This window comes from Ranitomeya variabilis, chromosome 7 (assembly GCF_051348905.1).
Source record: "Ranitomeya variabilis isolate aRanVar5 chromosome 7, aRanVar5.hap1, whole genome shotgun sequence".
Classification (NCBI taxonomy): Eukaryota; Metazoa; Chordata; class Amphibia; order Anura; family Dendrobatidae; genus Ranitomeya; species Ranitomeya variabilis.
The window spans coordinates 180530880-180819237 of NC_135238.1; the positions used below are offsets into that span (position 1 = coordinate 180530880).

At 45.8% G+C, this 288358-nt stretch overlaps 4 protein-coding genes and 2 long non-coding RNA genes across 11 annotated transcripts; 3 read left to right on the forward strand and 3 right to left on the reverse strand.

Annotated features, from left to right (window-relative positions):
- Positions 1 to 4606: 4606 nt before the first annotated feature.
- On the reverse strand, positions 4607 to 12506 carry LOC143785811 (uncharacterized). Its single transcript, XR_013218092.1, has 3 exons — positions 12457 to 12506; positions 4926 to 5129; positions 4607 to 4845 (listed from the first exon to the last, which is right to left on the reverse strand). It is a non-coding gene; the product is annotated as an uncharacterized LOC143785811 (long non-coding RNA).
- Positions 12507 to 24972: 12466 nt separating this feature from the next.
- Positions 24973 to 36429, forward strand: FTCD (formimidoyltransferase cyclodeaminase). The gene is given in 10 exon segments (XM_077275543.1): positions 24973 to 25120; positions 27285 to 27373; positions 29114 to 29293; positions 29937 to 30074; positions 30156 to 30287; positions 30758 to 30819; positions 30917 to 31055; positions 33127 to 33222; positions 36141 to 36263; positions 36346 to 36429. Coding segments are annotated over 10 exon segments (1191 nt in total).
- MCM3AP (minichromosome maintenance complex component 3 associated protein) lies at positions 35125 to 181873 on the forward strand. 3 transcript variants are annotated; one of them, XM_077272422.1, is made up of 23 exons: positions 35125 to 35287; positions 90676 to 90863; positions 91004 to 91143; positions 91311 to 91508; positions 98952 to 99220; positions 102372 to 102534; positions 102625 to 102785; positions 102874 to 103091; positions 116022 to 116076; positions 125616 to 125768; positions 125854 to 126048; positions 128775 to 128927; positions 129013 to 129207; positions 129410 to 129478; positions 155756 to 155884; positions 155970 to 156117; positions 158060 to 158297; positions 159237 to 159334; positions 177152 to 177542; positions 177740 to 177991; positions 180598 to 180718; positions 180845 to 181018; positions 181157 to 181873. In XM_077272422.1, the coding sequence occupies exons 2-23, from the start codon at positions 90761 to 90763 to the stop codon at positions 181497 to 181499; spliced, it is 3966 nt and encodes a 1321-aa protein (XP_077128537.1). In that variant the 5' UTR covers positions 35125 to 35287; positions 90676 to 90760; the 3' UTR covers positions 181500 to 181873. The 3 variants fall into 3 exon arrangements, with proteins under 3 accessions (XP_077128537.1, XP_077128535.1, XP_077128536.1); XM_077272420.1 differs by lacking the exon at positions 35125 to 35287 and adding an exon at positions 86910 to 87229; XM_077272421.1 differs by lacking the exon at positions 35125 to 35287 and adding an exon at positions 87136 to 87271.
- Positions 162564 to 164920, forward strand: LOC143784303 (uncharacterized). The gene is made up of 3 exons (XR_013217757.1): positions 162564 to 162728; positions 163464 to 163654; positions 164443 to 164920. It is a non-coding gene; the product is annotated as an uncharacterized LOC143784303 (long non-coding RNA).
- A 31219-nt stretch (positions 181874 to 213092) lies between the features above and the next one.
- On the reverse strand, positions 213093 to 229499 carry LOC143784300 (uncharacterized). Of its 2 annotated transcripts, none has more exons than XM_077272419.1 (4): positions 226912 to 229499; positions 226281 to 226402; positions 225739 to 226133; positions 213093 to 213609 (listed from the first exon to the last, which is right to left on the reverse strand). In XM_077272419.1, exons 1-4 carry the CDS (start codon positions 227121 to 227123, stop codon positions 213598 to 213600), a joined length of 741 nt encoding a protein of 246 aa, XP_077128534.1. In that variant the 5' UTR covers positions 227124 to 229499; the 3' UTR covers positions 213093 to 213597. The 2 variants fall into 2 exon arrangements, with proteins under 2 accessions (XP_077128534.1, XP_077128533.1); XM_077272418.1 differs by having other exon boundaries at positions 225739 to 226402; positions 226912 to 227135; positions 228344 to 228675.
- A 5493-nt stretch (positions 229500 to 234992) lies between these two features.
- On the reverse strand, positions 234993 to 252706 carry LOC143784302 (uncharacterized). 3 transcript variants are annotated; one of them, XM_077272425.1, is made up of 4 exons: positions 252235 to 252706; positions 238158 to 238221; positions 237390 to 237461; positions 234993 to 237184 (listed from the first exon to the last, which is right to left on the reverse strand). In XM_077272425.1, the coding sequence occupies exons 2-4, from the start codon at positions 238218 to 238220 to the stop codon at positions 236969 to 236971; spliced, it is 351 nt and encodes a 116-aa protein (XP_077128540.1). In that variant the 5' UTR covers position 238221; positions 252235 to 252706; the 3' UTR covers positions 234993 to 236968. The 3 variants fall into 2 exon arrangements, with proteins under 3 accessions (XP_077128540.1, XP_077128538.1, XP_077128539.1); XM_077272423.1 differs by lacking the exon at positions 252235 to 252706 and having other exon boundaries at positions 238158 to 239117.
- Positions 252707 to 288358: the final 35652 nt, after the last annotated feature.

Consider the following 288358-nt stretch of genomic DNA (forward strand, 5'->3'; position numbering starts at 1 on the left):
CCCTGATTTGCTACGGCGGGAACGAGGTGAAGGAGGAGCCCGACCTCGGAGAAATGGCGGAGCCAGGTGCATGCGTTGCCGCCGAATGCCAGGCAGCGACGATGAACAGCAAGTGCCCGAGCAACGGCGAGGTGATCCCGGCTTGCCCTCACCCATCGGAGGCGGACTCGCGTCCACCGCCGGTGAAGTACCTGAACTCCTTGGAGCTGCCAGCGGAGGAGCCGAGCCTACCTATCCCAGCCACGGAACCATGGAGGGCGGAGTCACATCGAGAGGTGGCTCCGGAGGAGCCGCGGTCCGGGCTGCAGCCGATTCCAGCGTCCTTGTCAACGGAACAGATCGACATCGGTGGAATCACATCAGGCGCAGGTATGGACGGCACCCCTACTCCCCCGGCCGATTCTGCTCTCCCGACCGATCCGGCTCCCCTGACCGATCCCGCTCCCGTGACCGCTCCTCTCCCCAGTAATAATCGTTCCTTCTTGGTGGAGCGGGTGATCCTCACCTCTAACGCGATGGGGAAGCTAGTGCCTCCGCTACCATCCAAGATGGGAGAACCCATAGATGTGGGCCCAGACAGAGTGATCCTCCGGTGGGACACCCCCTGGACCGGGCCGGATGGAGCCCGGGAGGACGGCCTCACCCTGGCCGTGCTCACTTGGGAGCAATATAAGCAATGTCTAATCCACCACTGGAAGGATCGAGACGAGGCCGAACAGCATGATACGCAACGTAGAAAGTCTGCGCACGGCAGGAAAGACGTGGTAAAGCGGGGAACTGTGTTGGCCTACCACCCAAAGAGGGGATGGGGCTCCATACAGGAACCGGGGCTACCAACTGATGTCTTTGTTACTAGCTACAACGTGAAAACTTCCTGCTGTAGTCGAGATGGTGATCCATTACAAAGAGGGGATCAGGTGACTTACACCCGTCATCGGAATGCACAAGGGTGGTGTGCCCGGAACGTTCGACGGTGTGAACCTGAGAGAGCGCCCCCTGTTGCCCCGATCAAGACTGATCCCGATTTGCCAGATCTTGTTCCTATCACCACCGTACGCCTTGTAGCGGCTACTGAACTCGCCAGCAGGATTAGCCTTCAAATCCAGACACCGGCTGATCTGATGGTGCTGGAGAGACCAACTACCAGCATGGGTGCTGCCCCAGCCAGGGGTGGGGAACCACCCTCGGCATCAAAAGAGTAAGAAACTGCAGTACCTGTAAATAGTTCTTTAACTGTTTGTTCATTTCCTGTTTTGCTGCTAGACCCGTCCAGGGTTAACTCTTAAGGGGATCCCTTTTGTTGACCCAGGATCCCTATTGTTTTGTTTGTTTTTCTAGTTTTGCACAAGTTTTCAGAACTGCCGCAATCATGAACAGTGCATGATACAAACTTTTTGTACATAGTTTGCACCTTATTAAAGGTGCTCCCTACTGGTTTTACTTCAAAAAGGACTCTTTGTGAAGATACCACACTGGAACCTTTGCCGAGTATGGACTGGTAGCTTGAGAAGATATGCTACCTCATAGAGACTTGGTCCCCTCTTAAAGGGGATGTTCATTTGTTGCACTTAAATGATGATATTGCTTTAAAGGCTAAGAGATAGCAATAATGTTTACTGAAAGAAAGTGATGATGATGTTTATATGAGAAAGTTATATGTATCCAACTTGTTAATTGTAAAGAAATGCTGATGATGTTCCTGAAAGAAAGTGAAAGCTAGAAGAAGGATGCAGTGGGCCCGTAGGGGTAGACGTGGTGTCCAGCATGCATGTTAGTGAGAAAGATAATGAGAAGGTTTAATGTTAGGTAAAGAAAACGGTTGATAGTGTTGAAAAACAATGAGGATAGAAGGTAAACCCTGAGTCCTCATAGGGGTCATGTAGAGATGGCTCAGTGCTCTTGAACTGAAAGTAATGTTATGCTCTATACTGTGTATAGTAGTTGAAAAGGCAGTAGGCCCGGGCTGAACGGGGCGGTCCTGTAATAGAAAGGAGAGGCAGTAGGTCTGGTGCCGTTAGGACAGGCGGTCCTGCAGATTTAAAGAAGGAGAATGAAAAAGTTAAATTGCCTTATAATGTGATTATAAGAAGGTCTTTAGTGGATTCAGAGTGTACGTCCTTAAAGGCAATGTTAAATTATTGTTCAATCATTTTGCACTTAGTAGAATACCCGGTTGGGTAAAAGAAAGTCATTTATAGCATGTTGCTATGATATTTTACCATGTTTGTAACGTTCAAGTGTCCTCACCTCCCATAAAGGGAAGCTCTGTTTACATATACTTATTGTTATTGCACTCAACAAAACTGTATGTCTTTTTGCTAACTTGTATTGTTGTTTTCTTCTCAGTCCCGAAGTACTGTGTTTAACCAGGGGGGAGTGCAGCGCCCCAGAGTCCTGGTCGTTGCAGTACTGTGGCTCCGCCACTATGGGGAGCTATGGTGCATCTGATGGCACTGAAGGAGTTCATCTGATCAGGTATCACAGACACCAATACATTTCACAGCCGGGCCTCCGGGGGGAGCTAAGGGTTCTATTCACTAGGCCACTCTCCACCATAGTGGGTAAACTGGGGGTCAGGCAGGAAGTTAGATGAGAAAGCTGACTGGGTTGGAACCAGGCAACACCTTGTGGCAGAGGGTGTTGTGGGGGAAGATACAGTAGGGTCTCTGTCAGGGGTGGGATCCTGACAGAGGCTTGGCAACTTGAACGAACGTAACGGGACCGTGCCTGCTCAGGATAGCGGCGGTGCCCAAGGAAGGATTAGAAGCGAGATAGATTGTGCTGAGTGAGAAACGAGATCAAGCAAAAGGAGAAATACCAGTAGGAGTCGTGCTGTAAGACCGAAGCAACATCCTACTGAGGCGCAAACAACCGGTGGCCGGAACGCCGAGGGAGTATCATAACATTCAGCTTCAAGCAATACTCCAAACAGCGGCAGGACAGTCAGTTTAAGGCGGGCTGTCTAACTTTAATCACCTATGCAGTCTTGGGGGGCAACCTGTGGAGAGGGGCGACTCTAGGGTCCCGGAAGAGCTCCGAGCCTACCCGTCAAACGGGTGCCGTCCCAACCAGAACACCAGGGAGGGACGGAGGATTAGCAGAACATCATCTAATCGAGTTGTGAGGGAACTTAAGAAACAGACACAACAGTTGTGGGGACTTTCTGTAAGCACAGCAGGGAAGGACCACAACACCTAGCGCTAGCAGGAAGGCACAGATTTCCACCTGCTAAGAGAACTCTGGAGGTGCCATTGGACCGGCCGGACTTGCGTAGCCTGGTTATCCGGATTCCGGACTGAGGACCGAGAAATCTTCAGTAAAAAGGTAAAGAGACTGCAACCTGGTGTCCTCGTTATTTACCGCGACCTGCACCCCACAACTGCACCACCACTACCATCATACATCATATCTATTTCACTGTGCGCCCCTCGGCAGGGTCACGGACCGGGCCTAGCCACCGTGACAACCCCGGAGCAGAGACTCAGAGGCCCGGTACCGGGTACCCCTCGGCCCTGCGGCAGTGGGGGGGCGCTCCACATGCTCTCTTTTTTTTCTTTTTGCACATAGCATGTACTTGTCTCTTTTTTTGGACCAGCACTCCTCCCATTTGGCTCAGGTGATTTTAATTAGCAGGAGACTGCAAAGTAAGGGGTCTAGCCCATTTTGGCTCTCACTGAAGAGCTGGAGGAAGGTGAGTTGAAATGCTCCCTTCATTTTGGTGCTGGTGCTGTGTGGCGGCCATTGTTGCTGTGGCTTTGTGCTGGTGGGGCGGCGCGGTCTGGAGTCTTGGGGACTCAGTCTCGCAGCATGGGTGCTGTGGGGCAACAGGCCGTCCACCCTGCTGGTGCATGGCCGCTGCGGCGGTGGTCGCCGCACGGCTCCGCTCCGTTAGGGCATTAGGACCCACTACGAGGTTTGCCGTGAAGGGGCAGTGGGCTTCATACAGTCTGATCAGAATGTTAAACTGAAAATCTCATGTTCAGTATTTAAATTTTTGCCAAGCGGCTTTAGATCAACGTATGATTTGGGGATGTGCGGTTCATGCTCTCTTTTTTTTCTTTTTGCACATAGCATGTACTTGTCTCTTTTTTTGGACCAGCACTCCTCCCATTTGGCTCAGGTGATTTTAATCAGCAGGAGACTGCAAAGTAAGGGGTCTAGCCCATTTTGGCTCTCACTGAAGAGCTGGAGGAAGGTGAGTTTAAATGCTCCCTTCATTTTGGTGCTGGTGCTGTGTGGCGGCCATTGTTGCTGTGGCTTTGTGCTGGTGGGGCGGCGCGGTCTGGAGTCTTGGGGACTCAGTCTCGCAGCATGGGTGCTGTGGGGCAACAGGCCGTCCGCCCTGCTGGTGCATGGCCGCTGCGGCGGTGGTCGCCGCACGGCTCCGCTCCGTTAGGGCGTTAGGACCCACTACGAGGTTTGCCGTGAAGGGGCAGTGGGCTTCATACAGTCTGATCAGAATGTTAAACTGAAAATCTCATGTTCAGTATTTAAATTTTTGCCAAGCGGCTTTAGATCAACGTATGATTTGGGGATGTGCGGTTCATGCTCTCTTTTTTTTCTTTTTGCACATAGCATGGTTATGTTCATGATTGATGGAGATGACACATGGATGTGTGGAAAGCAGCTTATCCTTAGTCCTGTAATGCAACACAAATGTTAATGAAATCTAATGATAATAGGTTTCGTTTTTCAGGCGAAAACTGATTTTACTTGCCTTTTCATAGCCATATTTCTCACTGTGATTGACAACGTTGCTCCACAATTTGTGTGTTTTTTATGACATTGTTTTGTTGTTGAACTTTGGAATTTTGATTTTGTATTGTTGTGGCAGCGGAATTCCTTCTGTAAAAGACAAATACATTTCCATTATCTCAAGAATTATTAAAAATTATTACATGTTCAGTATAATTAATGAAACAAACCCTAAAAACAACTTTATCTGTGTTTTCTTTGAAAGTCTTTGATACTTGTAGATCACTATGTGATGACTGCTGAAATCTCTGCAGCCATTCTTCAGCTTCTTCTTTGGCAAAAATCTTTGTTCTAACCTTTGCATGGAACCAGCCTTCATTCTCACCTTCCTTGAAGGATTCTACGTGATAATCATAGCCGCTTGGTAGAATATCCTGCAAGGTGGTATCGCAGAAGGGAGAAAAAAGGTTAAGTTCTGCAACGGGTATCACATGACCAAGTGACAGCGGCCTGACAGTTACTTGCTGCGGTGTTCATCTCCCTCCTATGTTGCATACGAGAACTAATCTATACTAACTATATGCAGTATTTCACAAAACTGAGTACACCCCTCACATCTTTATAAATGTTATATCTTTTCCTGGGACAACACAGAAGATAACACACTTTGATATAATGTAAAGTAGTCAGTATTCAGCTTCTATAAGGGGGACTTTTGACATTCAATCATCGCTTTTATGATCGCTGCTCAGAGCGATGACTGAATGTGTAAACGGGCAGACGACTCGGCAGCAGGAGCGATGATCGGCTCCTTGCTGCGAGTCATTTGATTTCAATATGCTGTAAAATTGTCGCTAGTTGCACCGATTTTTAAACATGTAAAGTCCCCGCAGCTACTCGTGAGCAGTGAGTGTGGGGGTAGGTCATCCCCTGGGAGCAGCAGCTGCTGCTGCTCGCATAGGGGAGAAAAAGGCCGCCGCCTGAGTCTTGTACCTGCTCCAAGTCCGCTCTGCCTGCACCTGGAATAGCTCCAGAGCAGAGCCCACGATGCGCCCGGCATCCACCGGTACTGGGAGCTTCACACGGCAGAGAAAGAAGCCTGCGGCTTTGAGGGGGCATGGCCTAGCGGTGTAAAAACGCCTGCTACCCAGCTCCCGCCAATGGGAGAGGGGTGGCCACACCCTCGACACTCCCATAGATTGTGCAGCAGCACGAGCTGCACAGTCTTGAGCTGGCCGCCAAAATGAGATTTTAGCAACAATTTTTTTTTTTTTTTTCCCAAGGCTAACAGCAAAAAGTGCACATCAAACGTTGTTGTCCAATTTCTCCTGAGTACACTGATACCCCATATGTGCGATAAAACTACTGTATGTGTGCAGCGCCCCCACTGCCGCAGGGCCGAGGGGTACCCGGTACCGGGCCTCTGAGTCTCTGCTCTGGGATTGTCACGGTGGCTAGACCCGGTCCGTGACCCTGCTGAGGGGTGCCCAATAATAAGTGTGGATGGTGGTGGTAGTGCGATGCAGTGCTGGTCACAGTAAATAACGAGGACACCAGGTTGCAGTCTCTTTACCTCTTTACTGAAGGCTTCAGGATCCTCAGTCCGGAATACGGTTAACCAGGCTGCGCAAGTCCGGCCGGTCCGATGGCACCTCCAGAGTTCCCTTTGCAGGTGGAAATCTGTGCCTACCTTCTAGCGCTTGTGTGTTGTGGTCCTCCCCTGCTGTGCTTACGGGATAGTCCCCACAACTGTTGTGTCTGTTTCTCGTGTTCCCTCACAACTCGATTCTGATGTTCTTCTTCGTCCCCCAGATGATATGGCTAGGACGCACCCGTATGATGGGTAGGCTCGGAGCTCTTCCTGGACCCTAGTGTCGCCCTTCTCCTGTTGTTGCCCCCTATGTCTTCGTAGGTGATTTGTGTGAGACAGCCCGCCTATAGCTGACTGTCCTGCCGTAGGTTTGAAGTATTGCTTGGAGCCTAGTACTTCCTCGGCGTTCCGGCCACCGGCTACGCGCCTCAGTAGGATGTTGCCTCGTCTTACAGCACGACTCCTACTGGTATTTCTCCTTGTTGCGTTGATCTCGTTTCTCACTCAGCACAATATACCTCGCTTCTTGTCCTTTCTTAGGGCACCGCCGCTATCTAGAGCAGGCGCGGTCCCGTAACGTTCTCTCTGTTCGCTAGGCCTCTGTCAGGATCCCACCCCTGACAGGGACCCCCCCGAGTCTCTCCCCGCAACACCCTCTGCCACAGGATGTTGCCTGTTCGATTCCCAGTCAGCTTCTCTCTAACTTCCTATCCAACCCCCAGTTTTACCAGACTGTGAGGAGTGGCCTAATACATAGCACCCTTAGCTCCCCCTGGAGGCCAGACTGTGAAGTGTATTGGTGTCTGTGATACCTGGTCAGGTGAACTCCTTCAGTGCCATCAGACGTACCATAGCCCCCCTTAGCGGCGGAGCATCAGTACTGCAACGACCAGGACTCTGGGGCGCTGCATGTGCGCATGTCAGAGCACGGAAGGGAAGTAGTTTTGGAATGCAGACTTTGGTGGAATGGTCTGCGGGCGTCATGTCGCGTTTGGAGAGTCCATGATGTGCCTAAACAGTGGAAACCCCCCACAAGTGACCCCATTTTGTAAACTGGACCCCCTAAGGAACTTATCTAGATGTGCCCCCTTTCTTGAACTAATCTACGTGTTCCTGTAAAGTAAATTAGTGCATTGAGATGTGGTACAATTTAAAGCAATCCTTCATACACAGGCCAGGTTTTTCGGGTCAGGTGTCGCATTGATAAATAGTGTCCTTGCGTATTCCCCTTTTGTAACACACTTGGCACCTTTTTGCGACTTACCGTTTTTTTCAAGTTTGTGTGACCTCCTCTGGGAAATGCTGGCCTGGTACGATACGAGGACCTTCAGTTTCGGAAGTGGCCAGCTCCTTCCGGAGCGCCAAAAATCGGGCCTTAACCACTATGTCCTTGAACTGAAGGTACAACGTATCGGTGTGGCATGAACATCATGACAGCAGGAAAGCGTTGAGCATTGCCATTTGTACGATATGCACGGCCAGGTTTTTGTACCACACCTTGGCCCTTCTCAAAGCACTGTACGGTTGGAGGAGTTAATCAGAGAGATCAACACCCCCCCATGTTTTTATGGTACCCCAGTACACAGTCCGGTCTGCAGACCTGTGTAGAGGTACCTGTCAGGACTCTGAACATTTTGATTACTTTTTGTGCATTACTGCCCTTTTCCAAGATGGCGTCTTTGGTCTCATGTGCACTGTGTCTTCCTGCTATATAACTCCACCCCAGCCTTTAGTTTGTGCTAGAGTATTCTGACTTGCATCCACCTCCTGACCCTGGCGACTACCTGGCTATACACCTGCTCCTGTGAACCTGTGTGGTGATCCTGCTACTCAGCTCTGAGTTTCTGCTGCATCCATCGGTTTCCAGTAATCCTCCATCTGGCTGCTTGTGTTTGTTTTCATCTGCATTTGCTGGACATGTAAGCTGTTGCTGCTCTGCTTAAACCTGAGACCTTTACCCAGGCCTCCCTGGTTGTGCTAAGATATTATTTGACCTGCCTTATAAGCATATCTTATCTGTGTTTGGACTACCAAGGACTTATTCGTGTCAAGTATCCTCAAGAGTAATTGTGCTTCATAGACTTTCTGCGTGATTGCATTTTCCTCTGAAGTTTCCTATAGACTGTTAAGCTGCGTTTAATATTTACACCAAGTGTTGTGGACTTGAGTTTCTCTCCACATAGGTTTTAATCACCGAGTGATAATATAGACTTTACCACTTATAAAACTGTATCCTGTAGTTGTCTTGTTCCACGCAAAGAGTATCCTGAGTTATCCCTTATAATCTTTACAGTACCTCGTACAGTGCTGAGGGCGCTGCCATCACTGTGTATGGTGGTCAAGAGAAGGACATCCCTCCTGTCCTTGTACTTGACCACCACAGCAGGCGGTCGCTACATTGGGCTCTGCCATCACCCCTTCTGAGCATCTGCCCAAGTAGCGTTTTCGCGAGGCCTCTCTGATTTTTCCGGAAAGATTTTTGCGTTACCTCGCGCAGAGAGGGATTTGTAAAGTGGGACGCTGGTATAAAAGATAACAGTGTAGAGGTGATAACCTTTATCCAGCAGTGGGTGCACCAAATCACACACAATTTTCACACTCACTCCCAGGACAGGAGGACACTCAGGGGGTTCAATCCTGGTGTCCTTTACTTCATAAACTCTAAAGCTGTGGGTGTACCCTGAGGTACTCTCACACAGTTTGTAGAGTTTGATTCCGTACCTGGCCCTCTTGCTCATCCACGCAGATGTCCCTTTGGGGCACATACACTTCAGCAAACTTTTTGTTGAAGTGTTCGATGACAGGCAGAACTTTGAACAGATAGTCAAAGTTGGGGTCATCTCGTGGGGACACTGTGCATTAGCAGTACAATGCAGGAATTTGTGGATGGCCTCAAAACGCATCCGGGCCATGACCATTCGGAACACTGGAGCGTTATATAAAATATCAACACTCCTATATTGCCGAAATTTCTGCCTTCTTGAGGATCCCCATGTGGAGGACCAGGCCCCAAAACTTTATCATTTTAACTGCGTCTACAGGAGACCAGTTAGAATATGATGAACTGGGGTTTTGGTCCAAAACTTGACGAGCGTGCAAATTAGTTTGCTCCACCATGAGGTTAACAAAATCCTCAGAGAAAAAGACTTTAAAAAAGTCAATTTCTGTGAGGCCGGTGGTGTCAAACTTGATTCCTGATTCTGCCACAAAATCAGGGATCAGTGGATCATGATTTTTTTTTTTTGGGGGGGGCAAGGTCAACACAGGGTCAGCAATGGGGTGCGCTAGTTACTCATCTGGAATGGTGGGCGCTGCCTTATCTTCTGTCCTGGGACGTCTGCGTGGCGGTTCCGCAGGACCCGAGGAGGAAGATGAGGAGGAGGCAGAGGAGGACGAAGAATCGGAAAAGTAAAGAAATGTGGGATCCTCTCCCTCACTATCAGTGTCGGAGGCAAGGAAAGCATATGCCTCCTCTAATGAATAGCGCTGTTGAGGCGAACAGGACATTTTTTTGTGTGAATATGGTGCTTGGGTGTACTTTATTTGTAATGATGTGTATGTGTGGTGGGGATAGTAATGGGTGAAAAATATTATGAAAAGAAAAAAGATAAAAGAAAAAAAAAACACTTCAAAATTTTTCAGCTGATGGATGTGCGCACGGAGGTGGCGCAAGGGGGGGTTGAAAAAGAAAAATGGAAAACAGCTGGCACAAGCTCTAATAAATGAACTGCATCACCTATTAAAGTTTGGCGGCTCCGGGATGTGCGTACGGAGTTGGCGCAAAGGGGGCTGAAAAAAAAAAAGCGAGCACGAGTGTTGATCCGTGAACTGTGCCACCAATCAACGCTCGGAGGCTGCTAAAAGCTTGAACCCTGCCCAACAATTGTAGTTGTAGGGTACTCAATCCTAGACATGTCTTTGTGGTATTTTCCTGATGAAGAGGTCAGCTAGACCTTGAAACGTGTTGAATAAACCACCAGAGTTTTCATTACATTCGATTCTGAATTATTGTGGCAGCACGAACTTAATCCACGAATCATCCTGTACAACGTCTCTGAGAAGGTCGCGTGGGTGGCCCGTGGATCTGCAGTAGCCGATGCGCACATGCTTTTGCTTTACACCATCAGGTGAGCAGCTCCCTGTTAGGGCTGTCCCACACGTCCAGATAATTCCGGTACCGGAATAAATCGGTACCGGAGTTATCCGTGTCCGTGTGCCTGGGAACTCACGGAGGCCATACCTGCGGCACACGTGTGCCGCCCGTATGGCGAGTGGGTACCACACGGAGCGTGTGGTACCCACTCTGCATGGTGCTGAAGCTGCGATTCATATCCTCTCTGCAGTAACGTTTGCTGCAGAGAAAATATGAAGAATAGTGTTAAAAATAAAGATTTAGGTGTCCGCCGCCCCCCCACCCCCTGTGCACCCCCCCGCTGGTCAGAAAATACTTACCCGGGTCCCCCGTCGGCTGTCGCTCCTTCTTGGTCTTGCCGCGGCTTCTCCTGCATGCGGTCACGTGGGCCCGATCATTTACAGTCATGAATATGTGGCTCCACCTCCATAGGGGCGGAGCCGACTATTCATGATTGTAATTGATCGGCCCCACGTGACCGCATACAGTAGGAGGCGCGGCCAGACCAGGAAGGAGCGACAGCCGACGGGGGACCCGGATAAGTATTTTCTGACCAGCGGGGGGGCGCACAGGGGGTGGGGGGGCGGCGGACACCTAAATCTTTATTTTTAACACTATTCTTCATATTTTCTCTATAGCAAACGCTGCTACAGGGAAGATATGAATACCGGCTTCAGCACCATGTGGGGGGGACAGCGCTTACTGTAGCGCTGTCTCCGGCACGCACACGGACCCCAGACGGAGAATGTCCGTGTGAGGTGCGTGTTTTACGCGGACCCATTGACTCTATTGGGTCCGTGTAAAACGTGCGCTCCCACGAACACTGACATGTCTCCGTGTTTGGCACACGGAGACACGGTCCGCACACGGTCCGCAAAAAATCAATGACATCTGAACAGATGCATTGATTTTTATGGGTCTACGTGTGTCAGTGTCTCCGGTACGTGAGGAAACTGTCACCTCACGTACCGGAGCCACTGACGTGTGAAACCGGCCTTAAAAAAACTGCACTTAATCTGAGGATAAGACCCTATATGCGCTTTCTCCCTAATCTACAAATCGTATAAATGTAATTCTACCACCTGAATAAAGTACAATATGTGACAAAAACAATGTCAGAATTACTTGAATGTGCAAATTCTTTACGGAGTTACTGTATGTTTAAAGGGAACCTGTCACCTGAATTTGGCGGGACCAGTTTTGAGTCATATGGGCAGGGTTTTTGCCTTGCGCAGGCGTCTACTCCGGAGGACAGAGAATGAACTTCAATCCAATATTGCGGCCAGCATGCAGCCAGCGGGTAAGGAAAGGGTGAATCAAACACCTCAAAACCCCGCCCATATGACCCAAAACTGGTCCCGCCAAATTCAGGTGACAGGTTCCCTTTCAGCGACACACACCAGATTTCCAAAATTTGCCTTGGTCATTAAAGGATTACTTTGTAAGATAGGGGTTAACTAACAGATTTGTGTGGGTCTGCCCATTCATACCCACAACGATCGTCAGCACGGGGGCATTGGCCCAAGTATTGGCAGCGTGAGCAGCAAGCACTGGCCATGTGCGGCAAGTTCAATCCTATGAAAGCGACAAAAGCAAGATGGCCACGGCTCCCATAGGAATCAATGGTGCACTTGCCGCACAGTGCAATGCCATTCAGGCTGCCAGTACTTGCGCTCGTTCAGAGACCACGTGCTGGTGATAGGCGAGGGTGTGAGCGGCCACACCCGCACAGATCTGCTAGTTAGCCCCTATTTGAAGGATAGGGGCTAACTTCTATTCTCCGGAGTACTCATTTAAAGCCAAAACAGGCCTACTCACTAAGGGGTTAAATGCAAATGGGCTACATGGGACAATAACGATACTCTGAAAGCGCCCTTCATGTGAGGTCTGTACTTCAATATTCTACCCATATAACGATATAACGTACTAATAGACTACATACCGTATATACAGTAATGCTACAGACCTACCAATATACAGGAACTACCTACCTATATATAGTAATACAAGAGCTACCTTACAGTGCTACTATATTAACCTTTAACTGCTGCTGCTGCTGGACGCCATTACTGGCTGCTGGCTCCATCTCTATAATAATAAAAAGAAATAAATCTTTCAGTCACCTGGCTTCTTGTTTTTCTTGTTTGATAAGATTGTGCCAAAACACGGAGCTACAGTCGCTACAATACATACCGCAGGTACAACGCACCCAGTGTATACAGAAGAACCCCAGTATATAGCGCAGGACGGGGATGCTGACATTTCACAGGCGCATGAATCCGTACTGACTGAGCGCACTCCTGAATGCGAGCGTTCCACCATGAAAGGCCGGCGTCACACACAACGTATATATATATATAAAAAAAAAAATCGGTCTGTTTTTTGCGGCCGAAATACGCTGAAAAGTTCCTGAACAGTGATCCGTCTTCAATGTGAGGATGCGATTTTTTCTCCAAAAATTATCCGTGTGTGACCCGTATGGCGTGATTTTCTCGCTGGATTGCAAAATGGACATAGAATGGATCCATGGCCTCAAATATTCTTGAAAAAAAATATATATATATATATATATATATATATATATATATATATATATATCAGTGAGACACACACATACGGATGTTTATATGATCTTTACTGTTTATTAATGTTTTTTTATAATTTATGAGTCTGTAAAGTATCTATGTCTGTCTTTATTATTGTCATGTTCCCCTCCCCCTAGATTACTATAAGGCCGGGGTCACACTAGACCGTAATACGGACGAGTGCTATGCGATAAAAAATCGCATAGCACTCGGCCCAATGTTAATCTATGCTCCAGCTCCCATCATCCGATATTTTCTCCACCGTATTTCGGATCCGAGGGAACTCGCATCAGGCTGCGATTGTCAGCGTATCTCGGTCGAGACTCGCCAATGCAAGTCTATGGGTGCGAGAAAAAATCGGATTACACACGGACCATGCGTGTGCATTGCGAGAAATACGCAGCGGTGTTCTATAGAAAAGCCGGTAATTCAATTGCCGGCTTTTCATTTCTCCTTCACAAACCCGACAGGATATGAGACATGGTTTACATACAGTAAACCATCTCATATCCCCTTTTTTTTTGCATATTCCACACTACTAATGTTAGTAGTGTGTATGTGCAAAATTTGGCCGCTGTAGCTGCTCAAATAAAGGGTTAAATGGCGGAAAAAATTGGCGTGGGCTCCCGCGCAATTTTCTCCGCCAGAATGGTAAAGCCAGTGACTGAGGGCAGATATTAATAGCCAGGAGAGGGTCCATGGTTATTGGCCCCCCCATGGCTAAAAACATCTGCCCCCAGCCACCCCAGAAAAGGCACATCTGGAAGATGCGCCTATTCTGGCACTTGGCCACTCTCTTCCCACTCCCTGTAGCGGTGGGATATGGGGTAATGAAGGGTTAATGCCACCTTGCTATTGTAAGGTGACATTAAGCCAGATTAATAATGGAGAGGCGTCAATTATGACACCTATCCATTATTAATCCAATTGTTTGAAAGGGTTAAAAACACACACACACATGATTTAAAAGTATTTTAATGAAATAAACACAGCAGTTGTTTTAATATTTTATTGCTCTCTCATTCCATTTTCAGACCCTCGCTTGGCAAAACAATAAACACACAACATACATACCCTCTCTGATGAACTGTCACGTCCCACGAAGTAATCCATCTGAAGGGGTTAACTAATATTACAGGCAGAGCTGCGATAATCCACTCGCTCGTGCCTGTAATCCCCGGGTGCTGAAAGGAAAGCAGTGATGTGTACTTACATTCAGTCGCGGTGATGCGTCTCTGCTGGATGTTCTCATGAACTGCAGCCTGGGAACTTTTCCCCAGGCTCCAGGTCATATGAGGACATCCACCAGGGGGCGCATCACCGCGACTGAAGGTAACTATAGGTCATTGACCTATAGTTACCTTCAGTCGCGGTGATGCGCCCCCTGGTGGATGTCCTCATATGACCTGGAGCGTGGGAAAAAGTTCCCAGGCTGCAGTTCATGAGAACATCCAGCAGAGGCGCATCACCGCGACTGAATGTAAGTATAGATCACTGCTTTCCTTTCAGCACCCGGGGATTACAGGCACGAGCGAGTGGATTATCGCAGCTCTGCCTGTAATATTAGTTAACCCCTTCAGATGGATTACTTCGTGGGACGTGACAGTTCATCAGAGAGGGTATGTATGTTGTGTGTTTATTGTTTTGCCAAGCGAGGGTCTGAAAATGGAATGAGAGAGCAATAAAATATTAAAACAACTGCTGTGTTTATTTCATTAAAATACTTTTAAATCATGTGTGTGTTTTTTAACCCTTTCAAACAATTGGATTAATAATGGATAGGTGTCATAATTGACGCCTCTCCATTATTAATCTGGCTTAATGTCACCTTACAATAGCAAGGTGGCATTAACCCTTCATTACCCCATATCCCACCGCTACAGGGAGTGGGAAGAGAGTGGCCAAGTGCCAGAATAGGCGCATCTTCCAGATGTGCCTTTTCTGGGGTGGCTGGGGGCAGATGTTTTTAGCCACGGGGGGGCCAATAACCATGGACCCTCTCCTGGCTATTAATATCTGCCCTCAGTCACTGGCTTTACCATTCTGGCGGAGAAAATTGCGCGGGAGCCCACGCCAATTTTTTCCGCCATTTAACCCTTTATTTGAGCAGCTACAGCGGCCAAATTTTGCACATACACACTACTAACATTAGTAGTGTGGAATATGCAAAAAAAAAGAGGATATGAGATGGTTTACTGTATGAAAACCATGTCTCATATCCTGTCGGGTTTGTGAAGGAGAAATGCAAAGCCGGCAATTGAATTACCGGCTTTTCACAGATATCGCGCTGAATGAAATATAAATACAGAATATATATATATGTGTCTCAATGATATATATGTTTTCCCGAACATTTGAGCACATAAATCCATTAGATGTCGGTTTTGCAAGCTTGCGAGAAAATCTCGGCATACGGATGCCATACGGATGTCACACGGATGTCACACGGATCATTTGATGCGAGGAAAACGCATCCTCGCACGGCACACGGATCACTGTTTTTGAAACATTTGTGCGATTCTCGGCCGTGAAAAACGGACCGTTTTTTTATACGTTAAGTGTGTCCCCGGCCTAACAGTGGGTATTTATCTGGGGGCTTGACATATATGTGGACATGGTAAGGTACCTCTTCACTTTGATGTGGTACTGTCAGCACAGCCTTTTGTTAAGATCACTTGCATCTATGCACTCCCTACCTTGTTAGACATTTATATGGCCAGACCCCCTTTTTTCTTCTAATCAGCGGCTGCATCTTTCTTTCCCATAGGCTCACCCGTGTGGCCGTGCGCATCGCGCTGTGCACGGGCGGCTCGGATCTGTGGGCGGGCGTCTCAGTGCCCGGTGCGCGATCTCCAGGTGTGCTGCCTGGCGCTTGCGCACTGTGTCTGACGCCGTCCTGCATTTCTGACCCGTCCGTCGCAGTGCGCATGCGCCGGTGGCGCCGCTCGGATTGGCCGGGATCACACATGTGACCGGGGTCGGGGGGGTTATAACAAGGTCCTGTACCATCCATACGTTATCCCCTTGAGAAAGCGGCGTGGTTTTTGCCGCGAAACGCGCGTCGGGGCGCTCTTTTGTTCCGGTGGGACTCCCCCTTCTTGCCCCCTCAACTGGTAAGCTCACCTTTGGTATTTACTACATTACCATGCACTATGCACTTTACTGTGGCCCTGTTTTGGCTACTGCATTAGCAGATGACATACCTTGGTGCGTTTATAATTCTATATTCTACTGTGGGGGGTTTGCTGTTTTTTCTTCCAGCTCCCCTCTTATGTTGATTTCAGTATTTACTTATGGGGGCAATATAGGGGTTAGTTTCCCCCTCTTGTGTGTGATTGGGAGACACCATCTATTTGAAACATATTACTGTTTTTACATTTTTGTACTAATAAAGGATATTTGATATGCAATACTACATGCTCCTTATTTCCTCCTGTTTATATATGTATTTGATGGAGCTTTATTAGCCTGGAGGCACTTAATGTGTATGTGCTTGGATCCAGACTATCGTTATGATTCTGGGAACCCTGTTAATATGGAGGGTGAACTAGGTAGAGGGTGTGGGTGGAGAGAGAGAGAGTTAGGCCGGCCTGACACTCAGCGTATGTAAATACGGTCCGTTTTTTACGGCCGTAATACGCAGAAAAGTCCCCAAAATAGAAAATAGTGATCCGTATGTCATCCGTAGGCAGGGTGTCTCAGCGTATTTTGCGCATGGCATCCTCCGTATGTAATCCGTATGGCATCCGTACTGCGATATTTTCTCGCAGGCTTGCAAAACCGACATCTAATGGATTTATGTGCTCAAATGTTCGTTAAAACATATATACAGTATATATATATGTCATTGAGACACATATATTTCTGTATTTATATTTAATTCAGCGCGATACCAAACCCGACATGATATGAGCCATGGTTTACATACAGTAAACCATCTCATATCCCCTTTTTTTTGCATATTCCACACTACTAATGTTAGTAGTGTGTATGTGCAAAATTTGGGCGCTGTAGCTGCTAAAATAAAGGGTTAAATGGCGGAAAAAATTGGCGTGGGCTCCCACGCAATTTTCTCCGCCAGAGTGGTAAAGCCAGTGACTGAGGGCAGATATTAATAGCCTAGAGAGGGTCCATGGTTATTGGCCACCCCTGGCTACAAACATCCGCCCCCAGCCACCCCAGAAAAGGCACATCTGGAAGATGCGCCTATTCTGGCACTTGGCCACTCTCTTCCCACTCCCGTGTAGCGGTGGGATATGGGGTAATGAAGGGTTAATGTCACCTTTCTATTGTAAGGTGACATTAAGCCAGGTTAATAATAGAGAGGGGTCAATTATGACACCTATCCATTATTAATACAATTGTATGAAAGGGTTAAAGAAAACACCCACACATTAATAAAAGGTATTTTAATGAAATAAACACACAGGTTGTTTTAATATTTTATTGCTCTCTCAATCCACCTGAAGACCCTCGCTCTGAAAAATAGTAAACCAACAATATACATACCTTCAGATGATCTGTCACGTCCCACGAAGTAAATCCATCTGAAGGGGTTAAATCATTTTACAGCCAGGAGCTGTGTTAATGCACTCGCTCGTGCCTGTAAACCTCGGGTACTGAAAGGAAAGCAGGATGATCTGTACTTACCTTGAGTAGTGGTGAGGCGCCCTCTGCTGGATGTCCTCATATGAACTTGAGCGTGGGAACTTTTCCAAGGCTCCATGTTATGGTTCTCAATGGCAAGAGAACATAGCCCAGCATACATAGGAACTAGCTCTTGGAAGGATGGAAACTTAAACTGACCATGAACTAAACCTGCCGCACAACTAACAGTAGCCGGGTAGCGTAGCCTGCGTTTTATCCCTAGACGCCCAGCGCCGGCCGGAGGACTAACTAATCCTGGCAGAGGAAAATATAGTCCTGGCTCACCTCTAGAGAAATTTCCCCGAAAGGCAGACAGAGGCCCCCACATATATTGGCGGTGATTTAAGATGAAAATGACAAACGTAGTATGAAAATAGGTTTAGCAAAATCGAGGTCCGCTTACTAGATAGCAGGAAGACAGAAAGGGTACTTTCATGGTCAGCTGAAAACCCTATCAATACACCATCCTGAAATTACTTTAAGACTCTAGTATTAACTCATAACATCAGAGTGGCAATTTCAGATCACAAGAGCTTTCCAGACACAGAAACGAAACTGCAGCTGTGAACTGGAACAAAATGCAAAAAACAAACAAGGACAAAAGTCCGACTTAGCTGGAAGTTGTCTGGTAGCAGGAACATGCACAGAAAGGCTTCTGATTACAATGTTGACCGGCATGGAAGTGACAGAGGAGCAAGGTTAAATAGCGACTCCCACATCCTGATGGGAACAGGTGAACAGAGGGGATGATGCACACAAGTTCAATTCCACCAGTGGCCACCGGGGGAGCCCAAAATCCAATTTCACAACAGTACCCCCCCCTCAAGGAGGGGGCACCGAACCCTCACCAGAACCACCAGGGCGATCAGGATGAGCCCTATGAAAGGCACGGACCAGATCGGAGGCATGAACATCAGAGGCAGTCACCCAAGAATTATCCTCCTGACCGTATCCCTTCCATTTGACCAGATACTGGAGTTTCCGTCTGGAAACACGGGAGTCCAAGATTTTTTCCACAACGTACTCCAACTCGCCCTCAACCAACACCGGAGCAGGAGGCTCAACGGAAGGCACAACCGGTACCTCATACCTGCGCAACAATGACCGATGAAAAACATTATGAATAGAAAAAGATGCAGGGAGGTCCAAACGGAAGGACACAGGGTTAAGAATCTCCAATATCTTGTACGGGCCGATGAACCGAGGCTTAAACTTAGGAGAAGAAACCCTCATAGGGACAAAACGAGAAGACAACCACACCAAGTCCCCGACACAAAGCCGAGGACCAACCCGACGCCGGCGGTTGGCAAAAAGCTGAGTCTTCTCCTGGGACAACTTCAAATTGTCCACCACCTGCCCCCAAATCTGATGCAACCTCTCCACCACAGCATCCACTCCAGGACAATCCGAAGATTCCACCTGACCGGAGGAAAATCGAGGATGAAACCCCGAATTACAGAAAAAAGGAGACACCAAGGTGGCAGAGCTGGCCCGATTATTGAGGGCAAACTCCGCTAAAGGCAAAAAAGCAACCCAATCATCCTGATCTGCAGACACAAAACACCTCAAATATGTCTCCAAAGTCTGATTCGTCCGCTCGGTCTGGCCATTAGTCTGAGGATGGAAAGCAGACGAGAAAGACAAATCTATGCCCATCCTAGCACAGAATGCCCGCCAAAATCTAGACACGAATTGGGTTCCTCTGTCAGAAACGATATTCTCCGGAATACCATGCAAACGAACCACATTTTGAAAAAACAGAGGAACCAACTCGGAAGAAGAAGGCAACTTAGGCAGGGGAACCAAATGGACCATCTTAGAGAAACGGTCACACACCACCCAGATGACAGACATCTTCTGAGAAACAGGAAGATCCGAAATAAAATCCATCGAGATGTGCGTCCAAGGCCTCTTCGGGATAGGCAAGGGCAACAACAATCCACTAGCCCGAGAACAACAAGGCTTGGCCCGAGCACAAACGTCACAAGACTGCACAAAGCCTCGTACATCTCGTGACAGGGAAGGCCACCAGAAGGACCTTGCCACCAAATCCCTGGTACCAAAGATTCCAGGATGACCTGCCAACGCAGAAGAATGAACCTCAGAAATGACTTTACTGGTCCAATCATCAGGAACAAACAGTCTACCAGGTGGGCAACGATCAGGTCTATCCGCCTGAAAATCCTGCAAGGCCCGCCGCAGGTCTGGAGAAACGGCAGACAATATCACTCCATCCTTAAGGATACCTGTAGGTTCAGAATTACCAGGGGAGTCAGGCTCAAAACTCCTAGAAAGGGCATCCGCCTTAACATTCTTAGAACCCGGTAGGTATGACACCACAAAATTAAACCGAGAGAAAAACAACGACCAGCGCGCCTGTCTAGGATTCAGGCGTCTGGCGGACTCAAGATAAATCAAATTCTTGTGGTCGGTCAATACCACCACCTGATGTCTAGCCCCCTCAAGCCAATGACGCCACTCCTCAAAAGCCCACTTCATGGCCAAAAGCTCCCGATTCCCAATATCATAATTCCGCTCGGCGGGCGAAAATTTACGAGAAAAAAAAGCACAAGGTTTCATCACGGAGCAGTCGGAACTTCTTTGCGACAAAACCGCCCCAGCTCCGATTTCAGAAGCGTCGACCTCAACCTGAAAAGGAAGAGCAACATCAGGCTGACGCAACACAGGGGCGGAAGAAAAGCGGCGCTTAAGCTCCCGAAAGGCCTCCACAGCAGCAGGGGACCAATCAGCAACATCAGCACCCTTCTTAGTCAAATCAGTCAATGGTTTAACAACATCAGAAAAACCAGCAATAAATCGACGATAAAAGTTAGCAAAGCCCAAAAATTTCTGAAGACTCTTAAGAGAAGAGGGTTGCGTCCAATCACAAATAGCCCGAACCTTGACAGGATCCATCTCGATGGAAGAGGGGGAAAAAATGTATCCCAAGAAGGAAATCTTTTGAACCCCAAAAACGCACTTAGAACCCTTCACACACAAGGAATTAGACCGCAAAACCTGAAAAACCCTCCTGACCTGCTGGACATGAGAGTCCCAGTCATCCGAAAAAATCAGAATATCATCCAGATACACGATCATAAATTTATCCAAATAATCACGGAAAATGTCATGCATAAAGGACTGAAAGACTGAAGGGGCATTTGAAAGGCCAAAAGGCATCACCAAATACTCAAAGTGGCCCTCGGGCGTATTAAATGCGGTTTTCCACTCATCCCCCTGCTTAATTCGCACCAAATTATACGCCCCACGGAGATCTATCTTAGAGAACCACTTGGCCCCCTTTATGCGAGCAAACAAATCAGTCAGCAGTGGCAACGGATATTGATATTTAACCGTGATTATATTCAAAAGCCGATAATCAATACAAGAGCCATCTTTCTTAGACACAAAGAAAAAACCGGCTCCTAAGGGAGATGACGAAGGACGAATATGTCCCTTTTCCAAGGACTCCTTTATATATTCTCGCATAGCAGCATGTTCAGGCACAGACAGATTAAATAAACGACCCTTAGGGTATTTACTACCCGGAATCAAATCTATGGCACAATCGCACTCCCGCTGCGGAGGTAATGAACCAAGCTTAGGTTCTTCAAAAACGTCACGATAGTCAGACAAGAATTCAGGAATCTCAGAGGGAATAGATGACGAAATGGAAACCAAAGGTACGTCCCCATGCATCCCCTTACATCCCCAGCTTAACACAGACATAGCGTTCCAGTCGAGGACTGGGTTATGAGATTGCAGCCATGGCAATCCAAGCACCAACACATCATGTAGATTATACAGCACAAGAAAGCGAATAATCTCCTGATGATCCGGATTAATTCGCATAGTTACTTGTGTCCAGTATTGTGGTTTATTACTAGCCAATGGGGTGGAGTCAATCCCCTTCAGAGGTATAGGAGTTTCAAGAGGCTCTAAATCATACCCACAGCGTTTGGCAAAGGACCAATCCATAAGACTCAAAGCGGCGCCAGAGTCGACATAGGCATCCGCGGTAATAGATGATAAAGAACAAATCAGGGTGACAGATAGAATAAACTTAGACTGAAAAGTGCCAATTGAAACTGACTTATCAAGCTTCTTAGTACGCTTAGAGCATGCTGATATAACATGAGTAGAATCACCACAATAAAAGCACAACCCATTTTTTCGTCTAAAATTCTGCCGTTCGCTTCTGGACAGAATTCTATCACATTGCATATTCTCTGGCGTCTTCTCAGTAGACACCGCCAAATGGTGCACAGGTTTGCGCTCCCGCAGACGTCTATCGATCTGGATAGCCATTGTCATGGACTCATTCAGACCCGCAGGCACAGGGAACCCCACCATAACATCCTTAACGGCATCAGAGAGACCCTCTCTGAAATTCGCCGCCAGGGCGCACTCATTCCACTGAGTAAGCACAGACCATTTACGGAATTTTTGGCAGTATATTTCAACTTCATCTTGCCCCTGAGATAGGGACATCAAGGCTTTTTCCGCCTGAAGCTCTAAATGAGGTTCCTCATAAAGCAACCCCAAGGCCAGAAAAAACGCATCCACATTGAGCAACGCAGGATCCCCTGGAGCCAATGCAAAAGCCCAATCTTGAGGGTCGCCCCGGAGCAAGGAAATCACAATCCTGACCTGCTGAGCAGGATCTCCAGCAGAGCGAGATTTCAGGGACAAAAACAACTTGCAATTATTTTTGAAATTTTGAAAGCAAGATCTATTCCCCGAGAAAAATTCAGGCAAAGGAATTCTAGGTTCAGATATAGGAACATGAACAACAAAATCTTGTAAATTTTGAACTTTCGTGGTGAGATTATTCAAACCTGCAGCTAAACTCTGAATATCCATTTTAAACAGGTGAACACAGAGCCATTCCAGGATTAGAAGGAGAGAGAGAGAGGAAGGCTGCAATATAGGCAGACTTGCAAGTGATTCAATTGAAAGCACACTCAGAACTGAAGGAAAAAAAAAAAAAAAAAAATTTTTCAGCAGACTTCTTTTTTCTCTCCTTTCTCTGCCAATTAATTTAACCCTTTGCTGGCCGGTCAAACTGTTATGGTTCTCAATGGCAAGAGAACATAGCCCAGCATACATAGGAACTAGCTCTTGGAAGGATGGAAACTTAAACTGACCATGAACTAAACCTGCCGCACAACTAACAGTAGCCAGGTAGCGTAGCCTGCGTTTTATCCCTAGACGCCCAGCGCCGGCCGGAGGACTAACTAATCCTGGCAGAGGAAAATATAGTCCTGGCTCACCTCTAGAGAAATTTCCCCGAAAGGCAGACAGAGGCCCCCACATATATTGGCGGTGATTTAAGATGAAAATGACAAACGTAGTATGAAAATAGGTTTAGCAAAATCGAGGTCCGCTTACTAGATAGCAGGAAGACAGAAAGGGTACTTTCATGGTCAGCTGAAAACCCTATCAATACACCATCCTGAAATTACTTTAAGACTCTAGTATTAACTCATAACATCAGAGTGGCAATTTCAGATCACAAGAGCTTTCCAGACACAGAAACGAAACTGCAGCTGTGAACTGGAACAAAATGCAAAAAACAAACAAGGACAAAAGTCCGACTTAGCTGGAAGTTGTCTGGTAGCAGGAACATGCACAGAAAGGCTTCTGATTACAATGTTGACCGGCATGGAAGTGACAGAGGAGCAAGGTTAAATAGCGACTCCCACATCCTGATGGGAACAGGTGAACAGAGGGGATGATGCACACAAGTTCAATTCCACCAGTGGCCACCGGGGGAGCCCAAAATCCAATTTCACAACAGCTCCAGTTCATGAGGACATCCAGCAGATGGCGCATCACCGCAACTCAAGGTAAGTACAGATCATCCATAAAACTCGCTAGTGTGAGGCCGGCCATAGAAGGTGGAGTGAGTCAGTAAGGAGTGGAGGAGAGCAGACGTGGAGCGATAAGCTCCTGAGAGAAGGAAGGAAAGGGTCCTAGGGGCCAGGGAAGTGAGGAATCCTGCCTGGGTGCCCGAATCCATGCTGACCATAGTCAGGTGGGGGGACCAGCCCCCAGACTAGTGGAGGCACTAAAAGACTCGGCTAGCAAGCCGGAGGCTGTGGTATCTGTATGTGCCAGCCACATCCACACACATTCACTGAAAAGGCAGCCATATAGGATCAAGGGGACCAGGAGGACGTCGCCCGACAGGATCCGAGGCTGCTTGCTTGGAACACTGTATGAGGCGCAGGCCAGGAGGGCGAAGCCAGCTCAAAGAGATGCCAGGGAAGGAGCATAAGAAAGGGAGTCTCGTGGAAAGTGAACCCCAAATTACCTGAGAGCTGGCTGGATAACGGACTCGGAGGACACAGCACCCTGTTTGGGACTGTACCTAAGAACTGTGAAGACTCCACCCTGCTGTGTCCTCAGAATTATTTACTACGTCACCTGGCCTGCACTACAACATTCACCATCATTGACTTTAACTGCCCTGGGGCCTAGCTCTACCCGTGGAGAGCTGTAACATCTCTGCTGCGTCACCAACTGCCCCCAGTGGACCTGAACTGCAGCGTCGGCCATTTCCTTATTGCTGAACACCACGGGTGGCGTCACAAACTAATCCCCTATAAACTTTATTCCCCCCCTTCATTCCCATTTTATTGGACGGCCACGGATCGGGTCACTGCTGCCGTGACAACAACGCCCGAACTGTCCAATCCGGCCCGAGTACCCCATGGCCCTGGTGGGCACTCCAAATGTAGATAGGAAATGGAATAATTACATTTCAGCCAAGAGTGGCAAGCTCAGCAGTTGAGGCGACCATTGGGCCATAGTAGAATCCTGTTGGGAGATGGGAGCTGATGCCTATTAGAGGGGTAAGAATGGCAAATTGTATAATTCAAAAAAGGGGAAACTGGAGACGTTCTGGATAAGAGCATGTGTGGGTTACATGTGACGGCATCTAGAGACTAGTGAAGACCTTTTTAGTAGGAAATGCTTACCATATTTTTCGGACTATAAGATGCACCGGACAATAAGACGCACCCCAAATTTTCAGAAGGAAAATGGTGGTGTGGGGGGGGAAATGTGTCAAATGGGGGTCCGTTTTACAGTCCGAATTCAGCTTACCAGTGAGGGGATGGTCACAGGGGTCGTTCGGTGGTCCAGGCTGGGTGCGGTGGCCTCCGGGAAATGCCATCCCAGGCTGGTTCTGTGGTGAGTCAGGGGTGGTGGCTCTGTGTGCTCAGGGGCTGTGGCTCTCTGTGCTCCGCCGGCATTTTGTCAAAGCCCGGAGGCCCCCGCTCATCCATTAATGTCATGTTGCAGTGGCCTCCGGGAACATGGCCGGCTCAGATTCAGATCACAGGACGAGAGCTCGTTGCCAAAATTTGAATCTGAGCGTGCGCCGGCTCGGCGGTTATCTTCCTGGTGCCCATGTTCCCGGAGGCCACCGCAACATGGCATTATCGGATGAGCGGGGGCCTCCGGGTTTTGACGAAATGCCAGCGGAGCCCCCCCACGGAGCAGAGAGCCACTGCCCTGGAGCACAGCCCACCACACCACAGAGCTCAGCCGCACCGCCATAGCCACACCAGCCTGGGAAGGGAGGCTGCATCGGGACTGCTGCCACAGGATTTGTAAGTATATTACAGTGATGGGCAACCTTTTGAGCTTGGTGTGTCAAAATTCTCCAAAAAACCGAGCATAACTTGGGTGGTGTGTCACCTTGATAAAAAACCATAATTTTGCGACATGTATAGTTTAAATAACAAATATGTATAATTATTTAACTTACCTGCTTAGTGACTTCTTTGTTCATCTGTCAGTTGGTTTCTTTTGTTGGTCTTGCTATTATTTAACTTGTGTGGGGTGCCGTGAACTAAGATAAGTGAGGGGGAGGGGGAATTCTTGCGATGGCGAACCTGTGGCACTCCAGCTGTTGCGGTGGTAACTCAGATATTCTCTTAATAATTGCATCTTTATTCTGCATATCATGAAATAGAACTGGTGCACATCTTAAGAGGGTATCTTTAATAAATTCTCCCTCACTGAGTGCTTTTCCATGCTGAGCTATGGAGTGAGCAATGCTCAGACTTGCAGATGTTACATTTGTAGAGCTTTTTACAAATTTAAGGATGGAATTAGATTGGCTCTTATGAAGGTGTAGCTGCCTGGAAATGTATTCCTTCCTTTCATCCTCACTTTTTTTCAAGAGCTGGGAATGATTAGTTTAAAAATGTCTATTTACATTCCACGTTCTGCTTACTACCGTTTCACTACATAGAACGCAAAATGATCTGCCATTTTTTTCTATAATGCCATACATCTCAGTCCATGTCTCTTGAAAGGGTCGGCTACTGCTACTACTACCACTCCCTTTACTTAACTTTGGTTTTTTATTTTGTGGCTTCTCCATGAGAGAAGATTTATAGTTAGCCCTGCAGGCAATTAGCAGAAATAGGGGTTAATAAGGATGCACCACAAACAGTAATGGTGGTGGTGGTACTATGCTGCAAGATGGCGTTCCTAACGGCGGGAAACGGCACCCATAGCACAGGCCTCTTCCAGCCTCCCCCTCACTTATCTTAGTAATGGCCAATGACACCCCACAGTTCACTGGATGATGGTTGCTGTAGTTGTCACAGGGCCTGCAGACAGCAATCACAGGGCCTGCAGACAGCAATCACAGGGCCTCCAGACAGCGATCTCCTCAGGCCTCAGAAGTGCAGCCTGGGACTTCTGGCCGGCGCAGCAGGGAGCAGCGCAATGCCACCCAACAGAGCTAGGGCGCAGAGCGGACTCTAGGCATGGGACCGGTAGGTCCGATCTTTCCGGCCGGCGAAGCAGGGAGCAGCGCAATGCCGCCCAAACAACACAGCTCCGACGCAGAGGCCTGGGACTTCCGGGAGCTGCGCCTGGCCTACCGGAAGTCCCAGGCCTAGACGCTCTGCACCGGAGCTCTGTTGTTTGGGCCCACAGACCTCCTGCATGGCATCCGACCCGCGCGGAGGCCTGGGACTTCCGGGAGCTGCGCCGGGCCTACCGGAAGTCCCAGGCCTAGACGCTCTGTGCCGGAGCTCTGTTGTTTGGACCCACAGACCTCCTGCATGGCATCCGATCCGATAAAAAATCGGATCGGATGCCATGCAATGTAAAGATGCAATTTCTATGGGGCCGCGGCCGGCGTGTCACTGAAAATGACTACGCGTGTCAGCACTGACACGCGTGTCATAGGTTCGCCATCACTGGTATATTGCGACCATACGACGCACCCCCATTTTCCCCAAAACATTTTTTTTGGGAAAAAAAGTTTCTTATAGTTCAAAAAATACTGTAACTTGCATGAGAATGTTAATGGAATATTTTGGTTTCGGCAATAAGTTCTAATATACTGATCTTAGCTTAGCTTCATTAATTCCATCTCCCTTTACATTTGCAGACATTATCCTTGTCCCCATTGGGGCCCACAATCCCGATCAGTATGTGTTTGTATGTTCTCCCGATTCTTTACAAACTTCTCGCAGATGTTTTTGTATTTCTTCCCCCATGTCTACAGCCTGTTGCTACAGTATATTGAGTAATTTCAGTGCACTTGTCTACTAAACTATCAAACTTTTTTTTTTTTTTTTTTTTTTTTCTCCTTTTATTTTAGTGTATCTTTATGCAGAGGCTGCACGCACTTAGAATCGAAGGACTCTCCCCGCTGTGAGAGCTGGAGAGTATGAAGCTCTTCCCACCAAGGTATATTATATGGCTACAAATCTTTAATTTTCTTTCTCTTTACCATGTAGCATATTTATCATTTGTGTAGGTAGCTGTATATGTACAATAGGAAGTTATTTTAGATATGTTCACTACAATAAGTCATGACCAATGTTTTATCAGTCTTGTTGTATCTTCAATTGCGGGTCAATTTTAATGGGGGCCTTTACGATAATAGGTGATTTGCCATCAGATTTTTGTCACCTCTGATTCCAGTGATGTCACTTACTGGACTGCTTGCTGTAGATTTGATAAAATCACTATTTTATCAGCAGGAGATTATCACAAGAGGACTAGTAAATCTGCTGCCAGGTAGTCCTCCATATTCGTGAGCTCTGTATAACCTCATTTACACCACTGATTGGCAGCTTCCTTTCTGTGTACACTGTGCATAGTGGTGGGGTTATACAGAGCTCATGAACATGGAGGAATACCTGGCAGCAGGTTTACAAGTCCTCTTGTGATAATCTTGTGACGCCCGGGAGACCGAGGTACCCAGCACCAGATCAATGAGGTCCGTCTCTTGAGGGGGATGTCACTAGTGGCTTGACCCGGTGCTGTGGCCTCAGGCGATGCACAATGTAAGGGATACCATGAAGGAACAGACACTTACTTGATCAGCAGCAGGTCCTCTCAGCTGTGATGACCCCGATCCTGGATCGATGGCTATTGTCCAAATGAAAGACTGAGGCGCTGAAACGTTTAACCAGTTTACTTCAACAAAAAGGGATTTGTGACCAACACTGTCACCGGAGTCTGTATAAGAACCCTGAATTACTTTGACCCTGTCAGGATTTCCACCTCTTATTATGCGCAGTTTCTGTATGGCCCTGCTGCTGTTTGTGAACTGGCTGCCGACCCAATCTGTCTCTTCTGTGCTCTGGTTCAACGGACAACCCGAGTCCTTTTTGTCGGCTTACCCCCTCTGGGAGTACCGCTGAACTCTGTGTCTGTTGCTGCGTCTTACCCTGGTGAAGCTGATATCACCTCACGTCCTTCCGGTTGCTGTATTATATATAATGAATATAGCCACGGATCCGGTATCCGTCTCTGCGCCTATTCTGGGTAGAGGTTATTACTACCCGGTTCTCACAATGTCCTTTTTCTCTATTCCTCTTTTCCTACTATCGGTATTACGGGCCTATAATCCGTCATAGGGCTGTTAGGAGTTCAGTTATACGACCTCTCACTTTCAGCTCCTCAACCCAACTGCCAGTCTATTTCTCAGACCAGAATAGATCAAGGGGAGTCTCTGGAGCTCCCCCTTCTGGCCGGAGATGGTAGTGCAGTCTTGCTATTTTAGTATTTGTATTTAGTGTGAATAACTATTTTTGTGGCAAATACCCCTAGGGGCGCCACAATCTCCTGCTGATAAAATAGTGAGGTTTTTTTTTTTTTTCAAAACTACAGCTATCAGCTCAGTAAGTGATATAGCCCTAGAATATGAGTCTCACTGTACATTATGTTGATTTACAGGTTGTGTGAATAACAAAATCTTATCTTTGGCATTTTTAAAAAGCAACAGTGACCAACCTCAATTCAGATGTGCACAGAACGCTCACTAATGGATGTTTCTGTGTGCACAGGCTGCCAATATTTTAGGGAACGCAGGTCCTGTTTACACAGAACGATGTGCTGCCATTGGTGATCTTTTATGTAATTCAGACTGATCTCGAGTTTACTTTACTTTAACTTCTTTCTTTTTTTTTTCTCCTCTAGTTGCAAAATACAGAATGGAAACCAGATTATGGGGAGCCAGTTTTTGTTCCAAGTTGGGGGGCAACTGTGACAGGAGCCCAGAAATTTCTCATAGCATACAATATAAACCTACTAACTACAAAGGAGCTTGCTCATCGTATAGCGCTTAACATCAGAGAAGGTGGTCGCGGGAAAGGTCAGGTGAGCAGAAATGTTCTATACGCGGTAAAGTATGACTAAATCCAATGGGATTGTTTGCATTCTGAATAGAGGGCCCAGCTTTAGAAATGAGATGCAACATGTTAATTATATGACCATTTTGTGATCTCTGATGGTGATATCGGGACCAGCCGTGGATTTCCTGACAACTCGTATATGAGGCTGTTGAGTCTAGCTCAGGAGACCACTCTGCCCATATTCTGACCCCAGATGTTGGTCTTGCACGTACTTCTGCATACTTATTCACATTGACTTCAATTTTGGAGACTCTGTAGTCAGGTTTGCACTACAGGTTAACCTATAGTGCGAGAAACCCTGATGGTCTCTCACCTAGTAGGATGTCTTTGTAGTACTCTTCTTCTGTAGCTGCTGCAGTGTGTTCTTGATTACAGGTGACAGAATGCTAACGTCGGAGTCTCTCAAATCGGGCTGCCTAAATCTAGTGCCAGATTTCCTGAGACCTGCAGCTAAAATGTTCTTCATTGACACTGCCATTTGATTGGTATTACTGGTGGTTACTTGAATACTTGTCATGATCAGAGCACTTTCAAAAAAAGCTCTTCTTCTTGACTTGCTCATTGCAAAGCTTTTCCAATGCCTTTTTTTTTTTTTCCCTTTATTTCAGCCTGGACGTCTTAAAAAAGTGCAGGCGATTGGCTGGTACCTGCAAGAGGAGAATCTGGCTCAAGTGTCTGTAAACATATTAGATTATGAAATGACTTCTCTTCACGAGGTGTATAAAGAAACGCACAAAGATGCCAAGGTGCTTAATTTTTAATTTCTGTGCCTGTTAGCCGTGTAGGTTACTTTTTTGGTTTAGCTAAACTACTTTGTCTTGCTTTAGGAGTTGAGTCTTCCGATTCTCGGCTCGCAGTTGGTGGGTTTAGTGCCACTTCAAGCCTTGATAACTTCTGCAGAATATTATATCAAAGAAGAAAAGTTGTTTATATTGGAAGAAGAACACAAAATTTGACTGGTAATCTTCGCCTTCCTTCAATGTAGGACCAGTTATTCATAAGCTCCTGTTCCGACAGATTACCATTCCCATATTGTGGCTTTTCTAGAGCAGATTATACAATGTGCTACTCACAAATTTTGTTCAACAAAATCTTGATTTATGCATAATTTTAAATCTGTCAGAAGGAAGGGGCTGAGACACTGATTTCAGTGTGTGGGTTACTAAGATGTGTTGTAGTTTCGATATACATACAGTGTACATTGAAAGCTGCTAATCAGTGGAGGTACGTATAAAATTTATATCACAACAGCTGCACTCCGTAAAGTGACCGCTGGAATCAGGGTCTCTTTCCCTACATCATGCTCTCAGATGGGGTAGTGAACACCGGTTGAGATTCCCTGTAAACTATATTGAATATTATTTAGGATGAGAACCCAACAGATTTGTATTATATACTGAACTGTTTTATACTTTTCCTTCTTGTCAAGGTTATTAACAGACTTGGACTTGATTCATTGGCTCCTTTTGAACCTCAGAAAAGAATTATAGAGTAAGTTGAACCTTCCCTCCTACCGACCGGTATTCTGCCGATTCTACCCCAAAGTTCTTAGCTGTAATTGATAATGAATACACATTATGTATCGCAGGTATCTTGTTCAAGACGACGTGTCTGGATCACTTATCACACAGACGTTGAAAGGGTTTGTGCAGAGTGTGGGGGCGCGGACGGCCACCCCCGGAGGTGGCTCTGTGCCTGCTGCCGTGTCGGCTATGGTAAGAGCAGGGGTAGGAAAATTTTAGATGATACAATGTGTTTCTATGCAATTATTGTGTAGGACTAAAGCGACGCACAATCAGGTGACCCAAAAAATTTTTTGCTTCATTTTGTGTATGTTTGGCACTTAACAAACTTTTTTTTCTTTAATTAGATTACATTTTTATTCAATCTTTCAAAATACAACAAACACAAATTCCAATTTTACAAAACTTTTTTTAAAAGGTTACTCCACCACTTTTTATATTGATGACCTATCCTAAGGCCATGTTCAGTATCTGGTCAATTGGTGATAAATACAGAAGAGGTGACTTGTTTATGTTCTACTTTTCTCTGATTGTTCCACTCCTGATTTTGGTTTACAAATCCAGATGTAAAATGGTGAACGTGGCCCTCCTGGATAAGTCATCAATATCAGATCGGTGATGGGCTGGACCCCCACTGTTCAGCTTTTCTAGGTCCCAGTGACAGCCGGATGTTGGCAGTAGTGTGGCTGAATAGCTCGGTTCCATCAATGGTGTAGTGGCCATCTCTGTGCACTGCATGACCCCATTCTTAATCAAGGGGGAGATGTGCAGTAGCCACTATACAGTTGATGGAGCTATGCTGACATGCTCCACTACTGCTAACCAGTGTAGATGGCATGTAAAGCATCAACTGGGAAACCGCCTTCCTAAAAAAATTTTATTTTTTTTTTTAGTGAATCTGTCTAGTATTAATTCTTTACAGAGCCCAAAATACAAAGATGGGTTATCTATCTGGATTCACCATGGTACTTTGTTCCCTGTACCACTCAATGAACCAATATTCCAAGGCAAAATCCATTGATGCGTGTCGCTTCGCAACATTCTGAATTGTAATTAATCTGTTGTGTGTGTTTTTATTTTTTTTATTTCGAACACTGATAATCTACCTCTCCATGATTACTTAACACTTCATTCTGTTTATACCCTTACTTCTAGCATACTATAGACTTGGCACATACATGGACCTATACCACTGTCATCTTTGTGGGTTAGAAATACACCTATATTTTAGCTGTATGTGGTAGTGAAGGTATAAACCAAGTTGGTGTCCATCTAAGAGCAAGTTCACACAAGTGTATTAAATAAATAAATCTACAACATTGGATGAATCTTCGCGTTTCGGTCTTAATTAAGAGCTCACTGGAGTACAATGCGCCAAATTCATTAAGTGGCATACGTCACATAATGAAACTGACACGTCTTCTCAGTGGTTTGCACCTCTGTGGCAATTACTTTTACACAATAGAGGCATTTAACTAGGAGGTAAGTTGCATAATAATTTTGAAAGGAGACCACTTTTTTTATTTTTTTTTATTTTTATTTTTTATTTATTTATTTTGAATGGGGCGAAAGGGGGGTGATTTAAACTTTTATATTTTTTTTTTTTTTCACTTTTTTTTTTTTTTACTTTTGCCATGCTTCTATAGCCTCCATAGGAGGCTAGAAGCAGGCACAACCCGATCGCCTCTGCTACATAGCAGCGATCTCATGTTCGCTGCTATGCAGCAGAATTGCAGTTGTGCTGTGAGCGCCGACCACAGGGTGGCGCTCACAGCTACCGGCGATCAGTAACCATAGAGGTCTCAAGGACCTGTCCTGACACATCGCCGACCCCCTATCATGTGACGGGGGTCGGCGATGACGTCATTTCCGGCTGGATGCGGTAGTTAAATGCCGCTGTCTGCGTTTGACAGCGGCATTTAACTAGTTAATAGCAGCGGGTGAATCGCAATTTCACCCGCCGCTATTGCGGGCACATGTCAGCTGTTCAAAACAGCTGACATGACCCGGCTTTGATGCGGGCTCACCGCGGAGCCCTGCATCAAAGCAGGGGACCTGACCTCGGACGTACTATCCCGTCCGAGGTCAGTAAGGGGTTAAGGTTGAAGGAAGACTTTAAGTCCATCTAGTTCAACCCATAGCCTAACCTCACATGCCCTAACATGATTCCACACATGGAATCTCTTCTTCCTTTATTTTTTTTTTGTACTTTTTATTTTATTGCACTTTCATCTTATTTTGGTAGATGTGACTGGATTTATTCTTTTTTAATTAGGTGGCAGCTAAAGCTTTAGAGACCGGAGTCTTTGGAGCGTATTTCAATGTTCTCATAAACCTCCGTGAAATCAAGGATGATGAATTTAAAAGTCAGGTAATACATTAAAAGGATTATTCACTTTCTTTCACCAAATGTGTTTGGGCATAATTTCGTGGTACTCCTATACATGTATTACTGGATCTCATTATTACTTTTTTTGTGAAGTATTGCCCGTTAGTGTAATATTTAGTTTACAAAATTGAAAGATGCGATAATGTATGGATTCATAGAAAATGGCTTGGTGGAATAGTTCAGATGACTCAAAAGCTAATGAAAAATGCGTGCAGTATACAAGACAACCAAAAGCTACATACAGTATACCAATGTAAGGGGTGTGGACTGGACTGTCGGGTTCATAACCCTGAAGACACCAATCGCGGTGTCTGTATAGTGTATGGCTGTGAGCAGTGCTGCTGTTGGGTGAACTACCAAAAGGAGACTAAGGAACTAGGGAGTAGTGCAGCCTACAGCTGACCGAAGATGAGACCATGGCCTCCCACCTTTAAAAGGTCTCTGGACAGAACGACTTGTCACAAGAAACCCGGAGCTTGCTAAACGCTGAAAGTAACTGACCTATACAGAGCTAAGTTTGTGGGACTAGTGGGTGGTTCCGAGCCATAGATCTTGGGTGCCAGTAGAGGAAGAAATAGGACGTGGGACCTTTTGAGCAGAGAAAGACCTGCTGAATAAGGCCGGGGACACACTTAACGTATAAAAAAAGGTCCGTTTTTCACGGCCGAGAATCGCACAAATGTTTCAAAAACAGTGATCCGTGTGCAGTGCGAGGATGTGATTTCCTCGCATCAAATGATCCGTATGGCATCCGTATGCCGAGTTTTTCTCGCAAGCTTGCAAAACCGACATCTAATGGATTTATGTGCTCAAATGTTCGGGAAAACATATATATCATTGAAACACATATATATATATTCTGCATTTATATTTCATTCAGCGCGATATCTGTGAACAGCCGGTAATTCAATTGCCGGCTTCTCATTTCTCCTTCACAAACCCGACATGATATGAGACATGGTTTACATACAGTAAACCATCTCATATCCCCCTTTTTTTTGCATATTCCACACTACTAATGTTAGTAGTGTGTATGTGCAAAATTTGGCCGCTGTAGCTGCTCAAATAAAGGGTTAAATGGCAGAAAAAAATTGTGTGGGCTCCCGCGCAATTTTTTCCGCCATTTAACCCTTTATTTGAGCAGCTACAGCACCCACATTTTGCACATACACACTACTAACATTAGTAGTGTGGAATATGCAAAAAAAAGGGGGATATGAGATGGTTTACTGTATGTAAACCATGTCTCATATCCTGTCGGGTTTGTGAAGGAGAAATGAGAAGCCGGCAATTGAATTACTGACTTTTCTATAGAACACCGCTGTGTATTTCTCGCAATGCACACGCATGGTCCGTGTGTAATCCGATTTTTTTCTAGCCCCCATAGACTTGCATTGGCGAGTCTCGGCCGAGATACGCTGACAATCGCAGCCTGCTGCGAGTTCCCTCGGATCCGAAATACGGTGGAGAAAATATGGGATGATGGGAGCTGCACCATAGATTAACATTGGGCCGAGTGCTAGGCGATTTTTTTTATCGCATAGCACTCGTCCGTATTACGGTCTAGTGTGACCCCGGCCTAAGGCTGATGGGCCGGTGTGGTTGCATGTTCCTCCATTAATTGCCATTTTCAGAATCGTAGCTTTATGCAGTCTCAATGAAGTGCTGTCTGCTTGTTAATATAGCTTTTCCGTAAGCGAGGAGATCGGAGCCACATAAACTGGACAACAGAGTAACTATGGATACCCGCACTTGTCCAAACTTCAAAGGAACATGTTTAAAAGCTGCAGGAGGCAATAACCACAGTTGGTGGTGTGATTAGTTCCTATAGGGCACAGCTTGATAAATAAGGGATAGTATGGCCCCTCCAGGTCTCCGTACACGAGCAACACCGTGATGTCACACGACGACTGCTCTCACACGCGGCTCTTCACCACATCGGGTGGGTCACTGGCAGGGACTCCTGAATTTAGTTTGCTGCGACTGATTCCTGGACTTTCCGGCCTACCGAGGATATGCAGCACTGACCACTATTTTGCACTTTGAGGTACTAATCGGACCTATATATTGGTTCTAGTTACAATTGGTGGCAACATAAATAAGGACTGGTTACAGCAGGCTTGCTTACATGTTTGGCTCATGAGTGGCAGAAGTCCAAATCTAGTTACTTGGACACCATTTATGCATGATCTATGTTGCCAAACAGGTTATAACATATTTATACACAGAGAATATACCATTGCCTCTTAAGCGCTGCTTATAAATACTTTCAGTTTTATGTAAATCGGAATTACACCCTTTTTGGCTCTATAGACATTGAGTGAATTGTGTTGCACTACTATAGATGGATGGATGTGTGTACATAACCTGGCTGGCTGTAGCTGACTATTATATGTACTGTATGACCCGATGTGGGTCTGTTTTTACCGGTTTGGTTTTGGTATAATACATTTTCAGTTGGTGACAAAACACGCATTACACTAGTACACATCATTTGTGCAGGTTAGTTGCTACTAGTTTCTTTCAGCTTTTTGCTGGCAATTCACACCAGCTGTGACAGTCACTAATGCCTTGGTTTAAGGGCAATCATCACCGGTATATATCTAATTAGAGCAGAGGACTTAGTGTACCAACTTGTGCTCCTATATAGACTGGACAACCCCCTTAATGGTGTAAAATGTTGCAGAGATATCTTACTATGTAATATAATTGGCAGTAAACCTTTGAAATTGATCAGCAAAGAGTTTTGAACCTCAATATGGAATAACAGTAACGTCTCAAGAATGTTCCCTCAGGTGCATACGATGTAGGGAACACATCAAGGTAATTACATTCGTTTCCTGGCATAAACGTTGCAGATAATTGCACAACCCTGAACAATTCCTTATAATTTATTTCAGAAATTGGCAGAAATCTATTTTAGCTTGTGCTTGGTGACAATTTCAGTTTGTGGCGCCCAAAGATGCTCTAAAGTTACTAACACTGGCATACAAAACCGGACTCTTGATGAATTCCCACCTACGGTAAGTGGTATTTTTGTATGCACTTGTCTACAGAAACTGATACCCATATTTTTTTTTTTTTTTTTTTTTTTATTTCCCTAAGACTCAGAAGAAGATTTTCCAGCTGTTGGATGAAGCAAAGAAGTCTACTGAATCTGTGCTGCTGCTTTGTGAGGGGCGAGAGTGAAAATGAACTAAATAAACATTTATTTGCTGTCACTCTTGACTGTTCTGAGTTTTTGTACTTTTTGGTGCAACAGAAATTCAATTCATAGAAATATTCTTGTGTTTTTTTTTTCTTTTCGTTTTTTTTTACGGACTGCATGTGGTGGTTTATACTGGTCTTAATCTTTCGAGAGATTCAGATTTTGAGAAGTTTGGAAATATTACACTGGAATTAAGTAAACATAAGATATTAAATTATAAACATGGGTTGTAATTGGCCTTAAGAATATTATAAAAAATTCATAAGCTTTAAAGTATGTGCACATATTCAGAATTTGCAGCCGGGTAAGGTCAAAGAACCCCCCCCGCGGCATGCGCACTTCAGTACTTTACTCAGCCCTTGTCAGGGCAGAGAAGTACGACTGCACAGGAGCCAGACGAAGACCAGTGACACCGGACTGCCCCGCAGTTGAGCATAATACAGTGTGTCCGTAAAGTCATGGTGCACTTTTAACCAGTGACAGGATCTATCTATAGTTTACATTTTGGTGCCCTTTCTCTGGCCCAATCATATCAGACCTGTTCATGAGGAGAGATAACAAGAACCAATCAAACACAAACTCATTTAAGCGGATGCTGAGCCCCCAGTCAGATTAACCGCCTGATAAACTGAACTCTAATCAATTCACTGCCAGGTCTGTGATATTATGCAACCACAAGCTTATGCCAGCTGTGTGGTTTTCCATGCCAGTCAAGATGTGGATGTACAGAGGACAGTTCAATGTGTTCTGTGGCTCGCTAAATTCGAATCAGTGCCCAATGTGCTACGTGAATATCAGTGCATTTATAACGAAGCGACAAGACATGGGAATAGGGATAAGCAGTTGAAGGAAACCGGCAGTTTGGTGGAGAAACCCCGTTCTGGTAGGCCATCAGTCAGTGATGAGTCTGTAGAGGCTATATAATAGATAAGTAACTTGGCACTCAACTTGGTAAATGGTGATGATTTTTAGGCCGGCCTCACACTCAGCGTATCAAAATACGGTCCGTATTTTACGGCCGTAATACGCAGAAAAGTCCCCAAAATAGTGATCCGTGTATCAGCGTATTTTGCGCATGGCATCCTCCGTATGTAATCCGTATGGCATCCGTACTGCGACATTTTCTCCCAGGCTTGCAAAACCGACATCTAATGGATTTATGTGCTCAAATGTTCGGTAAAACATATATACAGTGTGTGTGTGTGTGTGTGTGTGTGTGTGTGTGTGTGTGTGTGTGTGTGTGTGTGTGTATATATACATATATATATACACATATATATATATATATATATATATATATATATATATATATATATATATATATATATATATATATATATATATATTCTGTATTTATATTTAATTCAGCGCGATGTATGTGAAAAGCCGGTAATTCAATTGCCGGCTCTTCATTTCTCCTTCCCAAACCCGACATGATATGAGACATGGTTTACATACAGTAAACCATCTCATATCCCTTTTTTTTATCCTTTTTTTTTTTTTGCATATTCCACACTACTAATGTTAGTAGTGTCTATGTGCAAAATTTGGCCGCTGTAGCTGCTAAAATAAAGGGTTAAATGGCGGAAAAAATTGGCGTGGGCTCTCGTGCAATTTTCTCCGCCAGAGTGGTAAAGCCAGTGACTGAGGGCAGATATTAATAGCCTAGAGAGGGTCCATGGTTATTGGCCCCCCTGGCTACAAACATCTGCCCCCAGCCACCCCAGAGAAGGCACATCTGGAAGATGCGCCTATTCTGGCACTTGGCCTCTCTCTTCCCATTCCTGTGTAGCAGTGGGATATGGGGTAATGAAGGGTTAATGTCACCTTGCAATTGTAAGGTGACATTAAGCCAGATTAATAATGGAGAGGCGTCAATTATGACACCTATCCATTATTAATACAATAGTATGAAATGGTTAATAAAACACACACACAATTACAAAGTCCTTTAATGAAATAAAGACACAGGTTGTTGTAATATTTTATTATTCTCTTAATCCACCAGACCCTCGTTCTGTAACAAAGTAAACATAAAAAATCAACAATATCTCATACCTTCCGATGAGCAGTCACGTCCCACGAAGTAAATCCATCTGAAGGGGTTAAATCATTTTACAGCCAGGAGCTGTGCTAATGCACTCGCTCCTGCTTGTAAACCCCGGGTACTGAATGGAAAGCAGAGTGATCTATACTTACATAGAGACGCGGTGAGGTGCCCTCTGCTGGATCAACTCATGAACTCGAGCGTGAGAACTTTTCCAAGGCTCCAGTTGATGAGGACATCCAGCAGAGGGCGCCTCACCGCGACTCAATGTAAGTACAGATCACTCTGCTTTCCATTCAGTACCCGGGGTTTACAGGCAGGAGCGAGTGCATTAGCACAGCTCCTGGCTGTAAAATGATTTAACCCCTTCAGATGGATTTACTTCGTGGGACATAACGATGGAAGGTATGGAATATTGTTTGTTTTGTTAACTTTGTTTCAGGACGATGGTCTTCAGGTGGATTAAGAGTCTAATAAAATATTACAACACCCTGTGTCTTTATTTCATTAAAATACTTTGTAATGTGTGTGTGTGTGTGTGTGTGTTTTATTAACCATTCAGTACTATTGGATTAATAATGGAAAGGTGTCATAATTGACGCCTCTCCATTATTAACCTGGCTTAATGTCACCTTACAATAGCAAGGTGACATTAACCCTTCATTACCCCATATCCCACCGCTACAAGGGAGTGGGAAGAGAGTGGCCAAGTGCCAGAATAGGCGCATCTTCCAGATGTGCCTTTTCTGGGGTGGCTGGGGGCAGATGTTTGTAGCCAGGGGGGCAAATAACCATGGACCCTCTCTAGGCTATTAATATGTGCTCTCAGTCACTGGCTTTACCACTGGCGGAGAAAATTGTGCGGGAGCCCACGCCAATTTTTTCCTCGATTTAACCCTTTATTTTACAAGCTACAGCGCCCAAATTTTGCACATACACACTACTAACATTAGTAGTGTGGAATATGCAAAAAAAAAAAAAAAAAGGGATAGGAGATGGTTTACTGTATGTAAACCATGTCTCATATCATGTCGGGTTTGTGAAGGAGAAATGAAAAGCCGGCAATTGAATTACCGGCTTTTCACTAACAGCGCTGCGTATTTCTCGCAAGTCACACTGCTGGTCCGTGTGTAATCCGTATTTTTCTCGCCCCCATAGACTTGCATTGGCTTTTTTTTCTTTTTTTGCGCAATACGGTGACAAACGCAGCATGCTGCGATTTTCTACGGCCGTACAAGACCGTATAACATGGATCGGTAAAATACGGCTGATAGGAGCTGAGACATACGGAATCATTGGGCTGTGTGTTATGCATATTTTACGGGTGTATTTTCTGCGCTCATACATCCGTAAAACTTACTAGTGTGAGGCCGGCCTTATTCAGATGGCAGTCCAAATTAAACGTTTCGGTCAAACATTAGACCTTCTTCAGTAAACTGCATTACAAATGCATAACAGAATACAAACAATTGTAAATATACAAAAAGACAATAAGTCAAAAATAAAACATAAGGATAAACCTCATAATTAATGTGCAATATGTGATGGATAAGAGGGTAGGAGAGGTGAGGAATAGGTAAGTAACATCTTTTTACATACCCGACTGCTTATGTAACAGGGATGGAGGATGTCTCTAATTATGGAGTAGGTCCCAGATTATGGTTTCGAGTGGACCTGTCTGGGTATGGTAATAGCCCTATAATGGTAACAGAGACTGTATAGTACGGTGTACAGTTCAACGAATAAAGGAAAAAGGAGCACAAACCATGGGGTACTGACCGAGTAAGATACCAAAGAAGAGTATCGTATATGGGCCTGGTGTTCCAGGTTTGGAAAAACACTGCAACTGTGATAAAATATAGATATAGCTATTAAGGAATGGCTAAGGGTACCGTCTCACAGTGGCACTTTTGTCGATACGACGGCACGATCCGTGACGTTCCAGCGATATCCATACGATATCGCTGTGTCTGACACGCAGCAGCGATCAGGGACCCTGCTGAGAATCGTACGTCGTAGCAGATCGTTTGGAACTTTCTTTCGTCGCTGGATCTCCCGCTGTCATCGCTGGATCGGTGTGTGTGTGTGAGACACCGATCCAACGATGCGTTCGCTTGTAACCAGGGTAAACATCGGGTTACTAAGCGCAGGGCCGCGCTTAGTAACCCGATGTTTACCCTGGTTACCATCGTAAATGTAAAAAAAACCAAACAGTACATACTCACATTCCAGTGTCCGTCAGGTCCCTTTCCGTCTGCTTCCCGCACTGACTGACTGCCGGCAGTAAAGTGAAAGCAGAGTACAGCGGCCCTGCGCTTAATAACCCGATGTTTACCATGGTTACCCGGGGACCTCGGCACCGCTGGTCGCTGGAGAGCTGTCTGTGTGACAGCTCCCCAGCGACCACACAACGACTTACCAACGATCACGGCCAGGTCGTATCGCTGGTCGTGATCGTTGGTAAATCGTTTTGTGAGACGGTACCCTAAGGAAAGAGGGGATCAGCATGAGATAAATGGGAGTTGTATAGGAAAACATACCTAGTGTAGGTAGCTTGCTGATAACTAGGTATATGGTTTTATGTCCACTGTGGTATCATAGGAAATATTGATAATAACAAACTGAAAGACAAGTATGGCTAATATAAATATGGTACAATGTTGGTGTATGTCCTTAACCCCTTCACCCCCAAGGGTGGTTTGCACGTTATGGACCGGGCCAATTTTTACAATTCTGACCACTGTCCCTTTATGAGGTTATAACTCTGGAACGCTTCAACGGATCTTGGCGATTCTGACACTGTTTTCTCGTGACATATTGTACTTCATGATAGTGGTAAAATTTCTTTGATATTACCTGCGTTTATTTGTGTAAAAAATGGAAATTTGTCGAAAATTTTGAAAATTTCGCAATTTTCCAACTTTGAATTTTTATGCAATTAAATCACAGTGATATGTCACACAAAATACTTAATAAGAACATTTCCCACATGTCTACTTTACATCAGCACAATTTTTGAACCAAAATTTTTTTTTGTTAGGGAGTTATAAGGGTTAAAATTTGACCAGCAATTTCTCATTTTCACAACACCATTTTTTTTTTTTTTTTTTTTTTTTTAGGGACCACATCTCATTTGAAATCAATTTGAGGGGTCTATATGATAGAAAATAGCCAAGTGTGACACCATTCTAAAGACTGCACCCCTCAAGGTGCTCAAAACCACATTCAAGAAGTTTATTAACCCTTCAGGTGTTTCACAGGAATTTTTGGAATGTTTAAATAAAAATGAGCATTTTACTTTTTTTTTTTCACACAAAATTTACTTCAGCTCCAATTTGTTTTATTTTAACAAGGGTAACAGGAGAAAATGGACCCCTAAAGATGTTGTACAATTTGTCCTGAGTACGCCGATACCCCATATGTGGGGGTAAACCACTGTTTGGGCGCATGACAGAGCTCGGAAGGGAAGGAGCGCCGTTTGACTTTTCAATGCAAAATTGACAGGAATTGAGGTGGGACGCCATGTTGCGTTTGGAGAGCCACTGATGCGCCTAAACATTGAAACCCCCCACAAGTGACACCATTTTGGAAAGTAGACCCCCTAAGGAGCTTATCTAGATGTGTTGTGAGAACTTTGAACCCCCAAGTATTTCACTACAGTTTATAACGCAGAGCCATGCAAATAAAAAATATTTTTTTTCCACAAATTATTTTTTAGCCACCAGTTTTGTATTTTCCCAAGGGTAACAGGAGAAATTGGACCCCAAAAGTTGTTCTCCAATGTGTTCCGAGTACGCTGATACCCCATATGTTGGGGTAAACCCCTGTTTGGGCGCACGGGAGAGCTCGGAAGGGAAGGAGCACTGTTTTACTTTTTCAACGCAGAATTGGCTGAAATTGAGATCGGACGCCATGTCGCGTTTGGAGAGCCCCTGATGTGCCTAAACAGTGGAAACCCCCCAATTATAACTGAAACCCTAATCCAAACACACCCCTAACCCTAATCCCAACGGTAACCCTAACCACACCGCTAACCCAGACACACCCCTAACCCTAATCCCAACCCTACTCCCAACCGTAGATGTAATCCAAACCCTAACCCTAACTTTAGGCCCAACCCTAACTGTAGCCCTAACCCTAGCCCTAACCCTAGCCCTAACCCTAGCCCTAGCCCTAGCCCTAGCCCTAACCCTAATGGTAAAATGGAAATAAATACATTTTTAAAAAAAAAAAATTATTTTTCCCTAACTAAGGGGGTGATGAAGGGGGGTTTGATTTACTTTTATAGCGGGTTTTTTAGTGGATTTTTATGATTGGCAGCTGTCACCCACTGAAAGAAGCTTTTTATTGCAAAAAATATTTTTTGCGTTACCACATTTTGAGAGCTATAATTTTTCCATATTTGAGTCCACAGAGTCATGTGAGGTCTTGTTTTTTGCGGAACGAGTTGACATTTTTATTGGTAACATGCTCGGGCACGGGAGATTTTTTGATCGCTATTTATTCCGATTTTTGTGAGGCAGAATGACCAAAAACCAGCTATTCATGAATTTCTTTTGGGGGAGGCGTTTATACCGTTCCGCGTTTGGTAAAATTGATAAAGCAGTTTTATTCTTACGGTCAGTACGATTACAGCGATACCTCATTTCTATATTTTTTTAATGTTTTGGCGCTTTTACACGATAAAAACTATTTTATAGAAAAAATAATTATTTTGGCATCGCTTTATTCTGAGGACTATAACTTTTTAACTTTTTTGCTGATGATGCTATATGGCAGCTCGTTTTTTGCGGGACAAGATGACGTTTGCAGCGGTACCATGGTTATTTATATCCATCTTTTTAATCGCGTGTTATTCCACTTATTGTTTGGCAGTATGAGAATAAAGCGTTGTTTTTTGCCTCATTTTTTTTTTTTTTTTACGGTGTTCACTGAAGGGGTTAACTAGTGATATACAGTGGGGCAAAAAAGTATTTAGTCAGTCAGGAATAGTGCAAGTTCCACCACTTAAAAAGATGAGAGGCGTCTGTAATTTACATCATAGGTAGACCTCAACTATGGGAGACAAACTGAGAAAAAAAAATCCAGAAAATCACATTGTCTGTTTTTTTTTATCATTTAATTTGCATATTATGGTGGAAAATAAGTATTTGGTCAGAAACAAAATTTAATCTCAATACTTTGTAATATATCCTTTGTTGGCAATGACAGAGGTCAAACGTTTTCTGTAAGTCTTCACAAGGTTGCCACACACTGTTGTTGGTATGTTGGCCCATTTCTCCATGCAGATCTCCTCTAGAGCAGTGATGTTTTTGGCTTTTCGCTTGGCAACACGGACTTTCAACTCCCTCCAAAGGTTTTCTATAGGGTTGAGATCTGGAGACTGGCTAGGCCACTCCAGGACCTTGAAATGCTTCTTACGAAGCCACTCCTTCTTTGCCCTGGCGGTGTGCTTTGGATCATTGTCATGTTGAAAGACCCAGCCACGTTTCATCTTCAATGCCCTTGCTGATGGAAGGAGGTTTGCACTCAAAATCTCACGATACATGGCCCCATTCATTCTTTCATGTACCCGGATCAGTCGTCCTGGCCCCTTTGCAGAGAAACAGCCCCAAAGCATGATGTTTCCACCACCATGCTTTACAGTAGGTATGGTGTTTGATGGATGCAACTCAGTATTCTTTTTCCTCCAAACACGACAAGTTGTGTTTCTACCAAACAGTTCCAGTTTGGTTTCATCAGACCATAGGACATTCTCCCAAAACTCCTCTGGATCATCCAAATGCTCTCTAGCAAACTTCAGACGGGCCCGGACATGTACTGGCTTAAGCAGTGGGACACGTCTGGCACTGCAGGATCTGAGTCCATGGTGGCGTAGTGTGTTACTTATGGTAGGCCTTGTTACATTGGTCCCAGCTCTCTGCAGTTCATTCACTAGGTCCCCCTGCGTGGTTCTGGGATTTTTGCTCACCGTTCTTGTGATCATTCTGACCCCACGGGGTGGGATTTTGCGTGGAGCCCCAGATCGAGGGAGATTATCAGTGGTCTTGTATGTCTTCCATTTTCTAATTATTGCTCCCACTGTTGATTTCTTCACTCCAAGCTGGTTGGCTATTGCAGATTCAGTCTTCCCAGCCTGGTGCAGGGCTACAATTTTGTTTCTGGTGTCCTTTGACAGCTCTTTGGTCTTCACCATAGTGGAGTTTGGAGTCAGACTGTTTGAGGGTGTGCACAGGTGTCTTTTTATACTGATAACAAGTTTAAACAGGTGCCATTACTACAGGTAATGAGTGGAGGAAAGAGGAGACTCTTAAAGAAGAAGTTACAGGTCTGTGAGGGCCAGAAATCTTGATTGTTTGTTTCTGACCAAATACTTATTTTCCACCATAATATGCAAATAAAATGATCAAAAAACAGACAATGTGATTTTCTGGATTTTGAGGTCTACCTATGATGTAAATTACAGACGCCGCTCATCTTTTTAAGTGTTGGAACTTGCACTATTGCTGACTGACTAAATACTTTTTTGCCCCACTGTAGTTGTATAGGTGGGGTCGTTACGGACGCGGCGATACTAAATATGTGTACTTTTATTGTTTGATTTTTTTTAATTTAGATATAGAAATGTATTTATGGGCATAATATATATATATATATATATATATATATATATATATATATATATATATATATATATATATATATATATAGGTTTTTTTTTTTTATTTAGGATTTTTTTTTTTTTTACACATGTGGGAATTTTTTTTTTAACTTTTTTACTTTGTCGCAGGGGGGGACATTACAGATCGGTGATCTGACAGTGTGCACAGCACTTTGTCAGATCACCGATCTCACTTACAACCATGCAGGCTTACAAGCACCTGCACGGCACCCGGAAGTAATCCCTGCAGGACCCGGATGCAGCCCCACGGCCATTTTGAATCCGGGGCCTGCAGGGATAGGAGGTAGGAGACCCTCGCAGCAACGCGATCACATGCTCCGGGGGTCTCAGGGAAGCCTGCAGGGAGCCCCCTCTGTTATGATCCTTAGTGGCTGAGGATCACAGAACTGACGAGCTAAGTAACTGAACATAGAACGAGCTCTAGGGAGGTGGTAACTGGACTGACCGCAATCCTGATCCTAACCAAACACACTAAAGGTAGCCGGTGAACGTGCCTGAATTCCTAGACGTCACGACGCAGCCTGAGAAACTAGCTACCCCTAGAGATAGAAAGTAAGACCTCACTTGCCTCAGAGAAATAACTCCAAAGATATAGAAAGCCCCCAACAAATAATAACGGTGAGGTAAGGGGAAAATACAAATGTAGTAATGAAAACAGATTCAGCAAATGAGGCCCGCTAGTACTAGATAGCAGAAGACAGATAGGAAACTGTGTGTCAGTAGAAAACCCTATACAAAATATCCACGCTGAGAATTCAAGAACCCCCACACCAACTAACGGTGTGAGGGGAGAAACTTAGCCCTCTAGAGCTACCAGCAAGCAAGGAAATCACATATTAGCGAGCTGGACAAGGACAGATAATAAACCAAGAAACATATTGAACACTGATGATCAAAAAATGAACAAACAGAAACTTAGCTTCTCTTGGAGAGACTGATAACGAAGGTAGTCAGGAGAGATCAAAATAGCACTGAATACATCGACAGCAGGCAACAACTGAAAGTCCAGGTGAGCTAAATAGGAAACCAACTAGCAGATAACGAGACAGCTGATCCCAGCCACAGACCTGCAGAATGACAAAAAGAGCCACCAGAGGGAGCCCAAAGATAGCACTCACACAGTACCACTTGTGACCACAAGAGGGAGCCCAAAAACAGAGTTCACAACACCCCTCCCTGCGCGATACTTCCCTGTACCGCCGGCACACCGCGATCATGCTTGATCGCGGTGTGCCGGGGGTTAATGTGCCGGGGGCGGTCCGTGACCACTCCTGGCACATAGTGCCGGATGTAAGCTTCGATAGGCAGCTGACACTCGGCCGCGCTCCCCCCCCCCCCCCCCCGTGAGCGCGGCCGATCGTGCTGGACGTACTATTCCGTCCTTGGGAATTACGGCCCACCCCACATGGACGGAATAGTACGTCCAATGGCAGAAAGGGGTTAAATACTGTAAAAAAAGGGGTCTGTCGTGATCTCTGCAGGCAGAGATCATAGCAAGCCTATAGAGGGACAAGCTCTCGGAAGATGGAACTATACTGACCATGAACTAAGCCTGCCGCGCAACTAGAAATAGCCAGGTAGCATTTCCTATTTATTGCTAGATGCCCAGCTCTGGCCTAAGACCTAAATAGCTAGCAGAGGGAAATATAAGACCTGGCTCACCTCTAGAGAAATATTCCAAAGAAGACAGTAGCCCCCCACATATAATGACGGTGAGTTCAGATGAAACAACAAACGCAGCAGGAAAATAGTCTTAGCAAATTTGAGGTCCGCTTACTAGATAGCAGAAGACAGATAGTATACTTTCATGGTCAGCAGAAAAACACTAACAAAACACCATCCAGAGATTACCTTAAACTCTGGCATTAACTCATAACGCCAGAGTAGCAATCCCTGATCAACGAGAGCTTTCCAGACACAGTAACAAAACTTCAGCTGTGAACTGGAACAAATAGGCAAAACGAAACATGGACAAAAGTCCAACTTATCTAGTAGTTGTCAGAAGCAGGAACAAGCACTGAGAGGCATCAGATAACATTGTTGACCGGCAAGAAACCACCAGAGAAATGAGCTTAAATAGCGACACCCACTACTGATGGAACCAGGTGAAACAGGAAAGAGGATGACAAGTCCAATTCCACAAGCGGCCACCGGGGGAGCCCAGAATCCAAATTCACAACAGTACCCCCCCCTCAAGGAGGGGGCACCGAACCCTCACCAGATCCACCAGGGCGACCAGGATGAGCCCTATGGAAGGCACGAACAAGATCAGAAGCATGAACATCAGATGCATTGACCCAAGAATTATCCTCCTGGCCGTAACCCTTCCAGTTGACCAGATACTGGAGTCTCCGTCTGGAAACACGAGAGTCCAAAATTTTCTCCACAACGTACTCCAACTCACCCTCAACCAACACCGGAGCAGGAGGCTCAACTGAAGGTACAACAGGTACCTCATACCTGCGCAACAACGACCGATGAAAAACGTTATGAATGGAAAAGGACGCAGGGAGGTCCAAACGGAAAGAAACAGGATTAAGAATCTCCAATATTCTATAAGGGCCGATGAACCGAGGTTTAAACTTAGGAGAAGAGACCCTCATAGGGACAAAACGAGAAGACAACCACACCAAATCTCCAACACAAAGCCGAGAACCAACACGACGATGACGGTTGGCAAAACGCTGAGTCTTCTCCTGGGACAACTTCAAATTGTCCATAACCTGCCCCCAGATGTAATGCAATCTCTCCACCACCGCATCCACTCCAGGACAATCCGAGGATTCCACCTGACCGGAGGAAAATCGAGGGTGAAACCCCGAATTACAGAAAAACGGGGACACCAAGGTGGAAGAGCTGGCCCGATTATTGAGGGCGAACTCTGCCAATGGCAAAAAAGCAACCCAATCATCCTGGTCAGCAGAGACAAAACACCTCAGATATGTCTCCAGGGTCTGATTAGTCCGCTCGGTCTGGCCATTAGTCTGAGGATGAAAAGCAGATGAAAAAGACAAATCTATGCCCATCCTAGCACAGAATGCCCGCCAAAATCTAGACACAAATTGGGTACCTCTGTCAGAAACAATATTCTCAGGAATACCGTGCAATCGGACAACATTCTGAAAAAACAGAGGAACCAACTCAGAAGAAGAAGGCAACTTGGGCAGAGGAACCAAATGGACCATTTTAGAGAAACGGTCACAGACCACCCAGATGACAGACATCTTCTGGGAAACAGGCAGATCTGAAATAAAATCCATCGAGATGTGTGTCCAAGGCCTCTTAGGAATAGGCAAGGGCAACAGCAGTCCGCTAGCCCGAGAACTACAAGACTTGGCCCGAGCACAAATATCACATGACTGCACAAAGACTCGCACATCTCGTGACAGGGAAGGCCACCAGAAGGATCTTGCCACCAAATCCCTGGTACCAAAAATTCCGGGATGACCTGCCAATGCAGAAGAATGTACCTCAAAGATGACTCTACTGGTCCAATCATCCGGAACAAACAGTCTATCAGGCGGACAACGATCCGGTCTATCCGCCTGAAACTCTTGCAAGGACCGCCGCAGATCAGGAGAAACGGCCGACAAAATTACTCCCTCCCTAAGGATACCTGTGGGTTCAGCATTACCAGGAGAGTCCGGGTCAAAACTCCTAGAAAGGGCATCTGCCTTAACATTCTTAGAACCCGGTAGGTATGACACCACAAAATTAAAGCGAGAAAAAAATAAAGACCAGCGCGCCTGTCTAGGATTCAGGCGCCTGGCAGTCTCAAGATAAATCAAATTTTTGTGGTCAGTCAATACCACCACCTGATGCTTAGCCCCCTCTAGCCAATGGCGCCACTCCTCAAACGCCCACTTCATGGCCAAAAGCTCCCTATTCCCAACATCATAATTCCGCTCTGCGGGCGAAAATTTGCGAGAAAAGAAGGCACAAGGCCTAATGACGGAGCAGTCGGAACCTTTCTGCGACAACACTGCCCCAGCTCCGATCTCCGAAGCGTCAACCTCAACCTGAAAAGGCAGATTCACATCAGGCTGACGTAACACAGGGGCAGAGGCAAAACGGTGCTTAAGCTCCTGAAAGGCCTCTACAGCATGAGGGGACCAATTAGCAACATCAGCGCCATGTCTGGTCAAATCAGTCAGTGGTTTAACGACATCCGAAAAACCAGCAATAAATCGGCGGTAAAAGTTGGCAAAGCCCAAAAATCTCTGAAGACCCTTAAGAGAGGAGGGCTGAGTCCAGTCACAAATAGCTTGCACCTTGACGGGATCCATCTCAATGGAAGAGGGAGAAAAAATATACCCCAAAAAGGAAATTTTCTGGACCCCAAAAACGCACTTAGACCCCTTCACACATAAAGAATTAGACCGCAGAACCTGAAAAACTCTCCTGACCTGCTGGACATGAGAGTCCCAGTCATCAGAAAAAATCAGAATATCATCCAGATATATTATCATAAATTTATCCAGAAAATCGCGGAAAATATCATGCATAAAAGACTGGAAAACTGAAGGGGCATTAGAAAGACCAAAAGGCATGACCAAATACTCAAAGTGGCCCTCGGGCGTATTAAATGCGGTCTTCCACTCATCCCCCTGCCTGATCCGCACCAAATTATACGCCCCACGAAGATCAATTTTAGAGAACCACTTAGCACCCTCTATACGAGCAAACAAATCAGTAAGCAATGGCAATGGGTATTGGTACTTAACAGTGATCTTATTCAGAAGCCGATAATCAATACATGGTCTCAAAGAGCCGTCCTTTTTTGAGACAAAGAAAAACCCAGCTCCCAACGGAGAAGAAGATGGACGAATATGTCCCTTTTCCAAAGACTCCTTTATATATTCCCGCATAGCAGCATGTTCCGGCACAGACAAATTAAACAAACGACCCTTTGGATATTTACAACCCGGTATCAAATCTATGGCACAATCGCACTCACGGTGCGGAGGTAACGACCCAAGCTTGGGTTCGTCAAAGACGTCTTGATAATCAGAGAGGAACTCAGGGACTTCAGAGGGAATGGACGACGAAATAGAAACCAAAGGTAAGTCCCCATGAATACCCTTACATCCCCAGCTCAACACAGACATTGCTCTCCAGTCCAAGACTGGGTTGTGAGACTGCAACCATGGCAATCCCAGTACCAAATCGTCATGTAAATTATACAGCACCAGGAAACGAATAATCTCCTGGTGATCCGGATTGATACGCATGGTTACTTGTGTCCAGTATTGTGGTTTATTATTAGCCAATGGGGTGGAGTCAATCCCCTTCAGAGGAATAAGAGTCTCCAAAGGCTCTAAATCAAAACCACAACGATTGGCAAAGGACCAATCCATAAGACTCAGAGCGGCGCCAGAGTCAACATAGGCGTCCGTGGCAATGGATGACAAAGAGCAAATCAGGGTTACAGACAAAATAAACTTAGACTGAATGGTGCCAATGGAAACAGACTTATCAAGCTTCTTTGTACGCCTAGAGCATGCTGATATAACATGAGTAGAATCCCCACAATAGAAGCACAATCCATTCTTCCGTCTAAAATTCTGTCGCTCGCTCCTGGACAGAATTCTATCACACTGCATACTTTCTGGCGTCTTTTCCATAGACACCGCCAGATGGTGCACCGGTTTGCGCTCCCGCAGACGCCTATCAATCTGAATAGCCATTGTCATGGACTCATTCAGACCTGCAGGCACAGGGAACCCCACCATAACATCCTTAACGGCATCAGAGAGACCTTCTCTGAAAGTTGCCGCCAAGGCGCACTCATTCCACTGAGTAAGCACAGACCATTTACGGAATTTTTGGCAGTAAACCTCAGCTTCGTCTTGCCCCTGAGATAGTGCCATCAAAGTTTTTTCTGCCTGAAGTTCCAAATGAGGTTCCTCATAAAGCAAGCCCAAGGCCAGAAAAAACGCATCCACATCGCGCAACGCAGGATCCCCTGCTGGCAATGAGAAGGCCCAATCTTGAGGGTCACCCCTGAGCAAGGAAATCACAATCCTAACCTGCTGAGCAGGGTCTCCAGCTGAACGAGACTTCAGGGACAAATAAAGCTTACAATTATTTCGGAAATTCTGGAAGCTAGCTCTATTCCCTGTGAAGAACTCCGGCAAAGGAATTCTCGGCTCAGATACTGGAGCATGTACCACAAAATCTTGTAAATTTTGTACTTTCGTGATGAGATTATTCAAACCCGCAGTTACACTCTGAAGATCCATTATTGTCAGGTGCACACAGAGCCATACAGAGATTAGGAGGAGAGAGAGAAAAAAGACTGCAGCAAGGCAAACTGGAGAAAAAAAAAAAAAAAAATTCCAGCAGACTACTTATAACTCTCCTTTCTCAACCTGGGTCTTTAACACTTTACAGGCCGGTCAAACTGTCGTGATCTATGCAGGCAGAGATCATAGCAAGCCTATAGAGGGACAAGCTCTCGGAAGATGGAACTATACTGACCATGAACTAAGCCTGCCGCGCAACTAGAAATAGCCAGGTAGCATTTCCTATTTATTGCTAGATGCCCAGCTCTGGCCTAAGACCTAAATAGCTAGCAGAGGGAAATATAAGACCTGGCTCACCTCTAGAGAAATATTCCAAAGAAGACAGTAGCCCCCCACATATAATGACGGTGAGTTCAGATGAAACAACAAACGCAGCAGGAAAATAGTCTTAGCAAATTTGAGGTCCGCTTACTAGATAGCAGAAGACAGATAGTATACTTTCATGGTCAGCAGAAAAACACTAACAAAACACCATCCAGAGATTACCTTAAACTCTGGCATTAACTCATAACGCCAGAGTAGCAATCCCTGATCAACGAGAGCTTTCCAGACACAGTAACAAAACTTCAGCTGTGAACTGGAACAAATAGGCAAAACGAAACATGGACAAAAGTCCAACTTATCTAGTAGTTGTCAGAAGCAGGAACAAGCACTGAGAGGCATCAGATAACATTGTTGACCGGCAAGAAACCACCAGAGAAATGAGCTTAAATAGCGACACCCACTACTGATGGAACCAGGTGAAACAGGAAAGAGGATGACAAGTCCAATTCCACAAGCGGCCACCGGGGGAGCCCAGAATCCAAATTCACAACAGGGGTCTCACCATAAAGGAGAACTGTGAACCATGTATTATGGCCTCAGGTGCCAGGTAATTAAGTTAAATGGTATTGGTATCTAAAAAAAGCAAAAGACCAGATGGGTATAATAACATAGACAAGGGAGGAGGGGAGGAAAATCCAAAATAGACTTAACATATTGAAAGCAGAAGCTCCCCTACTATTTGAGGTATAAAGTAGTCTGGTGAAATGGGCGCTTGGAATAAACCGCTGCCTGTGATGTGACAATGTAGAAGTCAATAGCATATCGTAAAAGGTATGTATAGGTGATGTACCTAGGTGGAGGAAGGACTTACCCCGTGTGCGGTGTAGCGCTGGTATGCCTCAACGCGGTATCTGCCGCTAGTTGAATGGCATGTGTTGTGAAAGGGGTTTAAATGGCTGTGGGGTGGGACAAAATGTGTGTCCGATACAGGAAGCGCGTCACCAATTGTGGCGCGCACTTCCGGTAATCCCAAGCACTGTAGTCATAGATACAGACAACAAGCACAGTGTTAGCTATGCATACCTAGTCCGGAGCCGGAAGTGCGTCACAGTTTGTGGCGCGGACTTCCGGTAATCCGTGAATGGAATGTTGTCATGGTAACAGACAACAAGCGCGTTATAAGTAGAGCCTTATGCACCTAGTAAAAAGACATATGGAGGGCGTAGCTAGTGTCGCTGTAATAGACTAGGGGAACCTAGCTGAATGTAACGCTAGCTTCCATTATTTTAAGAACAGCATAAGTACGCTAATAATGCCTAACCTCAGTGCATGTGTTGGGCAGCATCACCAGCCATACCTAAGATAAAAGGTGCGGTGCTGGCCATACACCATAAATTAAGCATGAAGGTCTTGGTAACCATTGGGCAATATAATAAAGAAAACTGTGTGATGCTTCTTAAAGGGAAAGATAACATTTTATCAAACCCTAACATGTGAACTGTATACCTCGTGGGGGTATATAAACAGAGAGCAGTCGGGTAGCGGACACAGGATGGGGGAGTCCAAAGGAGGGAAGGGGTCAGGAGGTGACTTGCGTGAAGTGGTCAATAAAGGCGACTGTGTAATGAGAGATAAATAAATTAGCATACATCCTAAAAATAACTGTCATAACTTAGTGAAAGGATGATATTATATATATTTAAATTTATCAAATAACAATGGCATGAGTCACATTGATAAAGGCTAGGGGGTCATATTCCCTATTCAGGCCTTTCGGTGCTAAAGTCTGTAACTCATGGATCCAGTATGCCTCCCTCTTTTTCAGGAGATCTACTGTTTCCTCCCCGCCTGGGGGCCGGGATATGTTCAAGGACCTGGAACTTAAGTTGTGATATGTTATGTCCCTTGGAGATGAAGTGATGTGGGATTGGCAGTAGCATATTTTGACAACGTATAGTCGACTTGTGTTTAGAAATGCGGGATTTGACTGGTTGGGTGGTTTCCCCGATGTATAAAAGACCACAGGGGCATTTTATAGCATAAATCACAAAAGTGGTGTCACAAGTTGAGTTGCATCTAATCTTGTACCTTCTGCCAGAGTGGGGATGATAGAAATGGTCCCCCCTAATAACATTGTTGCACTGGTTGCAGTGCAGGCACGGGAAGGTGCCATGTTTGGGTCTGTGTAGAAAACGTTGTGAGGTGTCCTGTTTGCTACCACCGAAATCTGCTCTGACTAAAGAGTCACGAATATGCAAATTGCCTCTTCTGAGAAAAAGAGGACTTAAACTCTACAGCGCCACCTATTGGAAGTAGCGATCCTACAAGTCACAATCAACCCTTTAACGAGTCGTGCAATATGACTTAGGATAAAAGCCAAATCAGTATCTCAATTCGCAGACACGGTGTTTCGGGCTGTTGGCCCTCGTCAGTGCGAAGCATGAGAACTGATTTCTCCATAAGGAGAAACGATACCCCTTAGACCCTAAGGAGTCACGGATATTAGTGGAGCGTTTGTAGCACGGTAGAAAATGTTCCTGAAATTCAGGGATGCCCGGGTGAGCTGTACGTAATATATTCCAGTGACGTCTAATCGTGTGATGTAGAATATTAACGTACGGGTGATAGACATGGACAAAAGGAACTCTTTTATTGGCCGGTGGACGCACATTAGTGACAGGATTGATAGCCTCAGTCAATAGGGTAGGGGGGTAGCCGCATTCCCTAAATTTAGAATACATCTCATCTGTCCTGACTTTCAGGAGATCGGGTTCAGTAACAATTCTCTGTATTCTCTTGAACTGGGACCGAGGAATGGATTTTTTTGGTAGCAATGGGATGTTGACTTTGAAAATGTAGGAGACTATTTCTATCAGTGGGTTTAGTGTGCAAATCGGTTTGTAGAACTCCCAACTCATCCTTTATGACAAGGTATCTAGAAAATTGACCTGTTGTGTACTACTTGTAATAGTAAAGGTGAGACCTGGCCAAGCCGTGTTGAGGGTATGGAAAAAGAGGTCTAGGGTTTATGGTGTAGCAGTCCATAGACAAAACACGTAATCGATGTAACGTTTCCAGAAAGGGCAAGAGGCCTGTTATTTGATAAATGTAAATATATAATATCATCCTTTCACTAAGTTATGACAGTTATTTTTTAGGATGTATGCTAATTTATTTATCTCTCTTTACAGAGTCGCCTTTATTGACCACTTCACGCAAGTCACCTCCTGACCCCTTCCCTCCTTTGGACTCCCCCATCCTGTGTCCCCTACCCGACTGCTCTCTGTTTATATATCCCCACGAGGTATACAGTTCACATGTTAGGGTTCGATAAAATGTTATCTTTCCCTTTAAGAAGCATCACACAGTTTTCTTTATTACATTGCCCAATGGTTACCAAGACCTTCATGCTTAATTTATGGTGTATGGCCAGCACCGCACCTTTTATCTTGGGCAGCAACACCAGCCATACCTAACACATGCACTGAGGTTAGGCATTATTAGGGTACTTATGCTGTTCTTAAAATAATGGAAGCTAGCGTTACATTCAGCTAGGTTCCCCTAGTCTATTACAGCGACACTAGCTATGCCCTCCATATGCCTTTTTACTAGGTGCATAAGGCTCTACTTATAACACGCTTGTTGTCTGTTACCATGACAACTGTTATGGACCTGGTGGTTAGGAGCACCCGGAATTACCTGATGAGTAAACTAGTAATCGGGACAAGCTCTGGGGAGTGGGAACTCTGCTGACCGCAAACCCTACTCCTATCACACACACTAGAAATAGCCGTGGAGCGTACCTAACTCTCCCTAGACGCCTCTTCACCACCTAAGAGATAACTACCCCTAAAGATAGAAATAGAAGCCTAACCTTGCCTCAGAGAAATTCCCCAAAGGAAAAGGCAGCCCCCCACATATATTGACTGTGAGTGAAGAGGAAAGTTACAAACACAGGAATGAAACAGGTTTTAGCAAAGGAGGCCAGACTTCACTAAATAGTCAGAGGATAGAAAAGGGAACTATGCGGTCAGCACAAAAAACTACAAAAACCACGCAGAGTATGCAAAAAGACCCCCACACTGACTCACGGTGTGGAGGTGCAACTCTGCACCCCCAGAGCTTCCAGCTAGCAAGGTAATATCATGATAGCAAGCTGGACTAGAAATTAGCAGTACTAAGAAATATATTCAGGAAGCAGTAACAACAAATGAACTAGCAAGGACTTAGCTTCTGCTGGAGTAGACAGGTCCTCAGAGAAGTCCAAGAGAGATCTGAACCAATACTGAGACATTGACAGCTGGCATGAAGTAACGATCTGAGTGAAGTTAAATAGGGAAGCCAGCATAGCAATAAACGAGGGCAGCTGAAAAAGCAAACCTCAATGACCAGCAGTTCCGCTCAAAGCCACCAGAGGGAGTCCAAGAGCAGAACTAACCAAAGTACCATTCATGACCACAGGAGGGAGTCCGAGAACGGAATTCACAACAGACAACATTCCATTCATGGATTACCGGAAGTCCGCGTCACAATCTGTGACGCACTTCCGGCTCCGGACTAGGTATGCATAGCTAACACTGTGCTGTGTTGTCTGTATCTATGACTACAGCCAGTGCTTGGGACTACCGGAAGTGCGCGCCACAATTGGTGACGCGCTTCCTGTATCGGACACACATTTTGTCCCGCCCCACAGCCATTTAAACCCCTTTCACAACACATATGCCATTCAACTAGCGGCGGATACCGCGTTGAGGCATACCAGCGCTACACCGCACACGGGGTAAGTCCTTCCTCCACCTAGGTACATCACCTATACATACCTTTTACGATATGCTATTGACTTCTACATTGTCACATCACAGGCAGCAGTTTATTCCAAGCGCCCATTTCACCAGACTACTTTATACCTCAAATAGTAGGGGAGCTTCTGCTTTCAATATGTTAAGTCTATTTTGGATTTTCCTCCCCTCCTCCCTTGTCTATGTTATTATACCCATTCGGTCTTTTGCTTTTTTTTAGATACCAATACCATTTAACTTAATTACCTGGCACCTGAGGCCATAATACATGGTTCACAGTTCTCCTTTATGGTGAGACCCCTTTTTTTACAGTATTTAAGGACATACACCAACATTGTACCATATTTATATTAGCCATACTTGTCTTTCAGTTTGTTATTATCAACATTTCCTATGATACCACAGTGGACATAAAACCATATACCTAGTTATCAGCAAGCTACCTACACTAGGTATGTTTTCCTATACAACTCCCATTTATCTCATGCTGATCCCCTCTTTCCTTAGCCATTCCTTAATAGCTATATCTATATTTTATCACAGTTGCAGTGTTTTTCCAAACCTGGAACACCAGGCCCATATACGATACTCTTCTTTGGTATCTTACTCGGTCAGTACACCATGGTTTGTGCTCCTTCTTTTTCCTTTATTCGTTGAACTGTACACCGTACTATACAGTCTCTGTTACCATTATAGGGCTATTACCATACCCAGACAGGTCCACTCGAAACCATAATCTGGGACCTACTCCATAATTAGAGACATCCTCCATCCCGGTTACATAAGCCGTCGGGTATGTAAAAAGATGTTACTTACCTATTCCTCACACCTCCTACCCTCTTATCCATCACATATTGCACATTAATTATGAGGTTTATCCTTATGTTTTATTTTTGACTTATTGTCTTTTTTGTATATTTACAATTGTTTGTATTCTGTTATGCATTTGCAATGCAGTTTACTGAAGAAGGTCTAATGTTTGACCGAAACGTTTAATTTGGACTGCCATCTGAATAAAAATCATCACCATTTACTAAGTTGAGTGCCAAGTTACTTATCTATTAGGTTTCCCACACCAGTAGAAAAATATCTTGTGCACCAACGCAGCTGTGCCACGATATACTTCACTGTAGAGGCTATATGGTATAGCTACCTAAGGAGCCCTAAAAAAAATCTATGCATGCGTGTGCTCGACAATTACACCTAAGCAAGACTACAGTTCATAAGGTGTTAAACATCTGTTTTACGGGGTACTAATTGCGGCTGTTGCATACTATCAAACCAGCGGATAGACCCAAATGATGCGTGTTTGCTACAGATATGCTTCATGAGATCGACAATGATTTTTGCAGAAGATTGTGTTTAGCGATGAGGCGACCACTCTGTTACACCAGATGTACTTAGCCGTGTGTGGCAAGAACTTCACTATCGTTTGGATGTGTGTAGGGCAACAAATGGAGCCCACATCGAATTGCACTGAATAGGTATGAAACTGGGAGAGTTTCTTTCATTTGGAGCAGATTTCTTTTTTTTGTTTGTTTGTTTGTGTTGCTTTCCAGTGACTGGTCAAAAGTGCACCATGACTTCACGGACACACTGTAGAAGCTCTTCTCTTGCAGGTCGGGTTGGGGGCAGATATAGAGCATTATACAGTGCTGTATATCAGCCCTGAAAAGTGGTGGTCTTATTTCATATTGGCCAAAACTGGTGACAGGTTCCTTTTTTAAGCTAAAATGTATTGTGGCAAAGGGAACCTGTCGGCTCCCTGCGCTGCAATACATGCCGCCGGCCAATCGGAAGGAGACAGTTGATGGCATGACTGGGGGTGCACAGCAGTGACATCATGTGCCACAGAGGGGATGCCGAAGTAAAGCTGCCCACACCGGAAATAGAAGAGGTTCTTGCACGGTGTGGGGGAAGGTGGGTAGTATAGTTTGTTTTGAATGCATTACAAAACAGGGAACATGGGATGGAGTATATTACAGCTGGTTGGGGGACATATACAAAAGGTTGGGGCCCAGGATAAGGGACGTACGAGTATGTACCAGATTGGGGCACATTATACCAGGATGTGGGACACTATACTAAGAAGGACAGGATGGGGGACATTAGCCCAGGAAGGGGCCCAGAATGGGGGACATTATTGCTGCAGGAGTCTCCCTTATTGCGTACCATCCTCTCTAGTTATGTATGGGGCAGTCAATTATTATGTAGTGTCCTCTGTTTTATGTACAGTGCTGTCTCATTATTACATGGCATCATATTGAGAGACACTCTCACTCACACTCTCTTATATGGATACACCTAAATAAAATGGGAATGGTTGGTGATATCAACTTCCTGTTTGTGGCACATTAGTATATGGGAGGGGGGAAGCTTTTCAAGATGGGTGGTGACCATGGCGGCCATTTTGAAGTTGGCCATTTTGGATCCAACTTTATTTTTTCCTATGGGAAGAGGGTCATGTGACATCAAACTTATTGAGAATTCCACAAGAAAAACAATGGTGTGCTTGGTTTTAAAATAACTTTATTCTTTCATGAATTATTTACAAGTTTATGACCACTTATAAAATGTGTTCAAAGTGCTGCCCATTGTGTTATTGTCAATGCAACCCACTTCTCCCACTCTTGACACACTGATAGCAACACCGCAGAAATGCTAGCACAGGCTTCCAGTGTCTATTGTTTCAGATGCTGCACATCTCGTATCTTCACAGCATAGACAATTGCCTTCAGATGAACCCAAAGATAAAAGTGTAAGGGGGTCAGATCGGGAGACCTTGGTGGCCATTCAACTGGCCCACGAAGACCAATCCACTTTCCAGGAAACTGTTCATGTAGGAATGCTTGGACCTGACACCCATAGTGTGTGTGTGTGTATAATATATACACAGCTCTATAAAAAATTAAGAGACCACTGCAAAATTTTCAGTTTCTGATTTTTCTCTTTTATAGCTATATTTTTGAGTAAAATGAAAATTCTATAAACTACTGATAACATATCTCCGAAGTTCCAAGCAATACATTTTTGTATTTATTTTCTGAAAATGAGAAATGGGCGAAATATCAAAAACATGCATTACTTGCAGACCTCAAATAATGCAAAAACAAAAAAGTTCATAATCGTTTAGAAACACTAATGTTTTAACTCAGGAAGAGTTCAGAAATCAATATTTTGTGGAATAACCATGATTTATAATCACAGCTTTCATGCGTTTTGACATGCCTTCCACCAGTCTTTCACACTGCTTTTGGGTGACCTTATGCCACTATTGTTGTTTCTAAATGATTATGAACTTGTCAAAATAAAAAAAATGCATTGCTTGCAGACCTCAAATAATACAAAATAAAAACAAGTTCATAATCATTTAGAAACAACAATAGTGGCATAAGGTCACCCAAAAGCAGCGTGAAAGACTGGTGGAAGGCATGTCAAAACGCATGAAAGCTGTGATTATAAATCATGGTTATTCCACAAAATATTGATTTCTGAACTCTTCCTGAGTTAAAACATTAGTGTTTCTAAATGATTATGAACTTGTTTTTATTTTGTATTATTTGAGGTCTGCAAGCAATGCAATTTTTTTTATTTTGACAATTTCTCATTTTCAGAAAATAAATACAAAATGTATTGCTTGGAACTTCGGAGACATGCTGTCAGTAGTTTATAGGTATATTTTTGAGTAAAATGTAAATTGTTCTTTTATTCTATAAAGAGAAAAATCAGAGAAACTGAACATTTTGCAGTGGCCTCTTAATTTTTGCCAGAGCTGTATATATTACACATAAATGTTTACTATAATAGGGGGGCCCGAACACAATTCTTGACAAGGGGTGTGGGTTGAGACCATACTTCAGGGAATGGAGAGGACCAGTGTGATGAACACACTGTATACCCAGTGACTCGCATATCTAGGACTTGCGGCCTAGCAGGAAATTCCACTGTAATGATCAGAGGTGTTTAAAGAGACTATGACTGGGGCTGGCCTAGTACTGGGAGTGACACCCGTGAAGTTGAGACTTTAACCCCTTCAAGACGTGGCCCTTTTTCGTTTTTGCGTTTTCGTTTTTCGCTCCCCTCCTTCCCAGAGCCATAACTTTTTTATTTTTCCGTCAATATGGCCATGTGAGGGCTTATTTTTTTCTGGGACGAGTTGTACTTTTGAACGTCATCATTGGTTTTACCATGTCTTGTACTAGAAAATGGGAAAAAAATTCCCAAGTGTGGTGAAATTGCAAAAAAAAGTGCAATCCCACACTTGTTTTTTGTTTGGCTTTTTTGCTAGGTTCACTAAATGCTAAAACTGACCTGCCATTATGATTTTCCAGGTCATTACGAGTTCATAGACACCTAACATGTCTAGGTAATTTTTTTTATCTAAGTGGTGAAAAAAAATTCAAAACTTTGCTTTAAAAAAAAAAAAAAAAAAGCACCATTTTCCGATATCCGAAGCGACTCAATTTTTCGTGATCTGGGGTCGGGTGAGGGCTTATTTTTTGCGTGCCGATCTGATGTTTTTAATAATACCACTTTTGTGCAGATACGTTCTTTTGATCGCCCGTTATGGCATTTTAATGCAATGTCGCGGGGACCAAAAAAATGTAATTCTGGCGTTTCGAATTTTTTTCTCGCTACGCTGTTTAGCGATCAGGTTAATGCTTTTTTTTTATTGATAGATCAGGCAATTCTGAACGCAGCAAAACCAAATATGTCTAGGTTTGATTTTTTTTTTAATTTATTTTATTTAGGATGGGGCGAAAGGGGGGTGATTTAAACTTTTACATTTTTATTTTTTTCATATTTTTAAAAACATTTTTTTAACTTGTGCCATGCTTCAATAGCCTCCATGGGAGGCTAGAAGCTGGCACAACTCGATCGGCTCAGCTACAGAGCAGCGATCGTCAGATCGCTATTTAGCTGAAATGCAGGCTTGCTATGAGTGCCGACCACAGGGGGGCGCTCACAGCAGGCCGGCATCAGTAACCATAGAGGTCTCAAGGACCTCTATGGTTATTGTCCTGACACATCGCCGACCCCCGATCATGTGACAGGGGTCGGCGATGCGCTCATTTCCGGCCGCGCGGCCGGAAGCGGTAGTTAAATGCCACTGTGAGCATTTGACAGCGGCATTTAACAGGTTAATAGCGGCGGGTGGATCGCGATTTCACCTGACGCTATTGCGCGCACATGTCAGCTGTAAAAAACAGCTGACATGTCGCGACTTTGATGTGGGCTCACTGCCGGAGTTGAAGTTGGTGTCCATTTTGGTGGAGTCGGTATAAAATGGACCGACTCCAACTCCTAAAATATATAACACATTGGGTTCAGTGCAGGATGTGCTGTAAATGATTTAATAATAATTTGAGAAAGTTATGAAATGTCCTATAAATGTCTGTTCTGGTCCTGATCTAAGGATCTCGGCTTTTAGGTGAGATGAATCTGTGCTGCACTTCATGTACATGCTCAGTAGTGACCAGTGCTGTGGAGTCGTAGTGGAGATGAATCTGTGCTGCACTTCATGTACATGCTCAGTAGTGACCAGGGCTGTGGAGTCGTAGTGGAGATGAATCTGTGCTGCACTTCATGTACATGCTCAGTGGTGACCGGTGCTGTGGAGTCGTAGTGGAGATGAATCTGTGCTGCACTTCATGTACATGCTCAGTGGTGACCGGTGCTGTGGAGTCGTAGTGGAGATGAATCTGTGCTGCACTTCATGTACATGCTCAGTAGTGACCGATGCTGTGGAGTCGTAGTGGAGATGAATCTGTGCTGCACTTCATGTACATGCTCAGTAGTGACCAGTGCTGTGGAGTCGTAGTGGAGATGAATCTGTGCTGCACTTTATGTACATGCTCAGTAGTGACCGATGCTGTGGAGTCGTAGTGGAGATGAATCTGTGCTGCACTTCATGTACATGCTCCGTAGTGACCAGTGCTGTGGAGTCGTAGTGGAGATGAATCTGTGCTGCACTTCATGTACATGCTCAGTAGCGACCAGGGCTGTGGAGTCAATCGGGGAAATTGAGGAGCAGCTGTGTCCTAATATACTGCATCGGCCCAGTTACTGTAGCCCGCCATATAGTCCTTAGATACATATGTGTATTTATAAATAGATCTTCCTTTGTGTTCACTAATACTATTTAACGATCAGTCTCCTCATTGTCTGCGCTGTTGTATCCAAATAACCAGCTTATACCTGCTCCCCCATATGTACCCCTGTTCCCTAATTACGTATCACAAGGGGCTTGTTATCTTCCTTCATGGTGTCGCTGCCCTAGTGAGCTGTTGAATGGACAGGTCACTTCTAATAGCCGTTTTGCAGTTTTCAAATGCTGAAGTGGTTAAAAGATGTGACAAAAGATGGAACATATGCACAGCACAGGGGCGGACATACCGCCGGTTCAACCGGTGCAACCGCACCGGGGCCCAGAGCGGGAGGGGGCCCCCGACGGTGACGGACATACATGGCAGTATGTCCTGACCCCTGTCTATAGATGGATATAAGAGCACAGCGCAGTCTGTGCTGGTGACCCCCTCCCCTACCTCCTGCAGAGAAGCCTAAGGGTACTGTCACACAGTGGCACTTTGGTCGCTACAACGGCACAATCCGTGACGTTCCAGCGATATAGTTACGATATCGCTGTGTCTGACACGCTACTGCGATCAGGGACCCCGCTGAGAATCGTACGTCGTAGCAGATCGTTTGAAACTTTATTTCGTCGTCAAGTGTCCCGCTGTGGCGGCATGATCGCAGCGTGTAACAAAGGTGTGCACGATATTCCCAATGTCCTGTATGACTTCTACATCGCAACTACGTCATGAAATTATCGCTCCAGCGCCGTGCATTGCAAAGTGTGACCGCAGTCTACGACGCTGGAGCGATAATCAAGCGACGCTGCAACGTCACGGATCGTGCCGTCAGAGCGATCAAAGTGCCACTGTGAGACGGTACCCTAAGGCTGCTGAGCCCACTCTGCCCCTCAGGACACAGCAGCGCTCTCTGAAGATTCCCACAGGAGTCTCTCCAAACTGCTCTGAAAAACGTTCAGACTGGAGCTGCTGAGTCCTGTCAGGGGGCAGATGGGACACAGCAGCCTCATCCTTCTCTGCAGGGGGTCAGTAGGACACTGTGCGTCAGGCTTTATAGCTGAAGAATAGGCTCACCTTCCAGAGATATGTCACATCACCACACACTATGTATAGATATCTATCATACGTATCACACGCACTGTATATTGCAGGGGGAATAAAGGCTCTTGGGGTATGTTTCCACGTTCAGGATTAGGGTATGTGCACACGTTGCGGTTTTTGACGCGGATCCGCAGCAGTTTTCCATGCGTTTACAGTACAATGTAAACCTATGGAAAACAAAAACCGCTGTGCACATGCTGCGGAAAAAAACGCGCGGAAACGCTGCGGTTTATTTTCCGCAGCATGTCAATTCTTTGTGCGGAATCCGCAGCGGTTTGGCACCTGCTCCATATTAAAAATCCGCAGGTGTCTAAAACCGCTGTGGAAACCGCACAAAAAAAACGCAATAAATCTGCAGCACTTTTTGCACTGCGGATTTAATCAAATCCGCTGTGGAAAATTCCGCAACGGAATCCACAGCGTGTGCACATGGCCTTAGGCAGCGCTTTGGACGCAGCACATGTCCACGCTGCCGACTTTTGTACACGCGGTGATTCCAGATGTGTTCACTGAACCGTGTGGAATCACTGTACCCTATAAATTAGACTGTGATATTTATCTTGCGGAGACTGATCGTCTCCACAAGATAAATAGACATACTGATGTCTATAAAGGCGCACCGCACGTGCGTATACGCAGGGAACCCGTGGGCATCTGTACACACATAGTGGAGACGGGATTTCTTGAAATCCCCTCCACTATGCTGGACGCTGCAGATTGGACGCTGTGGCTCTACGCAGCATCAAATCCACAGCATTTACCGAGCCTTAGTCGGCGCTCACACTAGCCTAGAATACGGCTGAGTGCTATGTGATGTATATACTATGGACACACTGGGGGCAATGCTGGAGGACACACTGGGGCAGATGATTGCTGGACACACTGGGGCAATGCTGGAGACACTGGGGCAGATTGCTGGACACACTGGGGGCAATGCTGGAGGAGACACTGGGGCAGATTGCTGGACACACTGGGGGCAATGCTGGAGGAGACACTGGGGCAGATTGCTGGACACACTGGGGGCAATGCTGGAGGACACACTGGGGCAGATTGCTGGACACACTGGGGGCAATGCTGGAGGACACACTGGGGCAGATTGCTGGACACACTGGGGGCAATGCTGGAGGACACACTGGGGCAGATGATTGCTGGAGACACTGGGGCAATGCTGGAGACACTGGGGCAGATTGCTGGACACACTGTCGGGGGCAATGCTGGACACACTGGGGCAGATTGCTTGACACACTGGGGGCAATATGCTGGAGTCAGACACTGGGGCAGATTGCTGGACACACTGTCTGGGGGCAATGCTGGACACGGGCAGATTGCTGGACACTGGGGCAATATGGTGGACATACTGGGGCAGATTGCTGGACACACTGGGGACAGGACTGGAGGCATGGGCAGAATGTAGATACGGGGCATAATTGGAGAGACGGGGCAGAATGAAAGACATGGGGCAGGATTGGATCGTGGGGCAGGATGGATACGATGGAGACAGATGGGGCAGGATGGGGAGATCATATGGGGTAGAATGGATACTCATGAGGGCAGGATGGGAGAACATATGGCTGGAGCCAGGAATTAAATAAACGGGGCCAGGATGGGGAATATTATTACCATAGGGGCTAATTAAGGGATATTATTACTGCAGTGATGTATTTATTTTATTTTTTGAGTATACTGTTTTAAATGGGGGGGTGGTCCGTTACTGTGTAGAGTGACACTATGTCGCCTTTTTTTCTTCATGTGGTGTAATGTAGAAGTTGTGAAAAATTAAGTAATGTGTTCTGCAAGCGGAGCTTGAAATAACTGTGTTATTTCCTGCAGAAACGAGTCCTGGCTGGATGAAGTGATGGCGGTCTGTGCTGGATGAAAGATGAAGGACTTCACCTAGAGACATCACTGGTGATTCAGTGTTACCTATACACTGACACTATACACTGTATACTATATACAGAGCTCCTGTGTATAATGTCACCAGTGATCACTGTATTACCTATACATTATATACAGAGCTCCTGTGTATAATACCACCAGTGATCTCTATTACCTCTACACAGACACTGCATACTAAGTACAGATCTCCTGTGAATACTGGCACTTATGGTGATAGTATTGTGGGGTTTTTTTTGTTTTGTTTTTTACTGATCAGTATTGTAGTATTCAGTCACTATGTGGTGGTAATATGTGGTCTGGAAATGGTGTTGTGGTATTTGTCCCTTGTATGTGCTGTTTGGTCACCAAGTGTTGGTAATATGTGTTCTTGACATGGTGCGGTGTTCCTTGTGATATTATTCGATCACTGTGGTTGTAATTTGTGGTCTGGTCATGGTTCGGCGGTATTTGTTCCTTGTTTGTGATATTGGTCAAAATATACCTAAATTGTATTGCATATTTTAACAAATATTTAATGGGTTACAGTAGAGTAGGGCCCGGCCATTTTTCTGGAATAATCTGGTTCAGGTATAACATGACCCCCGTCACATGACCGGGGGGGCCCACAGTGTCTGAACAGCCCGGGGCCCTGGCTACCCTTAATCCACCCCTGAGTGGTACCCAGTGACCGCTGGTGAAGAAGCTGCTGTGCCCGGAGTCTGCGGAGACCATCTGTCCACAGTCCGGGAGAAGGAGCCAGGGACGCCGGGAGCAGGTGAGTATCATATTTACCTGTCCACGATCCACACGCTGGGTGCCGCTCTGTCTTCCGCGTCCTCTGCTGTGACTGTGCAGGTCAGAGGGCGCGATGACGTATAGTGTGCGTGCCGCCCTCTGCCTGAACAGTCAGTGCGGAGAGACGGGACGGTGAGGACCAGCGGGCAGAGACGAGAGTTGAGTATGTCGTCTTTTTTTTTTATTGCAGCAGCATTTATATGTGGCACAGCGTCATATGGAGCATCTATGGGGTAATAATGAATTGTATGGAGCATTATATGTGGCGGCACAGCTTTATATGGAGCATCTATGGGGCAATATTCAATAATGAATTGTACGGAGCATTATATGTGGCGGCACAGCTTTATATGGAGCATCTATGGGGCAATAATGAATTGTATGGAGCATTATATGTGGCACAGCTTAATATGGAGCAACTATGGGGCAATAATGAATTGTATGGAGCATTTTATATGGCACAGCGTTATATGGAGCATTTATGGGGCCATAATGAACAGTATGGAGCATTATATGGGGCTCCTGATTCAATATGGATATTCAAAAACACTTAACCTTCTGATGTCTCAATTAATTTTACTTTTATTGGTATCTATTTTTATTTTTGACATTTACCGGTAGCTGCTGCATTTTCCACCCTAGGCTTATACTCGAGTCAATAAGTTTTCCCAGTTTTTTGTTGCTAAATTAGGGGGGTCGGCTTATACTCGAGTATATACGGTAGTTTAAGAAGGGGTTGTCTAGTAGAGGACAACCCTTTTAAGCACCTACATGCATCTGACATACCTGTTGATATGTTGTGGTGGTGTTTATGCCCCTTTTTATTGTTTATAATGCAATAATATATCTGTTAAATAGTCTGTAATGTTACAACCTATATGTTTACATACCGTATATACTCGAGTATAAGCTGAGATTTTCAGCCCAAATTTTTGGGCTGAAAGTGCCCCTCTCGGCTTATACTCAAGTCACGGTCGGCGGGTGAGGGGGAGAGGGCGCTGATGCATACTTACCTGCTTCCGGGGCTCCTGGCGCTCCCCCTGCCCGTCCCACGGTCTTCGGGTGCCGCAGCTCTTCCCCTGTTCAGCGGTCACGTGGGACCGCTCATTAGAGAAATGAATATGGACTCCACTCCCATAGGGGCGGAGCCGCCTATTCATTTCTCTAATGAGCGGTAACGGTGACCGCTGACAGAGGAAGAGGCTGCGGCACCGAAGACCAGCTGTCCGGGGGAATGTTGTGGATTCTGTTTGTGGGCTCCCTCTGGTGGTTACTGCTGGTACTGGGTGACTTTGGTGGGTTGCGGCCTTTGGTTTCCACCTGTCCATCAGAGGCTGGGTGTTTCCTATTTTACCTGGCCTTTCTGTCATTCCCTTGCCGGCTATCAATGTATTCAGATGTGCTCTGTTTGGTTCCTGCCTACCTGCTCCCAGATCTTTCAGGATAAGCTAAGTGCTGATTTTCAGTTGTTTGTTTTTTTGTCCAGCTTGCTTATTATGTCTCTATGCTAGCTGGTAGCTCTAGTGGACTGAGGTTCTCCCCATGTGCCATGAGTTGGCACATGGGTTCTTGTAATCTCAGGATGGTTTTTTGATTAGGGTTTTTTGCTGACCGCTCAGACCCCTTTTGTATTGTTCTGCTTTCTAGTTTACAGCGGGCCTCAATTTGCTGAACCTATATATATCATCTCTATGTGTGTGCCTTCCTCTCATTTCACCGTCAATACATGTGGGGGGCAACTATACCTTTTGGGGTTCATTCCTCTGGAGGCAAGTGAGGTCTTATTTTCTCTGCAGTACTAGTTAGCTCTTAGGCTGGTGCGTGGCGTCTAGAACCAACGTAGGCACGCTCCCTGGCTATCTCTAGTTGCGTTTGTCAGGCGTAGGGCAGTGGTCAGCCCAGGTTCCATCACCCTAGAGCTCGTCCGATATTTTGTATTACTTTGCTTGTCCCTTGCTATCCCTAGCCATTGGGATTCATGACAGTATAGCCGGCCCACAAAGTGTTAATTGTTTGGGCTGAAGCAGGAGAAAAAGAAGTGTTTAAGGGAATTTTTTTTTTTTTTTTTTTCCCTTCAGAGTTTTGCTGCCTAGCCCTTAATTGCTGTCTAGCTGCTTCTTACCTCCTCTTAACCCTTGAATGGCTCTGATATTAGCTGTTTAACATGGATGTCCAGAGTTTGGCTTCCAGCCTGAGTAATCTCGCGGCAAAAGTTCAAAACATACAGGATTTTGTTGTTCACACTCCCATGTCTGAACCTAGAATTCCTATTCCAGAGTTCTTTTCTGGAGATAGATCTACCTTCCTGAATTTCAGGAACAATTGTAAATTGTTTCTTTCTTTAAAATCTCGCTCCTCTGGAGACCCTGCTCAACAGGTCAAGATTGTAATATCTTTCCTGCGGGGCGACCCTCAGAATTGGGCATTTGCATTGGCACCAGGGGATCCTGCATTGCTCAATGTGGATGCGTTTTTTCTGGCATTGGGATTGCTCTATGAGGAACCCAACCTGGAGATTCAGGCTGAAAAGGCTTTATTAGCCCTCTCTCAGGGGCATGATGAAGCGGAAATATATTGTCAAAAATTTCGGAAATGGTCGGTGCTTACTCAGTGGAATGAGTGCGCCCTGGCTGCTAACTTCAGAAATGGTCTTTCCGAGGCCATTAAGGATATTATGGTGGGGTTCCCTACGCCTACAGGTCTGAATGAGTCGATGGCTATGGCCATTCAGATTGATCGGCGTTTACGGGAGCGCAAACCCGTGCACCAGTTGGCGGTGTCTTCTGAACAGGCACCTGAGACTATGCAATGTGATAGAATTCAGTCCAGAAGTGAACGGCAAAATTATAGGCGGAAAAATGGATTGTGTTTTTATTGTGGTGATTCAGCTCATGTTATATCAGCATGCTCTAAACGCACAAAAAGGGTTGATAAATCTTTTGCCATTGGTACTCTGCAGCCTAAGTTCATTTTGTCTGTGACTCTGATTTTTTCACTGTCTTCCATTTCCGTCGATGCCTATGTGGATTCAGGCGCTGCCCTGAGTCTTATGGATTGGTCATTTGCTAAACGCTGCGGTTTCAGTCTGGAGCCTCTGGAAGTTCCTATTCCTCTGAAGGGAATTGACTCTACACCATTGGCTATGAATAAACCGCAGTATTGGACACAAGTGACCATGCGCATGACTCCCGTTCATCAGGAGGTGATTCGCTTCCTTGTACTGTATAATTTACATGATGTACTAGTGCTTGGTCTGCCATGGTTACAAACTCATAATCCTGTCCTGGACTGGAAAACAATGTCTGTGTTAAGCTGGGGATGTCAGGGGGTTCATGATTATGCACCTCCGATTTCAATCGCTTCATCTACTCCTTCTGAGATCCCTGCGTTTTTGTCTGACTATAGGGATGTTTTTGAGGAGCCTAAGCTCAATTCGCTCCCTCCTCATAGAGATTGTGACTGTGCTATAGAATTGATTCCTGGCAGTAAGTTCCCTAAGGGTCGTTTATTTAATCTGTCACTGCCAGAGCATACTGCTATGCGGAATTATATTAAGGAGTCCTTGGAAAAGGGACATATTCGTCCATCTTCGTCCCCTCTGGGAGCAGGTTTTTTTTTCGTGGCAAAAAAAGATGGTTCCCTGAGGCCTTGTATAGATTATCGCCTTCTGAATAAGATTACAGTCAAATATCAGTATCCACTGCCATTATTGACTGATTTGTTTGCTCGCATTAAGGGGGCTAGGTGGTTCACTAAGATAGATCTTCGCGGTGCGTATAATCTGGTGCGGATAAAACAGGGTGACGAGTGGAAAACCGCATTTAATACGCCTGAGGGCCATTTTGAGTATTTGGTAATGCCTTTTGGACTCTCCAATGCTCCGTCAGTCTTTCAGTCCTTTATGCACAATATTTTCCGTGAAAATCTGGATAAGTTTATGATTGTGTATTTGGATGATATTTTGGTGTTTTCTGATGACTGGGAGTCTCATGTTTTACAGGTCAGGAAGGTGTTTCAGGTTCTGCGGGCCAATTCTCTGTTTGTGAAGGGCTCAAAGTGTCTCTTCGGAGTCCAGAAGATTTCTTTTTTGGGGTACATTTTTTCTCCTTCTACTATTGAGATGGATCCCGTCAAGGTTCAGGCGATTTGTGACTGGACACAACCTTCATCTGTTAAGAGCCTTCAGAAGTTCTTGGGGTTTGCTAATTTTTATCGTCGGTTCATTGCTAATTTTTCCAGTATTGTTAAACCTTTGACTGATTTGACTAAAAAGGGTGCTGATGTTGCTGATTGGTCTCCTGCGGCCGTGGAGGCCTTTCAGGAACTTAAGCGCCGGTTTTCTTCTGCTCCTGTGTTGTGTCAACCAGATGTTTCACTTCCTTTTCAGGTTGAGGTTGATGCTTCCGAGATTGGAGCGGGGGCGGTTTTGTCACAGAGAAGTTCTAATGGCTCGGTGATGAAGCCATGTGCATTCTTCTCTAGAAAATTCTCGCCCGCCGAGCGCAATTATGATGTGGGTAATCGGGAGCTTTTGGCCATGAAATGGGCATTTGAGGAGTGGCGTCATTGGCTTGAGGGTGCTAAACATCGTGTGGTGGTCTTGACTGATCACAAGAATCTCATTTACCTTGAGTCTGCCAGGCGTTTGAATCCTAGACAGGCTCGTTGGTCGTTGTTTTTTTCTCGTTTCAATTTCGTGGTTTCATACCTGCCAGGTTCAAAGAATGTGAAGGCAGATGCTCTTTCCAGGAGTTTTGTGCCTGACTCTCCTGGAGACTCTGGGCCTACTGGTATCCTTAGGGATGGGGTAATATTGTCCGCCGTATCCCCAGACTTGCGACGTGCATTGCAGGAGTTTCAGGTGGATAAACCGGATCGTTGTCCACCAGAAAGACTGTTTGTTCCGGATGATTGGACCAGTAGAGTCATCTCCGAGGTCCATTCTTCTGTGTTGGCTGGTCATCCTGGAATATTTGGTACTAGAGACTTGGTGGCCAGGTCTTTTTGGTGGCCTTCCTTGTCTAGGGATGTGCGTACCTTTGTGCAGTCTTGTGAAGTGTGTGCTCGAGCTAAGCCTTGCTGTTCTCGGGCCAGTGGGTTGTTGTTATCCTTGCCCATCCCGAAGAGGCCTTGGACGCACATTTCCATGGATTTTATTTTTGATCTCCCGGTTTCACAGAAAATGTCCGTTATCTGGGTGGTGTGTGACCGCTTTTCTAAGATGGTTCATTTGGTGCCCTTGCCTAAGTTGCCTTCCTCCTCTGAGTTGGTCCCTTTATTTTTTCAGAACGTGGTTCGTTTGCATGGGATTCCGGAGAATATCATTTCTGACAGGGGATCCCAGTTTGTGTCTAGATTTTGGCGGACGTTTTGTGCCAAGATGGGCATTGATTTGTCTTTCTCGTCTGCATTCCATCCTCAGACGAATGGCCAGACGGAGCGAACTAATCAGACCTTGGAAACTTATTTGAGGTGTTTTGTTTCTGCTGATCAAGATGACTGGGTTGCTTTTTTGCCGCTGGCCGAATTTGCTCTTAATAATCGGGCTAGTTCTGCCACGTTGGTCTCTCCTTTTTTTTGTAATTCGGGGTTTCATCCTCGTTTTTCCTCTGGTCAGGTGGAGTCTTCGGATTGTCCTGGAGTGGACGTGGTGGTGGACAGGCTACATCAGATTTGGAATCAGGTGGTGGACAATTTGAAGTTATCTCAGGAGAAGACTCAGCAGTTTGCTAATCGCCGTCGCCGCGTGGGTCCCCGACTTCTTGTTGGGGATTTGGTGTGGTTGTCTTCTCGTTTTGTCCCTATGAAGGTCTCTTCTCCTAAGTTCAAGCCTCGGTTCATCGGTCCTTATAGGATCTCGGAGATTCTTAACCCTGTATCTTTTCGTTTGGATCTCCCAGCATCGTTTGCTATTCATAATGTGTTCCATCGGTCGTTGTTGCGGAGGTATGAGGTGCCCGTTGTTCCTTCGGTTGAGCCTCCTGCTCCGGTGCTGGTGGAGGGAGAATTGGAGTATGTTGTTGAGAAGATCTTGGATTCTCGTGTTTCCAGACGCAAACTCCAGTATTTGGTTAAGTGGAAGGGTTATGGTCAGGAGGATAATTCCTGGGTGGTCGCCTCCGATGTTCATGCGACTGATTTGGTCCGCGCCTTCCATAGAGCTCACCCTGATCGCCCTGGGGGTTCTCGTGAGGGTTCGGTGACCCCTAATCAAGGGGGGGGTACTGTTGTGGATTCTGTTTGTGGGCTCCCTCTGGTGGTTACTGCTGGTACTGGGTGACTTTGGTGGGTTGCGGCCTTTGGTTTCCACCTGTCCATCAGAGGCTGGGTGTTTCCTATTTTACCTGGCCTTTCTGTCATTCCCTTGCCGGCTATCAATGTATTCAGATGTGCTCTGTTTGGTTCCTGCCTACCTGCTCCCAGATCTTTCAGGATAAGCTAAGTGCTGATTTTCAGTTGTTTGGTTTTTTGTCCAGCTTGCTTATTATGTCTCTATGCTAGCTGGTAGCTCTAGTGGACTGAGGTTCTCCCCATGTGCCATGAGTTGGCACATGGGTTCTTGTAATCTCAGGATGGTTTTTTGATTAGGGTTTTTTGCTGACCGCTCAGACCCCTTTTGTATCGTTCTGCTTTCTAGTTTACAGCGGGCCTCAATTTGCTGAACCTATATATATCATCTCTATGTGTGTGCCTTCCTCTCATTTCACCGTCAATACATGTGGGGGGCAACTATACCTTTTGGGGTTCATTCCTCTGGAGGCAAGTGAGGTCTTATTTTCTCTGCAGTACTAGTTAGCTCTTAGGCTGGTGCGTGGCGTCTAGAACCAACGTAGGCACGCTCCCTGGCTATCTCTAGTTGCGTTTGTCAGGCGTAGGGCAGCGGTCAGCCCAGGTTCCATCACCCTAGAGCTCGTCCGATATTTTGTATTACTTTGCTTGTCCCTTGCTATCCCTAGCCATTGGGATTCATGACAGGGGAAGGAGCGGGACGCCGGGAGCAGGTAAGTATTACATATTCACCTGTCCACATTCCACACGCCGGGCGCCGCTCCATCTTCCCGGCGTCTCTCCGCACTGACTGTGCAGGTCCGAGGGCGCGATGACGTATATAGTGTGCGCGCCGCCCTCTGCCTGATCAGTCAGTGCAGAGAGACGCCGGGACGGGACGCTGAGGAGCTGCAAGCAAGAGAGGTGAGTATGTCTTTTATTATTTTTATTGCAGCAGCACAGCTTTCTATGGCACATATATGGGGCAATAATGAACGGTGCAGAGCACTATATGGCACAGCTATGGGGCAATAATGAACGGTGCAGAGCACTATATGGCACAGCTATGGGGCAATTATGAATGGTGCAGAGCACTATATGGCACAGCTATGGGGCAATAATGAACGGTACAGAGCACTATATGGCACAGCTATGGGGCAATAATGAACGGTGCAGAGCACTATATGGCACAGCTATGGGGCAATTATGAACGATGCAGAGCACTATATGGCACAGCTATGGGGCAATTATGAACGGTGCAGAGCACTATATGGCACAGCTATGGGGCAATAATGAACGGTGCAGAGCACTATATGGCACAGCTATGGGGCAATAATTAATGGTGCAGAGCACTATATGGCACAGCTATGGGGCAATAATGAACGGTGCAGAGCACTATATGGCACAGCTATGGGGCAATAATGAACGGTGCAGAGCACTATATGGCACAGCTATGGGGCAATAATAAATGGTGTAGAGCACTATATGGCACAGCTATGGGGCAATAATGAATGGTGCAGAGCACTATATGGCACAGCTATGGGGCAATAATGAACGGTGCAGAGCACTATATGGCACAGCTATGGGGCAATAATGAACGGTGCAGAGCACTATATGGCACAGCTATGGGGCAATAATGAACGGTGCAGAGCACTATATGGCATAGCTATGGGGCAATAATGAACGGTGTAGAGCACTATATGGCACAGCTATGGGGCAATAATGAACGGTGCAGAGCACTATATGGCACAGCTATGGGGCAATAATGAACGGTGCAGAGCATTATATGGCACAGCTTTCTATGGTACAGCTATGGGGCAATAATGAACGGTGCAGAGCACTATATGGCACAGCTTTCTATGGTACAGCTATGGGGCAATAATGAACGGTGCAGAGCACTATATGGCACAGCTTTCTATGGCACAGCTATGGGGCCATAATGAACGGTATGGAGCATCTATTTTTATTTTTGAAATTCACCGGTAGCTGCTGCATTTTCCACCCTAGGCTTATACTCGAGTCAATAAGTTTTCCCAGTTTTTTGTGGCAAAATTAGGGGGGTCGGCTTATACTCGGGTCGGCTTATACTCGAGTATATACGGTAACTTTGTTGCGGTATGGGGGGGGGGTCCAGGAAGATTTCTTGCACAGGGGCCCTCTGCAGTCTGTGTCCGCCCCTGGCACAGCAAGTACTGTAATTTTGATATTGCTCTGCACATGTTTGTCCTTTTTATTTTCTAGCACTTTTGCCAGTGATTACACCTGGAAATAGGGCTGAAAAACCGTCCTGTGCATATACCTTGATGCTGGTGGTCCCCTACTGCCTCAAAAGATGCTTGTTTGTTCTTCTATAAAACATAAGCTTTCAGATACTGTTTTCTTCTTCTAACCATATCAGACCTATTAACTAGTTTCTGGAGACATGGCTCGTGACAAAAGTCTTTAATGCCATTATCCCTCCTTAATTAACTTTCTTTTGTAGCTCCCAAGAGTGATGTTATGGCGATTTCTTAGAAAATGAGGAATTGGACTGGTAAACAAGTTTTCATGCTCCCCAAAGGCATTTTGAAAATTATTTGGGAATGCGTTATACAGGGCTGGGCTGGGCAAAAAAAAACCTGTCCTGCCACACGCACCCTACCAGCCAACATACTATATGCTTGTACTATAGGGTTGCATGCTTTATGGCCAATGTGAACATGCATTTGTGCTGCATGTATACCAACTTAAACCAAGCTCAATTTTTGTGTTTTTTTTTATTTGTATTTTTGCATTCTATGCAAGTTGGGGTGCGGCCTCCCTCTCCTGAGCTGGAAATTACAATTAAAGGCTTCCCCAGATTGATGTCCACAAGTCGGGACCTGGTCCTTTTGTCTGCCCTTATTGACACAATGAGATCAACTCTGACAAATGGTAAGGTTTTCAATATTGGACAGCGTAGGTGGAGCGCCCACACCAGGGCAGCGGGGTACTCGGTACCGGGCCCAGTCTTAAAGGGGATGTCACGGAGGCTGCGACCCGGTCCGTGGCCCTGGGCACCCCATTAAAGGGAAAGGTCTTTAAGGGGATTTGTAATGTCTATGTTCGTGACGCCACCTGTGGTGTTCGGTCAGTAGGGACTGACGCTACTTAAAGGGGTCCTCTGGGGTGATGTTGTTGCAGCAAGATGGTAACGCTTCCCACAGGTGAAGCGGGGTCCCCAGGGCTCCCAAGGTGTGTGGCAAAGATGGTGTATGCCGACGAAAAAGTGGAGGACACAGAGTTTGCAGTCTTTTACCTGGTTTACTGATGGTAGCAGTAGTAGTCATCAGTCCAGGGTACCAAGTGCAGGGTTGCTGTGGTCTGGCCAGCTTGGGAGGCAATAAGAGATCCCTTTACCAGGTGAGGACTGTAAGCCTTTCCTGCTAGCGCCATTTAGTTAATTAATTAGGTCCCTGCTGCTTGAAGCTCAGTGCAAATCGCCTCTCCTGTCCTAAGACGGATATCTGTACAAATAGGATCTCTTAGATGACCCAGCTCTCACGGTCACTGTTTCACCTCAGACTTGTTACAAACAAATTACATATAGTGCTTTGCCCTCCGGTTCTGTCGTGATTCCTGGAGAACAACACGACCTCGGGCTCCCGGTACTCGGCTTCTGCGCTCTGACTCTGAGGGTGTCCTTCCACTGTTCCCCTCCTGAGCCCTTTTCTCCTCTCTGCTTCTTTCCTCTAAGCTCCTCCACAATTCAACTCTCCTTCTGCTTCTCTTTCCAGGGGTAGCAGCCCCCTCGTGGCTGCTCGGCCCCCATGTCTGCTCCAGACATCCTTCTGCTCTCCTGGAGACCAACTGTCTCCCTCAGACTCCCAGAGACTGACTGGCTCCTCCTCCAGACCAGGATACATAAAGTATAAGGGAGCTCCCCTGAATCCGGGTCCTGAGCTCCCCCTCCTGGCCTAGAGTCAGATTGTGTTGAATGTGAGTGCCTTACCTGATAGACAGGATCTCCCTTGCCTCCAAGCATGATATCACCCTCCCCGAAGGGAAGGCAACATCACTGCAGCAACCGGTTACCTGGGGGTGCTGCATAGGACCATCCCGATCAGGGTCACCTTGTCGACGGTGGGATGGTGTTATGCTATTTTTGATCAAAAACAGTATTACTAAAAACGTGTGTTATTTAAATGCACTTTTGATTTTTACTTATTTAGTTACAGCAGGGTTTTTGTTAATTTTATCTTTTGTAGGTTTTATCTAAGAAAAATAGTAGCACACAACGCAGGGCATTCCAACCCTCATTTGGATGCTCCTGACTGAGGTGCCCTGCTTTAAGGGGTTAATGTATTTCACTCCCATGTTCCCTCCTTAACTGTTCCCTGGCCAATAGCTCCCCATTTCCAGTTTCTCCTCCTTTACTTTTCCCTATTAAACTCCCAACCTGTCATCTTCCGGTTTCTCCTCACAGCGTGGGATCCGGAGACTGGTTGTCTGCTGGTGAGAGACCGGCACACGACTGACAGCCTAGCTGAAGCTGTTCGGGACAGGATTAGACGGGAGGGTAACGCGTGGCTCACCTGCATCCTTGGTGAGCCTGACGCTTTACCTCCCGCCGCAGATCACTTGCTTCGGCTGCTGCAAGTTGTGCCCATAATAAGTCTTGCACAGTCGCCATCTTGCTCCACTATTCCCGCTCCTTACACATCATTAGCCACACCCATCCACCATGGTCATTTTCTGAGGCTGCTGCACGCTGTTAGAGCCTGCATACAGTGCACCATTCCCCTCCATATTTCATCCCCAGCCTATCAATATAGCCATGGGCGGTCAGGCAAGCTGCAGCTCTTCCTCTGCTGAGGAAGCTGCTAATATTACACAAAACCCTGCTGTAGCTTGGGTCTCTCAGCCTCCTGATGGGGCTTCTGTATTGGCACCCCCTGCTTCAGTCTGTGTCCCACAAGTTCTCCAGGCCAGGAAGTGTATAGCTCAGAGGCCATTATGCTACCACCCCTCCCCTCCACAAATTCAAAATCCAGTGCTTTTGTTTTCTGACTCCCCCCTCATTTCATCTGCAGCACCCCCCCGTGTCATTTGCCCTTACCATGGCATCGGTTTCCAAGGTCAGTAACTTTCTGGAAGCAGGATCCCTGGCCCAGATTAGTCCCCACCTTGGGCACGGTAACCACACCGCTGACTCTTCATCTCCATCAACTTTCCGTAGTCACGTTCGTAGACGATTCATTAAGTCCTGTAACAGACACAGCAGACATTCGTCAGGCTGTTCCAGATCCTGACCAAGTAATGTGTATGGGTCACATCATGAGTCTGGAAATTGTGACATTTGGTTTAACAAGGTAGCGGTGAGTACCAATATTTGGGTTCTTGGAGCGGGGGTGCAAGGGTAGTAGCAGTGTCCACTTCTACCAGAAAAAATCTTGGTTACCCCTCTTCTGTTGGGTGAGAACCTCCATATTCAAAGGGTTCCTCTCTGGCCAGTATACACAAGGATGTTCTTTTGCGAGATTACCCCGCTGGGAGCTCATTTAGATGATAAGTTTTGGGCGATTGCTTATATTCACATCTGGTCCTTGGTATTCACTAACAAGCATTCAATGGATAAAGAACGCCAAGTGGCAGACAGACCTTACAATAGAAAACCAAGGGTTGCTAAAACAATGAACAATTGGCTTCAGGCTTTTTCTGTAATGGGCGGTGTTATGGGTCAAAATCATCCTGAGCGATGCTCTGAGTTGTTCATTTAACTCAATACCATTTATAAATTTTATAAATCCCATGGTGGTAGTACCTGATGGCGCTACGATGAGTATTTCAGAGGGGGTTTGGCCACTCAGCCACATCTGGGTTGGGGTGTTAAAGCCACACCCAGAAAGTGTCAAATTCCTTTCACTCAACGGCCATTGGTCCCTCCGCTGGCACTGGGTCAGTGGCTGATTGCAAACCAGGCTCGTGCTGCCTCTTCAACTTGGGTCACTGCCGTTTTTACGGACTTTGTAAGTACAAGCATGAGTGCTCCACTTGTGTAGGCTCCCTTGCAGCTGTTAAATGCCCCAGTCCCTCCACAAAGTTACCAACAAAGTCTACCAGTCAGGGGGAAAGTAAGGACCCAAGTGAGCGTAATCGTGATGGGGCCTTGGCTCGACAAGTACCGCAATAAAGAAGCAGGTACTCAATTACACTTTGGTTTCACTTTCGGTTTCTTTCTTCCTTTTATTTTCCGTAAACTTCCACTCTTTGTTTCAAAACTGAAATCTGCCAAGTAATTCCCCCCATATACTGTCCGAGAAGTTGCAGAAGAAAGGATCCTTGGGCAGAATTGCGGGTGCTTTTTCATCACCACCATTTCCTAATTTAAGGCTATGTGCACACGTTCAGGTTTTATCGTGTTTTTTTTCGTGCTAAAAACACTATAAAAACTCATTAAAAACGCATGCATTATGCATTCTATCACTTAGAATGCATTCTGCATGTTTTGTGCACATGGATGCGTTTTTTTCCTAGAAAAAAACGCATTGCGGTAAAAAAATGAGCATGTTTGTTAATTTTGCGGATTTACTGCGTTTTTCCCGCAGTTCTATGCATCTGGGAAAAAACGCACAAAAAACGCATAAAAAATGCGTCAAAAAACGCATGCGGATTTCTGGCAGAAATTTCCGTTTCTTTGTCAGGAAAATTTCTGCAAGAAATCCTGACGTGTGCACATACCCTTAGGGTTTCCCCATTAGTTATTGTTCCAAAGAAGGAATGTCGAAAGTTCCATTTAATTCACCATCTTTCTCACCCTAAGCGTTATTCAGTGATGTTTCTTTTGATAGAGTGGTTACTCTGATTAAAGAAGCCGGTCTGGGGGGCCCTAATGGCAAAATCTGACATTGACTCAGCTTTTGCCTGTTCAACCGGATTGTCACCACTTATTGGGATGTTTTGTGGATGGTAGATATTACTGATACCTGTCTTAATGGTTAGTAATGGCACATGCCACTTATCTTGACTTATTCAGTTCCGTTCTTGAATGGGTTATTAAGTATGAGATAAGGTCTTTTTTCCATCATTCACTATCTTGGACATTTCCTTTTTGTAGGTCCACAGGGTCCATCGTTTTGTTTTTGTTGGACCCCTTCAGTTCCTTCATGTCACATTTCGGTGTTCCCCTCTCCAGGGATAAAACGGATGGTCCAGTGGCTACTTTATCTTTTTGGGGTATTGAAATTGATCCGTTGCATATGTTTTTTCATCTCCTTGTGGATAAAATTGCGCAATTGTTGTCGCTCATTGAAGTTTTTTCACGGTTCAAAGCATCACGTTTCGGCAGATGCAGTCAGTATTGGGCCTTCTTGTTCTTGCGTGCCAAGTCATGCCCATGGGAAGGATTTAAGCCGGCCAAGAGTTAGTTACCCCACATCCCTCCCAGGTGGCTCCCAGGCAAAAAAGACCACGATGAGAGATGGAATCTAGTTCAGAAGGTACGGATTTATCTAACTACACTGACCCGGAACAGGAGGAAAACGAAGGGTTTGTGACAACTCTCCCAGAGGAAAAGAAGTACCTTTTCTCTTGGGAAGACACGGACGCCCTATTATCAGCTGTTAGAAATACTATGTGGATGGGGGATACTCACCAACCCCCTTCCTCAGTACAGGATGAAATGTTTGGTTGGTTGAGAAGACGTATGAATAAAGTGTTCCCTGTCAATAACCACATTAAAGCCATGATTCTGGAGGAGTGGGAAGATGTGGAGAAAAGACTAACAATCCCAAGAAGTTTTAGATCACGTCTACCCTTTGAAGTTGAGTACATAAAATTATGAGAAGAAATACCGAAGGTGGATATCCCTATAGCAAGGGTAGCAAAGAAAACGGCTATCCCCTTTGAAGATTCATCATGCCTTAAAGATCCTATGGACAGAAAGGCAGATGGCCTTCTCAAAAAGAAATAGGAGACCTCTGCAGCTGTAATATAGCTTCTACCTTAGTGGCTAGGTCCATGAATATATGGATGGAAAAGTTGGAGGCCCATTTAAGAAATAAAACACCTATAGAAGAGATCCTGAAGCCTATACCGTTGCTCAAAATGGCGACAGCTTTTATGGCAGATGCCTCAGCGGAATCCATTAGATTCATCACAAGGAACGAGGCTCTAGCAAATACAGCAAGACGGGCAATACGGTTGAAGACTTGATCAGGGGACTGTAACTCAAAAAATAAATTGCGCTCCATTCCCTTTTCTGGCCTTCGAGTGTTTGGTCCAGTACTGGACGACATGTTGGAGAGGCTGTCAGATCACAAAAAAGGATTCCTGGAAGAAAACCTTAGAAGGTTTTGTCCTTTGGAGACCTTATTCCCATCAGAAACCGGAATACAAAGGAAAGGGAAAGACCGTGTCAGGACTCTGAACATTTTTTACCTTTTGTGCATTACTGCCCTTTTCCAAGATGGCGTCTTTGGTCTCATGTGCACTGTGTCTTCCTGCTATAAAACTCCACCCCAGCCTTCAGTCTCTGCTAGAGTATTCTGCCTTGCATCCAGCTCCTGACCTCTGATTACTCCCTGGCTATATACCTGCTTCTGTGAACCTGTGTGCTGATCCTGCTACTCTGCTCTGAGTTCCTGCTGCATACACCAGTTTCCAGTAATCCTCCTTCATCTGCTGCTTGTGTTTACTTCCATCTGCATTTGCTGGACATGTAAGCGGTTTCTGCTCTGCAAAAACCTGAGTCTATTAACCAGGCCTCCCTGGTTGAGCTAAGATATGATTTGAACTGCCTTATTAGCTCTATCTGTGTTTGGACTAAGACAAGGATTTATTTGTGTCAAGTATCCTCAAGAATAACTGTGCTTCATAGACTTTCTGCTTGATTGCATTTTCCTCTGAAGTTTCCTATAGACTGCTGAGCTGCATTTGTTATTTGCACCAAGTGTTGTGGACTTGAGTTTCTCTCTGCACCTGTTTGAATCACCGTGTGATAATATAGACTTTACCACTTATAAAACTGTGTCCTGTAGTTGTCTTGTTGTTATGATCCGGTGGCTTTGGAGCCGCATGAGACTTTCTCAGGAGAAGTGGAATCTATACTGACCGCAGACCCTGAACTAACACCGCAACTAGAAGTAGCCGTGGGGTGTGCCTAACAAAACCCTAGACACAGCCGGAGGACTAAATACCCCTATAGATAGAAATAGGAACACTATCTTCCCTCAGAGCAGAACCCCAAAGAATAGGCAGCCCCCCACAAATATTGACTGTGAATAGGAGAGGAATGACACACACAGACTGAAAACAAAATTTAGCAAAAGAGGCCACTCTAGCTAAACAGGGAAAGATAGGACAGAAAACTAAGCGGTCAGTAATAAAACTCTAAAAATATCCACAGCAGAAAATACAAAAAGTTCCACAATCTAACTAAAGACATGGAATGTATATCTGCAACTCCTGAGAATCCAGCAAGACTAAGAAAATACTGATAAAATCTAAGCTGGACAAAAAAACACTGAATAGCACTAAATTGTTAAGCACACAGCATGTGTGTCACAAAAACCAGACACTTATCTTTGCAGATTTGGCAGCAAGGCAGGAAGGAACCAGGCAAGGACAAAACCTCCAAAAACAATGGACAACTGGCAAGGGCCAATGAATGCTGCAAGCCTAAATACTCCAGTCAGAACTGCAATTAGCAGAAACACCTGACCAGGACTGCAACTCAGGGACAACTGCATTACCAACATATGGGGCATCAGCGTATTCGGGAGAAATTGGACAGCAACTTTTGGGGTCCAAGTTCCCTTGTTATCCTTGGGAAAATAAAAATTTGGGGGCTAAAAATCATTTTGGTGAAAAAAAAAAAAGTTTTTATTTTCACGGCTCTGCGTTATAAACTGTAGTGAAACACTTTGGGGTTCAAAGTTCTCACAACACATCTAGATAAGTTCCTTGGGAGGTCTAGTTTCCAATATGGGGTCACTTGTGGGGGGTTTGTACTGTTTGGGTGCATCAGGGGCTCTGCAAATGCAATGTGACGCCTGCAGACCAATCAATCCAAGTCTGCATTCCAAATGGCACTCCTTCCCTTCCGAGCTCTGCCATGTGCCCAAACAGTGGTTCCCTCCCACATATGGAGTATCAGCGTACTCAGGACAAATTGGACAACAACTTTCGGGGTCCAATTTATCCTGTTACCCTTGTGAAAATACAAAACTGGGGGCTAAAAAATCATTTTTCGGAAAAAAAAAGGAATTTTTATTTTCACGGCTCTGCGTTATAAACTGTAGTGAAACACTTGGGGGTTCAAAGCTCTCAAAACACATCTAGATAAGTTCCTTAGGGGGTCTACTTTCCAAAATGGTGTCACTTGAGGGGGGTTTTAATGTTTAGGCACATCAGGGGCTCTCCAAACGCGACATGGTGTCCTGTTGTGAATTCTGCTCTTGGGCTCCCTCCGGTGGTTGTTAGTGGTAGTGCAGTTGTCTCTGGATTGTAATCCAGGGCATGTGTTTCTGCTGATTGCGCTCTATTAGGTATTTAGGTGTGTAGGATCCCTTAGTCCCTGCCAGTTGTCCATTGTTCATGGAGGGATTGCATCTCTGTCTGGCTCCTCATGCCCTGCTGTCATTTCAGCTAAGATAAGTGCCTGGTTTTTGGTCTCTGTAGCACGCATGCTGTGTGCTTTTCTGTGCAGTGCAATTTATTGTGTTTTTGTCCAGCTTAGACTTAGTTTGGATTTTTCTGTCATGCTGGATTCTCTGGAGATGCAGATATACATTCTATGTCTTTAGTTAGATGTAGAATATTAGTATATCCTGCTATGGATATTTTTAGGATTTTAATACTGACCGCTTAGATTTCTGTCCTATCCTTTTCTATTTAGCTAGAAGTGCCTCTTTTGCTAAATTCTGTCTTTCTGCCTGCGTATGTATTTCCTCTTAACTCACAGTCAATATTTGTGGGGGGCTGCCTATCCTTTGGGGTTCTGCTCTGAGGCAAGATAGAATTCCCATTTCCAACTTTAGGGGTATTTAGTCCTCCGGCTGTGTCGAGGTGTCTAGGCCGTGTTAGGAACACCCCACGGATACTTCTAGTTGCGGTGTCAGTTTAGGATTGCGGTCAGTACAGGTACCACCTACTGCAGAGAGAGTCTCATGCGGCTCCAGGGTCACCGGATCATAACAGTGTCCCATCTCAATTCCAGTCAATTTTGCATTGAAAAGTCAAATGGCGCTCCTTCCCTTCCGAGCTCTGCTATGCGCCCAAACAGTGGTTTACACCCACATATGGGGTATCGTTGTACTCAGGACAAATTGCACAACAACTTTTGTGGTCTAATTTCTTCTCTTACCCTTGGGAAAATAAACAATTGGGGCGAAAAGATAATTTTTGTGAAAAAATATGATTTTTTATTTTTACGGCTCTGCATTATAAACTTCTGTGAAGCAGTTGGTGGGTCAAAGTGCTCACCACACATCTAGAAAAGTTCCTTAGGGGGTCCACTTTCCAAAATGGTATCACTTGTGGGGGGTTTCATTGTTTAGGCACATCAGGGGCTCTCCAAATGCAACATGGCGTCCCATCTCAATTCCAGTCAATTTTGCATTGAAAAGTCAAATGGCGCTCCTTCCCTTCCGAGCTCTGCCATGCGCCCAAACAATGGTTTACACCCACATATGGGGTATCAGCGTACTCAGGACAAATTGTACAACAACTTTTGGGGTCCATTTTCTCCTGTTACCCTTGGTAAAATAAAACTGGAGCTGAAATAAATTTTGTGTGAAAAAAAGTTAAATGTTCATTTTCTATTTAAACATTCCAAAAATTCCTGTGAAACACCTGAAGGGTTAATAAACTTCTTGAAAGTGGTTTTGAGCACCTTGAGGGGTGCAGTTTTTAGAATGGTGTCACACTTGGGTATTTTCTATCATATAGACCCCTCAAAATGACTTCAAATGAGATGTGGTCCCTAAAAAAAAATATGGTGTTGTAAAAATGAGAAATTTCTGGTCAACTTTTAACCCTTATAACTCCCTAACCAAAAAAAATGTTGGTTCCAAAATTGTGCTGATGTAAAGTAGACATGTGGGAAATGTTATTTATTAAGTATTTGCGTGACATATCTCTGTGATTTAAGGGCATAAAAATTCAAAGTTGGAAAATTGTGAAATTTTCTAAATTTTCGCCAAATTTCCGTTTTTTTCACAAATAAACGCAAGTTATATCGAATAGATTTTACCAATAACATGAAGTAGAATATCTCACGAGAAAACAATGTCAGAATCGCCAAGATCCGTTGAAGCGTTCCAGAGTTATAACCTCATAAAGGGACAGTGGTCAGAATTGTAAAAATTGGCCCGGTCATTAACGTGCAAACCACCCTCGGGGCTTAAGGGGTTAAAGACAACCTGCTCTGCTATTTGGTGTACCTCATGAAATGGAAATGATAACACGTCTGTAGCTTTGTCTTGTCGTCTATAACGTTTGTTCAGTTGTCGGATCTTGGTATCATTTATACATATTACCCCAACATCAAACCTCTTCACACCGAGACAGCTTCTGGTAATTTCTAGATTCTTGCGTAAATGGGCTCTGCGAAGAGGGATCACATGCTGCAGGTTCCGTATAAGAAGAGACATTACCCTGTTGGGACAAATAATACATATAGACTTGGGGTACAGGTGTTGTCTGCTTTGGACGATGTCTGCATGTTAGAAGGGCTCTTGGACAATAAGATGACGACAAAGTTTTCCATCTCCAGGACCGTCCACTGTATTCAGAGGGATAACCAGACAGCAAATGATTTATTTCCCTACAGCTCTACCACAAGCAAAATTACAGGGGTTCTGAGACAAAACAACCGATGACCTGCTGTATCTGTAGGATAAGGCATCATCATGAGATCGGGGGTGGTCCAACACTTGGCACCTGAGACAATCAGCTGAAATCAGCCCCAACGGTTACCAGATACCAGCAATGTGCAAGGTGAAGCACAGCAGCCCCGTACCATGCTAGTGAGTATGACACGCCGCTGGCATTTTCATGAAGGATCTTCAGCTTCATAAAGTATGCGGATATGGTGGCCTTTATAATTTGCTGTGTGCTCACGATAAGTTTTGGGTGACTTTTTTTGATGTTGGATATTGTCCTGTGTCCCAAAATGCAGTATCTTACAGGACCAGTAGTGATGACCAAGCGTGCTTGGATAAGGTGTTATCTGAGCATGCTCGAGTGCTGAGTGTGTTCGGAGTGCTGGAATAATATGTTTGAGTCCCCGCACCTGCATGTCTTACAGCTGTTCAACAACTGCAACACATGCAGTTAGGTAATCCCCACAGGTGTTGCAGCTGTCTAACAGTGAGACATGCAGGAGCTGGGACGTCGCAGGACATGCGGATGTATCGTTTTGACGCACCCGCCATGCGCACAAAATGCAACTTGTTGTGTGTCCGTGCGGTCAGCGGGTGCATCAAAACAATGCATCCGCATACATCCGCATGTCCTGCGTACCCCAATGTTAAAGATAGGTATGCAGGATGCATGCAGAAATATGTGAAAGTAGGCGGAGCTTAATAGAGGAAGTACGCAGCCCTCCGCAAAACCCTCGAACGCTAATGTAAACTTAGCCTAACTCAGCACACTAGCACGGTCCCTCAACACTAGGTACCAGCAAAGTGGATAGGATTTATAGAAATCTCATGCCTACCGGGACACGCACTAAAACGCAGGTAATCTCCACATGACTGTATCAGTAAAGGTTTGTCAAAGCCAAATATCAGGAATTATTAAGAACAAAGCAGCTTTATTTAAAGCATGACACAGTGTATACAGCAAGGAGAAAATAAAACTTAATAATAAATAAAAAGGAACATTCATTAACATGCACCTTCCCACGGAGAACTCCCAGAATCACAAGCTATTCCCTGTCAGATGACCCGCTGATCGGTGGCGGTCTGAGCAGCAGGCCCATAGACCAGGCACAGAGCACAGATTGGCCACATGCACTTCACCACTGAAGACGGCAACATCTTGGGTTACAGAGCCAGGTTCCTGTGATCATTTAGAGCAGGGGTCCCCAAACTACGGCCCGCGGGCCGCATCCGGCCCCCGGAGGCCTGTTACCCGGCCCCCGCCGCAGTTCACATGTTCCTCTCGCTTCTGAGCGCCCGGCGCTATAGAGTTCGGCGTTCATCATCTTCCAGACTGAGACTCCAATGCAGTAGCGTAGCTACTGGGGGGGCAGAGGGGGCCATCGCCCCGGGCCCTGTCACATGAAGGGGCCCACTGGGAGCCAGGGCCACTTCTGTGAGGAGGCAGAACACCGCAGAGGAGCAGAGCAGTATAATGTCTGCTCCCTTCTGATGTCTGCACGCTGCTAGCACCCTAAGCACAGTGGCCGGCTGCAGTCTCCCCCCTGCAGTGAATGGTTTCGCCCCTCTGACCTGATGATGGAGCTTTTCCTGGCTGCAGTTTTCCTCACTCTGTGCACGCTGGGATTGGCTCAGGCACGCTGGGTCCTAGTGCCCATCCTGCATTTCACTCACACTTCCTGGTCCTGCCTGCAGTGCAAACGTTATCAGTAAGTGCTGGGGATGGAACATGTTAGGTTTATTAAATTCAGGTATGTCACTGTGAGACCGTTGGGGTATTGTGGGGGCTGAAAGTGAGGGGGGACAAGGTACTGGGGGGTGAATGTGAGACCATGGGGGTATTGTGGGGAGGGGGGACAGGGCACTGGGGGGTAAATGTGAGACCATTTGGGTGTTGTAAGGGCAGAAGATGGGTGAGGTGGGACAGAGCACTGAGGGGGTGGATGTGAGATGATGGGGGCAATTGGGGCTGAAGTGGGGGAAGGGGGACAGGTCACTGGGGGCTGAATATTATAATGTTTTGTTATGATGTTATATGTACTCCATCATGTAATATTTGCTGTCTGGAGGGGCTGGAGATGGGGGGATGGTAGGGGGCTTTTGATACGTACCACCTGGGTCTTTTATGAGTATTAGTATAAGGAGCCGGCATACAGTAACCAAGAGCTGCATCACATTTACAGCACCACTCCAGCATTATTATTTATTTCACTGCTGGAGCGGTGCTGAAAATCCGCGTCCCCTTCCCTCTGTCTGATACTCACCTTCTGGCGTCTTCATCTGTTTTAGTCTCCGCTCGGCTCCGTCTCCTGCAGTTTGTGACCTGTCCGTTGCTCCAGTGTTTTATGGAGCAGCGCAGAGGTCACTAATCAGTGTGAGTCTGTGGGAGCCTCGTTCTGGCCTCTTTCTCACTCTCAGGCTATGTGCACACGGTGCAGATTGGCCGCTGCGGATTTGCAGCAGTTTTCCGTCTGGTTTACAGTGCCATGTAATCCTATGGAAAACCAAATCCACAGTGCACATGGTGCGGAAAATATCGCGCGGAAACACTGCGTTGTATTTTCCGGGCCCATCATACTGTGTATAAGGGAGCTGTGAGTCCATCATACTGTGTATAAGGGAGCTGCGGGTCCATCATACTCTGTATAAGGGAGCTGTGAGTCCATCATACTGTGTATAAGGGAGCTGCAGCTCATCATACTGTGTATAAGGGAGCTGCGGGCCCATCATACTGTGTATAAGGGAGCTGCGGGCCCATCATACTGTGTATAAGGGAGCTGCGGGCCCATCATACTGTGTATAAGGGAGCTGCGGGCCCATCATACTGTGTATAAGGGAGCTGCGGGCCCATCATACTGTGTATAAGGGAGCTGCGGGCCCATCATACTGTGTATAAGGGAGCTGTGAGTCCATCATACTGTGTATAAAGGAGCTGCGGGTCCATCATACTCTGTATAAGGGAGCTGTGAGTCCATCATACTGTGTATAAAGGAGCTGCGGGTCCATCATACTCTGTATAAGGGAGCTGCGGGTCCATCATACTGTGTATAAGGGAGCTGCAGCTCATCATACTGTGTATAAGGGAGCTGCGGGCCCATCATACTGTGTATAAGGGAGCTGTGAGTCCATCATGCTGTGTATAAGGGAGCTGCGGGCCCATCATACTGTGTATAAGGGAGCTGCGGACCCATCATACTGTGTATAAGGGAGCTGTGAGTCCATCATACTGTGTATAAGGGAGCTGCGGACCCATCATACTGTGTATAAGGGAGCTGTGAGTCCATCATACTGTGTATAAGGAAGCTGTGAGTCCATCATATTGTGTATAAGGGAGCTGTGGGTCCAGTATACTGTGTATACTGGAGCTGCGGGCCCATCATACTGTGTATAAGGGAGCTGCGGGCTCATCATACTGTGTATAAGGGAGCTGTGAGTCCATCATACTGTGTATAAGGGAGCTGCGGACCCATCATACTGTGTATAAGGGAGCTGTGAGTCCATCATACTGTGTATAAGGGAGCTGTGGGCCCATCATACTGTGTATAAGGGAGCTGCGGGTCCATCATACTGTGTATAAGGGAGCTGTGAGTCCATCATACTGTGTATTAGGGAGCTGCGGGCCCATCATACTGTGTATATGGGAGCTGCGGGCCAATCATACTGTGTATACGGGAGCTGCGGGCCCATCATACTGTGTATAAGGGAGCTGCGGGTCCATCATACTGTGTATTAGGGAGCTGCGGGCCCATCATACTGTGTATATTGGTGAGTTTGTTGATTTAAATTTACTAGTTCTTTATTTTGAATATTGTATTTGTTCCCTGTATGTTTTTTTTACTTTAAAATGAGATATGTGTAGTGTACATAGGGATTTTCACAGTTTTTTTTTATAGTCCGGCCCTCCAACGGTCTGAGGGACAGTGAACTGGCCGCCTGTGTAAAAAGTTTGGGGACCCCTGATTTAGGGTCTCAACAGCCGGACCCCAGTGATCAGCAAGTTTTCCCAATTCTTACAGGGAATAGGATAACTTCCAATTCTGGGATCACCCTTCAAAAAAGTCATGTAAAAGTAACTAATATGTGATGTGAGGTCAGACTGGACAGGCTGCACATGGACAACATCTATCCTCCTCAGTATGAGCCACTGCTGCTACATGACACAGCCTCAGCCATACAGGTGGGTTGGGGCGCAGACTCAGACAATACTGGTGGTTTGGGGAGCAGCCTCAGACAATACTGGTGGGTTGTGGTGCAGCCTCAGCTCCATAGTGTGCACTGAGTGGCAGAGCCCAAGTGCTGCCAGCCATTGCCTTTATGTGTTAAAATTAAACTATCACGTGATGAGAGCCGAGCGCATCGCGTCCAATTACCTACCGCATGTACGAGCTTGGGAGCCTGGACTCTGCACGAAAGCGGAACAATCCTTACTGGACAAGGAAGGGGACAATATTTCTGATGAACCGAGAATGCACACACCGGAAGTAAGGCTACGTTCACATTTGCGGTCAGCGCCGCAGCGTCGGGCGCCGCAGCGGCGCCGCATGCGTCATTCGCCCCTATATTTAACATGGGGGCGCATGTACATGCATTGTGCTGCGTTTTGCGCCGCATGGCCGCAAGCGTTGGACGCAAGAAACGCTTCAAGTTGCATTTTTTTTGCGTCCAACTTTCGGCCAAAAACGACGCATGCGGCGCAAAACGCAGCGTTTTAGCGTGCGTTTTGCCGCGTTTTTGTTTGCGTTGTGCGCTGCGGCGCCGACGCTGCGGTGCACAACGCAAATGTGAACGTAGCCTTACACAGTTTACACCGGAAGTTGGCGATTCTTTAGTCTCGTGTATGTTTCTTTCCTAGAAGAGGCGCGTTCGCTCGTCCTGCAGTGAATGTGAGTACCGGTGTGTGTGCTGCCCGGCTCCGCCGCCGCTTTGTAGGTCTCCTGTGTCAGGTTAGCTCGCCTGTGGCTCATGATCACCCATTTGTTGACCGGATTCAAGTTAGTCTGCAGTTAGCTATTAGTTATTATTTAGTTATTCGGTTTTCATGTATGGCAGTTAGCTATTAGGACTAAAGGGGTAATTGTAAAACACTCATGGTAGATTAGAATTATTATTATTATTTTTTTCTAAATGCTAAAATATTTTTTTTTCTCTGTTTTAGATCTTCTCCTAAAAAGACCACATTTCCCAAAAATCTTCAATTTAGTGTTCAAAATATTGACAGCTCATCACCTTCTGACACCTCAATGTCTTTACCTCCTTCACTGTCTCATCTTGTGGGAACAGTAGCTGAGACCTCAGAGGAGAAGTATCGTCTCCTAGACCAGAGGGACAAGCTAATGAGACAAGGTATTCAAAGAATCTGTCAAAGTTTTGCAATTATTTAGGTAGCTAGAAAAGTAAATGTGTCATTTTGGGAAACTAACCAAAAAAGAAATGGTTAAGTCTCCTAATATATTTTCCAATCACTTTCCTCCTTTTTTTTGTAGCTAGAGTTAAACGAACAGGGTTAGATCAAGCCAAAGTTTTTGTTGGAAACTGTCCTGACATGTGCCCTGAAAAGGAGAGATACATGAGAGATACTCGGAATCAACTTAGCCTCTATGAGTTCCTGCCAGGAACAGACAAGGTAATAGAATCCATTACCTTCTTACCTTCAAATGTTTTGAGCATGTCTGGTATATCAAAAAAAATAAAATAAAAATCTGTCATTTGTAGCATTTTTCATGTTCAGTTTACCTTGATTTTTCTACATTTTGGTCTGATTATGACTTGCATAATCCTTTCCTTTCAAAGTTGGACCATGCAGCTGCAATAAAGGAGTACAGTCGCTCTTCAGCAGATCAAGAAGAGCCCCTGGCACACGAATTGCGCCCATTACCAGTGCTGTGTATGACAATGGATTACATGGTGACCAACATCATGGATCAGGGAGAGGAGAATTACAGAGAATGGTATGACTTTGTTTGGAACCGAACACGTGGAATTCGGAAGGTGAGATCTGCCTGAGATGCTCTACTGAAAGACATGTCTATATTGAAATACTGAATAGTTTTTTTTCTACAATTTATAGAATTCAAGAAAGTTTTATGTCTCCAGAAAAAAAACATTATATTAAAATTAGTGATGAGCTAACATGCTCAAATAAGGTGTTATCCGAGCATGCTCATGTGCTAAGTATCTTTGGCGTGTTCAAATAATATGTTTTGAGTTCCCGCAGCTGCATGTCTCTCAGCTGTTTGACAGCTGCAACACATGCAGGCATAGCCTAACAAACAGGCAATCCCTGCATGTGTTGCGACTGTCAAAAAGCCGCGAGACATGCAAGTGTGGGGACTTGAACGTATCTTGCGAGCACGCCGAAGACTCTCTGTTAGCACCCGAGCATGCTCAGATAAGACCTCAACTGAGCACGTTCGCTCCTCACTAATTAAAATGATTGGGCTGAAATGATTTGTGGTTCAAATTACAGGGATTGTAAGAGATTGTTCTAAATGTACTTAATTCCATAAAATACACATTTTTTTTACCTGTTGAAGATTTTGCTGCCTAGCGCCACCTCTCCACTGCTCCCTGCCGCTTATTGTTTGCACAGCTGCAGTGGTGACGTCCTGTCTAAACTACGCGATTGTTACATTACAGGTACTGTTGTTGCCATGTGCCTCACTATTACTGCTGAAGGAGCCAGTGATTGTCTGCAGCGGTTACATTTTGTAAACAATATATTGCCTAGTTGAACTGCACAATATTGCTGAAGACAGTGATTGACTGCAGTGGTCTTGGGTTGTAGACTGGATCCCTATAAACAAATATCAGTAAGGAGTAGTTAAGAGGTGGCGTTGGAAAAGCAGGTGCATGAACAGGTAATAATGCTCTTTTTTTTTTATTATTATTTTTAACCCCCACCCTACATCTGCCATACATATGCTTAACCAGTTGAGCCTCCGGTGTGTTCTATATACCAGTCGCTACTGTCTAGCCTCTTAGATGCTGCTGTCAATCTCTGATGGCTGCATTTAAGTGGCGCAATCTGAAGTGGAGGAGTGCATTAACTCATTTCTTGCCCCCTTTTCCAACGGCTCCTGAAGACCCTGGCACTTCCATGTTTGTATTGTACACTTGAAGTAGATCAGTAATTTGATTGACAGTGTATTGTGTGTAGTGTATTGTAGAAGTGATCAAGCGATTGCCGGTTCTCTTGCATAAAAGAAGAATGAATATAAAGTTTAAATCATTCCCATCCTTCTTACTGCAAAAAAAAAAAAGTCTGATCTTTGGATAAATTATTTTATATTTCTCCCTCGCCTCATTGAGGGACTCAGGACCATGGGTGTTATGCTGCTGTCACTAGGAGGCTGACACTAAGTGATAATAACAAAATAAGCTCCTCTACAGTATACACCTACCACTGGCTCCAGCCCGAACCAGTTCTTCCTTAGTGTCTGTAGGAGGCACATGGGTCTGCTATTCAGACCATTATTTATTGCTTTCAATGTTTTTAATTTTTACTTTTCAATCTTTATTCCTTTTAATGGATTACAGGGCGACCGATCCCTTCAGGGTTCCGATCTCCCCAAACCAACAACAGGCAGGAACGTGGAGTGTCGCCTCCACGTACCCCCTCCTGCACCGTGAAAAGGTATGCCTGAGCTTTTTTAGGGGCGACTGTTCTCTTCAGGGCTCCGATCTCTCCACACATCAACGTACGAAAACATGGTGTTGCCTCCATGTACCCTCTTCTGAGCTAGGCTTAATTCTGCCTGACCAACAGCCCTGCCCCATCCTAAGGAAGTCAACCCATTGGATGTCCTGAGGCACTTATGGCGTCCGTGCGGCCCCCACTGTATCACCACTGACGAACAGCGGCGATGGGAGGAGGTGGACGGTCCCTCTCCACCTCGCGGACAACGGGATGGTGGATGGAGAGTTCCCGGCTCCGTCCACATTGTAACAACGCTGAAGCCCACTCATCAGCGGCGGCGCCATGCCGGGACGCACATCGCTGATAAGAGAATCCAGGTCGGCAGTGAGCCCCTGCAGCAGATTCTCAGTACGAGCTCCTGTCATACGTGGGAGTGAAAAATGGGCCTTGTATGGGTCAGCATCGGTGTCTGGGCAGATTTATGTGCACAAGGTGCCTGGGCCCCACACGTGGTGCACATCCCAAGAGCAGCTTCTAGCGCAAACATGACTTACAAATGCCTGCGGGATACTTTCTCAGAGTTCATCTGATTGTGTCTGACTGCAGCGCACTCCCCTGTGGCGTTCCCCCTCGCTAGGGTAATGCTCCTGCCGGCCGTAGAAATTTAGGCCCCGGCTTGGGCCTATACACGGAGCAATCCGAGGTCCCGCCCACCAGATTACGTTGCGCTCGTAGCACTGCTCCCAAACTGGCGCTTCTCGCTTACGGCGAGATTTCCGAATACCACAACACCCGGGAGCCATCTTTGTCCACCCGGCCAGCTCTACTCAGCTGGCGCGGTGCCAATGAGATCCCAATGGCGGTCTTAAAGGGGCACAGTGGACCAGCAGCACTCTCGGCCAACAGTACCTGGGTAAGAGCCCTGACCCTGCAGCAGACACAGCAGCCCATATTGGCTTTCCCTGCAGTTCTTTTGGGCTCCTCTCAGCTTACTTGCCAGAAGTAGAGTCCCATTTTCACAGGTCGCAGGAGATAGTTCTGCCATCTTTTATCCCTAATCCTTCTAACACTAAAGAAAAAGAGCTCCATACGTTAGATGTTAGAAGATGCCTTCTACAATATATCTCAGTCAACTAATGCTTGGGAAAAGGATAATGCGCTATTCTTATCCTTCCAGGGTCCTAGGAAAGGGTTTAGAGTATCAAAATACACACTAGCCAAATGGATTAGGGAGGCTATCTCTCTGGCATATACAGCAGGTGGGGGTCTGGCTCCACAGAATCTGAACGCGCATTCCACCCGGGCCATGGCATCATCCTGGGCAGAAAGTTCTGGAGTATCAATAGACCAGATATGTAAGGCGGCCACATGGCCATCCCCTTCCACCTTTTTCAATCACTATCGGTTGGACTTGGGATTCTCCTCAGATCTCACCTTCGGGTTAAGGGTGCTGCAGGCTATGGTCCCTCCGTAAGGTGGCTTACATCTCTGTAAATCTCTTGTGGTGCTGTCATGGGAGTCTGAAGAAACCATTATCCTACTTACCGGTAGCGGCATTTTTCGGAGGCCCATGACAGCACCCTTAGTTCCCTCCCTATTCACGTGGGGGTTGCACTTCCTTAAAATATATAAAAAAACAAAAAAATTCACGTATGATATCTGGGTTGCAGTTCTTATTAAGATATTGTATATAATTGTGTATAACGTTTATATATGTATGCTATTAACCACGGTAGTCCTCTCAGGCTCTGTAATACAACTGATACGTGGGAGAAGTGCCGCCCTTTTGTATCTGTAGGTTTCCTGTTCCTAATGGGCGGATCCCCTCTCTCTCGTGGTGCTGTCATGGGCCTCCGAAAAATGCCGCTACTGGTAAGTAGCTTAATGCTTTACGTCCGTGCAACCTCCTTTCCATTGGCCCTGATAAACAGCGGTGGTGGCAGGGAGATGGCGGTCCTTCTTCCCTCTTCTGACTCGGAGTGGGTAGATGGAAGGCTTGGATATAGCTCGCTGGCACGGAGAGCAACCGGACATACGATTCACAAGTTAGAAGCTTATAGAGGCAAGATACTCTTCCCTGATAGCAGAAGGAATGGGATGAATCCCCTCCGGTTGATCCGCCTGTCTCCGCTTGACCTCAAAATCCCTTTGGTCCTTGCCAGATGGTTTCTCAATTAAAGCCCCCACAGACCGGCAGGTAGACAACCTGGTTCGTTCGTTTTTTTCCCCGACTTCAGGTTCTACACTCCCCCCTTTTTGCCACGGTATGGGTATCTAATGCTAAGATCTCTTGGGCCGATACCCTGAGCAGGGCCATGCAGGACACTGATCTTCCTCTGGAAGCAGCAGAACTATCCAATCGGGTCTCCTTGACCAGGGAATATCCCTTGTATGCAACCCTGCCCTCTGCTGTATGCTGTGCTTACAGCCACAACTGCCATCACCTTCTGACGGACACTGATTCAGGTATGGCGAACGGACGCTGCGTCCAAAACAACAAAGTCCCACAAGACTCTGCCCTACCAGATCGGGTGCTTATTCGGCAAGAAGCCGTATTAGCTTATCTAGGATACTACAGGAGAAAACAAAATTCCCTCCGTAGCAAAAGTCTAGGCGTCCTTTTTCATCAACAGGAACGTTTCCGGTCCTTTCGTAGGCGGACGTCTATTTCTGTCTTGTCATATCTGGCTCGCCGTCTTTCATGACGAATGAGTCCGTCTCCTGGTGTCTTTCATTCAAGACCGTGTTTCCTTCAGGTCTACAGTACGGTTTGTCCCTAGAGAAAGAAGGACGGAGCGGTATGGCCCATCCTGGACCTGAAGCTATTCAACGTAGAAGAGGGAGTTTACTAGCATCCATCGACATACGGGATGCTTACATTCATATATTTCCGACTCTCAAAGGTTTCTGCATCTCGCCGTCCGAGAGGATCATTTCCAATTTAAAGCTTTGCCCTTCGGCCTCACTGCCGATCCCAGGGCATTCACAAAGGTCATGACGGTTGTCGCATTCATTCTGCATGCTCGGGGTGGGGTCGTCCTGTCATACCTAGCATCCTCCTGCTTAAGGGGCAGTCTTTCCAAGCCTGCGAGTAGGCGTCCATACCCCTTTGGACACTTTTCCCGCCTGGGCTAGTGGATAGACTTACACAAATCTTTCCCTGTCCTGGCTCAGCAGGTATCCCTTTTAGGTATGACCCTACACACCTCCCGAGGGTTGGTGATTTTTCTGCGAGACAGGGTAATAGCCCTTCAACAGGGGACTCGGGCTCCTTGTCGCCCTTTGCCTCACTATCGGCTGGGGCAGGAATCCATTCTCTTTCCACTGTCTATGCCGCTTGTCTTCGAACTCACGGCCCAGGTGCACTGGTCACATCGAGAGTCACCCCTTTCGATCAACGGCTTGGAGATCCGGGCAACCCGGTTGTCCCTGAGGCGGTTCCATCACCCCGATGGGTCCTCCCATCCGAATATATCATTTATCACGGAATCATCCGCAGCAAGGCGTGAGATGGAACACATTCTCCGCTGGGTCGAGATGTCATACTCGGTCATCTCAGCGGTTCACATCCCTAGAGTGGGAAGCTGGGCACCTGACTTCTTCAGCCGTCAGGGTCTTGTATCGGTAGAGTGCTCACTTCCTCTGGACGTGTTCCATCATATTTATCGCTGGGGGATTCCGGATGGGGACCTGAGTGCATCATGGCTAAATGCCACAGTACCCGTTTTTTTAGCCAGAGGCCATGAGGGCGGATACACCTTCCATTCGTGGCGTCAGATTCATCCTCCGTTACTTCCAATGGTCATCGGGACAATCAAGGCGACAGGGCTTCCGGCTATCCTAGTCTCTCTGGACTGGCCTCGCCGGGCCTGGTAACGCGGATTTGGCTCAGCTCATCGTCAATGCCCCCTGGCGGCCACTGGATTGTCCAGAATTGCTCTTTCGGGGCCCAATCTGCCACCAGGGCCCTGCATCGCTCGGAAACCTGCATTGGGGAACATTTATCAGAGTACATTTTTCATCATCCCAGGAAAGCGTTTTTTCGCAGGGTGCAAGGATTGACGTCGTTCTCCCCCTGCTTTCCCCGTTCTGACCTGATCGGTTTTGCTTCAGCGCCCGATTGTTTCTAAACTACAGGTGTAAACTTTCAGGGGGCCTCATTCATGGTGCCTCCCTACAGAGAGCCGTTGGACGTCGGGGACCTTATCTTGATCCTGGACGTTCCGCAGGATGCTTCGTTTGAGCCGCTGCAGGAAGTCTCTCTGACTCTCCTTTCCCAGAAGGTTGTTGCCCTGGTTGCAACTTCGATCAGGCGGAGATCGTAGCTAGCCGCTCTTCTGGTCGAGTACCTTTTTCTTATTTTTTCATCAGAACAGGGTGGTTCCCTGTGGTTCCCGTCCTTTTTTATCCAAGGTGGTCTCTTTTTCCTTAACGAGGACATTGTTCTGCCCTCTTTTTTGACCGACACCAAAACGCCGTCTTGAGAAGGCTCTCAATTCTCTAAATCTCGTGAGGGCTCTCAGTAGATACATCTCCCGAACGGAATTCTTCCGCAAGACGGACGCCGTATTCATTCTTCCTGAGATTCACAGGAAGAGACTAGCCGTGCCCAAATCCACAATAGCCAGGTGGATATGCTTGACTATTCTGGAGTCTTACTGCGTCAGAGGCAAGCCTATTCCAGTGGGATTAGGGCACACTTCATTCGTTTGGTGGATGTTTCCTGGACCATTCGGCACCAGGCATCGACGATCCAGTCTGCAAACCCTCTCAAAGCACTACAACATTCACACTTAGCCTTCAGCAGATGCGAGTCTGGGAAGACGGATCTTTCAGATGGCGGCAACGCATCTCTATGCTGTTAGTGCGTGAGGTTGTCCGTCCTGTCGGTTCCCACCCAGGGACTGCTTTGGGACGTCCCATGGTCCTGTGTCCCCCAATGAGGCGAAGGAGAAATGGGGATTTTTGTGTACTCCCCTTAAAATCCTTTTCTCCCGAGCCACTCATTAGGGAACACAGCACCCACCCTATTGGCCTGATGGCTGTTTGTTCTTTGGTTTGACATGTTGTATCTGTATTTGATGATTTTTATCTCCTACTGCTTTGTCGCTGAACTGGTTTGAGCAGGAGCCAGTGGTAGGTGTATACTGTAGAGGAGGAGCTAATTTTATTATATTCACTTAGTGTCAGCCTCCTAGCAGCAGCAGCAGCATACACCCATGATGGTCCTGTGTCCCCCAATGAGTGGCTCGGAGAAAAGGATTTTACTGTGATTACATAAAAATCCCTGTCTACCTTTGCTTCAGATTGTTAAAAGGGTTATCCAGGTTTGAGAAGAAAGCCTGCAGTTACCCCAAGTGACTGCAGGCTTCAGAGTTTTTACAGCGAACGCATCACGCTGAGGTTTCTCCGGTGCTATAAGCAAGAGCGGGCGGTCACGTGACTGCAAATTTGCCCATCTAGGTTTCTCCAATGCATGCAGGAAAATCTTCACAGTGCGCAGTGTGTGTGTGATGTGAGGATTCACAAGTCTGCTGTCACATAGCGTGACTGCGGACTTGTAGCCAAAGGCCAGACAACCCCTTTAAGAAAGTAAACACGTGGAAAACTACATAGATTGAGAAATTGTACAAGGAATGACAGATGGAGGGAAACCGTGGAAGATGTTTTTTTTTTTTTTTCCCCTCCAGCCTAAAAGGGGAGGGTTGAGGACGGAAATGCAGGGTAACGAAGGTTACTAATGCCTTATGTTTTATAATAAGTTTATAGGGTTTTTTTCTCTTTTTTTTTCTTAGGATATTACACAGCAGGACTTGTGTGATAAGTTCACTGTGTCTTTGATGGAGAAGTGCGCTCGTTTTCACATTCACTGTGCGTATCAGCTTTGTGAGGAGCCAATGTCCTCATTTGATCCAAAAATAAATAATGAGAATTTGACAAAGTGTTTACAGAGCCTAAAGGAAATGTACCAGGACCTACAAAATTGTGGCGAGACCTGTCCTTGTGAGCCCGAGTTTAGGGGCTACAGTATTCTACTCAGCCTCAACAAGGGAGATATTCTCAGGTACAATCTTATTTCCCTTTTAAAGATAGACCGGAGTCCATTTTGGATTGTTTCTTTACATTACACGTCATCTGGAGGCGGCGCTGTGGTCACTTACTACAGTTACTGTCACCACCGCCTCCTGATGACTGCCTGTTTCTGGGAGGGTGTTAGAGAAGCCACAGCAATTTCAGTCACCGGCTGCATCATCATTGGCTGACACCACAATTCCTTCACAGCCATCTTCGGTCAACGCAGCTTCTGACACTGCCATCTATTTCCCTAAAATGAGACATCATCAAGGAGCGGTGATAGAAGCAGGGTGAGTGACACCAACGCTGCTCCATAATGATGCTGTCACTCGCCCCGCTTCTATCACCGCCCTCAGATGATGTCCCTTTTCGAAGAAAGAGGTGCTGGTGTCAGAACCAGAGATTGTGGCGGCGGAGACTAAAGATTCAGATGGCAGGGACAAAAGTCTGGCAACTACTGAAACTGCAGTCACTTCTCAGTCACATCCCTCCTGAAACAGAACATCATCAAGGAACAGCGGTGACAGAAGCTGTGGTAACTTATAGCAATGCTGCCTCCTGATAATGTCCTACTTCATGTTCCCTAAAATGAAATGTCGCAAGACGTAAAGAAATAAAAAAAAATAGAAGGATTAGCAGGATAGGGAGAACAGTGGGGAATTTTATACTGATGCAAATGACAAAAGTGGTTAGGGCATACACTGTGTTCCAAATTATTATGCAAATAATATTTCCTCATATTTTCTCTAAATTACCTATCTGAATTGCAGTCATTGTTATTTTCCAGTCATCTACTATACTAGTATAATTCCAATGTTTTGGAACAAACTGCCTATGAAACAGTATCTTTTTAAAAAAAATAAACACTCAAAATGCATGTTCCAAATTATTATGCACTGCAGAGTTTTCAACCTTTTTTTTATTTTGAACAAAAAATTGGTCAATTGTGAAGTTATAAGCATTATCAGCTTATTACAAAATGAAATCAAACAGTTTTCAAGTGAAAACTTTATTCTAGGTGATGTTACATTTGCACATAGGACCCCTTGTTTGAAAGAAGCTTCTGAACTCTCTCATCCATTGAATTTGTCAGTTTTTGAATGTTTTCTGCTTCAATTGTTTTGCATGTGGACAGAATACCCTCCCAGAGCTGTTGCTTAGATGTGAACTGCCTCCCGCCATCATAGACACTCCTTTTGATGATGCTCCAGAGGTTCTCAATTGGGTTGAGGTCAGGGGAAGATGGTGGCCACACCATAAGTTCGTCCTCTTTTATGCCCATAGCAGCCAGAAATGCAGATGTGTTTTTTGCAGCATGAGACGGTGCATTATCATGCATGAAAATGATCTTGCTGCGGAAAGCACGGTTCTTCCTCTTGAACCATGGCAGGAAGTGTTGTTTTAGAAACTCCACATAGATTATGGAGTTCATCTTTACCCCTTCAGGGATCATAAAGGGGCCGACAATCTCTCTCCCCATGATTCCAGCCCAAAACATTATTCCACCTCCTCCTTGTTGGCGCCTCAGCCGTGTTTTCATGGGGTGTCCATCAACCAGCCATCCTCCACTCCATCCATCTGGACCATCGAGCATTGCACGGCACTCATCGGTGAACAAAACAGTTTGGAAGTCAGTCTTCATGTATCGTTTGGCCCGCTGGAGCCATTTCTGCTTGTGTGCAGTGAATAGAGGTGGTCGACAGGATGGCTTACGCACAGTTGCAAACCTCTGAAGGACCCTGCATCTTGTTGTTCTGGGGACGTTGGAGGCACCAGCAGCTTCAAAAACTTGTCTGCTGCTATGACAAGGCATTTTTGCAGCTGCTCTTTTAACCTTACGCAATTGCCTGTTGGAAAGAGTCCTCAATTTTTCCTTATCAGCACGCACACGTGTGTGCTGGGAATCCGCTACATACTTCTTGATTGTGCGATGATCACTATGAAGTGTCTTGGCAATGTTGATTGTAGTCATGCCTTGACCTAAATACTCCACAATTTGTTGCTTCTCAGCAGCCGACACATCCTTTTTCTTTCCCATTTTGGCATAAAATGTAGGCTGCTTAATAATGTGGAACAGCCTTCTTAAATAGTCCTGCCTTTATTTGGACACACCTGCCAAACTAATTTGCACAGGTATCTGCAATTGCTTTCAGTGATATAAAGAGCCCTGACACAAATCACCATCAATGAGTTTAAATGACAAACAAAAAAATTCTAACCTTATCACTCCTAAACTCTTTGTGCATAATAATTTGGAACACAGTGTAAATGGATGTTTATTAGGAATTATAGGTATCGAATAAGACAACTCCTTTAAATGGAAAATAAGTCGCATGTGTATTATTACACAGGAGACTTCTGCACTATGGGCGGTCTGGGTTACCACCCAGCCTGTGAACTAGCCATCTGGCTGAAATTTGAAATGAAAGGTAATTCGGCTAGCTCCTATTTATGCAAGAGGAAAACCTCTTCTGCTTATACAGGGAACCGGTGTCACTGCCATTATTGAGGGGTTTTCATGGGTCTGCAGCTGTCTTCGTTGTTTATAGAAGGGGTAGGGGTTGTAAGGGTGTGCGGCAGTCACTGTTATTATGGGGAAGTTGCATTTGGGGTTTTAAAAAAGTTTTCAGATGTCACTGTAAGGTTTAACACTTCCGCCAAACACGGACAGTATTTGGATCACAATCCTGGCTCGACCTGTAGATCAGGGCAAAAGATCCATCAGCCTAATGTATGGGGATTGCGGATTTGCCAGCATTGGCTGTTTTCATGCAGATAGCTGTAATCTATAGGAATACAATGGGTAGAGCATAGCCCTTGGGGCCACACAGTGATGCTAAGGCTCATTGCGATGTGTGAAACTGAACAATGTCTGTTGCTTATTATAATGCACTGGATGGGGGCGCCATAGCTGTGGCTTGCAGGAAAGCGCTGGCTGGAGCCACAGTGGTGGTCCTTAGAAAAACGTGGTGGAGTGAAAGTTAAAGCTCATTGGAAATCATGTTCCAAAAATGATTACCTTGTTTTACCTTTTATTTATTTATTTATTTTGACTATTCTTGCTTGTGGAACACATCTTATTTAGAAATACTGTGACAGTGCCCCAAGTGAATACATTTATTTTATTTTATTCTATTCAGAGAAGTGCAACAGTTTCCGGAGTCTGTTCGTAACACAGAAGAAGTAAAGTATGCCATCCAAGTGTTTGCTGCACTAAATAGCACCAACTTTGTCCGGTTCTTCAAGCTTGTCCGTTCTGCATCTTACCTTAGCAGTTGCATACTACATTGCTATTTCCCACAGGTAGTAGATGTTTTCTGGATTTGATCAAGGCTTTGCATTTTTATTTAATTTCTTGGTGCAGTTTAATGCCTTACCCTGTGTCTCTCGCAGGTACGAAGAGATGCTTTGCGTGCCTTGAATGTAGCTTACACAATCAGCTATCAGAGACCCACCTTATTTCCTCTAGAAAACATGGTTCGTCTTCTCTTTTTCCATGATACCGAGGAAGCAACAGATTTTCTTACATCATATGGCTTATGTGTCAGTGAAGGGTAAGTGGACCTTAGAGTGGCAATCTTTGGAATGTACAGTATTAATTGTCTTTAATACTTACTGTGTTTTTTTTTTTCCTCCTGAAAGTTCTGTAGAGCTGAATCGCGCTGCATTTGTTGAGCCATTGATTCCTTTTCATCCAAAGAGGAGCTCATATATCAGTTCTAAGAGGCAAAAGTCTGTAGGGGAAGTTGTGAATGGAGCTCCACTCCCACAGTTTTCTCTGCGTATGCCGGTTTGCAGCTTTGATGCCCAGAATAAATATACTGGAAGTTGTAGCATTTATGAACCAGGAATACCAACAGGTAAGTAAAAAAGAACTTTAGAATAAATTAAAGGGCCACTGTCACCCCCTCAAGCCGTTATAAACTAAAAGAGCCACCTTGTGCAGCAGTAATGCTGCAGTCTAACAAGGTGGCTCTTTTAGTTTTTGCTTCAGTCATTCCCTCAATAAAGCGTTTTAAAATTTGCCCTAAATACCTGTCTTTGTACCTGGAGGCGGTCCGAAGCCTCCTCTGTGAAGCTCCCAACTGCCGTCACTCATCTCTTCTGTAGCTATGGTCGCCGCCCCCTTCGCGCTGTTTTTCTTAAATCCGGCGCCTGCGCTGTGCGTGCCTGCCTGGGACAGGTGCAGTCTTCATTGTCCGTCATAGGTCAGATGCAGGGTGCCTGACTGCGCCTGTGCGGGCAGTGCGGCCACCCTGTTGCTGAATCCCCGCCCCGCACTGTGTTATTCATTATGCACAGTGCGGGGCTGGGGTTCCTGGACATGCGCACTGCGCTGTTCAGACGCTCCCCCGGTCCCCCGCCAGCGTTGCCGTAATATACAGGTTTCCTTTCCAGCGTTTGGAATGAAGCAGCCGCAAATAACAACGCTGGAAGGCGGGGGAGCATCTTAACAGCGCAGTGCGCATGTCCAGGAACCCCAGCCCCGCACTGTGCATAATGAATAACACAGTGCGGGGCGGGGATTAAGCAACAGGGTGGCCGCACTGCCTGCACAGGCGCAGTCAGGCAGCCGGCATCTGACCTATGACGGAAAATGAAGACTGCGCCTGTCCCAGGCAGGCACGCACAGCGCAGGCGCCGGATTTAAGAAAAACAGCGCGAAGGGGGCGGCGACCATAGCCCCAGAAGAGATGAGTGACGGCAGTTGGGAGCTTCACAGAGGAGGCTTCGGACCGCCTCCAGGTACAAAGACAGGTATTTAGGGCAAATTTTAAAACGCTTTATTGAGGGAATAGCTGAAGCAAAAACTAAAAGAGCCACCTTGTTAGACTGCAGCATTACTGCTGCACAAGGTGGCTCTTTTAGTTTATAACGGCTGGAGGGGGTGACAGTGGCCCTTTAAATTTTGTTTCCGGCTTCTCAGTCTGCGTTAACAAGTTGGTGTATCCCATTAATAGCATTGGGGACACTGCACATGCCACTAGAAGGCTGACACTAGGCAGAACAAAAAAAGTGTTCGCTCTGACAGGTTTTCTATAAAACTAGGCACCTCCGTTTTAGCCTAGTGTCCGTAGGAGGCAGACATGGCCTGCATTGTGCTTGCTGCTTTTTTTGTCTTTGTATTTTTCCTTTTTTTCTTCTTTGCAAGTGGTATGAATGAAGCCCACAATTTTCGAACGTGCAGGGAGTCCTCAGCATGAACTAGAGGGTGCTGTTTTTTGCTTGACGCTCATCTCCCATAGCAGCTTCTGCGGAGTTCACGTGACCCCACTAAATTTATGAGGTCAGGTAGGGAGTGACCCTGTGGGCAGCCGAAGATGTTGGACAGGTGAGTATCATTAGTCCATCACCTCCTTTTTCCATAATTTGTTCTCTATGATCCCTCTTGCCCTTGCAAGCAACCTCTTTTGTTTGCTCTCACAGTTAAAATCATTTACAATGTGGTTAGCCAAGCCCTCTCTTGTTGTGGTGCCTATAGCAAAAATAAAAGAAATTAGTTAGGCACATGCAGTCCTCCAAAGGGTCTGATGATGTCTTTCTTCTCAGTAATTTGGTACCTCAGTAGTCCTCTAGAGCCACCATCTTGCCTCTATCTGAAGTTGGGTCCCTCAGTGACACACTATATAAGTTGCTTTGATGCTGTCTCCAATATGATCTTTATGGTGAGGGATTCCTGTTGTTACTTCCACTTGGTTCAGCAAGGTTTCTACGGTCCAGTCTAGTCAGGAGCACCATGGCCTGACTACTGCAGCTCCTTGCAGTAGGACCTTCTGTACCTCTCCATTCACTGACTTCTGACCTAAAGATGTCTCCGAGGATTCACTCAGGTCTACATGCCTGATGGCCAGAAAAATAACTAGATTGCTTTTCGCTGATACGTTTGTCTCATATCTTGAACCAATTATCCAAGACCTTTTCTTAACCTTCTCTCATAGGAGGTACGGTAACTTTTTTTTTTTCTTTGGCTGGGCATTGGACAAAATCTCAGATTTCTCAGGGAAAGTGTGCTTTCAGCTGCTTGCTGAAACGCGTCGGTTTGCCCATCCATATGTTGGGGGAGCATTGTCCTCTCTCACTGTGAGCACTTTTTTGTAGCGCTCTCCCTCTGGTTCCCTTCTACCTCAGGGTAACCCAGCTCAGGTACCCACCGTATACTGAACAACAGTACTTTACTGTTACATCAGGGAGGTTACTGGGAACGCCTCTTTTATGTTGGTAGCCTTAGAGGTTATCCAAAAAGAGACGGCTCCAAGTTCGTTGTTTTCGCACTTCACAACTGGGCGTATATTGTTTCATCTGAGAATCTCTTGATCCAGGGGGACTGGTCCCATCTGGAGACATTACACCACTTCTGTTTTTGTAAGAAGACTCCTGACTCAAGTCTCTTCTTGTCCTGGCTCTATCCCTGCTTCTCTGCCAGTTCTCTGGACATCCTTGTCTTCATTGTGAACGCACTGGTCATCCATTGTGGAGAGTTCTGTCTCCTCTGTCTTTTCCTTAAAACCCCAATTCTTGTTCTCCAGCTGGCCAATGCATATCTAATTCCACTTATCCATAGTGCTCAGGAATAGCCTCATCAAGCCTAGTATTCTGACCTGGTTCACTGTCTCTCCTTGACCTCTTCTAGTGTGCCTGAACTGGCTTCCCAGGACCCCATATTACTCTGTCGCCTCATTGGGGGACTCAGGACCATGGGTGTTTTGCTGCTGTCCACTAGGAGGCGACACTATGCAAAATCTAAAAAAGATTAACCGTGGCTCTTCCTCTGCAGTATACACCCCTGGACGGCGTCAGCCTCCTCCAGTTTTTGCTTAGTGTCGCATAGCAGGCACACCTAAAAAATTTTTTTACTGTTTTTTTCTGACGGGATTACAGATGAAGAAAAGTGGGTCTCCTGCGAGACTCCCGGCATGGCTCCTTCCTCGGCCCCCTATTACGGGGTGCCCGGTTGAAATCGAGATGGCTATCCCCATGTCGCTCCTTCCCCAGTCCCTCGGGTGCTGGTTCGAAGTCGAGACCCCCCGTCCTTCCCCAATTCCTTTTGGTTTCTGGGTTGAGGTCGAGGCAAGGATAAAGGCCCCTGATGGTGACAGCACTACCCTCCCTAATCCCCCTCTGGGGGCACTAGGTTGAGACGCCTCAGGTAGGACCTGTACAGGCAGCACTCTGCAGCTCCCAGCAATGGGCCAGCACACTGCGGCTGCATCCAGGCATGGACCCCAGCCCAGCTGCGGGCTCCTGTCGGGGCCGGGGGGAGTGCAGGCAGGCATGGCACAATAGAGAGACACAGGGCTTCCTGCGCCCCTGTCTCTGCGGCAGCACCACCTCTATAGTGCCTCAGGGGGACTCCCCCCACCAGGCCCCCCTTCCGCTTATAGCCCCACCGCTATCCTGCATTTAAATCCGGGGGGGTCCGGTTCAGATCCTACCTCCGCGCCGGCCTGGAGCCTTTCTGGGCATCAGGCATCTAATTTAGGCCGCGGCTTTGGCCTAGCTGAAGCCGCCGCCTCCTCTCCGCCCCCCGGATGACAAATCTGACATTTTACAGTGTCATAGAGGTGGCGGATCGAGACAGAAAAGGTGCGTTTTTTACACAGCTCTGCCGCCCTTTTTCAGCTCTCCACCCCCTTCTCCCCCTTCCTCTTCTCGGCGGCCATTTCTGCTGCGGGACAAGAATTAACCCTGCATCTCCCGGTCAGCAGGACCAGGCCAGCCAGTCTCCAGGGGGCACAGGACTGTGGATCTTCGACGCTGGACCTAGGGGCAAACTGGTGGAGTAAGATCACAGCTGTGTTTTTTACTCGGCTGTGAATCCATATTCCTATGAGACCCCCCCTACAGGTTCCTCTGCACCCCTGTAGGGTCCTCTGCAAAGCGAGCCCTTCTGCACTCTGTGTACTATGACGAGCTCAAGGTCCAAGAGAACCAGGCAGGACTGCTATTATGCATTCTGCACAGCCTGCAGGACCGCTCTCCCCAGTGGCAGCACATACCCGCACTGCCAGGACTGCATCTAGACTACTGTGTCAAAGCCCCAAGAAGCCCCTGCCAATGCTTCGGTGCCTAATGCCACGCCGGAATGGGTCACTCAGATGTCGCAATCCATGACACAGTCTATAGATAACCTAAACTCCACATTGCTTCAGGCTCTACAGAGTCATGCCTCGGCTGTGACCGCTAACCAGCAAAGGGAGAGCATGACTCGGGAACAGAACGACCCTGGCACACCCACGTCTACGTCAGGACTTAAGCGGACCCATAGGTCAAGTCCATCTGCGTCATCCCATAGCACACGGTCATCCCCTTCTAGGGAGAGACACCGTAGTTCCAGGTCATCCAGACCGTCCCCTTCCAGGGGCAGACAATGCAGATCTCCGCAATCCCCGACCAGAGAAGGCCTCCACCCCAGCTCACCCAGCAGGGGATGCCTCAGTGATACACATGATTCGGAAGGCATCTGCGACTCTGACTAAGACAGAGAAACGGAGGCGTCCCTGATCCCAATCCCTCCTAGCAATACAGCGCTAGTTGAGGACATAATTTCTTCCATCCATCGGGTGCTGGACATTTCTAATCCGCCACCAGAGGCCCCAGAACATAAGATTTCCTTTGAAGGACCTCTGAAGCCACCTAAGGTTTTCTCTAACCACCCAGAGTTTAAGACGATCCTTAAAAAGCAGCTCTCACAGCCTGAGAAAAAATTCGCTAATCGCAAATATCTGGAGGCAAGGTACCCTTTCCCACAGAAGGACACCAAGGAATGGACAGATCCACACAAAGTGGACCCCCAGTCTCTAGACTAGCAGCACAGACCCTCCTTTCACTGCCAGATAGCTCAACCCTCTGGGACGCAGCAGACCGGCAGGTAGAACGCATGGCTCGCTCAATATTCGAGGCTGCAGGGGCATCCCTGGCTCCTGCGTTCACTTCAGTTTGGGCTGCCAAGGCCAAAAAATTTACAAGCTCGTCTCCAAGCATCCGCTCCTGAGCTGTCGGACCAAGCGGTTCAAATAGCAGTTGTAGCAGATTACATGCTTCATGCAGCTCTGGATTCAGCAAGGGGTGTAGCGGGGATAGCATCAAACGCCATCACAATTCGGCGTATCCTCTGGCTGCGGGATTGGAAAGCGGACGCAGCCTCAAAGAAGTCCCTCAGGCACCTCCCCTACCTCGGTGGGCGACTTTTCGGTGAACAGTTGGACACGATGATATCCAACGCCACCGGGGGTAAGAGTACCTCTCTTCCCCTACTGAAACCTAAACGCACTTGCAAGAAGCGTAACCAAACTCGATTCCGATCCTTTCGGAATTCCTCGGGCTGGTCCGTCTTACGTCCAGCACAAAATCGTAACCGTTCCCCACGCAGGGACAACTCACGATCGACGCAAAGGTCGGATAAGACCTGGCAGGCAAAAGCAGGCCAGCCTAAGCCCAGAGGAGGAAAATCTCAGAATTTCTCCTCATCATGACTCATGGACTCCGGAAGACACCACACTCGTAGGCGGCCGACTTTTGCTCTTTCATCAAGTCTGGCTGCCTATTACAGAAGACAGGTGGGTCAGGGAACTAGTGTCTTCCAGATACAAGATAGTTCACCTCCAACCCACCGGACCGATTCTTCCTCTGTCCCCCCAAAACCACCAGCCAAGGCTCGTGCCTTCCACCAAGCGGTCTCTTCGCTTTTTCAAGCAGGAGTCATCGTACCGGTCCCCACGGCCGAGCGCTTCCGAGGTTTCTACTCCAATCTATTCGTAGTTCCCAAGAAAGGAGGCAGCGTACGGCCCATACTGGACCTAAAACAGCTCAACAAATATGCACGGGTCCGTCACTTCTACATGGAGTCCCTTCGGTCCATCATTGCATCCATAGAGAAGGGAGACTATCTCGCCTCCATAGACATACAAAACGCATACCTGCATATGCCTATTGCACCCGCCCATCAGAGATTTCTCAGGTTCGCAATCGACCAGAACCACTACCAGTTCGTGGCTCTCTCGTTTGGACTAGCCACGGCTCCCAGAGTGTTTACCAAGGTCATGGAAGCCACCATGGACATTCTGCATTCCAGAGGCATAGTAGTCGTTCCATACCTGGACGATCTACTCATCAAGGCTCCCACCTTCAAGGACTGCGAGCTCAGCGTCTCAATCACAATCGACACTCTGAGTCGCATGGGCTGGTTAGTCAACCTACAAAAGTCATCACCAACCCCGAGTCAGTCTCTGACCTTCCTGGGAATGCTATTCAACACCTCCAGGGGTCTAGTGCTCGCACCCTCCTCTGCAAACCCCCTTGATCTCTCCGGTTTGCCATGAGAGTCCTCGGCAGGATGGGGGCAGCAATAGATGCGGTCCCATTTGCCCAGTTCCACCTCAGTCCTCTCCAACTAGTCATCCACAAGTCCTGGGGCAAGAACTTTCTCTCTCGACAGGGAGTTCCGGCTAACGTTGTCAACCAGGAGGTCCCTGCATTGGTGGCTCAAGCCAACCTTGCTAGCAAAGCGGAAATCCTTTCTCACAGGTCAATGGTAGGTTCTGACCACCGATGCGAGCCTGACGGGTTGGGGTGCGGTGCACCTACACCACAGGGCAAGTGGTCCCCAGTGGAAGCGACCATGCCCATCAACATCCTGGAAATTCATGCCATCCTCCTGGCATTGAGGGCCTTCCATCACTTACTGGCAGCCTCTCACATCAGAATACAGTCGGACAATGCCACGGCTGTGGCATATGTGAATCACCAAGGGGGGGACCCGCAGTACCCAGGCGATGCGAGAAGTGACACACATCCTCCACTGGGTGGAGGACACAGGGTCGGTTCTCTCGGCGGTCCACATTCCGGGTGTGGACAACTGGGATGCAGACTTCCTCAGCCAACAAGGAATAGACTCGGGACAGTGGTCTCTCCATCCTGAAATTTTTCGCCAGATCTGCCATGGCTGGGGGACCCCGGATGTGGACCTAATGGCATCCCACTTCAATGCCAAGGTCTCCAACTTCATGGCCAGAAAACACGATCCACGGTCGCTCGGAGCAGACGCTCTGGTTCAGGACTGGACCCAGTTCCAGTTTCTGTACATTTTTCCACCTCTCCCCCTGATATCCAGAGTGGTGAGGAAGATCAAGCAAGAGGGAGTTCCAACCATCCTAATCGCGCCGGACTGGCCCAGATGTAAATGGTACGCCGACATCGTACAACTTACAGCAGACGCCCCCTGGCGCCTCCCCGACAGCCCGGACCTTTTATCACATGGCTCGTTCTACCACCAGAACTCAGGGGCCCTCAATTTGACGGCGTGGCCCTTGAAACCTGGGTTCTAACCCAGGCAGGGCTCTCGCCGGACATCAATAGGACCATGATCAGGTCACGGAAGCCAGCCTCTGCCAAGATTTATTACCATACCTGGAAAGCTTTTTTTATCTGGTGCGAATCTCGTGGCCAGACCTTATTCCCTTATTCCCTCCCCAAACTGCTTGGTTTTCTCCAATCGGGTCTTGAGGCCAGGCTGTCCCTGGGCTCGCTTAAGAGCCAGGTGTCAGCCCTCTCAGTGCTTTTTCAAAGGCGCATTGCTACCAAGCCGCAAGTAAGGACATTCCTTCAGGGGGTTTCCCGATTGTTTCCCCCCTACAGACGACCACTAGAAACGAGGGACCTCAACCTGGTCCTGACAGCATTGCAGGAACCACCCTTTGAACCCCTTAAGGAGGTCCCGCTCCGCCTTTTATCCCAGAAGGTGGTTTTCCTGGTGGCAGTCACCTCGCTACGCAGGGTGTCTGAACGGACCGCACTCTCCTGCAGACTGCCTTTTCTGGCTTTTCACCAGGACAAGGTAGTCCTCCGTACGGTCCCATCCTTCCTTCCGAAGGTTGTGTCCAACTTCCACCTCAATGAGGAAATTTCTCTGCCTTCCCTTTGTCCCGTCCCGGTTCATAGAGTGGAGAAGGCTCTGCATACGCTTGACCTTGTCAGGGCATTGCGTATATATGTGTCTAGGACTGCGCCCTTCCGGAAGTCTGATTCTCTTTTCCTTCTAAGGCGGCCGCAAGGGTCTGCCATCTTCCAAAGCTACTTTTGCCAGGTGGATCAAATCCACCATACAAGATGCCTACCGCCTTAAGAATTCTCCTCTTCCAGCTGGTATTACGGCACACTCTGCACAGGCGGTAGGGGCCTCCTGGGCCATTCGGCACCAGGCTTCGGCACAACAAGTGTGTAAGGTGGCCACTTGGATTAGCCTACTCACGTTTACTAAACACAGAGTTCTGTTGTGAATTTGGTTTCTGGGCTCCCCCGGTGGTCACTGGTGGTACTGAACTTGTGTGCTTCATCTCCTCTGTTCACCTGTTTCCATCAGGATGTGGGAGTTGTCTATTTAGCCTTGCTCCTCAGTCATTTCTATGCCGGCCAACAATGTAACCAGAAGCCTTTCTGTTCCATGTTCCTGCGCCTAGACTACTATCAGCTAAGTTGGACTTGTAGTCCTATGTTTGTTTTGCATTTTTGTTCCAGTTCTCTGTGATAGTATATTTCTGAGACTGGAAGCTCTTGTGAGCTGAAATTGCCACTCTGGTGTCATGAGTTGATGTTAGAGTCTTAAAGTAATTTCAGGATGGTATTTTGAAAGGGTTTTCAGCTGACCGTGAAGTTCCCTTTTCTGTCTTCCTACTATCTAGTAAGCGGACCTCAATTTGCTAAACCTATCTTCATACTTCGTATGTCAATTTCCTCTGAAATCACAGACAATATATGTGGGGGCTACTGTCTGCCTTTTGGGGAAATTTCTCTAGAGGTAAGCCAGGTCTGTATTTTCCTCTGCTAGGGTCAGTCAGTTCTCCGGCTGGCGCTGGGCGTCTAGGGATAAAACGTAGGCACGCTACCCGGCCACTGTTAGTTGTTGCGGTAGGTTTAGCTCACGGTCAGCTCCAGTTACCATCTTCCAATTGCTAGTCCTTTTGTATGCTTTACTACGTTCTCTTGCCATTGAGAACCATGACAGAGTTCTTACCGAGTTCTCAGTGGACGCGAGCCTGGGTAGACGGGTTCTGCAGGCGGCGGTGCCCCAAGTTTAGGGGCCTGTCTGCACAATATTCATTCATTGCTTCCCACCCAGGGACTGCTTTGGGAAGTTGTTATGGACCTGGTGGTTAGGAACACTTGGAATGACCTGGTAGGTTAACCAGAAATATAGGACAAGCTCTGGGGATGTGGGAGCTTTACTGACCGCAACCCTGATCCTATCACACACACTATAGGCAGCTGTGGAGCGTTTCCTAACTCTCCCTAGACGCCTCTTCACAGCCTGAGAGCTAGCTACCCCTAGAGAGAAACAAAGCCTCACTTGCCTCAGAGAAATTTCCCCAAAGTAAGGCAGCCCCCCACAAATAATAACGGAGAGTTAAGAGGAAAATACAAACATAGGAATGAAAACAGGTTATAGCAAATGAGGCCCACTAATAACTAAATAGACAGAAGATAGCAAGGGAACTGTGCGGTCAGTATAAAATACTACAAAAATATCCACGCAGAGAATACAAAAAGACCCTCACACCGACTCACGATGTGAGGGGCGCAACTCTGCACCCTAGAGCTTCCAGCTAGCAAGGAAATAGCATATAAGCAAGCTGGACTGAACTCATCATAAACTGAGAAACATGTTTCCAAAAACAATGAGCAAAAATGAACTAGCATGAACTTAGCTTCTCCAGGAGGAGACAGGTCACACGGGAAGTACCAGAGAGATCTGAACCAATACTGAATACAATGACAGCTGGCAACACGTAAAGACCTAGGTGGAGTTAAATAGACAACGAGCATAGCAGAAAACGAGGCAGCTGTGAGCCCAGCTAAAGGCCAGCAGTATCATTCAAAGCCACCAGAGGGAGCCCACGAACAGAACTCAACCAAGTACCATTCATGACCACAGGAGGGAGCCCGAGAACGGAATTCACAACAGGAAGTCCCATGGTCCTGTGTCCCCCATTGAGGCGACAGGGTAAAGGAGATTTTTGTGTACTCACCGTAAAATCTCTTTCTCTTAGCCTCTAATTGGGGGACACAGCTCCCACCCTGTTGCCCTTTACGGGCTGTTATTACTGTTGAGTTCTCAAATTGTTCTTTGAGCTCGTACATAGTGGCCTTCTTATAGGCATGGTTATGTTATTCATGTTAAGTTTTTCCTAATGCTTTTTGCACAAAACTGGAGAAGGCTGACACCGTCCAGGGGTGTATACTGCAGAGGAGCCACGGTTCATCTTTTTCAGATTATGCATAGTGTTGCCTCCTAGTGGACAGCAGCATAACACCCATGGTCCTGTGTCCCCCAATTAGAGGCTAAGAGAAAGAGATTTTTCCGTGAGTACACAAAAATCTCCTTTTCATCCTTCCTAGGATTTTTGGCTTGGTTGTGAGTCTGGAGATTCTGAATTTTAGGCACCTAAACTTCAGTTTGTAAAGGTTTTATGCACTTAAAATTCTTACTTTCCTTCGTAGAAGAAACCAGGTTTTGATTTCTTAAAATGTTTCACTCTCAATATCTTGGCTTTGAAGTGAGCTGGAGAAGACAAGGCCTTAGCCTCCTTTTTTTTGTAGGAGATGTTTATGCTCTTTACACCCTCTTTCAGAGCTCTAGACCACCTGCAAGCTCTTCTAGACTTGCTCAGGGGATTGTCGCTTTGTGCCAGGCTACTTGTGTAGTCTGGAACTCCTTTTCTGATTGTGTTAAGAAATTTTCTTTCCATCTCTTATGCTGTGTTTTTCACACACTAATTTCCAGGAAGATCATCTGTTGATCATCACCACTATTCCCGCATCTCTTTTAGCTGCCCTCTCTCTAGATCTATCTTCATTTTTTTCCATCAGGACAGGATGGGTCACTGCTCTCATTCTTCCATTCGCTATGTTCAGTACATTATCCTTTGATCCTTGGCCCCTTCTCCTCTCAGTTTCACGAGCGTTCCTTGCATCGTTTGGTTTTATCATGGCTTCTAGTATTTTCCTATCCATTACAGAAACCCTCCATAGTTCTGACTCTCCTTTCGTCATTTTTCGGGTCCTGCCTATGTCAAAGATTTATTCTAGTGGTTTTGGACTGTGATTTGGGAACCTTACAGCTCCATGGGTGGGGCTGCTTCCTTTCACATTTCTCTCATCTGACAAGAGTGGTCAGTAGATATGTGCTAATAAAATCACAGGTTTCTGGTACAGTGCCCAGGTTCGTATTCTGTGACTTTTGGACAAGAGCCCTGCAAAACACCTCTGACTCCATCCTCAGCTACTCTTCTGATTAGGCGGCCTTGTGTCGCATCGTGTGTACATCATGCCGCAACAACAATGCCAGGCCAGCTAATCAAAAGAGCAGTCGGGATGCAGGCAGGTAGGAGGCAGTTTTGCAGGGTTCCTGCATGGCAACAATCAGGGTCCCATAAATTAATTTGCTCATCTCTAGTGGTCAGGCTTCTGGGCTTCCATTCCCTAGGTCGGCAATGCTGCCACCTAGGATGCAATTTGCACCTTCACACAGTTCTTTCTAGGTTCTCATCATGACCTTGGGCTTTAAGATGCTGCGAGTCACCCTGCACTTGTTAATCCACATGGTCAGTTGTTTTGTATTGCCCATCCTATGGGACTGCTATAGGATGTCCCATGGTGCTGTGCCCTCCAGTGCTATTTATAAGAAAATCTTATTTTTATATTTCATGTAAAATTCCTTTATCCTACAAGGGGATATCTTGGACATAACAACTACGTGCCTTTTGTTTTCCTCAAATTTTTTTTTAGAGGTGTCAGTCATTGATCGCTTCTGACAGAGATTCAGATACTCCCTGTCAACAGAGCAGCAGCTTCTCTTCCTGTTCACAGGGAGAGACTAGTGGTGTCGTGCTGATTGACAGCAGACTTCTATGCCTAATTGGGGGAAGCCGGCTGTCAATCTGCAGGACACAACTAGTCCCGCCCTATCTACAGGAAGAGAAGCTGCTGCTCTGTTGATAGGGAAGACACAAAAGAGCACAGTGAGGTCAAAAATACTCTGTTGTAAAAAAAAAAATCACAGTAATCAGCAAGTGCTAGTCAAAAGATGTAAAGAAAACAGGGTATTTAGTTGATACGTTTTTTTGCAAAAAAATGTATACTAAGCTGCTCCACCAAATCGTCAAGGTATACCCTTATAGAGCAGCCCTAACTAATGTATAGAATCCCTATCTGATGTATTTAAAACCTGATCATCTGTATAATACCTGTATAAGCAGGGTTCAGAGAAGGACTATCCATGTGGACATGCAGGATGGAGCAGTTCTGGTTCTGTTGATAGGGAGTATCTGAATCTCTGGCAATGACCGGTGCAAGGTACAACAGACAGTTAGTTGTTCTGTTAGCAAACACATGTTTTTTTTTTTGTTTTATTTAAAGTCCCAGATATCCCCTTTAAAAACATTGGAGGACACAAATCCCACACAATTTTTTTTTGTTTCTATTTTTCCATTGTCAATTTTAGTTACCCATGGGAATTGTCCTCTTTCCTGGGTTCAGGCCATGTTGGTTCCTGGTTGCTAGATTTCTTTGATGCTTTCCTCTCCTAATGCTTTTTGAACAAAAATAAGCTTCCTAGTGTCTGAGGAGAGTGTATAGCCCATCATGCAGAGCCAGCACTTTTTTTTTATACCTAGTAATGGCCTTCTAGTGGCAGGGCCTATACCATTAGATTATTTATATGTGTTATTACATCTAGATTTTCCTTGATCTATAGATTTTAGTTTAGATTTTCTTTAACTTTTTTTCTGTATCAACAGAACAACTCGCCGCTTGCACAAATTTCTACCTAGACCAGCATCAGCCGAGGTGTAGGTATGTACCCTGTAGAATTTTGCGAATGTATGAATGGATTACCAGATAGCGGATTTGCAAATCTGGCTTGCAGAGACCTGGTGGCGAACGGCCTAGGAAGTCCCCATCGCATGGGTGGAGTGACCTCTCATTCCCGGTGGTGGTCGTCTATCTTTAACTCGATAAGCCTCCAGTATAGCCCAACAGATCCAGCAGACAATAGCAGACTTGGAGGCAGGGAGTACTGTACGACAACTCCCAGGAATGACAAACAAGGCAGTCGAACGTCAGAAGGATGCTGTCCTTGAGAGGTAGAAGCGTATGGCTCTAAGTAGGTCCAGCTTGTGGAAAGACCTTTCCAAAGGACGGGCAGATTGAATAAGGACAATATCCTTGTTGATATGGAACAGAGAGACTACAATTGGAAGAAATGAAGGAACTGGTCGCAGTACCGTCTTGTCCTTGTGGAGGATGAGGAAAGGAGAGCTGCAAGAAAGAGCTGCTAATTCTGAGACCCTCTCATGGAAGTGATCGCAACAAAGAATTCAACTTTCCCGGAGAGAAGGGAAGACGCAATTTCCTGAATGTGTTTGTAGGAGGGTCCCCGAAGAACGTTCAAAACTTGCTTAAGGTGCCACTCATCCACAAGAGGATGATACGGTGACGCTAGGCGAGAAACTTCCTGAAGGAAGATCTTGACATGGGGACGAGAGGCAAAATACCGTTGAAACATTTGAAAGAGTATAGACCTGACCCTTTAAGGTACTAAGATACAAACTGTACTCTAGCCCTGATTGTAACAACTCCAGGATGGATGGAAGGGAAAAAGACAATGGGAGCTGTGTGGCTGTCTTCACACCAGTGAAAGAAGGCCTTCTAGGTCTGATGATAAATGCGTGAGGACGAGGGTTTCTTCACCTTAATCCATGGTCTGTGTGACCTGAGATGGGAAGCCTGCCTCTCTCAGGACTGCAGCTTCAACAGCCATTCTATTAAATTGAGACCAAGAATTATGGTGGATGATGGAACCTTGCGAGAGTAGGGCTGGTCGGTCCAGGAGTTTCTAGGGTACAGATTTGAGTAGGTTGACTAAGCCTGCGTATCATGCTCTTCTGGGCCAGTCTGGAGCCTCTAGAGTGACTTAAACTCCTTCTGCCTTGATATTCTTGATGAGTCTGGGAATTAGAGGAGGAGGTGGAAAAGGGTACGGAAGTTGAAACTGAAAGCATGGAATGACCAGGGCTTAGTAACCGAACGCCACGCGGTAGCAAAACCTGGCCACAAAACAAGGGATTTTGTGATTCCGTCACATCAACATCGGGAGTGCCCTACCTCCGACAGAACTGTTCAAATATAGAGGGGATGAGGGATTACTCGCCGGAGGAGAGGCCCTGAAAACTTATGAAGTTGGTGGCCTAGTTGTTCATGCCTGAAATGTGCACCGCTGATACTGCAGTGCTGACATGTGCTGCTCGACCCACTACCAAATCTATGAGACCTCTAACATGAAGGCCTCGCTGCATATCCTGTCCTGGTGGCTTATGTATGCCACAGCCATGGTATTGTCTGATTGAATGCGAGCTGGTCAGCCCGCTAGAAGGTCCTGCCAGTGGAGTAGTTGGATGTAGATGGCTCTGATCTTGAGGAGATTAATTGGAAGAGAGGTTTCCCGAGAGTTCCAGTGACCCTGGACTGTGTGTCTAAGGAAGACCGCCCCCCATCCGAGGAGACTGGTGTTCGTTGTGACAACCTGTTAGTGGAGGAATGATCTCCCATGCCGAATGGAGGAGGATATACTCCACCATGCCAATGACCGCCTCACTCAGAGAGGCAGAAGTATGGGGCAATCCAGGGAAGAGATCCTTTTGACCAAAGCTGACAAGAGAGCCAATTAGAGTGGACTTGTATGAAACTGTGCAAAGGGACGGCTTCCATTGCGGCAATCCTTTTCACTAGTACTGTCCTGCAAAGTCAAAGAGCACGTGAAGATGGGCGTCTTGATGGAGTGAATTCCCAGGCCGAGTGCCAAGAGCATCTCTGGGAGAAGGACTCTGGTGCGGGAGGTACCGAACAGCATGCCTAGGAAAACTAGCTGCTGGATCTAGATCATAGATGACTTTGTCATGTTGACTACCCAACCTATAAGTGTTTAGGGTGATCTGAACACTTTCGCAATATTCGCTGAAGGATGGGCCCTTCTATCCGTTTAGTGCGAAGAATGGCCCTGATGACTACTATGAGATTCGTAAACACTCTGGAAGCAGAGGCCAGTCCAAAAGTGAGAGCTGTAAACTGGTGGAGATTGGCATATTGGATGTCGACAGAACAGAGGAATTCCTCTGGTTCAATAGAGGCAATGACAGAGTGGAGGAATTCCATCCTGAAATGATGGAGGCACACCCGCCGGTTTAGTAGTTTGTGATCCAGGATCGGGTGGAGTTGAGCCATCCTTCTTTTGGACCACGAAGAGGTTGGAATAGAAACATGAGAAACGTTTTTAAGAGGGAACGGGTACAATGACCCCAGCGTGGAGAAGAGCGGAGATGGCCTGTAAGAATCCATGAACTTGGGCTAGGGCCTTTGAAAGATGGGACATGAAGAAATGTCTGCATGGGAGAGAAGAAAATTCTATCTTTTAGCCGGTGGTTACTAATGGCTGTCTTCTCATCCGGTACACGTGGCTCTCCATAATCGACGATGCCTGGGTTGGGTCAGAAGACCGAGGCCTGACCTGTGAGCCACTTCTTTTTGCTTAGTGAATGATAATGGGCGTAGTGAATGATAGTGGGGAAGGGGCGGGTGCAAGACTTCCTGGGTCTCTGCATAAGTAGTAGCCTGGTGCTGAGGGAGGACTGCTGAGGAGGCCTAAGGGTACTGTCACACAGTGCAAGTTTGATCGCTACGACGGCACGATCCGTGACGTCGCAGCGATCGTATGATTATCGCTCCAGCGTCGTAGACTGCGGTCACACTGTGCAATCACGGCGCTGGAGCGATGCCGAAGTCCCCGGGTAACCAGGGTAAACATCGGGTAACTAAGCGCAGGGCCGCGCTTAGTAACCCGATGTTTACCCTGGTTACCAGCGTAATCGTAAAAAAAACAAACAGTACATACTTACATTCCGGTGTCTGTCCTCTGGCGTTCTGCTTCTCTCCACTGTGTAAGCGCCAGCCGGAAAGCAGAGCGGTGACGTCAGACGTCACCGCTGTGCTCGCTTTCTGGCTGGCCGGCGCTCACAGTGCAGAGAAGCTGAGACGCCGGAGGACAGACACCGGAATGTGAGTATGTACTGTTTGTTTTTTTTACGTTTACGCTGGTAACCAGGGTAAACATCGGGTTACTAAGCGCGGCCCTGCGCTTAGTTACCCGATGTTTACCCTGGTTACAAGCGAACACATCGCTGGATCGCTGTCACACACAACGATCCAGCGATGTCAGCGGGTGATCAAGCGACGAAAGAAAGTTCCAAACGATCTGCTACGACGTACGATTCTCAGCAGGGTCCCTGATTGTTGCTGCGTGTCAGACACTGCGATATCGTATGGATATTGCTAGAACGTCACGAATCGTACCGTCGTAGCGATTAAAATGGCACTGTGTGACGGTACCCTTAGTCTAAGAGGTAAAAAACAGCATAGAAGGAGCCCACCCAGTCCTGGAAGAAAATTCTCCATCTTAACAGGTCTCTGTGCCTGAAGAAGACAGATCCTGAGAGAGCGTAGTTGTGAACTGTGGCTGGAGACAGAAACAGAGTGAAGGAGAAGGGGGCAGGGCTAGAAAAAGGCACACTGAAAGCCCTCTCAGTGAAACCACAACAAGCGCTTCCATAGGAGGAGTAAAAGTGCACACGGGAGCCCTCGCGTGCTGATTGGATGGTGCGCACGAGAGGGGCCTGTTCCGGTGAAGTGGAGGCCCAACAAGCCAGGAGTTAAATTTAAGCTAGACAGCGGCACGCCGAAAAGCGTGTGCTGGGGAGATTTGGAGAGCTGGGCTTTCTTAAGTCTTAATTACATCCACCACCTTGAATGATGGACTGTGGAGAAAAGAGGACTAGGGTCCTGACTAACTCTTATCAGTCCATAGGACAGCATCAGGAGCCCCCAGATGAGGAGGGGGTTCACTGGAATAGGAGTCCTCCTTTCCATATCGTTATGGTCCCAGATGGTGCAGAAGACTGTGTCAACCGAGGGGGGGTGGGGTCACTGAAGAGTGACAATGGTCTTCCTCCTGGCACCACTCCGAAGAGAGGGCTGGGGTTGGGGACAGGCAATGACCTTCTGCCACGAACCACCCTGAGACACTCTCTAGATGTGTCAGGGGGTTAGGTCCTGCCTCGCAGACCAGAGAGGGTAAGATGTGGATGGCATCACACTGTTCTCTCATTTGCTTAGTTGGTAAGTCAGGGTGAGAAATTGCACCCTATTACCCTGAAGAGAAGAATCTGAAAAACAAAGGGAAAAGATAATAACACACGACAAGGTGATCTAAGGAAGAAATTGGATCTGGGATCAGATTCAGGTCTGTCTCCTGCTGACACTAAGCTATATTTGATATGCTTTGTGCCAGTCAGTGGGTGTACCCTGCTGAGGAGGAGCTAACTTTTTTTCTTTTTTGCCTAGTGTCAGCCTCCTAGTGACAGCAGCATTACACCCCATGGTTACCTGTGTTACCAATTAAGCGAATAATGGGTTATTCCTGAAAGTATCCTTATTGGTTTAGCATGGCCTTTATTACCTTTACTTTACGCTGATATATCTGTGCAACTGCCGTCACTAGCTTATCTTCATGCAGAATGTAGAAGCTCTGTATTAAAGGGGTGTCATAAGATTTTATTCAAAGTTGTTTACATGCATTCCTTAGAGGATGGGTCACTTGCCAAAAATATGCAAAAAAAATATTTTTTTTGCCTGGTGTAAATGCTGCTGTACTAAAAAATACTTGGAGGACACCCGAGCGTGCTCGGGAAATCTCGAGTAACGAGTATATTCGCTCATCACTCCTCGTAATACATGCCTGTGATACAAATTGTGTGCTCGCTAATGTTTAAAAACCCTAATTTTAGACTAGCAAGAAGAAAAAAGTGAGTTTAAATGCAGGATGAAAAGTATCTCTCTGGGGTATTTTTTTCTGTTTAGGATCCTTTATTTCTACCTTTAGTTTACATTACTTAACCCCTTCATGACCCAGCCTATTTTGGCCTTTAATGACCTTGCCGTTTTTTGCAGTTCTGACCAGTGTCACTTTATGATGTAATAACTCAGGAACGCTTCAACGGATCCTAGCGATTCTGAGATTGTTTTTTCGTGACATATTGGGCTTCATGTTAGTGGTAAATTTAGGTCGATAATTTCTGAGTTTATTTGTGAAAAAAACGGAAATTTGGCGAAAATTTTGAAAATTTCGCAATTTTCACATTTTGAATTTTTATTCTGTTAAACCAGAGAGTTATGTGACACAAAATAGTTAATAAATAACGTTTCCCACATGTCTACTTTACATCAGCACAATTTTGGAAACAAATTTTTTTTTTGCTAGGAAGTTATAAGGGTTAAAATTTGACCAGTGATTTCTCATTTTTACAACAAAATTTACAAAACCATTTTTTTTAGGGACCACCTCACATTTGAAGTCATTTTGAGGGTTCTATATGGCTGAAAATACCCAAAAGTTACACCATTCTAAAAACTGCACCCCTCAAGGTGCTCAAAACCACATTCAAGAAGTTTATTAACCCTTCAGGTGTTTCACAGCAGCAGAAGCAACATGGAAGTAAAAAATGAACATTTAACTTTTTAGTCACAAAAATGATCTTTTAGCAACAATTTTTTTATTTTCCCAAGGGTAAAAGGAGAAACTGGACCACAAACCTTGTTGTCCAATTTGTCCTGAGTACGCTGATACCTCATATGTGGGGGTAAACCACTGTTTGGGCGCACGGCAGGGCTCGGAAGGGAAGGAGCGCCATTTGACTTTTTGAATGAAAAATTAGCTCCATCGTTAGCGGACACCATGTCGCGTTTGGAAAGCCCCTGTGTGCCTAAACATTGGAGCTCCTCCACAAGTGACCCCATTTTGGAAACTAGACCCCCCAAGGAACTTATCTAGATGCATAGTGAGCACTTTAAACCCTCAGGTGCTTCACAAATTGATCCGCAAAAATGAAAAAGTACTTTTTTTTCACACAAAATTTCTTTTAGCCTCAATTCTTTCATTTTCACATGGGCAACAGGATAAAATGGATCCTAAAATTTGTTGGGCAATTTCTCCTGAGTACGCCGATGCCTCATGTGGGGGTAAACCACTGTTTGGGTGCACAGCAAGGCTCGGAAGGGAAGGAGCTCCATTTGACTTTTTGAATGGAAAATTAGCTCCAATCGTTAGCGGACACCATGTCGCGTTTGGAGAGCTACTGTGTGCCTAAACATTGGAGCTCCCCCACAAGTGACCCCATTTTGGAAACTAGACCTCCCAAGAAACTAATCTAGATGTGTGGTGAGCACTTTGAACCCCCAAGTGCTTCACAGAAGTTTATAACGCAGAGCCGTGAAAATAAAAAATAATTTTTCTTTCCTCAAAAATGATTTTTAGCCCAGAATTTTTTATTTTCCCAAGGGTAACAGGAGAAATTGGACCCCAAATGTTGTTGTCCAGTTTGTCCTGAGTACGATGATACCCCATATGTGGGGGTAAACCACTGTTTGGGCGCACGGCAGGGCTTGGAAGGGAAGGCACGCCATTTGAGTTTTTGAATGGAAGATTAGCTCCAATCATTAGCGGACACCATGTCGCGTTTGGAGAGCCCCTGTGTGCCTAAACATTGGAGCTCCCCCACAAGTGACCCCATTTTGGAAACTAGACCTCCCAAGGAACTAATCTAGATGTGTGGTGAGCACTTTGAATCCCCAAGTGCTTCACAGAAGTTTATAACGCAGAGCCGTGAAAATAAAAAATCATTTTTCTTTCCTTAAAAATGATGTTTTAGCAAGCAATTTTTTATTTTCACAAGGGTAACAGGAGAAATTGGACGCCAATAGTTGTTGCCCAGTTTGTCCTGAGTACACTGATACCCCATATGTGGGGGTAAACCACGGTTTGGGCACAAGTCGGGGCTCGGAAGGGAGGTAGTGACATTTTGAAATGCAGGCTTTGATGGAGTGGTCTGCGTGCGTCACATTCCATTTGCAGAGCCCCTGATGTGCCTAAACAGTAGAAACCCCCCACAAGTGACCCCATTTTGGAAACTAGACCCCCCCAAGGAACTTATCTAGATGTATAGTGAGCACTTTGAACCCCCAAGTGCTTCACAGAAGTTTACAACGCAGAGCCGTGAAAATAAAAAATCATTTTTCTTTCCTCTAAAATTACGTTTTAGCAAGCAATGTTTTATTTTCGCAAGGGTAACAGGAGAAATTGGACCCCAATAATTGTTGCCCAGTTTGTCCTGAGTATGCTGGTACCCCATATGTGGGGGTAAACCACTGTTTGGGCACACGTCGGGGCTCGGAAGGGAGGGAGCACTATTTGACTTTTTGAACGCAAGATTGGCTGGAATCAATGGTGGCGCCACGTTGCGTTTGGAGACCCCTGATGTGCCTAAACAGTGGAAACCCCTCAATTCTAACTCCAGCACTAACCCCAACACACCCCTAACCCTAATCCCGACCCTAACCCCAACACACCCCTAATCCTAATCCCAACTCTAGCCATAACCCTAATCACAACCCAACCCCAACACACCCCTAACCACAACCCTAACCCTAATCCCAACCCTAACCACAACTTTAACCCCAACACACCCTAACCATAACCCTAACCACAAGCCTATTCTTAATCCTATTTCCAACCCTAGCCCTAATTCCAACCCTAACTCTAATTCCAACCCTAAGGCTATTTGCCCACATTGCAGATTCGTGTGAGATTTTTCCGCACCATTTTTGAAAAATCCGCAGGTAAAAGGCACTGCGTTTTACCTGCGGATTTACCGCGGATTTCCAGTGTTTTTTTATGCGGATTTCACCTGCGGATTCCTATTGAGGAACAGCTGTAAAACGCTGCGAAATCCGCAAAAAGAATTGACATGCTGTGGAAAATACAGCGCAGCATTTCCGCGCGGTATTTTCCGCACCATGGGCACAGCGGATTTGGTTTTCCATAGGTTTACGTGGTAATGTAAACCTGATGGAACACTGCTACGAATCCGCAGCGGCCAATTCTAACGCTAACCCTAGTTCTAACCCTAGTGGAAAAAAAAAATATTTTCTTTATTTTATTATTGTCCCTACCTATGGGGGTGATAAAGGGGGGGGGGGGGTCATTTACTATTTTTTTATTTTGATCACTGTGATAAGTTTATCACAGTGATCAAAATGTACATGGAACGAATCTGCCGGCCGGCAGATTCGGCGGGCGCACTGCGCATGCGCCCGCCATTTTGGAAGATGGCGGTGCCCAGGGAGAAGACGGACCGACTTTGGGAGGCTCGGTAAGTATGAGGAGGTGGTGGTGGGGGGGTGGATCGGAGCACATAGGGGGTGGATCGGACAGGAGCACGGGGGAGCGGACAGGGGGACGGATGGGGGTACCGGACAGAAAGGAGGACTGGGGAGATCGGGGGCGGTGGGGGGGGGGGGGGGGGGCAGAACATGATTTCCAGCCATGGCAGATGCTATTGCAGCACCGGCCATGGCTGGATTGCAATATTTCACCATTTTCATAGGTGAAATATTGCAAATTGCTCTGATTGGCTGTTGAAAGTGCATCAGCCAATCAGAGCGATCTTAGCCATGTGGGGGCAAAGCCACCCCCCCCCCCCCCCCGGGCTGAAGTACAACTCCCACTCTCCCTGCAGATCGGGTGAAATAGGAGTTAACCCTTTCACCCGATCTGCAGGGACGCGATCATTCCATGACGCCACATAGGCGTCATTGGTCGGATTGGCACCGACTTTCATGACGCCTATGTGGCGTCAAAGGTCGGGAAGGGATTAAAGAGGTTGTCTTATGCTCCTAGATGGGTATAATTGCTTGTAAAAAAACAAGCAACTCTGCAGTTTACCCCTCATTAAAAAAATCAGTCCTTCTGAAAAACTAAGAGACTTTTAATTTTATAGTGTACAGCTGGTTACATAGGTTCCTGCCACCTTGCCGTTTTAGATTGTCTGTTATCTAGGCAAGGAGTGTGTGGCACAAGCTGGCTCTATGCTTTACAGCTTGCAAGATGTTCTCTGAAGCTGTTGAGATCTGTGGATCTAACCAGGCTCTGTCCCCCTGCACTTCTATGCTGCAGAGGCAAAGCCGCCTCTAATTACAGCCTGGACGACGGCGAAAATCAAACCATCACCGTGACCATGTCGCTGGTCCAAACGATCAATCTTCAGGAGCGTGCTGCTCCCATCAAAGTAGGAGTGATGCCCTCTGGAAGATTTTTTTAGACAACCCTTTTAAGGCCCTAAACACATATTTATTATTGTTACTATTATTATTAGCCACACTAACCATTATCAGCAGGATCGGTCAATCTAAAGCTTCTTCCCTCTTTGACTATATTTTCTTTGCTTCAGGAAAGCTGTGCAACTCGATCACAACGAGCGCATTTTATGCTGCTCTCAGCTTGTCTGTGACCAGCTTGTTAGCCAATTTGTGGATGAGGAGATCTTCCACACAGCTGGAGAAACCCTTTATGAGATGCAATGTTGCAGCAAATATATTCAGAGGTTAGTTGGGTCTTTTTCATTTGCAAAGCTAATTTGCAAACTTTTCCTGTAATATCTCACTAGTAATGTCGTCCTGTGTTTTCAGATGGCGGGAAGTTTTAGCTGCACGCAAGAAATTAAGACGACAAATGCGCGCTTTTCCAGCAGCACCTGGGTCTGTGGGCCGTGATGGTACACTGAAAGCTTTACTTCCCAGTGCGGATACCCGCGATGTACAGAGTTTGTCTAAAGGAATTGTTAACTTGGGTCGTGCTGGAAGATTAAACGTTTCCTTTACAAGGTGGGCTCATTGGTCTTTTAGTGCTCCCCCCCACACACACATATTTTGACATAACCATTAGACTTTGTGCATAATGATCAGTGAAATTGTAGAAAACTCCTTCTAGTTACACATTCGATTACAGTATATACAGATGCTTCATTAGCCATTAGCCATAACCCTAATCACAACCCAACCCCAACACACCCCTAACCACAACCCTAACCATAACCCTAACCACAAGCCTATTCTTAATCCTATTTCCAACCCTAGCCCTAATTCCAACCCTAACTCTAATTCCAACCCTAAGGCTATTTGCCCACGTTGCGGATTCGTGTGAGATTTTTCCGCACCATTTTTGAAAAATCCGCAGGTAAAAGGCACTGCGTTTTACCTGCGGATTTACCGCGGATTTCCAGTGTTTTTTTATGCGGATTTCACCTGCGGATTCCTATTGAGGAACAGCTGTAAAACGCTGCGAAATCCGCAAAAAGAAAAAAGAATTGGCATGCTGCGGAAAATACAGCGCAGCATTTCCGCGCGGTATTTTCCGCACCATGGGCACAGCGGATTTGGTTTTCCATAGGTTTACATGGTAATGTAAACCTGATGGAACACTGCTAAGAATCCGCAGCGGCCAATTCTAACGCTAACCCTAGTTCTAACCCTAGTGGAAAAAAAAAATATTTTCTTTATTTTATTATTGTCCCTACCTATGGGGGTGATAAAGGGGGGGGGGGGGGGTCATTTACTATTTTTTTATTTTGATCACTGTGATAAGTTTATCACAGTGATCAAAATGTACATGGAACGAATCTGCCGGCCGGCAGATTCGGCGGGCGCACTGCGCATGCGCCCGCCATTTTGGAAGATGACGGTGCCCAGGGAGAAGACGGACCGACTTTGGGAGGCTCGGTAAGTATGAGGAGGTGGTGGGGGGGGTGGATCGGAGCACATAGGGGGTGGATCGGACAGGAGTACGGGGGAGCGGACAGGGGGACGGATGGGGGTACCGGACAGAACGGAGGACTGGGGAGGAGATCGGGGGCGGTGGGGGGGGGGGGCAGAACATGATTTCCAGCCATGGCAGATGCTATTGCAGCATCGGCCATGGCTGGATTGCAATATTTCACCATTTTCATAGGTGAAATATTGCAAATTGCTCTGATTGGCTGTTGAAAGTGCATCAGCCAATCAGAGCGATCTTAGCCATGTGGGGGCAAAGCCACCCCCCCCCCCCCCCCCCCTGGGCTGAAGTACAACTCCCACTCTCCCTGCAGATCGGGTGAAATAGGAGTTAACCCTTTCACCCGATCTGCAGGGACGCGATCTGTCATGAATCCCAATGGCTAGGGATAGCACAGGACAAGCAAGGTACCAAAAAATAACGGACGAGCTCTAGGGTGATGGAACCTGGGCTGACCGCTGCCCTACGCCTGACAAACGCAACTAGAGATAGCCAGGGAGCGTGCCTACGTTGGTTCTAGACGCCACGCACCAGCCTAAGAGCTAACTAGTACTGCAGAGAAAATAAAGACCTCACTTGCCTCCAGAGGAATGAACCCCAAAAGGTATAGTTGCCCCCCACATGTATTGACGGTGAAATGAGAGGAAGGCACACACATAGAGATGATATATATAGGTTTAGCAAATTGAGGCCCGCTGTAAACTAGAAAGCAGAACGATACAAAAGGGGTCTGAGCGGTCAGCAAAAAACCCTAATCAAAAAACCATCCTGAGATTACAAGAACCCATGTGCCAACTCATGGCACATGGGGAGAACCTCAGTCCACTAGAGCTACCAGCTAGCATAGAGACATAATAAGCAAGCTGGACAAAAAACCAAACAACTGAAAATCAGCACTTAGCTTATCCTGAAAGATCTGGGAGCAGGTAGGCAGGAACTAAACAGAGCACATCTGAATACATTGATAGCCGGCAAGGGAATGACAGAAAGGCCAGGTAAAATAGGAAACACCCAGCCTCTGATGGACAGGTGGAAACCAAAGGCCGCAACCCACCAAAGTCACCCAGTACCAGCAGTAACCACCAGAGGGAGCCCACAAACAGAATCCACAACAGCGATCATTCCATGACGCCATATAGGCGTCATGGGTCGGATTGGCACCGACTTTCATGACGCCTATGTGGCGTCAAAGGTCGGGAAGGGGTTAAAGAGGTTGTCTTATGCTCCTAGATGGGTATAATTGCTTGTAAAAAAACAAGCAACTCTGCAGTTTACCCCTCATTAAAAAAAATCAGTCCTTCTGAAAAACAAAGAGATTTTTAATTTTATAGTGTACAGCTGGTTGCATAGGTTCCTGCCACCTTGCCGTTTTAGATTGTCTGTTATCTAGGCAAGGAGTGTGTGGCACAAGCTGGCTCTATGCTTTACAGCTTGCAAGATGTTCTCTGAAGCTGTTGAGATCTGTGGATCTAACCAGGCTCTGTCCCCTTGCACTTCTATGCTGCAGAGGCAAAGCTGCCTCTAATTACAGCCTGGACGATGGCAAAAAACAAACCATCAGCGTGACCATGTCGCTGGTCCAAACGATCAATCTTCAGGAGCGTGCTGCACCCATCAAAGCAGGAGTGATGCCCTCTGGAAGATTTTTTAGACAACCCATTTAAGGCCCTATACACATATTTATTATTGTTACTATTATTATTAGCCACACTAACCATTATCAGCAGGATCGGTCAATCTAAAGCTTCTTCCCTCTTTGACTATATTTTCTTTGCTTCAGGAAAGCCGTGCAACTCGATCACAACGAGCGCATTTTACGCTGCTCTCAGCTTGTCTGTGACCAGCTTGTTAGCCAATTTGTGGATGAGGAGATCTTTCACACAGCTGGAGAAACCCTTTATGAGATGCAATGTTGCAGCAAATATATTCAGAGGTTAGTTGGGTCTTTTTCATTTGCAAAGCTAATTTGCAAACTTTTCCTGTAATATCTCACTAGTAATGTCGTCCTGTGTTTTCAGATGGCGGGAAGTTTTAGCTGCACGCAAGAAATTAAGACGACAAATGCGCGCTTTTCCAGCAGCACCTGGGTCTGTGGGCCGTGATGGTACACTGAAAGCTTTACTTCCCAGTGCGGATACCCGCGATGTACAGAGTTTGTCTAAAGGAATTGTTAACTTGGGTCGTGCTGGAAGATTAAACGTTTCCTTTACAAGGTGGGCTCATTGGTCTTTTAGTGCTCCCCCCCACACACACATATTTTGACATAACCATTAGACTTTGTGCATAATGATCAGTGAAATTGTAGAAAACTCCTTCTAGTTACACATTCGATTACAGTATATACAGATGCTTCATTTATTTTATATCTTTTATTTTACATTTTATAAAACTATTGAATTTTCTTCTTCACTCCAGGTGTCAACAAGTTAGGGAACAGCTATTTCACAAGATGAAGGTCCAGCACTATTTCCAAGAGCTACAATGGTTGGTATATAACTTCAACAAACTAAGGGTAACAGTCATTTCAATTAAAATAATTGTGCACCATGTGATGAGAAAGTGTTTAAAGAGAACCTGTCACCCCAAAAATCGTATCTGAGCTAAGCCCACCGGCATCAGGGGCTTACCTACAACATTCTGTAATGCTGTAGATAAGCCCCTGATGTAACCTGAAAGATGAGAAATAAAAGTTAGATTATACTCACCCAGGGGCGGTCCCGCTGCAGTCCGGTCCGATGGGCATCGCAATCCGGGTCCTGCGCCTCCTATCTTCATTCAATGACGTCCTCTTCTTGTCTTCTTGCAGCGGCTCCGGCGCAGGAGTTCTTTGTCTGTCCTGTTGAGGGCAGAGCAAAGTACTGCAGTGCGCAGGTGCTGGGCCTTTCTGACCTGTCCCGGTGCCTGCGCACTGCAGTACTTTGCTCTGACCTCAACTGGGCAGATAAAGTACGCCTGCGCCGGAGCCACGGCAAGAAGACAAGAAGAGGACGTCATCGAATGAAGATAGGAGGCGCTGGACCCGGGTCATGACGCCCATCGGACCAGACCGCAGTGGGACCACCCCTGGGTGAGTATAATCTAACCATTATTTCTCACCTTTCAGGATACATTTGGGGCTTATCTACAGCATTACAGAATGCTGCAGATAAGTCCCTGATGCCGGTGGGCTTAGCTCAGATACGATTTTTGGGGTGACAGAGTCCCTTTAATAATGTGTCTTACTGCGTAAAAAAAAATTTCCATAGAAAATTAAGAATTTGGTAAAAGCAATTTGATGTGTTACACAGTGTTCAATGCTCATCTTTTGCCGCAGCCTGCCTGAGTGAACAGGCTATTACACAACCACTGATTGGTACATTTTTACCAAATAGTGGTCGTTTAATGCCATCAGTCTGTCCATGTGAGCAGACCCTTAGACTGCAAGGGAACTGATGTGCGTCCGTACAAATGCGTGGCTCGGGAACTTAATACCTGCTTTCAGTGATTGACAGCAGCATTTAAGAAGTTAGTGCTGTCAAAAACCTATGCCAGCCATGTAATGTAGCCGGCATCTGCATTGCGTGGAGCAGACTCCGCACCATGATATCATAGTATGTCATAAAGCGATAAGGAGGTTAAGACCTTTTGTGGAGTGTGGTGTGTGAAATAACTGAAAAAAAAAGTAATAAAAAGAGTAAGTATATACAAGAAAAAAAATCCTGTTTCTAGCTTGCTCGCTCACTCCTGTCAAAATGAAAGATGTCCAATATCTAAAAAAAATTTCTTTGGAAAAGCAAACTTACTTTCAAATATTTTGTAGCGGCCCTTTATGGTTGTAAAAAAATAAATAAATAAACTAGACATGTATTTCCTATTTTTCTTTATATTTTCCCTTCGATATCCACAAAAGAAAAACAAATAAGGAATATAAAAATAACATAATTAAGCAAAGCTCCATGTATTGCATAAAAAGCAAACCTTTTAGAGCCGTTAAAAGCACATATACAAAAAGAAAATAAGAAAATGTATCTGGTCATTAACGGGAGCAAATGGCCCAGTCCTGAACTGATTAACAATGCTTCATCTCATAGTTAGTGTTGAGCGATACCTTCCGATAGCGATATATTGGATTGGATCGGCCGATATCCAAAAAATATCGGATATTACCGATACCCGATACCAATACAAGTCAATGGGACACAAATATCGGAATATACTAAGCCCTTTCTGTCCTTCTACATCCCGTTCCGGAGGGGGGAAGAGTGTAGGCGGTGTGTGGGCGGTGCGTGGGCGGACACTGTGCATGTCTGGGTGTGCGGGCGGGGTCTGTGCAGCCTGCCAGGGGGGTCTGTGCGGGCTGCCGGGGCTCTGTGCGGGCCTGCCGGGGGCTCTGTGCGGGCCTGCCGGGGGCTCTGTGCGGGCCTGCCGGGGGGTCTGTGCGGGCTGCCGGGGGGTCTGTGCGGCCTCTCAGGGGTCTGTGTGGGCTGCCGGGGGTCTTTGTGTCTGTGCAGGCATCGTCCGATGAGACTACAAGTCCCATCAGACAATGCCTTCTACAATAACAGTGATTGACACATTAGCCAATGATGGGACAGTAGTAGTCCCATCATCCGGCTAATGCGTTGAATGTAAAAAAAAAAATAAATACTTAATACATGCTACATACATACTACATACATACATACATACATTCTACATACATACTACATACATACATGCTACATACATACTACATACATACTACATACATACTACATACATACTACCTACATACATACTACATACATACATACATACTACATACATACAGTATATACTCGAGTATAAGCCGACCCGAGTATAAGCCTACCCCCCTAATTTTGCCACAAAAAACTGGGAAAACTTATTGACTTGAGTATAAGCCTAGGGTAGGAAATGCAGCAGCTACCGGTGAATTTCAAAAATAAAAATAGATGCTCCATACCGTTCATTATTGCCCCATAAGATGCTCCATATAAAGCTGTGCCACATATAATGCTCCATACATTTCATTATGGCCCCATAGATGCTCCATATAAAACTGTGCCATATAGAATGCTCCATACATTTCATTATGGCCCCATAGATGCTCCATATAAAACTGCGCCATATATAATGCTCCATACTGTTCATTATTGCCCCATAAGATGCTCCATATAAAGCTGTGCCATATATAATGCTCTGCACCGTTCATTATGGCCCCATAGATGCTCCATATAAAGCTGTGCCATATATAATGCTCCATACCGTTTATTATTGCACCATAGATGATCCATATAAAGCTGTGCCATATAGAATGCTCTGCACCATTCATTATGGCCCCATAGATGCTCCATATAAAACTGTGCCATATAGAATGCTCTGCACCGTTCATTATTGCCCCATAGATGCTCCATATAAAGCTGTGCAATATATAATGCTGCTGCTGCAATAAAAAAAAATGACATACTCACCTCTCTTGCTGCCCGCAGCTCCTCAGCTTCCCGTCTCGGCGTCTCTCCGTACTGACTGTTCAGGCAGAGGGCGGCGCGCAGATTAGTACGTCATCGCGCCCTCTGACCTGAACAGACAGAGCAAGAGGCTCTAGGAACACCATGACGGGAGGAAGGTATCCTTCCGCCACTGTATTCGTCCGCCGCTGTAAAAAAAAAAATAGTCCCTAGTCTCACTTTATGCCATTGCTGTGTGAGAAATTTGGATTGGCATCTTATTGATGCCTCTCCGTTATTAACCCGGCTTAATGTCATATTACAATAGCAAGGTGACATTAACTCCTTATTACCCCATATCCCACCGCTACACGGGAGTGGGAAGAGAGGGGCTAAGTGCCGGAATTGGCGCATCTCACAGATGCACTATTTCCGGGGCGGCTGCGGACTGGTATTTGTAGCTGGGGGGGGGGGTGCCGATATCCATGGCCCCTCTCTAGGCTATGAATATCAGCCCGCAGCTGTCTGCGTAGTCTTTACTGGCTATTAAAATAGGGGTACCCCCCCAAAAAAACGATGTGGGGTCCCCCTATGTTTTATAGCCAGAAAGGCTACGCAGACAGCTGCGGGCTGATATTCATAGCCTAGAGAGGGGCAATGGATATTGCAACACCCCCCTTCCCCCGGCTGCAAATACCATTCCGCAGCTGCCTCGGAGTTGGCGGATCTGTAAGATGCGCCAATTCCGGCACTTAGCCCCTCTCTTCTCACTCCCGTGTAGCGGTGGTGTAATAATTATAGGGGATAATTCAGGAGACTCTTTGCGTGGAACAAGACACAGGGCACAGTTTTATAAGTGGTAAAGTTTATATTATCGCACGGTGATTCAAGCAGGTGCAGAGAGAAACTCAAGTCCACAACACTTGGTGCAAATAATTAACGCAGCTTAGCAGTCAATAGGAAACTTCAGAGGTAGATGCAAACAAAGTCTATGAAGCACAGTTATACTTGAGGAAACTTGACACGAATAGATCCTTGACTTAGTCCAGACACAGATAGATATGCTATTAGGCAGTTCAAATCATATCTTAGCTCAACCAGGGAGGCCTGGTTAATAGTCTCAGGTTTTGCAGAGCAGGAACAGCTTACATGTCCAGCAAATGCAGATGAAGTAACACGAGCAGCAGATGAAGGAGGATTACTGAACACTGGTGTATGCAGCAGGAACTCAGAGCAGAGTGGCAGGATCTCCAACACAGGTTCACAGGAGCAGGTGCAGGTGCAAGGCCAGGGAGTAATCAGGAGCTGGATGCAAAGCAGAATAATCTAGCACAGACTGAAGCCTGGAGTAGAGTTTTATAGCAGGAAGACAAGTGCACATGAGACTAAAGACGCCATGTTGGAAAAGGGCAGTAATGCACAAAAGGTAAAAAATGTTCAGAGTCCTGACAGGTGGGGTAATAAGGGGTTAATGTCACCTTGCTATTGTAAGGTGACATTAAGCCGGGTTAATAACGGAGAGGCATCAATAAGACGCCTATCCATTATTAATCCAATACTAGTAAAGGGTTAATAAAACACACACACATTAGGAAAAATTAACCATACTTACCATACTTCAGCGCCTGCAAAAAACGTAAAATAATAAACCGTATACTACCTGTCCGCCGTAGTCCAATTAATAACGAGTGTCCCACGACAATCTCCCCTATAGAACAGTGACATCGGGTGATGTCACTGCTCTATAGGACCCTCAGTGACACACTGACAGTAGACAATGGCTCCTGCAGTGCATCAATGAGGTTACCTGAGTTCAAAGTCTCACTTTATGGCAATTGCTGCATGGGAAAATTTCTCACACAGCAATGGCATAAAGTGAGACTAGGGACTATTTTCTTTTTACAGCGGCGGAGGAATACAGTGGCGGATACCTTCCTCCCGTCATTGTGTTCCTGGAGCCCCTGGAGAGCGGTTGCATTCGCTGATGCTGCCGTTCTTAACGGGAGATTGTCGTGGGACACTCGTGGATTTCTGCGGACAGGGAGTACGGTATATTGGTTGTTTGTTATTTTAATCTTTTTTACAGATACACTGGCTTCGGGGAACAAAGTGACAAGTAATGGTAAGTATGTACTCTATGTTTAATGTACTGTATGTCTGTATGTATGTATTGTATGTAATGTATGAATGTATTGTATGTAGTATGTATGTAGTATATGTGTTGTATGTATTGTATGTTGTATGTATGTATTGTATGTAATGTGTGTATGTATGTAATGTATGTAGTATGCATGTAGAATGTATGTTGTATGTATGTATTATGTATGTAGTATGTGTGTATGTATGTAGTGTGTATGTAGTACAGTTGTGGCCAAAAGTATTGACACCTCTGCAATTCTGTCAGATAATACTCAGTTTCTTCCTGAAAATGATTGCAATCACAAATTCTTTGGTATTATTATCTTCATTTAATTTGTCTTAAATGAAAAAACACGAAAGAGAATGAAGCAAAAAGCAAAACATTGATCATTTCACACAAAACTCCAAAAATGGGCCAGACAAAAATATTGGCACCCTCAGCCTAATACTTGGTTGCACAACCTTTAGCCAAAATAACTGCGACCAACCGCTTCCGGTAACCATCAATGAGTTTCTTACAATGCTCTGCTGGAATTTTAGACCATTCTTCTTTGGCAAACTGCTCCAGGTTCCTGATATTTGAAGGGTGCCTTCTCCAAACTGCCATTTTCAGTTCTCTCCACAGGTGTTCTATGGGAGTCAGGTCTGGACTCATTGCTGGCCACCTTAGAAGTCTCCAGTGCTTTCTCTTAAACCATTTTCTAGTGCTTTTTGAAGTGTGTTTTGGGTCATTGTCCTGCTGGAAGACCCATGACCTCTGAGGGAGACAGAGCTTTCTCACACTGGGCCCTACATTATGCTGCAAAATTTGTTGGTAGTCTTCAGACTTCATAATGCCATGCACACGGTCAAGCAGTCCAGTGCCAGAGGCAGCAAAGCAACCCCAAAACATCAGGGAACCTCCGCCATGTTTAACTGTAGGGACTGTAAGAGTGTTGTCGGTCTGGTAGTTGGGGGCAGGGGGCAGATGGGAAACGCCGATGCCCTATCCCGAGTGCACTGTTTCGGGGGTGTCCTTGCTCGACCGGAGTGGTCTGAGCAGGGGGGGGGGGGATATGTAAGAGTCATGTCGGTCTGGTAGTTGGGGGCAGGTATATCTCGCCTAGATACCTGTCCTATGTGAGTTAGGCTGCTCTGTGTCTTCAGCATACTCATGGGTTAATAAGTGCAGGTTTAAAAGATGACCAGCTGGAGGAATCAGGTGTCAGCCTGGGGCACACAGAATGCCTGTCTGTGTGAGACAAACGTGAGTGAGAGCTATGCTCATGATCTATGTAATGTTAGCTGGGTGGGAGAAGCCCCCCAGTTGTTAGTTAGGAACGTGTTTGTTTAGTTAGTGCCGGACAGGCAAGGATTTATGTTTTGTTTTATGATTGCTTTCACGTTAATAAATCTGACCTACGGTCAGTCTGCTCAGAATCCTGCTGTCCGCCTCAGAGTTTAATGCACAAACCACGTGACCTTTGACCCCAGCAAAGGCGATCCCGGAGTGTTTTGTCACATCGTGGTGGAGAATGCGGGCATTCCGTGGCACAGGCGACAGTATGGAAGACGTGGTGAAAGCCCTAGTACAGTCCGCTGCCGTACAGCAGGAAGCTAATCGCTTCATGGCCGCACAGCTGAAGGAGTTGGTGGACGTGACGACTGCAGACCGCCAGCTTCTCCAACAGGTGGCGCAGCGCTTGGTGAGCATGCCTGAGGCTAACCCGGAAGCAGAGTCCAGGAGAATCCATGTGAGTCGGTACTGGCAAAAGCTGACCGCAGAAGATGACGTCGAGGCGTACCTGACAACGTTTGAGCGGACAGCGTTGAGAGAGAAGTGGCCGAAGGAACGATGGGCCGATCTAATTGCTCCGTTTCTCTCCGGTGAGGCCCAAAAAGCTTACCATGACTTGGACCCGGAAGTCGCTCAGGACTTTGAGAGGCTGAAAGCTGAGGTCCTGGCCCGGCTGGGTGTGACGACGGCTGTCCGTGCACAGAGGGTACATCAGTGGACCTATCAGCCAGATAAACCGCCGCGATCGCAGATGTTCGACCTGATCTACTTGATAAAGAAATGGCTGCAACCCGAGGTACTGACAACTCCGGAGATAATCCAGCGGATCGTTCTGGACAAGTACCTGAGAGTACTACCTCCGGCTCTGAAAAAGTGGGTGAGCCAAGGAAATCCCGCGACAGCGGATCAATTGGTGGACTTGGAGGAGCGTTATTCCGTGGCGGAAGGACTTCCTGATGATACCGCTATTACCCGAACTGTACCTCCTCCTCGTGGAACCGGTAAGACTGTTCCAGGGACTGCGGGGGAAGGAAAATTGCCAAAAACTGTGGGGGAGGAACACGGGACTGCTCGCACCCCGAGATCAAGGGTGTCGGACTCTGGTTTCAATAGGGGGCCTGTTAGGTGTTTCCGTTGCCATGAGAAGGGCCATGTTTCTGCAAACTGTCCTGTTACCACTGAACCCATGCAGTGTGACGTTACGGACTCTAAGAAACGCATGTCTTTGGTTACACGGCTAGTAAGTGTGAATGCGGGTCAAAATGATACAGCGAAACACCTGCGTGAATTGTCTGTAGATGGGAAAAATGTTGTGGCATTGCTAGACTCTGGAAGTGTGGTGACTCTGGTGAAAGCCAGTCTGGTGGCACTTCCATCTGGTCCGTCTGATAAATTTTCTGTAACGTGTGTGCATGGTGACACCTGCTCATATCCTACAGCGGTCATATGTATCTCCACTCCCTATGGGTCTGTGCAACACAAAGTGGGACTCGTTCCCGCATTGTTACATGATATAATCCTGGGCAGGGATTTTCCTCATTTCTGGCAGTTGTGGGAGAATCAGTTGCTCCTTCACGGTAGCTGTAACCGTGAATCTTCTCCCATGCTATCTGGAGGTCCCGAGCTCCTGGAGGAGACCCCACAGGAAGATGCAGCTGGGGAGATTAGTGAATCTAACCTTCAGTACCCCTTCTCAGTTATGGCGGGGGAAGCTGAGGAAACTGAGGAAACTCAGCGACAGGCGGGGGCAGGTAGCCATCCAGCCCCCTGCCTGCCAGATTTGGAAGTCCAGGTGGATGACTTTCACAGCGAGCAAATGAAAGATCCTACTCTGGCTCCGGCTAGAAAAAACGTAAAAATAATAGATGGGGTACCCGTAGAACCTGACACCAGGCTAGCATACCCGTATATGGTTCTTGAAAATGATTTGCTCTACCAGGTAGAGAAAAAAGGGGAGGACACTGTGCAACGGTTAGTGGTACCCAAACCTTATCGGCGGAAGGTACTGGACCTGGCCCACGGACATATAATGGGGGGACATCTGGGAGTGCAGAAAACCACAGAAAGGATATCCCATTGTTTTGTGTGGCCCGGCTTACATAGTGATGTGCGTAACTATTGTGAGTCCTGTCCAGAGTGCCAGATCTCCGCGCCTAAACCTCGGTTCCGTAGCCCTTTGGTACCTCTCCCTGTCATTGGAGTCCCATTTGAGAGAATTGGGATGGATTTGGTTGGGCCCCTTCCCCGGTCCGCACGTGGGCACCAACATATTCTCGTCATCGTGGACTATGCCACTCGCTACCCGGAAGCCATCCCTTTACGAAACACGGCTACCAAAACGATTGCTAAAGAGTTGGTACAAGTGTTTAGTCGGGTGGGAATTCCTAAACAGATACTCACCGACCAGGGGACTCCCTTTATGTCAAGGGTAATGAAGGAGCTCTGTAGGCTCCTACAAATAGACCCATTGCGTACATCTGTCTATCACCCTCAAACAGATGGGTTAGTTGAGCGGTTCAATAAAACCTTAAAACAAATGCTACGGAAGGCGATAGACAAAGACGGGAAGAACTGGGATTACTTGTTACCCTATTTGCTGTTTGCCATTAGGGAAGTTCCCCAGTCTTCCACCGGGTTCTCGCCTTTTGAACTATTATACGCACATCGTCCCCGTGGACTGTTGGACGTCGCAAAAGAAACCTGGGAAGGTCAAGTCACTCCCTTTAAAACGGTGATCGACCATGTAACACAAATGCAAGACCGTATTGCCGCGGTCATGCCCATTGTTAGGGACCATATGTTACAGGCCCAGGGAGCCCAGAGGCAAAGTTATGATAGAGGTGCTAAGGTCCGTACATTTGCGCCCGGGGATAGGGTGTTGATCCTAATCCCTACGGTGGATAGTAAATTTCTGGCGAAATGGCAGGGCCCCTTTGAGGTCATGGAGAGGGTTGGTGAAGTGAACTATAAAGTATACCAGCCTGGTAAAAGAAAGCCAGAACAGATTTACCATGTGAATCTGATAAAACCCTGGAAAGACCGCTCTGCCCTAGCCGTGGATATACCCCGCCCGGTTTGCGCACCTACCGTACCGGAGGTGCAGATTGCCGAGACTCTCTCGGAACGACAAAAATCTGAGGTGAAGCAGTTTTTGTTACAGAACCGACAGTTTTTCTCGGAAAAACCTGGCCAGACTAAGCTGGTGAAACATGAGATCGTCACAGAACCCGGGGTCACAGTCCATGTGAAGCCTTACCGGATTCCGGAAGCCCGCCGTGAAGCCGTCTCCCGGGAAGTGAGGGCAATGTTGGACTTAGGAGTCATTGAGGAGTCGCACAGCGCTTGGTCCAGTCCAATCGTGTTGATACCCAAGCCGGATGGCTCCATAAGATTTTGTAATGACTTTAGGAAACTGAATGCGGCTTCTAAATTTGATGCGTATCCTATGCCCCGGGTCGATGAGTTGATCGACCGGCTTGGTAAAGCCCGATACATTACGACCCTGGATCTAACAAAGGGGTACTGGCAGATTCCTCTGGCCGAGGCGGCCAGAGAAAAGACGGCATTTGCTACACCAGAAGGTCTGTTCCAGTATATCTACATGCCATTTGGACTTCACGGAGCACCAGCAACGTTCCAGACACTGATGGATCGAGTCTTGAGGCCCCACAGGCAGTACGCTTCTGCCTACCTCGATGACATCGTAATTTACAGCATGGACTGGGGGACTCACCTCCAGAAAGTACAGGCGGTGATTGATGACCTGCGAGAAGCAGGCTTAACTGCGAACCCCAAGAAATGTCACATCGGGCTTGAAGAAGCCCGATATTTGGGCTACGTGATAGGCAGAGGAGTGATTAAGCCCCAGATCGACAAAATACAGGCTATTCAGAGCTGGCCGCAGCCAGTGAACAAGAAACAAGTTCAAGCGTTCCTGGGGATTGCCGGCTATTATCGCCGGTTCATACCCAACTTTGCAGCCATTGCCACCCCCTTGACGGATCTTACCAAAGGGAAGGATTCCGTCATGGTAAAGTGGACTTCAGCGGCCGAAGAGGCCTTCCACAGCCTGAAACGGGCTTTGTGCTCTCAGCCCGTACTAGTGACGCCCGATTTCAGCAGCGAGTTTGTGGTGCAAACTGATGCCTCTGATACTGGTATCGGAGCTGTACTTTCCCAGGTGAAGGACGGAGTGGAACACCCAGTCCTCTACCTCAGCCGGAAATTAAATGTACATGAGCAGAGGTATGCCGTGGTTGAAAAAGAGTGTCTAGCCATTAAATGGGCTCTCGACTCCCTCAAGTATTACCTGGCAGGTAGGAAGTTTAAGCTGGTCACGGACCATGCCCCTCTCAAGTGGATGCACCTCCACAAGGACCGTAATAGTAGGGTAACTCGCTGGTTCCTTGCCCTGCAGGCCTACTCTTTCACAGTAGAGCATCGCCCAGGGGCGCAGATGGGAAACGCCGATGCCCTATCCCGAGTGCACTGTTTCGGGGGTGTCCTTGCTCGACCGGAGTGGTCTGAGCAGGGGGGGGGGGGATATGTAAGAGTCATGTCGGTCTGGTAGTTGGGGGCAGGTATATCTCGCCTAGATACCTGTCCTATGTGAGTTAGGCTGCTCTGTGTCTTCAGCATACTCATGGGTTAATAAGTGCAGGTTTAAAAGATGACCAGCTGGAGGAATCAGGTGTCAGCCTGGGGCACACAGAATGCCTGTCTGTGTGAGACAAACGTGAGTGAGAGCTATGCTCATGATCTATGTAATGTTAGCTGGGTGGGAGAAGCCCCCCAGTTGTTAGTTAGGAACGTGTTTGTTTAGTTAGTGCCGGACAGGCAAGGATTTATGTTTTGTTTTATGATTGCTTTCACGTTAATAAATCTGATCTACGGTCAGTCTGCTCAGAATCCTGCTGTCCGCCTCAGAGTTTAATGCACAAACCACGTGACCTTTGACCCCAGCAAAGGCGATCCCGGAGTGTTTTGTCACAGGACCGTGTTCTTTTCTTTGAATGCCTCTTTTTTCTCCTGTAAACTCTATGTTGATGCCTTTGCCCAAAAAGCTCTACTTTTGTCTCATCTGACCAGAGAACATTCTTCCAAAACATTTTAGGCTTTTTCAGGTAAGTTTTGGCAAACTCCAGCCTGGCTTTTTTATGTCTCGGGTAAGAAGTGGGGTCTTCCTGGGTCTCCTACCATACAGTCCCTTTTCATTCAGACACCGACGGATAGTACGGGTTGACACTGTTGTACCCTCGGACTGCAGGGCAGCTTGAACTTGTTTGGATGTTAGTCGAGGTTCTTTATCCAACATCCACACAAACTTGCATTGTAATCTCTTGTCAATTTTTCTTTTCCGTCCACATCTAGGGAGGTTAGCCACAGTGCCATGGGCTTTAAACTTCTTGATGACACTGCGCACGGTACACACAGGAACATTCAGGTCTTTGGAGATGGACTTGTAGCCTTGAGATTGCTCATGCTTCCTCACAATTTGGTTTCTCAAGTCCTCAGACAGTTCTTTGGTCTTCTTTCTTTTCTCCATGCTCAATGTGGTACACACAAGGACACAGGACAGAGGTTGAGTCAACTTTAATCCATGTCAACTGGCTGCAAGTGTGATTTAGTTATTGCCAACACCTGTTAGGTGCCACAGGTAAGTTACAGGTGCTGTTAATTACACAAATTAGAGAAGCATCACATGATTTTTCGAACAGTGCCAATACTTTTGTCCACCCCCTTTTTTATGTTTGGTGTGGAATTATATCCAATTTGGCTTTAGGACCATTCTTTTTGTGTTTTTCATTTAAGACAAATTAAATGAAGATAATAATAACAAAGAATTTGTGTTTGCAGTCATTTTCAGGAAGAGAAACTGAGTATTATCTGACAGAATTGCAGGGGTGTCAATACTTTTGGCCACAACTGTATGTATGTAGTATGTATGTAGTGTGTATGTAGTATGTATGTATGTAGCATGTATGTAGTATGTATGTATGTATGTAGCATGTATGTAGCATGCATGTAGTATGTATGTAGTATGTAGCATGTAGCAAGTATGTAGTATGTATGTAGTATGTAGTTCAACACATAAGCCGGATGATGGGACTACTACTGTACCATCATTGGCTGATGTGTCAATCACTGCCATTGTAGCAGGCATCGTCCGATGGGACTTGTAGTCTCATCGGACGATGCCTGCACAGACACAAAGACCCCCGGCAGGGCGCACAGACCCCCAAGAGGCCGCATAGACCCCCGGCGGGCTGCACAGACCCCCCCCCCCCCCCGGCAGGCCGCACAGACCCCCCCGGCAGGCCCGCACAGACCCCGCTCGCACAAAGACACGCAGTCTCCGCCCACGCACCGCCCACACTGCATTATAGTGCATAATTGCACTATAGGAACTTCTGATTCCGGTATCGCAAAAATATCGGCACTCGGTATCGGAATTCCGATACAGCGAATATCGGCCGATACCCGATATTTGCAGTATCGGAATGCTCAACACTACTCATAGTACATAATATAATCCTTAAGCTACCGTATATACTCGAGTATAAGCCGACCCGAGTATAAGCCGACCCCCCTAATTTTGCCACAAAAAACTGGGAAAACTTATTGACTCGAGTATAAGCCTAGGGTGGAAAATGCAGCAGGTACCGGTGAATTTCAAAATTAAAAATAGATACTCCATACCATTCATTATGGCCCCATAGATGCTCCACATAAAGCTGTGCCATATATACAATGCTCTGCACCATTGCCCCATAGATACTCCACATAAAGCTGTGCCATATATACAATGCTCTGCACCGTTGCCCCATAGCTGTGCCATATATATAATGCTCTGCACCGTTGCCCCATAGCTGTGCCATATATATAATGCTCTGCGCCATTGCCCCATAGCTGTGCCATATAGTGCTCTGCACCGTTGCCCCATAGCTGTGCCATATAGTGCTCTGCACCGTCCATTATTGCCCCATAGCTGTGCCATATAGTGCTCTGCACCGTTGCCCCATAGCTGTGCCATATAGTGCTCTGCACCGTTGCCCCATAGCTGTGCCATATAGTGCTCTGCACCGTTGCCCCATAGCTGTGCCATATAGTGCTCTGCACCATTGCCCCATAGCTGTGCCATATAGTGCTCTGCACCGTTGCCCCATAGCTGTGCCATATAGTGCTCTGCACCATTGCCCCATAGCTGTGCCATATAGTGCTCTGCACCATTGCCCCATAGCTGTGCCATATAGTGCTCTGCACCATTGCCCCATAGCTGTGCCATATAGTGCTCTGCACCATCCATTATTGCCCCATAGCTGTGCCATATAGTGCTCTGCACCGTTGCCCCATAGCTGTGCCATATAGTGCTCTGCACCGTCCATTATTGCCCCATAGCTGTGCCATATAGTGCTCTGCACCGTCCATTATTGCCCCATAGCTGTGCCATATAGTGCTCTGCACTATTGCCCCATAGCTGTGCCATATAGTGCTCTGCACCGTTGCCCCATAGCTCTGCCATATAGTGCTCTGCACCATTGCCCCATAGCTGTGCCATATAGTGCTCTGCACCGTTGCCCCATAGCTGTGCCATATAGTGCTCTGCACCATTGCCCCATAGCTGTGCCATATAGTGCTCTGCACCATTGCCCCATAGCTGTGCCGTATAGTGCTCTGCACCGTTCATTATTGCCCCATAGCTGTGCCATATAGTGCTCTGCACCATTGCCCCATAGCTGTGCCATATAGTGCTCTGAACCATTGCCCCATAGCTGTGCCATATAGTGCTCTGAACCATTGCCCCATAGCTGTGCCATATAGTGCTCTGCACCGTCCATTATTGCCCCATAGCTGCTGCTGCTGCTGCAATAAAAAAAAAAAAAAAAACACATACTCACCTGTCTTGCTTGCAGCTCCTTGGCGCCATCTTCCCGGCGTCTCTCTGCACTGACTGATCAGGCAGAGGGCGGTGCGCACACTATATGCGTCATCGCGCCCTCTGCCTGAACAGTCAGTGCAGAGAGACGCCGGGAAGATGGCGCGACGCCCGGCGTGTGGAACGAGGACAGGTGAATATGTCATACTTACCTGCTCCCGGCGTCCCGCTCCTTCCCCCGGACAGCTGGTCTTCGGTGCCGCAGCCTCTTCCTCTGTCAGCGGTCACCGGCACCGCTTCATTAGAGAAATGAATAGGCGGCTCCGCCCCTATGGGAGGTGGAGCAGCCTATTCATTTCTCTAATGAGCGGTCCCACGTGACCGCTCAGGGGAAGAGGCTGCGGCACCGAAGACAGTGTGACAGGCAGGGGGGGCGCCAGGATCGCCGGGACTAGGTGAGTATATGACAGTGCTCACCCGCCGACCCCACCACCGATCATGACTCGAGTATAAGCCGAGAGGGGCACTTTCAGCCCAAAAATTTGGGCTGAAAATCTCGGCTTATACTCGAGTATATACGGTACTTTTTTTTTTTTTTTTTATAAACCCCTTAAGATATCATCTATTGGGGACAAAATAAAACATACAATAGAAGTGACAACACAGAAAATTATCTTATGAAAACAAATTTTTTTATTAATTCATACAAAAACAGTAATATTTTTAAAATTAAGAAAATAGGTACTGGAAAAACTGAGGTTAATCTATATACTATCCATCCCCCAATTTAAATAGCATCTATACAGATATGTCAATTTTCATCACTAATCCATCTGAAATCCATTTCACGATTAAATGAAGCAAGGAAAGTGCCTTGTGCTTATAAAGTGCAGCTATAGAATGTAATACTTATAACAGACGCTAGATGGCGCTGTTAATCTATTATTCAGATTTATATGTCACAAAATGAGATTTATCATAAAATACTAAATAGTTGAACACATGCTATCAGTTCTAATTTATTAAATATTTTTTCTATGGAGATTAGGATATGAAGCCACCATAATAAACATTTCAAAGAAAATCCGTTATATAGTGTATATCAGTGTCTCATCCTAATATAATATTTATAAGGATACAATCCATCAGAGATAACATAGCTTAATAATCACAAAAGTATCTAAAGAGTTAAGGGGTATAATTTACCAGGTTTTCGTAGGGATCCAGTTAGTGCCGCTGGTGGGATATAGAAAACCTTGCGCCCCGACGCGCGTGTTTCGCCCAGCTTCTTCCGGGGGCTTGTCTTAACTCACTGAAGTGGGACTTTTTGTCTTGATATAATATAATCCTGCATGATATAATCTGTATGATGCAAAATACCGTGCCAGCATGAAATGAGATCCCATTAGTCCTGTTGTTAAGGAAATATTAGGGTTGGATAAATTTATCCCTCTGTGTGTGCTGCGGCCGCTCCCAATTAGACTGAGTATTTTGAGCGCTCATCAAGAATGGACTGTACACAACTGTGACAAAACAACATTCCATCAATACTGGTACTTTATTGTACATACATAGTTTTATATTTTCACATAGAAAGGAGTGGTTAGGGGTTGTCAGGGGTGGTTAGTTAATTACCATATTGTCTAGCTCCTCTGTCATTGGTTATCTAAACATATATGGAATATTGTGATTAATGCTCATATGACTGCTGATTAAGCTGATTAAGCAACTAAACTTGAGTTCTGTATGTAGGACAGAGTTGAGACATCTGACACTGTTGGTCTGCCGTTTCAGCAAGATTCAGCTATATTCTAGGCATTATTTCAGACATCTGACCCGAGTTCCTGTTTTTAAGATGGAAAAACCCCATACAATCTGTCTGGCTTATATCAGTTTGTCAGCCATTTTAAACCATTGATTATAATGTATATATTAGCTGTGAGTATATGAGTATTTATGATTATAGAGGAGTATACATGCAAGTGAGATCTACATGATATATATATTTCTATCACAAGCCCCCCTTAGATATCACTTGCCCTAATCCTAGCCTCCTGTCCCAAAGCGCTGCAACTCTTTTGTGCTGTCGGCGAACTGACACAAGCCTAACGCCTGTGCCCCACTCCGTACAGACTTTTCGCAAATGGGCGGTCAGGAGATCTGTCCCTAAAGGGCGTTCGTTGCAATCAGTCTCTTAGTCAATAGCATGTGTAGTGAGCGATGTGTAGTCTTTATCAGGTAGGTCATCTATTCGGTCAGGCAGGGCATCCACAACATCATTCTGGCTTGGGTATCATCTTCTGGTAGGGGAGCTTTCTTGCCATGCGATGAGTGGATCCAAGCGGGTCTTCCCTCCAGTTTCGCAGAGTTTGGTGTCATCAGCAGCACTTGAACAGGACCATCAAATCTGGGATCGAGTGGTGTTCTCCTTACAAACTTTTTTCCACCAACTCCCAGTCTCCTGGCTTCTAGGAGTGCATACCGGACACCGAATCTGGATCTGGCAATGAAGAAAAAAACTCGAGAATGGATGTTAGCAAGTTTCTTGGTGAGTTCAATTACATAAGCAGACAAAAGTATCATATTACATAGTCAGCTGCTGAGGGAAAAGATACCCCTAACCTGGGACTAGACACAAACAAAATTTCATATAGTAACAGCTTTGCTGGGCCTCTGGAAGTATGCCTTACATTAAGTAGTGTGATTGGGAGTGTGTAGGCCTAAGTCTGACCCTACTGCTGACTAGATCTCTCGTGTGAGATTTGCTGTGAATGCGGGTCCCTGGTCACTCTATCACTTCTGGGACCCCATAGCTGCATATCTCGTCTCTGAGAGTAGCTTCTTTGCAGTAGTCTTTGCTGACTGCTTCCTCACTGGGAAAGCTTCTGGCTGTCATCCTGAGAACATGTCCACGACCACAAGGGCATATTCGAATCCTTCACTTGGCGGAATTTGGATGTGGTCTATCTGGATCCTCTGGAAGGGGGTACAGTGGTCTGGCAAGACGATGTGTGGGAACTTTCTTCATTCTTCCAGGGTTGCATTTGCCACAGGTCAGACAGCTGTTTATGAACTTGGCTGTTAGGGTGGAGATTTCTGGAGCGAACCAGTAAGCACCAATCGGAACATTCATCTGTGTCTTTAATCTGTGTGTGGGCCCATGTGCCCACTGGACCACCATAGGGTACATGCTTCGGGGTAAACCGGGTTTGTAGTCCATTTAGTATACCCTTCCTTCTTCATGTGCTGCTCTTTTCTGCATCCAGCATTCCTTCTTGTCCTTTGGGGCTTGCTCTTGCAGCTTTTTGAGCAGATCACAGGACGTCATTTGGTCAGGTTTCTTGTCTTCAGTCGTCATGCAGTAGCCGTCTGGCTCTGCGACCTCTTCCACTTTTCCATATTGTCTTCCCTTGACTGCTTCTTTGGCTGCCATATCCGCCATGTTGTTGCCTCGTGCCCCTACTGTGTTCAGTTTTCCATGCGCTATGACTTTTAGTATTGTCACCACTTTTGGAAGTTGAAGGGTGTTCAGCAGGTCCTTAATGGCTCCATGATGCTTCACGGTTGTTCCGCTTGCTGTGATGAAGTCCCTTGCAGCCCAGATGGGTCCGAAGTCGTGTGCTATGCCATGCAAGTACCTTGAGTCGGTATACATTTTCTCAGTCTTGTCTTCTGCCATCTGGTAGGCCTTCATCAGCGCTATCAGTTCTGCTTCCTGGGCTGACAGACTGGGCGGCAGACTTCTGGACCACAGGATCTCTTGATTGCTGGTCACTGCACATCCCGTGTGGAATCTTCCTTCATCATCTGTGAATCTGGAGCCATCCACATAGAGGATCAACTCTGGGTTGGTCAGTGGCTCTTCTGCCACCTTGGGTAGTCCTGCTGTTTCCTGTTGCATGATGCTGAAGCAGACTTTTTATCTGAAGGTCCATATCTGTATCCCCCCTTGGGAGTGGGAGTAGAGTGGACGGGTTGAGGACTGTGCATCTGGAGATGGTGACATTGTTGGGCAGGAGTAGAGAGCACTGGAGGCGAAGATGCCTGGTGGTGGAGAGATGTTTTAGCTGGGTTTGGTTGAGGATTGCTGAGATGTCGTGCAGAGCCAGGATTTCCAATGGTTTTTCCACTGATGTCAGTAGTCCTGTCCAGGAGGGCGTGTGCTGCAACTGCTGCTCTCATGCGGGAGGAAGAGGCTTCCCTTGCAACTGGATCCAGGCAAGCTGAAAAGTAGTCCGAAAGTCTCTGCTTTCCCCCCTGAAGCTGCGTCAGGACTCCAGTAGCAAGGCCTTCTCTTCTCATCAAGTAGAGACGGAATGGCTTCTCGTAGTCAGATAGGCCTAGTGCTGGTGCTGAGACTACAGAGCCTTTTAACTTCTTGAACGAACTGAAGGCCACATCTGTCTGGAGGAACAGGGTCACGCTGACGTATTCACACAGAGGCTGCATTAGGACGGAAGCATCAGGGATCCAGGCTCTGCAATACGAAACTAGACCAAGGAAGGCCTGTAGCACCTTTGGAGTTGTCGGAGGGACCATCTTCTCCACTGTGGTCTTCCGGTCATCTGTCAGGTGTTTCGTCTGGTGAGCAATACAGTGTCTCTGGAACGTAACTTGCTTCAGACACCACTGGACTTTGTTCTTTGAGATCTTGCAGTGCTGCTCCGCCAGGTAGAGTAGGAGATGCAAGGAATGGGCTTTACACGTGTCAGAGTCAATTGCACAAAGGAGTAGATTGTCCATGTAGTGTAGCAGGGTTACTTCTGCATGTTCTGCGACCCAGTTGGTGAGGACTGTGGACATTGCTTTGGTGAACTGTGAAGGGCTGTTCTGGGCCCACTGTGGCATCACTGTCCATGTGTGGTGTCCCCCCTGGTGCATTAAGGCAAACAGGAACTGGTCATCCGGGTGAAGGGGAACACTGAAGAAAACATTAGCCAGGTCGGTCACTGTGAACACTTTTGCTGTGGCAGGCACATTTGAGAGCAGAGTGTGCGAATTCAGAACAATTGGAGTTTCAAACACCGTGACATCATTCACAGCTCTCAGGTCATGTACCATTCTGAACTTGGCTGGCTCTCTTTTTACAGTCTTTTTCTTGACGGGGAAAAGCGGGGTATTGCAAGGCGATGTGCGAGGAACAATGATTCCTATTTCCAGGTAGACCTTCAGTTGGTAAGAGGCAGCTTGACTCTAGGCCTGGCCTGGGCCTTACGAGGGTACGGGGTATCTGTCTTGAGTGACACCCGTACTGGGGCAACTTGAGGTTTTCTCACGTGCTGGGGTCCCTTAGACCATAGACTTTCTGGTACTACATCCAGTACCTCCTTGGGTAGGCCTCATCGATTGTTTAATGTTCTTGTAGGGCCGCCAGCATGACTCTTCTTGGGTCAGGGATGAAGTAAGTGTCACTGTCCCATCTTCCTGGAACACTGTGGTTGCCTTCAGCTTCTGCAGTAGGTTCGCTCCCAGCAGGTTGAGTGGCAGGTCCTTTACACCACAAACTGGGACAGGATAGAGTGTCCTGGCTGAGTGCACACGCTCAGTGGCTTTGTAAGCTGAGAATGTCTGACTTGACCATCAATGCTCATGCGAGACACAGAGGATTCTGATAGGCAGGTGGGATCAGCGAGTTCCACAGGTGTCATCACACTTCTGGCTGCACCACGTTGGATCTGACAACGCCATCCATTTTAAGGGTAATTTGAGGTATTGGTCTTGCAGATGAAGTTTTACATGTCATGAGTGTAGTGTCTTGAGGACCTGGCTTGCTTGCCTCTGTCCTATGGACGGGGTACTTCACTGCTTTCTGCACTTCTTCCTTGACCTGTTTCTCTGGACCAACTCTTGGGTTGCATGGGTCCAGTCTCTTCGGGGGCGTGGGTGCTTTGTACTGGTTCTGGTAATGGCCAAACTTGCCACAGATGTAACACTTGACACTTTTTCTGTCTTTGTAGGGTGGTTGCGCTTCCAGGTCAGTGGTCACCATGAGAGGGGCTGTCTTCTGCACCCCTGGTTGGGACTCAATCCCTTTGGCTACTGTGGACAACAGCATGATGGGTACTGCAGCGGCAGCGGGGTCCGGCCTGCTGATTGAAGCTGCGGTGGTAAGACGGGGCCTGCAGGTGCATTCGTGGCGAGGCCCGGGGGTGCCATGAGACCGGCGGCTGCATCCAACCCAAGGTCTTGGGGCATTACAGGGGCTGTGGCTGCATCTGCCATCACTTCTTCCCCCTGCTCCAACATAGCTTCTCCCCTTTGCTAACCTTATTGAGGTCGCTGTCTCCTCTCTGGAGTCTGCAGCGGTTCTTCCGGTGTGTTGATCGGCACTTTGCAGCGTCTTCACCTCTGGCTTCCCTTCCGGCGTTCTCAGCAGCACGGCACCCGTTTCCTTCTTTGCGCTCTTTGTGGTGCTATAATGGTGGCAGTTTTGGTGACAATCGGCAATAAACAGTCTCCTAGGCGCACATAAAACATTTTTTCTGGGTCAGTCCACTGCTATTGACCTGTTCCTAGGCCTAGCCACTATCAGTGGTTTCCTGATTGGCTGTCTCAGTCCATGCCCAAAGGCCTGTGTATCTGGTCATGAATGTTGAAGCCCAAGTCTCGGAATACTTGCATTACTCTGCCATGAAACTTCTTTACAGACTCTGTCTTTTCTTGGCTCATGTCATGGCTCACTCTCTGAGCTGTTCAATTAGCCGTGGCCCTGACTCCCAAGCGTGTACGTCTGATTCTGCTGGAAGTTTGAATTGTTCCTTCATGATTGGCCAGAGTGCATCACCTGCTTTTATTTTCATTCATGGCCCAGAGATCATTCCAGCTGGCTGCATATGTTTGCTGCTTCTGCTACTTTCTTCGGTAAAATGGCATGGGATGCATCCCTGGGTCTGGAAGATTGTCACCTGACTTGAAGTGCAGTGCACATAGTGTAATGGTGGTGCCTCTATCTGCCCTTGCATTCTTGGTGCCTGTGGGTTTCTTTTCCTAGTGCTGGACAGCATGTATGATGTTCCCTCTTCATCTTCATCAGAGGAATAGTTGTGATGGCTTGTACTGGGGTCATACACTGGCTGATTTTGGACTTAGAAGTTTCTTTTTATGTGAGGATGTCTCCCCCTTGCTGAAGCTGTGATGGATTAGGCTTATAGTTTCATGTTGGTGTGAATGTAGGCAGCTCTGACCGGTGCTGAAGTTGTACATTATCAATACATGGTGATATCAAAGTTCATGTAAAACCTTAAGGGTTACAATATTGTTGACTGTGAAATGAGGTAACGGAGGATCTGTCAGTGAGCTCGTTCTGATATCATTCCTCCCCCCTCTGCACCCAGGGCTGAGCTGTCTGCTGCCTGATATGTCTGGGGGCTGCCCACTGCATTGTGTGTAGGGGGATTTTCACTTTCTTTCCCCGATATCACAAATGGCAATGTCTGGTTTGTGCCAGGGGCATATAGGGAAACCTTGTGCTGTAAGCAACATATTAGTTGAATTGGGCGTTGGCCCAGCCGGCAACAAGGAGGAAAAAAAGAGGAAGAATAAGAGGGAGGGGTTGAGGAGTGAGACAAAGGAATAGTAGGAGGGGAGAGAGAATGTGGAGAGAGAGGGAGGAGAAGAGAGGAGAGAGAAGGAGGGGAGAAAGAGGGTGAGAAGAGGGAGGAGAGATGGGTGTGGAGAAGGAAAAGGAGGAGAAAGGTGTGGTGGGGGAGTGGAGAAAGAGGAGAGAGAGAGAGAGGGGTGTGGAGAAAGAGGGAGGAGAGATGGGTGTGGAGAAAGAAAAGGAGGAGAAAGGTGTGGTGGGGGAGTGGAGAAGGAGGGAGGAGAAGATGGAGGGTATGGAGGAGAGAGATAGAGAGGGGAAGAGAGAGAAGAGAAAAAAATGTGGAGGAAGAGGAGAGGAAAGGAGAGAGAGAATGCGGAGAGAAAAGACTGATAGAGAAAAAAAGAGGATAGATGAGAACAAGAATAATAGAGAGGAGCAATTATGCCTTCTCCCTGTAGGGAGAGACGGGGCGCACCACATACTGTGCAAAAATAACTACCTACTGCGCAGATTCTCCCGTCTCATACCCACAAAAATCACTTCCTGGTTTGCTCACATAACTTTCTGTACCACCTAAACGATGTAAGCTCTGCTGCCACTTCATACCATGTATTAGTATTCAGCAATCTAACATCAGCTAACTTCCCTTATTTTTCCCTTCTACGTCATGCCATTCCGCAGCTTGAAATCTGCCATTCTAATGAATTTCACGTACTTTATACCTTCCAAAAATCTTCACATACTTAACACCTTCGTGTTCTGCCACTATCTAGGAGCTGTTTTCTCATTGGGAAATAAAAAGACTTTCCTGTTGCTCGGCCACTTTATTCCCCATGGCAAAAGCAAAAAATGAAAAACACACAAAAATGAAAAAAAGGTACTAAAAAAAAACTTCTAAAAATGAGTATATAAAACTCTAAGAAAAACCCAAAACGATAAGAAAAACCGTCAAAAACTTAGTTCACAACCAAAAACTCAAAACTTTGATACAAGAGAAAAAAAAAAAAAAAAAAAACTTTTTTCAAAAATAAATAAATAAAAAATAAAAAGGTAAAGAGATTGAAGATTGAGGAAAACTTAATTAAAAATTTTAAAATGCCGCAAAAAGAAAAAGACCCTTTAAGAGAGTAAAAAAAATTAAAAATGAAAACGGCTTTTCTCTTTTTTTTTTTTTTTTTTTTTAGAATCTCTGCGCTCAAATGCAGTCAGAGACACACTTCCTCTTTTTATTCCGTATGCTATTGCAATAATATCAAATGTCACTAAAATCACATATCTGAAAACATGTATGTCACATCAAAAATGATAGATACAATTTAACTTAACTTCTTCACAAAAAGCTACACATAGCCAGCATTGCAGCTGAAAAAGAAAAACAGATGTGACAGTGTGATTTACAATGCATATATCTGCTACAGCAGAAAAAAGAGGAAGTTCAAGAGAGAAAGAGAACAACAAAAAAAAGAAAACCAAAACTTTCTTTTCACTATTTCATGCTTCTTAAAGAAGCAACACTTGACAGACAGAAACAGATAGACAATCCGAGAGACGCCCTTTTAAAGTCTGTGACACGTGCAGGTTGCGCTGGGAACAGACAACTATCAATCGCACTGGCACGCATATGCCGGACTCTACCACCCTCCGCTCCGGTCGTCCTGACTGGCCGCCGGCTACGGGAATCTGTGGCAGCCCTCAAAGTTATCACTACCCGTGCCTGGAACATGGGACTACCTGCCCCGGAACTCTACCTGTTCCTCCTATGCACGGGAATCTGTGATAGCTTATTCAGCGATTTGACCTCCTGCTGTCCGTTACTCAGCCACCACAAGCAAAAGTCACTTTTCCTTCCTTCTCCCAGATCTTACACAAACACAGAACATATACACGGCACACAGCAGACACCTCCCAGGGCTTGGATTCGTGGCTACGGATTTTTTGCACTACCTGGGAATTGGTGACCACACACCTGACCGGCAAGAGGCATAGACAAGGACCGGGCACAGGGGACTTTCAGGTAAGATGATAACATTTTCTTACCGTACTTATGGAGCTGCGCAGTCTCCTGCCCCTGTGCCAAGGCCACGGCTACAACCTCCTTCTTTCCGGTCAGTAGTGGGTCCACGTGTGCGTTTCATCCATGCCCCGCTGTTGGGCGCCATTAATGTTAAGGAAATATTAGGGTTGGATAAATTTATCCCTCTGTGTTTTATATTTTCACATAGAAAGGAGTGGTTAGGGGTTGTCAGGGGTGGTTAGTTAATTACCATATTGTCTAGCTCCTCTGTCATTGGTTATCTAAACATATATGGAATATTGTGATTAATGCTCATATGACTGCTGATTAAGCAACTAAACTTGAGTTCTGTATGTAGGACAGAGTTGAGACATCTGACACTGTTGGTCTGCCGTTTCAGCAAGATTCAGCTATATTCTAGGCATTATTTCAGACATCTGACCCGAGTTCCTGTTTTTAAGATGGAAAAACCCCATACAATCTGTCTGGCTTATATCAGTTTGTCAGCCATTTTAAACCATTGATTATAATGTATATATTAGCTGTGAGTATATGAGTATTTATGATTATAGAGGAGTATACATGCAAGTGAGATCTACATGATATATATATTTCTATCACACTGTAAGTGCAAACAAGTCTCATGGAGAGAAGGCAAGTCAGGGCTCTGACATAGCTGGTGACAGTGCGACCCACAAGTTGGCTTAGAGGAAGCTTGTCAAAAACAAAGGTATATGGTGGGACAGCGATGTGCTTGCCTCTCGGTGATGTTGGGAATGAAGTAATACAATCCTAGCTGTAGCAATCAGTGTCTCTGCCCCTAGCGCCTTGAGATTGTTAGATCAGGCCAAACATGTCAGGGGAGCAAAGTTTTGAGTTAAGCAGATGCTAAATGTCTCCGTGCTACAACTCTGGATAGTGTGCACTGCGCCTTTAATTACATTTCTTATAACGGTTTAAAGTCACTAATAAAATTAAAGTTTTTTTTGTAAATAGCTGACTACAAAAATTGTCTAGAATGGGTGTAAAGGGTATATTTTGGCCATTGGAAACGGTTACCTTGTAGGTAATGGCTCCTGTAGAGAGGTCACAACGTGTTCCTCCCTATACAGCATTTCTAAGCATTGTTGGTGAAAAATGCAGAGAACAAGTGAGGTAATTAATAGTATTTTCTCTCTCGCTTCATTGTTGGACACAGGAAACCATGGGTGTGTGCTGCCACTAGGAGTCTGACACTAGGCAATGAAAAATGTTAGCTCCTCCTCAGCAGGATACACCCACCGACCGGAGCCGATCAGTCTCAGCCTAGTGTCAGTAGGTGACAGACACGGCGCTGCACTCAGCCCCGTTTCTACCTTAGGTTAATGATTTCCCTTTTTCTTTCGGATACAGCTTGTGAAGCAGCCCTCTAGGCTACTACGGGCGACAGAGTGGAATTGTGTCACTCAGATCTCCCCCCTAAAGTCTGAGAGCACAGTGTGGGATTGTGTCACTGCGGTTGTCTCCCTGGTCCATCCGGCTGGACCCTATCCACGTAACATATCAAGAGTGTTCAGGGCATCTCCACAGAGGGACAGGAGGACTGGTCCTTGCCTCCATCCTCCTGCTCACGCTCCCCCCAGAGCCAGACTGCAGGGCTGGAAGACGGTACCAGTACCTCCCACCTACCCGGGAGACAGCCTCCGGTACCAGGTACCCTCCAGCCGCCCAACAGTGTTCGGGACACCTTATGATCGTCTTCCCATCGTGCTATGAAGATGATTGCTGGGGCCTTCAGGACAGGTATCCTCCCCCCTAAGTCCCAGGAAGATAGGGGGGAGGGGGTGTTTGTAAAAAAAAAAAAAAAATGCTGCTAATGGATCAGTAAAGCCACAGTTTTTCATTTTGATTTTTGGAGTGCTGCCTGTTTTGTTGTTTTTTTCTGATTTTCTACTTTGGAGGTTTGGACATCACTTTTACAGGTTTATTGCACCCGTTTTTGTTTTTTGTTTTTGGTAGTGCTGACAAATTTTCTTTAATTATATATACATGGTGGGCCACTTAAATGGACACACCTTGGTAGGCCATGTATACGGATACACCTAAATAAAATGGGAATGGTTGGGGATATCAACTTCCTGTTTGTGGCACATTAGTATATGAGAGGGGGAAAACTTTTCAAGATGGGTGGTGACCATGGCGGCCATTTTGAAGTTGGCCATTTTGTTCTCCTATTGCTTTCACACTAATTTATAGGTTTGGCTCCGGTTGGTAGGTGTATGCTACTGAGGAGGAACTAACTTTTTTAATGGCAGCAGCATACACACATGGCTTCCTGTGTCCTCTAATGAAGGCTCTGAGAGAGTTTTACGGTGAGTACCCAAAATCTTCATATTCTTCACCTGTGAGAGCTTATTCTGTAGTCAGCGGAAACAGCTTCTTTATGAAATTATTAAATTGTATACTTTTTTTTTTTGATATACGAATGCATCTGTTCTTGCCATACAGTGAAGCTGCGTGGACACCCCTGGAACTTCCATCTCTGATTGTTAAGCACCTTCCTGCATGGAAGCAATGCATCTTTTGGAAAGTTGTTCTTGCCCTCCCTGAAATTAATGATCATGGTGATCCTACAAAGTAAGTACCGTAAATAGCTATTATTTGCTGTGTAACACAACTGATGGAACACTCATATTAATACAGTTTATTCTCTGTATTTCAGTGCTCTGTCAAAATGGTTAAAGGCCAAGTTCAGTTGGGCAAGTGACAGGCCTGAGGTTGAACACAAGCAGAAAGTTCAGACACTTGCAGTGTGCAGCTCCTTTGAGTCTCAAGGAGGATGCCCAGTTCGAGTAAATTTTTGTGTAAAGGTGAGGTCATCAGATGTATATTGGAAAGTTACTCGTTTGCCAAGGAAATTGAAAAAAAATATTAATTAGGTCAATGAATTAAATTGTTACTTAAAGGGTTTCTCCATGAATATTAAGAAAAATATATGAATAAATTCCTAAACATCAGCCTAAATTAGCAAGTCCCACCTTTGTTGTTTAGGGACATGAGGTAATAATTATAGTACATTAAAATATCTGCCAAGCTCTTCCCCTCCCTTTATATGTAGGCGGATGTGCTCTTATTGGATATTCTGCCCTAATACTGATTATAGGATGGAAAGGTGGTAGAGAGCAGTGTTAGCAGCCTCTTCCTTCAGCACCCCTGATATCTCCAGTATTAGATCAGACAGACAGGGTGGACAGCAGTGTGAGCAGCCTCTTCTTCCTTCAGCACCCCTGATATCTCCAGTATTAGATCAAATAGACAGTGTGAGCAACCTCTTCTTACCTCAGCCCTCCTGGGATCTCCAGTATTAGATCAGACAGACAGGGTGGACAGCAGTGTGAGCAGCCTCTTCTTACCCCAGCACTCCTGGTATCTCCAGTATCAGATCAGATGAATAGGGAGGACAGCAGTGTGAGCAGCTTCTTCTTACCTCAGCACTCCTGATATCTCCAGTATTAGATCAGATAAACAGAGTGGACACCAGTGGGAGCAGCCTCTTCCTACCACAGCACCCCTGGTATCTTCAGTATTACATCAGATAGACAGGGTGGTCAGCAGTGTGAGCAGCCTCTTCTTACCCCAGCACCCCTGGTATCTTCAGTATTACATCAGATAGACAGGGTGGACAGCAGTGTGAGCAGCCTCTTCTTACCACAGCACCCCTGGTATCTTCAGTATTACATCAGATAGACAGGGTGGACAGCAGTGTGAGCAGCCTCTTCATACCACAGCACCCCTGGTATCTTCAGTATTACATCAGATAGACAGGGTGGTCAGCAGTGTGAGCAGCCTCTTCTTACCCCAGCACCCCTGGTATCTTCAGTATTACATCAGATAGACAGGGTGGACAGCAGTGTGAGCAGCCTCTTCTTACCCCAGCACCCCTGGTATCTTCAGTATTACATCAGATAGACAGGGTGGTCAGCAGTGTGAGCAGCCTCTTCTTACTTCAGTACTCCTGGTATCTTCAGTATTACATCAGATAGACAGGGTGGACAGCAGTGTGAGCAGCCTCTTCTTACCTCAGTACTCCAGGTATCTCCAGTATTAGATCAGATAGACAGGGTGGACAGCATTGTGAGCAGCCTCTTCTTACCCCAGCACCCCTGGTATCTTCAGTATTACATCAGATAGACAGGGTGGACAGCAGTGTGAGCAGCCTCTTCTTACCCCAGCACCCCTGGTATCTTCAGTATTACATCAGATAGACAGGGTGGACAGCAGTGTGAGCAGCCTCTTCTTACCTCAGTACTCCAGGTATCTCCAGTATTAGATCAGATAGACAGGGTGGACAGCAGTGTGAGCAGCCTCTTCTTACCTCAGTACACCAGGTATCTCCAGTATTAGATCAGATAGACAGGGTGGACAGCAGTGTGAGCAGCCTCTTCTTACCCCAGCACCCCTGGTATCTTCAGTATTACATCTAAATATCCTCTGAGAACACATCTTCCTACACAAGTGAGGCAGTGTAGCACGTGGTCAGTCACCTGTCCTATTTATATTGTAGGACAGGTTTCTGTCAGTGTACCTAAGCAAGTCAATTTAATGTACCATACTATAATGACAATCCAAGTGTGATTTGCTAATTATGTGTACAGTATATAGGAATTTATTAATAATCTCATTCTTTATTACTAGCTTTCTTTTATTTTCCAGAAAACCTTTTTAAGAAATGTTAAACCATAGTTTCCCAAGTAATTTTTCATGGCTCTACATTTTATTACGTGCATATCTTGATATGTTTTTCTTCTGAAGGCGGTACATGGCCCTCTGACTGAGAATGAATTGGAGCAAGTTAAAATTCAAAACCAGTTTCTGGGAACAAGTGGTATTGTCCTCCTGTTACCAGTGCAGTCAGATGCAGATGTATATCGGATCGCAGCCCTACTGCAGCTGAAGCAGCTACTTCAAGCTAAACCTTTTAAGCCTTCCCCGGCTCTTGCAATTCTGGTACCTTCAACTTACACAGATCCAGACACAGTTATAGAAAAAGGTGGGTCTAGACTAGTATGAATCATTGATGAGTTTGAATACTCACTTTCAGCAAGCTTTGCATATATCAAAAGTATAGACAAATTTTAAGAAACTTTTGTAATTAGAGTTGAGCAAATAAATTTGCAGGATCCTGTTATAGTGGCCACATGCGTAGTTTGTAGCCGCCAGACCAGAGCACTGCAAATCTTCTTCCTGCAACATTCCTGGCGCATTTTTGGATTAGCAGGCTTTTGTAACGTCATTACATTGCCCCACACAACGCCACAACAGTTTACTAATCAGATGGGACACCGGGGGTCTCACAGGTAGTAGAAAGTTCACGATTCTTTAGTCTGGCAGCAACGGACTGTTGACATGATCACTGGACCAGGATTGTGCGAATATTTTTGGGCAACTTTCTTTTTTTCTTAAATACCTTTGCAAAAAAAAAAATAAAGCATGCTTTTTTTTTCTCCACTGATGAGTCACTTCTCCTCCTTCTCCTGGACTCATCATACAGTTTGAAAAATGGCTAAAATCTGTCCTGGTCAAAATAGTACTGACAAGAGAGAGGCACAGACAGACAGTGTTGCTGCTTATTGATAAGTGATTACTGCACCAGACCTAGAATTGTACGCTGCTCTATACTGCAGTATACGGTCCTCCATACAGCTGCTACTATGTCTGTGTGCGTCAGAAAGAAAAGGAATACAGGGACCTCTCATGTCTTTATGTGCTGTATATGGGAGACATAGCTGCTAGTCTCTCCTCACTAGCTAAGAGTCAACTGACAATTAGAGCGAGCCCGAACATAAAGCTAAAAAACTGTAATGTACCCACATGACAGCTTATTCTGAGTAATGTGGAACTGGTGTGCTACTTCATTGTTCATACATAGAGACTTGTAGGACATTTTTTTTATCACAGTCATATCTTCATGTCTTTTGTTTTATTTCAGAACTTCATATTTCAGATTTGGTGTCATGTGGACTAATATCAGATTATAAAGTTTTCTCCATACCTGATGTTGTGACTGACCTACATGGAACAAACAAAGTAAGATTTGTAATATTAAAGAACTGCTTCAATACGTTTCAATTTTAGCTTATCGGACATATATTGACAGAATAGTATGGTGCCACTGGGTTAGCGTGGTTTCCAGGGCCTACTGTAGGTCTCTACATCTGCCACAGACCTTCTCCAAATCATTGCCTTCAGTGGTCATGCCTTGGTAGATTACATAAAACTACTGAGGCTAATGATTGGCTGCAGTGGTCACGCATTGTTGACAAAATGTCATTGCTGCAGTAACGTGGAGGCAGCCCTGGAGTGACCGGCTCTTTAGAGGGTGAGAAATGTTCATTTTTGTTATTTTCAAATATTAGTTGCCTTTGCCCAAATTTTTTAACCTCTTTAAGGCCTCTTTCACACTTCAGTCGTTTGTCGTCAGTCACCTCCGACATCGTGACGGATCGACGGATCCGTCAAAAATTTTGGAAAAACGGTTCCAACGGATCCGTTTTTGTGACGGATCAGTTATACTGATCCGTTAAAAAAACGGATCCGTCGGAACAGTCTCATCCGTTTTTGCATCCGTTGGATCCGTTTTTTGACGGATCCGTTTTTTAAAAGGGGAGGATCTCAATGTGATTGGCTACTGGAAACTACTGGAAAACTATATATACTGTGTATTTACATCACATCTTTGAAAGGGTTTATTAGAGAAAGTGGCAGCGATGGAGCAAGTACTGGCAAACATAGCGAACATATGTGCGGATTTTACTTTTGAGGCAAATCGGTTGGCAGTCATCGTTCGGGACAAGGAGGAGGAAAGCCTGCGGATCCTGCGGCAGCGGCGGAAGAGAAGGCTGTGGATCCATCCCATCACAGCCCAACGCATGACCCGTGGTGTTTATTCAACACTTTACATTGAACTGAGAGAAAACCCTCAGAAGTTCTTCAACTATGTGAGGATGAATATAAATCCGAAAATAGAATATACACACCACACCTAAATATTAGAAGGGGTGTCAGGGTATGTATAGCAGGGTTCAGTGCCAAGGACATGTGAACCAATGAGAAAAAAGCACCAAAAGAACCAAAAGTAAAGCATAAAAACAACTTTATTGAATACAAAATAATACAAAGAGAAACCACAGGACAAATGACAGGGAACACACCATGGAGGTGGCACCACAAAGAACAGCAGGCAACACTAAATAGAGAGCATCACAATAAGCCTAGAGAAAATGCACCCCAATTGTATACGACTCAAAGTGACTTCAGTAGTGAGGAGGCACAAATAAAAAAAGGCTGTAAGACTAAAGAATGTCGGATGCTTCAAAGTAGCAATAAACAAGTTATATTACCTGCGGGACCGTGCTGCCACCCACCCCAACGCCGCGTTTCGGCCTCGTGCCTTCTTCCGGGGGTATGGCATCATCAGTAAGAGCCAGCGTTTTAAGTGTTAGAGGAACCAATCCGAAGCGCCGTTACAAAAAGGACCCATGTAGCGGCGCATGCGCAAGTCGGCTTCCAGAGAGCAGAGCGACACAGAGGGCGTCAAGCAAGGCCGGGGAGCGCGTCACCAAGGCCCGCCCACATGCGATCACATGAGCGGCGGCTTCGCCGAACCCCAGACAAGCCTGTGAGACGCCGCCAGTGTCGCCCGGCATTTTCTCTAGGCTTATTGTGATGCTCTCTATTTAGTGTTGCCTGCTGTTCTTTGTGGTGCCACCTCCATGGTGTGTTCCCTGTCATTTGTCCTGTGGTTTCTCTTTGTATTATTTTGTATTCAATAAAGTTGTTTTTATGCTTTACTTTTGGTTCTTTTGGTGCTTTTTTCTCATTGGTTCACATGTCCTTGGCACTGAACCCTGCTATACATACCCTGACACCCCTTCTAATATTTAGGTGTGGTGTGTATATTCTATTTTCGGATTTATATACTAATTGTTGCTGTGGTTTCCACAGTGTTGTTTTCTTATCAGGATGGACTACCGCTCTAGAGACGCTACCTGGCAGTCTGCAGTTGCCCAGGTTTTTGACAGGGATCCATCGAGTGTGCTTAGTGATGATCGAGGAGATGTGAATAAAATACAAACCCAAATTAAGAAATTAATGTATAAACGTACGAAACTATGGTGGAACAAGGCTTTCTTAGAGAATTACCTCAGGAAAAATCTTATCCCGCGTGGTTTGCGGATACAGATTTTCCCTTCTTTTCCGATATCTGATGATCAGTTCATTGATAGTTGGGAAGAAGTGTGTAGTAAAGCATCTACTCAATTTATGGAACTTTTGGTGAAGTTTGAAAAAGACTCTTTGGTGATACTTGAGACAGAAATTGATGACCTGTATTCCAACTTTAAGAAACTGGCGGGTATTGATGCCATTTCGGCATTTGATACTGCTATAGATAAGAGCTCTGTGGAGTGGGAGACACAAATTAAAACTACTCATGCTAAGAAATTACTCCGTGACACAACAGACTTTCATAACAAAACCATGTATAGATGGCGACGTATTAATTTTCCTGGCAATAGACAGAGATCTCCGTCTGCATCCTCGGCCTCTTCGTCTGGAGACGTTTCTGATACCCCTCTGCATCCTATGCAAACCCGATTTGGGAATAATGGTAGACGTAGATGGGAAAGAAAGACGCGCAAGAATAAATACGGTCAGAATGCACATGGTCAGACTCAGCCCTCAATGAATAATACGCCTAAGGTAATAAATCTTTCAGACCATGTTTTGAACTCTGTTGAAATTTCTGTTCTTTCTAAGGGTCTAACATTTTCACCAAGTATGCGGTTTGATTCTTTCTTAGCCCTGAAAGATCTACATATGTTTGCACGCTCCCTTTTATTTAAGAAGTGGCACCATAATGAGGATATTCAACGGGCATTCCCTTTACCGGAAGAACAACTAGCATTACAAGACTTGGAGGAGTTGGCACGTGAACACTTGAATCCCTCGTTGGCTAAGGTACCTTCTTCGTTGCGCCCTAGATCCGGGAAATTCCCCCCCTTGTCCCTTTGTCCAAATGTCGATATTTTCGTCAAGCTGGTTTCTCGCGAGTTTGACATGATACCGACCAATATTAGTCATGGTAATTTATCATTCAATGAAATTCAGGCTTTGAAACGTATTAAACAATTTCAGGATGTGGTTATCAAGCCTGCGGACAAGGGGGGGAATATTGTGATCTGGCCGATTAAATTGTACCTGGCTGAGGCACAACGCCTTCTCAGGGACTCGAAGTGCTATAAGCGACTAACATTCAACCCTCTAATTTCATTTAGAGAAGAATTGGCTAAGATCCTGAACAAAGCGGTACTAGAGGGGATAATTACAACACAGGTCCGGGACATCCTTTTGGGTCATGATCACTGCATACCGACGTTATACCTTTTGCCCAAGGTTCATAAGCAACTTCAATCACCTCCAGGTAGGCCCATCATCTCTGGGGTGGGTGGACTTACGGAGAACATTGGGAAATATCTCGACTCTTTCCTCAAGCCCCTTGTGGAGACTTTACCTTCCTATCTAAAGGATACATCAGATTTTTTGAAGAAGATTGACTCCGTCCATGTTGACGAGGACATGCTCCTCGTCACGTGTGACGTTGAGTCATTATACACCAATATTCGCCACAGGGATGGTTTGGGGGCAGTCTCGTACTTTCTCGCCATGACAAGCCTCTCCACCACTGACATCAAGTTTTTGTCTATTCTTTTGGATTTCCTCCTGACACATAATTTTTTTCTGTTTAACGGATCCTTCTTCCTGCAGCTCCAGGGGACAGCGATGGGCGCGGCTTGTGCGCCCTCGTATGCAAATCTGTTCCTGGGGCTGTGGGAGAAGGATCTCTTCTCGTCAGATCGGGTCTCGTCGATGGAGCGGGTCGTATTTTGGGCCCGCTACATCGACGATATTTTCCTGATCTGGCGGGGGACTTCGGTTGAGTTACGATCATTTGTACAGGAGTTGAATGATAATTCATTGAATATTCATCTGACTTATAAACATGATTTTTCCCGTATTGATTTTTTAGACGTCTTGGTGGAGAGGAATGTGGATGGCTTACTTTTGACCAGTGTTTTCCGTAAAGAAACATCTGTGAATGCAGTACTTCATGCTTCATCTTCCCACCCACCCCATGTGATAAAAGCTGTTCCTACAGGACAATTCCTTCGGCTGAAAAGAATCTGTACCACCAAGGAGTCTTTTGAAATTCAAGCTGAGGACTTGAGAAACCGTTTCATGGATCGCGGCTATAGTAAAAGATGCATCAAAAAAGCGTACAACAGAGCAAAGTATTCAGACCGCCAACAACTTCTCTTCTCTTCCAGATCGGTTAAAAGCACAAATCAGGTCAGATTCGTCACACAGTACCACTCCAGGTGGGGGGAGATGTCTAATGTTCTGGCCAAGTATTGGCCCATTTTGCTCGCTGATCCTATCTTGAGACAATATCTGCCCTTACATCCCTCTGTTACGGCACGGAGATCTAAAAATTTGGGGGATCACCTTGTTAGGAGTTATTTGAAACCAATAACGCCACCTCCAATTTTTTCCAGTGCACCTGGTCATTCTCGATGGGGTTGCAGACCATGCGGGAAGTGCATAGCGTGCCCCAACATCGATTCTGCTACGCATTTTTTGGCATCAGATGGCCGTGAATTTACCATCACACACACGATCAATTGCCAAACCACGATGGTGGTGTATCATGGAACTTGCCCATGCAATAAAATTTACATTGGGCTCACGACACGTACCCTTAAAGTTAGAACACGGGAGCATGTATGTGACATCTTGGCGGCTGCAAAAGTGGAGAATGCGGAGTGTTTTAAAACCATTCCTAGACACTTCAAATTATATCATTCATGTGACCCCTCTGGCTTCAGGATTAAGGGCATTGATCATCTGATTGTCGACTTACGTGGTGGCAAACTCAGCCGCCATTTAGCGCAGAAAGAGGCGCGATGGATATGGAGACTTCAGACATTACATCCTTTGGGTCTCAATGAAAGCCTTAGTTTTGCCCCTTTTCTTTAATTTATCTATCTCCTTGATCATGTTTCAGCACGCTTTTTAATTGGTATCTCGTCTTGTGTTATTTATTTTAACCCTTGTGTTTATTATTTTATCCTTTTTAGATTAGGTCCTTTGGATCATCAATATTGCGACCTCTCGCTTCTGCACTTCTTCTTTTTAAATATGTGGAATATCACCTGTTATGAAGATTACAGCATCTTATCTATGGATTCTCCATTCTTATATTTGTATTGATTTTTTGTATTTTGCTGTGGTATTGACGTTATCACTTTTCTATTATTATATTAATTGCTTCTGTATAGTAGTTTTATTGACTTGTATTTTATAGTCTCTAATGTACCTTTTAGTGGGGTATTCTATTTCACATTTTTTGCACTTCGCACTTTATCATATTGCACATTTATAGGTCTATTTTTTTGCTTTTTGGTCCGCAATGTTTTTAATTCTGCTTATTTTAATATTGGCTTGGGTTTCTCAACCAGCGTTTTCCTTCCCTTAGCGCCGCTCTTATTATACTTACCTGATCCTGTGCGCATGCGCGTCGGCGCTCTGTTGCCGGGCGACACTGGCGGCGTCTCACAGGCTTGTCTGGGGTTCGGCGAAGCCGCCGCTCATGTGATCGCATGTGGGCGGGTGTCATGATCTCTGCAGGCAGAGATCATAGCAAGCCTATAGAGGGACAAGCTCTCGGAAGATGAAACTATACTGACCATGAACTAAGCCTGCCGCGCAACTAGAAATAGCCAGGTAGCATTTCCTATTTATCGCTAGATGCCCAGCTCTGGCCTAAGACCTAAATAGCTAGCAGAGGGAAATATAAGACCTGGCTCACCTCTAGAGAAATATTCCAAAGAAGACAGTAGCCCCCCACATATAACGACGGTGAGTCCAGATGAAACAACAAACGCAGCAGGAAAATAGTCTTAGCAAATTTGAGGTCCGCTTACTAGATAGCAGAAGACAGATAGTATACTTTCATGGTCAGCAGAAAAACACTAACAAAACACCATCCAGAGATTACCTTAAACTCTGGCATTAACTCATAACGCCAGAGTAGCAATCCCTGATCAACGAGAGCTTTCCAGACACAGTAACAAAACTTCAGCTGTGAACTGGAACAAATAGGCAAAACAAAACATGGACAAAAGTCCAACTTATCTAGTAGTAGTCTAGAAGCAGGAACAAGCACTGAGAGGCATCAGATAACATTGTTGACCGGCAAGAAACCACCAGAGAAATGAGCTTAAATAGCGACACCCACTACTGATGGAACCAGGTGAAACAGGAAAGAGGATGACAAGTCCAATTCCACAAGCGGCCACCGGGGGAGCCCAGAATCCAAATTCACAACAGTACCCCCCCCTCAAGGAGGGGGCACCGAACCCTCACCAGATCCACCAGGGCGACCAGGATGAGCCCTATGGAAGGCACGAACAAGATCAGAAGCATGAACATCAGATGCATTGACCCAAGAATTATCCTCCTGGCCGTAACCCTTCCAGTTGACCAGATACTGGAGTCTCCGTCTGGAAACACGAGAGTCCAAAATTTTCTCCACAACGTACTCCAACTCACCCTCAACCAACACCGGAGCAGGAGGCTCAACTGAAGGTACCACAGGTACCTCATACCTGCGCAATAACGACCGATGAAAAACGTTATGAATGGAAAAGGACGCAGGGAGGTCCAAACGGAAAGAAACAGGATTAAGAATCTCCAATATTCTATAAGGGCCGATGAACCGAGGTTTAAACTTAGGAGAAGAGACCCTCATAGGGACAAAACGAGAAGACAACCACACCAAATCTCCAACACAAAGCCGAGAACCAACACGACGATGACGGTTGGCAAAACGCTGAGTCTTCTCCTGGGACAACTTCAAATTGTCCATAACCTGCCCCCAGATGTGATGCAATCTCTCCACCACCGCATCCACTCCAGGACAATCCGAGGATTCCACCTGACCGGAGGAAAATCGAGGGTGAAACCCCGAATTACAGAAAAACGGGGACACCAAGGTGGAAGAGCTGGCCCGATTATTGAGGGCGAACTCTGCCAATGGCAAAAAAGCAACCCAATCATCCTGGTCAGCAGAGACAAAACACCTCAGATATGTCTCCAGGGTCTGATTAGTCCGCTCGGTCTGGCCATTAGTCTGAGGGTGAAAAGCAGATGAAAAAGACAAATCTATGCCCATCCTAGCACAGAATGCCCGCCAAAATCTAGACACAAATTGGGTACCTCTGTCAGAAACAATATTCTCAGGAATACCGTGCAATCGGACAACATTCTGAAAAAACAGAGGAACCAACTCAGAAGAAGAAGGCAACTTGGGCAGAGGAACCAAATGGACCATTTTAGAGAAACGGTCACAGACCACCCAGATGACAGACATCTTCTGGGAAACAGGCAGATCTGAAATAAAATCCATCGAGATGTGTGTCCAAGGCCTCTTAGGAATAGGCAAGGGCAACAGCAGTCCGCTAGCCCGAGAACTACAAGACTTGGCCCGAGCACAAACGTCACATGACTGCACAAAGACTCGCACATCTCGTGACAGGGAAGGCCACCAGAAGGATCTTGCCACCAAATCCCTGGTACCAAAAATTCCGGGATGACCTGCCAATGCAGAAGAATGTACCTCAGAGATGACTCTGCTGGTCCAATCATCCGGAACAAACAGTCTATCAGGCGGACAACGATCCGGTCTATCCGCCTGAAACTCTTGCAAGGACCGCCGCAGATCAGGAGAAACGGCCGACAAAATTACTCCCTCCCTAAGGATACCTGTGGGTTCAGAATTACCAGGAGAGTCCGGGTCAAAACTCCTAGAAAGGGCATCTGCCTTAACATTCTTAGAACCCGGTAGGTATGACACCACAAAATTAAAGCGAGAAAAAAATAAAGACCAGCGCGCCTGTCTAGGATTCAGGCGTCTGGCAGTCTCAAGATAAATCAAATTTTTGTGGTCAGTCAATACCACCACCTGATGCCTAGCCCCCTCGAGCCAATGGCGCCACTCCTCAAACGCCCACTTCATGGCCAAAAGCTCCCGATTCCCAACATCATAATTCCGCTCTGCGGGCGAAAATTTGCGAGAAAAGAAGGCACAAGGCCTAATGACGGAGCAGTCGGAACCTTTCTGCGACAACACTGCCCCAGCTCCGATCTCCGAAGCGTCAACCTCAACCTGAAAAGGCAGATTCACATCAGGCTGACGCAACACAGGGGCAGAGGCAAAACGGCGCTTAAGCTCCTGAAAGGCCTCTACAGCATGAGGGGACCAATTAGCAACATCAGCGCCTTGTCTGGTCAAATCAGTCAGTGGTTTAACGACATCCGAAAAACCAGCAATAAATCGGCGGTAAAAGTTGGCAAAGCCCAAAAATCTCTGAAGACCCTTAAGAGAGGAGGGCTGAGTCCAGTCACAAATAGCTTGCACCTTGACGGGATCCATCTCAATGGAAGAGGGAGAAAAAATATACCCCAAAAAGGAAATTCTCTGGACCCCAAAAACGCACTTAGACCCCTTCACACATAAAGAATTAGACCGCAGAACCTGAAAAACTCTCCTGACCTGCTGGACATGAGAGTCCCAGTCATCAGAAAAAATCAGAATATCATCCAGATATATTATCATAAATTTATCCAGAAAATCGCGGAAAATATCATGCATAAAAGACTGGAAAACTGAAGGGGCATTAGAAAGACCAAAAGGCATGACCAAATACTCAAAGTGGCCCTCGGGCGTATTAAATGCGGTCTTCCACTCATCCCCCTGCCTGATCCGCACCAAATTATACGCCCCACGAAGATCAATTTTAGAGAACCACTTAGCACCCTCTATACGAGCAAACAAATCAGTAAGCAATGGCAATGGGTATTGATACTTAACAGTGATCTTATTCAGAAGCCGATAATCAATACATGGTCTCAAAGAGCCGTCTTTTTTTGAGACAAAGAAAAACCCAGCTCCCAAGGGAGAAGAAGATGGACGAATATGTCCCTTTTCCAAAGACTCCTTTATATATTCCCGCATAGCAGCATGTTCCGGCACAGACAGATTAAACAAACGACCCTTTGGATATTTACAACCCGGTATCAAATCTATGGCACAATCGCACTCACGGTGCGGAGGTAACGACCCAAGCTTGGGTTCGTCAAAGACGTCTTGATAATCAGAGAGGAACTCAGGGACTTCAGAGGGAATGGACGACGAAATAGAAACCAAAGGTAAGTCCCCATGAATACCCTTACATCCCCAGCTCAACACAGACATTGCTCTCCAGTCCAAGACTGGGTTGTGAGACTGCAACCATGGCAATCCCAGTACCAAATCGTCATGTAAATTATACAGCACCAGGAAACGAATAATCTCCTGGTGATCCGGATTGATACGCATGGTTACTTGTGTCCAGTATTGTGGTTTATTATTAGCCAATGGGGTGGAGTCAATCCCCTTCAGAGGAATAAGAGTCTCCAAAGGCTCTAAATCAAAACCACAACGATTGGCAAAGGACCAATCCATAAGACTCAGAGCGGCGCCAGAGTCAACATAGGCGTCCGTGGCAATGGATGACAAAGAGCAAATCAGGGTTACAGACAAAATAAACTTAGACTGAATGGTGCCAATGGAAACAGACTTATCAAGCTTCTTTGTACGCCTAGAGCATGCTGATATAACATGAGTAGAATCCCCACAATAGAAACACAATCCATTCTTCCGTCTAAAATTCTGTCGCTCGCTCCTGGACAGAATTCTATCACACTGCATACTTTCTGGCGTCTTTTCCATAGACACCGCCAGATGGTGCACCGGTTTGCGCTCCCGCAGACGCCTATCAATCTGAATAGCCATTGTCATGGACTCATTCAGACCTGCAGGCACAGGGAACCCCACCATAACATCCTTAACGGCATCAGAGAGACCTTCTCTGAAAGTTGCCGCCAAGGCGCACTCATTCCACTGAGTAAGCACAGACCATTTACGGAATTTTTGGCAGAAAACTTCAGCTTCGTCTTGCCCCTGAGATAGTGCCATCAAAGTTTTTTCTGCCTGAAGTTCCAAATGAGGTTCCTCATAAAGCAAGCCCAAGGCCAGAAAAAACGCATCCACATCGCGTAACGCAGGATCCCCTGCTGGCAATGAGAAGGCCCAATCTTGAGGGTCACCCCTGAGCAAGGAAATCACAATCCTAACCTGCTGAGCAGGGTCTCCAGCTGAACGAGACTTCAGGGACAAATAAAGCTTACAATTATTTCGGAAATTCTGGAAGCTAGCTCTATTCCCTGTGAAGAACTCCGGCAAAGGAATTCTCGGCTCAGATACCGGAGCATGTACCACAAAATCTTGTAAATTTTGTACTTTCGTGATGAGATTATTCAAACCCGCAGTTACCCTCTGGAGATCCATTATTGTCAGGTGCACACAGAGCCATACAGAGATTAGGAGGAGAGAGAGAAAAAAGACTGCAGCAAGGCAGACTGGAGGAAAAAAAAAAAAAAAAAAAAAAAAATTCCAGCAGACTTCTTATAACTCTCCTTTCTCAACCTGGGTCTTTAACACTTTATTGGCCGGTCAAACTGTCATGATCTCTGCAGGCAGAGATCATAGCAAGCCTATAGAGGGACAAGCTCTCGGAAGATGAAACTATACTGACCATGAACTAAGCCTGCCGCGCAACTAGAAATAGCCAGGTAGCATTTCCTATTTATCGCTAGATGCCCAGCTCTGGCCTAAGACCTAAATAGCTAGCAGAGGGAAATATAAGACCTGGCTCACCTCTAGAGAAATATTCCAAAGAAGACAGTAGCCCCCCACATATAACGACGGTGAGTCCAGATGAAACAACAAACGCAGCAGGAAAATAGTCTTAGCAAATTTGAGGTCCGCTTACTAGATAGCAGAAGACAGATAGTATACTTTCATGGTCAGCAGAAAAACACTAACAAAACACCATCCAGAGATTACCTTAAACTCTGGCATTAACTCATAACGCCAGAGTAGCAATCCCTGATCAACGAGAGCTTTCCAGACACAGTAACAAAACTTCAGCTGTGAACTGGAACAAATAGGCAAAACAAAACATGGACAAAAGTCCAACTTATCTAGTAGTAGTCTAGAAGCAGGAACAAGCACTGAGAGGCATCAGATAACATTGTTGACCGGCAAGAAACCACCAGAGAAATGAGCTTAAATAGCGACACCCACTACTGATGGAACCAGGTGAAACAGGAAAGAGGATGACAAGTCCAATTCCACAAGCGGCCACCGGGGGAGCCCAGAATCCAAATTCACAACAGGCGGGCCTTGGTGACGCGCTCCCCGGCCTTGCTTGACGCCCTCTGTGTCGCTCTGCTCTCTGGAAGCCGACTTGCGCATGCGCCGCTACATGGGTCCTTTTTGTAACGGCGCTTCGGATTGGTTCCTCTAACACTTAAAACGCTGGCTCTTACTGATGATGCCATACCCCCGGAAGAAGGCACGAGGCCGAAACGCGGCGTTGGGGTGGGTGGCAGCACGGTCCCGCAGGTAATATAACTTGTTTATTGCTACTTTGAAGCATCCGACATTCTTTAGTCTTACAGCCTTTTTTTATTTGTGCCTCCTCACTACTGAAGTCACTTTGAGTCGTATACAATTGGGGTGCATTTTCTCTAGGCTTATTGTGATGCTCTCTATTTAGTGTTGCCTGCTGTTCTTTGTGGTGCCACCTCCATGGTGTGTTCCCTGTCATTTGTCCTGTGGTTTCTCTTTGTATTATTTTGTATTCAATAAAGTTGTTTTTATGCTTTACTTTTGGTTCTTTTGGTGCTTTTTTCTCATTGGTTCACATATGTGAGGATGAAGGCTGAAAATTTTGAAATCTTATTGGGTCATGTGGAAGACTGTATACGGAGACGAGACACCCAGATGCGTTTCTCCATATCACCAGCGGAGCGTCTCATGGTGACTATTCGGTAAGTTATTTATTTATTTATTTTTTTTAATTATTCTCATTCATCAGACTTATAACTGTAATAATGTTTTTTGAAGTTTTTATTAATTATTGTCTTTTCCTTTTGTTAACAGATTCCTTGCAACTGGAGAGTCGTTCTCATCGCTACATTTTCAGTTTAGGCTTGGGATATCCACCATTTCCGGGATCATCAGACATACCTGCCGGGCACTGTGGGAGTGCTTACAAGCGGAATATATTCCAGAGCCATCACAGGAGAGGTGGCTGGAGATTGCACAAAATTTTCAACAAATATGCCAGTTCCCAAATTGTGTCGGCGCAGTTGATGGGAAACATATAAGGATCGTCAAACCTTCTGGCTCTGGATCAGAACTCTACAATTATAAGAAATACTTTTCAATTGTTTTGATGGCCATAGCCGACGCACACTGTAAGTTCATCGCTGTGGATATCGGTGCGTATGGACGCGCAAATGACTCACAGATTTTTAAAAGTTCACCAATGGGGCGTCGGTTGTATGGAGAGACATTTGATTTTCCGCCCCCTAGACCTCTCCCTGGAACCACCGGTCCACCGTTACCATTTGTTTGCGTTGGAGATGATGCCTTCCAGCTTTCCCCACATTTGCTTAAACCCTTTGGAAGTAGTGGACTGACCCAGAGGAAGAAAATTTTCAATTACCGTTTAACCAGAGCACGCAGAGTAGTGGAATGTGCTTTTGGCATCCTAACTGCCAAATGGAGAGTGCTACTAACTGCCATTAAACTGCAGACTGAAACTGTCGATGATGTGGTGAAGGCTTGCGTGGTACTTCACAATTTTGTTTTATCAAAAGAACATGTTTCCCTGGAGGATAATGTGTCAGCAAGCACCTTGCCGGACTACCACAACACAACTTTTCGCAGTCCAGTAGCAGTCTCCAGAATGCGGGACAAGTTTGCAGACTACTTCATGTCTCCTGCAGGATCAGTTGACTGGCAGTATGAAATGGTGTAAAAAAAAATTTTTTCAAACTTGTAAAAATACAATTTTTTTGTTTGGTTAACCTTGCAGTATTTTGTATGTTTTGTACCGGTACCCTTTAAACATTTTGTAATGTTTACTATTACCATAACCTTGGTGGTTTTAATACAGTTTTTTTTTTTTTAAAAAAAAAAAAAGAGAGACAATAAAATTGTTTTTAAACCACAAAAAGTTTTATTTATTTACACAAATTTTTTAAAGGTTCTCATAATTTGGGGTGGAGATAGTAGCGGAGGGGCTGACAGGGCGGGCCACGTCAATAGGGGGGGGACAGGACATCACGGGGAGGAACAGAAGTGGAATGGGTGGTGAAAACACGAGGTTGGGAAGGGAGTTGAGGTACAGATGTGGTTTGTGGGAGGTATGGTGAAGGTGTTGGTGGGTTTGGGAACGGTGAAGTTAAAGGGGAAGAATGGAAAGGGGAAGGTACGAACTGGGAAATACTGATGGGGGAAGAAAGGTATGGCGAAGGAGTAGAATTAGGATGGACGGGAGGAGGATGGACGGGAGGAGGATGGACGGGAGGAGGACGGACGGCAGGATAGACAGCGACTTGAGAGGGGAAAGGTGTTGAAACATGAAGGGTTGGGTGGAGGGGCTTGGGAAAATGCCTGCACTAGAGCAGTGTGGCAGCCTTGCATCACATGCATCTGCAGGTCAGGAGTTAGATTCTCCATGTGCATGAGGACTGACTGAAAAAAGCAGTGTCTTGGTGACTGGTTTGCATCTGATTGCATCCTATCCAGACAACTGCTGAGTTCCAATATGCATTTGTGAAGCATATTGTAACCAGCAGACGTTTGCTCACCCAAAAGCTTGATGGCATTCTGGAAGGCTGCATTCAAATGCAAAAATTCAGGCGCATAGCTTCTTTCCTGACCTCTCTGGCACTGCCGTCCTGACCCCAAAGGTGGTCTAGATGTTGCGGCAGTGTCAGAGGGGTGGGGTAAAGGGAACTCTAACTCATCACCTGCAGCTTCAAGTGACGAAGTCCACCCTGCTGCTCCAGCGCTGGTGGATTGGGCCGAGGGATTACACAAAAGGGAAGGTGCAGACACAGAAGGGTCGACGTGGTCCCCGGTGGCAGACCCCTGATTGATCGCTCCAGAGGGGTGCAACTCTGATGCAGGCTCCCGAGTGCTGCAGACAGTACTGTTAAAGAAGAAACAAAAATAAAAAATTAGTATCTTGATATTACAATTGCCCTTGCTGCCAAAAAAAATAGAAGGTTACACATTTTAACAGTTTGACTGAAAACTTGTGGTGTTGAATATTTACCTTCTGCTCAGCAGCGTCGACCGGAGGAACGACAGGGCTCTGGAATGCTTATACCTGCTCCTGCGTCCTCTAGATCCACTCGGGGCCTGCATCTCCCTATTGAACTCCCTCTTGAAGCGATCCCTCAGTGACCGCCACCGCACGATTACGCTGTTACCTGGAAAGAGAAAGCAAAAAATGGTTACTATACAACACATTAAATCATGCTAACACACGTTAATGAACTGTGAATACTTACGTGCTAGATCCTGGGCCCCAGCATCGAGTTCCTCCCAGTTATCAATCACAGCATTGCACACTTCCTCCCATAGCCGTCGGGTGACGTACTGGTCAGCATGGCGGCGGTCCGACATCTTCCATAGCGGCTCCCGTCTTTGGACCGCTTGGATGAGGGTGTCCACATCTATGCCCTCTTCCTCATCCTGTTCGGGAGCACGCTGTGAAGCCTTTTAAAAAAAAAAATAAAAAGGGAAAGATTATAACACATGAATTTTACAGTTTGCTAAACACCAAACCAAAAAAGGAACTTACTCTTCGGTGACTGCCGCCACGCCTAGCATTCCGACGACTATGGGAGGTGCTTTGAGAAACTCTACGTTGAGGCCCGGATTGTGAAGACTAATAAAAAAAAATAAATACATAATAAATAAATTATGTGCTTGGATAGAGGCATATGTACTGTGTGTGTGCTGTGCTGAATGTTTGTGTTGAGTGTAGTGTGTTTTATGTGAGGATCTGTCTCTGCAAAACTTACACTATGTGCTCCCGCTCCGCTCATTTCTCCACCCTGCCCGTCTCCTTCATGAAGCTCCTCTGCTGCTGCTGCTCCTCCTTCTTCTTCCTGTGAAAACAGAATAAATACATATAGGGTTCAAAAACATTAACAGAGATGTACCCAAAAAAATTTAGGAATAAAAAAAAAAAACTCAGGTGGCTGACGATGTGAGGGGGGCTCTCAGATGAAGACATTCTGCCTGACTCTGTCTTGGTCCCTAGTCCCTTGGTCCCTAGAATCTGCAAGTATAAAGAGAGTTATAAGCTACTATACAAAAGGATAGACGCAGCTTTTCGGGACTTTATACTTACATGTTTTCAAAACTTTGTGGGGTCTGCCTGCGTCGTCTTGGTCCCTAGTTCCTTGGTCCCTAGAATCTGCAAGTATAAAGACAGTTCTAAGCTACTATACAGTGGCGTAACTACAAAGTTATGGGCCCCGGTGCGAACTTCCAAATGGGGCACCCCTGCCAACATATTTTCCACCCAAATCCACATCCTGCCCATCCATCTCCGCATTCTGCCCATCCGACTCCGCATTCTGCCCATCCATATCACATTCTGGTCCTCTCTCCACATCTCACCAGAACAGCAGGAACACGAAATCTGCTGCAGGTTGATAACAGAGAACACGAGCAGCACACAACCAGGACTGAGCTGCTGAGAGCTGAAGGACCTGTGGTGACGTCATCGTCATGTGATCAGGAGGCGGAGCTGATAAATGCTGAAAGCTCTATGATAGTGATGACGTCACCACTGGATCTTCAGTTCTTTATTTCAGATCAGGCGTCGGCTGCATGTTGGTAAACCTACCCACCCCCTCGTCCAGAGACAGTTTCAACCTTATACAAAAAATTCCCTCATTCAAAGTTAAAATACCAATACCCAAAAATGCTAATTATGTTTACCCTAGTTATAACAGCTAACATTTTGTATACCAAAGGTTTGCATTCTGCATTTATATATAGAACCTCAAACACCTTTATTGAATGTAGACCAGTTTTAAATTTATATTGAAATCATACTACAGACATTTTTTGTGTAATTTTTATTACAATTTTTTTTTTCTTTTTCTTTTTTTTTGGTTGGAAAGTAGGAGCTACACTGCTCTTTATTTGAAATACCAGTACAGTATGTTAATGTATTAAAATTAATCACCAAAAAATGCAGAACATGCAGCATTTAGAAACATATACACACACACACACACACACACACACACACACACACACACACACACACACACACACACACGTCACATCACAGCCATTAAAAATACCAGCACAGTATGAAAAATAAAAAACGTAAGGCAGGCAGGCACACATCACACGGCATACACACACACACGTCACACACGTCACATCACAGCCATTAAAAATACCAGCACAGTATGAAAAATAAAAAACGTAAGGCAGGCAGGCACACATCACACGGCATACACACACACACGTCACACACGTCACATCACAGCCATTAAAAATACCAGCACAGTATGAAAAATAAAAAACGTAAGGCAGGCAGGCACACATCACACGGCATACACACACACACGTCACACACGTCACATCACAGCCATTAAAAATACCAGCACAGTATGAAAAATAAAAAACGTAAGGCAGGCAGGCACACATCACACGGCATACACACACACGCTGGATGGCAGTACTCACATAGCAGTCTCTGGCAGGGTCTCTCTTGCTAGCGGGTATGTCTCGCTGGCAGGGTATGTCTCGCTGGCAGGGTATGTCTCGCTGGCAGGATCTCTCTCTCGCTGGCAGGCTCTCGCTGGCAGGATCTCTCTCTCGCTGGCAGGATCTCTCTCTCGCTGGCAGGATGTCTCTCGCTGGCATGATGTCTCTCGCTGGCATGATATCTCTCACTGGCAGGATGTCTCTCGCTGGCAGGATGTCTCTCGCTGGCAGGATGTCTCTTGCTGGCAGGATGTCTCTTGCTGTCTTGCTGGCAGAATCTGTGTTCTCTCTTGATGGCACATTGAAAAATGAGGCCCACCTGTCCTGTTTATATAGTTTTGGGGTTGTCTAGGAAAAGTAGCAACTTTTTGGAGCATGCTCCGTTGAAAAAAACGGATTGGGGCGACGGATCTGCAAAAAAACGGATCGCGACGGATCCGTCGCCCATAGGCGCCCATTCTATAAAATAACGGACGCGACGGATCCGTCGCGGACCGTTAATTAGGCGGCGACAAAAAAACGTTACAAAGTCCGTCGATGTCTAGACAACGTCCGCCAAATTTTGACGGATCCGTCGTATGACGGATAGAACGGATGGCCATCCGTTACAATCCGTCGCTAATGCAAGTCTATGGGGGAAAAAACGGATCCGTCGAAAAAAAAAAACGGATCCGTTTTTTGAGGAAAATGGCGGTTTGAGACTGATGTCAAACAACTGAAGTGTGAAAGAGGCCTAAGCAGTTGCTAAAATGTACCTGTGATTGCAGGTTCAAATCCACCAGAAACTTTTGTTTTTATTCCATTAAAAAATAAAATATGCCCCAAAATGATACCAATAAAAACTACAGATCGCCTCAAAATAACGAAAGCTGCACAAAACAATATTTTTATATTTACAGTATGTGATGATTGCCGGGCGTGTGAAAAAGAGCGTTACACTCCATCTCTAGAGTCATACATGGCCTGGGCAACCCCTTTAAGTGAAAATATTTTTATGTAAAGCTATAGAAAATAATTACAAACTTGAAAACCATTCTGTATTAAACTATCGACCATTTTCTTGGCTTTGTATTTCCTTCTCTCAGGTCTTCTCCGCTGTAGAGTTCTTGCTGACCCACTGGCCACACTCCTTGGAACTCCGCAGCCTCCCTTTCGAACAATACATAGAGGACGGCGTATGCCGTTCTTTCAGCAATAACTTCTATCTCGATCAGATGGAAAGGAAGAAATCTGGACTTCCCTCACAAGATCCTGCTGCCATCATTGACTTGTACAATGGTACCATTGCCTTTCTAGCAGAGGCAGTTTCTTCAGAGCAACTCACCGAACTGTCCTGGCCAGTAACGGAGTTCACAATCCCTGGTGGCAGCTCTCTAATGCCGCCTACAGACTGGAACAGTCCCAGCCATCTTTCCTGGCTAAAGAAGACTGTACTTTCTTTCCAGCTTCCACAGATGGACAGGCCTCCACATGGAGGTGAGCAAGTAGATATATAGATAGTACATCTGTAGAAATGGGGTGGCTGGAGTTGAAGCAACCAAGAATTTTTAGCATTTGCTAATTTAATGTAATGTTGCTTTAATTTAATGTAACGTTTGCAGCTTGGCTTTGCTTCTGTAATCATTTGTGTAATTGAATTTATCGGAAATATTACGGTCATCTCTTCCTGGCAGCTCCTTGGGTCCCAGTTTGCTCCATGATTAAGGACTACGTGTCACAGATTACGCGGTCACCAACAGATCTTCCTGTGTTGTTCTCTGAAGTTCAGTTCCTCCTGGGTCGCATAAAGAAACCATGTTTTGCACAGGAATGCATTACCGGCATCGACCCATTGGTGCAAGATATTCCATGGGATGAGATTATTGCTCTTTGCATCAACCACAAATTGAGAGCCTGGGACCCGTCTTTAATTCCTGAATCTAAAGGTAAACTTATGTTCTACATAAGAAGAGAATTTTTTGCATCATGTAAAACATTCAATAATCTTAAATCTCTTTAAATTAGATTTTTTTATATGGATTTTTGCAAATATAAGGTTAATATGGTAGGAAGAGATGGAACGACAGAGACATAAGCCCCCTTTCCTTTTATTAATGATGTATATGAAAACCAGCTTCCTGTCCCCGGTCTGCAGATGTTTGACCACATAGAAGGATCATGCAGGATGTGGCCAATCACATGTCACTTGTATGCTGGACTGCAATCCGTGTGACACTTATCAGTGTGACCCTTACCGGCGCCTGGGAAAAAGCGGTACAGGTCGTGCCATTCCTAGGCACTGGGTGCTGAAGGCAGCTCTCATCATTGTCGCCTGGTCACGCTGATCTCGGGGAAACCAGGTGACACTGATGAGAGCTGCCTTAACCCCTTCCCGACATGTGACGGTATAGTACGTCACATGTCGGGACCCCCGCTTTGAACAGCTGACATGTGCCCGCAATAGGCGCGAGCAGAATCGCGATCTGCGCGCGCCTATTAACTAGTTAAATGCCGCTGTCAAACGCAGACAGCGGCATTTAACTACCGCATCCGGCCGTGCGGCCGGATATGAGCGCATCGCCGACCCCCGTCACATGATCGGGGGTCGGCGATGCTCCTCCATTGTAACCATAGAGGTCCTTGAGACCTCTATGGTTACTGATTGCCGGTGGCTGTGAGCGCCCCCCTGTGATCGGCGCTCACAGCACACCTGCAAATCTGCTGTGTAGCAGCGATCTTATGATCACTGCTGCATAGCAGAGCCGATCGGGCTGTGCCTGCTTCTAGCCTCCCATGGAGGCTATAGAAGCATGGCAAAAGTAAAAAAAAAAAGTTTTTAAAAATGTGAAAAAAATTAAAAAAAATATAAAAGTTTAAATCACCCCCCTTTCGCCCCAATCAAAATAAATCAATAAAAAAAAAAAACAACCTACACATATTTGGTATCGCCGCGTTCAGAATCGCCCGATCTATCAATAAAAAAAAACCATTAACCTGATCGCTAAATGGCGTAATGAGAAAAAAATTCGAAACGACAGATTTACGTTTTTTTGGTCGCCACGACATTGCATTAAAATGCAATAACGGGCGATCAAAAGAACGTATCTACACCAAAATGCTATCATTAAAAACGCCAGCTCGGCACGCAAAAAATAAGCCCTCACCTGACCCCAGATCACGAAAAATGGAGACGCTACGAGTATCGGAAAATGGCGCAATTTTGTTTTGTTTTGTTTTTTGCAAAGTTTGGAATTTTTTTTCACCACTTAGGTGAAAAATAACCTAGTCATGTTAGGTGTCTATGAACTCGTAGTGACCTGGAGAATCATAATGGCAGGTCAGTTTTAGCATTTAGTGAACCTAGCAAAATAGGCAAGCAAAAAACAAGTGTGGGATTGCACTTTTTTTGCAATTTCACTGCACTTGGAATTTTTTTCCCATTTTCTAGTACACGACATGCTAAAACCAATGATGTCGTTCAAAAGTACAACTCGTCCCGCAAAAAATAAGCCCTGACATGGCCAAATTGACGGAAAAATAAAAAAGTTATGGCTCTGGGAAGGAGGGGAGCGAAAAACGAAAACGGAAAAAGCTCCGGGGGTGAAGGGGTTAAGCACCCAGCACCTGGGAACAGCGCAAACTGTACCGCTTTTCCCAGGCGCCGGTGCGTGTCACACGGATGCCACACTTATGTAACACATGGATAGCTCCTGTACTGTTTTTTCCAGTACCGGAAATATAAGGACAAGTGAAGGGGGTCTTACTTATTGGACCACGTAGATACGTGTTTTTATAATACTGGTCTTCTGTCAGTTGAGACGCGAGTCTCAGTTTCGGAGCTTCGCTTCTTCAGATTGCAGAGTGTCCTGATACATGACTTTGATGGGTGAATTTGAATTACGTGATGGGGGCTGTATATTACAATCTTGCAAAACCCCTTTAACTAGGATATTAGACATGACGGGCTGCATTTAGAGGGAAGCTGTCAGCAGATTTTTTTAGACCTTAAACTAGTGTCCTGAATGTGAAGTACCTGTAAAGTTGATGATGTCCATACCTTTGTGTTGTAAGTCTGCACCTCTGTGTTCTAGAAATCTGTTGGCTAATTTGTATGCAGATGAGCCACAAGTACGGGGGGCTCGGCACTTTTCTCTGTGATGTGCTCTCCCGTCCAAGAACTTGTACAGGCGCTGTCATTCCTGGGGGCAGGATCTGCAAAAAATCAATAGTCTGGCCCTAGCAACGTGAGCAGGACCTTACTACTCATGCGCCACCTCCCGAGAATGATTGTGCCTTCTCAAGATCTCAGATGGGGGTCCGGGTTATATAGAAAAGTGACTTGTCAGTCACTGACAGGAGGACGCAGGTGGGCAGAGAAAGATGCATGAGAACGGTAAGTGCGGGGGGCTTATAAAACAAAGGTATGGATGTCACTAACATGACAGGGACTTTACTGAGATGATGATAATTTGAGGTTTAAAGGGAGCCTGCTGCCGGGCATGTGCATATTGTATCGGTATTTAATACACCATTGCTGCTTATTTCTTTACAGTTTTCCAAGAAGATTTTTATGTCTATTTCTTTGAGAAAGATTTGAGAGACTTCACATATCCGGACACATGGGAAAACGCTCGTCTGTCCACTCATCAGAACAGACTGGAAACGTCTAACATGTAATCGTTTTTTTTATTTTATTTGCATTTTCAAAATCTGGAATAGACTGAACCCAGGAGAAATGTTGTGTTCTGTTTCATTATTGCAGTGCTCCAAGTGAACCCATGTGTTTCCTTACATTGCAGCCCTCAGAGTACCAGGAAGCCTTCCGTACAGACATCCCAGACTCTACACACGGCCTTTGTATCCAGTGAAGATGATATGGAGAAAGTCATGATAAATCCTGAGCTGTCTGATCTCAAGTCTCTTCAGTCACAGCTAAACCGCTCACTTTTAGCCGAGAAAAAGGAGGATGAAAGGTAATGGCGCTCTTCTTATACCGATGCTCCGTCATTTCAGCTTTTGGGGAGGTCACAACGATCAGCAAATTTGTTATAATTTACTGCTTAAATATTTGTATAATTATCATTTTAATTATGTGAATTTATAATTAACAGATTCACTGAAAAACTGCAGCAGCTACTGGTGGAAGAACCTCTGGATGCATCTCTTCGCCTGCCCTTATACCTGCCCATCCCTACACTGCCAGATTCTCTAGAAAATTCAGTTATAGTTCCAGCCTTGCAAAAGTCATCAACGCGAGGCGCTAAATATTCTCCAACCAAGCCAGACCGTATTGTGCGCCGCTCCTCGCTAAAACCATCCGTGAAAGACAGAATAAATGAGTTGTGTGTGAATTTGAGAAGGAATCAACGAGAGGATATCGCCTTCAGCTTGCACCTTAGCACCCAGCTTATTATGGGCAAAATTGATGAAGGGAGCAGTTCTCCAAATAAATAAGACCCTATTTACATCCAGCGGTGCTGGACCTGGCAGATTAATATCTAGGATTAGAGGAAATGATCCACACCTGCTATAGTCTGCCATGGAATATTACAATGTTATTAAGGTGTTCAGTTCTTTCATTTGGCATGTTACACGATCCAATAAATATATCTTCTGGTATTTTTTGTTATTAGAACATTAAGTGAAAAATGTTCAGTTTGCCGAGCTATGTTAGATTTGGAAAATGAAATGTAAAATGTATGCCCAATTATTTAACTAGCAATGTGTACATATAAAATGGAATAGAGAATGTTTAGAGTTTTCAGCATATTGTTTTCTGTGTATTTTATGAAATTGTGAATCGCAATAAATTTTAAATTTGTACAATTCTTATTGAGGTTACAATATCTGAAAGCTAGATTAATATTTTCTGCTAGGAATTAGAACTAATCGTAGCCTGAAGTGTTTTCTATGGTGTGGTCATACAGAATGTCGTGTATGAGCCTTGAGAGCATTTATAATAGCACGGCACATATGGATGTGTTTTGGGTGTTGAACTCTGAGAAGGAACATAAAGCAAATTAGTTTTAATAAATCTTATCCACATGATGCAGAAAAATGGCTTTTTAGAAATTTACATGCAATGTAGTTCTTAAAGGGAATCTGTTACCAGGTTATTGTTACCTAATTTCAGAGCAGTGTAATGTAGGGGCAGAGACCCTGATTCCATGTATCACTTACTGAGTTGCTTACTGTTGTTTTTTTTTTTTCTCTTAGAAAATCAGTTTTATCAGTAAGAGATTATCACTAGAGGAATACTTAGGCTATGTGCACATGTTGCGGAATTTGCTGCGGATCGGCAGCGGATTGGCCGCTGCGGATTTGCAGCAGTTTTCCATGAGTTTACATTACCATGTAAACCTATGGAAAACAAAATCCGCAGTGCACATGCTTTCGGAAAAAAACACGCGGAAACGCAGCGTTTTTTATTCCGCAGCATGTCAATTCTTTGCACGGATTCCGCAGCGGTTTACACCTGCTCCATAATAGGAATCCGCAGGTGGAATCCGCACAAAATCCGCAAAAAAATCACGGTAATTCCGCAGGTAATCCGTAGTGTGGTTTACCTGCGGATTTACCAAAATCAGTCCTGAAAAATCCGCAACACTTTCCGCAACGTGTGCACGTGGCCTTAAAGGGGTTGTCCACTACTAGGATAACTCCTTGAGATAAGTGTTAGGCCCCTATAAAATATAAAAAGCCTATACTCGCCTTCTGTGCTGTCGCCATTCCCTCGGTGTCTGCACTCGTGCGATTGTTGTGACACATGAGCCTGGCGCCCAATCATCGCTGACGTCACTGTCCCCACTTTCTGTCGAATTGAACATGATGATGAAGTCGGGCTGCTGATCTCAGACTTCCTCTTTATGTTCAATTTGTACGAAGGCAGAGGCAGTGACGCCAGTGCGTACTGGGCACTAGCTTCATGTGTCATACAGCCGCACGAGGGCCCGGGACTGCGAGTTCCGACACCGCTGGAATTACGCCGGCACGGAAGGTGAGTATAGTTTTTTGGTTTTTTTTATCAGGGTCAAACATTTAGATCAAGAAGGGGTTGTCCTAGTAGAGGACAAACTCTTTAACATGCTGCCATGTAGTTCATCCTTGCGCCCCACCGCTGTTTGGCAGTTTTCTGCCTATGCACAGTAAGCTGCCACTCAGTAGTGTGGGCAGGGTTATACAGAGCTCAGCATTCAGAGCACTGCTAGATCTGTAGCAACCAGTAAAGTAAGTGACACATCACTGAATTCCTGTACTCTGCCCCTATTATCATTCTGCTCTCAGATGGGGTATCAAAACCAACCTGGTGACAGATTATCTTTAAATCCACAATGTGTCAATTATTTCTGCATAGGGTAGAATCGGCTGCAAACCCATGATGAAATTCGTATGTAAAACTTTTGTTGCTTTGCCTGAAAGTCTGGAAAATAGCCACCTTCTAAGGGCTCGCTCACATTGTCGTATAACATGGCCGAGTGCTAGCCAGTATTTTATTGGATAGCACTCAGCCGAATGTTCTACTATGGGGCAGTGCAGATCAGTGATTTTTTTTTTCTTGTGCCAATTCGACATGAGAAAAGTCACCGCGTGCATCTGATAATCGGACCATGTGCACCCATCCAAATATATGGGTAAGGGTGCGTGGCCTAGCACCTGATGTGAGCAGACGGCTTCTGGAGCTCCTCCGCCGTGACCTTTCATTATTAATCCTGCTATACGTCCCTCCTGAGAGCAGGTAACGTTTTGTGCTGGTGGGGGAGGATACCTGAGGTCGGGTACGTGCGGTGCTGCGGGGGAGCTGCAGCATGACGCCAAGGCAGGAGCAACGAGCCGGACCCAAGATGGCACCAATAGCGTGGAGGCGGCTGAAAGGGCAGATGCTGCAAATGCCTCCTATGATAAGAGGGTGGAAGTTGCTGCCAAGTTGGAGAAATATGCCTGGGTGGACGGAGCAGAGAAAAAGATGGCTGACGAGGGAGAGGAAAAGACCGGAGTGAAAGTGAAAGCGCAAGGAGAAGGCTCAGAGGATGACATGATACTTGGGAGAACAGAAAGGGAGGAAGAATGGGGGGAAAAAGACGGTGTGGAGCAAGATACAGTGGAGGAGCCTATAATAGGGGAGCCCACATTGTGGGACATATATGATTTGATCAGATCCTGCAAAACTGCAATAACAACCCTTACCCAAAAAGTGGATGGTGTTAAGGAAGAAGTGGCTAAAATAAAGGCAGACATGATTAAAGTGGATAATAGAGTGGGTGCGGTGGAGGAAAGAGTATGTGTGCTGGAGGATCAACTTTCTAAAATGCAGAAGTCTCATAATCAATGTCTGCAAAAATGTGCTGCTATGGCTAATAAGAATGATGATCTGGAAAATCGATCAAGGAGGAATAATGTGAGACTTGTGGGCATCCCTGAGAAGACTGAAGGGACTGACCCTACAAAGTTTATTGTGGAATAGCTCCACAATAAGATAGGTGCTGATAACCTGTCTAAGTTATTTGTGGTGGAAAGGGCACACCTCATTCCTATGAGACCCCTCCCGCTGAGGTCCCCCCCCCTCGTATTATCCTTGCTAGGATCCTTAATTATAGAGACAGAGACACTTTATTGAGGAGTGCCCGAATAGCTGAGGACATGTGTATTAATGGCCAAAAGATCTCTATTTACTCGGATTACTCGGCTGAGGTGCAAAAGCAGAGGATGAGATATGGATCGGTTAAAAGGAGTCTGAGTGACCTGAATTTGATTTACTCTACTCTGTACCTGGCAAAGCTTAGGGTTGTAGCCCTGAGAGCAGTTCACTTTTTTCCAACACCAGAAGAAGCCGCTAAATGGCTGGACTTAAATAAAAAGAAGCTTATAGCTGACAAGGAAAGAGGGACGTGAAAGGAAGATGCTGGAAATGGAGATGTAGCCTTATAGAAGCCTCTGGACCCTGTTTTAATAGTTGATGAGGACCACAGAGGGACATATTGTAATAATGATGTTATATATATGTGGATGAGTTGGGGAGGTGTTGTAGTTAGAGCGGTTTAAAGTCACTGTGGAAAGGTTAGCTAGACGTGGGACTACCCACTCTCTGATAAGAGGAGAAATATACCAACAGAATGGTTATGGTTTATTGTGTTAATGATTGCTGAGGAGATAGGGGAGAATTGGGGTTTATTGTTGGAAAGTGGGATTTACTGAAAACGTGGAGCAGCATTCTATTTTAACCCCTTCCTGACCTTTGACGCAGCGTATGCGTCATGAAAACTTGTGCCAATCCGACCTTTGACGCAGCATATGCGTCATGGTCGGATCGCGCTCCTGCAGGCCGGGTGAAAGGGTTAACTCCAATTTCACCCGACCTGCAGGGACAGGGGGAGTGGTACTTGAGCCCTGGGGGGGTGACTTCGCCCCCCGTGGCTACGATCACTCTGATTGGCTGTTGAAAGTGAAGTTTCACTTTCAATCAGAGCGATAGTAATATTTCACCAATGAAAATTGGTGAAATATTACAATACAGCCATGGCCGATGCTGCAATAGCATCAGCCATGGCTGGTGATAGGTTCTATCTCAGCGATCAAAATAAAAAAAATAATAAATAAACCCCCCCTTTATCACCCCCATAGGTAGGGACAATAATAAAATAAAGAAAATATATATTTTTTTTTTCTTCTAGGGTTAGGGCTAGAATTAGGGTTAGGGTTAGAATTCGGCTATGTGCACACGGTGCGGATTTGGCTGCGAATCCGCAGCGGATTTTCCGCTGCGGATTTGTAGCAGTTTTCCATCAGGTTTACAGTACCATGTAAACATATGGAAAACCAAATCCGCTGTGCCCATGGTGCGGAAAATACCATGCGGAAACGCTGTGTTGTATTTTCCGCAGCATGTCAATTCTTTGTGCGGATTCCGCAGCGTTTTACACCTGTTCCTTAGTAGGTATCCGTAGGTGAAATCCGCGCAAAAAACACTGGAAATCCACGGTAAATCCGTAGGTAAAACGCAGTGCCTTTTATCTTTTTTCAAAAATGGTGCTGAAAATCTCACACGAATCCGCAACGTGGGCACATAGCCTTAGGATTAGGGTTGGAATTAGAGTTAGGGCTAGGGTTGGAAATAGGGTTAAGATTAGGCTGTGGTTAGGGTTAGGGGTGGGTTTGGGTTAGAGTTGTGGTTAGGGTTGGGATTAGGGTTAGGGGTGTGTTAGGGTTGTGGTTAGGGGTGTGTTGGGGTTAGGGTTGTGATTAGGGTTATGGCTAGAGTTGGGATTAGGGTTAGGGGTGTGTTGGGGTTAGTGTTGGAGTTAGAATTGAGGGGTTTCCACTGTTTAGGCACATCAGGGAGTCTCCAAAAGCAACATGGCACTACCATTGATTCCAGCCAATCTTGCATTCAAAAAGTCAAATGGTGCTCCCTCCCTTCCGAGCCCCGACGTGCGCCCAAACAGTGGTTTACCCCCACATATGGGGTACCAGTATACTCAGGACAAACTAGGCAACAATTTTTGGGGTCCAATATCTCCTGTTACCCTTGTGAAAATAAAAAATTGCTTGCTAAAAGATAATTTTTGAGGAAAGAAATATGATTTTTTATTTTCACGGCTCTGCGTTATAAACTTCTGTTAAGCACTTGGGGTTTTAAAGTGGTCACCACACATCTAGATTAGTTCCATGGGAGGTCTAGTTTCTAAAATGGGGTCACATGTGGAGGAGCTCCAATGTTTAGGCACATAGGGGCTCTCCAAATGCCACATCGTGTCCGCTAACGATTGGAGCTAATTTTTCATTCAAAAAGTCAAATGGCGCTCCTTCTCTTCCGAGCCCTGCCGTGTGCCCAAACAGTGGTTTACCCCCACATGTGAGGTATCAGGGTACTCAGGAGAAATTGCCCAATAAATTTTAGGATCCATTTTATCCTATTGCCCATGAGGAAATGAACAAATTGAGGCTAAAATAAATTTTTTTGTGAAAAAAAAGTACTTTTTCATTTTTACAGATCAATTTGTGAAGCACCTGGGGGTTTAAAGTGCTCACTATGCATCTAGATAAGTTCCAAGGGGGGTCTAGTTTCCAAAATGGGGTCACATGTGGGGGAGCTCCAATGTTTAGGCACACAGGGGCTCTCCAATCGCGACATGGTGTCCGCTAACGATTGGAGCTAATTTTTCATTCAAAAGTCAAATGGCGCTCCTTCCCTTCCGAGCCTTGCCGTGTGCACAAACAGTGGTTTGTGACCACATATGAGGTATCGATGTACTCAGGAAAAATTGCCCAACACATTTTAGGATCCATTTTATCCTGTTGCCCATGTGAAAATGAAAAAATTGAGGCTAAAATAATTTTTTTGTGAAAAAAAAGTACTTTTTCATTTTTACGGATCAATTTGTGAAGCACCTGGGGGTTCAAAGTGCTCATTATGCATCTAGATAAGCTCCATGGGGGGTCTAGTTTCCAAAATGGGGTCACTTGTAGGGGAGCTCCAATGTTTAGGTACACAGGGGCTCTCCAAATGCTACATGGTGTCCGCTAAAGATTGGAGCCAATTTTTCATTGAAAAGGTCAAATGGTGCTCCTTCCCTTCCGAGCCCTGTCGTGCGCCCAAACATTGGTTCCCCCCACATATGTGGTATTGGCGTACTCAGGACAAATTGTACAATAACGTTTGGGTCCAGTTTCTCTTTTTACCCTTGGGAAAATAAAAAAATTGTTGCTAAAAGATAATTTTTGTGACTAAAAAGTTAAATGTTCATTTTTTCCTTCCATGTTGCTTCTGCTGCTATGAAGCACCTGAAGGGTTAATAAACTTCTTGAATGTGGTTTTGAGTACCTTGAGGGGTGCAGTTTTTAGAATAGTGTCACTTTTTGGTATTTTCAGCCATATAGACCCCTCAAACTGACTTCAAATGTGAGATGGTCCCTAAAAAAAATGGTTTTGTAAAACTTCCTAGCAAAAAAAAAAATTTGTTTCCAAAATTGTGCTGATGTAAAATAGACATGTGGGTAATGCTATTTATTAACTATTTTGTGTCACATAACTCTCTCGTTTGAATAAAAAGTCAAAATTTGAAAATTGCAAAATGTTCAAAATTTTAGCCAAAGTTCAATTTTTTTCACAAATAAGCGCAAAAATTATCGACCTAAATTTACCACTAACATGAAGCCCAATATGTCACGAAAAAACAGTCTCAGAACCGCTAGGATCCGTTGAAGCGTTCCTGAGTTATTAACTCATAAAGGGACACTGGTCAGAATTGCAAAAAAAAAATGGTAAGGTCAATATAGGCTGGGTCATGAAGGGGTTAAGGGGTCAGGAGTTTGTATACATAAGGTTATATGATGAGGGATAAAATTAAAGTTCTTAGTTGGAATATAAGAGGACTGTGAGAAGGAACTTGAAGAACGGTGATTTTGGAATATGTTAGAAAGCGGAGTCCGGATGCCATTTGTCATATCATTCTACTTATTCTTCGTATGCTAGGGGGGGTCTCAATTGTGATAGGTAGGGTTGAGCGACTTTAATTTTTTTAAGATCGAGTAGGGTTTTGGGAAACCCGATTTTGTCCAGAGTCGAGTCGAGTGCAGTCGGCCGATTATCGCTAAAAGTCGGGGATCGACCGAAACACGAAACCCAATGCAAGTCAATGGGGAAGCATAGTCGGCAGTGAGTGGAGGCCAGGAAAACACCTACAGTGCCCATTTTAATGCCAAAAACATCCATTCTTGTTTCTGAAGCTTGCCAATCTTAATTAACTGTATAATAATAGTTGGGCATAGGGAATTGGGGGAAAGTTGTGGGGGGAGTAGGGCTGGCTCAAGTTTTTCGTGGGCCCAGGAAATGCGGACTACGTCACGGCGGTGTTGCAGGGAAAGGTAAGTATTTAAAAGTTGCAAGTGCTGTGATCCTGAGCAAGCAGGGGGGGGGCCCACTCGTTCGCATTGCCACTGGCACAGGGCCCCTCAAAGTACGGCGGTGTGTTTGCATGGCGGGGGCGCCTCCCACCAGCAGCGACACTTTTGCGTACTCTGAGGGGCCCTGTGCCAGTGACGTCGCCAACGAGTATGCCCCCCCACCTGATGAAGGAACCTGCACTTTCATCTGCACCTTCCTCTTTGTCCCTGTGTAAGGTGGTATAACATGCGGGAAGGGGAACCTTACTTTCAGCAGGGACAGATTCTGGCTGTGTAGAGTACAAGGGGAATGTAGTGGTCTAGGTCAATGTACCAGCAGACTCATTTAGCAGTGGCTGGGCAATGGGCAGGATGAGGAGGAAACAGATCTAGGGCCAAAGAATAAAGTAGGCTACATGCAGTTCAAAATTGGTAACAGGACTAAACAGGCGGCATTGCTTTGTTCAGTGGAGTAGCAAACCCAAGAGCAGCAGACACTGTTTCAAGGGCCTAACCACACTAGTAGGCCAAATGCAGTTTAATATCTGATAGTATAGGGCGAAAGCCAGAATGTGGAAGCTCAGCTTTGTTCAGTTGAGGACAACACCAGGGAGGGGCAGACACCTTTAGTAGGCCGGAAAAGCCTATTGCATTTTTTAAAATGGTAATTTGGAGCAGAAGGTTGAAGCTCAGCTTTATTTAGTTGAGGGCAACACCAGGCAGGGGCACACAGACAGACACCTTTAGTAGGCCGGAAAAGCCTATTGCATTTTTCAAAATGGTAATTTGGAGCAGAAGGTTGAAGCTCAGCTTTATTTAGTTGAGGGCAACACCAGGGAGGGGCAGAAGCCGTTAGTAGGCCCTAACCACCATTTTTTTTTTAAAACCACTTAATGAGAGCCGGAAGGTTGAAGCTCAGCTTTATTTAGTTGAGGACAACACCAGGGAGGGGCAGAAGCCGTTAGTAGGCCCTAACCACCATTTTTTTTTTTTTAAAACCACTTAATGAGAGCCGGAAGGTTGAAGCTCAGCTTTATTTAGTTGAGGACAACACCAGGGAGGGGCAGAAGCCGTTAGTAGGCCCTAACCACCATTTTTTTTTTTAAAACCACATAATGAGAGCCGGAAGGTTGAAGCTCAGCTTTATTTAGTTGAGGACAACACCAGGGAGGGGCACACAGACAGACACCTTTAGTAGGCCTGAAAAGCCTATTGCATTTTTCAAAATGGTAATTTGGAGCAGAAGGTTGAAGCTCAGCTTTATTTAGTTGAGGGCAACACCAGGGAGGGGCAGAAGCCGTTAGTAGGCCCTAACCACCATTTTTTTTTTTAAAACCACATAATGAGAGCCGGAAGGTTGAAGCTCAGCTTTATTTAGTTGAGGACAACACCAGGGAGGGGCAGAAGCCGTTAGTAGGCCCTAACCACCATTTTTTTTTTTAAAACCACATAATGAGAGCCGGAAGGTTGAAGCTCAGCTTTATTTAGTTGAGGACAACACCAGGGAGGGGCACACAGACAGACACCTTTAGTAGGCCTGAAAAGCCTATTGCATTTTTCAAAATGGTAATTTGGAGCAGAAGGTTGAAGCTCAGCTTTATTTAGTTGAGGACAACACCAGGGAGGGGCACACAGACAGACACCTTTAGTAGGCCTGAAAAGCCTATTGCATTTTTCAAAATGGTAATTTGGAGCAGAAGGTTGAAGCTCAGCTTTATTTAGTTGAGGGCAACACCAGGGAGGGGCAGAAGCCGTTAGTAGGCCCTAACCACCATTTTTTTTTTTAAAACCACTTAATGAGAGCCGGAAGGTTGAAGCTCAGCTTTATTTAGTTGAGGACAACACCAGGGAGGGGCAGAAGCCGTTAGTAGGCCCTAACCACCATTTTTTTTTTTTAAAACCACTTAATGAGAGCCGGAAGGTTGAAGCTCAGCTTTATTTAGTTGAGGACAACACCAGGGAGGGGCACACAGACAGACACCTTTAGTAGGCCTGAAAAGCCTATTGCATTTTTCAAAATGGTAATTTGGAGCAGAAGGTTGAAGCTCAGCTTTATTTAGTTGAGGGCAACACCAGGGAGGGGCAGAAGCCGTTAGTAGGCCCTAACCACCATTTTTTTTTTTAAAACCACTTAATGAGAGCCGGAAGGTTGAAGCTCAGCTTTATTTAGTTGAGGACAACACCAGGGAGGGGCAGAAGCCGTTAGTAGGCCCTAACCACCATTTTTTTTTTTTTAAAACCACTTAATGAGAGCCGGAAGGTTGAAGCTCAGCTTTATTTAGTTGAGGACAACACCAGGGAGGGGCAGAAGCCGTTAGTAGGCCCTAACCACCATTTTTTTTTTTAAAACCACATAATGAGAGCCGGAAGGTTGAAGCTCAGCTTTATTTAGTTGAGGACAACACCAGGGAGGGGCACACAGACAGACACCTTTAGTAGGCCGGAAAAGCCTATTGCATTTTTCAAAATGGTAATTTGGAGCAGAAGGTTGAAGCTCAGCTTTATTTAGTTGAGGGCAACACCAGGGAGGGGCAGAAGCCGTTAGTAGGCCCTAACCACCATTTTTTTTTTTAAAACCACTTAATGAGAGCCGGAAGGTTGAAGCTCAGCTTTATTTAGTTGAGGACAACACCAGGGAGGGGCAGAAGCCGTTAGTAGGCCCTAACCACCATTTTTTTTTTTAAAACCACTTAATGAGAGCCGGAAGGTTGAAGCTCAGCTTTATTTAGTTGAGGACAACACCAGGGAGGGGCAGAAGCCGTTAGTAGGCCCTAACCACCATTTTTTTTTTTAAAACCACATAATGAGAGCCGGAAGGTTGAAGCTCAGCTTTATTTAGTTGAGGACAACACCAGGGAGGGGCAGAAGCCGTTAGTAGGCCCTAACCACCATTTTTTTTTTTAAAACCACATAATGAGAGCCGGAAGGTTGAAGCTCAGCTTTATTTAGTTGAGGACAACACCAGGGAGGGGCACACAGACAGACACCTTTAGTAGGCCTGAAAAGCCTATTGCATTTTTCAAAATGGTAATTTGGAGCAGAAGGTTGAAGCTCAGCTTTATTTAGTTGAGGACAACACCAGGGAGGGGCACACAGACAGACACCTTTAGTAGGCCTGAAAAGCCTATTGCATTTTTCAAAATGGTAATTTGGAGCAGAAGGTTGAAGCTCAGCTTTATTTAGTTGAGGGCAACACCAGGGAGGGGCAGAAGCCGTTAGTAGGCCCTAACCACCATTTTTTTTTTTAAAACCACTTAATGAGAGCCGGAAGGTTGAAGCTCAGCTTTATTTAGTTGAGGACAACACCAGGGAGGGGCAGAAGCCGTTAGTAGGCCCTAACCACCATTTTTTTTTTTTTTAAACCACTTAATGAGAGCCGGAAGGTTGAAGCTCAGCTTTATTTAGTTGAGGACAACACCAGGGAGGGGCACACAGACAGACACCTTTAGTAGGCCTGAAAAGCCTATTGCATTTTTCAAAATGGTAATTTGGAGCAGAAGGTTGAAGCTCAGCTTTATTTAGTTGAGGGCAACACCAGGGAGGGGCAGAAGCCGTTAGTAGGCCCTAACCACCATTTTTTTTTTTTAAACCACTTAATGAGAGCCGGAAGGTTGAAGCTCAGCTTTATTTAGTTGAGGACAACACCAGGGAGGGGCAGAAGCCGTTAGTAGGCCCTAACCACCATTTTTTTTTTTTAAAACCACTTAATGAGAGCCGGAAGGTTGAAGCTCAGCTTTATTTAGTTGAGGACAACACCAGGGAGGGGCAGAAGCCGTTAGTAGGCCCTAACCACCATTTTTTTTTTTAAAACCACATAATGAGAGCCGGAAGGTTGAAGCTCAGCTTTATTTAGTTGAGGACAACACCAGGGAGGGGCACACAGACAGACACCTTTAGTAGGCCGGAAAAGCCTATTGCATTTTTCAAAATGGTAATTTGGAGCAGAAGGTTGAAGCTCAGCTTTATTTAGTTGAGGGCAACACCAGGGAGGGGCAGAAGCCGTTAGTAGGCCCTAACCACCATTTTTTTTTTTAAAACCACTTAATGAGAGCCGGAAGGTTGAAGCTCAGCTTTATTTAGTTGAGGACAACACCAGGGAGGGGCAGAAGCCGTTAGTAGGCCCTAACCACCATTTTTTTTTTTAAAACCACTTAATGAGAGCCGGAAGGTTGAAGCTCAGCTTTATTTAGTTGAGGACAACACCAGGGAGGGGCAGAAGCCGTTAGTAGGCCCTAACCACCATTTTTTTTTTAAAAACCACATAATGAGAGCCGGAAGGTTGAAGCTCAGCTTTATTTAGTTGAGGACAACACCAGGGAGGGGCAGAAGCCGTTAGTAGGCCCTAACCACCATTTTTTTTTTTAAAACCACATAATGAGAGCCGGAAGGTTGAAGCTCAGCTTTATTTAGTTGAGGACAACACCAGGGAGGGGCACACAGACAGACACCTTTAGTAGGCCGGAAAAGCCTATTGCATTTTTCAAAATGGTAATTTGGAGCAGAAGGTTGAAGCTCAGCTTTATTTAGTTGAGGGCAACACCAGGGAGGGGCAGAAGCCGTTAGTAGGCCCTAACCACCATTTTTTTTTTTAAAACCACTTAATGAGAGCCGGAAGGTTGAAGCTCAGCTTTATTTAGTTGAGGACAACACCAGGGAGGGGCAGAAGCCGTTAGTAGGCCCTAACCACCATTTTTTTTTTTTAAACCACTTAATGAGAGCCGGAAGGTTGAAGCTCAGCTTTATTTAGTTGAGGACAACACCAGGGAGGGGCAGAAGCCGTTAGTAGGCCCTAACCACCATTTTTTTTTTTAAAACCACATAATGAGAGCCGGAAGGTTGAAGCTCAGCTTTATTTAGTTGAGGACAACACCAGGCAGGGGCACACAGACAGACACCTTTAGTAGGCCTGAAAAGCCTATTGCATTTTTCAAAATGGTAATTTGGAGCAGAAGGTTGAAGCTCAGCTTTATTTAGTTGAGGGCAACACCAGGGAGGGGCAGAAGCCGTTAGTAGGCCCTAACCAAAGTTGAAGGCCAAATGCAGTTTAATTTCTGATACTATAGGCCGAAAGCCAGAAGGTGGAAGTTCCGATTTAGACAGTGGAGGACAATTTGAATTAGGGACTGCAGACAGACTTAGTAGGCTGTCCCCTGTGGACCATGCATCCACCACATTAACCCATTGCGCCGTAATGGACACGTAATCTTCCGTGGCCATGCCTACAGGTCCATGCGTCTGTTGTCAGGTGCACCTTTGTACTCACAGATTGCCAGAGTGCATGGACAATGCGGTCTTCTACATGCTGGTGGAGGGTTGGGATGGCTTTTCTCGCAAAAGAAGTGTCGACTGGTTAGCTTGTAGCGTGGTACAGCGTAGTCCATCATGGCCTTATTAATAGTAAATAAAATATATAACTAGGCTCTATGAACTTTTAAATAGGTTCCAGGGGTACACGGGCAGCATTGGTGTGGTCAGTGGAGGAGTATTGCAAGTAGGGGCTGCAGACAGGCTATCAAAGGCCTAAAATAACAAACAGTAGGCAGTCATGGCAGTTTTACATCGGTTACATGGATACACAGGCAGGCACTCCAGGCAGCATTGTGGTCAGTGGAGGAGTATTGCAAGTAGGGGCCGCAGACAGGCTATCAAAGGCCTAAAATAACAAACAATAGGCTCATGGCAGTTTTACAGCGGTTACATGGATACACGGGCAGGCAGCTTGGTGGTCAGTGGAGGAGTATTTAAAGTAGGGACCGCAGACAGGCTATCAAAGGCCTAAAATAACAAACAATAGGCTCATGGCAGTTTTACAGCGGTTACATGGATACACGGGCAGGCAGCTTGGTGGTCAGTGGAGGAGTATTTAAAGTAGGGACCGCAGACAGGCTTCAAAGGCCTAACATAAGAAAATGGGCTGGCTGTAGGCACTTTATAATTGGTTCCAGGGGTACACGGGCAGCAGTGGTCTGGTCAGTGGAGGAGTATTTAAAGTAGGGACCGCAGACAGGCTTCAAAGGCCTAACATAAGAAAATGGGCTGGCTGTAGGCACTTTATAATTGGTTCCAGGGGTACACGGGCAGCAGTGGTCTGGTCAGTGGAGGAGTATTTAAAGTAGGGACCGCAGACAGGCTATCAAAGGCCTAACATAACAAACAATAGGCTCATGGCAGTTTCACAGCGGTTACATGGATACACGGGCAGGCAGCTTGGTGGTCAGTGGAGGAGTATTTAAAGTAGGGACCGCAGACAGGCTTCAAAGGCCTAACATAAGAAAATGGGCTGGCTGTAGGCACTTTATAATTGGTTCCAGGGGTACACGGGCAGCAGTGGTCTGGTCAGTGGAGGAGTATTTAAAGTAGGGACCGCAGACAGGCTATCAAAGGCCTAACATAACAAACAATAGGCTCATGGCAGTTTCACAGCGGTTACATGGATACACGGGCAGGCAGCTTGGTGGTCAGTGGAGGAGTATTTAAAGTAGGGACCGCAGACAGGCTTCAAAGGCCTAACATAAGAAAATGGGCTGGCTGTAGGCACTTTATAATTGGTTCCAGGGGTACACGGGCAGCAGTGGTCTGGTCAGTGGAGGAGTATTTAAAGTAGGGACCGCAGACAGGCTTCAAAGGCCTAACATAAGAAAATGGGCTGGCTGTAGGCACTTTATAATTGGTTCCAGGGGTACACGGGCAGCAGTGGTCTGGTCAGTGGAGGAGTATTTAAAGTAGGGACCGCAGACAGGCTTCAAAGGCCTAACATAAGAAAATGGGCTGGCTGTAGGCACTTTATAATTGGTTCCAGGGGTACACGGGCAGCAGTGGTCTGGTCAGTGGAGGAGTATTTAAAGTAGGGACCGCAGACAGGCTATCAAAGGCCTAACATAACAAACAATAGGCTCATGGCAGTTTCACAGCGGTTACATGGATACACGGGCAGGCAGCTTGGTGGTCAGTGGAGGAGTATTTAAAGTAGGGACCGCAGACAGGCTATCAAAGGCCTAACATAACAAACAATAGGCTCATGGCAGTTTCACAGCGGTTACATGGATACACGGGCAGGCAGCTTGGTGGTCAGTGGAGGAGTATTTAAAGTAGGGACCGCAGACAGGCTTCAAAGGCCTAACATAAGAAAATTGGCTGGCTGTAGGCACTTTATAATTGGTTCCAGGGGTACACGGGCAGCAGTGGTCTGGTCAGTGGAGGAGTATTTAAAGTAGGGACCGCAGACAGGCTTCAAAGGCCTAACATAAGAAAATTGGCTGGCTGTAGGCACTTTATAATTGGTTCCAGGGGTACACGGGCAGCAGTGGTCTGGTCAGTGGAGGAGTATTTAAAGTAGGGACCGCAGACAGGCTTCAAAGGCCTAACATAAGAAAATGGGCTGGCTGTAGGCACTTTATAATTGGTTCCAGGGGTACACGGGCAGCAGTGGTCTGGTCAGTGGAGGAGTATTTAAAGTAGGGACCGCAGACAGGCTATCAAAGGCCTAACATAACAAACAATAGGCTCATGGCAGTTTCACAGCGGTTACATGGATACACGGGCAGGCAGCTTGGTGGTCAGTGGAGGAGTATTTAAAGTAGGGACCGCAGACAGGCTATCAAAGGCCTAACATAACAAACAATAGGCTCATGGCAGTTTTACAGCGGTTACATGGATACACGGGCAGGCAGCTTGGTGGTCAGTGGAGGAGTATTTAAAGTAGGGACCGCAGACAGGCTTCAAAGGCCTAACATAAGAAAATGGGCTGGCTGTAGGCACTTTATAATTGGTTCCAGGGGTACACGGGCAGCAGTGGTCTGGTCAGTGGAGGAGTATTTAAAGTAGGGACCGCAGACAGGCTTCAAAGGCCTAACATAAGAAAATGGGCTGGCTGTAGGCACTTTATAATTGGTTCCAGGGGTACACGGGCAGCAGTGGTCTGGTCAGTGGAGGAGTATTTAAAGTAGGGACCGCAGACAGGCTATCAAAGGCCTAAAATAACAAACAATAGGCTCATGGCAGCTTTACAGCGGTTACATGGATACACAGGCAGCTTGGTGGTGAGTGGAGGAGTAGTGCAAGGAGTGTCTGTCCCAGTACTCCCAAAATATAAATAGATGTTAATGTCTCGCAAAACAACCAAAACAAAAAAAAAAGGTGGCATACTTAGGTACAGGGGTGGGCTCATCTACTGAGTTTCTGACATAGTAATTTGGCAGTAACTATTTAATGGTGCCAATATAGGACACAGACACAGACTACTTTAAGTTGCATCATAGATGTCTACAAATTTGTATTGTCAGTGCCAGACATTGAATGATGTCAGCGAATAGACTAAAGATTGGTGGAGCTGTGCGACATAATTTTGCACATGGTAGAGCACATTTTGAGCTGGGGTAGGGGGGAACTCTCTTGAGGCCGGCGGGACCGCCCCAGGGCCCCTCATGTTACAACGGTGTGTCTGACGTTGGGTGCGCACCACCACCGCCAGAGACACTACATTGTACTATGAGGGACCCAGTAGCAATGCCGTCAACCAAAAGCGAGCACACCCACCTCTTCAGACAAACAGCAGTCTCACGGGTGCTTGCGCCAAGTCGCGATACCACGGCCCCGTGTGGGGAGTTTTGCCATTTAGGGAGGTGTAAACATGTCGTATGCTGTACAATCAGCTGCAGCAAATTAGACATTAGAAAAGTAATTCACAGGCAAGAGCTTTTCATAGGAAAGCTAGGTGTCGGCCGGGCAAGGTGGGGCAAAAGATTTCGAAATCCAGTTGTGGTTCATTTTAATGAATGTTAGATCGTCAACATTTTGGGTAGCCAGACGAGTCCTTTTTTCGGTTAATATTGAACCTGCAGCACTGAATACTCTTTCTGATAGGACACTTGCTGCCGGGCAAGCAAGCTCCTGCAATGCATATTCTGCCAATTCTGGCCAGGTGTCTAATTTGGAGGCCCAGTAATCAAATGGGAATGACGGTTGAGGGAGAACATCGATAAGGGATGAAAAATAGTTAGTAACCATACTGGACAAATGTTGTCTCCTGTCACTTTCAATTGATGCAGCAGTACCTGTCCTGTCTGCGGTCATAGCAAAATCACTCCACAACCTGGTCAGAAAACCCCTCTGTCCAACGCCACTTCTGATGTGTGCACCCCTAACACTCCTAGTCTGCTGCCCCCTGGAGCTCGTGTGAGAACGATCACGTGCGCTGTGTGCTGGGAATGCCTGAAGCAAACGGTCAACAAGAGTTGATTGTTTGGTTGCTAATATTAGTTCCAAGTTCTCATGTGGCATAATATTTTGCAATTTGCCTTTATAGCGTGGATCAAGGAGGCAGGCCAACCAGTAATCGTCATCGTTCATCATTTTCGTAATGCGTGTGTCCCTTTTTAGGATACGTAAGGCATAATCCGCCATGTGGGCCAAAGTTCCAGTTGTCAAATCTCCGGTTGTGATTGGTTGAGGGGCAGTTGCAGGCAAATCTACGTCACTTGTGTCCCTCAAAAAACCAGAACCCGGCCGTGACACGCAACCAAATTCCTGTGCCCCCGGGAAAGGTTCGGCATTAAAAATATACTCATCCCCATCATCCTCCTCGTCCTCCACCTCCTCTTCGCCCGCTACCTCGTCCTGTACACTGCCCTGACCAGACAATGGCTGACTGTCATCAAGGCTTTCCTCTTCCTCTGGTGCAGACGCCTGCTCCTTTATGTGCGTCAAACTTTGCATCAGCAGACGCATTAGGGGGATGCTCATGCTTATTACGGCGTTGTCTGCACTAACCAGCCGTGTGCATTCCTCAAAACACTGAAGGACTTGACACATGTCTTGTATCTTAGACCACTGCACACCTGACAACTCCATGTCTGCCATCCTACTGCCTGCCCGTGTATCCTCCCACAAATAAATAACAGCACGCCTCTGTTCGCACAGTCTCTGAAGCATGTGCAGTGTTGAGTTCCACCTTGTTGCAACGTCTATGATTAGGCGATGCTGGGGAAGGTTCAAAGACCGCTGATAGGTCTGCATACGGCTGGCGTGTACAGGCGAACGTCGGATATGTGAGCAAAGTGCACGCACTTTGAGGAGCAGGTCGGAGAACCCAGGATAAGTTTTCAATAAGCACTGCACCACCAGGTTTAAGGTGTGAGCCAGGCAAGGAATGTGTTTCAGTTGGGAAAGGGAGATGGCAGCCATGAAATTCCTTCCGTTATCACTCACTACCTTGCCTGCCTCAAGATCTACTGTGCCCAGCCACGACTGCGTTTCTTGTTGCAAGAACTCGGACAGAACTTCCGCGGTGTGTCTATTGTCGCCCAAGCACTTCATAGCCAATACAGCCTGCTGACGCTTGGCAGTAGCTGGCCCATAATGGGACAACTGGTGTGCAACAGTGTCATCTGCCGATGGAGTGGTTGGCAGACTGCGTTCTGTGGAAGAGCTGTAGCTTCTGCAGGAGGACGAGGAGGAGGAGGAGGAGGGGGTGCGAACGCCTACAGCCAACTGTTTCCTAGACCGTGGGCTAGGCACAACTGTCCCTAAATTGATGTCGCCTGTGGACCCTGCATCCACCACATTCACCCAGTGTGCCGTGATGGACACATAACGTCCCTGGCCATGCCTACTGGTCCATGCATCTGTAGTCAGGTGCACCTTTGTACTCACAGATTGCCTGAGTGCATGGACGATGCGCTGTTTAACATGCTGGTGCAGGGCTGGGATGGCTTTTCTGGAAAAAAAGTGTCGACTGGGTAGCTCGTATCGTGGTTCAGCGTACTCCATCAGGGCTTTGAAAGCTTCGCTTTCAACTAACCGGTAGGGCATCATCTCTAACGAGATTAGTCTAGCTATGTGGGCGTTAAAACCCTGTGTACGCGGATGCGAGGATAAGTACTTCCTTTTTCTAACCAGAGTCTCATGTAGGGTGAGCTGGACTGGAGAGCTGGAGATCGTGGAACTTTCGGGTGTGCCGGTGTACATGGCAGACTGAGAGACGGTTGGAGACGGTATTGTTTCCGCCGGTGCCCTAGATGCAATATTTCCTCCTACAAAACTGGTGATTCCCTGACCCTGACTGCTTTTGGCTGGCAAAGAAACCTGCACAGATACTGCCGGTGGTGCGGAAAATGGTGGCCTTACAGTGACGGAAGGGATGTTGCGTTGCTGACTAGCTTCATTGGCCGAGGGTGCTACAACCTTGAGGGACGTTTGGTAGTTAGTCCAGGCTTGAAAATGCATGGTGGTTAAGTGTCTATGCATGCAACTAGTATTTAGACTTTTCAGATTCTGACCTCTGCTTAAGCTAGTTGAACATTTTTGACAGATGACTTTGCGCTGATCAGTTGGATGTTGTTTAAAAAAATGCCAGACTGCACTCTTCCTAGACTCGGATCCCTTTTCAGGGATTGCAGACTGAGCTTTAACCGGATGGCAACGCTGTGCTCCAACAGGTTTTGGCTTTGACACGCGTTTTGGTCCAGATACGGGCCCGGCAGATGGAACCTGTTGCGATGTTGATGCCTGCTGCGGCCCCTCCTCCACCTCCGCTTCTGAACTACTGCCGCCTGCACCCTGTTCCCCCAATGGCTGCCAATCGGGGTCAATAACTGGGTCATCTATTACCTCCTCTTCGAGCTCGTGTGCAACTTCGTCTGTGTCACTGTGTCGGTCGGTGGTATAGCGTTCGTGGCGGGGCAACATAGTCTCATCAGGGTCTGATTGTGGATCTGTACCCTGAGAGGGCAATGTGGTGGTCTGAGTCAAAGGAGCAGCATAGTACTCTGGCTGTGGCTGTGCATCAGTGCACTCCATGTCAGAATATACTTGTAATGGGCATGGCCTGTTAAATGTTTCACTTTCTAAGCCAGGGACGGTATGTGTAAAGAGCTCCATGGAGTGACCCGTTGTGTCGCCTGCTGCATCCTTCTCTCTTGTTGTAGTTTTTGCTGAGGAGGACAAGGAAGCGACTTGTCCCTGACCGTGAACATCCACAAGCGACGCGCTGCTTTTACATTTACCAGTTTCGGAAGAGGAGGCAAAAGAGCTAGAGGCTGAGTCTGCAATGTAAGCCAAAACTTGCTGTTGCTGCTCCGCCTTTAAAAGCGGTTTTCCTACTCCCAGAAAAGAGAGCGTTCGAGGCCTTGTGTAGCCTGACGACGAAACTGGCTCCACAGCTCCAGACTTAGGTGGAATATTTTTATCCCCACGACCACCTGATGCTCCACTACCACTACCATCATTACCAGCTGACAATGAACGCCCACGACGACCTCTTGCACCAGACTTCCTCATTGTTTTAAAATCTTAACCAAAGTAACTTTATTTGTTGCTGTCAAACAACTTACACGGTGAGCTATAACTTCAGTATGATTTCAATATCCCTTAACAGGTTGGTGAGACCACAAGGAAAATCAGGCACAATGTTACACACTCTGTTTTCTGTGGCACAAAATCACAGAGATGACACACACGCAGGACTGTCACTCAAGCACTAATGTCAATATTAATCTCCCACCTAATTTATTTATTTTTTTTTCTCAGGGAGACTTTAGAAACCAAATAATATTAAAAAAAAAAAAAAAAAAAGGCTTTCTATGGCCCACAATTAGAGAGAGAGAGGTGGCACAACCAGGAGTCAAGACTGGCGCACAAGCTGAAAGGGCAATATTACTCTCCCACTGTTTTTTATGTTTTTTTTGTTTTTTTCAGGGAGACTTTAGAAACCAAATAATATTAAAAAAAACAAAAAAAAAATAAATAGGCTTTCTATGGCCCACTGAATGAGAGGGAGAGAGGTGGCACACCCAGGAGTCAAGACTGGCACACAAGCTGAAAGGGCAATATTACTCTCCCACTGTTTTTTTAGGTTTTTTTTTTTTTTTCAGGGAGACTTTAGAAACCAAATAATATTAAAAAAACCAAAAAAAAAATAAATAGGCTTTCTATGGCCCACTGAATGAGAGGGAGAGAGGTGGCACACCCAGGAGTCAAGACTGGCACACAAGCTGAAAGGGCAATATTACTCTCCCACTGTTTTTTTAGGTTTTTTTTTTTTTTTCAGGGAGACTTTAGAAACCAAATAATATTAAAAAAAAAAAAAAAAAAAAAAAAAATAGGCTTGCTATAGCCCACTGAATGAGAGATAGCACACACAGCAGTGGCACACAAGCCCTGACTGAGGCCAATATTTTTCTCCCACTGATTGATGTAGTGTTTTTGTGTTGAGGTAGAATTTAGAACACAAATCACGGAAAAAATAAATAGGCTTTCTATGGCCCACTGAATGAAAGGGAGAGAGGTGGCACACCCAGGAGTCAAGACTGGCACACAAGCTGAAAGGGCAATATTACTCTCCCACTGTTTTTTTATGTATTTTTTGTTTTTTCAGGGAGACTTTAGAAACCCAATAATATTTAAAAAAAAAAATAAATAGGCTTTCTATGGCCCACTGAATGAGAGGGAGAGAGGTGGCACACCCAGGAGTCAAGACTGGCACACAAGCTGAAAGGGCAATATTATTCTCCCACTGTTTTTTTAGGTTTTTTTTTTTTTTTTCAGGGAGAATTAGAAACCAAATAATATTAAAAAAAAAAAATAAATAGGCTTTCTATGGCCCACTGAATGAGAGGGAGAGAGGTGGCACACCCAGGAGTCAAGACTGGCACACAAGCTGAAAGGGCAATATTACTCTCCCACTGTTTTTTTAGGTTTTTTTTTTTTTTTTCAGGGAGACTTTAGAAACCAAATAATATTAAAAAAACAAAAAAAAAAATAAATAGGCTTTCTATGGCCCACTGAATGAGAGGGAGAGAGGTGGCACACCCAGGAGTCAAGACTGGCACACAAGCTGAAAGGGCAATATTACTCTCCCACTGTTTTTTTAGGTTTTTTTTTTTTTTTCAGGGAGACTTTAGAAACCAAATAATATTAAAAAAACAAAAAAAAAATAAATAGGCTTTCTATGGCCCACTGAATGAGAGGGAGAGAGGTGGCACACCCAGGAGTCAAGACTGGCACACAAGCTGAAAGGGCAATATTACTCTCCCACTGTTTTTTTAGGTTTTTTTTTTTTTTTCAGGGAGACTTTAGAAACCAAATAATATTAAAAAAAAAAAAAAAAAATAAATAAAAATAGGCTTGCTATAGCCCACTGAATGAGAGATAGCACACACAGCAGTGGCACACAAGCCCTGACTGAGGCCAATATTTTTCTCCCACTGATTGATGTAGTGTTTTTGTGTTGAGGTAGAATTTAGAACACAAATCACGGAAAAAATAAATAGGCTTTCTATGGCCCACTGAATGAAAGGGAGAGAGGTGGCACACCCAGGAGTCAAGACTGGCACACAAGCTGAAAGGGCAATATTACTCTCCCACTGTTTTTTTATGTATTTTTTGTTTTTTCAGGGAGACTTTAGAAACCCAATAATATTTAAAAAAATAAATAAATAGGCTTTCTATGGCCCACTGAATGAGAGGGAGAGAGGTGGCACACCCAGGAGTCAAGACTGGCACACAAGCTGAAAGGGCAATATTATTCTCCCACTGTTTTTTTAGGTTTTTTTTTTTTTTTTCAGGGAGAATTAGAAACCAAATAATATTAAAAAAAAAAAATAAATAGGCTTTCTATGGCCCACTGAATGAGAGGGAGAGAGGTGGCACACCCAGGAGTCAAGACTGGCACACAAGCTGAAAGGGCAATATTACTCTCCCACTGTTTTTTTAGGGTTTTTTTTTTTTTTCAGGGAGACTTTAGAAACCAAATAATATTAAAAAAACCAAAAAAAAAATAAATAGGCTTTCTATGGCCCACTGAATGAGAGGAAGAGAGGTGGCACACCCAGGAGTCAAGACTGGCACACAAGCTGAAAGGGCAATATTACTCTCCCACTGTTTTTTTAGTTTTTTTTTTTTTTTTCAGGGAGACTTTAGAAACCAAATAATATTAAAAAAAAAAAAAAAAAAAAAAAAAATAGGCTTGCTATAGCCCACTGAATGAGAGATAGCACACACAGCAGTGGCACACAAGCCCTGACTGAGGCCAATATTTTTCTCCCACTGATTGATGTAGTGTTTTTGTGTTGAGGTAGAATTTAGAACACAAATCACGGAAAAAATAAATAGGCTTTCTATGGCCCACTGAATGAAAGGGAGAGAGGTGGCACACCCAGGAGTCAAGACTGGCACACAAGCTGAAAGGGCAATATTACTCTCCCACTGTTTTTTTATGTATTTTTTGTTTTTTCAGGGAGACTTTAGAAACCCAATAATATTTAAAAAAAAAAATAAATAGGCTTTCTATGGCCCACTGAATGAGAGGGAGAGAGGTGGCACACCCAGGAGTCAAGACTGGCACACAAGCTGAAAGGGCAATATTACTCTCCCACTGTTTTTTTAGGTTTTTTTTTTTTTTCAGGGAGACTTTAGAAACCAAATAATATTAAAAAAAAAAAAAAAAAAATAGGCTTGCTATAGCCCACTGAATGAGAGATAGCACACACAGCAGTGGCACACAAGCCCTGACTGAGGCCAATATTTTTCTCCCACTGATTGATGTAGTGTTTTTGTGTTGAGGTAGAATTTAGAACACAAATCACGGAAAAAATAAATAGGCTTTCTATGGCCCACTGAATGAAAGGGAGAGAGGTGGCACACCCAGGAGTCAAGACTGGCACACAAGCTGAAAGGGCAATATTACTCTCCCACTGTTTTTTTATGTATTTTTTTTTTTTTCAGGGAGACTTTAGAAACCCAATAATATTTAAAAAAAAAAATAAATAGGCTTTCTATGGCCCACTGAATGAGAGGGAGAGAGGTGGCACACCCAGGAGTCAAGACTGGCACACAAGCTGAAAGGGCAATATTACTCTCCCACTGTTTTTTTAGGTTTTTTTTTTTTTTTCAGGGAGACTTTAGAAACCAAATAATATTAAAAAAAAAAAAAAAAATAGGCTTGCTATAGCCCACTGAATGAGAGATAGCACACACAGCAGTGGCACACAAGCCCTGACTGAGGCCAATATTTTTCTCCCACTGATTGATGTAGTGTTTTTGTGTTGAGGTAGAATTTAGAACACAAATCACGGAAAAAATAAATAGGCTTTCTATGGCCCACTGAATGAAAGGGAGAGAGGTGGCACACCCAGGAGTCAAGACTGGCACACAAGCTGAAAGGGCAATATTACTCTCCCACTGTTTTTTTATGTATTTTTTGTTTTTTCAGGGAGACTTTAGAAACCCAATAATATTTAAAAAAAAAAATAAATAGGCTTTCTATGGCCCACTGAATGAGAGGGAGAGAGGTGGCACACCCAGGAGTCAAGACTGGCACACAAGCTGAAAGGGCAATATTACTCTCCCACTGTTTTTTTAGGTTTTTTTTTTTTTTTCAGGGAGACTTTAGAAACCAAATAATATTAAAAAAACCAAAAAAAAAATAAATAGGCTTTCTATGGCCCACTGAATGAGAGGGAGAGAGGTGGCACACCCAGGAGTCAAGACTGGCACACAAGCTGAAAGGGCAATATTACTCTCCCACTGTTTTTTTAGGTTTTTTTTTTTTTTTCAGGGAGACTTTAGAAACCAAATAATATTAAAAAAAAAAAAAAAAAAATAGGCTTGCTATAGCCCACTGAATGAGAGATAGCACACACAGCAGTGGCACACAAGCCCTGACTGAGGCCAATATTTTTCTCCCACTGATTGATGTAGTGTTTTTGTGTTGAGGTAGAATTTAGAACACAAATCACGGAAAAAATAAATAGGCTTTCTATGGCCCACTGAATGAAAGGGAGAGAGGTGGCACACCCAGGAGTCAAGACTGGCACACAAGCTGAAAGGGCAATATTACTCTCCCACTGTTTTTTTATGTATTTTTTGTTTTTTCAGGGAGACTTTAGAAACCCAATAATATTTAAAAAAAAAAAATAAATAGGCTTTCTATGGCCCACTGAATGAGAGGGAGAGAGGTGGCACACCCAGGAGTCAAGACTGGCACACAAGCTGAAAGGGCAATATTACTCTCCCACTGTTTTTTTAGGTTTTTTTTTTTTTTCAGGGAGACTTTAGAAACCAAATAATATTAAAAAAAAAAAAAAAAATAGGCTTGCTATAGCCCACTGAATGAGAGATAGCACACACAGCAGTGGCACACAAGCCCTGACTGAGGCCAATATTTTTCTCCCACTGATTGATGTAGTGTTTTTGTGTTGAGGTAGATTTTAGAACACAAATCACGGAAAAAATAAATAGGCTTTCTATGGCCCACTCAGTGAGAGATGGCACACACAGGGATGGCACTGTAGCAGAAATGCCAATCTTAATCTCCCACAAAAAAAAAAAAAAAACAAAAACTGTCCTACAATTACTATCTCCCTGCAGTAATGTAAGCCAGGTATGGCAGGCAGCAATAGGAGTGGACTGATGCACAAATTAAATAAAAAGTGTGGACAAACAAAAAAGATAGCTGTGCAGAAAGGAAGGAACAAGAGGATATGTGCTTTGAAAAAAGCAGTTGGTTTCCACAGTGGCGTACACACAGCAATACAGCTATCACGGAGCCTTCTAGGGCAGCCCAATGAGCTACAGCGCTGAGGGGAAAAAAAAAAAAAATAGCTTCCACAGTCCCTGCACACCGAAGGTGGTGTTGGACAGTGGAAATCGCTGCAGCACAAGCGGTTTGGTGGTTAGTGGACCCTGCCTAACGCTCTCCCTGCTTCTGACGAAGCGGCAGCAACCTGTCCCTAAGCTCAGATCAGCAGCAGTAAGATGGCGGTCGGCGGGAACGCCCCTTTATAGCCCCTGTGACGCCGCAGACAGCAAGCCAATCACTGCAATGCCCTTCTCTAAGATGGTGGTGACCAGGATCTATGTCATCACGCTGCCCACACTCTGCGTTCACCTTCATTGGCTGAGAAATGGCGCTTTTCGCGTCATTGAAACGCGACTTTGGCGCGAAAGTCGCGTACCGCATGGCCGACAAGCACAGGGGTCGGATCGGGTTTCATGAGACGCCGACTTAGCCAAAAGTCGGCGACTTTTGAAAATGATCGACCCGTTTCGCTCAACCCTAGTGATAGGGGCACCCACACCCTTTGAAGAAATCGAGAGTCATGTAGATAGGGATGGGCAATATGTTTTGATACTTTGCAAAATTTATAGGCAACCATTATGTATAGTGGCTGTGTATTTCCCACCCCCATATTCTGGGAAAAAGGTCCAAGAGATATTTGAATTATATAAACAGGATATAGGATTACCATTGTTAATTATCGGGGATTTCAATAATGTGGTGGATGAAGGGTGGGATAGGCCCAAGCAAGGCATGAGTGAGGGCACTAAAAAAACTATCATTATTTGGGAACTATACTAAAGAGTTGGGGATGGTGTATCTCTGGAGAGTGAGGAATGAGAACAAAGTCTGTCACTCCTGCAACTCATGGGTCTGTCTCCAGGATTGACCTAGCATTGGGTAATGATCTAATGACACAAATGATCTGTGGGATAAAATACCTCCCGAGAGTGATTTCAGATCACAAGCCTATAGAGTTGTTAGTTAGACGGGGAGGTGGGTGGAAGTTGCACCCGTTATGGCTTGAACATATTAATATGGACAACATTAAGAGGGAGATTAAAGAATATTGGCAGTTTAACTAGGATAGTGCTGAAAGTTTGGGACGCAATGAAAGCTTTTTTGAGGGGCCTTCTTTTTAGGGAGATTTGTAAATGTAAATCCAAAACTAGGCTAGAAGATAGGGAAGTCAGAGACACTAGAAAGGGACATAGTGTCAAACCCATCAGTGGAAAATCAAGGTAGATTTAGGGAAGCCCAGGACGGGGTCAATAAGCTTTATATGAAGAAAGCAGAGAGAAGATAAGCATTCCAGAAACTACAGTTCTTTGAGGAAGGGGAAAGAGTGGGGCACTTGCTGTCGGTGGTGACGGCAGCACAGAAGGAGTCGTCATATGTATACAAATTAAGGACGGATGAGGGGACTGAGATGGTGGACACAGAGGGCATTCTGGGGGAGTTTAGCAGGTTTTATGAACAATTGTATGCATCTGAACTGAGGGCCACATTAGGGGATATTAGAAGGTTTCCTTGGAGCGGTGGGACTTCCCAGGACTATGGATTGTGATAGTAGGAGGTTGGATTAACCTATAACAGAAGAGGAGATTAAAATTGCTATCATGTCAATGACAAATAATAGGGCCCCTGGAGCTGATGGACTCCCGGTTGAGAGATATAAAAACTTGATGGGTGTATCAGTGGCTAAATTAGATGTAGTCTTTGAAGAGGCTTTAAAGGAAGGGGAGTTGCCGGCGTCCATGATAGAGGCAATAGTGGTTATTCTGAAGGAAGGTAAGGACCCAGGGTTGGGAGAATCTTATAGACCCATTTAGTTGCTGATGGCAGATGTTAAGATATTGGCCAAGGTAGTGGCTACCCGCTTGGCAAGCGTAGTCCAGAATCTGGTCCTTCCTGATCAATCCGGTTTTATGCCAAATAAGACTACAGCGATAAATTTGCGTAGACTATTTTTGAACTTGTAGCTGCCGTCGGCTAATGGGGGTAGTAGTGTTGTGGTATTGCTGGATGCGCGTAAAGCGTTTGATAGTGTTGAATGGTGTTATCTTTGGGAGGTATTAAGAGGTTTTGGATTTGGGACAACCTTTATTTCATGGGTGCGACTATTATATACATCCCCGACTGCTAGGGTTAGAGTTAATGGACAGTTGCCTGGAAGTTTTAATCTTTATAGGGGGAGTAGGCAGGGGTGTCCACTGTCTCCACTACCCTGGCGCAGACAATTAGAAATGCGGTCTCAGTTAATTTGCTTAGGTATGGCCTAGTAGAGGAAAAAATAGCCCTGTATGCGGATGACCTGTTACTTTTTTTGAAGGACTCTGGGGAGTCATTGCTGGGAGCGATGAATATCCTTAGGACATTTGGGAATGTATCAAGCCTTGAAATTAACTGGGAGAAATCTAATATTCTGGTGGTGGATGGAGGTTGCGATGATATACTGATAACGGGGGAGGGTAGTAAGTTGGCAGTGGTCCAACAGTTCAAATATGTGGGCATCCAGGTGTCATTTCCCCTCTCTAGCTATGTGGACCTGAATCTGTCCACATTGCTGGATAGATTTAGGAGGAAAATAGGGGCGTGGTGTAGATTCTATCTCAGTGGTTGGAAGGATAAAGCTGATTAAAATGATTCTCATGCCCCAATTACTGTACGTATTGCACAATACCCCATATGACTGCACCAGAGATGGTTTTGCACCATCAAGTCTATGTTTCGAGACCTTGTTTGGGGGGAAAAAACAGCCAAGAATCAGGCTGGAATTACTATAGAGGCCTAAGGATGGAGGGAGACTGGCACTTCCGAACCTTTGGATCTATTTTTTGGCAGAGCAGGGTCAACAGATGAGAGGTTGAAGGGAGGTGAATGGCATGGGGTAGGTTCAACGGATTTTGGTTCAGTTGTTGGGAAGGGATCCATTAGTTCAGGGCTTGGAGGCAGGTAGTTTTCAGAAGTTTGGAACGGCCTATCCGACACTACTACAAAAGATGTGGGAGGCAATTAAAAAGACTAGGGGAGTGGGGCTCCTGACAAATTTTTCTCCAATATGGAAAAACGAAGTGTTACCGGAATTTATTAAAATGTAGAAATTAAAAAATTGGAAGATACTGGGTATTCAATATATGGCCCAAATACAAGAAGCACAAGTGCTGACATCCTTTGAGGCACTGCAGGAGGGTTATGGGTTACCGGAGGTCTGTAAGTTTCAATATGGACAGCTGAGGCATGCCTACTTAACATAGAGTAAAACAGTTAATATGGAAATTCGTAAAGATATTCTGGTGAACTATGTGCGAAGGGGGTAACAAAAGGGGTGGTTTCAGATATTTACAAAGATTTGTTGTATACCTTTCTAAACAGGTACCCGATTAAAGCAAAAGAGAAATGGGAGGAAGAGTTGGGAAGGATAGAGGAGGATAAATGGGAAGATATCATGGAATATATCCCCAAGTTATCATTATGTGAGCCGGGTAGACTCTTGCAAATATATGTGCTCCATAGAGTATATAGAACTCCAGATAGGCTGTATAGAGCCGGGTTGAGACAGACCTCTGTGTCCTAGGTGTCAGTACGAGGGGGCAGGGAATCTGCACGTTTTATGGCAATGTCCTAGGCTGAACTCATATTGGTTAGATGTGGGGGAAGCAATTGAGAAAACATGGTTGTAAAATTGAAAAGGAACCTGTGGTATGTATTTTGGGCTACGTGGAGGAGATCCGGGTGCATAATTGTCATAAACTGGCAATAGCCAGATTGTTGTAAGTTGTGCGAAAATTAATCGCCAGACACTGGGTAAGTGAAGAACCGCCGACGCTGCGAGAATTTCATAGGCCTTCTGATATTATTGTTAATATAGAAAAAAGAATTTATGAAAAAAGAAAAGGGGGAAAACCTTTGAAACACTGGAAACCATGGATGGAGAGGGGCTCCCAATAGAATGCTGTTTTAATGTATGTTATTGTCCTGTTGCTGTTCATATATATAATGAGGGGGAGTAACTTGAAATATGTAAACATGTCTATTTTGACACAATTGCACTTGTCTGTTAATTTAAATTCTGTCAATAAAAATTTATCTGATTTAAAAAAAAACAACAAAAAACTAATATATGGGTGAAACGTCGGACATCATCCAAGAACAGCCCAATGTACGCGAACAGAGACAATGGAGAAAAAGAAGAAATTAAGTTCTCCATCTTCTCCGCACCTGTCAGGCAGGAATCTGATCACAGTAGGATGACACTCGGATCACTCTCTGACAGAGTTTGAGTTGAGTGTGATTAACATAATCAGGCCGATTCTCTAACTTTCCCTTGATGACACACACTCCTCAACATTTAAATTGTAACACCAAGCAGGAAAATTTGTAGGATTTTGGAAATCGCTGTGTGGATAGACATGTTTATGAAATGCAAGTGATAAAAAAAAAATTGAAACAAAATTTTCAGAATAACAATTTATTCGCTATTTTGTGTGAGTGTTAGGTGTGAGTGTTTTCTGCTACACTGCATGTATTTGGGCAAATCATGAAGATCTGCTGCTGCAGCTCCATGCGAAATTGCCAAGAAATGACATCCCGGATGTTCTTGATGGTATTCCAAGTCTAGAGGCGCTGTAGGCCATGGCAACTCATTTAGGCCAGACAGGTTCCTTACAGTAGCAGAAGCAGCATCCAACCTGGCATTGTCATGTAGAAAAACGCCTGGGATACCGGAGAGATGGCCACACCACTGCTTTCACGATTAATCTATTCTTACTGTAAGTGAATTTGTAAGTCACATACCAAGCCTAAGGCATTAAAACTGTCTGCACAAACCATTGGAAGCCATGACCTTGGGCTATGAACCTGATGTCCAGACCATCACAGTGCAGCGGAAGAGGGCAATAGTGGGTGGAATGGAAGTCTACGCTCCAAGACAATGAGTCCAGCTTTTGTCTTGGACAGAATGATAGTCGGAGATTGGTTTGGAGACTGTGTACACTCCATTCAGAAACTATTGCAAGGAAACCTCGCACCAGTCCTACTTCCAGAATTATAATGTAGGGTGACATTTTAGTATATGGTAACCAGACTCTGGTCTTCATTCTAGTTATATCAATATCTTGGCATTCTTTTGATTTGGTGGTGAAACCAATGATAAGTCCATTTCTCCAAAGTGCTGCAGGAACACTTTTTCAAGCCAACAATGCCAGGCAACATGTTGCTTATGATGCCATGAGCTGCCTGCATGGCCTAAACGTCCTACCATGGCCTGCATCGTCTCCGATCTTGTCTTCCATCAAGGACATCATTGATGATTTGTCCAAGTGCATTCACTGTGGCAGAACATTCCTCAGACAACCATTAATACGCCCATTGATGGCAGCCAAGGTGTGTAAGTGTGTGGATTTCTGCATGTTAAGCTCATATTCAATACTGAATAAATCGAGATGTTTGGAAAATTTTGTTTCCATTTATGTCATCCTTTCGCATACAATGCATTATATGTGTATCCATCCTGTGATTTCTATAATTTCACAACTTTTCCATCTCTGTTGCAATTTCAATGTTGAGTAAATACGGTAAATAGCTTCCCGGTTATTCAATGTCTGACAGATGAGGAAGTCTAGAAGCATGACTAGGGATTCTAGTTGAATTAGAGGTGTTTCCACTTGTAGACGTCTGTGTCCGGGTAATAGACATAGTGCAGCTTGGCTGGGTGAGAGGCCTTCAGATGTACCTCTAGGGTGGATTGTAGATACAGCTGGCATTGGGAGTGTTACAGTTCTCCCTAGGATGCCTTTTCTCAATGTGCAATAGCTAGGTGTATAAGGATCTTCTCATTGACAGTAAGTGACATCTAGCTCTCCAATAGGTAGCTTTCCCCACCACAATCAACTTTGTAATGTGTTGTGCACCTACTGCTCTACAGCGGTAATGTGGAGCTGATCTGGCTGTGATTACAGCATGGTGTACTGACTCCGGATACCAGCCGTATTGTTTGAACTTTTTGTGCATGTCAATGTGCAGTTGCATTGGTGCATGTATGGACCACAGATAAGGGTTGGCAACTGCACATTAACATGTCCCCGTGTGAGCATATGCTACCCAACGGGAACTTCATGGCAGTACAGGGAGGCTGCTCTGCACCACTATCCATGGTACACTAGATGAGCCCTTAGGGCTCATTCTTTCAGACATCTGTATTTTTCACTTACGTGAAAAGCAGTTCTGGTTTCCAGTTTTTGTGTAGAGTTTTATCAGGTTTTCTTCAGTTTAAATAGGTTTGTCCTCTACTAAAACAACCCCTTCTTGAACTAAATGTTTGGCACCCATAAAATAAAAAAGCCTATACTCACCTTCCGTGCTGATGACGTTCCAGCGGTGTCAGCACTTGCGGTCCCAGGGCTGTGATGTGGTGTTGTGATACGTGGTGCCTGGCGCCTAGTCAGCACTGGCATCACTGTCTCCACCTTCATGCGGGTTGAACAAGAAGAGGAAGTCAGGGATCAGCTGCAGCCTGGACTTCTCCATGTTCAATCCTTATGAAGGCGGAGACAGTGACACCAGCGCCAATTTGGGTGCTGGGCACCACATGTCACACAACATCACAGCTCCGGGACCGCGAGTGCTGACACCGCTAAATGGCGCCAACATGGGATGTGAGTATGTTTTTTTTTCTATTTTAACAGGGCCAAACATTTAGTTCACCAAGGAGTTGTCCTAGTATTATTATTATTATACATTTTTTATAGCGCCATTTATTCCATGGCGCTTTACATGTGAAAAGGGGGCAAATATAGATAAATACAATAAGCATGAACAAAAACAAGGCACTAACAGGTACAGAAGGAGGGAGGACCCTGCCCGCGAGGGCTCACAGTCTGCAGGGGATAGGTGAGGATACACTAGGAGAGGGTAGAGCTGGTTGTGCAGCGGTTCAGTAGGTTGAAGATCACTGCAGGCTGTAGGCTTGAAGGAAGAGGTGGGTCTTCAGGTTCTTTTTGAAGGTTTCCGTGGTAGGCGAGAGTCTGATGTGTTGGGGTAGAGAGTTCCAGAGAATGGGGGAAGCACAGGAGAAGTCTAGTAGTGGATAACCCCTTTAATCTGAGTTTGATTTGCATTTCATACGTTTTTCTAGGACGAGAGACAAAAAAAGTTATTCTAAATTGTATCTAACAGTCTGTGAAAAACGGCTGTGTTGTCTGACTTTTTCAAGGACCCATAAATTACATTGCCGATTTGACACCTGGATGAATATCGGACATGTCTCTGCGATTCTGAGCTGATCACCCGGTCCGTAAAAAAAAAAATTGGACATACGAACAGCCCCATAGAATATATACAAGGTACGAGTTCTATCCATTAAAAACACAGAACTCAAATGCTAAAAACCGTTGTCTGAATGAGCCCTCATATAAAATGAGCGGCCTGTACAAACAACCATCCCCCATCTCTATGTGAACATGAGGTCATACATGAGGTTATAAGCTGCTTTTTCACCTTGTTACTTTTAAAAAGAATTTCTGTAGAAACTTGTTTGGTTAAAAAGAAAAGTAAATAATAGAAAGCTGAGCATCTGGTATATTTCACACGTTTAGGGTCTGTTATGACCTGGTGATTACGGAGCAGTACTGAGATGACCTGGTGGGTAAAACCAATCATGGACAAGCTCAGAGGAGGTGGCAGCTCCACCGACGACAATCACTGTTATGACCTGGTGATTACGGAGCAGCACTGAAATGACCTGGTGGGTAAAACAAATAATGTACAAGCTCTGAGGAGGTGGTAGCTTTACTGACCGCAATCCCTACTCCTAACACCAACACTAGAAATAGCCATGGGACGTTCCTATCTCTGCCTAGACGCCTCCTCACAGCCTAAGAACTAACTACCCCTGAAGATGGAAACGAAAACTCTCTCGCCTCAGAGAAACCCCCAAAAGGAAAGATAGCCCCCAACAAATATTGACGGTGAGTGGAGAGGGAAATGACAAACTCAGAAATGAAACTCGATTTTAGCAAAGGAGGCCAGTACTATCTAAATAGACAGAGATAGAAAAGGGTACTGTGCGGTCAGTATAAAAAACTAAATGTCCACGCAGAGTTTACAAAAATCACCTCCACACCGACTCACGGTGTGGAGGAGCAAATCTGCGACCCCAGAGCTTCCAACTAGCCGGAATAATTCATAATGACAAGCTGGACAAAAGAGACATAACTTAAACTTGAACAGAAGGTCAAAAGCAGGGAAACACCCAAGAACTAGCAGAACTTATCTTAAGCTGAAATGGACTGGCCAACAGAGAACTTCCAGGAAAGGACTGAATCCATCAGGAAAACACTGACAGCTGGCATCGACTACAGACTAGAGCCCAGATAAATAACAAGGCCAGGGAACCGATTAGTGAAAGCAGCTGCTAAGTTTCACTCGAAACCACCAGAGGGAGCCCAAGAGCAGAACTCCCAAAAATACCATTCGTAACCACAGGATGGAGCCCAAGAACGGAATTCACAACAGGGTCAGACCTTTCCTCCCAGAGATACTCCCTCCCCATTCCGACAAGTTCAAAATTCTTCTCAAGTCACATAAAAGCCGCTCATAGTTGCAGATATAGTTGGGAAGGTGAATAAAACCGTCTCCGCAGAATGATAGATAAGCGTTGTATAAGAATTGTCACAAAACTTGCACAAATACAAATTCTGAACAGATGGTCCAAATATGTCCTCATGGAAATTCTACAATATTCGTCACAGAATTTCAAACAAAACACAAGAATGGATACAAAATATAAAGAAATACAAACCCTCCCACAACGGGAACCGGACAGCGACTTCATGCTCTACTGAATCGTATGGCCCCAATTCATCAAAGTATTTACGCCAGAAAACCGGTATAAAACACTTTAAAAAGCTGCAATTTTTTGTTTGCACAATGCAGAGTTTTGCAAAAAGTTTTGTGAATTTTGGCATTTTCAGTTTCTTTGTCAAAAAAGAAAGCTGTGATGGGCCCATCAAATTCATCAAGAGTGACGGCATGTTTTACCCCAGAAGAGTTACGCCAGTAGAGTAGCATTTCTTAGAGGCGCAAGAAGGCCCACACCACTGAGAAGATGCACCAAATTTATTAAGTGGCATGCACCTCTCAATGAATTTGGCGCATTTGACTCCAAAACGGTCCTTCATCAAGCCTGGAGTGTACAACACCATCGGACCCCATGTACCTAATTTATGGTGTAGCCAGAAACTCAATTTATTTCTATCAGTGAACTAATAGATGAAACACGGGAAGTTAATAAATTAATTAATTGACTAAAGGCAAGAAAATAATAGTCGATGTAGAGAAAATGTGCTGAAAAAAAAGAGGCGAAAAAAGCAATGTGCCCTAGGCAGCTGTTCTCTTTATAATAAATGGATAACTTGTTGAAAGCAGATTTATGAGGCTATGTGCCCACGTTGCAGAATGTAAACAGAATTTTCCTGATCAAAACCAGACTCCCTTGGCAGGAAATCCGCTTGTGTTTTTCTAGCGTTTTTTTTATGTTTTTCTAACTTTTTTTTTTTCCATGTGTCTCAATACAATTATATAGCAGCAAAATCGCCAAAATTCCGCAAAATTAATGAACATACTGCGTTTTTTTCCACGATGCGTTTCCGCTGAGGAAAAAAAACACAGCATGGGCACAACAATGCGGAATTCCATTTAAAATAATGTGATGCGTTCTGTAAGCGGTTTTTAAGCGTTTCCGCAGCGGAAAAAGCGCAACGTGGGCACATAGCATAAAAGTGTTTTTTGTTATGTGGATTTTGTTGTGTAATGTTGACAGTTTTTTGTGTCTGTCTCTTTTCCCACTACACAAAAATACAGAATAGGCTTCCTTGACACATGGGGTCTGATTCATTATTTAAATTTTTTTTAAAGGGAATCTGTCACCCCAAAAATCGTATATCTGAGCTAAGCCCCAATGTATCCTGAAAGATGAGAAATAAAGGTTAGATTATACTCACCCAGGGGTGGTCCTGCTGCGGTCCGGGTCCGATGGGTGTCGCGGTCCGGTCCAGCGCCTCCCATCTTCATACGATGACGTCCTCTTCTTGTCTTCTTGCTGCGGCTCTCGGCGCAGGCGTACTTTCAGGGCAGAGCAAAGTACTGCAGAGCGCAGGCGCAGGGAAAGGTCAGAGAGGCCCAGCGCCTGCGCACTGCAGTACTTTGCTCTGCCCTCAGAGCCGCAGCGTGAAGACAAGAAGAGGATGTCATCGTAAGAAGATAGGAGGCTCTGGACCGGACCGTGACGCCCATTGGACCAGAACCGCAGCGGGACCGCCCCTGGGTGAGTATAATCTAACCTCTTTTTCTCATCTTTCAGGTTACATCAGGGGCTTATCTACAGCATTCCAGAATGCTATAGATAGGCCCCTGATGCCGGTGGGCTTAGCTCAGATACGATTTTTGGGGTGACAGGTTCCCTTTAAGTCACTTTTCTTTTTTTGTCTTGTGGTATTCGTTATTTTTTTTTTAGCCAAATTCTTCAAAATAGCCCTTGTGATTCACAAATTTTATGCAAAATGAAAAATTATCTTTATTTTTGTCTTGAACCTGTTGTGCCACTTGTTAGCACAAAAAGTCACCCGTTACACTAAAATTCACAAAGTTGCATATAAATTATAGGCGAACATAAAATTCCTCCAAAGAATTCCACATTTGTGGAAACATTTTACAACTTTTTTTAAAAGTCATACGTTATTATTCAGCCAAAAATATCTGGAAAGCCCAAACTCCACCCACAAACATAAAAAACAAGCAAAGACATAGATAAAGACTTAAAATAAGACACAAATTAACAGGAAGAATTTGACGTCATTAAGAAAAACAGGCTAAAGACACCAAAAACTATAGAAAAAAGGCACAAATGCAATAATGAATCAGGCCTGTTGTGTTAGGCTACTTTGACACTAGCGTCGTGCACTGCACATCGCTATGCGTCGTTTTGTAGAAAAAACGCATCCTGCAAAAGTGCTTGCAGGATGCCTTTTTTCTCCATAGACTAGCATTAGCGACGCAGTGCGACGCATTGCCACACGTCGCAACATTCGTGCGACGGTTGCGTCGACCGTCGCCACCAAAAAACGTTGCATGTAAATTTTTTTGGTGCGTCGTGTCCAGCATTTCTGACCGCGCATGCGCGGCTGGAACTCCGGAACTCCGCCCCCGCACCTCACAAACAGCATCCGCTGCCCCCGTTGTGCGGCGCATTCACTGCTAGCGTCGGTACGTCGCAACGACGCAATTCTTCGTGCGTCGTATGACGCTAGTGTGAAAGTAGCCTTATAGCTTTTTTGGTTGTAAAAAGCACCAAGACTGGCATGCGAACCAACAATATCTTAGGCTGCTTTCACACATCAGTTTTTTGACCGTCAGGCTCAATCCGGCGGAGCGACGGATCCGGCGTAAATTGTGAAAAACTGATGCGACTGATCCGTTTTTCATTCGTTTCTTCCTTTTTTTAATCTGTTTTACGATGGATTGCGATGGATCTGTTTACTGCATGCGCAGTTAAAAAACAAATCGGCGCCGGATTCCGTCATGTGACGGATCCAGCGCTCATAGGCTTCCATTCTAGCAAACGCCGGATCTGGCGCTGTCCGGTTTTTCGCCGGAGACAAAAAAAACTTAACTTTGTCCATTGTCTCCGGCTGCGGGATCAACAATTTTCACCGGATCTGGTGAACGACGGATGAAACATGAGGCCATCCGTTGCTAATACAAGTCAATGTGAAAAAAAATGGACCCAGCGGCATCATTCCCGGATCCATTTTTTTCAAAATTCGCCGGATTGAGCCTGACGGCAAAAAACTGATATGTGAAAGCAGCCTTAAAGTGGTTACTATTTCAGAAAGATCCGCTGCACCAGAGAATTCTCATAGGGATAAAACACAGCTTTTATTCCATTTTTAAAACCACATGGCAAAACTAAAAAAATTAGGCAGATGGTGCAACGTTTCAGCCATAATAGGCCTTAGGCCGGGGTCACACTAGACCGTAATACGGACGAGTGCTATGCGATAAAAAATCGCATAGCACTCGGCCCAATGTTAACCTATGGTGCAGCTCCCATCATCCGATATTTTCTCCACCGTATTCAGGATCCGAGTGAAATCGCAGCATGCTGCGATTGTCAGCGTATCTCGGCAGAGACTCGCCAATGAAAGTCTATGGGGGCGAGAATAAATCGGATTACACACGGACCATGCGTGTGCATTGCGAGAAATATGCAGCGGTGTTCTATAGAAAAGCCGGTAATTCAATTGCCGGCTTTTCATTTCTCCTTCACAAACCCGACATGATATGAGACATGGTTTACATACAGTAAACCATCTCATATCCCCCTTTTTTTTGCATATTCCACACTACTAATGTTAGTATTGTGTATGTGCAAAATTTGGGCGCTGTAGCTGCTAAAATAAAGGGTTAAATGGCGGAAAAAATTGGCATGGGCTCCCGCGCAATTTTCTCCGCCAGAGTGGTAAAGCCAGTGACTGAGGGGAGATATTAATAGCCAGGAGAGGGTCCATGGTTATTGCCCCCCCCCCCGGCTACAAACATCTGCCCCCAGCCACCCCAGAAAAGGCACATCTGGAAGATGCGCCTATTCTGGCACTTGGCCTCTCTCTTCCCACTCCCGTGTAGCGGTGGGATATGGGGTAATGAAGGGTTAATGCCACCTTGCTATTGTAAGGTGACATTAAGCCAGATTAATAATGGAGAGGCGTCAATTATGACACCTATCCATTATTAATCCAATTGTCTGAAAGGGTTAAAAAACACACACACACACACATTATTAAAAAGTATTTTAATGAAATAAACACACAGGTTGTTTTAGTATTTTATTGTTCTCTCAATCCATCAGAAGACCCTCGCTTGGCAAAATAATAAACCCACAAGATACATACCCTCTGATGACCTGTCGTGTCCAACGAGGTAATCCATCTGAAGGGGTTAATTATTTTACAGCCAGGAGCTGCGCTAAAGCACTCGCTCATGTCTGTAATCCCCCGGGTAATGAAAGGAAAGCTGAGTGATCTTTACTTACATTGAGTTGCGGTGAGGCGCCCTCTGGTGGATGAACTCATATGAACTCGAGCGTGGGAACTTTTCCAAGGCTGCAGTTCATGAGTTCATCCACCAGAGGGCGCATCACCGCAACTCAATGTAAGTACAGATCACTCAGATTTCCTTCATTCCCCGGGGATTACAACCACCAGCGAGTGCATTAGCACAGCTCATGGCTGTAAAATAATGAACCCCTTCAGATGGATTACCTCGTGGGACGTGACGGTTCATCTGAGGGTATGTATCTTGTGCGTTTATTATTTTGCCAAGCGAGGGTTTGCAAATGGATTGAGAGAGCAATAAAATATTAAAACAACCTGTGTGTTTATTTTATTTAAATACTTTTTAATCATGTGTGTGTGTTTTATTAACCATTTCGTACTATTGGATTAATAATGGATAGGTGTCATAATTGACGCCTCTCCATTATTAATCTGGCTTAATGTCACCTTACAATAGCAAGGTGGCATTAACCCTTCATTACCCCATATCCCACCGCTACAGGGAGTGGGAAGAGAGTGGCCAAGTGCCAGAATAGGCGCATCTTCCAGATGTGCCTTTTCTGGGGTGGCTGGGGGCAGATGTTTTTAGCCACGGGGGGGCCAATAACCATGGACCCTCTCCTGGCTATTAATATCTGCCCTCAGTCACTGGCTTTACCACTCTGGCGGAGAAAATTGCGCGGGAGCCCACGCCAATTTTTTCCGCCATTTAACCCTTTATTTTAGCAGCTACAGCGCTGAAATTTTGCACATACACACTACTAACATTAGTAGTGTGGAATATGCAAAAAAAAGGGGATATGAGATGGTTTACTGTATGTAAACCATGTCTCATATCATGTCGGGTTTAGGCAGGAGAAATGAAAAGCCGGCAATTGAATTACCGACTTTTCACTAACACCGCTGCGTATTTCTCGCAAGTCACACTGCCGGTCCGTGTGGAATCCGTATTTTTCTCGCCCCCATAGACTTTCATTGGCGACTTTTTTGCGCAATACGCTGACAAACGCAGCATGCTGCGATTTTGTACGGCCGTAGAAAGCCGTATATTACGGATCCGTAATATACGGCTGATAGGACGAGACCCATTGAGAAGCATTGTGCCGTATGTTATGCGAGTTTTACGCACGTAGTTTCTGCGCTTTTACGTCTGTAAAACTCGCATGTGTAACGGCGGCCTAAGAAGTACACTGTAGCCAGAATGGTTCTAGTAAAAAACGAGAAACTGACCAGGAACAGCAACATGAAAAGAAAGGTAATGGCTCTTACCGTAGAATGCCCTAAAAGGAGATATGATGCCGTGGAATACTCTGCATACTGAAGCATTATTGCCCATCATTTGCAAACTGACAAGCCACCTATTAACCCCTTAATCTGGACATTAATCATTTTTGCGATTTTGTTTTATAGCCTCCCCTTCATTTTTTCCCCCATTAAGTATACCATTTAAGAACTTTGCTTTTTGTGGGATGAGCCGTAGTTGACCAACACCATTAATTTCACCACAAAATGTACTGAAAAGCAAGTAAAAAAAAAAAAAGTCAGAGTAGAGTGAAATACTGCTGGTGGGGGTGTGGGAGACAAGAAAAACAAAAAAAAACAAAAAACAATTGCTCTAATTCTTTTTTGGGCTTTGTTTTTACAGCATTCATTCCATGTTAAAAAAAAAAAAGACCTGGCAGTGACTATGTAAGAACGTTTCCAGCTATAGCAAAAAAACAGTTTTTTCATTTTTTAGTTCTAAAGAAATATATTTATATATTAGGACTTATTTTTGGGGTACACAAGGCATTTTAATCACATTTTATTTGATTGTTATTCTTTGGAAGGGAATTGAGGCCTTTTTGGTTGGCGGATATAGCCTGATGGGGAGGAGCACATTTTATTTATTTTTATTTTTAGTTTAATTCTTAGGCCGGCGTCACACTTGGCGTAAGACAATACGGTCCGTATGGTCCGGACAAATGTTCCCAAAATAGTGATCCGTAGGCAGGGTGTGTCAGCGTATTTTGCGCATGGCATCCTCCGTATGTAATCCGTATGGCATCCGTACTGCGAGATTTTCTCGCAGGCTTGCAAAACCGACATCTAATGGATTTATGTGCTCAAATGTTCGGGAAAACATATATACAGTGTATATATATATATATATATATATGTCATTGAGACACATATATATATATTCTGTATTTATATTTACTTCAGCGCGATATCTGTGAAAAGCCGGTAATTCAATTGCCGGCTTTTAATTTCTCCTTCCCAAACCCGACAGGATATGAGACATGGTTTACATACAGTAAACCATCTCATATCCCCATTTTTTTTGCATATTCCACACTACTAATGTTAGTAGTGTGTGTATGCAAAATTTGGGCGCTGTAGCTGCTAAAATAAAGGGTTAAATGGCGGAAAAAATTGGCGTGGGCTCCCGCACAATTTTCTCCGCCAGAGTGGTAAAGCCAGTGACTGACGGCAGATATTAATAGCCAGGAGAGGGTCCATGGTTATTGGCCCTTCCGTGGCTAAAAACATCTGCCCCCAGCCACCCCAGAAAAGGCACATCTGGAAGATGCGCCTATTCTGGCACTTGGCCACTCTCTTCCGACTCCCTGTAGCGGTGGGATATGGGGTAATGAAGGGTTAATGCCACCTTGCTATTGTAAGGTGACATTAAGCCAGATTAATAATGGAGAGGCGTCAATTATGACACCTATCCATTATTAATCCAATTGTTTGAAAGGGTTAAAAAACACACACACACATGATTTAAAAGTATTTTAATGAAATAAACACAGCAGTTGTTTTAATATTTTACTGCTCTCTCAATCCATTTGCAGACCCTCGCTTGGCAAAACAATAAATGCTCAAGATACATACCCTCTGTTGAACCGTCACGTCCCACGAGGTAATCCATCTGAAGGGGTTAAAATAATTTACAAGCAGGAGCCCTGCAAATGCAGCTGTGCTCGTGCTTGTAATTCCCCGGCGAATGAAGGAAATGTAGGTCATTGACCTACATTTCCTTCAGTCGCGGTGATGCGCCCCCTGGTGGATGTCCTCATATGACCTGGAGCGTGGGAAAAAGTTCCCAGGCTGCAGTTCATGAGAACATCCAGCAGGGGCACATCACCGCGACTGAATGTAAGTATAGATCACTCTGCTTTCCTTTCAGCACCCGGGGATTACAGGCACGAGCGAGTGGTTTAGCGCAGCTCATGCCTGTAATATTAGTTAACCCCTTCAGATGGATTACCTCGTGGGACGTGATAGGACATCAGAAGGTATGTATATTGTGTGTTTATTATTTTGCCAAGCGAGGGTGTTCCTGATGGATTGAGAGAACAATAAAATACTAAAACAACCTGTTTGATTCTTTCATTAAAATACTTTTAAATCATGTGTGTGTTTTTTAACCCTTTCAGACAAATGGATTAATAATGGATAGGTGTCATAATTGACGAATCTCCATTATTAATCTGGCTTAATGTCACCTTACAATAGCAAGGTGACATTAACCCTTCATTACCCCATATCTCACCGCTACAGGGAGTGGGAAGAGAGTGGCCAAGTGCCAGAATAGGCGCATCTTCCAGATGTGCCTTTTCTGGGGTGGCTGGGGGCAGATGTTTGTAGCCAGGGGGGGCCAATAACCATGGACCCTCTCCAGGCTATTAATATCTGCCCTCAGTCACTGGCTTTACCACTCTGGCGGAGAAAATTGCGCGGGAGCCCACGCCAATTTTTTCCGCCATTTAATCCTTTATTTTAGCAGCTACAGCGCTGAAATTTTGCACATACACACTACTAACATTAGTAGTGTGGAATATGCAAAAGAAAATGGGATATGAGATGGTTTACTGTATGTAAACCATGTCTCATATCCTGTCGGGTTTAGGCAGGAGAAATGAAAAGCCGGCAATTGAATTACCGACTTTTCACTAACACCGCTGCGTATTTCTCGCAAGTCACACTGCTGGTCCGTGTGGAATCCGTATTTTTCTCGCCCCCATAGACTTTCATTGGCGATTTTTTTGCGCAATACGCTGACAAACGCAGCATGCTGCGATTTTGTACGGCCGTAGAACGCCGTATATTACGGATCCGTAATATACGGCTGATAGGACTAGACCCATTGAGAATCATTGTGCCGTATGTTATGCGAGTTTTACGGACGTAGTTTCTGCGCTCTTACGTCCGTAAGACTCGCATGTGTGACGGCGGCCTTAGAGTCAGCCTCCTGGCAGCAGCAGCGTACATCCATTGTCTCATGTGTCCCCCAAAGACGCAACTGAGAAATGGCAATTATGGCATTTGTTGTTTTTTTTTTGCCATGTAGTGTATGGTTTTAATACTGCAGACAATTAAATGCACATCTCTGAAGGCGCTCACTACACTTTCGGGTGTACTAGTATATCAAATAAGACCGCGAGAAGGCACCCGACCCAAGTGCACTCAGCTGGACACCGGCATCGTGCATGCGTACACAGGCTGCCAGCATACAGATAGCGCTTGCTCTCCTGAGCGAGCACTGTCAATCAGAAGCGAATGAAAGCCCTAAATATGTAGATAAGGAGGCGTCATTGAGCACCAAACTTTTTGCCAATTCAACATATGATAATAGTAGACACGGCACTCTAGGCTTCTTGGAGGTGCACAAGTTGGGTATCCAGCCCATCAAACATCAGCAATAAATTACTTGGCACTCAGAAGGTCTTTTTGCAAGAAAAGGAAACTCGTTTATTCAGTGCATCCAGTTTAACGTTTTAAACGTTTTCGGTCTAATCATAAGACCTTCATCAGAAAGGTTTGTTTGAATACTGGATAACACAAGATATATGCATGGGCCCACTATGGTTCCGGTTACACCGCGGTCCCTGCAGCACGGCGCCGACCATTACGGAGGTTACAGCGCTACTACCCCTGCGAAAGCTCGCCTATCTACAGCGCTTATCTCCCATCTCTCCAGGCATTCTAAGGCGTCCGTTGTCTCCTGGACTTCCTCTCAAATTGGCACCATAGTGGGCCCATGCATATATCTTGTGTTATCCAGTATTCAAACAAACCTTTCTGATGAAGGTCTTATGATTAGACCGAAAACGTTTAAAACGTTAAACTGGATGCACTGAATAAACGAGTTTCCTTTTCTTGCAAAAAGACCTTCTGAGTGCCAAGTAATTTATTGCTGATTTTTGCCAATTCAAGTCTGCATTGAAGATTCCTGATTTGCATATGAATTAAAGGTTAATTTCTCAGGCACTGTACCAGTAACAGATAGTGAACACTGTATAACTCAGTGACCATGCATTTTGGGGTGACTGAATCCCTTTAAACTGTTGCAGGTAGATACAGGCTCTGCTCCTGAGCTGGCTTCATTCAGCCCTTTGAGAGCCATGACAATAATATACGTCATAGGTCGTTAAGGGATTAAGCTGTGTCTTTATGATAAAGTAAAAAGCATAAAACCTAGGCAGGCCGTTGTTAGGCTTTCACCCATCACTATGAACCCATAAGCACCTTGAGATCATAGACTGACGTGCTGCTAAGTTAGAAGACATATTCTTATCTAACCGCCTAGATGCAGTTGGCGACATTGAACGCAGTATGTAAGGGGGTAATAATACAAGTAGCAGGACAACCCTACTGTAACACGCTCAGCAGCAGCATTGGGAGCTGGCACACTGACAGCACTAAAGAGTTAATGGGGTTATCCATCCTCTCATAATCTGGCATCTCAGGCTTCTTACAAGTAGATGTGAGCTAGAGCTTAGACCTAATGAGCTGTGAAACGCTATCCTGGCAACAAGACGCTTTGGGAGGGTGCAGACACCTGGCAGGTGCAGAGCCCAACCACTAACAAAAGGAGAAATGCTGGAGCTGGTTTTTAATGGTCATGAAACAAAACCCTTGAATCACTTTAACACAAAAAGAACCGTAACAAAACACTTCAGGTTAAAATAAAAGCAAACTGAGGTGACTCACCCTACCATCTTAAGACGCCATGTGTGCAATGTATAATATAAAGGGAATAAAGTGTAAAATAAGGTTTACTTCCTGCGTGACGCACATCACACATTTCAATTCCAGCATTTGATAGATAAAAATTTGTATTACACCAACGTGTAAGAAAATAATGATGGACGTGTCTCCTCACCTTGTGGGCAACTTGCAACTCTTTCGCCATCTCCTGGAATTTCGCCAACTGTATGGATGCCAGCTCCTGGCGTAGACGCTCCAGTTCCTGCTCCTGTTGCTGTAACCACTGCACCCTGGACTGCTCCAACTGATCTTGAGCCTCTTTCTCCTTCTCTTGTAGTCTATTGAGCAAGCATTGCTCCAGCTCTTCCACAGCAAGTGCATGTTCATCTCGAATCTTCTGTATCTCCGCCAGGTATGATGACTCCAAGCTGTCCAGCTTTACCAGATGTGAAGCTTCGAGGCTTTGGATGTGCGTTTTGTAGTCTAGGGCTCGAGCATGGAGCTCTTCTTGGTGCTTTTTCACCAACTCCGCTAACTGAATGTATGGTTGTTTGTGAAGGCTCTGGAGCTCTGAGAAGCCAGCGTTTGGATCTTCGGTAGAGCACAGTTCTAATAGGACAGCCGCTTTCTCCACAACGGGAGCTTTTACAGTCAAGACATTGTCACCAGATTCTAGATGGTGCTTCTCCTCAGAAGCACCAGAAATAAGCATCTCACCTGACTGCAAGTTAGGATCATCATTACCAGCCTCCTGATATTCCCCAGAGGCCGGCTTTATTAGTGTCTCTCTCAGGAGATCTTTCTGTAGCTTGGCATTTTCTGTGTGTACTTGTGCAATCCTAGAAGAGGACAATGACGAATCATTTAGAAAGGTTTCCTACAATAATGCAACAAGCTTCAAAAATGTTAAATTCCAAGCAAAACCTAAAAACTATTAAAATGCACAAAAAGGAATTACATTTTAATACAGTGAAAGGTTCTAGTTTGTGTGTATGCACTCACATTAAAGTGGTAGTCCGGGACCTTTAGGGTATGTGCACACACTGCGGATTTTGCTGCAGATCCGCAGTGCCGATTATCCTTTCCTGGTGCCGGCCGGGAGTGCTCAGCTGTGGAGCTGTACGGCACAGCTCAGTCAACGGTATAGTGGCATCCAACCCCTATTGATTTCAAACAGCGGGCAAGATGAGCAGTACCTGGCCGTGGCCATTGTACCATTGCCAGAGCGGTGCATCTCCCAAGGAGCCCTTCTGGCCATCGCCAGGAACAGCTGATCACTGGGCGTACCATAAAAGTATATATTGCCTAAATAATACCAATGAATACGTATGCACTGCACACAGCTCACCTTTCCTCCACTTCCTTCATCGCACATTCCTTCTCCTCTTTCAATCTTTTGGTAATCTCCAAGTCATCTGCCATCTTTTCTCTGACACACTCCAGCTCCTTAGCATGCTGAGCCTGCAATACCTCTAGCTGTGACTTTTTTACTTCTCCATCACCTTGCTCCTGTTTTTCATCACCAGATTTTGATCCGGACTCAAAATCTGTTTGGCACATTTTAACGCTCTGCTTAAAATAAAGGGAAATAAAGGAACAAGTTGCAAATATGCATGCCCTGAAAAGATCAGCTGGTATTTTTGAGATATATGCGACAGACTAACAATATTAGGATTTTTTCCCCTGTAATTTTGCAGACGTGCAGAGATTTAGAATATCCATGGCCATAAGCAAGGCGTCTGCGTTACATTACCAATGTCAGCACAAAGCAGCAACGAAATGTGAGCATGTGGAGGTATGAGAAACCACAGACTGAGCACAAGGAAAATGTCGGATTGAACCGTGTACAGTTGCAAAACGTGCACAAACCGAGGTTGTAGAAAAGTGACAGACAACATAAAAAGGTATATCTGAGAACTACCCAGTTTGCATTTTATAGGGAATTTAGATCATCCCATTGGGAACAGAGATGATGTTTAAAAAGAGCTGCCGAATAGGCTAACACTACAGAAGCAATTCCCAATAAAAATACTTGTTAACTTAAAAGAAGTATTCTTAAAGGGGTGGGCCACATCTAGAACAACCCCTTCTCAGTCTCAATGCCTCCATCAAAATAAAAACACATACTCCTTTATGGTGCCGTTCCAGATGTGCCCACACTAGCCTTCCTGGGGATCACGTGAGGTTGTCACCTGGCCCGAGCACTGACCCCAAATCAGAGCCATCTTCACTGTTTCTGGATTCAGACATATTCAACATCAACAGGAAATGAGAGCAGACGCAGTTCTGACTTATTGGTTTCAAACGTATCGAAAATCATGAAGAGCGACGCATGCTCTGATTTGGGCACAGGGCCCGTGTGAAGCAACAACATCACATGAGCCCCGTGAACATGAGCGCCGACACCGCTGGAATAACGACAGCAATGGAGGGGAGAAGACGTGTTTTTTATTTTAATGTAGGCAAACATTCAGTTTGAGAAGGGGTTATCCTAGTAGTGGGCAGTTTCTAAGGTACACTTATGGCGTAAGCATAAGATCTGGTATAAATGATAAATATGGGACCGCCTTATCAATCTGAAGAATAGGACCCCATCTATCATGACTATGGAGAGGTGGTGGTGCATGTGCGGCTCTATTCTCTCCCCTGGGAGTTGCTGAAAGTCTTCAATATAGATTTAGGACCCAGAGGTGGGATGTAATTCTATCACCCATAACACATCTGACTGAGATAGAAATGTCCATTTAACATCAGTAGAATAGGGATTTTTGTGTACTCACCGTAAAATCCTTTTCTGCGAGCCATTCATTGGGGGACACAGACCGTGGGGTGTATGCTGCTGCCACTAGGAGGCTGACACTAAGTGAAAACAAAGAAAGTTAGCTCCTCCCCTGCAGAATACACCCTCCTGCTGACTCACAGCTAACCAGTTCGGTGCAAAAGCAGTAGGAGATCAATAACATATGAGCGTATAGCATGTCACATTACAAATGAGAGTATAGCATGTAAAATTATAAAACAAGCACAAACTAATAATAGGGAGGGAGCTGTGTCCCCCAATGAATGGCTCGGAGAAAAGGATTTTACGGTGAGTACACAAAAATCCCTATTTCTCCTTCGCCTCATTGGGGGACACAGACCGTGGGACGTCCTAAAGCAGTCCTTGGGTGGGGACAACATCAGATCAGGCCGGTGTAGCCGCTACTTACAAGTGTGTCACTACGGCCTGCAGAGTCCGCCTGCCCAGACTGACATCTGTGGAAGTGTGGGAATTATAGTGCTTCAAGAATGCATGCGGACTAGAGGAATTCGCAAGCTTGCAGCCGTGTTTGCCGACGTCTGGTGTCTAGAGCCCTCAGACAGGGAGATAGGCTGACATCTAGCACGGAAGGACACCGGGATGATGAAAAGAATCCACCAGGCTAACATGGCTGATGAAAACGGCTAAACCCTACCTTGACCGTCCGGAAGCCGTCTTACCAAGGAGAAGCCCAAGTAAAGTGTCCAACCTTCGGGAGGACGTCGTCCACGATATGTACCCACTCGGAGCACTCACTTCTTCCAGATTATGGAGAACCCATTCCGTTTTGTGGACTGGAGCCGAAAGAGATGAGAGAAGGACGATGCCACTGCGACAGTGGGAATACAATACCACCTTGCTAACGAGGGAAGGAGATGGCCTGAGGGCGACCTTGCCTTGATGGTAATAAGGAAAAAAGTCTGAAAGAACAGAGCGGCGAGCTCTGAAGACTCATCAGGAAGACAGGAACGCAGAGAAAAAAGGGGAGCGACCTTCCCTGATAGTAAAGTCTGACCGGATCAAAAAAGGAGTCTACTGTAAGATCCCCAGGACCAATAAGGTCCCACAGATCTAACGGTACGCGGTAGGGAAGAACTACAGGAGAGGACTCCCTGCCAGAGATTCCATATTTGCAGTTTTGTCGCAATAAGACGGAAAAATACTAGTACGGCAAGCGAGAGAACCTGACATTGTCAGTGCGGGTCTCCCGGGAACACTGGGGCTCTTCCTGCTTCCAACAAGATCTCAGAAGTAGTGGAAGAGGGGATATGGAAATTGGTACCATGGAAGAACAGAGCATCACTGCGATGGTCTTGGATCTCGAAGACAAACCATGAACTGCGGTACATTGGTGTTCCATTAGGACGCCGTCCGGCCTACATCTGGAGTACTCCAGTGAAGGCAGATCTGATGGAAGACTTCCGAGTGAAGTTCTCACTCACTTGAGGAGAAACCCCGACGGCTGAATATGTCTGCCGCCCAGTGTTCTACTCCAGGGATATGTACTGCTGAGATCAGTGATAGATCTCGGCCCATGAGAGAGTGCGAGGTACCTCGGCTATGGCGCTTGACTGTGAGTACCTGCTAGATGGATGACGTATGGCGCAGCCGTGGCATTATTCAATTGAAGACGGATGGTTGACCCGCCCGAAGGCAGTGGACCTGCTGTAGGATTAGCCGTACCGTTCGGATCCCCAGAGCAATGATCGGGAGAAGAAGACTGGCATTGGTATTCCCTAATAACCATTGGACCAGGAGAAGGCTCTGGATGAGGAAGGAGCTCAGAGACTGCCCGTTGAAAGCCTGATTGACTTGCTGAAAACGAGCGGAGCGAAAGAAAACTGCTTCCATTGTCGTCTTTTTCCCCCAGAATCCTCCTAGCGAATTGAATGAACCGAGGGAATGAGTGACCAAGTGCATGAGCTCCCTGTTGAAGGGCCACGACCTTGACTCGAGAGAGGATTACCATCCTTCTTGTGTAGGAACATCCTCAAAAGGGATCTGCTGGGCTGGGAATGAGGAAAAACTTGTCTAAGTTTAGCTGCTAGCCCAAGTGAGAGGGTATTGCAAGTGATATAGAAGACTCAGCGTAGTCCTGGAAGAGCGGCTAGAAAGGCGACCAAATAGGGCAGGACGACCATGCTTCTAGGGTGCAACAGGCACATGACAACCGCCATGATCCTTGCGACCACTCTGGTGCGGTAGCCAGGCCGAAGGGCAAGGTCGTGACTTGAGAATGCTGTTCGCGAATGGAAGGCGAAGGGATTGTTGTAGAGGGAAAAAAAATAGGAATGTGAGGGTAAAAATCCCGAATGTCGATGGATGCCAGAAAACGCCACATTTTCTGTTGAAGTAATGGCTGAGCGGAGGAACTGCATTTGAAAAAGGAGGACCTTGTCAAAGGTTGTTAGAAGTTTGAGGACCAGGATCAGTTTTACTTTTCATTCCCCCTTTTTGGAACCAAGATCTGTTAGATCTAGACTGTCCTGGAAAACGCTTCCACTGCTGGTTGGGTCTGTATAAAAGATACGAACCCTTGTTAGTCTCCCACTCAGAGGATTCGATTGGCCAGCTGTACTGTCTACAGGGAAAGGTTACTCGTGTGAATCGAAGTGGTTAAGGTCTCTGACCAGGAGACTATTGGTCCAGCAACCCATGTGGTGGCTAAGGAAGGGTAGAGCTCTGAACCCGAAGCCACAAGACAGAACAAAACCAGATTTGCTAACCGACCGACTGTGGTATTTTAAATGATGATACATCGGGCAGGGACACTGGTAGGTATACCACAAGAAATTCTACCCGGTTAGTCTGCCAAGTGGCAGAATGCGGGGCTGCATCCAGCAGGTCAGGAAAAAACAGTCTCTTGCCATCGTCATGCAGAGTCTAAAATTAGGAAAACTCAATCCACCATCCTCTTAACAGGGAGGAATCGTCCGCTTACGTGCATCGGCCGCTAAAAAGTGGCGATACAAAGGGGGGTGCTCGGACGCCAGGGCAGGTTGTCTGGCGATAGGCTGGATGCGGAAGAGGATACATGGAGGCGACACTGCTTGTCTGTTGATGGTGAATGTGTGTGGGAGGGATCGGTGCCCTTTAAAGGACCCGTCGCCCTTAAAAAATCAGAACAGGAATGGCATCCCACGTAGAGGCTTCTGTCCAGGGAATCGCTCATCAATTTGTTGATGATATAAATAGGCGAGACCCTCTTTTTTCTGAAGCTCTGGCAATCCAAGGCAATATCTGATCCATATTCAGAGCATTCTCAACAAATCATAGGGGAGAGATCAGGAAATGAAAACTTCCGTTTTCTAGACGCCTGTGCATTTTTCTATAATACTTGCGGTCCCTGCTAGCCTCCGGCTCCCATTGTAGGAGAGGGACCATGTATATCGGTCCTGCGAGCACCCCGAGCCACGGAGGGTTCACAGAGGGATTCAATCTCTTGGTCAGAGAAGCCATGGGTTACGGTTAGTGACAAAGTCCACTGAGGGGGACAAGGTATTCTGAGATAACTGGGATAGCGGTGGATGGAAAGCACATCCGCATTATCAAACCAGCCAGAACAGGATCGGAGTACTTCAACTATAAAAAATATTTTTCTGTTGTGCTCATGGCAATAGCCGATGCGGACTGTCGCTTCATCGCCGTGGACATTGGAGCTTTTGGCCGTGGCAACGATTCCCAGACTTTAAAGAACTCGGATAGGGGCCGCCGTGTGTATGGCAAAAATTTTAATTTTCCATGGCCACAACCTCTCCGCAACACTCAAGGTCCACCGATGCCATTTGTTATTTTTGGGGATGAAGCCTTTCAGATGTGCGAAAACCTACTGAAGCCCTATTCCAGTCGGGACTTGAACCACACTAAAAGGATCTTTAACTACAGACTGACCAGGGCACGAAGAACTGTAGAGTGTACCTTTGGGATTCTAGTCTCAAAATGGCACATTCTTGCATCAGCCATTAATCTAAAAATGGAGACAGTTGACGAGGTGGTCAAAGCCTGTGTGGTTCTGCACAATTACATTACGGCTAAGGAGCGGCCCAACATTGAACTGGATGAACCAGTTGCATACCCAGTGCCCAATTACCAGCATCACCCGCTGCAGTCAACAGTTGAAGTTAGCCACATGCGGAACCAATTTGCTGCCTTTTTTGATTCGGAAATTGGACGTGTGTCATGGCAGGACAATGTTGTGTAAATGTCCTGTTGTTATTTTATCTGTAACAGTTATTTTCTTACATGTTACTAATGTTTATCGTTAATAAATTTTTTTGTTGTCTTGACCGTGTCTCATATGTATTTCCTCTATAAACCGAGGTTGTCCTCACATTAGCAGTATTTGGTCTGTATTTATTATCAGTATTTGTAATCCACAACCAGGAGTGGGTGATGAAGGCTGAAGTGCTAGATATGCTAATATTATACTTTTCCTCTAATAGTTCCACTCCTTGTTTTGGCTTACAAATACCAATACAGGTCCTTCTCAAAAAATTAGCATATAGTGTTAAATTTCATTATTTACCATAATGTAATGATTACAATTAAACTTTCATATACTATAGATTCATTATCCACCAACTGAAATTTGTCAGGTCTTTTATTGTTTTAATACTGATGATTTTGGCATACAACTCCTGATAACCCAAAAAACCTGTCTCAATAAATTAGCATATTTCACCCGACCAATCAAATAAAAGTGTTTTTTAATACCAAACAAAAAAACCATCAAATAATAATGTTCAGTTATGCACTCAATACTTGGTCGGGAATCCTTTGGCAGAAATGACTGCTTCAATGCGGCGTGGCATGGAGGCAATCAGCCTGTGACACTGCTGAGATGTTATGGAGGCCCAGGATGCTTCAATAGCGGCCTTAAGCTCATCCAGAGTGTTGGGTCTTGCGTCTCTCAACTTTCTCTTCACAATATCCCACAGATTCTCTATGGGGTTCAGGTCAGGAGAGTTGGCAGGGCAATTGAGCACAGTAATACCATGGTCAGTAAACCATTTACCAGTGGTTTTGGCACTGTGAGCAGGTGCCAGGTCGTGCTGAAAAATGAAATCTTCATCTCCATAAAGCATTTCAGCCGATGGAAGCATGAAGTGCTCCAAAATCTCCTGATAGCTAGCTGCATTGACCCTGCCCTTGATGAAACACAGTGGACCAACACCAGCAGCTGACATGGCACCCCACACCATCACTGACTGTGGGTACTTGACACTGGACTTCAGGCATTTTGGCATTTCCTTCTCCCCAGTCGTCCTCCAGACTCTGGCACCTTGATTTCCGAATGACATGCAAAATTTGCTTTCATCAGAAAAAAGTACTTGGGACCACTTAGCAACAGTCCAGTGCTGCTTCTCTGTAGCCCAGGTCAGGCGCTTCTGCCGCTGTTTATGGTTCAAAAGTGGCTTTACCTGGGGAATGCGGCACCTGTAGCCCATTTCCTGCACACACCTGTGCACGGTGGCTCTGGATGTTTCCACACCAGACTCAGTCCACTGCTTCCTCAGGTTCCGGTCACCTCTTCTCGTTGTACAGCGTTTTCTGCCACATTGTTTCCTTCCAACAGACTTACCATTGAGGTGCCTTGATACAGCACTCTGGGAACAGCCTATTTGTTGAGAAATTTCTTTCTGGGTCTTACCCTCTTGCTTGAGGGTGTCAATGATGGCCTTCTTGACATCTGTCAGGTCGCTAGTCTTACCCATGATGGGGGTTTTGAGTAATGAACCAGGCAGGGAGTTTTTAAAAGCCTCAGGTATCTTTTGCATGTGTTTAGAGTTAATTAGTTGATTCAGAAGATTAGGGTAATAGGTCGTTTAGAGAACCTTTTCTTGATATGCTAATTTATTGAGACAGGTTTTTTGGGTTATCAGGAGTTGTATGCCAAAATCATCAGTATTAAAACAATAAAAGACCTGACAAATTTCAGTTGGTGGATAATGAATCTATAGTATATGAAAGTTTAATTGTAATCATTACATTATGGTAAATAATGAAATTTAACACTATATGCTAATTTTTTGAGAAGGACCTGTATAAAGTAGTGACCACATACTGCTAGTGTGACGGCAGCCATGTGGCTTTAGTGATAAGGTTGATGACATCATTGCGTCCTGATTTTGTTCTGCTATGCAGTATCCATTGGACACAGAATGAAGAGACAATGGCTGTCATACAAAACAGATCTATACTCATCAAGTCAGGTGTCAGAAATAATGAATTCATGATGCACATATAACAGCTTCATGAATTCACTATTTCTGACACCTGTGCAGGTGAGCATAGATATGCCGTGTATGACCGCCATCGTCCCTTGAGTTTGTGTGAAATAGATTATGTACACAGAAGAGAAAAAGGAGGCTATACAATGCACTTCTCTACTCACCAGGTCAGGTGTCCCAACTAATGAGTTTTTGGACACCTGACCCGTAGAGTATAGTTTTGCATGGTATTGCCACCATTTTCTCTTCAGTCTGCAACACTAGTCACAGACTAAGCAGAATGAAGAGATTAAGGAGAAAATACAAGTATACATTTTTTGGTCCACCTCATAGCTCTATACTAAAGATACACAAAGTCTTGTACTTGCTAACTACTGGAGATATGATGTGGCCAAAAAATAAAGTGTGTGGCGAAGTTTCTTATTTGGCGCACAGTGTGTGTTGCCGGCGGCGAAAGACACAATAAACCAAACATAATTGGGGCAAAAAAACTTGTATTTATTTTTTAACAACCAAAATATTTATTTAACTGCGCCTGCTTGGGGTAGAGTGATGTAAACGGGGGGTGTGAAGAACTGAGGCCTGGCTAACCGTGGACGACGCAGAGGTGGCAGGAGAAGGGGCAATGAAACTACTGGGGTCTGGTAGTTCGGGGATGGGGCTTGACACATGAGAGGCTTGAGACGCACTGGAAGGGTGAGACAAACCTGACATTACAGACACACTGGGAGGTGAAGGGGGAGGAATACTAAGGGTCCGCTGTTTTTTTTTTTGTTTTTTTTTCTGTGCCGGGTTCTGGTAAGCCTCGGTGGGCTCATATGTCGTGGTGGGTGACCTGTCAGGGTCCGGCTGCACTGTGTCACAGTCCATAGTGCTCGTAGAAAGTGCAGCCATGCTAGAGTCCATAGTGCTCGTAGAGCGTGCAGCCATGCCAGAGTCCATAGTGCTCGTAGAGTGTGCAGCCATGCCAGAGTCCATAGTGCTCATAGAGCGTGCAGCCATGCCAGAGTCCATAGTGCTCGTAGAGCGTGCAGCCATGCCAGAGTCCATAGTGCTCGTAGAGCGTGCAGCCATGCCAGAGTCCATAGTGCTTGTAGAGCGGAAGGCCATGCCAGGATCCTGCTGCATTGTGGTGGTGGTATGGAAGGCCATGCCAGGGTCCTGCTGCATCATGGTGGTGGCGGTACAGAAGGCCATGCCTGGGTCCTGCTGCATCGTGGTGGTGGTGGTACGGAAGGCCGTGCCTGGGTCCTGCTGCATCGTCGTGTCAGTGGAGGTCCAAGCAGGAGCAGCGGTTGTCATGGTGGTGGCGGTGGGCTGTCCAACAGCACTTGGCATCGTGGTGGTGCTGTACTGGTGTCCGGCAGTGCTAGGAATAGAGGTGGCCGTGCAGTGGTATGCAGCAGAGGTCGGCATTGAGGTTAATCGTGACAGTGAAGGCACAGGTGGATATGCCGCCACTGTCTGCTGAAAATACCGACTCTGCTGCATAGCCTGCACATAAGCAGCATTGCAGGCCTGCATGACACTCAGCTGGAGATCAGGAGTAAGGTGTTCCGACATGCCCTGCTCAATTTGGTTAAAAAAATTATGTGCTGGCATCTGGAGGTCGGCTTTTACTTGGTCAAGGCTTTTGGTGACCTCCTGGATTCATGTGGCTAAGTGAAATATCCATTCGGTCACCCAAAGCCTTGAGTCCTTTGTGAAAAACCGAGCTCAAGTGCAAAAACTCGGGCATGAGGGACCTGTCTGATGCCCTCTGCCGCTGACAGGAGGAGCCCTAAAAAAAAGCGGCAGTGGCAGAGGACTGGGAAAGGGTAAGACCTGATGGACCAGCTTCCTGGTCTCCAGTTAGTGTGGAAGGCCCACTTGCTGCAGCACTGCTGGATGGCTGGGACGGGTCCGTGGCTGTCTGATGGAGGACCGCTCCAGAACCTGGGCCAACAGTGCTGCTCCATGTGCTGTGAAAAAAGGAAAAAGAAAATTAATACCAAAAATTAACCAGACGCAAAATCCTGTGGAATAGAAACATACAGATTATGGCAATACAACACAACCTAATACATGGGAGAAATACTTACGTTCTCTGGGCAAGGACCGGTCTTAAAAATGCCAGAACGCGATGGTATTTGTATTTTCTGATCCTTGCTCCTGAACCACTGGGAACACGGCTCTCTTGACGCAGGTCCTTGTTGAAGCAGTCCTTCATCGAACGCCAACGTGTTTTGACTCTGGCCACTGTTGAAAAAACAAAACATAATGGTCAGACAATGGACTTTCGGTCGTGCTCACACAACTGTGTGTGATGAGAGAAACTCCTGAGAGTTTATCTCATCACACACAGTTGTGTGAGCACGGCCAAGGTCTCTGCTGCTTCACAATGCATTGCAATACTTACCAAAAGCATTTTGGACCTGAGTCGGGGCGTTGTCCCAGCCATCACACATCTTTTTGGCCACCTCATTCCATAGGCACCGGATCGTCACGTTGTCCGAGTGCTGTGGAACCCGGGTGTCCCACAATGGGACTCGCTCCTGGACCAGGGAGATGAGGAGGTCATTTTCTATGAGGTCTTCATCCCGTTCTGGAACCTAAAAAGTAAATAAAGACATTAATGTTGGATCCATTAACATAAGGAAAAGAAAGAAAACAGAGGCTGAGAAATGGCATGAATAAGGAAAGTCAAGATACAAAAGGATTCCAGAAGAAAAATGTAAAGAATTAGGAATGTAAAGAAAGGAAGATTCAAGAATACTAAAGTGAGGGTACAGTAAACTGTTAGCCTTGTATACGTACACGGTGCCGCCTTGCCACCCGACCGTGACTCCGCTGCTCCTGCCCAGTCTCTGCCGCAGTAGAAGAAGTGCTCTAAAAAAATGAAAAACAAAAAATTGTCATACGTGTAGATGTAAATATAAGGATGAAAGACCTCGGAGAGATCAAAACATCCAACACCGCAGAGACACCATCACATGTTTCTCAACACAGTGATCCAGAACACTGCCCCCATCCCTAAAGGGAAATATGCAAATGCCTGTAGAAAAGCCGCAGAGACACCATGACGTGTTTCTCAACGCAAGAAATGAATAGCCAGGTCTTTCACCGGGAAGGAACAACTAGGGCAGCATCCAAGAAAGGAAAACCACCTATGCCAAAACATGGTATCCATCCACATGCATTTTTATATTTCCCTTTAGGGATGGGGGCAGTGTTCTGGATCACTGTGTTAAGAAACACGTGATGGTGTCTCCGCGGTGTTGGATGTTTTGATCTCCCCGAGGTAATTCATCCTTATGTTTATAGCCTTTTCACTAGGCACTGCTCCTAATAGCCAGCTTCCTACTCCACACTGATGAGGGGCAAATACCCCGAAACAGCTGTCTGTGGATGGATACCATCTTTTGGCATAGGTGGTTTTCCTTTCTTGGATGCTGCCCTTCCCGGTGAAAGACCTGGCTATTCATTGCTTGTGTTGAGAAACACGTGATGGTGTCTCCGCGGCTTTTCTACATTCGTGTAGATGTGACAGTGAATACTTACCAATCTGTGGAGGTGAGTACTCACTTCACTGACATGTTCTACTTCAGAAGGCCCAGGACGTTGCTCCTCATCAGAAGAAGAAGACATTCTGATGCATGCAGAAAGAAAGAAATGGCAGAAATTAGGACATGTAGAGACAGAAAATAGAAAATAAAGGCATTGGCTAGGATATACTCACATTGTTCAGAGGCTTGTTTGCTCCAAGGTGTCTGCTCTGCTTGGCTGTCTGCTGAGTAGTGACCTGCAACTGTCCACTCCCTCCCTTTATCACCTTGTATGTGGGGGGTGGCTTATCAGTGTCTAGACATGTTTCTCTCTGGTGCAACGCATGCGTTCACATAGACAGCAATGCGTTTTTTTGGCGCATTCCTTATGCAATCGACCACATACGTTTCCAGGCGGAAAATTGACGCCTCTAAAAATTACTACATGTAGCATTTCCACGACAAGCCGCAGACGACGAAACGACGCATGCGTCGTCAAACGCGGCAAAACGCGAACGATCGCAGACGCATGCGTCCCTAATGTTAAATATAGGAATACACAACGCATGCGGATATTTGCGGAAGAAACGCTGCGGACACAACCGCAAATGTGAAACCGGCCGAAGTGGTTGCGCACCACCTGCTACAGCACCGTGTACACGTCCTTACACGCCTTGCTGGCCGCATCCATCACTCGCTCCAGGTGATCCTCGTGCAGCCACGAGTTCACCTCCAGCAGCGCGATCTGCTCAGACTTGGGTAACAGCGCTAAAGACAAGTGGGGTCCCCCCGCCGACTCCTCCACTTAGCTGAGATCCGCCAGCGGCGTGTCCTCGATGAAGCCGGCTGAGCTGGCGCACACGTAGTCCCGCATGAGGATGCCGGCGTCGATCACCGCCAGGGTGGCTGCGTTCACACACGTGCAGTAATTGCCGCCATCAGCCTGCAGGATCTAAAAGAGGGAAAGTATATAATTATAGTATAAACTAAAATTCTGCTATAAGGCCCTTCCGCAGTCACAGACGGCTGACAACAGAGAGCAATAGATGACAGCCGGGCACTCCTAGCCTGATACAAGAGGAGATTGTATTTTTCTGAGCAGATATCAAGGACAAGGTTCCTTCATTCTGTTTGGCTGATAACAGAGAACAATAGAAGTACAGCAAATAGAGGTAGGATAAAGGCCCCGTCACACACAGCGACGCTGCAGTGATACAGACAACGATGCTGATCGCTGCAGCGTCGCTGTTTAGTCGCTGTGTGGTCGCTGGAGAGCTGTCACACAGACCGCTCTCCAGCGACCAACGATGCCGAAGTCCCCGGGTAACCAGGGTAAACATCGGGTTGCTAAGCGCAGGGCCACGCTTAGTAACCCGATGTTTACCCTGGTTACCAGCGTAAAAGTAAAAAAAAAAAAACAGTACATACTCACCTTCGCGTCCCCCGGCGTCCGCTTCCTGCACTGACTGAGCGCCGGCCCTAACAGCAGAGCGGTGACGTCACCGCTGTGCTGTACTTTCACTTTACGGCCGGATCTCAGTCAGGCAAGCAGACGGCAAGGGACCTGACGGACACCGGAATGTGAGTATATACTGTTTGCTTTTTTTTACATTTACGATGGTAACCAGGGTAAACATCGGGTTACTAAGCGCGGCCCTGCGCTTAGTAACCCGATGTTTACCCTGGTTACCAGTGAAGACATCGCTGAATCCGTGTCACACACACCGATTCAGCGATGTCAGCGGGACCTCAACGACCAAAAAAAGGTCCAGGCCATTCCGACCCGACCAGCGATCTCGCAGCAGGGGCCTGGTCGCTGGTACGTGTCAAACATAGCGAGATCGCTACTGAGGTCGCTGTTGCGTCACAAAACTTGTGACTCAGCAGCGATCTCGCTAGCGATCTCGCTATGTGAGACGGGGCCTTAAGGCTCCGGGGCTTTGGACACCGCACAGATAAGGTTCCATACACATTATACTGATGTCCCGCTGAACTCCCCAATATCGACAGTTTTTGCCAATGGTCTAATCTGTATGGGGGCGACTGATGGTTGGAGAGATGGCGAGCGGACATTGATTTATTTTTGCTCCTTTAGGCGCCTTGCACCCGCAGCACTGTGATTGCTCGCACTGTACAGAATAAAGGAGGACGTGCTGCACCGATACCGCGTGCGTCGCCCCTTCTCCCCTGCATGTATACATCGATCTGAGAGATTTTTATTTTTCACCTTTTTAACCCCCTTAACCCCTGGAGGTATTTTCGTTTTTGTGTTTTTGTTTTTCGCTCCCCTCCTTCCCAGAGCCATAACCTTTTTATTTTTCCGTCAATATGGCCATGTGAGGGCTTATTTTTTGCGGGGCGAGTTGTACTTTTGAAAGACATTGGTTTTACCATGTTGTGTATCAGAAAACGGGAAAAAAATCCAAGTGCGGTGAAATTGCAAAGAAAGTGCAATCCCACACTGTTTTTTTGTTTGGCTTTTTTGCTAGGTTCACCAAATGCTAAAACTGACCTGCCATTATGATTCTCCAGGGTCATTACGAGTTCATAGACACCAAACATGTCTAGCTTATTTTTTATAAAACACCTATAAATATGAAACGACAACCAAAGATTTTTGACTAAAATATAAATTTTATCTACTATATAATTGTCTAAGGGTACTTCCGTCTGTCTGTCTGTCTGTCGCGGTTATTCGTTCGCTGATTGGTCTCGCCAGCTGCCTGTCATGGCTGCCGCGACCAATCAGCGACGCGCACAGTCCGAAAAAAAATGGCCGCTCCTTACTCCCCGCACTTTATACTTTATTTATTCAAATGTAAGAATAATACAATTAATAAATAATAGTAAGAAAGAACAAAAAATGGCTGCACTCACCAGCTCTTGACAATTCTTGACAGTACGGCACATTTCTGATTGGTCGCTCGCGGCAGGCGGCAACCAATCAGAAAAGTGCCGCGCACCACGAAGGCATATATCTTTGTCCACCCTGAGCGGGTGTAGGACGCTGGTGACGTCACTTATCTCCGGACATTATCTCCGGACAAAGCCACGGAAGTTGGCACAAATTGCCGGAAGTAGTATTCTAGGCAATTATATATTAGATTTTAATGTTATCAGTGTTTACCTTTGAACGTTTATATTGTATTGTCCTGTCACCAGCCATGTGTACGATTATCGGCCGAAAGCCTCTCTGGAACCAATAATCACCCCATGTAAAGGTATCTTTATAAGTTAAAGATTCAGAATACTATGACTTTTATCATATCCTGAACAGTCAAGTTTTTTATGAACCGTTAAGGTTTTCTGGTTGAAGTAAAAAAAACTCTGAGTGTTTACAGTTTGAAACCATAAAATGTTGAAAAATTATGTCATTCTTGAGTATATCACTCAATGGTGCTCATAAACGTGTCAAATTTGATCTATAATATACTTTAATATACGTTACTTTAATCTTTAATATACTTAAGAACAGGGCCCCAGACATCACACAGGGGGTCTGAAACACCGCACAGTGGTCCAAAATATCGCTGTGCTCTGCCTGGGGCCCCATATGCTGCCTGGGGCCCCTGTGCTCTGCCTGGGGCCCCATATGCTGCCTGGGGCCCCTGTGCTCTGCCTGGGGCCCCATGTTCTGCCTGGGGCCCCTGTGCTCTGCCTGGGGCCACTGTGCTCTGCCTGGGGCCCCATATGCTGCCTGGGGCCCCTGTGCACTGCCTGGGGCCCCTGTGCTCTGCCTGGGGCCCCATAGGCTGCCTGGGGCCCCTGTGCTCTACCTGGGACCACTGTGCTCTGCCTGGGGCCCCATATGCTGCCTGGGGCCCCTGTGCTCTGCCTGGGGCCCCTGTGCTCTGCCTGGGGCCCCATGTTCTGCCTGGGGCCACTGTGCTCTGCCTGGGGCCCCATAGGCTGCCTGGGGCCCCTGTGCTCTCCCTGGGACCACTGTGCTCTGCCTGGGGCCCCATATGCTGCCTGGGGCCCCTGTGCTCTGCCTGGGGCCACTGTGCTCTGCCTGGGGCACCATATGCTGCCTGGGGCCCCTGTGCTCTGCCTGGGGCCCCATATGCTGCCTGGGGCCCCTGTGCTCTGCCTGGGGCCCCTGTGCTCTGCCTGGGGCCCCATGTTCTGCCTGGGGCCCCTGTGCTCTGCCTGGGGCTACTGTGCTCTGCCTGGGGCCCCATGTTCTGCCTGGGGCCACTGTGCTCTGCCTGGGGCCCCATAAGCTGCCTGGGGCCCCTGTGCTCTGCCTGGGACCACTGTGCTCTGCCTGGGGCCCCATATGCTGCCTGGGGCCCCTGTGCTCTGCCTGGGGCCACTGTGCTCTGCCTGGGGCCCCATATGCTGCCTGGGGCCACTGTGCTCTGCCTGGGGCCCCATATGCTGCCTGGGGCCCCTGTGCTCTGCCTGGGGCCCCATATGCTGCCTGGGGCCCCTGTGCTCTGCCTGGGGCCCCTGTGCTCTGCCTGGGGCCCCATGTTCTGCCTGGGGCCCCTGTGCTCTGCCTGGGGCCACTGTGCTCTGCCTGGAGCCCCATATGCTGCCTGGGGCCCCTGTGCTCTGCCTGGGGCCCCTGTGCTCTGCCTGGGGCCCCATATGCTGCCTGGGGCTCCTGTGCTCTGCCTGGGGCCCCATGTTCTGCCTGGGGCCCCTGTGCTCTGCCTGGGGCCACTGTGCTCTGCCTGGGGCCCCATATGCTGCCTGGGGCACCTGTGCTCTGCCTGGGGCCCCATATGCTGCCTGGGGCCCCTGTGCTCTGCCTGGGGCCACTGTGCTCTGCCTGGGGCCCCATAGGCTGCCTGGGGCCCCTGTGCTCTGCCTGGGACCACTGTGCTCTGCCTGGGGCCCCATATGCTGCCTGGGGCCCCTGTGCTCTGCCTGGGGCCACTGTGCTCTGCCTGGGGCCCCATATGCTGCCTGGGGCCCCTGTGCTCTGCCTGGGTGTAGGACACTGGTGACGTCACTTATCTCCGGACATTAGCTCCGGACATTAGCTCCGGACATTAGCTCCGGACAAAGCCACGGAAGTTGGCACAAATTGCAGGAAGTAGTATTCTAGGCAATTATATATTAGATGGGCATTTCCTGAAGGAAATACATGGTGCTTGAACAGCGCTACCAGCTTTACAGCAGCACTTTTCACACACGGGACTGGGGGGCGCGCTTACTTTTGCACCCGGGGCCGGGGGCGCGCTTACTTTTGCACCCGGGGGCGCACTTACTTTTGCACCCGGAAGCGCACTTACTTTTGCACCCGGGGGCGCACTTACTTTTGCACCCGGGGGGCGCACTTACTTTTGCACCCGGGGGGCGCACTTACTTTTGCACCCGGGGGCGCACTTACTTTTGCACCCGGGGGCGCACTTACTTTTGCACCCGGGGGCGCACTTACTTTTGCACCCGGGGGCGCACTTACTTTTGCACCCGGGGGCGCACTTACTTTTGGGGCCACAATTACTTTTGGTGGGCGGGGCTCCCCGGCCTCCGATTTGGTTGGTGGGGCCCCTCGTCCTCCGTTTGGTGGGTGGGGACCCTCGGCCTCCGATTTGGTGGGCGGGGACCCTCGGCCTCCGATTTGGTGGGCGGGGACCCTCGGCCTCCGATTTGGTGGGCGGGGCCCCTCGGCCTTCGATTTGGTGGGCGGGGCCCCTCGGCCTCCGATTTGGTGGGCGGGGTCCCTCTGCCTCCGCTTTGGTGGGCGGGGCCGCTCGGCCTTCAATTTGGTGGGCGGGGCTCCTCGGCCTCCGATTTGGTTGGTGGGGCCCCTCGGCCTCCGTTTTGGTGGGCGGGGCCCCTTATCCTCCGATTTGGTGGGCGGGGACCCTCGGCCTCCGATTTGGTGGGCGGGGCCCCTCGGCCTCCGATTTGGTGGGCGGGGCCCCTCGGCCTCCGATTTGGTTGGCAGGGCCCCTCGGCCTCCGATTTGGTGGGCAGGGACCCTCGGCCTCCGATTTGGTGGGCGGGGACCCTCGGCCTCCGATTTGGTTGGCGGGGCCCCTCGGCCTCTGATTTGGTGGGCGGGGACTCTCGGCCTCCGATTTGGTGGGTGGGGACCTTCGGCCTCCCATTTGGTGGGCGGGGACCCTCGGCCTCCGATTTGGTGGGCGGGGACCCTCGGCCTCCAATTTGGTGGGCGGGGACCCTCGGCCTCCGCTTTGGTGGGCGGGGCCCCTCGACCTCCGATTTGGTGGGCGGGGTCCCTCTGCCTCCGATTTGGTGTGCGGGGCCCCTCGGCCTCCGCTTTGGTGGGCGGGGTCCCTCTGCCTCCGATTTGGTGTGCGGGGACCCTCGGCCTCCGCTTTGGTGGGCGGGGCCCCTCGGCCTTCGATTTGGTGGGCGGGGCCCCTCGGCCTCCGATTTGGTTGGTGTGGACCCTCGGCCTCCGATTTGGTGGGTGGGGACTCTCGGCCTCCGATTTGGTGGGCGGGGACCCTCGGCCTCCGATTTGGTGGGCGGGGACCCTCGGCCTCCGATTTGGTGGGCGGGGCCCATCGGCCTCCGATTTGGTGGGCGGGGCCCCTCGGCCTCTGATTTGGTGGGCGGTCCGATTTGGTGGGCGGGGCCCCTCGGCCTCCGATTTGGTGGGCGGGGCCCCTCGGCCTCCGATTTGGTGGGCGGGGCCCCTCGGCCTCCGATTTGGTGGGCGGGGCCCCTTGGCCTCCGATGTGGTGGGCGGGGCCCCCCGGCCTCCGATTTGGAGGGCGGGGACCCCCGGCCTCCGATTTGGTGGGCGGGGACCCTCGGCCTCCGATTTGGTTGGCGGAGACCCTCGGCCTCCGATTTGGTGGGCGGGGACCCTCGGCCTCCGATTTGGTGGGCGGGGACCCTCGGCCTCCGATGTGGTGGTCGGGGCCCCTCGGCCTCCGCTTTGGTGGGCGGGGCCGGGCCCCTCGGCCTCCGCTTTGGTGGGCGGGGCCGCTCGGCCTTCGATTTGGTGGGCGGGGCTCCTCGGCCTCCGATTTGGTTGGCGGGGCCCCTCGGCCTCCGATTTGGTGTGTGCTCTGCCTGGGGCCACTGTGCTCTGCCTGGGGCCCCGTATGCTGCCTGGGGCCCCTGTGCTCTGCCTGGGGCCCCATATGCTGCCTGGGGCCCCTGTGCTCTGCCTGGGGCCCCTGTGCTCTGCCTGGGGCCCCATGTTCTGCCTGGGGCCCCTGTGCTCTGCCTGGGGCCACTGTGCTCTGCCTGGGTGTAGGACACTGGTGACGTCACTTATCTCCGGACATTAGCTCCGGACATTAGCTCCGGACATTAGCTACGGACAATAGCTCCGGACAATAGCTCCGGACAATAGCTCCGGACAATAGCTCCGGACAAAGCCACGGAAGTTGGCACAAATTGCAGGAAGTAGTATTCTAGGCAATTATATATTAGATTTTTTAACCTGTGACAAACGTGGCTGGGCAATATACTACATAGCTGGGCAATATACTACGTGGCTCTGTGCTGTATACTACTTCGCTGGGCAATATACTACGTGACTGGCCAATATACTACATGGCTCTGTGCTGTATACTACGTCGCTGGGCAATATATTACGTAATTGGGCAATATACTACGGCGCTGAGCAAAATACTACGTGGCTGGGCAATATGCTACGTCGCTGGGCAATATACTACGTCGCTGGGCAATATACTACGTAACTGGGCAATATACTACGTCGCTAGGCAATATACTACGTGACTTGGCAATATACTACGTGGCTCTGTGCTGTATATTAGGTCACTGGGCAATATACTACGTGACTGGGCAATATACTACGTAAGTGGACAATATACTACGTCGCTGGGCAATATACTACGTGGCTGGGCAATATACTACGTGACTGGCCAATATACTACCTGGCTCTGTGCTGTATACTACGTCGCTGGGCAATATATTACGTAATTGGGCAATATACTACGTCGCTGAGCAATATACTACGTCGCTGGGCAATATACTACGTGACTGGGCAATATACTACGTAACTGGGCAATATACTACGTCACTGGGCAATATACTACGTGACGGCAATTTACTATGGCTGGGCAATATACTACGTCACTGGGCAATATACTATGTGGCTGGGCAATATACTACGTCGCTGGGCAATATACTACCTGACTTGGCAATATACTACGTGGCTCTGTGCTGTATACTACGTCACTGGGCAATATACTACGTAACTGGGCAATATACTACATCGCTGGGCAATATACTACGTGGCTGGGCAATATACTACGTCGCTGGGCAATATACTACGTGACTTGGCAATATACTACGTGGCTCTGTGCTGTATACTACGTGACTGGGCAATATACTACGTGACTGGGCAATATACTACGTGGCTGGTCAATATACTACGTCGCTGGGCAATATACTACGTGACTGGGCAATATACTATGTGGCTGGGCAATATACTATGTGGCTGGGCAATATACTACGTCACTGGGCAATATACTAAATACTACGTGGCTGGGCAATATACTACGTGGCTGGGCAATATACTACATGGCTGGCCAATATACTACGTGGCTCTGTGCTGTATACTACGTCGCTGGGCAATATATTACGTAATTGGGCAATATACTACGGCGCTGAGCAATATACTACGTGGCTGGGCAATATGCTACGTCGCTGGGCAATATACTACGTCGCTGGGCAATATACTACGTAACTGGGCAATATACTACGTCGCTAGGCAATATACTACGTGACTTGGCAATATACTACGTGGCTCTGTGCTGTATATTAGGTCACTGGGCAATATACTACGTGACTGGGCAATATACTACGTAAGTGGACAATATACTACGTCGCTGGGCAATATACTACGTGGCTGGGCAATATACTACGTGACTGGCCAATATACTACCTGGCTCTGTGCTGTATACTACGTCGCTGGGCAATATATTACGTAATTGGGCAATATACTACGTCGCTGAGCAATATACTACGTCGCTGGGCAATATACTACGTGACTGGGCAATATACTACGTAACTGGGCAATATACTACGTCACTGGGCAATATACTACGTGACGGCAATTTACTATGGCTGGGCAATATATTACGTCACTGGGCAATATACTACGTGGCTGGGCAATATACTACGTCGCTGGGCAATATACTACCTGACTTGGCAATATACTACGTGGCTCTGTGCTGTATACTACGTCACTGGGCAATATACTACGTAACTGGGCAATATACTACATCGCTGGGCAATATACTACGTGGCTGGGCAATATACTACGTCGCTGGGCAATATACTACGTGACTTGGCAATATACTACGTGGCTCTGTGCTGTATACTACGGGACTGGGCAATATACTACGTGACTGGGCAATATACTACGTGGCTGGTCAATATACTACGTCGCTGGGCAATATACTACGTGACTGGGCAATATACTATGTGGCTGGGCAATATACTATGTGGCTGGGCAATATACTACGTCACTGGGCAATATATTACCTGGCTGGGCAATATACTAAATACTACGTGGCTGGGCAATATACTACGTGGCTGGGCAATATACTACATGGCTGGGCAATATACTACATGGCTGGGCAATATACTACATCGCTGGGCAATATACTACATGGCTGGGCAATATACTACATGACTGGGCAATATACTACGTCGCTGGGCAATATACTACGTGGCTGGGCAATATACTACATCGCTGGGCAATATACTACATGGCTGGGCAATATACATGACTAGGCAATATACTACATGACTGGGCAATACACTACATGAATGGCCAATATACTACATGGCTGGGCAATATACTACGTCGCTGGGCAATATACTACATGGCTGGGCAATATACTACGTCGCTGGGCAATATACTACATGGCTGGGCAATATACTACGTCGCTGGGCAATATACTACGTGGCTGGGCAATATACTAAATACTACGTGGCTGGGCAATATACTACGTGGCTGGGCAATATACTACGTGGCTGGGCAATATACTACATGGCTGGGCAATATACTACATGGCTGGGCAATATACTACATGGCTGGGCAATATACTACATGACTGGGCAATATACTACATGACTGGGCAATATACTACGTCGCTGGGCAATATATTACGTAATTGGGCAATATACTACGGCGCTGAGCAATATACTACGTGGCTGGGCAATATGCTACGTCGCTGGGCAATATACTACGTCGCTGGGCAATATACTACGTAACTGGGCAATATACTACGTCGCTAGGCAATATACTACGTGACTTGGCAATATACTACGTGGCTCTGTGCTGTATATTAGGTCACTGGGCAATATACTACGTGACTGGGCAATATACTACGTAAGTGGACAATATACTACGTCGCTGGGCAATATACTACGTGGCTGGGCAATATACTACGTGACTGGCCAATATACTACCTGGCTCTGTGCTGTATACTACGTCGCTGGGCAATATATTACGTAATTGGGCAATATACTACGTCGCTGAGCAATATACTACGTCGCTGGGCAATATACTACGTGACTGGGCAATATACTACGTAACTGGGCAATATACTACGTCACTGGGCAATATACTACGTGACGGCAATTTACTATGGCTGGGCAATATACTACGTCACTGGGCAATATACTACGTGGCTGGGCAATATACTACGTCGCTGGGCAATATACTACCTGACTTGGCAATATACTACGTGGCTCTGTGCTGTATACTACGTCACTGGGCAATATACTACGTAACTGGGCAATATACTACATCGCTGGGCAATATACTACGTGGCTGGGCAATATACTACGTCGCTGGGCAATATACTACGTGACTTGGCAATATACTACGTGGCTCTGTGCTGTATACTACGGGACTGGGCAATATACTACGTGACTGGGCAATATACTACGTGGCTGGTCAATATACTACGTCGCTGGGCAATATACTACGTGACTGGGCAATATACTATGTGGCTGGGCAATATACTATGTGGCTGGGCAATATACTACGTCACTGGGCAATATATTACCTGGCTGGGCAATATACTAAATACTACGTGGCTGGGCAATATACTACGTGGCTGGGCAATATACTACATGGCTGGGCAATATACTACATGGCTGGGCAATATACTACATCGCTGGGCAATATACTACATGGCTGGGCAATATACTACATGACTGGGCAATATACTACGTCGCTGGGCAATATACTACGTGGCTGGGCAATATACTACATCGCTGGGCAATATACTACATGGCTGGGCAATATACATGACTAGGCAATATACTACATGACTGGGCAATATACTACATGAATGGCCAATATACTACATGGCTGGGCAATATACTACGTCGCTGGGCAATATACTACATGGCTGGGCAATATACTACGTCGCTGGGCAATATACTACATGGCTGGGCAATATACTACGTCGCTGGGCAATATACTACGTGGCTGGGCAATATACTAAATACTACGTGGCTGGGCAATATACTACGTGGCTGGGCAATATACTACGTGGCTGGGCAATATACTACATGGCTGGGCAATATACTACATGGCTGGGCAATATACTACATGGCTGGGCAATATACTACATGACTGGGCAATATACTACATGACTGGGCAATATACTACGTCGCTGGGCAATATACTACGTGGCTGGGCAATATACTACATCGCTGGGCAATATACTACATGGCTGGGCAATATACTACATGACTGGGCAATATACTACATGACTGGGCAATATACTACGTCGCTGGGCAATATACTACATGGCTGGGCAATATACTACGTCGCTGGGCAATATACTACATGGCTGGGCAATATACTACGTCGCTGGGCAATATACTACGTGGCTGGGCAATATACTAAATACTACGTGGCTGGGCAATATACTACATGGCTGGGCAATATACTACATGGCTGGGCAATATACTACATCGCTGGGCAATATACTACATGGCTGGGCAATATACTACATGACTGGGCAATATACTACATGACTGGGCAATATACTACATGAATGGGCAATATACTACATGACTGGGCAATATACTACGTGACTGGGCAATATACTACATGGCTGGGCAATATACTACGTCGCTGGGCAATATACTACATGACTGGGCAATATACTACGTCGCTGGGCAATATACTACGTGCTCTGTGTTATATACTACGTGGCTGGGCAATATACTACATGGCTGGGCAATATACTACATGGCTGGGCAATATACTACATGGACATGCATATTCTAGAATATCCAATGCGTTAGAATCGGGCCACCATCTAGTTATAGACATAATGATAACAATATTACAATAAAAGAAAGGACCACCAGGTGGCAATAGAGTGCAGATTACACAGGTCAACAAAAAAAAAAAATTTTTCTGGTGTCCAAAATATTTTAATGAATTTGGGGTATTTTTGGGGTGCTGATTCTGAATATGCTATCAGTTTTGCCAGATTGGCTCAAGTTTTTGAGATTTTTGGTATCTTATTTATAGCACTTGTTGGTAAATGCGACGCATCATCTCATTAATTTCTTTGGATTAGTACTTGAACTGAGCAGTTCTCAATATAGTTTTGTGTTAATTAGTGTTCTAAAAGTTTGTTCATAGCTTGATTTTTGCACTAACTTTATGTTGTTGTCTGTTTTCCGGTGAAAAGCATGAACTCATCAAGAAGAAGTTGTCTTAACGATCCAGACTCATTCTGTTACATTTGTGGTGAATACACACTGCCAAAACATAGAAGAAACATAACAGACTTCGTAAAAAAAGTGTATTTTGCCTATTTTGGGGTTATGCTTGGGGACCAAGACAAGTTTTGGGCACCACACATAGTGTGCAAAGCATGTATCGAATTATTACGAAAATGGAGCAAAGGACAAAGAAAAAGCTTCAAATTTGGTGTTCCAATGGTGTGGAGAGAGCCAAAAAATCATCATGATGACTGTTATTTCTGTGCAGTGCAAGTGCAAGGATTCAATAAGCATAAGAAACGAAAATGGGAGTAACATGGAATCTGCAAGAAGGCCTGTCCCTCATTGTGAAGATGTGCCTGTACCTGTGTTTACCATAAATAACAGTCATCATGATGATTTTTTGGCTCTCTCCACACCATTGGAACACCAAATTTGAAGCTTTTTCTTTGTCCTTTGCTCCATTTTCGTAATAATTCGATACATGCTTTGCACACTATGTGTGGTGCCCAAAACTTGTCTTGGTCCCCAAGCATAACCCCAAAATAGGCAAAATACACTTTTTTTACGAAGTCTGTTATGTTTCTTCTATGTTTTGGCAGTGTGTATTCACCACAAATGTAACAGAATGAGTCTGGATCGTTAAGACAACTTCTTCTTGATGAGTTCATGCTTTTCACTGGAAAACAGACAACAACATAAAGTTAGTGCAAAAATCAAGCTATGAACAAACTTTTAGAACACTAATTAACACAAAACTATATTGAGAACTGCTCAGTTCAAGTACTAATCCAAAGAAATTAATGAGATGATGCGTCGCATTTACCAACAAGTGCTATAAATAAGATACCAAAAATCTCAAAAACTTGAGCCAATCTGGCAAAACTGATGACATATTCAGAATCAGCACCCCAAAAATACCCTAAATTCGATGAAATATCTTTGGCACCAAAAATGCTGTTGACCAGTGTTATCATTAAAGGGTATAGTAAATCATATAAAACAATACATTTCTAGGGTAAACAAAAATCATACCATGGACATATAAATCTCAATGTAAAAAAGTACATTAATTAAAGTTGAGGTATATTTCATTTCATTGCACTGTTCTCATTTCATATATATTACATATAACAAGATAGAGAATAAAAAATAAAATGAACGTTGTGCATGTATCCAAATTAATACTACAGGTGTACCAAATGAATTATATTGCACTACGTGTTCATGATTCAATATAAAGTGCATATATGGGGTAAGTACCCAATTTAAAGTGAACACTGTGCATTTATTAAAAATATATAAATAAATAATAGGCCCTCAAATAAATACCATAACATCCCATTCACAATGAACATAAATGAGGGGAATAAATAAACAAATGAGACCTAATAATTATAAGGTGCACCAAACATAATCATATGAAATGTTACCATGGTCAAACATACCCTAATGATAAGCCCGCACGGCCCAACGCGCGTTTCGCTTCAGCTTTGACGAGGGAGACCAGAGCGAGGAAACTTGATGATCATGCGCTTTATCTACATGCTATAGAAGCGATCAGCCTGCAAAAAATGATTGTCCCATAGTGGGACAAAGTAAAAAAGTTGGAAAAAAAATGTAATTGTAAAAATATATATATAAAAAAAAAATCAAAACTAATAATAAAAAAATCAATATATATTTTATCACTAAATAAATATTTGAATGAAAAAAATCTAAACAATAAAAAATACACATATTTGATATCGCCGCATCCGCAATGACCCAACCTATAAAACTGTCCAAATACTTAACCCCTTTAGTGAACACCATAAAAAAAAAACGCTTTATCATCATAACGCCGAACTAAAAGTGGAATAACACGCGATCAAAAAGATGGATATAAATTCCCATGGGACCACTCAAAATGTCATCTTGTCCCGCAAAAAAATAAGCCCCCATATAGCTCCATCAGCGAAAAAATAAAGTTATAGTCCTCAGAATAAAGCGACGCAAATTTTTTTTCTATAAAATAGTTTTGATTATATAAAAGCGCCAAAACATAAAAAAATTATATAAATGAGTTATCGCTGTAATCATACTGACCCGAAGAATAAAACTGTTTTATAAATGTTACCAAACGTGGAACGGTATCAACACCTCCCAAAAAAAGAAATTCATGAATAGCTGGTTTTTGCTCATCCTACCTTCAAAAATCGGAATAGAAAGCGATCAAAAAATGTCACGTGCCCGAGAATGTTACCAATAAAAAGTCAGTTCGCCCCGCAAAAAACAAGACCTCACATGACTCTGTGGACCAAAATATGGAAAAAACTATAGCTCTCAAAATGTGGAGAAGCAAAAAACATTTTTTTTTGCAATAAAAAGCGTCTTTTAGCGTGTGACAGCTGCCAAATATAAAAATCCGCTATAAAACCCCACTATAACGTCTCTTTCACACGTCCTGATATTTCCGGTACCGGAGATGTCAGTGTCCACGTGTGTAATACTTGCGGCACACGTGTGGCATGCGTGTGCTGCATCAATACCACAAGGACTGGCGCCAGGGAAGAAGTATTACAGTAAGCGCTGTTCCCCGGTGCCGGGTGCTGAACACGGTTCTCATCCTTCTCCCCTGCTCTGCCGGCGATCAGCGCGAGCAGAGGAGAAAGATGAGAGTTATATTTAAGTAATAAAAGAGACAGCAGGTGGCAGCTGAATCTGGGACTATTACTCCCATGATCCCACCCCTGCTGCAGCTAATATCAGTGACAGCAGGAGCAGCGTTTGGCGTATTCATCTGCCGCTCCTGCGCTGTAAATAATTACGGTAATTTAAAAAAAAAAAACACGGCGTGGGTTCCCCCCTATTTTTTATAACCAGCCAGACAAAACTCACAGCTGTGTGCTGCAACCCTCAGCTTTCAGCTTCAGCAAGGCTGGTTATCAAGAATAGAGGGGTCCCCACACTGTTTTTTTTTTTTTTTACTTATTTGGTCCCCCCCATTTTTGGCAACCAGTGACCGAAGGTAACCTCTATGACGTCACCCTTGAATACTGACGCTGCGTCGACTTCGGTGAGATCCCCGCTAGCACCATGTGCGCTCACTGTGCTAGCGGGGATCTGATCGCAGCGCAGCCAGACTGGGAACGGAGCTCAGTGACCGAAGGTGACCTCTATGACGTCACCTCTGGTTACTGACGCTGCGTTCCCAGCAGCTGATTCACCAGTGGTTTTCGGCCGAGACGGTGGCATCTTAGCACCGTCCAGGTTGAAAACTGTATATCCCCCCAGACATGGATTACTGCGTGGGACACAAAGCTGGACAGGTATGGGTATATTGTTGCTTTTTTATTTCATTTTTATTACAGGAGATCGAGGGCTTCAGTGGAATTAGGCAATGCAGTAAGTATGGTTTAATTGAGATTAATAAAGGAGTCTGTGACATTTTTTCAAATAAAGGACTGTATTCCGGCTGTGTCTTATTTACCATATAACTATAGGCTTAGTAATGGATAGGTGTCCATTACTAAGCTGTGAGCTTGATGTCACCTGAAAGGTGACATCAACCCCCCACAAATATTACCCGACTTGCCACCGCTACAGGGCAAGTGGGAAGAGCAGGGCACAGCGCCAGAATTGGCGCATGTAATAGATGTGCCTTTTCTGGGCAGCTGTGGGCTGCTGTTTTTAGGTTGGAGGGGTCAATATCCATGGCCCCTTACCAGCCTGAGAATACCAGTTCCCAGCTGTGAGCTTTATCAAGGCTGGTTGTCAAAAACAGGGGGACCTCATGCCATTTTTAAAATTATTTATATAAATAATAATAAAAAAAAAAACAGCGTGGGGACCCCTCTATTCTTGATAACCAACCTTGCTGAAGCTGAGAGCTGTGGGTTGCAGCCCCCAGCTGTGAGTTGTGTCTGGCTGGTTATCAAAAATAGGGGGGAACCCACGCCATTTTTTTTAAATGACTGTTGCCTTTTTTATTACTTAAATGTAACTCTCATCAATCTCCCCTGCTCGTGCAGATCTCCGGCAGAGCAGGGAAGAATGAAAAGAGCCATGTTCAGCACCCAGCGCCGGGGAACAGCGTTTACTGTAACGCTTCTTTCCTAGTGCCGATGCGTGTCACATTGATGACATCCATGTATGTTATGTGTATGCACGTGTGCGGGACGTTTTATGGCCCGTTCTGACATTAAAAAATGGACATGTCAGCGTGTTTTGCCCATGGACACACGGTCTGTGGAAACACACTGACATGTGCACAGACCCATTCACTTGAACAGGCATCTCTGCATGGCTAAGCAGTAGTGTACAGCCACACATGGGGTATTGCAACGTTTACTAGAAATTGTGGGACAAATTTTGTTGCCATTTTACCCATTTATAAAATATTTGGCTGAAACAAAATTTTGGTGGTAAAAATGCAGTTATTTTGTCCTCACTGCCCAATGGTATAAAATTATGTGGCACACCCATGGTGTCAATATGATCACTGCACCGCAAGATAAATTCATTGAGAGGTGTAGTTGGTAAAATGGGGTCACTTATGGGGGGTTCTGCTGTTTTAGCTCCTCATGGGCTCTCCCAGTGGGTCATGGCACCTGCAAAACATAACAGTAAAATCTGGCGCTCCTTCCTTTTTGTGTTCCGCCAAGAGCCCAAACAGTGGTTTATCCCCACACATAGGGGGTATCAGCGTACTCAGGAGAAATTGCCCAATAACTCCTGGGATCCAATTTCTCCTGTTAACCTTGAGAAAATAAAAAATTGGAGGTGAAAAGATCATTTTTGTGGAAACAATATGATTTTTTATTTTTACGGCTCTACGTTATAAACTTGTATGAAGCACTTGGGGGTTCAAGGTGCTGACCATACATCTAGATAAGTTCCTTAGGGGGTCTACTTTCCAAAATGGGGTAACTTGTGGGGGGTTTCCACTGTTTAGGCACACCAGGGGCTCTCCAAATACGGCATGACGTCCCATCTCAATTCCAGCCAATTCTACATTGAAAAAGTAAAATGGCGCTCCTTCCCTTCCGAGCTCTGCCGTGCGCCCAAACAGTGGTTTACCCCCACATATGGGGTATCAACGTACTCAGGACAAATTGCACAGCAACTTTTGAGGTCCAATTTCTCCTGTTACCCTTGGTAAAATAAAACAAATTTTTTGTGAAAAAAAGTTAAATGTTCATTTTTTTAAAACATTCAAAATATTCCTGTGAAACACCTGAAGGGTTAATAAACTTCTTGAATGTGGTTTTGCGCTCCTTGAGGGGTGCAGTTTTTAGAATGGTGTCACTTTTTTACTTTTGGGTATTTTCTATCATATAGACCCCTCAAAGTGACTTTAAATGTGACGTGGTCCCTAAAAAAAAATGGTGGTGTAAAAATGAGAAATTGCTGGTCAACTTTTATCTCTTATAACTTCCTAACAAAAAAACATTTTGGTTCCTAAATTGTGCTGATGTAAAGTACCGGTAGACATGTGGGAAATGTTATTTATTAAGTATTTTGTGTGACACCACTCTCCGATTAAGGCTATGTGCACACGTTGCAGATTTGCCTGCGGATTTTTCCGCACAGAATCTGCATCTCTTGCCAGAAAACACAGCTAAAACTCAGAGCATTTTTGGTGCGTTTTTTTTGTGTGGATTTGTATGCGTTTTTGAAAGCTAAATAAAGGTCTATTATTGAACAAAAAAAAAGAATTGTGATGTCATTTCTTGTCCAACCTCTTCATTTACATACTGCAATGAAGAATAATGTTTACCCACACAGAAAGATAGATGTTTAGTGATAAACATAGCAAAATGGTACATAAAGAGTTAAATAAAGACACACACACAAAATCTGCATTAGCCGGGGTCACACTTGCGAGAAACTCGCCCGAGTCTCACCTCAATGCTCGGCACTGCCGCCGCAAATTGGGACCGGAGTGTTCAGATGCATAGAAATATATGCAGCCGCACACTCCGGTCCCGAGTGCCGGCTGCAATGCCGGGTATTGAGGTGCGAGTTTATCACAAGTGTGACCCCGGCCTTAAACGCAATATCGGTTTAATCTGAAAAAAATTGCATGGGCTCCAGTGCAATTTTCAAGTCCAGTGTGGGAAAGCCAGCAACTGGGGGCCGATGTTTGTAGCCTAGGAAGGGGTTAACACCTATGGAGCTTCCCAGGCTATGAATATCAGCCCGCAGCTGTATATTTAGCCTTTACTGGCTGGTAAAATAGGGGGACCCCCCCAAAAAATGATGTGGGGTCCCCCTATAATATCCAGAAAAGGGTATACAGATAACTGCGGGCTGATATTCATAATCTTGGAAGGGACCATGCATATTACCCCCCTGCTACAAATTCCAGCTCCCAGCCGCCCCAGAAATGGCGCATCTGTAAGATGCGTCAATTCCGGCACTTAGCCCCTCTCTTCCCACTGCCCTGTAGCGGTGGCATATGGGGTTATAAGGGGTTAATGTCACCTTTGTATTGTAATGTGACATTAAGCCGGGTTAGTAATGGAGAGGCGCCAATAAGACACCTATCCATTATTAATCCTACAGTAGTGAAAGAGTTAAAAAAAAGACACTGCCAGAATAAAGTATTTTAGTATTCTTAATTTCACCATACTTACAACCACAAATAATAAAGAGAATCAAGAGTTTTTACGTATAAAAAGTATATATTTTTTATTTCATATAATTTAATAAATGTTTTTCTTTTACAACAAGTATAAAGACAATCTGTCAATATGGACAAAAAAGATGATCCAAACCAGGTGAAAACGCAATGTAAACGCTAGTACACAGGATCGACTATGTGCAGAATTTCTAATTGTCTTTTACTGACTGCCCAGTATACATAATAATCTAAAATGGATACAATTTAAATATAAATAACAGCACCCTGTTTCTACTGATAATCATTACGCAATTGCGTTATATTAATAGAATTTTAAGTGTCACATTAAGTTTACAGAGAGCATATATCAAATGATCCAAGATGGGCGCAGTTTAAATGAAGATGCAGACACCTGATATAAATAAATGTAGATCGCGCTCTTGCGCAGATTCAATAAGTCCATAGGTGTCACACCATATTAGAAGAAAGACCGCACATAAATATATAAGAAGTTATAAAGGTTATTTACCCATATTCAGTGGATGTCAGACCTGGAAGCGTTCGTTGTCCCCGACGCGCGTTTCGCGAGAAAAGACTCTCGCTTCCTCAAGGCGCCCCCTTGAGGAAGCGAGAGTCTTTTCTCGCGAAACGCGCGTCGGGGACAACGAACGCTTCCAGGTCTGACATCCACTGAATATGGGTAAATAACCTGTCACCACCTCGCGGCCCGGGGCACCTACTTTCTCTTCCCCGCCTGTTCTTACCTCCTCCGGTTCTGTCCTGAGCCAGCAGGGTCACGCTCCGGTCATCCGCCGGCGCTCCGGGGCCCATCCCTGCAGACATGCTGCCCGGGTCCTTGCTCCCATGTCTGCTGCACTTCCTCGTTCCTCTCCCTCTCCTAGGGAGTGCATAGGGGGCGGGCAGGCCAGCTCTCTGGCTTCTTAAAGGGCCAGCCCGTTCCTACTCACTGCCCCTCCTCCCGGCCTATCACCTGCAGGCTGGAGGGATAAAAGGATCTCAGTCACTCCTGGACTCCGCCTGGGCAACTTCTATTATCCTGAAGTTGCTGCTCCAGGTCTTGTCCTGCTATGCTTACCAATCCAGTTTGCCTGCCTTACTCTGTGTTCCTTTTTCCGCTAGGATCGTGTCTGGCCTTCTCGGCATCCTGAGTCCTGGATCCTGGACGGTTCCCTGCAGTCTTCAGCCTGCTTCCTAGTTCCACGTTCTGCCCTGTCTTTTCAGTTCATTTCTCCCCAGCCTCCTAGGTCGGTTTAACACAGGTGTCTGCTTCATCGGACCCTCTATTGGTGGTCAAGGGGAAATCCCTGTATAGGGGTCACTCCAAGCCTTGGACTCCTTAGAGGCACCCTGGTGTTGTGGTCCTGTGGCCCTCCTTTGGGGTGTCTCCCCTAGTATTTGTATTACTTTACAATAAAGCTTTTGAACCTGCTTTCTTGGTCTGGCTCTCCCTTCCTGGTATCAGCAACCGCTGTATTTGCGGTCCAGAGGGTCCACCCGATAGACCCATCTGTAGGGCGTGACAGATTTTGCCCAGGCCATGGACCCCGCTGATGCCAGGTTCGATGCTCAGAGGGAGCTTGCTAGTCTCCGCCAGAGCCAGGAACAGGTTGTTGTGTTCATGCGGACCCTTGAGGCCCGTCTAGGTTCCCCTCAGGGGGTGGATGCACCTTACTCCTCTCATCTTGCAGATCTACATCAAGAGCTGGATCAACAAGGACGGATACAGACCCAGATGCTGGAGTACATGACATCTGTGGACGAGCGGCTCTCGAATCTACAGCGGTCTCCTCCTGCCCCGGTTGCTGCACCCGTGTTGGATCCCGGTGCCGTAGGAGGCGTCTTCTCTTCCCCTCGTCTCTGCAAACCCACCAGGTACTCTGGGGATCCAAAAATGTGCAGGGGTTTCATCAACCAATGCCAGCTGCATTTCAGGCTTCTCCCTCATCAATACCCTACGGATGTGGCGAAAGTGGCCTTTCTGGCATCACACCTGGAGGGCGAGGCCTTGGCCTGGTTCAACCCACTACTGGAGAGAGAGGACCCCATTGTATCTGATCTGCGGTCCTTCTTGGACACCTTCCGGAAGATCTTTGATGAGCCAGGTCGTGTGGCTTCGGCCACGGAGGAGTTGTTCAGCTTACAGCAAGGTACTCTGTCGGTTGGCCAATACGCCATACAGTTTCGCACTTTGGCTTCGGAGCTTCGCTGGTCTGACGAGCCCCTGATCGGTGTCTTCCGGAGAGGGTTATCCAGTCGCCTGAAGGACGAGCTTGCCGTACGAGACCTCCCCGATACCCTGGACGAATACATCTCCCTTGCCGTCCGGATGGACCGCCGCCTACAAGAACGCACCAAGGAGAGAGCCCAGGAGAGAAGACCACCTCGATTGGCACCCTCTTTTCAGAGGCCCCTGTTACCAGGTAACGCCTCGTCTGCCGAAGCACCCGAACCCATGGAGGTGGATCGTCTCCGGCTGAGTCCCCGGGAGCGTGAGGAGAGAGTCGCCCGGAGGTTGTGTCTCTATTGTGGTGGCTCCAACCACTTCCGCCGGCAATGTCCCAGAAGACCGGAAAACTCCTCCACCTAGGACAGGTAAGAGAGGCCATCCTAGGTGAGAGTGATACCTCTCTACCATTAACTGTTTCCATACAGGTGAAAATCGGTGACAGGCGGTTTTCAGAGTTGGCGTATTTGGACTCGGGATCTGCAGGTAACTTTATTCAGCGAGACATGGCTCTCCGCCTCGGCATCCCTATACACCCCCTGCAGCATCCCCGCACCATCACCTCCGTTGATGGGAGACCCCTACAAGACTCCGTTGAGGGCATTACCAGTGAGGTGGAGATTCAGATCGGAGCTCTCCATACTGAGAGGATTGCCTTTCTCGTGCTACCCACTCTCTCCCCACCTTTCTTGCTCGGTCTGCCATGGCTGCGTATGCATGAGCCAGTCATAGACTGGCGAAGTGGGGAGATCCAGCGTTGGGGTTCGGCCTGCCATAGCCATTGCCTGCTGTCCGTCCGGCCTATCCGTTTGCCTCCCTCACCTACGTCCTTGCCTGGACTTCCGGAGGCCTACTGGGCATATGCGAACGTCTTCGATAAACGAGAAGCAGAGGTCTTGCCCCCGCACAGGCCTTATGATTGTCCCATCGATTTGGTTCCAGGCGCTTCTTTTCCTACAGGACGAATCTACCCACTGTCCCCTGCTGAGACTCAGGCGATGTCAGAATACGTCACAGACAGCTTGGCCCGGGGATTCATCCAGAGGTCCACATCCCCTGTCGGAGCCGGGTTCTTCTACGTGAAAAAGAAGGACGGGTCTTTGCGTCCTTGCATTGACTACCGTGGATTAAACGCCATCACGGTAAAGAATAAGTACCCTCTGCCTCTTATTCCAGAACTCTTCGATCGGCTCCGGGGAGCCCGGATGTTCACCAAGCTGGACCTGCGAGGGGCTTACAACCTTGTCCGCATCCGGGCCGGTGACGAGTGGAAAACCGCCTTCAACACCCGTGATGGTCACTTCGAATACCGGGTGATGCCCTTCGGACTGTGCAATGCACCAGCCGTTTTCCAGGAGTTCGTGAACGACGTCTTCCGTGACTTGCTGTACGTATGTGTTGTAGTATACCTAGATGACATCTTGGTTTTCTCCCCAGACCTACCCACACACAGAAGAGACGTCCGACGAGTTCTCCTTCGATTACGGGAGAACCGCTTGTACGCCAAGTATGAGAAATGCCTCTTCGAGCGGTCTTCTCTGCCGTTCCTTGGATACATCGTCTCTGACTCTGGGCTGGAGATGGATCCTGATAAAGTGTCGGCCATCATGAACTGGCCTCGGCCGGTCGGGATCAAAGCCATCCAGCGCTTCTTGGGATTCGCCAACTACTACCGGCAGTTTATCCCGCACTTCTCGGATCTGGTCAAGACCCTCACTGCACTCACACGCAAGGGAACACCTGCTAATGGATGGGCTCCAGAGGCTGAGTGCTCCTTCCAGGCACTCAAACGGGCCTTCTCCTCCGCACCAGCCCTGCACAGGCCCGTCGCTGAGAAGCAGTTCTTTCTGGAGGTCGACGCATCCTCCACAGGTGCCGGGGCCGTCCTCACGCAGAGAGCCGCCTCCGGACGTAAGGTCTCTTGCGGCTTCTTTTCGAAGGCCTTTTCCCCCTGTGAGCGGAATTACTCCATTGGTGACCGTGAGTTGCTTGCCATCAAAATGGCCTTGGAGGAGTGGCGTTACCTCCTAGAGGGAGCAGTGCACCCGGTGGTGATCTACACTGACCACAAGAACTTGGCCTATCTCCACTCTGCCCAGAGGCTCAATCCTCGCCAGGCCCGTTGGTCTTTATTCTTTGCTCGGTTTGACTACCGTCTTCATTTTCGTCCCGCAGATAAGAATGTCAAGGCTGACGCCCTCTCCCGGTCTTTTCTTACCGACGATCATGAGGAGGAACCTCGTCCCATCATCGATCCATCCAAGGTGATCATGGTTGCACCGCTCCGACTGTCGCAGTTACCCCCAGGGAAGACGCTGGTGCCTGAACCTAATCGAGAACGCATCCTCCGCTGGGGACATTCCTCCTTACTAGCTGGGCACGCGGGTCTGACTAAGACCCTACAGTTGATCGGCCGGTACTACTGGTGGCCTGGGATGCGTCAAGAGGTGACAGACTACGTCTCTGCCTGTTCTTCCTGTGCCTGCAACAAGACCCCCAAACGGCTTCCCGCCGGTCAACTCTTGCCCTTGCCAATACCATCAAAACCATGGCAACACATTGCGATGGACTTCATCACGGATCTTCCTGCATCCTCTGGGAATACTGTCATCTGGGTCGTGGTGGACAGATTTTCCAAGATGGGTCACTTCGTTTCTCTGCCTGGTCTTCCTTCGGCACCCAAGCTGGCCGAGTTGTTTGTTCTACATATCCTCCGGTTGCATGGGTTACCCTCCAACATTGTTTCCGATAGGGGAGTTCAATTCGTGTCCCGATTCTGGCGGTCTCTCTGCAGGAAACTCGATATTACCTTGGACTTCTCTTCGGCTTATCATCCACAGACTAACGGTCAGGTGGAACGGGTAAACCAGGTGTTGGCAGGTTATCTACGGCACTTTGTCAACGCACACCACGACAACTGGACGTCCCTACTGCCTTGGGCGGAGTTCTCGTACAATAATCATGTTGGTGAGTCTTCACGTAACACTCCATTTTTTATTGTATATGGACAGCACCCGAGGATCCCGACCCCCTTGGACATCGCAACTACCAATCCTGCAGCAGAGGCCGTGGCTCGTGACTTCGCCGACATCTGGAACAAGACTCGTGTAGCTCTTGAGAAAGCATCCCAGCGTATGAAGGACCATGCCGACAAAAGAAGACTTGATGCCCAGATGTTTCAACCGGGTGACAAGGTATGGTTATCAGCCAAGTACGTCCGCCTTAAGGTGCCCTCCTTCAAGCTCGGACCTCGGTACATCGGACCGTTCGAGGTGTCCCGGAGACTCAACGATGTGTGCTATCGGCTACGACTGCCTCCTTCTCTGCGAATACATAATTCTTTCCACCGTTCCCTCCTCAAGCCTGTGATCCTCAACCGCTTCTCCCAGGATCCGGGAGAGCGTCCTCCTCCTATCTCGGCCAATGACGAGTATGAGGTCAGTGCCATTCTGGACGTGAAGAAGAGAGGGCGTGCCACATGGTACTTAGTCGACTGGAAGGGGTTTGGTCCTGAAGAGAGGTCCTGGGAACCGGAGGGCAACATCCATGCTCCTCGTCTCCTACGTCGGTTCCTTGCCAGTCGCCGCCCGGGGGGGCCTGGAGGGGGGGGTACTGTCACCACCTCGCGGCCCGGGGCACCTACTTTCTCTTCCCCGCCTGTTCTTACCTCCTCCGGTTCTGTCCTGAGCCAGCAGGGTCACGCTCCGGTCATCCGCCGGCGCTCCGGGGCCCATCCCTGCAGACATGCTGCCCGGGTCCTTGCTCCCATGTCTGCTGCACTTCCTCGTTCCTCTCCCTCTCCTAGGGAGTGCATAGGGGGCGGGCAGGCCAGCTCTCTGGCTTCTTAAAGGGCCAGCCCGTTCCTACTCACTGCCCCTCCTCCCGGCCTATCACCTGCAGGCTGGAGGGATAAAAGGATCTCAGTCACTCCTGGACTCCGCCTGGGCAACTTCTATTATCCTGAAGTTGCTGCTCCAGGTCTTGTCCTGCTATGCTTACCAATCCAGTTTGCCTGCCTTACTCTGTGTTCCTTTTTCCCCTAGGATCGTGTCTGGCCTTCTCGGCATCCTGAGTCCTGGATCCTGGACGGTTCCCTGCAGTCTTCAGCCTGCTTCCTAGTTCCACGTTCTGCCCTGTCTTTTCAGTTCATTTCTCCCCAGCCTCCTAGGTCGGTTTAACACAGGTGTCTGCTTCATCGGACCCTCTATTGGTGGTCAAGGGGAAATCCCTGTATAGGGGTCACTCCAAGCCTTGGACTCCTTAGAGGCACCCTGGTGTTGTGGTCCTGTGGCCCTCCTTTGGGGTGTCTCCCCTAGTATTTGTATTACTTTACAATAAAGCTTTTGAACCTGCTTTCTTGGTCTGGCTCTCCCTTCCTGGTATCAGCAACCGCTGTATTTGCGGTCCAGAGGGTCCACCCGATAGACCCATCTGTAGGGCGTGACATAACCTTTATAACTTCTTATATATTTATGTGCGGTCTTTCTTCTAATATGGTGTGACACCTATGGACTTATTGAATCTGCGCAAGAGCGCGATCTACATTTATTTATATCAGGTGTCTGCATCTTCATTTAAACTGCGCCCATCTTGGATCATTTGATATATGCTCTCTGTAAACTTAATGTGACACTTAAAATTCTATTAATATAACGCAATTGCGTAATGATTATCAGTAGAAACAGGGTGCTGTTATTTATATTTAAATTGTATCCATTTTAGATTATTATGTATACTGGGCAGTCAGTAAAAGACAATTAGAAATTCTGCACATAGTCGATCCTGTGTACTAGCGTTTACATTGCGTTTTCACCTGGTTTGGATCATCTTTTTTGTCCATATTGACAGATTGTCTTTATACTTGTTGTAAAAGAAAAACATTTATTAAATTATATGAAATAAAAAATATATACTTTTTATACGTAAAAACTCTTGATTCTCTTTATTATTTATGATTAAGTTGAGTTTAGTATACTTACCTATAGGCGTATTGCTGGTCTTTTTGTATATACTTACAACCACCCCTAATTCCCCGAAGCCATCAATCGCCTGCAAAAAATTAAAAGTAATAAATAGTGTTGAGCATTCCGATACCGCAAGTATCGGGTATCGGCCGATATTTGCTGTATCGGAATTCCGATACCGAGATCCGATACTTTTGTGGTATCGGGTATCGGTATCGAAACAACATTAATGTGTAAAATAAAGAATTAAAATAAAAAATATTGCTATACTCACCTCTCCGACGCAGCCTGGACCTCACTGAGGGAACCGGCAGCGTTGTTTGCTTAAAATGCGCGCTTTTCCTTCCTTCCGTGACATCACGGCTTCTGATTGGTCGCGTGCCGGCCATGTGGCCGCGACGCGACCAATCACAGCAAGCCGTGACGTAATTTTCAGGTCCTTCTAGGCATTCAGTATTTTAAAATTACGTTCCGGCTTTGTGATTGGTCGCGTCGCGGCCAACATGGCGACGCGACCAATCACAAGCCGTGACGTCACGGGAGGCAGGAGACGCGCGCATTTTAAAATGCGCGCGTGTCCAGCCTCCCATGACGTCACGGCTTGTGATTGGTCGCGTCGCCATGTTGGCCGCGACGCAACCAATCACAGAAAGCCGTGACGTAATTTCAGGTCCTTCAGTATTTTAAAATTACGTTCCGGCTTTGTGATTGGTCGCGTCGCGGTCACATGGGCGACGCGACCAATCACAAGCCGTGACGTCACGGGAGGCTGGACACGCGCGCATTTTAAAATGCGCGCGTCTCCTGCCTCCCGTGACGTCACGGCTTGTGATTGGTCGCGTCGCCATGTTGGCCGTGACGCGACCAATCACAAAGCCGGAACGTAATTTTAAAATACTGAATGCCTAGAAGGACCTGAAAATTACGTCACGGCTTGCTGTGATTGGTCGCGTCGCGGCCACATGGCCAGCACGCGACCAATCAGAAGCCGTGACGTCACGGAAGGAAGGAAAAGCGCGCATTTTAAGCAAACAACGCTGCCGGTTCCCTCGGAGAGGTGAGTATAGCAATATTTTTTATTTTAATTCTTTATTTTACACATTAATATGGTTCCCAGGGCCTGAAGGAGAGTTTCCTCTCCTTCAGACCCTGGGAACCATCAGGGATACCGTCCGATACTTGAGTCCCATTGACTTGTATTGGTATCGGGTATCGGTATCGGATTGGATCCGATACTTTGCCGGTATCGGCCGATACTTTCCGATACCGATACTTTCAAATATCGGACGGTATCGCTCAACACTAGTAATAAACCAACTGTGTACTTCCTGTTCGACGCAGTCCAATTAATAACGAGTGTCCCATGACGATCTCCCCTATAGAACAGTGACATCAGGAGATGTCACCGCTCTATAGGCCTCTAGTGACACACTGACAGGAGACAATGGCTCTTGCAGTGCTATAACTGAGGGTTCAATGAGTTCATTGCTCTCACTTTACGGCACTGCTGCGTGAGAATTTTCCCACGCAGCTGGGCCGCAAGTGACAGTATGAACTATACTGTACCCATAGCGGCGGAGGGATACAGTGCGGAAGGATACCTTCCACCATTGTATCCTGGAGCCCCTGAGAGCAGTCGCATCTTCCGATGTGACAGCTCGCCACGGGAGATCGTTGTGGGACACTTGTTATTACATGGATTACTGCAGATCAGGGAGTATATTGTTTGTTTATTATTTTTATATTTCTTACAGGTGAGCGATGGCTTCGGGGACTAGGTGATTGGTGAGTATGTACTGTGTGTTGTATGTATTGTATGTATATATGTGTGCATGTGTTTTTTTTTTTTTTTTTTACACTTGAACACAGTAGCCGGATGATGGGACTATACTGTCTCATCATCCGGCTAGCTGTCACTGTAGCAGGCACAGGCGGATGGGACTAGTAGTATGTGCCTGCATACAGACCCGTACCCACACAGCTCCACAGACCCCCGCACAGCTCCGCCCCCGCCCAGCCCCGCCCACAGACACACCTCCACAGACCGCCGCACAGCTCCGCATATCTCTGCACAGCTCCGCCCCCCGCACAGCTCCGCAGACCCCTGCAAACACACACAAACACCCGCACACACCCACACAGCTCCGCAGATCCCCGCACACAGACACACTCCCGCACACAGACAAGCACATCTTCTCCACCCACCCACTCTAACCCCTCCTGATCTGCAGCGTTTCTTGCACGCAAGACAGATCTTTTTAAGGCCAGTCTCACACGTCCAGATAATTCCGGTATCGGAAAAATCGGTACCAGAATTATCCGTGTCCGTGTGCCCGTGCGTTTCTGTGGCACATCAGTGTGGCACACGTGCGCCGACTGGGTACCACACGCACCGTGCAGGAGACAGTGCTAGAGATAAGCGCTGTCCCCCCTACGTGGTGCTGAAGCCGCCATTCATATCTTCTCTGCAGCAGCGTTTGCTCTAGAGAAGATATGAATAATCCTTTTTTTTGTTTGTTTCTGGTGTTTAACATAAAGATCCATGTTCCCACCCCCTGTGCGCCCACCCGCTGTTATTAAAATACTCACCCGGCTCCCTCGCTGGCGCTGCTTCCTGTCCTGGCCGCACCTTCTACTGTATGAGCGGTCACGTGGGGCCGCCGATTACAGTCATGAATATGCGGCTCCACCTCCCATAGGGGTGGAGCCGCATATTCATTTCTGTAATGGGCGGCCCCACGTGACCGCATACAGGAGAAGCTGCGGCCAGGACAGGACACTGCGAGGGAGGCGGGTGAGTATTTTAATAACAGCGGGTGGGCGCACAGGGGGTGGGAGGGGGGTGGGGACATGGATCTTTATGTTAAACACGAGAAACAAAAAAAAAAAGGATTATTCATATCTTCTCTACAGCAAACGCTGCTGGAGAGACGGGATGAATGGCGGCTTCAGCACCACGTGGGGGGGACAGCGCTTACTGTAGCGCTGTCTCCTGCACGGCACACGGACTGCACACGGACAACGTCTGTGTGTGGTACGTGTTTTACACGGACCCATTGACTTTAATGGGTCCGTGTAATACGTGCGCTCCCACGAACACTGACATGTCTCCGTGTTTGGCACACGGAGACACGGTCCGCAAAAAATCAATGACATCTGCACAGATTTCAATGTGTCTATATGTGTCAGAGGCTCCGGTACGTGAGGAAACTGTCACCACACGTACCGGAGCCACTGACGTGTGAAACCGGCCTAAACCTGCGGTTTTGACTGACTCAATGGAAGTCAATGGGAGCAGAAATGCTGCCGATCTGCAAAAAGAATTGACATGGTCCTTTTTTTGATCTGTTGCGTTTTCGGTGCTGGCCGTACAAACTCCGCCCACAACGTACATCCTGACTCTGGCACTGGTGTCAGGACCTAATCTTTCATTGCATGCCCTTCAGGGTTCAGTAGTGATCACTGTGTGTGTGCTAACAGAGCAAGGAGAAATGAATGAGCTGGTGGCAATCAAAATACACCTCCCTGCCCAAGAATGTGGTCCAGGAGAATCTGCCCGGGGGCCTGATAAAAGGTCATTGAGGGCTGTAAATGTCCCTGGGGCCGGAGGTTCCCCACCCGTCATAAATGGACAGTGGTCAGAATTGTAAAAATTGGCCCGGTCATTAACATGCAAACCACCCTTGGGGGTAAAGGGGTTAAAAAATGAAACAAGAAAACGACGCAACCAGAAAAAAATGGAAAAAAAATGAAGAAAATTTACTGATATTAAAAGATGACCAAAGAAATAGAAAAAGAAAATAAAAAACCTTTTCCCCATTATAAAACACTTTATTACTTTATTATCTCCCACAGCCTCATAAGTCTAATGATCATGTAACCGCTTGCACGGCAAACTCGGCTCTGCTGCACGGCAAACTCGGCTCTGCTGCACGGCAAACTCGGCTCTGCTGCACGGCAAACTCGGCTCTGCTGCACGGCAAACTTGGCTCTGCTACACGGCAAACTCGGCTTTGCTACACGGAAAACTCGGCTCTGCTACACGGCAAACTCAGCTCTGCTACATGGCAAACTCAGCGCTGCTACATGGCAAACTCAGCGCTGCTACATGGCAAACTCGGCTCTGCTACACGGCAAACTCGGCTCTGCTGCTGCATGGCAAACTCAGCCTGGCTATAACCACTCAGTCACTTGTACATGTGCCAAACAGCAAACTCCGCACTGCTGCATCCACACACACTGAAGTCTCACACAACTTTATTTATACAATGTTTCTGCACACAAGACTTCACAGCTGGAGGAGGAGGAGCCCTGACACCAGGAGGACCGCGCAGTATATACTCACATGGGCGTGACGTCACGGAAGGTCCTATAGCACCAACAGCAGCCACATACGAGCCTGGTCACATGGGCATGACGTCACGGAAGGTCCTGTAGCACACTGTAATATTATCTAGCAATCCGTCCTCCCACCACCAGGTGTCGCTGGATATCTCTGCGATGACGCTCTGTCCACTGTGGTATAAAAGGAGCGATGCGACGGCGCCGGCGCCATTTTATAACACGTGCGATGTGGAGAGGAGGTTGTGTGAGCTGTGAGGGCAGGAAACTTGTCTGTGACACCATTACACAGCGAAGCTATGGTAGTTAGCAGACAGCACTCCTTGCTGTAAATGCCGTTAGTGGGAATATGTTCTAGGGATTTAGTGATTCCATGAGGTAAAATTACCTCACATGATGGTTCCTGTGAAGAAAGTCAGAGCGGTGTCTGAGAACTATTGTATAGACGCTGAAATGTCAGGAAATCTGTAGTGTTAGTTCAGAACTTACTCTAGCAGAAAAGCACAGAATCTGAATTAATTTGAGAAGAAAATCCCCTAAAAAAACTAATGTGCTGTTATAAATGAGGAAACTGCCGAGATGAGGGGGAAACATGCCGCAGAGCGGACAAAAAGTGATCGTAAATGATCAATAGCGACAGCAAATGACGGCACAAAAGTGACCAAACACTAAAGGCTATGTGCACACGTTGTGGATTCTCTGTGGATCTGCAGCATTTTTTTACCGTGCAGAAACGCTGCAGATCCGTCAGTGAGTTACAGTACAATGTGAATCAATGAGAAAATAAAAATGCTGTGCTCATGGTGCGGAAAATTCAGTGCGGAAATGCTGCCGATTAAAAGAAGCAGCATGTCACTTTTGTGTAGATCTGCAGCGTTTTTGTACCCATTCCATTATAGAAATCTGCAGGGGTAAAACGCTGAAAACCGCAAAAAAAAAAATGCCGCAAAATCGCAAAAAAAAGTGACAAATTCGCAGCGTTTTCTGCCAAGACATGCAGAATCTGCACCAGAAATTCCTAAGGGAAATCCTTAACGGGTGCACATAGCCTTACTAAATAATACAGAGATCCTCCAAGAGCGAAGGAAGCGATGAGAGAAAATAATTGAGCGCAAAAGATGGAAAAATCAGCACATTATGTGTAAATTTCATTAAAAAAATGCAACAAAGCAGAAAAATGATAAAACTACAATAAGTTTATAGTTGGGAGGAGAGAAAACGCCACGGACAGCTCCATAAAGGATCTGAAAATCACAGTATTAAAAAGATCTAATTAAAACAGACGAGGCAGAAACATGATCTTACAGCGCCGTAATGCAAAATAAAAACGGCGTATTAGTGACCACAGGAAAAAGAGGGAAAAACTTGCATTTTAAGGCGCAAAAAGAAAACTACATTTATTCTGCCTTCGCTGAGAGGCTAATAACTAAAAACATTTCAAAATATAAAAAGGGAAGAAATTGAACATAAATAATAAAAATACCTGTGAATTCAGCGCACTTATGTCATGAGGCTAATCCTCCAGAAACCTGCAGTAAATCGTGTGTCCACGGCAGCAGTCCATGTGTACACGCCCTGTGTATATACCTTACATGTATATGAGCAGGCAGTTGGGTATTACTGCTTACACCTAAGGACTTGTTCACACGTCAGGTTTTCTTTTACGACTTCATGTTTTTGGCAAATGTCACTCGTACCTATAGGACTGTGTGCAAACGTTGCGGATTTGTGACAAAACCTGAAGCAAAACAGGGTTTTAGCAAAGTGAATGAGAAACCTGACGTCATGCACACATTGAGTCTGTGTTGCAGATTTGGTGCTGAAAATAATCTTCATGTCAGTTTTCTGTGCGTTTTTACCCAGCGTCTTTCACCATTGACTTCACTCTTTTCAGTCAAATGCAGGGCAAACACGTTTTTACAGCTGTGTTGTTTCGGCCACGAGATGCAGAAATGGTTCAGAAATGTTACTCAAGCTTGTGCATATACCCTAATAGTTAACGGGGCTATTCACACGTCTGCCTGAAGGGTCCGCGCAAAATCGTGGAGACCTGTCCGATAGTGATCCAAGTGTTGGAAGTAAATTGGGGCAAGCCTATAGCTCCAGGAAGAAATCATCAGTCAGCACTCAGATGTCATCTGTGCAGAGTCCGTTCTTCATTGACTGATGAACTTTTTCTGCTTTCTTATCTGAGAACAACTAATAAGACTCTGACAAACTTTGATGATAAAAATTGACACGCGACCAAACTGATATAAAATATCAATGATGAAACTCGGACCGATTTTTTTCGTTCAAGTATATGTATATATAATTCTCTTCCATGATCTACTGAGTTTTATCATCAGATATTACTGATCACACAACTCTGAATCTCTATTTTGGAATTAACATTTTTGAAGTTTTTAGGATATTCTAAGACGTGTTTTTCCTTTATTTTCTCACAGTTACCTCATTTTCCGTATCCCTATTTATCCTTTTGTGGATAAGTTGTATTTTTCTCTTGCGTCATGTTGAAGTACAGATAAGATTAATTTACACTTAATCATCTTTATTAATACTGTAAATGCAAGAAAACAGCTGATGCCTGATATGCAGTGTGGAATTAATAGTGATATAAAAACGAGTAAAAAAAAAAAGTGATTCCATCATTTTGTGTTTTCGATTTACATGTGTGTGGGGTGAGTGTAGTGCCCATATTAGTGAGGGTGTTGGTGATAGTTTCCTTCAAACAATTGTACCTGCTGATTCCAGGTCTTTCTGTAGCTTGAATTGAAATTGAAAAAAAAACCCCTAATAATTGTAAGAAGTGTGGTAGGTCTCAAAATGGGGAGATGCAAAGGCCTGGTTGGGATGGGCATGTGGGGCAATAGTACTGGGAATCCCTCCGTCTGCCATGCTTCCTACAAAAAATAGTACTGGGAAGCACTCTGTCTGCCATGCTTCCTACAAACCCGGCATCTCTTTTGAGGATACCTTTGGGTGGGAGTGCTAGGGACAGGGCGAGGCTAATGGCGCTCTGCAAGTCTACGGGCATCTTAAGAGTCGAAGGCTTCCCCCTGTGACATCGACTCAATCATGAGGCCCTCTACAATTTTTTTCCTGAAATTGGGAGGAATGTAAGCGGTCCTTGGGACGTTTTATACAAAGCTGTTGTATGTGGCAGCTTGGATATGATAGATTGCCACCTTTTTGTACCAGGCCGTTGTCTTCTCCATCGGGTATGGTTGCAGAACCTGGTCTGACAATTCAATGCCTCCCATGTATTTATTATAGTCTGTGACGCAGACCTTTTTTTCCTTGTCCCTGATGGCGCCCTTGTTTCTGACCGTCACAGTGGTGTCCGCATGCAGTGTGGGCAGCGTAGACGTCCTTCCTGTCATTCCACTTCACTGCAAGAAGTTGGTCACTTGCGAGTGAGAATGACGCCCCCCTCTCCAAACGTCTGGACGCAAACTCTGACGGAAACCCCACTCTGTTTTTCCTGACTGTCCCACAGGCCCCTGTATTTGAAATATAATAATGTATTTGTAATAATTGCCTGTGTAGACGTGGTACCCTTGATGAAGAAAGGGCGTCATTAGCTCCAAGGCAATTTTGCCAGGGATGCCAGATGTCTGGGGGCAGTTTAGGGGGTTGACTTGGCGGTAGGTTCCTACCTTCATAAATTAGGAAGGTGGAAGTGTACCCTGATGAGCTCTCACAAGTTTTTTACATTTTTATGCCATATTTGCCTCGCTTGGAAGGGATCAATTGGCGGAATGACAGATGGCCCTTGTAGCACATCAAAGACTCGTCGACCGCCACAATTTTCTCTGGCGTATAGGAATGTACAAATTAATTTTGTATTAGAGAAATTAGGGGTCTCTACTTAGCCGATCATAGTTGGAGTCATTTTTTTTTTTTGGGGGGGGGGGCTTGGGAATTGTCACTGAAGTGGCGGATTCTCACCAGGGCTTCATAATGGACTTGGGACATGACCGCTGCAAATACGGGTGTGCTGTGGACAGCTTTAGTTGCCCAGTAGGAGCGGAATGTGTTTTTTTTACTAAACCCATAATCAGGATAAGGCCTAATTTTTTTTTATTTGTGGGACATTTGTGGAGATCTGGGAACGGAAATGAAAGGCAGTGGGTTTTCGGGAGATGTATTGTTGGGCATACAAGTTTGTTTGGTGGTCAATTAATTCTAGGACTTCTGGGCTAATGAAAATTTGGAAAACAATAATGGAAGTAAAGTTGGTGACATCTAGTCTTATTCCAGGGGCTGTAGAAAAAGGAGGAATTTGAGGGGAAAATGAAGAATCATTATACCAGAGCGTTGGGGGGACTGCAGTACTTGGTCCTGCCTCTGATGCTTTAGCAGTAATGAACGACTCCGCTACCATCAGGCTGTGGGATCCTGTGGAGGAAGAGTCATTGTCACTGCCTGAAAACTGCTCTGCTTCAGAGGCAGATTCGGTTTCACTGCTGGAGCAAAGTTGGCTGTATGTTTGCTCTGCGCTGAATGTTCTGCGGGCCATTTTTATATTTGCCTGGCTAATGAAAAACTAACCCTAATCTGACTAATTCAACAATAGGGTCCAAAACACATAATTTAAGGTGCTAGACACTCCAAATTACAATTCACACTAATCCTAAATAACGACCATTTACCGCCTTCGGATATAGAGAGATTCCGGCAATAATTTCTTTAAAAAAATTGCAATTTATTGACACATGATTAAAAATATACATCAAAAGAAAAAAGTAGGGAGAAAGGCTAAAAAACAGGGTGGGAATAAACCTCCAACAAGGGGATGTGTTTCATAACCAGTAAAGCTGTGCCCCCCATGCATTTTAAGATAAAGATCACATCACGGACAGCAGTCCAATGCTCACACTCACATTAATGTTCCCATAATGGCAATTTCATGGTCAGAATAAATGTAAATAAACCTTGTTTTGTCTACAGAAACAAATCCATTTTTCAGAAGTGGTTTAATGTACACCACGCTTAGTGCAAGGAATGATACTTAGTATCAAAAGGGTATTTGATGTAGACAATATTCCAAAATACATTAGAAATAACATCTATATTGATTATTAAATTACAACAACAAAGGCATGTTAAATCAGTGGTGCTAAGTAAAAAATGAGTAGGGCGTTTACCTGGCATTTCAAGTGCATGCCATGGGTGATTGCTTTTCGCTTGTGCACGGAGTCCCTTGCATTAAGAGCGCATGCGCGAGATTTTTTCTTCAGGTACCATCACTTGTTGTGCGCACACGCGCTCTCCCTTCCTCAGAACTTCCGGTGATGCCACATCAGGTGACCCGCATGCGTGTTCCACATGCGGTTTACTGAGCGCCACTACGGAAGTTCAATTTACCAAATGAGGCAGGAAGCGAGCGCGTGATGCGCCGGGAAAACACTGTGATGAGTCACTGGTCGCTGCCCTATGACACTACCCTTTCACGGCATACACCAATGATTAGATCGGTACCATTATCTTCTGTTTGTTTATTGGGTAATGTACTATATAAAATGCACCATTCCCCAACATTACTGCAATTTAATACTCAATATAGATATTATTTCTAATGTATTTTAGAATATTTTGTCTACATTAAATGCCCTTTTGATACTAAGTATTCCTTGCACTAAGTGGGGTGTACATTAAACCACTTCTGAAAAAGGGATTTGTTTCTGTAGACAAAGTTAGGTTTATTTACATTTATTCTGAGCATGAGATTGTCATTATGGGAACATTAATATGAGTGTGAGCATTGGACTGCTGTCCGTGATCTGAACTTTATATTAAAGTGCATGGGGGGCATAGCTTTACTGGTTATGAAACACATCCCCTTGTTGGAGGTTTATTCCCACCCTTTTTTAGTCTTCATATTTTTTCTTTTGATGTATATTTTTAATCGTGTCAATAAATTGTAATTTAAAAAAAAAAAAAAAAATATCCGAAGGTGCTAATCTAACACTAGTATTTTTTTCTTGCTAACTCTAACCCTAGTAGTGTAATGCTAACCCTGATATGTGTAACCCTAACCGCAAAAAAATTATATATAAAAAAAAAAACAATTATAGAAAATATTTTTTTAAATACATCCCCTGACAATAGGGTTGTGGGGATTACGGAGAACGTGGGTGGGTAATTGGATGTTTTTTGATGCAGAAATTATTTTTTCAATTCTGACAGGGCAGCTTGAACTTTAGTCTAGCTCTCTTCTCTCCCAGAACAACTACAAGGAGAGAAGAGAGAGGGACAGCCCAAGTGCTGCCAGATTTACTAAATATTGGGGGTTTTGATCACTGTGATAGGGTCTATCACAGTGATCAAAACCCAGCAGCAAATGAGATAATTCTCATCGGTTGCCGGGTGCAGGCAGGCAGATCTTGGCGGGCGCACTGTGTATGCGCCCGCCATTTTCTTTCTGTTGGAGGAAGGAGGGGGGCCGGGGGACAATGATCTGGTACATAAGGTACATTGGGGGACCCTATTTCTTCTCGTATGTGTGATCACTTCAGAAGAGAGAAATTAAATGGAAAATCACACTTTTTTTTCCGGTCGCCAATATACCGTTTATAACTGATCGCCGGAAAACATAACTGAATCATGTTCTCTAAGGGTAGCCGAGACCCCAGAGAAATTGCGACGCTGGGGGGGCCCTATAAACTTAAAGCTCAGCACTTTTAAAAAGTGGCATTGTGGTTTAAGTACCTTTAACTGCCGCCGTTAAAAGGCGTATTGGCGGTTGTTAAAGGGTTAAATATGCTGAAGTTTTTAATACAAAGGGTGCATGAGACGTCAAAGTTCACCCTTAGTCCGTTAATGAAATATCTAAACAAAATGTATTACATATTGTGTGCAATCATTAAATACCAATGTAAAATACATAAGATTACGCATTAATTTTTTTTTGAGACTTGGGGGGGGGGGAAAAAACTATCCTTTTTGGTTATATCTGATAAGTGTCAGGTGATTTCAACTGACTTGGTGTTGTCATACAAAAGACATGAGTGAGATATAATCAGTGATTTGCGTGTGTAGCTTATGTGCATGTACTTTACTTTTAAAATAATTATTTTCTGAAAACAATGGCCTGGGATCCACAAAAAATGTATTAACCAGCAGAGTAAAAGCAGACAGCTGTGGGCCGATGTTCATAGTCTAGAAAGTGGGTAATACCCATGGAGTTTCCCGGGTTATTAATATCAGCTCACAGCTGAATGCTTAGCCTTTACTGGTTATTAAAATGGGGGCCCCCACCCAAAAAAATTAAGAAGGTTTCCTCTGTAATTAATAACCAGCACAGGCTTGGCAGACAGTTGCAAGCTGATATTAATAAACCTGAAAACCTATAAAGATGTCCTCAGGGCCAAAAGAGGACATACCCCTAAGCCATAAACATGTAAACCAACAAGAAAGAAAAGGGATGGATCGATAAATGATATCTGAATAATAATGATTTTCATTGGCTCACAATACTGACATATACAAAATCCATACCAAATAGGGGTTTATTTAATAAATACAAAATATTTTATTTGAAAAAATATAAATTCACACAGACAGGGTGAAAGGTGAGACAAGAATGACGGCGTAGCTTCAGGACATATGTGTTTCTCACCAGTGCGGTTTTTCGTCATCTATCCACACTGTGTGTTTTAACCGTCGTTCTTGTTTCACCTTTCACCCTGTCTGTGTGAATTTATATATATATTTTTTTCAAATAAAATATTTTGTACTTATTAAATAAACCCCTATTTGGTATGTATTTTGTATATGGCAGTATTGTGAGCCAATGAATATAATTATTTTTCAGATATTATTTATCAAACCATCCTTTTTCTTTCTTGTTGGTTTACAAGCTGATAATAATAGGCTACTAAAAAAGGCTGTGACTATTGGCCTCTTTCATACTAAGCACATCAGCTCTCAGTGCGCATCCATCCAAAAGGCACATCCATCCAAAAGGCACATCCATAAAATGCGCTAATTCTGGCGCTTTGCCTCACTCTTCCCACTTGCCCTGGTGCTTTGACAAATGGATTAATAGGGTGGAGATTGATATTAGCTTTGAATTGGCAGCTGACATCAAGCCCAATGGTTAGTAATGGAGAGGCGTCTACTGCACAGTAACATAATGAATAAAAATTGGTTCAATATTACACTGGAGGAGCCGGTGTTTGTGCATAAACTATTGGATTTGGATATCTCATCATTTCTATTTGTTCCCTAATTTTATCCAAATGTTTCTCAGCATCTTAAAAATCAGATGAAAGTGGATATAACCCCAGGTGTTTTGTTACTCGGTTCTGCAGTGTTATGTACAGTATTTCCTCATACAACTTAACCTCTTAGTGACAGAGCCAATTTGGTACTAAATGACCGAGTCAATTTTTACAATTCTGACCACTGTCACTTTATGAGGCTATAACTCGGGAACGCTTCAACAGATCCTGCTGATTCTGAGATTGTTTTTTCGTGACATATTGTACTTCATGTTAGTGGTAACATTTCTTCGATATTACTTGCATTTATTTATTAAAAAAACGGTAATATGGCGAAAATTTTGAAAATTTAGCAATTTTCAAAATTTGAATTTTTATGCCCTTACATCAGAGAGATGTCACACAAAATGGTCAATAACATTTCCCATATGTCTACTTTACATCAGCACAATTTTGAAAATAAAAATATTAGGGAGTTTAAGGGTTAAAATTTGACCAGCAATTTCTTATTTTTACAGCAAAATTTACAAAACCATTTTTTTTAGGGACCACCTCACATTTGAAGTCAGTTTGAGGGGTCTATATGGCAGAAAATGCCCAAAAGTGACACCATTCTAAAAACTGCACCCCTCAAGGTGCGCAAAACCACATTCAAGAACTTTATTAACCCTTCAGTTGCTGCACAGGGACTGAAGCAATGTGGAAGGAAAAAATTAACATTTTACTTTTTTTTACAAACATCAGAACCAATTTTTTTTATTTTTACAAATGTAAAAAGAGAAAATGAACCACATAATTTGTTGTGCAATTTGTCCGGAGAATGCCGATACCCCGTATGTGGGGGTAAACCTCTGTTTGGGTGCACAGCAGAGCTCAGAAGGGAAGGAGCGCCATTTGACTTTTTCAACATAGAATTCCCTGGAATTGAGATCAGACACCATGTCGCGTTTGGAGAGCCGCTGATGTGCCTAAATAGTGGAAACCCCCCACAAGTGACCACATTTTGGAAACTAGACCCCATTTTGGAAACTAGACCCCCTAAGGAACTTATCTAGTCGTGTGGTCAACACTTTGAACCCCCAAGTGCTTCACACAAGTTTATAACGTAGAGCTGAAAAAATTAAAAATCTTTTTTTTTTCACAAAAATGATCTTTTCACTCCCAATTTTTTATTTTCACAAGGGTAGCAAGACAAATTGGACCCCAAAAGTTGTTGTGCAATTTGTCCTGAGTATGTTGATACCCCGTACGTGGGGGTAAACCTCTGTTTGGGCGCACTGCGGAGCTTGGAAGGGAAGGAGCGCCGTTTGACTTTTTACCGTAATCTCTTAATTGTGAGAGCGGATGCCATTTTGGGTTTGTAGATGTGCCTAACAGCAGAAACCCCCCACAACTGACCCTGTTTTGGAAACTACACCCCTCAAAGACTTTAATCAGGGGTATATTGAGCAATTTGAACCCACATGTACGACACAGAGTTTGATAACATTAGGTCGTCATATTGAAAAAATTCATTTTTTTCCACGAAAATCTTGTTTTAGACCTGAATGTCTCACTTTTTCTGAAATAACATCAAAAAGTGGACCCCACAATTCGTTACCCACTTTATTATGAGCGCAGCGATATCCCATATGTAGTCAAAAAGTTCTGTTTGGACAAATGGCAGGGCTTGGACAGAAAGGGGCACAATGTGACAAATTTGGCTTTATTTGAAATTGAAGATCCAGGACCCATTCAAAGCTTCTAGAGACATTGAGCAGGCAAGAAAATCCTTCCAGGAATTATTACTCACAGAGGGAGGCATGCTCCTAAAACACATCGGCTGACTATAAAATTGGTCTTGCTAACAAAACAGTTGTCCCGCATTTGCGTATATTGTAGCAGGAAGAATAAACTGTACTGGAATGAAGGGCAAAATGTGGAGGAAAATGCAGCCAACTATGTGGCAAAGCGGAGTTTGTTCCAAAGATGAAAGAACACCATCAGGGCTAGAATGGCTGACACTTTCAGAGACTGGTCGTACAACGTCCTTTTAGCTCCATCAATCCCTATATGAGAGACGAATGTGCCAATAGACGTGGTACACCATAGCAAGCTCCCACCCGCCAAGGTCAGAACCGCTATATGCACAAAACAACCAGTTCTCTATAGAAAGTATTGTCTGGTACCAGAGGTTCGGCAAGAACCATAAAGTAAAGACCATAGTGTATAAGTACGGAACTTCCTAATTTTTTTAGAAATCTTACAATAAAATGATCATGCCCGTATCATCAACATAAATATAAGTAATATAAATGGAAGCCAAAGTTTTGTGTAGCAAGACAGTCGTAAAAACAGTCAAAGTTAGATAAATGGTCAAAAATGTTTGTGAGTAATCAAGTTCTAGAATTCATTTTCAGATGATCTCACTTTTCAAGATCATTTCTGGGGTCCACATTCTAACGCTTATTGACATGGGTACGTGGACGAGAATTTGTTGGAATAGTAGTTTGGTATGGGATTGATTGAGTCCTAGAATTTTCAGATGACCTGACTTTGCAAGAACATTTGCGGGGTCCACACTCTAGAGCGTACAGACGTGGGTACGTGGATGAGAATTTGTTGGGATAGTAGTTTGGTATGTGATTGATCAAGTTCTGGAATTAATTGTGAAGTGGGGTAAAATGGGATCTACTAATTAAAATATTATTTATCGGGGCGCATGCGCGGACTCTAATGGAGCAGGAAGTGCTCGGCTGAGCTCCGCAACCCGAGGCCCGTATACCCCCCTTATAGACGTCGGAATCGGGATTATTTCACAGCGGTCCTCTCCCCCTTACCTCCGAGAACCCTGAGGCTCACAATGCCCAAGAAGGGAGGCGCAGGGCAGCCAGCAAGTCGCCCGATCTCCGAGCTCTTGGCGGGCAGCGGTGCAGGTAAAATGGCCGCCGCACTTGTCTCCACTCCCACCCCGGCACTGCAGCTCAGTGAGGGAGCGGACGAGGAGGATTTGAATAATGGAGGAGACGCTGTCATATCCACAGCAATGCTCACCAAAACACTCCAGGAAACCTTCCGCACGGAGCTCTCTGCAGCCATGAATGCAGTCTCCACCCAGCTGCAAGATATTACCCAGCGCACAGTATGTCTGGAAGAAAAAATGGAGGCCACTGCGGAGGCCCTTAGTGAAGACCAGGAGACTCTTAAGCTTCATGCTGATCGCATTATGGATCTAGAGCTGCGAAGTGAGGATCTAGAAAACAGGTCTAGGAGAGGAAATATTAGAGTACGTGGACTACCAGAATCTTATGTAACATTGAAAGAGGCAGTCACTGCCTTATTTATTGCGCTCCTGCCACATACAGACCCGTCCACGTTACATATCACAAGAATTCACAGGGCTCTGGGCAAGCAACGATCCCCAGATTTCCCCAGAGATGTGGTTCTCAAAATGCAATATGAGGAGTCTAGAGATTTAATTCTCAATGCTGCAAGATCTTTATCTGCACTTCCTGGACTCCCAGACTCTGTGAAATTATTCTCGGACATAGCACCAGCCACATTGTTCCGCAGGAGAGCCCTTAAGCCAATCACCACAGCACTACAGACAGCGCAAGTAAAATACCGCTGGGGCTTTCCATTCTCTTTGTCTTTTACACATGAGAACGAGCTACATATTTGCCGTACTCTGGATGAAGGCAAAAAGGCGTTAGAGCAAGCTGGAATTCCGCTTCCCGATATTCCGCCTCCACTTCCACAAAGAAGACCCAGACCGGCTAAGGAATGGCAGCAAGTTCCTACGACCAGGAGCCAACGCTCACGAATCACCTGACTGTTTCCTGGATTCTTAGGGTTTATCCCACTAGACGTGGCATTATTTTGAATTTGCCGGTTGGCTATATTGAGTTACTCTGAGTTGACCGTTTATTTTTATTTTCATCAGATTGATCTGTATTTTCCCGATTTCGAATTTATCTGAATATGCCCGCATCTGTTTATTCCTTTTATTTTATTTATTTATTATTTTTATACTAGATTCCCCTTTTCCCCCCTTCCTCCCCCCATTTTTCTCCACCCCCCCCTATCCCTGGCAGGGCTTCTAATCATAATGGGTGGGACCTCGGGTTTACCACATGTTGCCTTACTTTGGTGATCCCCGGTTTACTTTTAATATGGTACTCCGGATCTCCATTTTTCGTGAGCCAAGAGCTCACACTCTTGTTCTTTTAATGTTTTATATGTTTGTTTTCCCCTGTTTTGTCTCTTTCCCTTTGTTTTCTTGTAGATTGACCCAATGCTGTCTGCTTTGCAGCCTTCAACGGAGGAGATTTGACGGGGCTGGTCGGGTATTCAGACCTGTAAGCAATAATTGTTTTTCTAACAATGTGTAGAGTGATTTCTCACAACGTAAAGGGACTAAACTCACCTATTAAACGGAGGAGGGCATTCATAGATTACCATAAACACAAACCTGATGTCTTGTGTTTACAGGAAACCCATTTCTCCACTACATCCTCCCCTAAATTTTTTGACTCTAGATATACCCGCTATTTCCTTGCCTCTTGGGACAGAAAAACCAGGGGTGTTGCTATATTACTCAAAAATTCTTTCCCTTTCCACCTAACTGATTCATATTCAGATCCAGAAGGAAGGTTCATTATTTTACAGGGGACCCTGCAGGGTAAAAAACTCTGTATCATTAATAGTTATCTCCCCGCCACTACCCAGCTTCGGGTCTTCAAAATAATTCTAACAAAGCTTTCCCAAATCTCATACCACCACCTGATTTGGTGTGGTGATTTTAATATGGTTCTTGATCCAACCCAGGACAGTAGCTCAGCTCAGAGATCTGATGTTTCCAGGAGGGATAGAAAAAAAATTCTACACTTGATGAGTGAAAATAGATTAGTGGATGTATGGCGGGAGGTCAACGGGCAAGCAAGGGGCTTCACGTTCTTCTCACCGGTACACAAATCGTACTCTCGCATTGACTTACAGTTAACGACAGCAAACACACTAACATCAGCTCTATATTCAAGACACGTCCCATCAGCATGGTCAGACCATGATTCCGTTCTGTCGGTCTTTAAATTTGATATCACCACGTCTGGCCTTTTTAAATGGCGCCTAAACGAATCCCTGCTCACAGACCCCACTATATCTTCCCAACTCAAAGAAGATCTTAAACTTTTTTTCCAAACTAATGTAACTAATGATTCCTCCCCTGGGAACATCTGGATGGCCCATAAAAAGTTCATAACCGGCTCCATAATCAAGATAGCTTCTACACGTAAAAAAAACAGATCAGCCCTCCAAAATAGACTGGAAACCAAATTGTTCAAGCTAGAGCAGGCTAATCAGCTATCAACATCTCGCTATCTAATAAAACAAATTTCAGATGTAAAAAAACAGCTGAGCACTTTACTCACTGTTAAAACAGAAAAAACTCTTGCCTGGACTAGAGCCTCCTTTTATAAGCAGGCAAATAAACCCTCCAGAATGTTAGCACGCCAGCTACGCGCGAGAGAATTTTTAAATTCCATTCCCTCCATCAAGGATAACTCAGGACGCATATCAGCTCACCCAGAGGTCATTTATAAAGTCTTTTATGAATATTACCAAAAATTGTACTCCTCCTCTCAAACCACCCCATTGAATTCCTTGAACTCCTTCTTACAAGGTATTACCCTTCCAAAAATTTCCGAATCTGCTATTCAGCAACTCCAGTCAGAAATCCTTTTTGAGGAAATTAATATAATAATCAAAAAATTAAAAACGGGAAAGTCTTCGGGACCGGATGGCCTGTCAGCCCTTTATTACAAAAAATTTGGAGGTCTCCTTTTACCCCACATCAAAAATTTCTGCAATGCCCTTCTCTCAGGCTCCCAAATGCCCCCTGAGTTTTATGTTGCCCACGTAACTGTCATTCCCAAGCCAAAACGAGATCACTTATCAGTTAAAAATTACCGTCCCATTTCTTTATTAAATGTTGACTTAAAAATTTTCACGTCCCTTATCACCGATAGACTGAACAAATTACTCCCCTCGCTTATACATCGGGACCAAGTGGGTTTTATCCCGATGAGACAAGGACCTGACAACATACATAGAAATCTCAACATCATCCACTCAGCGAACCGTACACAGAAACCTTTAATGGTATTAGCTTTAGATATTGAAAAAGCTTTTGATACAGTTCTTTGGCCATATCTCTTTTCAGTGTTATCCAAATTTAACCTCCCTCAAAAGCTGATATCCTGCCTTCAACTAATATACGACAAACCATCAGCATACCTCAAACTCCCATCTACTAAACCGTTACCTATAAATATACAAAGAGGAACTCGTCAGGGCTGCCCGTTGTCACCAGCATTATTTGCTTTAGCCATGGAACCGTTAGCTGCAGCCATAAGAGACAATCCTAACATATTAGGACCCACGGACCTTGGCGAAAAATATAAACTGAGCCTTTTTGCAGACGATCTTTTACTCACATTGTCTAACCCATACTCCACTCTGCCCAATCTATTCTCGCTTCTCCACACATTTGAAAAAATATCGGGTCTTAGGATCAATGTTGATAAATCAGAGGCCTTATTTATCAACACTCCCAGGATAGATCAAGATAATTTGGTTTCACAGTTCGGCTTCACAAGAAAGGAACATTTCCTATCTTACTTAGGAATTAACCTCACGACTCATAAATCCTCTCTTTTTAAATGGAACTATTCCCCCTTAATTAAAAAATTCCAGACAGATATAGCAAAATGGTCTCGCTTAAAAATTTCATGGCTGGGCCGGTTACACACTATAAAGATGGTCACTCTGCCGAGATTCCTATACTTATTTAGATCACTCCCTATTACGATCCCTTTAAAATGTCTCCGAGATATCCAGTCAACTATTTCCAAATATATATGGAATGGAAAGAGACCCCGCATTAAACAAAGCATAATGTTCCTACATAGAAAACTTGGAGGAATGTCACTACCTAATTTCTTGTTGTATTTCAAATCGGCTCAAATAGCTCAATTGGCCAAACTCTCCCCTACCAGTAGTACTCCTAGATGGGTACAACTAGAATCCTACTTTCTGCAACCATACACTCTTTGTGGCCTCTTGTGGTCTACAATGAGATTCCCACCAGACATTCAGGTCACAGCTCCTTTCTCGGCCCTCTCTCTGATCATATGGAGAAAGGAGAGATTCAAGCACAGTCTTCAATCTAAGTCTTCTCCCCTTACACCATTGTTTCGAAATCCTATGTTCCAGCCAGGATTGGAACCTGCATTGTTCTCCTGGTGGATTGGGAAGGGGATCACCATGTTAAAGCACCTCTGTACGCCATTCAATTTCTTGCTCACTTAACAGGAATTTGTACAATGTCATGGCCCTCCGACTGGAGAGGCTATGCGCATTAACCAAGTTTTTCACTTTGCCAGACAGATTCTGTCACGTGAGACCCCTTTTCGGCTCACCAGTTTTGAACAGAGGTATTCTGGAGATCCTATGGGTAGTGGAATAATCTCGTTAATATACTCTACGATGAATGTCCCACATACATCAGGGAAACTAAAATATATGCTACAATGGGAGAATGATCTGGGGCTTGTCTTGCCTCTGGAGACGTGGCACAAATGTAGTGATACCCTGTCTAAAGGCAGCCATCAGACATCCTTAACTGAAACATCACTTAAAGTGTTACATAGGGCATATTACGTTCCAACAAAACTACATGCTATTTATCCACACATCTCTGAAAATTGCTTTAGAGGCTGTAATATCCCTGGGGATATGCTCCACATTTGGTGGAAATGTCCGATTGTTGAGAATTTATGGCAAGAAGTTAAATTAATTATAAACCAATTATTTGGCAAACCAATACCCATGGACCCCACGGTGTTTCTATTGGGCAAGAAGCAACAGGGGTTTTCGAAGAGTTTTCAGAGATTAGTGAATACATTTTGTATGGCAGCTAAAATCCACATAGCAGCTAAATGGAGAACTCAGACACTATCCATTTCGATGGTGAGGGACAGAATGAATGAAATCTTATTGTGTGAAAGAATCCAGGCAACTAGGGGCGATGACTTGAATGCTTTTTTTCAGATTTGGAACCCATGGCTCGACCTTGACCCCGGCGCTCCCCTGACTCGGGCCCTCATGCTGTCCCCCTGAATTTTTTTAATCTTTAATGGTCTTTATTTACTTAAATTGTTCTAGTGGGGGAAAGTTTGCTGGGGATTTAGATATGTGTTCGAATGCCTGTAAAGCTCATTAGCACTGTTAGTACGTTGAGATAAATCTGCGCACACCTAACTATCAACTCTCAATGTCATGACGCATTGGATTACCCCCCATATTTAAGTAGACTGTATTGGTGTTATTTCCCCTGCTGTTTTTATCCCTAGTCTGTTTTGTCTTGTCTTCCTTGTTTGGTTTATGTGATTGACCCTCCTTATGGATATGGCTACCTTTATATTTCTGTTATGGTACTCTACAAACAACTATGTTCTTCTTTGCATGGAGGGTTGTTCTTGTTATATCTTGTTATGAAAACTTTAAATAAACATATTGAAACTAAAATATTATTTATCAATTGTTCCAAATTGTACTACTTGGGCCACTAAGCAGAAAATAAAATTTTTTGAAAAAAACAAACAAACTAATAATTGTAGGTGGTGTGGTAGGTCTCAAAATGGGGAGATACAAAGGCCTGGTTGGGATGGGCATGTGGGGCAATAGAATCGGGAATCACTCCGTCTGCCATGCTTTCTGCAAACTCGGCATCTTTTTTGAGGATACCTTTGGGTGGGAGTGACAGGGACAGGGTGAGGAAAATGGCGTTCTGAAAGTCTCCGGGAGTCCTCGCAGTCGAAGGACTGCCATTGACTCAAATATGAGGCTCTCTACAACTTTTTCCTGAAAGTGCAGGAACGTAAGTGGTCCTTGGGATTTTTTATATAGAACAAAGCTGTTATATGTGGCAGTTTGAATGAGGTAGATTGCCACTTTTTATACCAGGGTATGGTTGCAGAACCTGGTCTGACAGGTCTACGCCACCCATATGTTAGTTATAGTCTGTGACGCAGACTGGTTTCTCCTTGTCCCTGGTGGCACCCCTCTCTCTGACCGTCACAGTGGTGTTCGTATGCAGTGTGGAAAGCATGTAGACGTCCTTCCTGTCTTTCCACTTCACTGCAAGAAGTTGGTCGCTTGCAAGTGAGAATGACGCCCCCCTCTCCAAACGTCTGGACACCAACTGTGACGGAAGCCCCACTCTGTTTTTCCTCACTGTCCCACAGGCTCCTGTATTTTCAGCATGGAGGGATTTATATAGGGGGATGCTCGTGTAGTAGTTGTCAGTATACACGTGGTACCCTTGATTGAGAAAGGGCGTCATTAACTCCCAGACAATTTTGCCTGGGATACCAATTGTCTGGGGGCAGTTTGGGGGGTTCATTTGGCGGTCCCTACCTTCATAAATTAAGAAGGTTGACGTGTACCCTGATGAGCTCTTGCAAGCTTTGTATATTTTTACGCCGTATTTGGCTCTCTTGGAGGGAATAAATTGGCGGAATAACAGACGGCCCTTGTAGCTCATCAAGGACTCGTTGACTGCCACATTTTGCTCTGGGGTATAGGAATTTAGAAACAAAGTTTTTAGGAGGGAAATTAGGGGTCTTAATTTATTTAGCCGATCGTAGTTGGGGTCAGTTCTTGGGAGAGCTTGGGAATTGTCACTGAGGTGGAGGAATCTCATCAGGGCTTCGTAACGGACTCTGGACATGATGGCTGCAAATACAGGAGTGCAGTGGACAGCTTTTGTTGCCCAGTAAGAGCGGAGAGTGGTTTTTTTTACTATACCTATATTCAGGGTGAGGCCTAAGAATTTTTTTTATTTTGGGGACATTTGGGGACACCCTGGAGAAATTCGGACTCTGGGGGCGCTTTTTACTTTTTCCAACTGTGGTTTAAAGGGAAGGTGCCACCAGTTTTCTTGTAGTTTGTTTTTTTTGTGAAATTAAGCTTAAAATAGTAAATAAAATGTATTAATGCAATGTTTGCACTGTTTGCAAACATTTCTATATGAAAAATATTATATTTTCTTACAAATATATATATTGACCACTAGGGGGAGCATTTTCCGTTTTAGACCTCAAGCAGCTATAGTAAGACTTACCAGCTTTACTGTTAGCTGGAAAATCTGGGCAGTAACTGCTGACATCAGCATTTCCCTCCCCTTTTGGGTGGTCTAATATCCCTGGGGCAGAATGAAGAGCAGCATCACAGGGCAGAGCCATTTTGTGTGTGACTGCCCTGTGATCTGCTATCACCAGCAGTTACTGCATCAGTTTGGAGCAGCATTGTCTGTGCAGAGCTGTCTGTGACTCATCCCTCAGTAAGATAAGAAGGAGCTCCAGGTCTGCAGTGAATGGCCAGGCATTGTGGAGGGAGGGGAGAGGATACATTGTATGGCAGAGAGAGGTGTCAGGTGTCACCTCTCTCTGCAGGCTGGGAATGCAGCTTAATGGAGTGAATGGAGCTCCTGTGATAGAGAGTAAGTGGAGCTGGGCAGATAGCACTGGGCTATAATAAAATGGCTGCTAGTCACACCTACAGCAGTGAGTTGTGCAGCCCACAGAGGCGTGCCCAGCTCACTGCTAACGCCTCTCCAATGTTAAAGATAGGGTCAGCGCCGGTCTATTGTCTCCTATGTCCATGGGGTGCTGTAAAATGACACTGTTAGTGCCCTGCTACTGCTGCAAAACCAAGATGTCAGCCCCCAGTTCCTTCTTTAAACACATATAACACACGAAATCTGTTTCACATTCTTTTAAAACTTGGTTATAGCAGCATGTTATGCTACATTACAGTGATTTATTAATAATCTACAATCGCGGTACCTTACCTTTAAGTACCCTTAGCGGCCGCCGTTAAAAGGCGTATCGGCGGTCGTTAAGGGGTTAAGAACATGAGTGATATTAATGTCGTTTTGAGTGCTGATGGTGTCAGTTGCTGAGGATTTTTGTGGGGCCTGTGGATTAGTGTCATCACCGTGACTACTTACGGATTTGTGGTCTCAGAATGGGTAGTTGTTTATTTTAGTAGTATCCCTTCTAATATTTTTCTTATTGTTGCTGTTAAAAGAAATTCCTATTGTTTCCAGAGTATGAAGGGGTTTTGGAAGAAAATATTTTTTTTTAC

Bases quoted from the DNA above. Each gene is read 5' to 3' on its own strand.
- LOC143784302 (XM_077272423.1), bottom strand. From the start codon at position 236,195: ATGCCAGCACATAATTTTTTTAACCAAATTGAGCAGGGCATGTCGGAA.
- MCM3AP (XM_077272420.1), top strand. From the start codon at position 87,096: ATGATGGAGCTTTTCCTGGCTGCAGTTTTCCTCACTCTGTGCACGCTG. The intron at 99,221-102,371 runs GTACAATCTTAT...TATTCTATTCAG, and splicing joins AACAAGGGAGATATTCTCAG to AGAAGTGCAACAGTTTCCGG. The intron at 128,928-129,012 runs GTTAGTTGGGTC...CTGTGTTTTCAG, and splicing joins TGCAGCAAATATATTCAGAG to ATGGCGGGAAGTTTTAGCTG.
- LOC143784300 (XM_077272418.1), bottom strand. From the start codon at position 227,123: ATGTGCCAAACAGATTTTGAGTCCGGATCAAAATCTGGTGATGAAAAA. The intron at 226,403-226,911 runs GTGAGCTGTGTG...GTCCTCTTCTAG, and splicing joins ATGAAGGAAGTGGAGGAAAG to GATTGCACAAGTACACACAG.